The sequence below is a fragment of the Trichogramma pretiosum genome, unplaced genomic scaffold (genome assembly GCF_000599845.2).
Source record: "Trichogramma pretiosum strain Unisexual culture from Peru unplaced genomic scaffold, Tpre_2.0 scaffold3, whole genome shotgun sequence".
Taxonomy (NCBI): domain Eukaryota; kingdom Metazoa; phylum Arthropoda; class Insecta; order Hymenoptera; family Trichogrammatidae; genus Trichogramma; species Trichogramma pretiosum.
In genome coordinates, this window is record NW_019641698.1 from 4,485,307 (window position 1) to 4,773,664 (window position 288,358).

At 40.5% G+C, this 288,358-nt stretch overlaps 16 protein-coding genes across 34 annotated transcripts in view; 9 read left to right on the top strand and 7 right to left on the bottom strand.

Annotated features, from left to right (window-relative positions):
• LOC106650803 (serine/threonine-protein kinase MARK2-like) overlaps window positions 1–37,434 on the top strand; it is a 61,798-nt gene extending 24,364 nt beyond the window's left edge. For 3 of the 12 annotated variants that reach the window (XM_023462459.1, XM_023462448.1, XM_023462449.1), the window contains 14 exons: window positions 16,167–16,466; window positions 16,792–17,170; window positions 17,251–17,471; window positions 17,565–17,676; window positions 18,537–18,649; window positions 18,751–18,949; window positions 19,679–19,882; window positions 21,133–21,340; window positions 22,393–22,650; window positions 23,798–23,918; window positions 23,994–24,082; window positions 32,171–32,218; window positions 32,701–32,812; window positions 33,107–37,434. In XM_023462459.1, the coding sequence (XP_023318227.1) occupies window positions 16,167–16,466; window positions 16,792–17,170; window positions 17,251–17,471; window positions 17,565–17,676; window positions 18,537–18,649; window positions 18,751–18,949; window positions 19,679–19,882; window positions 21,133–21,340; window positions 22,393–22,650; window positions 23,798–23,918; window positions 23,994–24,082; window positions 32,171–32,218; window positions 32,701–32,812; window positions 33,107–33,319 (2,577 nt within the window). In that variant the 3' untranslated portion in view covers window positions 33,320–37,434. Of the gene's footprint in view, window positions 1–15,519; window positions 15,685–16,166; window positions 16,467–16,791; window positions 17,171–17,250; window positions 17,472–17,564; window positions 17,677–18,536; window positions 18,650–18,750; window positions 18,950–19,678; window positions 19,883–21,132; window positions 21,341–22,392; window positions 22,651–23,797; window positions 23,919–23,993; window positions 24,083–26,365; window positions 27,041–28,142; window positions 29,830–32,170; window positions 32,219–32,700; window positions 32,813–33,106 lie in introns of those variants that run through there. The other 9 variants (XM_023462458.1, XM_023462451.1, XM_023462452.1 and 6 more) reach the window with 9 other exon arrangements.
• A 425-nt stretch (window positions 37,435–37,859) lies between these two features.
• LOC106650820 (40S ribosomal protein S27-like) lies at window positions 37,860–39,474 on the bottom strand. Its single transcript, XM_014369038.2, has 2 exons — window positions 39,383–39,474; window positions 37,860–38,750 (listed from the first exon to the last, which is right to left on the bottom strand). Exon 2 carries the CDS (start codon window positions 38,747–38,749, stop codon window positions 38,492–38,494), a length of 258 nt encoding a protein of 85 aa, XP_014224524.1. The 5' UTR covers window position 38,750; window positions 39,383–39,474; the 3' UTR covers window positions 37,860–38,491.
• A 160-nt stretch (window positions 39,475–39,634) lies between these two features.
• Window positions 39,635–40,412, top strand: LOC106650894 (bis(5'-nucleosyl)-tetraphosphatase [asymmetrical]-like). The gene is made up of 2 exons (XM_014369150.2): window positions 39,635–39,957; window positions 40,039–40,412. The coding sequence occupies exons 1-2, from the start codon at window positions 39,843–39,845 to the stop codon at window positions 40,353–40,355; spliced, it is 432 nt and encodes a 143-aa protein (XP_014224636.1). The 5' UTR covers window positions 39,635–39,842; the 3' UTR covers window positions 40,356–40,412.
• Window positions 40,413–41,343: 931 nt separating this feature from the next.
• On the top strand, window positions 41,344–44,149 carry LOC106650870. Its single transcript, XM_014369108.2, has 4 exons — window positions 41,344–41,898; window positions 42,131–42,746; window positions 42,828–43,352; window positions 43,481–44,149. Exons 1-4 carry the CDS (start codon window positions 41,796–41,798, stop codon window positions 43,755–43,757), a joined length of 1,521 nt encoding a protein of 506 aa, XP_014224594.1. The 5' UTR covers window positions 41,344–41,795; the 3' UTR covers window positions 43,758–44,149.
• Window positions 44,150–50,323: 6,174 nt separating this feature from the next.
• LOC106650772 lies at window positions 50,324–51,566 on the bottom strand. The gene is made up of 5 exons (XM_014368974.2): window positions 51,261–51,566; window positions 51,139–51,176; window positions 50,903–51,057; window positions 50,704–50,821; window positions 50,324–50,629 (listed from the first exon to the last, which is right to left on the bottom strand). The coding sequence occupies exons 1-5, from the start codon at window positions 51,403–51,405 to the stop codon at window positions 50,339–50,341; spliced, it is 747 nt and encodes a 248-aa protein (XP_014224460.2). The 5' UTR covers window positions 51,406–51,566; the 3' UTR covers window positions 50,324–50,338.
• A 27,692-nt stretch (window positions 51,567–79,258) lies between these two features.
• Window positions 79,259–166,245, top strand: LOC111694391 (insulin-like growth factor-binding protein 2). Of its 2 annotated transcripts, XM_023462369.1 has the most exons (6): window positions 79,259–79,808; window positions 81,888–82,036; window positions 85,631–85,858; window positions 89,853–89,891; window positions 99,767–100,077; window positions 165,384–165,466. In XM_023462369.1, exons 1-5 carry the CDS (start codon window positions 79,663–79,665, stop codon window positions 99,829–99,831), a joined length of 627 nt encoding a protein of 208 aa, XP_023318137.1. In that variant the 5' UTR covers window positions 79,259–79,662; the 3' UTR covers window positions 99,832–100,077; window positions 165,384–165,466. The 2 variants fall into 2 exon arrangements, with proteins under 2 accessions (XP_023318137.1, XP_023318135.1); XM_023462367.1 differs by lacking the exon at window positions 99,767–100,077 and having other exon boundaries at window positions 165,384–166,245.
• Window positions 165,552–200,895, top strand: LOC106650958 (cysteine-rich motor neuron 1 protein-like). 2 transcript variants are annotated; one of them, XM_023462366.1, is made up of 7 exons: window positions 165,552–166,097; window positions 166,205–166,449; window positions 196,766–196,957; window positions 197,315–197,640; window positions 197,715–198,014; window positions 198,515–198,730; window positions 200,005–200,895. In XM_023462366.1, the coding sequence occupies exons 2-7, from the start codon at window positions 166,350–166,352 to the stop codon at window positions 200,269–200,271; spliced, it is 1,401 nt and encodes a 466-aa protein (XP_023318134.1). In that variant the 5' UTR covers window positions 165,552–166,097; window positions 166,205–166,349; the 3' UTR covers window positions 200,272–200,895. The 2 variants fall into 2 exon arrangements, with proteins under 2 accessions (XP_023318134.1, XP_023318133.1); XM_023462365.1 differs by having other exon boundaries at window positions 165,552–166,449.
• Window positions 200,896–204,117: 3,222 nt separating this feature from the next.
• On the bottom strand, window positions 204,118–213,552 carry LOC106650842 (GATA zinc finger domain-containing protein 10-like). The gene is made up of 4 exons (XM_023462407.1): window positions 211,844–213,552; window positions 210,540–210,995; window positions 206,546–207,692; window positions 204,118–205,560 (listed from the first exon to the last, which is right to left on the bottom strand). The coding sequence occupies exons 1-3, from the start codon at window positions 213,118–213,120 to the stop codon at window positions 206,843–206,845; spliced, it is 2,583 nt and encodes an 860-aa protein (XP_023318175.1). The 5' UTR covers window positions 213,121–213,552; the 3' UTR covers window positions 204,118–205,560; window positions 206,546–206,842.
• Window positions 213,553–227,992: 14,440 nt separating this feature from the next.
• LOC106650853 lies at window positions 227,993–233,114 on the bottom strand. The gene is made up of 7 exons (XM_014369084.2): window positions 232,428–233,114; window positions 231,800–232,056; window positions 230,485–230,742; window positions 230,285–230,401; window positions 230,111–230,198; window positions 229,876–230,011; window positions 227,993–229,802 (listed from the first exon to the last, which is right to left on the bottom strand). The coding sequence occupies exons 1-7, from the start codon at window positions 232,465–232,467 to the stop codon at window positions 229,592–229,594; spliced, it is 1,107 nt and encodes a 368-aa protein (XP_014224570.1). The 5' UTR covers window positions 232,468–233,114; the 3' UTR covers window positions 227,993–229,591.
• Window positions 233,115–234,046: 932 nt separating this feature from the next.
• LOC106650882 (integumentary mucin C.1-like) lies at window positions 234,047–236,107 on the top strand. Its single transcript, XM_014369132.2, has 3 exons — window positions 234,047–234,855; window positions 235,100–235,435; window positions 235,505–236,107. The coding sequence occupies exons 1-3, from the start codon at window positions 234,774–234,776 to the stop codon at window positions 235,597–235,599; spliced, it is 513 nt and encodes a 170-aa protein (XP_014224618.1). The 5' UTR covers window positions 234,047–234,773; the 3' UTR covers window positions 235,600–236,107.
• A 246-nt stretch (window positions 236,108–236,353) lies between these two features.
• Window positions 236,354–242,614, top strand: LOC106650954 (AP-1 complex subunit beta-1). 6 transcript variants are annotated; one of them, XM_014369251.2, is made up of 12 exons: window positions 236,354–236,489; window positions 237,221–237,333; window positions 237,621–237,791; window positions 239,014–239,040; window positions 239,151–239,396; window positions 239,521–239,781; window positions 239,855–240,277; window positions 240,570–241,242; window positions 241,312–241,561; window positions 241,635–241,986; window positions 242,056–242,247; window positions 242,317–242,614. In XM_014369251.2, the coding sequence occupies exons 2-12, from the start codon at window positions 237,226–237,228 to the stop codon at window positions 242,389–242,391; spliced, it is 2,778 nt and encodes a 925-aa protein (XP_014224737.1). In that variant the 5' UTR covers window positions 236,354–236,489; window positions 237,221–237,225; the 3' UTR covers window positions 242,392–242,614. The 6 variants fall into 6 exon arrangements, with proteins under 6 accessions (XP_014224737.1, XP_014224735.1, XP_023318124.1 ...); XM_014369249.2 differs by lacking the exon at window positions 236,354–236,489 and adding an exon at window positions 236,497–236,697; XM_023462356.1 differs by lacking the exon at window positions 236,354–236,489 and adding an exon at window positions 236,497–236,648.
• A 267-nt stretch (window positions 242,615–242,881) lies between these two features.
• Window positions 242,882–243,953, bottom strand: LOC106650955 (40S ribosomal protein S27-like). Its single transcript, XM_023462357.1, has 2 exons — window positions 243,810–243,953; window positions 242,882–243,177 (listed from the first exon to the last, which is right to left on the bottom strand). The coding sequence occupies exon 2, from the start codon at window positions 243,174–243,176 to the stop codon at window positions 242,919–242,921; it is 258 nt and encodes an 85-aa protein (XP_023318125.1). The 5' UTR covers window position 243,177; window positions 243,810–243,953; the 3' UTR covers window positions 242,882–242,918.
• A 689-nt stretch (window positions 243,954–244,642) lies between these two features.
• LOC111694401 (40S ribosomal protein S27-like) lies at window positions 244,643–245,652 on the bottom strand. Its single transcript, XM_023462484.1, has 2 exons — window positions 245,545–245,652; window positions 244,643–244,955 (listed from the first exon to the last, which is right to left on the bottom strand). Exon 2 carries the CDS (start codon window positions 244,952–244,954, stop codon window positions 244,697–244,699), a length of 258 nt encoding a protein of 85 aa, XP_023318252.1. The 5' UTR covers window position 244,955; window positions 245,545–245,652; the 3' UTR covers window positions 244,643–244,696.
• A 430-nt stretch (window positions 245,653–246,082) lies between these two features.
• On the top strand, window positions 246,083–246,874 carry LOC106650880 (prefoldin subunit 2). Its single transcript, XM_014369130.2, has one exon. It carries the CDS (start codon window positions 246,195–246,197, stop codon window positions 246,624–246,626), a length of 432 nt encoding a protein of 143 aa, XP_014224616.1. The 5' UTR covers window positions 246,083–246,194; the 3' UTR covers window positions 246,627–246,874.
• Window positions 246,875–247,467: 593 nt separating this feature from the next.
• Window positions 247,468–256,449, bottom strand: LOC106650960 (myotubularin-related protein 13). The gene is made up of 21 exons (XM_014369265.2): window positions 255,605–256,449; window positions 255,369–255,454; window positions 255,008–255,295; window positions 254,717–254,936; window positions 254,394–254,635; window positions 253,839–254,322; window positions 253,567–253,771; window positions 252,964–253,378; window positions 252,220–252,653; window positions 251,905–252,142; window positions 251,623–251,818; window positions 251,237–251,546; window positions 250,974–251,170; window positions 249,925–250,894; window positions 249,346–249,845; window positions 248,783–249,276; window positions 248,539–248,687; window positions 248,237–248,466; window positions 247,947–248,153; window positions 247,790–247,872; window positions 247,468–247,723 (listed from the first exon to the last, which is right to left on the bottom strand). Exons 1-21 carry the CDS (start codon window positions 255,717–255,719, stop codon window positions 247,631–247,633), a joined length of 6,156 nt encoding a protein of 2,051 aa, XP_014224751.1. The 5' UTR covers window positions 255,720–256,449; the 3' UTR covers window positions 247,468–247,630.
• Window positions 256,450–266,319: 9,870 nt separating this feature from the next.
• On the top strand, window positions 266,320–277,413 carry LOC106650773. The gene is made up of 6 exons (XM_014368975.1): window positions 266,320–266,355; window positions 268,176–268,267; window positions 270,725–271,141; window positions 273,021–273,236; window positions 277,120–277,249; window positions 277,318–277,413. Exons 1-6 carry the CDS (start codon window positions 266,344–266,346, stop codon window positions 277,411–277,413), a joined length of 963 nt encoding a protein of 320 aa, XP_014224461.1. The 5' UTR covers window positions 266,320–266,343.
• Window positions 277,414–288,358: the final 10,945 nt, after the last annotated feature.

Sequence of the window (288,358 nt, forward strand, 5' to 3'; positions counted from 1 at the left end):
CACATAGGTTAGAGATAAAATTGACATCTCGGACGTGTGATTTGTTGCGCTTTGAAAACCTGTCAAATACTCGCTCAACGAGTTTAGGCTGCAATAAATTTGAACTAACAAATTAGTACGCTCGAGAGCCGCAACGACGGAAATTCATGTATTTTGATCGCGACTGCCGAACATATTTAATCGATTCGTAACACATACGCTCAAAACAAGACGATTGAATTTTCAACGAATTTGTCCATTGTTGCGCGCGTTGACAGCTGTGTGTGCATCGTCGTTGTATATGACTTCCAATGCGTCGCGGCTCGATCATTGTTATCGGCTTTTATTCTTGAATGTAAAAATACATTTTCGTCGTACGCGAGATACTCTCGTTGAATGAGACAAAATACTTTACATATGTGATAGCTATTTATTCGAAGCTCGCACACGGCATTTTTAGAGGAAATCAATCTATTTATGAAGTACCAAGTCGCGGATACTGAGATGTTAAACGTGAAAATACGTGCTCAGTGATGCGCGCGTAGATCGTCCTTGAACTTCATCAGCTGCTTCGACAAATTTGAAGTACGGAATGAAGAAATTTTTTTTAGCTATCCTCATAAATAGCTGTATTTTTGTACGAGTTTATTTTTACTTTTTTTCTCTCAAACGGCTGCTCAATGGTAACATATTTACTTCGGAGCTTGCGGTTATTATAATCGGATAAATATGCGCGCATGCACGACATTTTCTTCTCACACGAGCGTGAAAGAGATCGAGTTGTTGCGCGCAGGCGTCGATTGTTTCGACACATTCGGGAATTGAGAAATGTTCTAACAACGATTTGTTGACACGGTTACAGTGGCTAACCATTTTTTTTGCGTAATTATTCCTCATTATAAGTTTTAATACGAATTCCGAGAAAAAGGAACGACGCTATAGTTATATAAAAAAAAAAAATCATCATTTGTTTTTTATTGTTCGGCTGGACGCGTGCACATACGGTACGATACACAATATACAATGCGGCTCCGGTAACGAGGCTATAAAAATGTATCGCCAGTAGGCACACGTTTTATATACGGACGAGTTTTTTTTGCATTCTGTACTCGTAACCAACAATGAGACACGCTTTGCGATCGATTTATAGTGTATATATTGTTGCATTGCACACGAAAATTCACGATCGGAAAAAAGCAAAACAAAAAAACAGAAGAGGAAAGAATCGAACATCTCTCGCTTTTTGTTGCATTACATCACTCTCTCTCTCTCTCTCTCTCTCTCTCCGCACGCTGCGCTCATAATTATTACGTACACAACGGACCGCGTACGTACATTGTATGAACGATAGCGCGAGGCTGATTATGCAAAAAGTGTGGCAGTATGAAAGTGTTGATTTCACTCGAGGCGTTGATTCTCGATACGCCCGGAACTAATTTAAATCGTATTACGCATCTGTGTCTCGTTCTGTATATCTCTCGCCACTCGTACCTTTATCGAGTTTTATCTGTTATTCAAAATGTGAAAGGCATAGCGTGATAAGATGCAATGATGAATTTTTCCCCGATAACGCGTAGGAGTCATAGCCAAGAGCGCGTTGTTTTGTTCGATCCATTGACGCATTTCGCCCTGCAAGATAACCCCGAAAAATTGTTGACCCATTCATCCCAAATAAAACGGGACTAAGTGGCTTTAGCAATTACACGTTATTTACCCTGCGATTCAACTTTGCCAATTACAGTGGCGTAAATTTCATCCTTCGTGACGCTGGCTAAATCAAAAGCCGCCCGAGATATGCTCGTGTATTATATCTGGAGCGCGTTCGAATCCATTCATGAAATTCCATTTCTGCGATTAGTCTCGCCGACGTGAGAGAGAGACAGAGAGAAAATAGTTATGCAGCTGCGCGCAAACGTCTTTGATTCCATTGAGGTCAAAGGTTAATTATTTAGGTTGAACATTTCAATTACCCACGTGGGTGGTGGCAGTAGCAGCAGCATAGTCGGGAGAGATAAGTTTTGACACGCGATATCTTGCCAGAATTTTGAGCTCCCGGCTCGCTCGTTTGCGTGCTGGCGCGTGCCCCGGCAGCAGTAACTCTTGGCCATGCTTAACCCACCTACGCGCGCGTCACAATACGCGTAAATTTCTATTGTGCGTGCGCGTGGGGACAAGTCCGCACGAGTGCCCGAGCTATTAGCAGCCTCGTCGCGCGACATATATTAACCTACTTTCTGCCGGAGCCAACTATCGGCTCGTATCAGCGCCCTAAGTCCGAAATTTTAATTGTAATTGATGACTGCCGGTTGATAATAATCGCGAAAGACTTTCACGATGTTTGCGAAATCCACTCGGTGGGGTGTCCAGGTTGCGAATATTACGCCTTTTGTAAATCAAAGGTATGAAGTGCTCTGTCGCTGATAATTACAAAACTAGCAGAAGATTACAGCATCTCGCTCGAGCACGTGTGTGAGGTGACACACGATAACGGCGTATCGGCTTTTTTCATTCTTCTTTTTTAGGAAAGGAATAATCCGTCGACCTATTTTTCATTTGCGTCATAGCTACGAGTAGTAGCGAACGGGAGAGAGAGAGAATTGCGAGCTTTATTATGATACGGTTTGTCATTGGAAATTTTTCAAAGCCGCAACAAATGATCGATACGTACGCACACCGGGGTACTTGAAGAAAGTTGCACGCCCACGAATATAATGATGGATCGAGCGAATGCTCCCTTCGCCAATGGGCGATTATATTGATGTAGGTTTTTAAAAAAAGAACTGGTCGTGCTTGAGAAAATGGGTCAAGTTTTTTTTTTTTATGAAACAGGAAGATTTTGCGGTGCTATTCATTTTTTTTTCATTTTTTCTTATTTCTGAGTGCCTACAGAATTTCAATTTATTAACGAGAATAAATGACTCTTTAAAAAATATCATCCTACATTGGAGGCTGAAAACGAGGTACGATTACGTGAAAAATTTTCTAGAAAATCCGGTTTTCTTTCATTAGTAGTTATATAGCGTGTAGGTCGTGTCAATGAGTGTCAAACAAATATTGTTTGATACTTTGGTCATTGAGAAAATTTCAACACGAGCCTCACGTGTGCCATTTTCTGCCATGCAGAATACATACTTGCAAAAGTGCAAAATCGTATCGTCAAATTCATGATGGAAATTTTATCGGAAGAAATAGTACATTATGAATATGTTTGACTTATGTATTTTATGTGAAACTCGCTGCGAAATAATGAGGCTATTCAAGTTCCCACACTATCGAACAAAATTTCATAGTTACGCGCCAAGTTCACGATTAGACCCTATTTTCCGATATAAGTTGCTCATAATAGGGCGTTGCGGTGTGAGTTATAAGCGCCCGAGCGCATCGAGTATACGATGATTGCAATAATGAGCAGCTTATAAAAACAACAATAGCCCGCAAAGTTTCATCGAATCATTTATATTCGCTAACGACGAGAGAAAAGCACTTGCGCCGATTAAACGTAACACAAAGTGAATTTCACCGATGAATGGGCGCATCGGTCAGCTTTAGTCGTCGTTGTTGCAGCAGCAGCAGCTCCGTGAGCGATCGGCGACGACGACGGCCGCTCATACACAACGTCCCGGGAAAAAGCTTTTCTCCTTTTTAGCGAACTTTCGTTTCGAGTAAAATGACTTGGAAGCTATAAAAGATCTTCTCTCGATGTGCATATAAGCGAGTTCCTTATAAACATACGCTCACGCGAGAGATTATTTCGCCTTTTACGGCCAGCCCCAGAGATAAGACTATTACGCTGTATGCGGACAGGCAACAGCAGCATCTGCATTGAGATTTAGCCTATACATGCACGCGTATATATTAAGCGGACTTTCTCTCGGTTTAGCTGCAGCGCCACCAGCAGCACACAGGGAAAGAAAGAAAAACGAAAGTTAGATGGCGAGTAAAGTCGATGCAATTTTTTTTTATTGTAAGAAGATTACGAGAGAGACAGAGAGAAAAAAAAACGTGCTCGCACACACACACACACACACATATAGAATCTGGAGACCCTCGCTGCTGGGTCCTCTTGTATGTGCACGTGAAAAGCCGTAAACTTTCTCAATCGAACGATATCGGCATACGCAATCCATCGCCGTGGAAGCTGAAATGACTCATTGCGGTGCACTTAATTGTGTATGTCGTATATATATTTATTGTCTAGAAGCCAAGACTTTGTTTTGTATATAGCGGTTAACGATTGCGGATATGATAATGACTCGCCTTGGAGGTTTATATTGTGCGCGACAAAAAAGTTCGTCGCAGCGAACAACGCGGATTTATCATTGGTAATATACAGCGCGCAAGTCGAGCGTGTATGGAGTGGAGAATACGCGAAGGCGCGCACGAGAGTCGATGTACCGCGACTTACAAAAATTAGAGAGAAGCTCGGCAGCGTACGCCGACTGCGAAATCGAAGACCGTTCGGTGTCGCCATCTCGACTCTTTGAACGGACTCACGTGAGGCGGCGACTTTGCAGCAGCAGCAACTGCAGCTCGGTCGTCATCGGCATCGCGCTCGACAGAGTCATTGTGGTGCAGTGTGCTGCATCTACATGCACTCTAGGCGCACACAGAGAAAGAGAAAGACAGACAGACAAGACAGACGAACTCGACGAATGAGAGATGTAGAAAATGACTCGCATTGTGAACTAGGCGTGTTGCAGAGGTGATGCGAGGTGTCGTCGCCCGCTAATGCGCCACGGTCCGCTTCGAAATAATACCGATACACGCGCTGCATGAGCGGCGCACAACAGAGCATTTTAAACGGTTGTAATGCACTCATTACGCAGTCGCGGGGCATCAATGAATTATCATCGACCATTTGCATAGCTTTTAGGCATCGTAAATTTTCGTGCAGTGACCCTCTTTATACTTAATTCACGCGTGCATGATATCTGCACGATAGCAGCGTGTAACTCTACTTTTAGCTCTTTTTACATATCGACAGATCGGTAAGCATCGAGCGGCCGAAATTCGTTTATATTTAAACTAGCGGATTTTGCGCGCGAGCTTGTAAACAGACAAAGCTCGTGACATGAATAATCCGCGGGGGAATCGCGATCGTGCGGTGTATCCAGCGTAAAGTTCGGCCCGTTTTCTCAGGGCTCGAGGAAATGAACATTTAGGCTTTCTCGGTGTATGTGTGTGTGTGTGTGTGTGCGAGCTCGCTTGAGCATGCACAGTGCAGCAAAACAGTACAAGAGCTCCGTAACGCGGGCTCGTTCTCTCGTACACAGAACCAGGCAGCGGTAGCAGACGCAAAATCGCAACCCGTTAATTTCCGGCGTGAAAGTTACATACGTACGTATGAGCGCACTATCTCGAATACACGCTTAGGATATACAACAGTAGAAAAGCTTGCCTTTTTTTTCCTTTTTTTTTTAATTACCGAACAATTGATGCACGATAAGATTTCGCCTGATAATAGTGAGCGCTCGCGCTCTATTATATTTTTAGCAAGATTTTTATTTTTGTTGCACTCGGGCGCGCGCGCGTAACAAATCATTTACGCGAGACGTGCGCGGAACAATTGTGTAGCGTGCATCGTGTAACCGTACGTCAATTCTGAATTTGTCGTCTCGCAATCTCCATTGATCGCGATTTATTATTTTTTTTTTTTTTTGCGGGTATATACTTTCGCACCGCGGCTGCTTTTTCCTCTTTTGTATTTTCAATGTATTATAATAAGAAAATCACCGCCGTCGCCTCTCACTCACTCGAGCTCTCGCGAATGCGAAGAACTGAGCGCAGGTGGCGCTGTGGGTCTTGTATTACAGTCCTCGTCTATATAGCGCGAATTTTATATATAAAAAACTTATGCGCCTGTGTAAGTGTGTATAAAGCTACATACATGTGTCGTCTATATACTCAACACACTCACGCTCGAACTCTCAGGCATTATATAGATATTGTAGTACTTGCGGGATAAGTCGGCAACATCGCCCCTGCCTTTGCGGCGCTCGCGAAGCGCGTACAGCACACAACAGCCGCGAACAGCCGCCACTGCTGCCGCCACTGCCTCACACACACGCACACATACACAAACACATTCACACGTTTATTATATGTATATACACAACACACCTATACAGGAGAGCGCAAGCAAGCAAGCGAGCCGACTCGTTCTCTCTGTCTGTGTGTTCACTATGCCATGAAATCGCCAGAGAGCGAGGATATAGTCGAACCGCGTCTGCCGTGCAGCGCGGACAGCTTCTTCGTCGTCATGCGGACATTTAACCACTAGTTTTTATCTTCTTTTACTATATTATTATTATTGTTGTTGTTTTTTTTTTCCTTTCTCGCGTCTCGCCTACTTTTTCGACTCCGATAATTTGCTCTTGACGTGCGTGCGAGCCTCTGCTCCAAAGTGTCTTGGCCTCCGCAGACTATTTGCACTTGCACCTGCTGCTGCTCGGGGCCGCTGCTCCGTATTCTGTTTCTCGATTCTTGGCTTTAAAGTACTGAAACGGTTTTACGTTCTGTGAGTTCTGCAGTCTGCAGCCGAAGAAAAGTTTTGGTGTGTAAAAGAAAGCAAAGAATTAATTTTACATCGTGCACACTCCAGGCTCGTGTCTACAGTGAGGAGGCCTCTTCGCAGTGTCTGTCAGTGTGTGCGTGCGTGCTGTTGCGTATATATGTGCGAGCACTTCGCGAATGCGTGCACATTATACATCGGTATATAGCGCATTATATAGCACTCGCCAACGCTCACGCACATCCCGTTACAATATGTGTATTCGTCGATTGTAGCGAAAAATTGCCACGTGTGCGAATTTCGTCGTTCTTTTTTGTCGTTTCGACGACGAAATACACAATATTAATACAATAAAATCGGCCGACGATAAAAAACAAACATTGTGTGCCGTGCGTAGCCGTATGAGCTGTGCGTCGTCGTCGTCGTCGCTCATTTTGACAAGCGAGGGGACTGACGATTATCGGCAGCGATCGTGTGCCTCGATTTTCCATTGTAGTGCGTCGTCGTCGTCTCGTGTCGTTGCCTCTTTTGGTTTTTCTCATCGTACTGTGCAGTGCTGTTTCAAAGAAGCTTTTCTCTCTGCTCAGTGTGCGTAAAAGTTGCAGCGAGAAAATAGTTTCAAGTGTCTTTCTCTCGTTCTGCGTACGCCATATAACCACGTACGGTGTGTGTCTGCTGCAGTGATCTCTCTCTGGTGTACTCGTCTAATAAAATATCATCATTACCCGCACAAACGGCGAATTACATACAGTTGATATATGTTTTCTGTAGCTGTGTCTCTGTGTTCGTGCCTTCGTATCCGTGTGTGTTTCTGTGCGGAACTACACAACTGATGCCTCCGCTACTACTTCCACTATATAGGCATCATCGCGCACTGCTGCTCTGAGCTCTCGAAAGAGGAAGATTATATAGGCACGTCACACGGCAACGGCAACGACGTTCTATAGAGGAGAGCAGTTAGCTAACACTCGACTCCGAGTTTGGGCTGTAGACAGCACGAATAGAGCTCCTATACACACGTATTATACATATATAAATGTGTACGTACGAGAGAGCTACGACATCCATGTATAAGTGCGAAAGATACACGTTATACTGTTGTTGAGAGATCAGCGAGAGTCTCGACTCTTGTCGTCGTGAGAAGGGGCCTATAGTTGAAAAAGAAGAGCTATGGTGATCGCCCTCCGCAAACGAGTGAGTTTTCCAATCAGCGAAAAGCAAAAAAAAAAATAAGTAGCAAAAACAGTGAGCAAACAAACAAACAAAAAATCAAGCCTAGAATCGCATGCACATGGTGTATATTATTATATAGCAGCTCATTTATAGAGCCTCACTTTCTTTTGTGATGTACTTTTGCATTATACATCGATAATATTATAATATAATAGCTCTCGTTCTCTCTCTCTCTCTCTCTCTCTCACTCACTCACTTTCTGTGGTTTTTAAAACTCGCTCATGTAATATATAATCCGACGCTTATATGTTATTATTATATATATATATATCTTTCCTTTACTCTCTCACTCTTTCTCGCTCGCAAAGCTAAATCTATATATTGCTATCTCTCTCATCCTCTATATTTTTTCGCTTTATTTTTTTTTCTTTCTTCATTTCGCTTACGTGCGTGTGTGTGTGTGTGTGTGTGTGTGCGAGCGTGTGGGTAACAGCGCGTCACATCATCGTCGTGATCATCATGATCATCATAGAATCTTTCTCTATCCCTCTCGCTCTCTTGCCTTGTGGTTGATTTTTTACTTTTGTCTCTGAATATACGTAGGTTTTAGCTGTTTTATCTATATAACAGACAGTGTACGTGTATGTGTGTTTCTTCAGCGTTAGCATACATAAAACCTCGCTGGCTATATGGCTGTGTATGTGAGTGATCGCGAGCGTGCGTGCATGACTCGTGAGTCATTCGCGCACTATATAACAAGGCAGGCAGGCAGGCAGGCAGGCAGCAGCAGATACCGAGACTGCACCGTGTGTATCGCTATGAATGTGTTACATGAGTGTGTGCGTACCAGTGCAGCACACGCACACTTGCAATATACTTGGTACATCGACGCTCAAGCTCGGCTGTGCTGCAGAGTGCAGCGCTCGGTGCAGTGCAGTGCAGCGCAGCGCAGCTCGGGCCATACGGCGGTGCGCGGCGCGGTCTGTTCGCTTCTTGCGCGCTCGCGCGAATATATATGCCGCTACGCCTCGCGAGCCAGAGCTATATACACAACCACATTATAAGAGCTGTGCTCGACGCACCAGCCACAGCGAATCTCTCTCTTTCTCTCTTTCCATCGGTATATATATATATATATGCGATACGATCTTTTCTTTCTTACTCTTTCTCAAATGCTGCGCAGCGGCGGCTGCTGCTGCTGCTGCTGCCTCGGGCTGAACTATAAGATGCACCTATATAAACGATGATCTACTAACTCTCTTTCTGTCGAAAAAGCCCCAGGAATATTTCGGTAGTTATAATAGAGCCTCTCTCTCTCTCTCTCTCTCTCTCCCTCTCACGGCACGCATAAGTATATATCCTATGCTCGCACGCGCAAGCAATATATAATATATAAGTAGAACCAGCTGAAGAAGTCGGTCAATTTCGTCTAGCACACGGTGTGCCCAAAGTCGTGTGTGTTTCTCGCGTTTATATAGGCGTGCACAAAACGCGTGTGACTCAACACGTCGGCGTGAATATCATGCAGCTTTATTATAAGTTTATATAGACAGTTAGATACACACACTCGCTCGAACTCGTGAAAACCATTTACGAATAAGACCGTAACGTCTAACGAACTATCTGGCTCTTTATTCCTCGTATTTTCTCATTTCTTTCCATTCATTGACATTATCTTGTCTTTGAGAAACGTTCGAAGATACGACCTTCCACATGCACAAATAAACACAGACACATGATAGAACTATATGCAAGTTTTTATTGATACAAATGTAGGAATATAACAATCGAGCGCGATATATCGTTTACACATTTAGTTTCAGAGTTATCTTCGCTCGTTCGCGTTAGCTCGGGCTCGTTCGTTTGGCTAAGTTCGCGCGCGTCAAGAGGGTCTATATATAGATAAATTCTCAATGTGTATAAAGCATATGGAAGTTGTGCAAAATTACGACAGCAGGAAATTGAATGTACTCTGCTATTACAAGAGAGTGTTCCACGCGGCTCGCCTCACTCGCCTGGCTATGCCGCCACTACCGCCTGACGTATTGTTTGCCCATGTATACTGCACATGTGCATCAAGGCATATAGCTCCTATATACCGTATATTTGATCCACGGCATAGCTATTTTTTTTATGAATGTCGTCGTCGTCGTCGCGGCTTGCGCTACGCTAAACGTTACCTTTATAACCGCACACAGAAAACCTGTGGCTGTTTCTCTCTGTCTTTCTCTCTCGTGTACACGAGTCTTTCTTGCGCTACCTAGATCAAGGACTCGCGAGCGACAAGCGGATAGCGGATAGGTTGACACACGAAGCTAAGAAGAAAAAAAAAGAACCACGTAATTTGATTTTCACCGGTAGTGATACATACACGGAGCTCGTCTAAACATCCATATACAACATTATATTATATTGAACTTGAAACACGCGCGTCGAAAGAAAAATAAAAGCTGCCAGAGAGCTGGTAGTCAGCGCGTCGCGTTGCTTTCTAGGCAAAAAATCGATTATCGTAATAAACGTCATGTTCGTATAATAATATGTGTAAGTTATATAGGTGATATCGGTGTGTGCGCGAGCAACAAAGTCTCTCTTACGCTTGTAGCCGAGCGCGCGCCGGCCACCGCCCAAGGTTACGCGAGGCCCTTTCGCGCTTTCTGAATATATTGAATATATAAATACGTGTATATATTTTTCGCGTTTAAAGAGTCCACTACTGCTTATAACAGTAGCTCGTGCCGCCGCACACGACTGCGAGGCGACGTCGAGGCTGACAGCGCGCGAGCGTCAAGCGTAACGAGACATTCATATATACACACACGGACGCGCACACAGATTCGCGCGAGCAATATATACTCGCGCACACGGACGAAGCGAGACACTTTATAGAGGGAGAAAGAGAGAGAGAGAGATAGGCCATTGGAAAATTTTCCTTCGAAGCGCTGCTGCTGAGAGCGGCACACTGGCTGCGAGTGCTGCATGATGCGGCGGCTCGTTCGCTCCTTGCTATAAGCTGCTCCGTTCTCGCAGCTTGGCGCGAAAGACGACGACGGAAAGAGAAAGAGAGAATGAGAGACACACAAGGTTTTTTCAAGTGTGTTATTATACGTGTGTGTATGTATAAATATGAGTGTATGTCTGAGTGTGTGCGCGAGTGCGTGTGGGTATGCACGAGACGAGAGATTCACAATCGCGCAATATATATACTCGGCCAATGGAGAGAGAAAGGCACTCCTCGCGCTCGTTCGCTTGACGACGACGACGACGATGATGATGAGCCAACGCGTGTGTGCTCGCTAGCTGCCGCTGCTCAAGCTCTTTCGTTTTTCATGTATCCAATCATGCAATGCTTCTTTTACCTCGCCATGCCATGCCACACCATGCTTATAATATTATGCCGTTGCTCTTCTCTGCCCGTGCGGTTTCGCGCGGTGTGTTGCTTTAACGCTTCTTCTGCCCGCGCACACACACCTGCCCTACGCAACTCTTGCTCCTTTTTACAAGATAACCATTCGCGTATTGATGAATGTGATGAATGTGGACGCGCGGAGAGAAGCCCACGGTAAAAATTACTATGTTCCCTGGGAAACGCGTTTCAGAGCCCGAAAAATTATTTTACTCTATAACTGAAAACGATCGTAGTATTTGACTCTGGAACATCTTTCTTTTTGCCGGTAAACGTAGTAATTTTTATTACATAAGCTTTATTTTCATTTGCACACTGCACGATTATAAATTGTATGCGCGAGAATTAATTTACGCCGGAGCTCAGAGAGGCGAATGGGTTATTACGTTCGCTCAAAAAAGCACGAGAGATAAAAGATACCAGCTCGCTCTTTGCTCTCTTTCTCACTCTTTTTCTTTTTCTCTCGGCATCGTCTTATCACCTGCATATAATAATATGTAAGCGCGCGTGTGCAATCGAAATCAACACATTCTTTTTATCTCTGCTCTCTCTCACTTTTGCATTGCTCAAAATATAATACGAAAATTCTTACGCCTATCGCATGGACGTGTACGCGACGATCATGGACGCATGTATATTCGTACAGAGACCTTCTTGGTATCTGCTTGTACGCGATACATACACTTTAAAATGTGATCGATAAGACTTTATCTGTCATTTTACGTATGAACGCAAATCTCGTCGATTCTTTTACTCGCTTTTTTTGCCTTTTTTTCTTAACGTCAGCGTCGTTGTCGTCAAAGTCGAGCTTTAATTTTTCTTTCCTCGAGTCAATACAATGAAGCGAGCTTTCAATCTACTTCTATACAAACTATTACAGTGACACAAACACACATACTTGCGCATTTGTGCACTCGAGCTTACACGTGTTCGCATCGGACAATCGCATAACAATCAATGTTTACCTTCTGGCTTACCCGCACTGCTTCCCCGTAAACAAGTGTGTGACTGTTACTTACATGTATCGAGTGCCTATCATATGTATAAGAAGCTATAATAAGTGGCGAGCTCGGGCGCGCGAGGTGCTATCGTTGCACGCGGCGCTCACCCAGCCCCGTGCGCACTACGTCTTCCGAATAATACAACACGTTACATCATCTATTTACTCGGAACTTGGCTGTTTTGCTTCGATGTCACGCATTTTTCATTGTCGGTGGTGTCTGTCTCTATTGCTCTCTCTCTCTCTTTTTCTCCTATTCATGTTGATAATACTCGCAATCGTACCACTTGGTGGCCGTCATCGTTGTTTTGAAAAATTATCACCCATTATAATAGACCCCTCGTTTATACTCGCTATAATCGTCGTCACCCATACGAGCTTTCCTCCAACAAACAAATAAACGAAATATCATGAAAAATACAAACAGTGATACATCGTGGCTTTTGCATAAGGACATAGGTGCCGATGATTGTTGGATGAATATTATTCATTATGTCGTTGCTATAAATGTGATAATGGTGATGGTGACCTGTTGCAAACATTTAGATGTACATATTACTGCTGCACACGCATTTATACTATATAACGCACCAATTCAAAAAGAAAACATTAATCGCCTTCTCTCGAGACTTGTATATCGATGCACAACACATGAGTGAGGGAGAGAAAACAATTAGTCATTACGCGTTCAAGAATTTGAACAAACAAACAAACAAAACAGCAAAAAAAGATGTGCGTTGTGTATTAATGTGACAGAATTGACGTCAAGCCACCAGCAGTAGCAGCAGAAGCAGCAGCAGCAGAAGCGACAACAACGGCCCAGCAACAATATGATGAGCGTGAACGGAAGACGAGTCGCTTCGGCGACAACGACGACCTCGCCCACGTCCAACAATCATCATGACAGGCCAGTAAATCTCAACATGGTCATCGGCGGTCATCGTCACTCGTCATCGATTAAGAAGCCACAGCAGCAGCCGACGATTAGCGAAGACACGACTCTGTCGCAGCTCGAGCAGCAGGTCAGGTCGATCGAGTCGAGCACGATGGCGGCCCAGCGTCTCAGGCAGGATCTAATCCAGAAACAGAAGCAACAGCAGGAGGACAGTACTTACTTGCGCTACAAAGAGCACGAGGATCTTATCGATAGCGTTAATCACGAGCCGGAGACGTACATCAAGTAAACATAATACCCTCCCAACGTTATTCTCCGAATGCGAGAGAAAGGGGAAAGAGAGAATCAAAGAGCCCAACGAAGATGATCGCGAGAGCCGAGTTTATTTTTTCGGGCCATGTAGAGAGTTTTATTTTTTTTTTTTTCGTTGCTTTTGTTGGCGACACGAACGAGAGAAAGTCGTGAATCTTGACCTAGGAACTTTGAAGGCGTACTTGCCCGTCTTGCGGCTATTATATATACGTGTATATACGGACGCGCGCGCACAGTCAAAGTCATATAGGCAAGAACGTGCCTAGTTATGTCATAATATAATCGACCCGAAGCCGTATACATATAATAATGACGAACTAACTTGCGCTGCGTCGACTCGTCTATATGACTTATGAAGGAAAAAAAAGGTAAAACTTCGGAATACTAAACTCATTTCGCGCATTTGCATTTCACATTTTAATAAGTTGCGAGTATCCGAAGCGAGAAAAAAAAATTTCGAACTTCCAACTTTCATTAAACGTAGGACGTACGCGCGAGCCGGGGATTGATTAATCGGTCGGCCGAGCTTTATCGATAAGGCGCGGGAGGTGGGTATAAACTCGTCGATAATTTCTGAAACGGAGCGCGTGCGGGCACTGTTACGTCAAAAAAATGTCTAATCTCGCTTCTCGCGTGGAAAGCCCCGATTTTTTTGTCTTTCGACTCGATAAAGGTGGAAAAATTTTTGCGCACGCGTATAAGATGTACGAGTAGTCCAGGTAATAAAAAGCTTATATATCGAATGGAAAATAGATAAGGTTTAATGAAACTATGCGCGCAAATGCGTATACCATATCCTTGCTTTTTTTCTCTCGCTCTCTTTCAGACCACAACCGGTAGAGAGAGAGAGCGCGAGAGAGAAGGAGCTCGTTGACCTCCCCGCGATATTGTACACTACATCTCGTTAAAAAAAAGTTCTGTAAGCGCGCAAGCACTCGGTCGCCACGATATTATATACACTAACCGATCTAAAAAAAGCTGCACTACCGCATCGCTGCTGATATTTTATACGCAGCGTCGTCGTTCTCCTTGATTGCGATTATCCTCGTTGAAATTTGGCTCTCTTTCTCCTTCCTTTGGCCGCGCGCGCTTTTACATGCATACGTGCGCGCGCGTGTGTGGTTTTGGAGAAAACGCAACGCGCGCACCGTGCAGCAAGCGTCGGACGAACAAAAAAAAAAGAATCAATGCATCGACACTTGTACCCACTCTCGCAGACCGGAAATCCGTGGCGGTGGAATCGAGCGCGGCCAGGTCGGGCGCAACTCGATCGGTCCAGCCGAGCTGCGCCAGCGCTCGGCGCATCATCATCGCTGGGGTGTCGGCGGGGCCCACCATCATCCGCAGGCGCACCACTCGATCATCGGCGGCGTGACCAATCACGCAGCGACGGGTGTCTCGTCGACGTCCTCGTCGGCGAGCTCGACGGCCTCGTCGCGGCTGACGCGCACCGCATCCGACGCGAGGAGCCGACATCATCAGGCTGCCGCAGCTCTGCTGCTCGAGCCGAGGATACCACGCGCNTTAAAAAAAAAAAAAAAAAAAGAAAAAAAAACAAAAAATAAAAATGCGTATACCTTTGCGTGTATAATATGAATTGCGTGACTTCGGGTCCTTGATATATGTACGTGTATTATGAGGCGCGTCAGCTTCTCTGCGTGTTGTCGGGCCTTTATGTTCGAGTGCCCGCAGCACGAGAGCCCCGACCAGAGAAACGAAGAAAAGCAACAAGTTATAGATTCATCCCCCGCCCTGCGTGCCAGTCGTGCTCTGCTCCCGAGCTCGCAAATCGCCCAAGAGAGCTGTGCGCTCTCCTCTGGCTATTGCTGCCTCGTGCATTTTATACACATATAATACCCCGTCCATACATACATATATTCTCCAGAGGAACAGAGACAGACAGACGTACGCTCAACTTTAGGACAGAGATTTACGGGGGTGGGGTGACGGCGCATGCGTACCTTTTAGGGTGGTTCGACGAACACCCTCGCGCGTCGTCGTCGTTTTATCGATTGGAATATATACGCAGACCCGCACACACACACTTTCGCGTATTCTTATTCAACGTACAAGAGAGAAAGCGATAGTATACACACCAACACACAAACACGAATACGAATAGGACATCTTCTCTGGCTATGGCTCGCGCGCGTCGTCGTCGTCGTCGTCGTCTGTGTGTGCGCGCTTCTTCTCTGTCTACCTGGCACAGTGCTTCTACTGCTGCTCTCTGGCTCTGGCGTTGACTCTGGCGTCAGTGTCGGATGGCGAGCGTCAGGGAACAGTCGTCGTCGTCGTCGTCGTCGCCTCCCAAGATCGACCTGGCGACGACCAGTAGCAGCACGACCAGTAGCAATACCACCACCACGACATCGTCGAGACGCTCCTCCAAGTCTTCCTCCTCCAGATCTAAGGTTTTACCTTTGCATAGAGCTGTGTTTTTTTCTTTCTTTTCTTTTTCCTTTTTTTTTTTGCAAATATCTGTATACATGGCAGATAAATTGTTCGCTCTCTATCTCTCTGCGTGCGACGTTCTATCTATCTCTCTTTCTCTTGTCCACCCGAGTAATCCGAGACAACCCCACCACCCTTGATTATATATGAGTATGTATTCGTACTGTGCATATACTCGATCGAGTTTCCTAGGACCTTTGCGATATATACGCTTACATGTTTATACAACTCGATACTTTGACGATGATTTATTAACATATCCAATTTTTCCTATGTTATAATTATATATACGCTGCCTCGTGTGTGCAGCCATAGCTTCGTATATAAACTTATCATACTCATAGATAGAAAATGAATAATCATGCGTGCAAGTACGAACGCAGCAGGAGAGCTTTGAGATCAAGGATTGCTAAATTTTGTGTTTTCTGGTTGGTGATTACAGGCGGCCGATGGCGTCAATAGCACTACTGGTGGTGGCGGAGGCGGCGGCGGCGGCGGCGGTGGCATTAGCGGAGGCACCGTCAGCGCCAGCGGCGGGGGCAGCAGTGCTCCGAGCTCGGCCAGGCTCTCGTCCAGGAGTCGGGTCAATGAGGAGCCTCACATCGGCAAGTACAAGCTGCTCAAGACTATTGGCAAAGGTAACTTCGCTAAGGTCAAACTGGCTAAGCATGTACCCACCGGCAAGGAGGTCGCCATCAAGATCATCGACAAGACTCAGCTCAATCCGGGCAGCTTACAAAAGGTAAGAAGGAGAGGCCTCCTCTCGTTAAGTGTCTTCTGTAGGTATACGTGTTTGGCATGTGCAGCAGCGCGGCAGTGGCGTGTTTTGTGGCTTATCGACGCTCTCCGCTGCTGCTGCTGCTGCTGCTGCTGCTACTGCTGCTACTGCACGCTATAGGGTGGGGGTGGATGCTGCAGTTATGCAGCTCTTGTGCTTAATGGACCGCGATAGATTCGCTATTATCTCGCGCTTGCGTCTCTCTCTCTCTTTCTCTATCTTTGGGGCGCTTTAGCACGACATTTTACCTCCTTCTAACCAATTTCTTCTTTTTTTCTCTTCGATAAAGTTGTTCCGTGAGGTGAGGATAATGAAGATGCTGGACCACCCGAACATCGTCAAGCTCTTCCAAGTTATCGAGACAGAAAAGACTCTGTACCTCGTGATGGAGTACGCCAGCGGCGGCGAGGTCTTCGATTACCTCGTGCTGCACGGCCGCATGAAGGAGAAGGAGGCGCGAGCGAAATTCCGCCAGATCGTCTCCGCGGTGCAGTACTGCCACCAGAAGAAGATCATCCATCGCGATCTCAAAGCCGAGAATCTCTTACTTGATAGCGAGATGAATATCAAGATCGCTGATTTTGGCTTCAGCAACGAGTTCACGCCGGGCAACAAGCTCGATACTTTTTGCGGTTCGCCGCCTTACGCAGCTCCCGAGCTCTTTCAAGGTACGCACGCTTCTCCATAATGACTTTTTCACGACGCATAAATTTCATTTTTAACCTATTCTTGTCTTATTATATTTCAGGTAAAAAGTACGACGGGCCAGAAGTTGATGTGTGGTCGTTAGGCGTGATACTGTACACTCTGGTCTCGGGGTCTTTACCTTTCGACGGCTCTACGCTGAGGGAGCTACGCGAAAGGGTACTCCGTGGAAAGTATCGCATACCCTTCTACATGTCGACAGACTGCGAGGCATTGCTCAAAAAATTCTTGGTGCTCAATCCAACGAAAAGAGCCTCCTTAGAGGTAAGCCTCCGAAACTCTAAACATTAATGAACCACCGCGTTTGAGACAGCCGAGCAATTTTTAACGTATGCTTTCTCTTCTTCCGCTTTGCAGAACATAATGAAAGACAAATGGATGAACACAGGTTACGAGGACGACGAATTGAAACCGTACTTAGAGCCAGAGCCAGACTACAGAGATCACAAGAGGATAGGTGAGTCTGCCAGTATGTACATAACATTTACTACTTACCCTTATTGTCTCTTAGATTAGCTATTAAGCTAGCCAAGCGCGCTGTGTCGCGCACATACACATACTGTCGTCGCTCGACTATATGGTGGTCGTCTCATGTGAGCTGATTACTCGCTCCTGCGTGTACTACTACTACTACTACTTTTGGGATACTCTAACTACTCTGCTAACGATTAAAGTTATCGTTATAAATATTACTCGTGTCAGTAACAAATGCATCATAAGCTTTGTCATTTTAATCAATGTTTCAATCATTGCTTTGAATTTGAAAAACAAACACAACAAAATTAAAGTCGCTATTTTCAAAGTGCAGAGTGTCCATAAAAGTACAAACAGTAAGCACAGTAAGACGTATACATATAATGCGAGTACCATTTTATGAAGAGATTAACGTGTGTCTCACGCTTTCTCTCAATAAAACTGATACTTGGGTCTAGGTAGATTTCGTTAATTTACCATTATATGATATAATTCATTGTACATATGTATGTTTATTTTGTTTATTAATTAACAATGTAGTCTGTAGCAGATTCTAAAATCTTACGACATGACTGAATCTCTACTGTCCTAGACTTGACCCATCCTTTCTTAGACAAACACCAATACCTATTTTTAATTTAGCTTACATAGTATCGATTATAGCATGATATTATGGTTCCATTAATTTTTGAAAATCCCTATAGATTTCTCTTACTTTTACCCTACCATTTCTCTTAGTTTTGGTAGTTGTAGTAAGGTACATTAGTGAGATTTATGGTTGTATTTTTAGTATTAAAAAAATAGTGCATTCATGATGATAGATTTGACTATGCCTACCACACCTTACTGTTACAGAAGCACTAGCGAGTATGGGCTACACACGAAGTGAAATCGAGGACTCGCTCGAACAGGCGAAATACGACGACGTCTTTGCAACGTACCTGCTGCTTGGCAGAAAAACTACAGATGTAAGCATGGCCCTTACGCATTCGCATGCCAATTTTTACTGTGAAGAAGAACTTATTAAAATTTGTAAGGATGATTCATTAACTTTTATTTTTCTCAACAGCCGGAGAGCGACGGCTCGAGGTCGGGCAGTTCACTGTCATTGCGCAACATTCCACCCCAAGTTGGATCGGGTGCGAGTGGAGGTGGCGCGGTTACGAGCGGTGCCGCTCAGAGTCCATCGCACCGAACGGTACATCGCAGCATCTCGGCGAGCAATCCGAAACCAAATAGGCGAGCTTCGTCAGGTGGTGAAACGCTTCGTAAGTCCGATAACAATTTGGCTGTCATCATTTACGTGATGACAGTATCAATAATATGATATACGATACCAAAACAAAGCCCAACTGAATCAATGATTGACGAAAAAAAATTAAACTACTGATGCTTCTAAACGTTTATACGAACGACCGCTGCTGTATTTATTATTTACATTGTACATACATTCAAATGTATGTAGAAAATAATTGAAATTTTAATCATTTTACAAGAGCAGCAAATTCTCTTAGGAGGTGAAACGTTCTCTGTACACTGCTGTTTAATGTGTGATTCAACTCATCGTTCACGAGCCTAAGCTCTCTTACGCGACATTGTACATCTTGAAAAATAAGCCTGCTCATTCTTTTAGTTAAATTATTTATTCATTCACTTTATGTTGATACAAATCTGCACCATGTAATTTCTTTTTTTTTTACCATCAAGTAGTATTAATTATGTTGATTTATTGATAATATTGTAAATAAATTAAGTTTTTCATTAATAACTAGATGGTGCTAGCATTGCAATATTTTTAAAATTTTTTTTTGAAAAGCAAAAGTTCATCAATAACTTATGCATGTAACATATGATATTTATGTTTAATTTTTTTTATCATCATTCGCTCAATTGTGGTTGTCCTCATTAAAAGTAAACAAATTTCTTGGCGAAAAAAAAGAAGAGCCAATAAAGGTAGTATTTGGTTCTACTTCGAATTTTGCTTCCCACAAATTTAGGAGGAGTTCCAAGTCCAGGTAATACTACAAACCACAATCACGCTACTGCTGTGACCGGTGGAACGGTTACTGGAAGTGGCGGTAGCAATTTCAAACGACAGAATACCGTGGATGCAGCTACGATTAAAGAAAATTCAGCTCGAGCAGCTCGTGAATCTGCTCGGCCGTCCGCGACCAAAAATAGCCCTGGACAACTTGACACTAGTGAGTTCATTTCACAAATAACCAATTTTTTTGCTCATTATTCATTCGTCGTCCTGCAGTGCGATGGTAAAATTGGATAAGATTTTTTCCGTATTTAACTGAAAATAATTTACGAGCGTTAAAAACATTTAACTATTGGGAATCATATTATAATATTTATTTGAAAGCTTCTATGATATTTGTTATGTCTATGTATATTGCATCCCTTTGGGTGGTAATCAGTCCAGTCAGTTATTTATTTTATTCATGTTAACATGTAAATTGTAATTTTTTATAAATTATATTATGCTCAAAATAGAGAGTTTGTTTTGGTCATATCTAAAAATTAAACAGGGCTGGCAGCACTTATGACAAGAAATTTTTAGTAAGTTTAATTGCTAAACTTTCTCCTACTTTTTAGAAAAATACTGTCAATGTGTATGCATGTTCTTGGAACATGCATGCATGAACTAACAATATAGAAAACTCATTTTTCTGGCTTTGCTTTTATCATTGACTATCTATCTTCAATAAACTTGCTTTAACCAATGCACTATCTATCTAAACTGAATCGAACCTTTTTCTAATTTTTCCAAATTCTGTTCGTGCTCAGCCCTGTGGTCTTTAAAGTGGTTATTACAATGTGAGTACTGACGAATGTAAAACAAAAAAAAAAACATAGCAAGTCCAAGAACTGAATATCATTGAAATGAAAAATCTTAATCTAACCAATTCATCAAACTAATGGAATGAGAGTTATCAATGTTTTATGGGATTAAGGTTGTAGAATGGTTTAGGGTGTTGGTTTCACTCATTATTTTTTTTTAAATATATCTTGCATAAAGTTCACAACTACGTGCTTATAATGTATTTATATACGTGTATGAACACATACATGTATTACATACATTGCATAAACAATTAATATAATTAATCTAATCGTTTTCAGTCTTTAAGTTCAGAGTACAGAGTTCTTTTTGTATATAAGTTTATCTTTTACAAAAAAACATTTGTGTGGTCGTTCTGTTTATTTGTCTTTCGTCCGTTTTTAATGAAATTTTTTCACCATATATATACAATGAAAAAAAAACGTAAAGCAAACCAAAATTAAAAATATTTAGCAAAGTGGTATTACGAGTAGCAGTGTTCGTACTTGTCTGGTTGTTGCCGTTTGAGAAGTAAAAAAGAGAGAGAATTAAAAGAAAAACTGTAACTTGTTTTTATTTTGCTTTGTTTTGTGTTGAAACCAAAAATCTAATGGGGCCTTGCAGTGACAATGTTCATTCTAGGCGTCGGCACGAGTCCCGGCGGCAAGGCGACTAGCCGAGTCGGCAAGAGCAACACGATGAATCAAGGAGTACCTGGAATAAGGTCGAGCATGGTACAAGCTCCGGGATCGATCGGACGACGAAGTACCATCTCTTACGAGCAAGCCAACAAATCTTCGACGTCGACCGAGCGAACGAACGACGTGCCCAGGTATTATTCGACTGTCAATTTTTTTTCTTTTTTTTTACTCCATACAACTCGTGAGCGATGAACTATAATACGCTAACTGAAGAAAAATCGATACATAAGATGCTGCGTGATATTTTTCAATTTTTAGGAAGTTAGTTTTTTGGGTATTACGGTGAAAGTTAAGAGTATTGTAAGCAATAGTAAAACCCATGTCAATCGTAATAATTTTGATTTTTTGCGGATTCACGCACATGTTTCAATTTGATAACACATTTGAGTTTAGCTGTGAGTTACAATGTTTACAAGAGCATATGCATGAATGATTTGATAATAATGCCAACACTCCTTAGCTGATTAATTCAATCTATCATACCCTCACTTACACAACACCTTCTCGAAAGATTCTTCAGACGAACAAGGGAAGACGCTACTACAAAAAGAATTGAACGAAAAAAAAACACACCTATACACAGCCAGGGTACTTGTTATCAGTTTATATCTGTGTAGCGGCCGATACTCAGCACAACAAAAGCTCGCAGTATACACCAACAGTCTTTTATACTCAAATAATAGGGTAGCAGAAAAGAAATCAATAGAATTTTACTGATACATATAAAATTATCACTTGAACTCAAGCAATGATAACATAATAGATTAATCATCACTGATAACATTATTATGCAGACCCTTATACAAATACTCGTTACAGCTAAGTCTACATAGCTTATTTTCTCATATTCAATTGTTATCGACGTAAAAAACAACCAAAAAGTACAACTAACAATTATCTTTCACTTTCTCTATTTGCTCTCATGTGCGCTCTGTTATTATTATACATATAAAAGGATGCACGAAATTATGGCGTCATCTAGATTCTAACTTTGAAAAAATTCATCACATTTCATCTCATTACTCACTCATTAACCACCCTTGCAAAAAAGGAAAAATTATTAAACGAAGAGCAAACCGCGTCGAAAATTCTGCTCCGTTAAAGGAAAAAAACACTATTATGTTGCGATTTGATAAAAAAAAATCAAGGTAAATCTGTGATGAATAATATCAAATCAAAACAGCGGGGACGTAACGCGACCTCATCAGCGTGGCCACACCAAGTCGGCAAGCATCAGTACCTCGGCTGCGTCGGGTCATCATCACAGTAGTCACCACAGTCATCATCATCATCGTAATACCACGTCCTCGACGCTAGGCGGTGGTCCCGGATCTATCGGCGCTGGTAATACGGCCACCGGCGAGCCGACTCAAATTCTGGAGCATCAGCAAACGCGCAACTCTTTACTCGTCGCTTCTAACGCTGATCCTCTCAGACAGAGGTACCACCATTACCAACCTGTCGATGATCCTTTCACATAGAAATGATTCTCAACCCCGTCCGACCTTCTGCCCCCTTTTTTCTTATTGTTTTATAGACGTTTTGGTTTAATTTTACATTTTCTGTGTTTACGTTGTTGAATATAAAATTATACTCGTCAATGTCACTTTTGCACATATTATGTTCAGAAGACCACGCCTCGCGCGACTTATTTACGATGTCCTTCGATGTTTTTTTCATCCTCTTTTTCGCTTGAAAATATCATTGTCAAGATTCGAATAACCATTACTAATAAGTAATTACTTTCTTATTCTCTCTGAGCAAATAATAAGATTCCGATTATAATTTATCGCTGAAATCGTTTAATTTTCTCCCCCTTATATTATTTCTTCGTCTGCATGCATATAACGTGCTAAAAAAATCAGAAATAAAAAAAATAAATCTACACTTCCCCTATCATCATCATCATCGTCATTCATCATAATTTACACTTGAATTTCGATACATTGCTGTTCTTCTTGTTTTTGTAGATTATTTCTCATTTTTATGTTCAGGTCCCATGCATGCTTTTATTCATACTATTTTTCTTTGCTATATAACAATTTTTTCCTTGTTTGTTGTGAAAAGATAAGAATTATTTATCCCTTTAGATTTACTCGCTGCACGAAAATTATCTTTTTGTACATGCATGTAGGTGTAGAGTTGATTTGTTAGAACATGATTCACAACATTCTTTATAGTTAATTATAGTCTGTCATTGTTAGATGTTAGATAGTTCATATTTTTATAAAAAAAAACCGAGATTTACTTATCGAGTATTTTTCATACCTCATACTTAGTGTAGTCCTTAAGTCAATCAACAACTTTGATAATTGTAAAAGTATTGATAATAAACATTACATGCTATGCAAACAAAAATTGTATAAGTACGCTCATAAAACAAGTAAATGTAACATAATTTTTAATATACAAATATTATATTGTACACATACACATAAAATGTTTTCGTTCAACACTGTTGCTAAACATAACACTATGGAATGACGATGATCGAAATAGTTCAATAAATATGCGATTGCTCTATAAAAAATTTTAGACAAATTTTCACTTAGCAATTCAAAATTTAATTATCAATTTTTCTCTTTAAGCTTGGGTGTTACTCCAAGTAATAGATTGGCCACGCCGCAGACTCAACCTTTCCCAAGGAATGTTCCCAGTCGTAGCACCTTCCACTCTGGACAAAATAGGCAACAAAGAAATCATACTCAGGTATGAACTCGGAATAATTTATCCTGTAAAAAAAGTATGTTTCTCACAATTCATTTGCATTCATTACTTTTTTAGGGTCACACACACACGCAGGACACGAATGCAATTAGCCCGCTAGCTAGGCCGTCCTTCTTTTCCAAGCTCTCATCTAGGTTTTCCAAGCGGTAAGTAGTGTTTGACTATATTAAAGAAAAAAAAACACCTACACTTGAACTCCAAATTTTCATTTTCGTTTACACGTACATCATTATTATTATCATCATTAGAGAAATTAATTACATTCGTTAATTACTTTTAGTATATGGCATGTTTTTGAACGAATAATATTTTGAGTATTGCTAAATTACTATGCCTTTTTTCGTCATTATTATATTTTTACTTTTTTTCATTATGGCAATGATAGGGAATTATAAAAAGCACCACCGTTTGAGATTTAAACAAGTATTATGTGTTTGTCTTGTAATATACCCTGTACTTTATACTACAAATATCAAAATGAACTAGAAGTAATATCAGCTCGAACAAAAAAAAGGAGGCCAAGAGAAATGTTTAGATACGTGTTAATTGTTCTATATTTATTTTCTGAACAAGGTGAAAAGTAATTTTTTTTTAAGTTTGTTTTTCTGACGCAATTTAATTACTTTAAATTTTGAAGTGGACCTCTTTTTCTCCTAACAATTTGGACGTCATTAAAATTTATCGAAAAATATTTATTGTCGATTTAAAGATTTATATTTTAAGATTTACGTAATCATCTTAAAGCTTTGGATACTTGTTTATTTTGATATCAACATCTAGTCATGTATATTACTTTTTCTTTTTTGTAGTTATATTTCTTTATCAGTGTTACATATCGTTGATATATTAACACTTTGATTATTTTAATTTTTATTTTTTTTTCATTACCTATATAAACTGCATGTTGTAAAAATTATATCGAATTTCTCTTCCTTTTTTTTTTCATTCTCTCAAGGATGCACAATGACTATGTATAAAACATATACTATTTTTTGAAAAAAAATGTATATGTACCTCAATGATACGAAAAATTTTGAATCAAAACATAAAGGCAGTTGAATTTTAATATCAACTGTAAAGTACAGATTTCTTTAAATGAACCTTGCAGAGCGACCATTCAATGAAAAGCCGTTTTAGTCAAATTCTATGAGTTTATACAATACATATACAATTCACTGTGTACGTATTTTTAGATTAAAGTTACATACATTATTAGCAGACACTTTTTATGGTTCTCTTAATTATCGTAATGGTATTCGATTACATTTTATTTATCATGAAATGCATATTATTTTTTTCTTCGTTCAATCAAATTAACTATTGATCTTATTTAATCCAAAGTTATTTGCTTGATTGTTCAGCTCAGTGTGAATATATCTTTATGTGAACATGCAATATTATTGTACAATTAAATTTTTACTATGTACAATCTAAAATTTTTTGAATACCTTTAATAATTAGAGTATTCAAATTTAATGATTTATCTGTTTATACATATGTGTACATTTAATTCAATAGAAATATTTGGTTACCAAATTAAAATACTCATTCCCTGTCAAAAAAGCACTGTTTCAATCAATGTGCCTAGTAATGGTCTCCTCGCATACTCATTGTGCATCCCTAATAAATTCGAACAACGCGAGGTATATACTTTTTTTACCAAATTTTTGTTGTTGTTGATCTTTGATCTTTGATCTTTTAACAATTCATTACCATAAAGATAAAATGTGATAAAAAAATCATTTATAATTGATGAAAATTTACGATCGACTGCGTTGGCTGATACAAGTCACTAGTTTGAAAGTAACAAAAATATATAAAAAGGCAAGTAAATGACTAAAAACTGCGTAATAACTGAAAGAACGTGAGAGGGAAAACGATGTGTTTGCGAAAAAGGAAGGATAAATAACGTCAATAGATTTTTCAAAAAGTGTGAATGCGTTGAAAAAAAGTGTTGACAGCTGCCACAGAACAACGAAATTAATAAATATAGTATGAGTAGACTTGTATGTAGGCCTTTCATGAAATGGTCACTGTGCAATAATTCATTATATCTCACCTGAAATAAAATAGTTGTATTAAAAATAACACCATCACGTTAATTTTTAAAAAGTGCAATGTTTTTGATGAGTAGTAATTAGTCTTATCATCGATGTACATAATAGTACCAAAAGAGAGATTTAGCTAATCTTGACATAGTTGTTGTTGCATCGTTGTGAGTATATATATTTCTCTTACTTCTTTCTTTCCTGATGTCACTCTGGAAATATAAAAAAGAAATTAGAATACGATCTACCATTTTCTTTCTTGTCTGCAAATAATCCAATAATTTAACTTTTCATTTCCACGAGAACGTTTTTTTTTTACCAAAAAGAAAACGTCAGGAAGCATTTTTTTCTCATGAATACTTTTCGATTATGTGTCTGCAGGACGTAAACCAAAAACATCTTCTACTCTGACTGTCAATGTCTGCCTCTCAAAGTCTCTCTCTGTTTCTCAAAATTGAAGAGATCCAGACACACAAAAAAGCCTCTGTTTCTTTAAAAAATCTTACAAAACAAAATTCACTCTACGACTGAACAACAATAAGTCGAAATTTCCCTGAGAAGAATCAGCAATCAGCATTCTGGATTCCGAAAAAATTATTGATATTACGATTAAAATAAACAAATAAAAACATTGCGTGCTGTATATCTATATTTGTGTATATAATGTGACAAAATTTTCTTGTGATGTGTGAAAAGAAAATAATTTATAAAGATTCTAATATTTCTGTTTATAATCTTCGTTATTCTGTGGTACGTATGTGGATCTGACGTAAATGATATAAAATACGAACAATTTTAATTCATGAAGTATTGCTATTATTGAGGAATTAATTACCGATGTACATAGCAGCGATGTAGAAATAATTTCTATGAAATTCCACACTTACGATAGGAATTTGTTATGTACATCAAACTAGTGTAAAATCTTCGAGCGACGATGGCTCGAGTTTTAGCGATGAAAACAATTTTTCCAATCGTAAGCATGTAAGGCATGTTGCAGCGATATAGCCACGATAAATAAAGTAACATTTTTATTTTTTTTCATGGCTAATTGTAGAAGCAGCGTCTGTCTTCTTATGTTTTTCATTTTTAACTATTTTTCAAATCAGAAAAGCACCAATACTAAGAATAATGTATTTTATATCGCTACTTGTGCCTTTTTCACCTTTCACAGCCTGATATCCATCGGCCAAACGTTTATGAAAAAAGGATTGAATTTCTTTATTTTTTCTTAGATTTTAGTCTCGTGAGTATTGTTTATGAAAACATGCTACCTTTATTGCCCATACTCTATAGTAGTTGCAAATCTTTAAAAAAAAGTGATGCAATATTAAAAATTTGTTGATTTTATTAATGTTTAAAATTAGAATAATTTGTTTAAACGTTCAACCTTTATTGCCTGGTAATTGAACAATGTAAAAAAATCAAAATTTGTTGACAATTTTTTAGTGCGCTCGAAACGAGAAGTGCGATTTTGTGCGAATAATGACGATGTGATAGGCTTTTATTATGTTTAAACGAAATTGAAAATATTTGGAGATATTATACTGTGCAAATCTTATATTGTGTATCAATATCTATGATATTTATACATAAATATATCTGTGAAAAAATTGTTGTAAATATAATCTAATACCACGACTTTTTTGCCATAAAAAATATACTAGTTCTGTAAACTTTGAGATGACGAGAATTGTTTTTTCGGTAAAGAGGGCTAATTCTACTCTGTGATCGATATCTTAAAAAAAAGTTGGAAAAAACTACTGTTGATCAGTCATATTGACAAAGGGTGGGGTAGTTATACGTTTTTTTTATACATTATTCCAAACAGTGCATTTTATCATACATTACCGTTTAATTAGAGACTTGACAAAAATAAACGTGTGTATTAACTTTTTCTCGACTCGATCAAGGTTGCAAAAACGACATAGCACGTGATATGTATCTTAGTGATGTGTCATTCGAACGACGAAGACATTTGCTATTGTGACTCATGCATGCACACAATTATTTTGAACCAGCCCAAGTTATTGATGAAAAAATAATTCTGTCTCTCTTTAGTGTATAAAAAAACGAAAATAAAACTAGCTAAGAAAGAAGCCAAAAACCAAAAATAAAAAATTACAAATGAATTCTCTTTTGTGTCGTGCATTGACAGGTTTACCAAGTAATCAACGAATCTCTAACTCGCTTGCTGTGTGGCTCTCAATAGGAAAAAAAGTAAAAAAAGTCAAAAAGTTATACGAGAAAAGACCTCATGGTGAAACAAGGACAAGCACCACTTGACTATAGACTACTAGCTCATCGGTAAAATAAAATCGCTCATAAATTCGCCCATAATTACGATACATGAGTATACACGCATAGAACAAGTGCACACTCAGCGCAAGTATACACAAGAGATGTAAAGTGTGTGCATTTGTGTATAATATATCATGCGTGCAAGCCAAATGACGGATAATGCGATTTCCTGGATTGGTCTTTTTCCCTCGCTCTCGGACTGTAGTAATACGTATAAAAAAAACATACAAACAATACAACATGTACAATGCGGAAGTTTTGAAGAATGAAACGAAATTTTGCGTTATGAGCGAAGACACATGAGAAGAGGGCAATGTCGACACCGCGTAAATTAATAGGATTTCAAGCGCTGCATTAAAGAAAAGAAAATTTCATTACTCGCTGTTCGTTGTCTGTTTTTTGTCTTGAATTTAGGATTTATTGCGCGTAACTGTGTCTGGACAAAGGTAAAAGGCGGTAATATTTGATTCATTTTAATTATTTAGCTGTATGCACACGTCAAGTGCATAAACCGAATGTGCCCGCTTTTAGTGAGTTAAATTTGATTATAATAATTTGTTCGGTGGTTTTTTAGCGTCATTATAAGTTATCGATACATTTTTATGATTTAATGCACGCTAAGTAAAATTGAAAACGAACATCAAGTTAATGAGCGCATTGCGAATAGATAGGTAGATAAAAATTATATTGTATATTTATATCAGATTAGACATAGTTCGATTTCGAGCTTACATCATATCTTGTGTTTTTTCTTCCAAACATTTATATATAATAGAATGTATGATTCAATTTTTTTCTGTTTTAACGACTCAGCAAAGTCAAAAAGTGCAAAAATATGTTGAAAATATATATTAAAAAAAAAAAACGTCAAAAGGATTTGCGCAACAGATATCTTAAACTGTATATAATTGAGTATCCTGAAAATATTTATTTGAGCAACTACATTTTATATTAATTTACATTAAGCCTGAATGGTAAGAAAATGCGCCTTAATTAGAAGAATATTAGCCTTAAATTTGCAATATAAAATGTCATGTACATCGTTTAAAAATTATCAATAATTCATCGAAGTGTTTAAATCAAGTGGTTCATTAAGTATGTAAAAAAGAACTATTTGAATATTCCTTTTATCGATAATGTTTATAAAAATTGTATATTATAATCTTTATTACAGTATACATATTGTAGACAGCTATTGCACAAATTAAATGGATGAATTTGGGATTTGTATATTGTATGAAAGCTCACGAAAAACTGTTATTCAAGCCAGAGTATGTATTTTTGTAAATATTATATACTTTATAAGATGCCTGTGTTACATCATAATAAATTTGATTAAAATAGTGTAAGCTTTGATCTTAAGTAGAAGTTAAGAGAACACTTGCTATAAAAACGTTGTTAAAATATATTATATATATATAAAACGGTCATTATGACTTTCTCTTTCAATTGTAGTCTTTTTTTAATTTTAATTATTTTACTATCGTTAAAATTAGTATTTACATACATTTGTTCGTAAAATGTATCGTGATCAATTCTGGAATGATCTTTAAAATAAAAAACTATGATGAGTGTTAAAGCGATATAAAAGTTTTCCAAAACTCAAGTCGTGTGATTTGACATTCTAATATATTTAACGCTGTGATTGAACGAGCGTTAAAAAAATGCGTAGATGAAAATATTGACGATACTATTTAATAAATACCACACATAAAATAAAAAATCGAGCATTCATTTAAATTTTATAATAATTTATATCACTTGAATGTACATATCTCTTGCGCAGCATTACAAACGTCTCTGATTCGGCAACACATAACTGGATTCAATCGATCTATGGCAATAAAAATTGAACGTTATTTCAATATTTTGTTATTTCTGAAAAGATTTTAACAAAAAAGTTTGTTATATCTTTCAAAGGTTTATAATATTTCTTAATTAATTTGCGAGACTTTTCGCAAAAGTGCGAATTCGAAGTTTCTGGTCCCTCTTATGAGATTCAAGAAGATGTTTGATAATATCATTCTTGAATTTGACTGTTTTTTTATTGGTTTGGTGAATCAAATTTTTTCGTACAGTCTGATTGATTATTCACAAAAGAAAACTGAATTATCCGAAATGGATGAAAATGAATGCTCACTTAAAGAGAAATCATTACTCATACATACTTGGTCGACTGAGTAGTAAGTTTTTTGTGGTTTAATGAAGTTTCATGGATGCGAAAAGATGAAACTAACTATGACTTGACTAATAAGCTCATGCATTTTCTGTATTTCTTATTTTTTTATCATCATCGCTTTTTGTGAACGAAAGAATAGAGTTATTCGTAAATAATTTATTTGTAGTTATAACAAGGATAAAAGTGTGATTATTGATAAGTACATATGTCCTTTTAATGAATGAAAACGTTGATATGATGTTTCTCCTTTAAAGGAACTACCTTACAGATAATACGCAGAGGTTTTAATAAATAGAGACATTCGTTTATATTAATAATAGATACTATTAAATGTAAATTACAAAAGAACCGGACAATTTAAATTGTATTGAATTCATATGATAGAACAACAGCAAAATTGTTTTCTGTGCCAAGGCTCTACATCCGTCCAAATCGGGTTTTTCAATAATATTGATTTTACAAGCGTAACAAAAGAATGCAAAGATTGATCATACAGGCAGTTATATATTTTGATGAAGTATATCAAAATATAATAATTCCTCTGAGATTAGTTAAATTAAAATTTTCTTAACGTTTATTTCAACTCAAGGCGACATTATTTCAATGTATTTATAGTAGAGCTGTAGCGGCAAACAGTTTTTCTAGAAATCGTACGTCATACAACAAAAACATAAGTTTTATTGTTTTTAAAAAACGTACGAAGCAATAATAGTGATAATTTTCATAATAATAAATATTTTGACTTTAAATGTTGCGTCTGCAATATCAAATTATTTATACTGAACCTTGCATTTATGGATATTTTTAAATTGAATTAGTTCGCAGAAAAAATTATTGCATGAGCTATTTTATTTCCATGACCTTGTGAAGATCGGGAAAAAATAATGGTATCGACCTTTATTCAATAACAAATTCGCAATTCAGTATATGAATAATTTTCGGTAGTGTCAAGCTGTAACTTACTTTCCAACGCCATATCTCAATTAATAAAAAGTTACTTACAACACAAGCTTTCACTTATTCACTTTGGGACGTTAAGAAAACAGTTTATTAAACATAAAATTTACAGTCAACGATCAGCAATTATTTTAATCCTAAAAAAGCTGCGTTCGATGTAGTGAAACGTTGACTGTTCATTTTTTACTTAATAAACTTAAGATCGTGTTGTTACCAATTTGTTATTTCATACCATTCGGCGTTGAAAATCAATGTTCACCCATACACTACTGCAATCATTCACATACTTAATTAAAAAGATTAAGAGCTAACAGAGAATTCGGTTTATTAAGAAATGAATAAATTCGTAAACCAAATACCATCTTTGGTTTTTTTGATACTTCACAAATTTAAAATGCTGGTCCTCTAAAGGTTAAAAAAATTGCTTCAAGCTTTTTTTTCATGAATGTCATTATAACGTTAGAGATTGTCAAAGTCACCAATATATTATAAATTTATTTCAACGCCATAATGTTTTTTCGATTATTTCATATTCATGCTAATTTGCTTCAGTTACTTTTCTTTTCAAAAAGTATGTACGATTAAACTTTCTTAGCTGGAAAAGTTCATGACAAAATTTTTTGAGCAAAATGAGTTTGGAATTTATGGTGGTGGTTGCGTATGAGCCAAAAGCATTCAAAAAATTATTTTTATTTTTTTCAAAATTCAATGTTTTTTGTTAGCAATATGCCTTTGTTTTGTTATTTCAGCCCCATGGACCCATCCGTATCCCCAAAGCACCCACCACAAGTAGTGAGGTACGTTTTTGCATTAGTTATGCCACGATCCATTTTTTATTTATTTTTTTATTTTTCAATCAACGAATCGATCTTTTCACTCATTCATTTCGATGTTAGACATAATCATTCTCGAATTTCAATGAACATGCTACCAAAATTTTTCATCGATCTTTTATTTTGCAGAGTAGATAATTCTATGATATACTGATTCTTTCCTCTAATTATGCACAAAATTTTTTTTTTTTTTAAGTTTTAAAGATCATAGCTTGTTTAAAAAATATATATGTCTTTTTTCTACAATTTCTTTGTAATTATAAATCGGTAAAGTTTGATTTGCATGAAAAGTAATTGATAGTTGAATTAGAATTTGTTAATAATTTATAATTAATTGATAATGAAATCGATATTATATGAGTCGAAGTGGAGATACGATCGTTAAAAGGTACATAAGATATTAAAATTGACATGAGAAACTCATTTTATTCAATTAATGATTGCAGTGCTGCGACTACTAATGACGAACAAGTTAAACCACGCAGTTTACGTTTCACGTGGAGTATGAAAACAACGAGCAGTAGAGATCCACTAGAAATTATGTCGGAGATTCGTAAGGTGAGAGATATGAAATTATTTAAAAAAATTCAAACATGATATTTATGAGGAGTCTTGTTAGCCAACGAAGAGATACTTTGACAAAAGAAACTTGGACAATGACGAAACGGACGTGTATTATATTTATAACGTCATTTAACCAATTCTATATTAAACATTGTAAAAATATGAATATAACTGTGGACTAATGAGCTTTTATCACACTTGGAGATAATAATTGAAGTATATTTTTTCAACGCCGATGATGGATAAAAAAATGTCGACACTAATTTCATAATTTTATCATTTCCAAAGGTATTGGACGCAAACGAATGTCAATACGAGCAATTGGAGCGTTTCCTGCTCTTGTGTTCGCACGGCGAGCACGACAGCCAAGTTCAGTGGGAGATCGAGGTATGCAAGCTGCCGCGCTTGTCGCTGAACGGCGTGCGCTTCAAGAGGATTTCCGGCACGTCGATCGGCTTCAAGAATATCGCCAGCAAGATAGCGAACGAGCTCAAGCTGTGACTGCCGGTTGCCGTGAGCGGCGACGATCATCGGCATCCTCGTCCTCCCGCTGGCGTTGCTCGTCTGCCGATAAGCAGTGCGGCCGCGGCGACGACTGCGGCTCCTGCCACCGGTCAAACTACTACCTCGATCCCCACGGACACAACAGCAGCAGAAGCAGAAGCAGCAACAACAACAACAACAATAACTACTACAACTACAACTACCACCACTACCTGCAGCGTCAGCGGCGACAGCAGCAGCAACGTCGTCGACGAAGACGATGCCGACAATCGTTCCGACAACAAGGACAACCATAAAAAGGCTAATACGACGACGCCAACGACGACAACGGCGACGGCGAGCGACGATAACAGCGCGAATGCCGAGAGTCAACCGACACGCGGTGTCGCTAACAATGATGAAGACGACGATCATCCATAACTAGTACTGCTACCAACGGACGACGACGAGTTCAGGCTCTACTTTTACGAGCCCTATCCGGCACCTTCCCTTTCGCTCACTACGACGTCCTCCTCCTCGTCCGCCTCATCTGACACGATAACAACCTCGTCACAAGAGATATTCGTTTGAATTTTTGAACGGAGTCGGTTTTGCAATGTAGATTGTGTTAGGGGTAAACGACGAAGCGCAAATCTTGAACTCTCGCAAGTTCTCGTTGATACTGTGGCTAAGGCTGCGATTCATAATTGTTATAACGCTGATCGCGCGCTCCATTATTATATGTACGATATATATAAGGTGCCAAAATTCCCTCGGCAGCTGGACTGAATAATTATTGACATCACTCGATGCGCGGGCGTATGATTAAGATGGAAAATAAAAATTATATATATATATTATATGAGATGTAAAATGTGTATTATAAAATGAAAAAAGAAAAAAATGCGAGAAAAGATGGTGCGGTACGCGGGTTTTTTAATGGTTGAATCATACGCGTCGAAATAACAATGTTGATCGATAGAGCAAACGGCGCGCGACTATTATGGACGCGTGAACATAAAATAATATTAAGCTGTTGCCACAGTATTATAATTACTATGAATTATTATAAACGCGAGTTTTCTCTCTTACTCATTTGAATGAGTTTTGTTGTAAAAGTGTACATTGTTTATCGAAGCTAATGAGAGATATAGTGAATGTAAAATGAATCATAGAAATGCGAGAGGAACTGAAGGCGAGGGAGAAAGAGTTGTGATAAACGTGAAAAAACTATAACCAGTGCAGAGGTGGTGATCGTATAAAGTGTCAACGGCAAAGACTATGTGAAACTAGATTGAAGACGAGACCAATGTTATCGTGTGCAAGTGCAGAGCCTTCGATTAACATAAAAAATGTCAAAGTAAAATTAAATAATGTTCAAGATTACGTTAAAAATGTATGTGATTTTCGACATTTTTTAAATTTTATTCTGGCTGCAGATTCGAATATTGTTTTTTTCGGCCGGAAGTCTACGAAAAACTGTACGGTGATTGACGATAAACTTCAAAGTAATTTTAAATATTACACACATACATATATTCACAAATATATGCATACATAAATATGTGTCGTTTGAAAAGTGTCGTCAATGTTTCTTTATTTATTGTGAATAAGGGCTAACACACAAACTTGCGAGATGCTTATGGGCAGATGATCGGTTGTCAGGAATGAAATTACGCGTCGTCAAAAGAAATATAAATATTTATAGATATATCAAGACACCAAATCATATTTTTTATTAAAAAAAGTAAAATAAATAAACGGTATTGTAATATTAAATGCCACTCGTGAGTCACCGACCGAACATTTGAGTGTCTTGTTGTTAGTTCGAAATCACTCGCGCGCCACATGTTCTCTAAGATCGTCGATCAGCCTTTTTTCGATCATTTTTACAATATGTTTTACTTTTTATATTAATATATAAACACACTAAAAATACACTCTTATAAGTAAACAAAATTGGTAAGAAAAAATGTTCGACGTTTAGTTTTAAAATACGTATGCATTAATAGTTCTCATACTAGAAAATTTAAAAGTTGATGATAATAATAATAACAATGAATGATCAGTTATGATTATTCTCGTCACATTAATATAAAAATATGATATAACTCTATGATAATTATAAAATAAATACGTGTGTGAGTAGTGCGAAATACAAAACGAATCTGATGTATAACGGACTATGATTGTATAAAAATATCGAGACAAACGATGATGGTTTTAAAATTAAAAAATCGGAGATGTAATACAATAATAAATGTAGAATGAAATGAGAAAACGTAGGTTCATGTCTCGAATGTGATTTAATAGTCGCATCGATGTAACGATTAACGTATAACTTATAAAAAAATACATGTGCGTCTGTTATGAATGTTACAAGTGGACTGTGTGCGATGTGGATAGTGAATCAGATTTAAAGTGTCAAATGATTGTTATTAAGTAGTTGAAAAAAATTAAGAGGCTAAGAGCAAGTAAAAACGCACTTATAGGAAACTAAAAAATAATTATTACGAAGAATTGCCACCAAGGTCTGCTGTTTCTACGTGAGATTTAAATAATAAATTTAGATATTATATATAAATAAACAATTGGATATACATGTAATATTGTAACTTTTATTTCATTCTGCGATAATATCGAGAAAAAGTTTTGCAAATAAACTTTTAAGATTTAAATGAAGCTGTAAAAGAAATGAACGCAGATACGAGTGTAAATAGAATATAATTTAATAAAGGTACTAGTTTAAAAATGAAATCATGTTTAATAAAAAAAATAAAAGTATGATTGTACAATGTGTACCATTTGAATAAATGTTGTAACCTTGTTTATGTCTGGGAGAATTTTATCTTGGGCTCATAATTTTCACAAAGATATCAAAGTTCTATTGCCTAACAACTGATCAATTAATCAACTTTGTTACTGTTAGAGAGACTAATTTATTCACACGCTCTGTATAAGATTGATTTTTTTTCATATTTCTTATATAAGTACATGATAATAAACTTGCTACAGATGATCAATTTCGATGAAAATTTAAATAAATGAAGCGTACAACCTTATTCACTCTTATAAGGCACAGCGCTGGGCATCGATAATCGACTGATAGAATCTAAAATATCGGATCCAGCATGCTGTGTCAAATAAGTTATCGGATTATTGATCATTTTATGATAATCTGTCATTTCTGATACATGATACAGAGTGATAATTGTATCGGAGGCACTGAAATTTCTTTTCATTGTCAATGGCTAAGACAACGTCAACATAAAATTCGTACTTGAAGCGTTACATATAAATATTATTTACATGTCTCGTGCATATGAAATCACACGCTACACATACAAGTTACATAAACCTTTTTTTGCAATCAAATGTAGTTCCGATTTAAGACTTGGACAAATTGAAACTATGTAATATAATAACATAAATCGCGATGAGACTAATTATGTCAAATACATTTTTCGAATTCCTTGTTAATAATAATAATGAATAATATATAGAAACATTGTAAAGCATCTTTGGTAGGCAATTGTAATGCGTCGGAAGCAAAAAATTAAAGAAACAATTACTAACAAATTCTGTACATCGTCTTGTAAGAGCAGAGGTGAAATTAATATTCAAGGTGTTATTACGTGCGATCTCTGTAAATTGTCACTGTTGTAGTCGATATTATTAGTGGTAAATTAATAAGACCCCAAGTAATGCGAAAAAAGTACATAAAACAAAAAGTCCCTAACCACTTTAGTAGGTAAATAATACATATATACATATTGTTATTCGAAAAAAAGTAAAACTACCATGCAAATCAGCTTTGGATGAATGTCTGGATAAATGTATAAAAGTTACAAAGTAAAATACTTATATCCAAGAAATCATCTGAATGACACTTGTTAATTTCACATGGAAATAACATAATAGGATGGCTGGGTAAAGACAATATTGAGAAAAAATCGTTATCTAGCCTCGTTCAATCAAGTGAAGTATATCGAAAAATTTATCCTTTGACATTGTTCACATTTTAAGTACAAGAAACATTTTTGAGGAGAAACTTCAATCAAAAAATCGAGAAAATTGACAAAACACTCAAACGTTCTTTTGTTTGTAGATAGGTATGCGAGTAAAAAAAAAAATTAATTAGAGCTTTGCTGAGTGTTATTTGGTGATTGGTAATATCTCTTAGCCAAAATGTAGCCGAAAAAAAATGATAATCGTTTATATATAAATGGTAACACATATTGTTTCTGAACTGCCATCTCTATACAGTCAAAGTCACCCATAATTGAAAAAATAAAAAAAAACAAAAAACTCGGCTATTATAATTAAACTAAAATATATTATTGTAATGCATGAGTTTTGTTTTGAAACGAAAAAATTTTATACAGAAACATGAGGCACAACAGGGATAAATGAAGCTAAAAAGACTTGGTGTTTAATCTAATACAAATATTGAAAAAAATAACAAATTATTTGTTATTGGTTTATTTTACCTTACCTTGTTACATTTACATTTGATTTATGCATTGATACATTAATCAACTAATTTTATGTGATTTGATTTTAAGATATCATAAAATTTTAATCTACTTGACTTATAATTGAATTTGTTATGAATTCAATTTATCTTAATTTTGTATTATTTTCATAAATACTGAACACATCAATGGAAAACATTCAATATCCCTCATCTTAGTGTTAAAATTTATTATTAACTTTGTACCAACTGGAGTACAGTGGTCCTTAAAGAATTAAGTATAGTATTTGATAGTATTCAATAGAAAATTAGAACCAAGTCATAACTGATATTTTTTATAATCTAAATTCAATATTTTACCTGGTATTTTAATAATTACAGATTAGATATTGAACAACATACCAAAATTTATTAAGAAACTAAATATCAATGCATGCTTTCATCACATAATTAAGTAAATCATTAGAACAGATCTCTATTTACTCATCACTTATACTTTCTTCAGATATTATTTGTTTATTATTAGATGGTTGTAAGCAGTAACAAACACTCCTCTCTTACTATTAGTCTGTAAAATATTTTATTTAGCCACTCAGCTTTTCAAAATTGTTTGAAAAATGTTGTAAGTAAATATGATGTCTTATGGATGGTAAAAAAACTCTCATGCATGCAAGAAAATATGTTACTGTCTTTTATTTTTTTTTTTTAAATAAAAACTAGCACTGAACTTTCCTTCTGAAAGAGCATCCCTCTGTCAGACGTGCTTTACCACCCGTTGGTGTGCACAAAATGGAATTGCAACCATCACATGGAACAGCTTTTTGCGCATGGGAAAAAAGTGTTTTGATTACAAAACAACCTGGGCATTTCACATCCATGAAATAACTGTTAGGTTTTTGTACCAATCTCTTAAGCTTGTGCTTCCTTTTTTCCTCTGCTGGTGCAGGGTGTAGATAATCTACAGCTAATGGCATTCTGAAATTGACACATTATAATTATATTAAATATTTATTATGTGTTAGCTTTAATAATAATACAATAATTTTGAATAATTGAATTAAGTTATATTTTCTTAGTATTAATTTATAAAAATTGTAAAATTAAAATTTGATTGATCAACATAATTGACAACTGTCAAGCAGCTAAGACATTTAGATAATATATTTTGATAAATAACGAAGGTCAACAATAAAATTTTATTGACATTTTAATCGATATGAAACCTGACTATATTATGCAAACTCAATTAAAGTAACTATTTAAATTATTAATTCCCTCATTATCAATTTTTAAAATGAAATTAAATGTCAAATATGCTAAGGTGCTATGCTCTCAAAAACACAGAGGCCACACATTAATAATCAATGGAAAATAAACATGAACCATATTTCTGAATAAACACTTTTCAATTGGACAACAGGACACTTTTTCAATCTAATGGTTAACCACAGCTCTTGAAAGTCTCAAGATTATTGTGGAAAATCTATATTGTGCCAATCATTAAAACGCTCCAGGTGTTTTTATAGATTTTAGCAATAATCTTTCACATAAAAGTATGTATAAATGTAAACATCAAGCATCAATTATTACATACTTGCAGCACTTACTTGTATTTATTTTGGTTTTGATATAGTTTATAATAAAAATAAGCGATGCCACGTGCTCTACTACAACCGCATTTGGTAAAAAAATGGTATTTTCATTTCAATCGGGAAGACAGAAATTTGAAAGTGACCTCAATCGGCTGTTCGTGGAACTATTCATAATCGCGAATTTCGGCATTTCATAATGTCAAATCGATAAAAGAAATTGTTGGCAAGTCATTGAATTTTTACCCAGTGTCATATGATTTTATTTAATTGTTTTAATTTTAAAGGTTTTTTAATACTTTGATTTAAATTGCTGCAACATTCAACAATAATTTGAGATGAGCAGCAGGTGGCAGCAGCTACTTGAGTCCGACAGTCAGCCGCACGTTCGAATCAGCTGTCGCCTGTCACACAGTCTGCTACTGCCTTGTAAACATCGAAGCGCATACACAACACTGAGAAATATTCGTACGCAGTCATGTCTCGACCATTCCGTTCCTGTGGTTTCATCATTTTCCGACGAGTTTTGCCAAATGTCGAGTACCTGTTGATGCAGGCGTCGTACGGCCAACACAACTGGACACCGCCAAAAGGTAGCACTCGCGGTTTCTTTCACTCAAAATACGAAAAGAAAAAAATTTACAATATCTCGATGCGTATGCTTATATAAAAAGGTTTTGTCGATCCTGGAGAAAATGACATGCAAACTGCTTATCGCGAGACTCAGGAGGAAGCCGGCTTCTCGAGAGAAGATTTGAAGGTTTACGAGGACTGTAAACTGGAACTAAAGTACGAAGTCGGAGGCAAGATGAAAACCGTGATTTATTGGCTGGCCGAGCTGCTCGACAAATCCAAAGATGTGCAAATGTCAAGGGAGCATCAGGATTACAAGTGGCTTCGATTGGCGGAGGCCTGCGAGTTATCCGGCTACAAGGACATGCAAGCCGCGCTGAAAAGCTGCGACGATTACATATCGAAAAGTGTACTCTAGCTTTCTTACAAATTTTAGGACTGTTGACTCCCAGTATTCAAGTACAAACCTTTAATAAATAAGCGTATAGAAAAATTCTGAAAAATATAATTCTACTTCATTGTTTTTAGTTCCCAAAGTATCGTTATTTGAAATATTGAATCGAATTTATTCAGCAGAATCGATAACAACGATTTCTAACTATTCTCTTTTATCGTACACTGACATAGCTGTGCTCTACATCGCTCGCCAATTCAATTTTCGAAACGAGAAATGACTTTAGAAATGTCAAGTACATTTGACACCGACGCGTACACCGAGAGATTTCGTATCAAATCGACATAAAAGACATCAACCAATTTAATTGAATCAAAATAAAATTGAGTGTTCATAATACTTCGGCTATTAGGCTGATCTTGCGACGGCTGCTTGTACCGCTTATTACACACAAAAGCATCTGCTTGTGATCTGGGTTTTTTCATCTCATCACGACATACTGACGCATCGCCGTTACATTACGGCCAAAGCCAAATGTCTAACACGTGCTGCTGAGCCTCGTTCGCGCAAACGATGATGGCGATGATGTTTTCCGCGCGAGCACGCGATAGGCGCTGTAATATACGTGTACGCAAATGGTATGTACGGTCTTACTGAAGAGAAAAAGACACTCGACTCTTGAATGAAGCGAAAACAGAATGCATGCGTACACAAGATTTTCAGCTTCCGAGCGTGAGAGGCGCGCGATTAGAGTCTCATTCTCAAGCTTGTGTGTTTGTCTCGCTCGCTCTCTATCTTTTCTTACATATATTTATAATTGAACGAGAGATAAGGGGCTTGACCCTCGAGCTACATTTCGCGTGACCCCGCGAAGACTCGAGGCAGCGGTGGCGGCGGCGGCCGCAGCATCAGCAGCCGTACGAGAGACAGAGCGAGAGAGAGAGAGAGAGAGAGATTACATACGAATATATATAGGCGCACACATGTGATCGTTTACTACATGGGTCTCGTCCGAAGAAAAGAAGTCGAATCTCGAGTGCGACATCGGCGTCGGTCCCGCGCGTAGTCTTTTTTGTAACAACATCTCGCGCGTGTCTCTGTGCGTGTGGGTGTGTGCGGCCTACCACTGTGCCTGCTGCAGCGAAAACTCGGCGAGGAAAATCGCGGCGTAGGAGTTGGCGAACTTGAGAACACGAGCGCGAGATAATAGGGGTGTATAGGCATACTGCTATACCGCAGCAGCGTCGAGAGGCGCGAGAGATAGCGCGCGACGACGACCCGAGACGCCCGATCCTTTTCTCTTTTGCTCGTTTTCTCCCACGCAGAGACGCATACACACATATACATAACGCTAATACGTACGTAGCGCGTCGCATATATCTACGTACGTGTGCTGCGCATAGACATCAATTGTACTGACACACATTTACGCCGTGGAGATAATCGAGCTGGTGTATATAGATCATGAGACGCTGGGATTTAACGGCGTCGCCGCCGTCGTCGTCGATCGTCGTCGCTTTACTCATCGCGCTGCATCTCTTTTGCAGCTGCAATGTCGCCAACTGCGGTAAGTCTTTAATGTTTTCGTTTCGTATTTTTTTTATTCTTCGTTTGTCTCCGTCGTTTATACTCGAACTAAACGAAAGACACCGTACATGCTCTCGGGCTTAGCGATACGATTGCGAATCGGATTTTTTTATCAAAAGTTTTTCAAAGATATCTGTAAGCAAATTTCGGCGTATGTGAAATGTATCGTGAGCAGGCATCGTTACAATGCGTACCGATTTTGTCATTCACAGCCGAGACAAGTCAGAGCCCGGCTAGCAGTGGCAACGAGACGACAGCGACGTCGGCCGCGGCCCAAATGGCCCTGGGCGAGAAGCAGCTCGGCGACCAGATACGCTCGATCCTCAAGCACTACCAGCAGGCGGACCCTGTGGGGCTGCCGGGCGCCCCCATACCCGATCCCATGCCCGTGCCCAACATGCGCCACTCGTTCTCCATGTTCACCATGAATCTCAACACCATCAAGGTCTACGGCCTGAGCAAGTTCCGCATCGAGCAGATCAGGTCGGAACTGGCCAAGATGCAGGTCTCGGTGGCCCTCGACATACAGACGCTCGACATCAAGGGCCTGTACACGCTGTCCTCGTGGATCTCCTCGTCGGCCGGCGACTTCATCGTCAAGTTGAAGGGCGTCAACGTCAAGGGCCTGGCCAGGCTCGAGGTCGGCAACGACGGCAAACTCCATGCCCAGGACATCGACATGGATCTGACCTTCGACAACATCGACATGGACTTCCAGAACCTCGGCTTCTTCGCCTCGGTCTTCCAGGGTCTCATCAATTCCGTCGGCTCGTTCATATTCGACAGTATCAAGCCCTACATCCTCAAGGAGGTCAATACCAATGTCAGGTGCGCAATCGACCCAAGCTCAAATCGCATCGCAATCGAGCGTTAGATCTTTAATATTATTTGGCCTATCTGCTGTTACAGGGGTGAGGTGAACAAGCACATATCGCAGCTGCCCAACTACTTCCCGAACTCGATCTCTCCGTTCGACATGGCGGTGGCCGAGGCCCGCAAGCAGGTCTCGGAGATGGGCTACGACCCGTTCAAGGTCAAGGACTACAGCCAGAGCATGGGCATGTTCACGATGACGTCGTCGCACACCTGGCTCACGGGCCTGGCGAGCTTCTATCGCATGGGCAACATCACCCTCAGCATGGAGAACGGCACGGTGTACGCCGTGATGGACGTCGGCACCCAGGAGATCGAGGGCCGCACCCACTGGGAGGTCAGTCTGATCGGCGGGGTGGTGTCGCGCGCCGGCACCGTCAGCTTCACCATCGAGTACTTCCGGGTGCAGCTGAATCTCAGCCAGCCGCTGGACACGCGCCAGCGCGCCACCCTCGAGGAGCTCGACTTCGAGCTGGGCAACATACAGGCGAGGATCCACGGCGCCGGGACACTGGATTATCTCGTCGAGGCCGGCGTCAATATTCTGCCCAACCTGCTCAGGTAAGCTGCAGCCGGCTGCGCTGGAGTTTTGCTACGCCCCGCAGAGCTGCGGATATTAAATATTTTCTCTCGCGATTCCTTCTCCCGACAAACTGCATTAAAAAACGCACACGCAAATCACGTCACAGGAACCAGATAATGGATGCCCTCGAGGGACCGATTCGACGTCGCATCCAGGACGAGCTGGATAAAGTCGACGTGGAAAAATTGATCGACGACCGCATACCGGAAATAGCCGAGCACGCCCGTCTCTTCCAAGGCATGTCGGCCAAAGACCAAGAGGAAGCTTTGGAAGCCGAGGAGGCGGAGGCGGCTGCTGCAGCGGCGGCAGCGAGCAATAGTCAATCCGACATCGACAATCAGGAGCCTTTCTCTGAGAGCGAGGAGGAACGCGGTGAATCTTAAATTCGTTCGTTCGTATATATACGTGATCGGAAGAGCACATTTCTTCATTTACTTTCTTGTTCGATGTTTTTTCGCATTGTTTTTTGTCGTCGTATTTTTTTTTTGTGTACGTCATTGTAAAACGAACTGTGCGGCTCTTGTATTCGATTAGCGAGTCGGATGCACACGTTTGCAAATTTTCTTTCGTTTTTTACGATTTGCGATGACATCTGCTTTTAGCATTATATTCTTTGTGCGGCCAACGCGACGTTTTTTCCTCGGCTATTTTTGTACATTTATTTAAAAAAGAAAAATGATTTGAAAAAACGTTCACGTTTGTGTAGCGACGTTTACATCTCTCTGTATCAATTTATAAATAAAAACTAAAATTGCAATATTTTGTTGAAAAAGTTTACGTTTGGTTTGCGTTACATAAACAATCTCGTAATACAGCGTTATATCGTTAATTTTTTAATAATTTGTAATGTCATTCAATTCATATGGAGCGTAGAGAGCAAATCAGCGCGTTCAACGTAAACGGAGAAAAAAGCGCATTTCACACTTTTCTTTATCCGTTAATGCAGCGGAATATCGTATCGCGTCACCTGTATTCTCGTTACAGCACGTATACAGACGCGCACAAAGGCCAAAAAAAGGGTTGATAGCCCGCGCACCAGCCACTATTGTGCACGTTAGTCTGGGTGCATATGCAGGCACAGTAGCTCAAGAGACACCATATTTTATGTAGAGACACAGTGTCCATGCGGAATAGCTCTGGATACCTGCCAGATACCCTTAGTTCTGATGTTCGTGCACTCGAGAGAAAGAGAGAAAAAGAAAATTGTCGATACCTGTGTAGGTGATATGTGTTATTATTATCATGATTATTATTATTACTATCTAGTGCATATGTCACGAGCATATTTTTCATCTAGTTTCAAAAAAAATATTTTTGATTCTTTTCGTCCTCTTTCCTTCTAAATCATCGCTCGCTCGAGCACGGGATATAAAAATTCATACGTTCGCATTCGTATGTGCATTGTGCGCCCGCGTATACGCGTCAGTGGATGTACTATTTAAAACTCGTTTGATTTCTCAAACAAATCATGACCTGCCCCGCGCGTTACGTACGCGCTTTATGTAGCCGAGTTACCTAGATATACGCGAAGCACGAACTATAATAGCCTCTGTCTATGGCGCATATACTGTACGCTACGTATATAATATAACTGACATTGTCCAGTATATGTGTATATTCATGTACGCGGAATGCCGACCGTAAATGAATTCGAAAGTTAATGGATTGAAAAAAAAAGTTGGTTGCAGCATCATATGGTACGCGCGTGGGTGGCTGTATGGAAACCATTTAGTTGTTGTGCTTTTCTCGTATCGCGTAAAATTCATAAAACCTCTCGCTCGCCTGCACACATATACACTATGTATACGATGCAGCTATATGTAGGCAGTAGGACGCAACACACTACCCACGTACCCAGTACCGTACGTAACTTTTGTTTTGTTTGCCAGTTCGGCTTTATTATGTGCGCGCGGGCGTATATATAATGCACACGTATACGCGTTTATGCACTCGAAAAAGGGTAAGCAAATTACGCGGCCGGGGGTGGAAAGGAGGCTGTCGATTCATCGCTCGCTGAGAGCAAAAGTTTCACGAGATTCCAACTGCATCGTGTGTGCGTATGGATAGTGATCGAAGCGACGCATCAGTTGATTTACATCGATTCATTTGTACGTTCCATCATACTCATCTCCCCTGTCTTGTTTAGAAACTTCGAGCTGAAATTCTCGTTTGTTTTTTTTCTCTTTTTTTAATTTATATAAATCGAGGAATCCTCGGCAATATGCTGAATTTCAATTGGAGCGAGCTGCTGTTTGAAATGCTATTTACTACAATGATACGAGATATTCCATTGTTCAGACCGTGACAGGAGTAATACGATGCAATAATATTATTCTATCTAAATGATGCATGTACATCGTACAATGTAACATAAAGTTGGCCGTATTGAATGTTGAAAAATATTTTATTAAAGTTTTTTTGGTGGCTTTTATTTATTAAATTTTTCAAAATAAAGGGGCAAACAAAGTAGTATCAAATTGAATAATATTTTGATTTTTGAAAATACATTTCAATTTGTATGAGTGATGGACACAAATTATAAACTATTCATTTCGTTTAACCCAATTAATAGGAGCTCTAACGAACTAAATACAACAATGTTAATTGGCATAATTGCGGCTTCGAAATGGGCTATTTTTCATCTCATAATTATTGCGCAACGCATTATCATTGTTTCAAATTCCAACGTTATCGATTCGAATCGCTAAAAGTAAGTCAATTATATCTATAACATATTAAATGAGAATTTCATTAATTATTTTAAAAATTTCATTTCTTTTGGAATAAAATTAAAAGCACACACGAAGCAGAGAGCTTCTCAGAGCTTTTTGAAGGCAGCTTAACGTGCTATCGAATTACCATTTTTGCCTTTCATACTTTCTCAAGAATATCTATACAATTTTCGCATTAAACATGGAAAATTTAAATGCATATCCACGTGGTTCTCTCTCTTCTCGTCAGCGAACATCCATCTTAACTTTTTACGTGTTGAAACATATAATCGAGTTTAAAATTTCCATTAAACATTGTCTTCTGAGAGATGATCAGTATTCAAAGCTGAAATAAGTTTACTATTTTTTACCTCCGGACTTTTGTGTGCATGATAAAATAAAATTCATAAGAGACCAGATACAATTATTCATCAAAGAGCAGCATCAGCTATATCATCAACATTCATGAAACTCTTGTGCGTATTTTTTATCCCCAAAAAGAAATCCCACGTTACATCCGTACGTTTTTCTAATTCTCTCTATATCTAGCTCGAGGGGAATGCGTGTGCTACATTTTAACCCTTATAAATACGCGCCGGAGGCTTATTCGTGCAAACCCCCCGGTATTAAGTTCGCGTTCAAGTCATCGCGTCTGATACGCACAAAGTGGATTACGCATAATCAGCCTTGTGCGACTCGGTTGCAACGTGAATAAGTATTACATAGTATTCCACGCGCGCTCGCATAGCTTAACGAATTTTCTCACGCGAATCACGCTTCGCTTTTCTTTTTTAGTTTTACGTTACACTTTTCGAATTTTCAACTGCGGCCCGTGACATATATTATCAAGCTCGCAACGTTTGCTGCAAGACTCGAGGCCGGGCATTTAACGTTCGAGCGTTTCGATAGTCACCCGGCGAGCTCTGGAGTAAAGCTTCTATGCACTTTGGACTTCCGGCTCTTGCTCTGTTCGTGTCCCTTTAGGGAAATGCCGGATGATCCTCTCCGATGGCTGTGTACAAAATTTACACTGGACTGGGGCACAGATTTTGACTTCTCGATCAAGTACGTGCGCTCTTACGAGAGTCAAATGTCGCAATTTTCCTCTCTCTTTTTTCCACTTTTATGTGAAAGTGGGATGTTTTTTTCTAAATGACTAAAAAAATACGATTGCTAATTCTTTGAACTCACGACTTTGACTTTCCATTCGAGTCGACATCGGTCGGTGTGGATGTGTCTGATCGCACGTTGATATTGTCTACTTGAACCACATATTTGGTTCGACTAAAAAGCACAGTAAAATAATCAAAACAAGGCATTTAAATTCAAATAAATTTTGACGAATATTATAGCAGCAAGCTATCCTTCGCATTTACTCGGAGTTTGAAAATTATAAGATCGCAGCTACGAAGTACATGTATAAACGTACCTCAGTCGCAATAACCATGTACTAAACGATTTGCTACATAAACTTCTTATCACGAGAACCTCTACTTCCTTACGTTATACTAGCTGCTGCTGCGCACCTTGACGGCGGCAAAACTCGACTGCCGCTGCTGCCGCTCGGTGCTTATCCGTTATGAGTCTCTTAAAGCTGGCGAAATTGCCACTAGGTCGCTTGTCCGACCGCAATGTTCGAGACCCGGGCTATCTTCTTCTCCCACAACAGCGCGGCGCAGATTGAAAGATAACGTACGATAACGAGGGAGAAAGAGAGTGAGGCGTCGGGAGGACGAACAATCACGACGGGGGCGTGCGGCAAGTTAAGTATTTTTTATACACCATCGCGGTTGCGCTTCTTTTTTTGCTGATTCTTGTAACCGATCGTGTCGATAAATTTTTTTCCCCGTAATTAAAATTTAATGCTTTGATTTTGCTGAATAAAGAACGAGAGACGTGAATTTTCTTTATGGAAGTGTAGGTTCGGATTTTTAATGACGTTGGTTTGATTATATGTATGTTGACCGTGGCGATCGACTTCGTTAATTTTGCACGTGCTGGCGATTTGATCGCAAAAGTTACACGATTTTCTCATCGATCGATTTTCCATCTAATGAATTGACCAACGGCTTGTGGCTGAGATAAAATAATTTCATACGTAATTCGGCACGCAGAGAAAGAGTTTTTAACATTAGCGGGTTGCTAGAAGAATTAAAATGTAAAAAATCTGCGATATTAAAACATTAAGACTTGCAATCTTAAATCTCTTATCCATTAATGAATAGTGGTATTCATGAAGTCTAACACATTTGAAATCTCCAGACTGACGAGGAGGGCGAAGCGTCGAAAAATGAAGTTTCAGCCGGCTTTTTGCTGCAGTATACACACAGACGCGCGAGGGGTTTTTTCTCTCTCTCACTCTCGGCCGCGTATAGATCGAGCGCCTTGCATAGTGCGATAAATAATGTATGCAAGCGCGATGCGCGACGTCGTCGTCGTCTAGCTTCTGCGAGTCTAAGCACCCACAGAACTTGGACGTTTTGTGCGCAGTTTGCGAGAATAAAATATACGAAGAAAAGAGAGACACGACGAGAAAAGAGAGAGAGAGAGAGAGAGAGAGAGGAGATAAAAAAAAACTAAAAAGACGAAATTATTAAACCGAGCAGCAGTGGCTGGCACGGCGCTCGGTGGACCCGCGGAATATAAGTGAGGAAGAGAGATGTATGAATAAGTATATACGGGAGCTACGTGCGGCCGTTGTATACAGCGAGGCTGAGAGCGAGATAATGGATTTTTTGAAGTAGAGAGAGACCGAAGCATGGGCAAATATTTTTATTATTCATTGGCATTAAAAGGGAACGAGGATGGGTCGCGCGCAACGATAAACGCGATATATACTCCGGAACGATGTAAAATTAAATGTTGAAACACACTTTTAATTTTTTTCCTCGGTTCGAGCTCTATAACCGATGTTGGGATAGGTGTATGTACACACATGGCGCTCTTTGTGCGCCCCCGCGTTACACGGTCAAAGAGTCGACTTTTTCGAAACGAAGTAAAAATCAAGCTCGTGCGCGCGTGGGGCGATCAATTAAAAGCGAGTTGCGTAGTTTTTCTACTTTTTGAGAGAAAAAAGAACTACGCGTTTTAAAAAACAGCAAAAGTTTCAAAGTATCCGAAGCCACACTGCACACACGCACACATACACGCTATACTCATCCACGACTTTGTGCGGCTAAAAGCGCTAGCAGTATCGTATATAGCAGCGAGTCTCGACTCTCTCCAGTTTTTACTCGACGTGATATACGACGCGCGACTAGCGGCCCTTTAAACTCGAAACACGTATCGCGTATAGCCATAGCGCGCGCACACCTCACTGTGTACCAGTTAGCTGTGTATATAGGTACGTGGAGGTATACGCCATTCCGCGATCTTGGTACGCTCGGCGCCTGCTTTTTTTTTTTTACTCACGTCTTCTTTTCTGGCCGAGCAAAAGCGTAAATTTCGCTATACACGTTAAAAATGTTAGATATATGTATAAATATTTAAGCGTCCGCCCGCAAGCGCGCGCGGGCCGAAACTCAAATTTATTATGGCGCATTGTTATTAGAAGAAAAACGAGACTATTAGCGTCTGCAGGTCCAGCAACAGCGGCAGCAGTAGCATGAGCAGCAGCTAAATTCGAAGCTTTCGCTGCTGTAAAGCCAAGAATTTATGTCCGAAGAGATGATTCTTCGAAATGTGCAGAATACGGGAAAAAAATTCAAAAGCAAATGTAATAGAGGAGGGGAGGAGGAGGAGGGAGCATCCACCGAACGATTCCGCGCGCTTTTCGACGCGACAGATGTATGGAATATTTTGTTTTCGAAAAAAAATATATCTGTGTGTAGGGATGGAAAAATTTGAATTTATAGAGGGATTCGTGACAAAGCCACGTACGTTTGTATCTTTTGAAATATTTTGATTTACATCGTCTAATTCAAATCGAGATGTATGAAATGACGCTTTTTTTACCGCTGAAAAGCATCAATCGATCACTATATCAAAGCCAGCTTTGCAATAACACGCACCGCGAAAAATATCAGAGACGCAAATTTGTGTATGCAGCTGCAGGGGGAATAATATGTATCTTCAAAAGACTCTCGATTCGCAGCTTTTTGATTTTTCAAATCAAAGCTTTTTTTATTGAAAATATTTTCTGTACACAAACGTAATGACTAAAAAGAAAAATTTGCCTCTCTCTCTCTCTCTCTCTCTCTCTCTCTCTCTCTCTTGATTACGTAAAAGTCATGGATCAATGCCAGCGTCGATCTCTAATTTTTCTTCAGAGATTGGCAGAGATAGTCGCCGTATTCCTTGTACTTGCGAGTGAGTGCCTCATTGATCAAGGCCGGCGTTCGTTTGAAAACCGGCTCGTCGATTCCGGCGAACGTCGCCAGGACGGTGCCACCGATCTTCACGTTCGATACTCTGATTGGATCGAAGGTGAAGCTGATGTCGCACTCGTTCTTGGTAATTCTCGCGGTTGACTCGACCATTACGCTCATCTTCCTCACGTCGATGTAGGCTGTGTTCACGCTCGTCGGTACTCCCAAGACTTTGAACTGTTAATAAGAACCGCATGAATTTTTTCGTCGATGTACGAACTTTCACTTTTCCACGAACGAGTTGTGCTTACCTTAGCCAATCCAAATTTGATTCTGATATTGGGGAGAACTACTGGATACCTGACCGTGATTGAATCAGCCCCGAATCGGGCGCTCGAGGGACCAGATCTGCGCATATGTCTTACGTCGCTGTAAATAGTAAAAAGTTGTTGAATGAAAAGTCTGTATTTTTCGCCTGTAATTTCGATGCCAAAATAATCATCAACTCACGAGGCAACGACTTTGTGCATATTAATGTACAAAGTACTGTCGAAAATGTACGGCATGCGCATCTCGTATTCTCCAGGAAACTTGAGGTTGCCATCATTCGCCATCAAGTCGACCTGGTGTTTTATGTAAGCGTCGACCGCAGCATCATTTTTCAGCTTTTGGGAAACACATTTCAAAAGTTAAAATTACCGACTTGACGCCTCGAACTTTAAACTACTAGAATCGCGAAATCTTACCTCGACCCGTTGCTTCAACTCATCCAGAACACCATCGTCTGAATTAAAAGGAAGAAAAAAAATTCCCATCACTTCGAAGTTTCATCTTTACCATAATTTCTCGTTTAAGCTCGTATACTTACAGTTTCCGGAAACAGCTTGAGCACTCGCGACCAACGCCGCAACGCAGATTAATTTAATAACACTGAACATTTTTGGTTGTATAAAATTTTTTTTTCGGTTTACAGAGAACAAGTGAATGACTAGATTGCTACTTTCCAACTGCATAGTACATTGACACTTGTCGCTTACTTATACGCATCGTACGCAAAGTTTATAATTGTTTGCTTATCGACCCCGCGCCACAAGTTTAATGGACTAGAAGAGCCACGTTTGTTGAAAGAAATAATTTGATGATTGTTCAGTGCATGAGCGGTGAGCGTATAAATAAATCGTTATGAAGTCGTAATCTTGAAGATATTATAACGTCAAGATTGTGTAGTTGTAATTGATGATTAATGATGGAATTGAAAGCTCGGTGGCTTGTTTCAATAACTAATAAATGAATCCTCGTGCGAGCAATTTTTAGGTGCCTCGTTTGTTTTTCGTTGTAATTGTCGGAAATTTCTGTCGAATCATAATTAACATAAACAGTAATGCACAATGACTGGGCTAATTGCCCTTCGGAAAATAAAAACATATTGACGCACCCGTAATAATTATCAATCGGCACGGGCGATAAACAACCGGAAAAGCAAACAAATTTATCAAATTTCTGTAGCGCGTTCGGTGCAGCTTTTGAAATTTGAAAGATAAAAACAAAAAAAATCATGAATTCACGTGCGCGAGAGCGGAGAGATAGAGGAGAGAGAGAAAGAGAGAGAGAGAGAGAGAGAGAAGAGTGGGCGTATAATCCAATTAAACAATAACTCGGTCATTTTGCGCGCGATGATAATTCGAGTTTGAGTGGTAAAACTAACTATATTTATATCCTGGAAATGTATAGGATATTTCGCTCGACTAAAAATACGAGACCTCGCGCAGAGCACAGTATAAGGATAGTTTATACGGCAGTGCAAACAGAGAAAAAGTCGAAGCGTTTAATGCGATATACGCAATTAAAGCCAGAGGAAAATTACAAGTGCGTCACGAATTTTCTCCGTATATACACGCCGACGTGGTAAATTATTTATTCATGGAAAAACGAACGCTCGAGCCTTGCAGCTGCTTCAGTCTCCCCGCGCGTGGAGCTTAATTCAAAATTCTATAATCGTTGCTGATTTCACGCGTTGTTTGTGTAGCTGCATTTTGTAGTATTATTAGTTTTTTCATTTCTAGTTTTTTTCTTTTGACAACTGTTGCAATACGAGACCACGCGACAAACAAATGTCAACATAAGCTACAAGAGAAGGTGCGTCAAAAGACGATTAAAAACACTTGCCGCGCGATTACGTAAACCGTCGAAATTTGATGTATGATCGAATTCAATATTTACATGATTCAATATTGCATTGAACTTGCAATAATGGCAAATTTTCAATGTTGACCAAATATTATGCTCTCAAAAATTGAGCCAAAAGAGAAGAGTAATCATCTTGAAATTTACCAAACAAAAGTCTACGATAATTTAAGGTTGATTCCGCTGTCAGGTGTTGTTTGCGAGATCAAACACTGTTTATTAGTGGCATGCGAATTCTGTCAACAAATTCTGCTTATTCACTTCCGTTCGAAGTACGCGACTACAAAAATAACGACCTGCTTAAAAAAAATACCCGTAAAATTTATATTCAATATTATACAACGATCGAGTGTTTTGTTTCCTCGACGCAATCGCAAGGAAGATTAGAAAGTGCTCGAAGGACGATGTACAAAGATAGGACAGCGGGATATCTGAAAACTATCCCGTGGCTAGGGGCTAGAATAATATTGTCCCAATGAAATTTCGCGGGCCAAGACATTGGTTTTATTAGCCCCGGGCCATTTCGATTCCGAGATTTTTCTTTCCCCCTTGTCCGCGAAATAACAATCTCGCTCGTGAATGTTTGTGAAAATTGATCGAAGCCAAGAAGAGATATCTATATACTTTCATGCACGATGTAAAAGAAAAAAAAAGCTGAAAAATGATAAGGCAGTGTATATGTAGTTAAGAGGGTAAAATTATTAAATCAGGAAGAAGGCGTCGCGTGACACTCGACGTCTTGAAAGATATTTGATGCGGTAGTCGCGCGCGCGCGGGGGTGCATTTGAATTTTTATCGAAATTAAAGTCATTCTGGCAGATTTCCAGGCCAGGCGCGGGTGCGGGTGCGGGCAGGCAGGCGAGAGGTCGTGCGCCGGGGAAAAAGGAAAAGTGGTACGTACGCTTTTACAGCATACATAGGTATATAATGTATAATATACGCGTGCGGCAAGAGACGCGAGGCTTTGTAGAGGTGATGCTATATATATATACCACGCAGCTACTACTGCACACGGTATAAATCGCTCTTTTTTTTTCTTCTTGCAGCTCTCGCGAATTCTAACTCGATGCAGTAGGTAGTGCAAAGACCCATGCACCGACGACGAGCGCAATGAATCTTTCATCATTTCTGATGTTTTCTGCCGATGAATAATCTTGACTGTTCAGGCTCTGCCATACTCTTATTTTCAGCTGCAGCTCACGCGCGACTTAAATTTGAATATCTTCCTTCTTTCTTTTCGCACTACATAGCACCGCCATGAGGCGTGAGATCTCGTGTGAGCAAAAAAAAAAAAATTATTCCTCGATTGTATTGTCGCGCGCTCGTCGTCGGCGTGTTCTCGGCCACGCTTCTCGCGCGCGCAGCTCGACTCTCGGCGTATGCCTCACACACGCGTCGAGGAACCCGAACAGCTCGTATGTATACGCGTATACGCGATTTATAACTCGGGGCGCTCGAGCTCTCGGATGCATTCCCCCAAGAGTACGATTCCGTTACTGCACACGCGTCAGCTCGTGTGTGCCCGAAGTAGTATGTAGTCTCTCTTCTCGCGTGTCGTACTACTGCTGCACGCTATACTACTCGTCTTTTGGATTCGCTTGGGATATGCGAGCCAGCCGCCCGGTGTGTTTCTGCTTTCGTATACTATATGTATGTCCTGTTGTGTGTATGTGTGTGTGAGCTATACACGCTGCGCCAACCCGGCATGTACACATCACTGATATATCCCTACGTGACTGTTTTTACTGAAAGACTGGATATTATAAATTAGTTCTATTATCTCTCATGTATACGCGTGTGAAGGACTCGTGCTGCGCGGTAAATAATCGGACCTGGCGAGTTTTGCTATTAATTATCCCGTGAATTGTACCGAATTAAAGGGGAATTTTTCTTTGAGGGTTTACTCTTTTCATGAAATAAATGATGATAAAAGTGACATGATTTTCCCAGAAAAATAAATAACCAATAAAATAAATATTTGATTGACGTTCATTCAAATTCTTATTGACAAAAACTGTACAGGTTGGAATACAATTGTGAATGAAAATTCATTATATCCTGTACAAATCTATGAAAATTAAAATTGTCACTCAACGCTATTTTACAAGCCACCTTGTTATGGGTTGTTTGCACGAATTAAATTTTTTAATAGCCATGAAAAATTAATTTGCGTGCACAAAAAAACCAAGACAAAAGTATCATAGAGAGCAGGAAGGTGAGGAGAAGAAAGAAAACATTTCAAATTGAGTTCAGGAAACTGGTCGCGCGCTTGACCTTTTTCACCTTTTATTTCTGCTTATTTACATTTTTAGACTTGTATAGTACGCTTACTTCTCTCTCTCTCTCTCTCCCCGCACGTCACTTAACAACTTATTTTTTATTTCTTCCGCGTACTTGACGTTTAATGCTGGATCCTTTGTTGGAAGCGCACGAAGTTATTAACTTAGTTTAATAATTTTAATGAGACTTTTGAAAGCTAGCCCGAGCATCCGTCGTAGTAAAGAACATTCCGCAGTTAATCGAATGTTCAATTAGTGCATTGCTTTAAAGGAATTCCAGATCAAATGAAGCTTATGTAGTAGCCTTATAACAACGTATAAAGTTGCATTTACAGCGCACGGCATGGGCTGCACAAGTTAGTCGAGAGACGAAAGCTATTCATTGTTTGAGACGCGTGCACTGACACAGTAGTGGCGAATTTTCCCCTCTGGTCACGCTTTTCTCTACAAGTTCGACCTAGGAATAAATGACGTGGACGAATTTTGAGATTATTCGAAAGATCTAAACGGTTGTGTACTCGAAGTTTTCAATGGCACAGTTATTGGAAACGTAAGGCCATTGTCGAGATTCTTTATGAAATTCACAGGACTCCATTCGCCGACATGAACATTTCCATGTTCATTCATACGTAAAATATCAATACCAAGAAAAAGTAAGAATAAAGACATAATGCTCGTGCAAGCTACAAAACCTCATAGAGGATAAAAAATTGAACAAGCCTTTTAAAGTCGCACGAGGACACGCGCAGAAAGTTGAACAAATAAAAGCCCTCACATATAATAGTGTATATGAGCAATTCTACGAGTTATCGGCAAAATGAAATCGAGATTGAAATATTTCTCTCGTTGATATAGTCTCGAAATTGACTGATAGTTATACCGCCACTCACATAATTAGCCTTTGCGATTTTTCTATGCTCGTCGCTAACCTGATATTTTTGGTCTCCATATTTATTTATGGTATTAATAATTATTTTTAATGCATGCACCAGAGCGACAATTTAAGTTGAAAAATGATACGCCGGTGCATAGGAAACGAAGTTCAGAAATAATCCTCGATTTAAGAACTTTAGTAGAAGAATTTTTTGATGCCAGAATGATAAGAAATTGGTAAAAGGTAAAAAATGAATGATAAGTGTAACAACAAGTTTCACAATGATTATTAAACAAACCAATTAAAACGACGATTTTTTTAGTAATAAATTTATTTGATAAAGATGAAAAGTCATGTTAAATTTTATAAAAATTGAAAATACTCTGAAATTCTTTTAGAAAATTAGAAAATATTATTGTCGAAAGTTTTAAAACATTATGATACTTATTTATGTTTCAATTTCTTGTGTTCGAAGATCTCAGGAAAATCGTATTATATGGAAAATTTACTACAATCTTGTAATGTAATTATATTTGCGCTTTTGACGTAACTTTGCGTACTCCACTATAAAAATTGCAACGATCATGTACCGTATTTATGTGAATTTTGAGGGAAACTTTTTGTCCAAATGATTTATGACAAATATCACATTCGAAGGGTTTGCTCCGATTATGTACTGTATTGATGTGAAGTTTAAGATTACCTTTGAGGTCAAATAATTTGTGACAAATCTCACACTCGAAGGGTTTGCTACGATCATGTACTGCATTTATGTGATTTTGGAGATGAACGTTTTGTCCTAATGATTTATGACAAATCTCACACTCGAAAGATTTGCAACAATCGTGTACTGCATTCACGTGACATTTGAGATTACTCTTGTATACAAATGATTTGTGACAAACCTCACACTCGAAGTTTTTGCGACGATCATGTACTGCATTTATGTGTTTCTTGAGGTTACTTTTGTATGAAAATAACTTGTGATAAGTATTACATTCGAAGGGTTTGCTCCGAATATGTATTGCATTGGTGTGAGATTTCAGATGACCTTTTTGGTTAAATGATTTGCAACCAATGTCACACTTAAAGGGTTTGCTGTGATCATGTACCGTTTTCAAATGAATCGTAAGGTTAATTTTGCAGGAAAATAATTCATCACAAATTTGACATTCATAGGGTCTAATATTTTTACCTATCGCATTGATATACTTTTTTAGGCTCTTTTCTTCTGAATATGTTTGCTGAAACATTTTTAACTCATACAAGGATTTTTTTTTAACATTTTTTCCAGGACTTTTATACTTTTCATCTCTAGCAAGTTTCAAACCGGAGTTCATATTAAATTGACAATTATTAACGTAGTTACATCCTTTTCTGATCAAAATTTGCTTCCTCATAGAGGAAGCTTTGTGACGGACCGATTTTCGACTTTCATAACTAATAATCGTAGAGTACTTTTACATATATATTCTTAAACTAGATCGAATTGCTGACACATGTCTGTATGTGTGTGTGTGTGTGTGTGTGTGTGTGTGTGTGTGTGTGTGTGTGTGTGTGTGCGTGTGTTGGGATGTGCGCAGTGATATCTCGATGACGGTAGTTCGTATCGTTACTGTAGATGTCTCATTTTATTCGTTTTGATGTAAGGAAGAAGCCAAAACATCATTTTTAGTTCTGCGTTAAGTATTTAAAAAGTTATGAGGGATTTTCGAGTAAAAAAATTTTTTTTTCGTGTTTTTTTTTTTAGTTTTGTCATATTTGTTCTAAAACAAACTGGTTTTTTTGAATAAAAGTAATACTTTTTTTAAGAAAGATCTTTTAACCTTTGATTTAAGATAAAAAGTGTGAAGATTCACCGTAAGTTTAAAAAGTTACGTTTTGAAAATGAAATTTGGTTTTTATGATTTTTTCTTTTTTCTTAGTTTTGAGTTGTTTCGTGTTCAAAATTTATGATGTGTCAAAACATTGTTTATGGATGGATTAGGGATGAAGCCAGAAAATTTGATTTAGCGATAAACGAACAAAAAAAACTTTTTTTTTTTGATTTTAAAACTTTTTTTTTTTCGATTTTAAAAAATTTTTTTTTCGGGAAAATTTTTTTTTTCTTTTTTTTTCGTATCGTTTGGTTGAGAAATAATTTATGATTGAGACTGTTTTGTGAACAAATTAGAAAAGATGATATTAATATTTCCAAATTATTTTTTTTTTTAGGGAACTACCTTAATTGTTATGTCATCGTGAAAAAAATCGATAAAAATTATATAACAAAGAATAGAAGATGTTGGCAATTGATTACACAAACAGAAATAATTTATGATTGAAACTGTTTTGAGAACAAATTAGAAAAGATGATTTTAATACTTCCAAATTATTTTCAAGTTAAAAAAAAGTATGAGGAAGCTACTTGCCAATACATTGGCAGCGGTTTTTTAGACTTTTGATTAGTTTTGCATATGCTAGTCGATGGATTAATCGGTTTAAGAACCACATTTTTCACTCAAAATCGATGGATATATTTTCACTTGTTTCAACGGTCAGATTTTCGTTCTCTACTTTTACAACTGTTTGATTATTTTTATACTCGGAGTTGCAAAGAGTTGTCAATGGAGATGTCAGTTCAGGTTTAACATCTTTACACTTAAAATCTATGATTAAATTTTTTTCTAACCTCTCTTGTAGTACCATAGTGTCATTCGCATGTTTTGCCTAAAATAAAAATTGTGGGCTAGTTTCTTATAGTCTAGATTAAAATAACATAAATCACAACTGAACTCACCCATAATTCATTAAAGAGTAATGTTTCAAAGTTTTTGGTTTTGCTACAGTCCACCAAATCGAAAAAGTAGTCTTCATTAGCATTTGTAAAAGTACCACTTTGTTCTTTTTTCACACTAGAAAAGGAATAATCGAGTTTAATAAGTGATCGCTAAAAAAATTATTACGGCAGTAATAAGAGACAAAAAAATTATACTTAGCTACGTTATTGTTGTTATCCATTATGTCCTAGATTAAAAGTATTCGCTGAATTTTCATGATATGCACTAAGAAAAAATTTGAGGTTAATTGTCTCAAGTCGCCGAATATAATTTGTAAACACTTGCTCGATACATTAGTTTTATACGAGCACACATCAATTGTGTAAGTGAGTATAGTATATTTTGTAACAAGTGCGCGAAGCAGTTGACTCGTCCAGGAGTTGTTTTCACCCGAGCGTAGCGAGGGTGCAAAGACTCCTGGCAACTTCCTCGCGGACTAGCTGCAAACGATATTTTTTAACTCTGCTTGTGAGAAACTAGGGTTTTCTGACGCTTTAAGGTTAGAAAACCCGTGTTTCGCGCACGCAGTGTTAAAAAAACTTTCCCCCTCTACCGTCAGCCACGTCCATAGTGTAAATACCTACGTGCGTCGCTGTGTTCTCTATATTCTGTGAGTTGATTTAAGATACTACTTTATTCTCATTTTACGCTTTGAGCCGAAGAAATGAGCAATTCTCCAAATCATGTTATTTGAGGGGTCCGAAAAGCTTGGAATTTTTTTATCGATACTGAACTGGTGGTGTGAAAAGTGCTTCTTGGGGCATCAAAAACAAGATAAGAATCGCGAACAAGGGTTTCATTTTAATTTTATTTTTCATTCATTAATTTTATAATTTTTTGTGATCATTTTTGGCAAAATTGTTGTATTTTCATAAATGTTGTAATACGCATTACAATTATTTCCTAGGTCAGTTCAAGAAAGTATTGATTATAGTCCTAGAATAAGTTTATGAATTCGAATGTTATAGTGAGGACGAGGTAGCGTGTATGCCGCTTTGGAGTAAAAGTACAAAAAAATCACGATTTTCAAAGGCAAGCTCACATATTAACAATTTCTATGTTATAGGTGCTGTTATATTTCAACTTTAAATGATACCCGATAACTTCACTCATAGGAGATGCAAACCGGTAAATGCTCAAAAGTACTATTTCCTATCCATTTTGCCGAAAAGCACATTTTTCTACCTTAAAATCCGATTAGGAAGAATACCTATAAAAAACTTTTGTTCGTGATTCTTTTATTGTTATTTTACATAAATTAAATATTTTTCGTAGCACCATGCGTGCGTAGAACTAAAAAATTTTCCAGTTTTTTTATCTTAATACGGTAGTTTTTTTGTAGAATCGCTCATATACCCGAGAATAAGAGAAGCCCGAGCTGAAACGAAAGTTGTGTAGGTCACAGGAGAGAGAGAGAGAGAAAAGCTTCGAAAAAGAAAGTCTCGAAGAATACCTTTTATACACAAAGTCTTATTTTCATCAATAATGTTCATTTGCGTAAATTATAATGTACGCATGCACGGGCGCGAGTGTCAAGAAAAAACTTTTTACTCTATTTACTCACTACTCTTATTTTTATTTTTTCACCTTTAATCAGCGTGGTATATTCACAGCTCTGTTTTTTCTCCTTTTATTTGGTAGACGATGGGAACGAAAAAACTCATGTAATAAAAATTAAAATGTGCTCTGGCAAGAATAATGATGATGAATATAAGTGTGTCATCCTTCGCTCGTGAAGAATAACGTTCAAATCATAACAATTATTCTATTCCTTACTGTGCATTTTTTTTAAATAGTCTTTTATAAATAAATCTAACTTTGATGAATATTATGAAAAAAAATAATTATCATTATCATTATGTAGACTTTACAATCATTGACTAGCATAGTAAGCTCAATAAATAAATAAATAAATAAAAATAAAAGTACTTGATTACATAGGTATAGCCTCAGCACTGCAGCTTCGAATACATTGGATTGGCGCAAAATAACATAACTTTTCGCTCACGTGCATTCACGCAAAGAAGAAGAAAAAGAAGAAGAAATAGTCCATCTTAAGCTCGCACCCAAGCTTCAAAGCAAGTTGTACGTTTCGCGTACGCGCAAGCAAGTTCCAATTGGATTCGATGGAACACGCGAAAATTTCCAATCGACTTGGAGCGAAATATCGACACGCGGGCTCGTGAGGAGAAGAAGAAAAAAAACCCTGTCGCGCGTGAGCTAGCTGCAACAATCGGCAGCTGTGTGGCGCGGTGGCGACGGTGCGTCGAGTGTGTTCCATGCATTATGGTCGCGGGGTTAAAAAGGCAGCGTGAGGTGCTCGCTGCACTACAGCAGCGGTGTCAGCAGTTCTCTCTTTCTCTCTCTACAGCCGCAACCTCGACCCAATTAGACTTTTCCCCTCGTGTGCAGGGCGGAAGCTTGGCTACTCTCGTGTAAACTCGCACAAGCATATGCACCTATACACATACGTTCGTTCGTCCTCCTTTTTTTTCACTCAAGCACGCGATATGATCTATACGCGAGGGGGCTGAAGAAAAAAAAAGAAAGAAATGAGGTTTTTCCCGTACACAAAGAGCACAGGGCAGAATAAAAATCAGGCTCTCGACGCGTGGGTACGCGCAAATACAGTCTTGTTTTCTGCAGCTTACGAATCAATTCGGCAATTTATTAACGGAGAAACAATTGCGAACGTTTAAAATGAGGAAAATCTAACTCGCGCGAGTGTAAAAGCAGCTTACGCGGCCGTGGCAAGAGGGTTTTAAACGGGAGAAAAGCTCATTATATTACATTTGCATAAAGTTCTTTAGACACAAAACAATTCCTGCTTACGCATTGCATATATAAACTGCATATAAATGCTTAATACGAATGCTTAAACGTTCAAGAATCTCACTTTTATGAAAATTGCTGTACGCGTGCTTGGCTTCTGAGCTTGCTTACAGCTTATATAGTTAACATTCAACACAAGCAAATTAATCATTACGTGAATACATTTTTCTTCGTTCGATAATCGAGATAACCTCGTGCTTCCGGCGAGTGATAATTGATTCGCGCTTCGAATAGACGGCATTTTTTTCCAATCTCGCTCTCGAACCGTCACGAGTTTTTTTTGTCGCGTATCGCGCGCGGATATTTCCTCGAGCTCGTCGAGATATGTCAATTATTTCGCAATCATTGGGAAAATGCGTGCGGTGCGTATCAGCTCTGCACGCTCCCATAGCTTCACAGACTCGAAAGAGAAATTATGAGGACTGATGTAAAAAAATTGACAAAAGTTTCATTGGGAATTGCGTGGGACGCGTACTTATTTTTTTTTATTCATTCTGTGCTTGCTTCGTCATACGTGTTTCAAAATATATCGTGGTACAGTACCAACCCCTCTCGTTCGATTTTCCCTCTTCTTTTAATAATTTTATTTTTAGTTTTCGTTTTTTTTTTCATTTCGATTGGGTTTTTTTATCATTCCACGCGTACGCGATATGTATCGATGAAGCTACTTTTTTCATCGGTATCGTGTTTGCAGAATATTTTTCGTATAGTTCATTGATATATTGGGTGTAGGTACGCACCCGATAGTAGCATGAACTTTGTGATATACGCACCTTTTTATCCGTAGGTATGTATCCGTGCGTAAATACGTTTCATGAGTGATTCGTTCCATGATAGCAAGAATAAAGTGTAAATTTCGATATTACAGTGGAAGAACAATTTTATTCAATACACGACAAGCTAGTACTTGAAAAAAAAGAAAATATCAAATGAAACCAATCTAAAATTACATACTTTTGACAACGCGTTACACAACCTAAAATCATGCGCAATGAAGCATTTTGAACTTTGATTGATTACTCATAATAGCTTGTTGCGAATTTCCCTACGTAAAACGTAGTAACTCGGTGAAATAATCGAAAGTTTTGAATTTGAAATCGTTCAGTCGCTGCATAATCCCTTCGCGAAATTCGGGTGCTACGAGAATAAACGACTTGAATTTTCTCTCACGTATCAGCCTCGTGCGCTCACACACCCGCGCGTGTCTAAATATTCATATGTAAACCAATATTCATGAACAACGGGCTTACGCGCGCGAGCTAGAGTTTTTCCCGCTTCGAGCCCGAGTTTTACCCTCACACACAAGCACACACACACACACACACACATGCAGCTAGCTATCTATCTCGCGTCCACGGCGCATCGGTCATTCTGCGCATAGCGGAACGTAGTAATGTTTAGCACAGTGCAATAGCTGATATAACGCGGAGAAAAAAAAAGAATTGGATGTGCGCGCGCGGCTGCAACTGCGCGTTATACACGCAGACGGAATATGAATTATTTTTAGCCTGCACGCGAATTCGGAGCGGTGCGGTATTTATACGTGCGCGGATTCGTGTGTGGAAACATAACGGCAGGCTCGTGTGATCGAGTGTGCGTGCACCTGTCGAGCCATTCGCGGAATATTAAGATGGTAGTATTTTCAATCGGTCCAGTCTTGCGTGGATGCGTGTCTTTGATTTCCGATTGTTTTACAATTGGAAATTCAAAATTACAGTGAATCGTTCGAATACGTGTTATATGGAAATTTCGAGTCTCGAGTCATCGCATAAAAATCATATTTTATTGAACAAATGGCGATTTCAATAATGCGCGAATGAAACAAAATGAAATGTATGAGAGCGCAAAACAAGTTTTCAATGTAAGCGCGCGGTTTCGTTCCTAGCCCATTTTAATGGAAAAATTTTTGTAGTATTCACACGAGTGGGCTTTCGAGCTGTAATAGATCAAGATGGATGCAAGATATTTTTGTAACGCTCGCTGACGTTATCTATCTCGACGTACCGACCGAATGTAAAGTAACCACTTTTCCATCTGCGAATGTCAAAAATAGTTTAATCGTCTTTTCTTTTACTGATCAATGATACAGTTAGAGTTTTTTTATTGATCGCAGATGGGATCAATCTTTTTATGCACTCGAAAGCGCGTATGAATCATGAAAAAAATCTATCTACTCTAGAGTATCAAATTTTTTAATTTGAAAATTTTTGCACGAAAGCTTCGCTTAATTTTTTATTTTAATTATAAATGGCACATTTATGGTTTCGTGTGCATTAACTCTTCAAGTTTACTTTTCTTAGGTCTATTTTAACTGCATTATTACTTTTTCTTTATACGAATTTTTCCTACATTTTTATCAAAGCCAACGTCAAGAAAGACGAGCACGCTGCAGAAGCATACCATTTGCACGTCACGCAATGGAATTTACTTTTGATCTTGCTCTGAGATTTTGGAACTATTTGAAATGCTAATAAGAGAGTGCAAGAAAATTTGTCAGCTGAACTTGACGTTACTTCTGCTTCTTCTTTTTTTTTAATGTTGCATAATTATTGTAGAGATGTATCATAAAAGTTTCGTACGGAAATATTATAAAGCGAAGAAGAGTGGTGCTGGTTCAATTTAATATCATTTAAGTTGCGAAGATAAAGTCAATGCAAATACCTCAAACAGTGGCTGATAAAAATATTTGAAAACTAGGACTTTGCGAAAGAAAATCACGATTAATACTATAAAGACAAACGGCGCAGATGAAAATGTTAAAGTTGCCCGACTCTTCGTATAATGAACAAACACGCGCCGGCATTTACACATAAACAATGAAAAAAAGTCCCTGTCTCGCGGCAAAAAAAGTTTATGCCTCTCATTTCCCCCGCCAAGTGTTATATGGCTCCCACGAGCGAAGTAACAAAACACACACAGTGGCTGGGGTGGTTGTTCGCCGAGGAGAGAAATAGAGAGAGAGTGAAAAAAGACCAACGCGACTATGAGCTGCGATTAACTTTGCTTAATTACTCAAATCGGGCGTGCTTCACACTACCCTTGATACCCGGGCGAGCAATTTATTATGCGTATAGATATTCATGTCACGCGTATAGTCAGTTGAATAATTTTTTACTACCTTTTTAATGTCATACGATACAAGTTGAAATGTCTTGGACAGGCCGCGTATTAATTGCTCGAGCTCCAGGTACCTGTGTTTGTACACACTAAACTCCACAACTCTCTCTCTTTCTCTCTCTCTCTCTCTCTCTCTCTCTCTGATAGCAATTTTAAAAACGCGTGAATAAATACGAGAATATAAAAAGCTCATTAGTTTCGCCATGAACGCGTGATTATAAGTTGAATATAAAAAATTTAATTTTGCATCTTTGGCGCTGCGCAAATAGGTACTGCACGTCAAACAGCATGCAATATATGTGACTTGAGCAATTGGGTCGAGATCTGCTGACAAATTGAGCTCTCTAGTTATATAGTTCACTCATAGTCCGTCTCTCTCGTTCTCTCTCTTCTAGTTCTAGTCTTTGAGTTTAACCCTAGGCAAAGCCTAGGGTATTTTTCTTTTATTGTATAAGTAAAAAAAGTGGCTCGTTCGTGTACGTACAAGCCCAACAAGCAGCGACAACAAACTACATAACTGACAGCATTATATATAACTAGGGGGTCTCCGCCATTTTGGCTGGCTTTATGTTGGGTATTGAACTATACTTTTATGATTTTCTCGGAATTTCGCAATAAATGGTTGTTAATTTTTAAAATTGTTTATAAAAAACGTTTATCCAACTAAATTTTACATAGTAAGATATGTATAATTTATTATAAACGATAAGTAAATAAAACCCGATTCGTTAAATAAATATACTATATTTGATATAGTGGCAACGTTGTACAAATATGCTGAGCGGTAATTATATAATATCGCTTTACTATATTAGATTTTTTGTAATGAAATGTTTCCCGGTTTTCGACAAAAAAACCATAAAAACCGTCGATTTTTATAGAAATGTTTTACTATGCAGTCGAGAGATAAATTTGGACGAGCTGTATATCATAATAATATAATACTCGTGGATTTGCGCATGTCTTACTGCTTCAAATTAATATATTCATATAAATCGATTCTCGGCAAACTCCTACTTGGGTGTACTCGGGCTATTTGGGTCACTTATCTAAGTAATCCAAGTAAACAATAATATCCAAAATAATTTCTTTAAATTGTTTTATTAGAAGCATCAATATCATGAATTTTAACATATTGCGTCAAAAGTGCATAAAAATGCATACAATTGCATTCCGATTTCTACCAAAAACTATACAGCACATTTTAAACCCTATAAGAATGCACCCTGAAAATTTTATGTGAATGAAAAAAACGACCTTTAAGGTATACTGGTAACAACAAAACATTTGAAGTTGTGCAGAGGAGACTTACGCTTCGCTCAGCGGAATAATAATTTCATTTATGCAAGAATGAGTCGAAAGACTAATAATTTGTGATGTGGTGCAACTCCTTCGTTGGATTTATTTCACGATACATGCAACACTTTTTTCAAATTTTTCGGCCGTGTTGTTAACTTTACAGAATAAATTTTATTATACATTCTATAGTTTTAAATTAAACGCTTATGTTTCCACTAGCCGTATATAATTAGTTGTTTATCAATCTGGTTTCTGGCTGGGTGTAAGGCAAATTGTACTTTTTACTTTGTACTTGTGAACTTATATACTTTCTTATTTATAGAAATTGCTGACTTATAATTCTGCAACTCGATTGACTCTCTTGTAGAAATTGTATTTGAGAGCACCGACGCCACCTAGCGTCAGAAGCGTCAAAAATATGAGCAGTTTTGCTGCCTCTTTGGTAACGCCAAGTAAAAATAAATTCTTACATCTATATACAGTATTGATATATCATCAACTGCAATCACTCGCGTATACGTGCCAGATAAATTTTTTTAATTTTTAATCGCACAAATTTCAAATTCACAATCTAACCAATTAACTTTCAAATGAAAACCGTCTTGAAATCAAAGATTAAGAACGAGTCAATGTAATTAATCTTTGGCTTTGCTACAACTTTTTTCGCTGCATTTGGTCATTGTACGGTAACTTTTCATTTGGCAGCATCTGCACGTATCTCTCTATACAATACAGCTGCATAAATGTCTCAATCAACTCGGTGGATTGCGAGCAGCATCGTGCACTTCAGCAGCAGGGCAAGAAGGAGCAGCAACAGCAGCAGCAGTAGCAGTGGTAGTAATGTTTTTGCCAGGAGCTTATTTGTGTTTTTTGAAAAAGAATATACGTGCTTAGAAAGTGACATTAACGACGCCTCGCTCGTTAAACCAAATGAATATAAGTGACTACTTCTTCTTCGTCATCGTCTTCTGCTGCGCGATTTCAGGTCGACAAAACAAAACGGTGAAATAATTACGTTTTTCGAGGATGCTTTAACGCTGCTCACGCGACAGATATTTTTAGCCTTTTCTTTTTTTGACAAATTCTTTTTCATCTCTGTTTCAATAATGCCCGTAGAGAGAATATCTAAATAGCTAGCGACTGGCGCTCTTTCCAATAATCATCTCCACTATAGATCCCTTCGTTCTATAAATTGCGAACTATTTTTACTAGGCCAAGCTCACTCCTTATGCCCGTTATTTTTGCTAATGATAGGATCGATTGGAGAATCATTTTATATTCTGCTCTACACTCTTGTGATGATAATTATTGGCCATCCTCTGCACGTGAACGTTTGTGCGTTGGTACGTGTATGCGTGTGTGCAAACACCAAATGAACTATTTGATTCTGATCGAATTTTCTACAATGAGCCATCATATGTATGAGCCACAGTTTAGCGAAAAACTAAACTCGTTCGAGTGCAATATTGATGCGTGTAATGGGCGTGCATGGCAAATGTGCATATTAGATTCTTCAATGTACCACAGCTCGTTTGACTTTATATGAAATAATTTTAATTTGGCAAAGGAAAGAATTAGGTATCGATAGCATTGAAACGACTCTGCTTTACTCGAGCGAACATAGTTATTGAAAGCGAACGAATTAATTCCCTATCATTATAATATCGATTATAAAACACGTCGAGAAAGAGAGAGGGAAAAAAGGAGACTCGTCATTGTTGGAAAATTCATTAAACCTTTTATAACTTCGTCTATTACTACTCGACTCGTTTTTTTCTGATTGACGCTTTTTTTTGCTCTTAGCGCAGCGCGACAAAGCGAACGGGTTCGAGCGGTGGCAATCCGAGATACACGTCAATCGATACACAATCGTGGAAGCGCGAAAAAGCGCTTAAAAAATACCTCTCCTTGTATATAGCATGGAGAGAGAGAGAGAGAGAGAGAGAGAGAGAGAGAGAGAGAGAGAGTATTCGTTTGATCTGGGGCTCGAAGTTAACGGCCTCGGCGCCTATCGTTATTTCAATCGGTGCATCTTTGAATCTACTCGATAATGTTTGCCTCCATTCTCTCGCTAACTCTTCTCGTGCGTTATATACGAGAGTTAAATGTCGTCGTAGTTTCACGAGCGCACGTGCTCTATTCCGTGTCTATGTACGAGCAAATGGACGCGAGCTAGCGTCATCTCTCGATGCTCCGCGTGGCTGCAGCGCAAAATGGAGCTCATTTCATTCATCATTATGAGGGTGTGTGTGTGTGTGTGCAGGCACCCGCGGCCGCGTCTACGTGACGTTTATTTGTACACAACGTTGCGTACGCCAGAAGTCGGGCTATGTGCAACTCGTACTAGCTGCGTATACGTATGCGCCCGAAGCTCGAAGTATTACACGCGTTTAAGTGCGAGTAGTGCAAGTGATGCTTGCAAAGCCAAGTAATTTGCTTATGAGGCGCGCGCGCGCACACACACGCGTTTATAGCCAACAGGAGCTAGCGGCCTGCTGCAGGCGAGAGTGCAGTAAGCAGCAGAGAGCACCCAGCCACGCAAACAGTATATTAAGCTTTTAATTACACCTTAACGGCTAGACGTTAACTTTCATTGCTGCACACCCGAACGCCCTGTATAGTATGTATGTGCCAGTGCGCGTATGAATGTGGAATTTACGCACGAGAGTCGAGTGGGGCAGCGAGGCGAGCCAAGTAATACGAAAAATACGTGTTACCGCGAGGCCGATGCTACTTTGCGCGCAACTAATTGATTTCCAAAATTTTGATTGGAATTTTACGACGAATTGTAGAGAGGCTCGGGCGTGTGCTGCAATTTTTGAATTTCATTGCACGACTTCGTCATATCTGATTTTTCATTTGACCCCGCTTCTTTATACACGTATGTGCAGGCGCGAGAAAACATTTTTTTCCTGAAGCTCCATAAATGGGTGCAATTTGTAGTAACGCAATTTGGTTAGAGTGAAAACGTCGAATAATAGTCGTGAAATAGCACGAAAGTTTCTCGTCGTTTTGTTGGCATTCTAAAACAGTCTCTCTCTCTCTCTCTTTCTCTTACCGACAGCTCATAATATTCATCGTTATATGAGTTATTCCATTTAATGGCTTGGATTCTCGTTTGCTCGTCGTTTCCACGACTGCAGTTTTGTCTCTCTCTCTAGCTCACTACTGGCTTTTCAACAGTCTCCTTTCTCCTGGGGACATCCTCCTTGTCGTCGTCGTCGTCGTCGTCGTCAGCACAACACGAACTACACGAAATGATGAACTTGTTTGTTGCACGGCTCGAAAACCCTACGCGCGTATATTTATAGCGTATAGCCGTTTATTCAGCTGCTACGGATAATTTGTCACGTTAAACAAGATGAAGACTCAGCTGACTTTGCTATTGCGACGGCACAACGACGACGACGACGCAACTCGATTCAAGCACGTTGTATATTTTATAAATAAAACCAGCAATCGCAGCAGTTATACTCGCAGGTCGTGATTTGCACTATCCTCCGGCATTGTTACCGAACAAACGTTGGAGACTGATTTTTGCGCAACGAATTAAGGGATAGTTTGCTAATTTATTTAGTTACGCGGATACATTTTTAATTTACATCTTGTTCGTGTGACCCGGAAAAGGTTTTTTTCGGAAATGTTTGTCGATCGATCAAACGGAGACAGGACTCGAGAAAATTAGCATAAATTACAATACGTAAATACGAAGGATATGTTCGTTTCTCAACCAGGCATTGCAAGCGGCCTATGCATCCTGTCGAGTGGTATTGGTCAACCGTCCAACTCAATATGTCCCCAGAAATAATTCAATTCCAGCCGAAAGTTTTATCATGAGTTCATACATATAAACTCCAATAAAAAAGTGTAGCCAACTCTTGATTAAAAAGGATATGGTTAATAGAAAACATTTATAAATGGATTCGCGTGCGATTTTAACCTGGAATAAAAAAAATATTACGAGCACAAAAAAGGCCAGCGATGTAGTAGCTAGCTTGAAAACGTTAAGTGCAGCACATATAAATGGTAAACCTGTTTATCCTAAAGCGCTTGATTGTTAATTTTATGATGTCAATGCCTTCGTGAAACGCGACAAATGCACGTAAATAATTCGTCCACACTTCAGGGTTTTACATATCGCGAGCCCGATGAAGCTTTCAGTATCGTATATTATTCGGGTAGTTTTTTATAAATACATTTTCGCGAAATATCGCGTTCAATTCGAGATGAATTGCTCACATATATATATTATATATATTCTTACACACATGTATAGGGGATCGCTCGTTAATATCATATAACACCGATGAAAACGCTTCATAGTCCTCTAGAAACTGCACAAGAATGTCGATGGGGGATGATTTTATTTGTCTAACCCTCGATTTAATTGAAAATCCAATAGGCCGTCATTGGCCGTGTTTGGCAGTTCGGTCGATTTCGCGCGCGGCCGCCTACACATATTGAGCGCTCGCACAAACACACGAGCTCGCTCGCACGCATTGCACTCTGAAACTCTCTCTCTCTCACTCTCTCTCGCCTCTGCTATTGCAGTGTATATACAGTTTGTTTAATCGGTAATTCGCAGCTGCTGTTCTCTCCTAAGGCTCTTCATAGCCCCCCTCTGCCACCGCTGTTGCTACTGCGCGCATCACACTATAGACTATTGAGCTCGAAATTTAAGCCCTGCACTATGCTTGATGCATCGTTTATTTAGGAGTGATGTATAATAAATAAATAAAGAAAAAATCCCGTAACGATGCTGGCTCAAAATCGCGAGAATTATTATACTCGTGTATAATACAATGAACAGAAATAAACAATGAATTTTGAATCTTCGAATAATTTAAAATTTGGCAGGCTTTTCATTCGTTAAAATTTAGAAGAAAATCCCATGCGATTATTTAATTTACGATATGTGCAGCGAGGCATCACAATTCTGATCCTACATCGTGAGGGTTTTATAAGATCGAGTAAACAAGCTTTTCATTAGTTTTCATTTCAATTATGACGTCTGCTGCTGCTGCAGCACAAGTGCGTTATACACTACTGGTGAATGCTCAGCCAGACGAAACTTGAAAAAAAAGGACGAAGAAAAAAAACAGCTGAACAAATTGCGAGGTACGACTCTTATTTTACGCTCTCCTTGATAGAGCGAAATAAAGGTAGTAATTAAAATAGATGTGATTTTATCGCTTGCGCACGTAGAGATGAGGAGAGAAGAGAGCGCAGAATTGGCAGAGCGAAGGGACTAGAGCGAGAGAGAGAGAGAGAGAGAGAGAGAGAGAGAGAGGAGGAGAGCAAAAAAAAAGACAAAACGCATGCTTAATACTGCAGCGAAAAACTTCGTAAATGCCACTTAACGATGCAGAAACTGCACACGAATATGCCGCATGAGATGCGTGAACGCGGATGGCTGTGTGCGCGTCGACAACGACATTTGCAAAGCCAAACATTTTGCTATTACATATGCATTCGTTTTCCAGCTTTAGACAATGGGTGCATTGTGTACACTTATATAGGCGGACGAGCAGTTCTCGTATTAGATTACTTTGTTGTTTTTTTGTCTCGGCAAAGCTCGAGTCCACGAAATTGTTTGCGATCGTGTACGCGCGTATGGGTGTGTGCTCGGCGGTAATATTCCAAAATGCTTGGATTTGACCAAAGCGAGGCGAGAGAGCTAGTAGAACGAGTAAAAGTATGGTCAGACGCCGCGCAATTAAATGGGACGACAACTTCGAAATTGACTCGCGTATTAGCTCTCTGATATTGCTTCATTCGCGTATACATGAAAAGCCATTTATATTTCTCAATTTTAAGCTAATTTGAATCCGAATTTATGGATATATTTGAAATAATTTCACAGGATAATAGCAGAAAAAACAGTATAGACAAGTGCACTGCTAGTACAGAATGCAAAGAGTCATGTAAGATTTCAACTAAAGGCCAATTGTCTTGTAAAAATTTAAATATCTTTGCCGAATTTCGTATACAAACTCTTTATTTCATAATCGAAATCATCGTCAAATTGGTTCGAGTGAACGAGCGCGTTACAGTAGATGCAGAGCTTGCTGTATAAATTTGCCGCTAAAGTGAGGCAGCCGAGCTTTAAAACATCGTCACCAAGGCCTAGGCTTTATATTGCACACACATGTCGCACAGTACGTATATAGTGCGCAGCAGACAAAACGCACCTTTGAATTGCTACACGCAGCGAGCGCGCGAGGCTTTCGCAGTAAGTACACACACACATCGTATGCATACACGCTCGAATGGTTATCGATTAACCTGCGAAATCAAGCCGCTCGGTACACACGGAGAGAAAAGGAGAGCGAGAGCTACACACACGTGAGGGAAGTACTATACATTCGAGCGAATCTCAATTTCTTTCTCCCAGCTATCTCGTACTCGTTATCTCATTCACACTTGGCAGAAAAACGAAATCGACCTGCCTCTTTTACGGATGGAGAAATAGAGTCAACACGATGGTACGTAAGTTAGCTCGTACAAATGCGTACGATTTTCACAATAACCTATCACCTCGAGAGGATATAATTCGAAAAGTTCGATGTTTCTACTACTTGCTGCTCCCCGAGGAGGAGTAGTTGTTGAACAAACGGCGCGGCTTGGCGCGAGTCTGCGACAAACGTAAAAAGTATCAAGTTAATAAGATTCATATAATGAAACGTCCTTCGCGCGAGACAAGTATGTAATACTTACATATTATATATATGGGTACGATGCACTCGGTTGAGCACGCAGCCCAGTCGAGCGTATAATTATCCTCTTTTAACTTTCGGGCTGCAGTCGATGCTGCTACACGCAGTCTCTGTATTATGTACGTATATAGTAGAGTAAAAGATAACTTTGACTTACTGCCATTACGCACTCCGTTTACCTGCAATCCTTTTCCGAGCGACACGAGCGCACGCGACGAGAAACTAGTCAGGCGCAGCAGGTTGACGTTGTTGCCATTGCTGCGCACTCGGCTACATCCGACGACGATATATACATTCGGCACGTAATGTACTTACTTACTTATTCATTAGACGCGCGTTGCGAACAAATACCCTCGACGTTTTGACGTTTGCGCCCCGTGTAAGTTGGCTAAAATATTTTTATTCAGCGCACTGGCAAGGAGCGAAGATGCTTTCGACAAACGAGATAACGCACAAACTTAGCGGCTTGTATATATTTTCTCATTTTGTGTATATGGAAAAGCGATAGGGTAGAGGTGGGGCTTAAAAGAGAAAAAAAAAAGGAGAAGCGAGAATTCAGCAGCACCCGTGTGTGTATAACTTTAAGGCATTGAAGATGAAACCGCACGAGTGTCTGCGCGCGAGCACTCGACTGCATCGCGAAACAGTAAATGTACAAGTGTCCCGACGTTTAAAACGAAAATAAAAAAGAGAGAAAAGTCGACTCGCAATTTCTGCCGTAGTAGCGCGTCGGCGGAATCGATATACAAGCGTGTCGCAGAGGAAGAGAAACGAGAGTAGAGAGAGAGGGGAAGCTTGAAGCGATTATGTATATAGATAAGGCAGGTAGAGAAGTCACGTAGTCAGCAAGATGGCACAAAATAGAAGACATAGTGAGAGAGAGAGAGAGGCGCAACGTCGCTCAGCAAAGTGACTCGCTGCGGACGAGTAAAGGGCCTAGCCACGGTGTATCGGATCGTTAACAAGCTCGCTCGCTAGCGCTATATTGCCGCCGTTGCTGCTTCGCCGTCGTACGTATACCGACTGACTGGCTGGAAAGCGCAGCTAAGGACCAGCGCGCGCGAGCGAGCCTGCGACTGAGATAAGCCTTACCTATTCTCCGCTGGCTGCTCTTTAACTATATATACACGTCCTTCAGACAAAGCGATGTCTCTTCCCTCGCGTCGCATCGTCCTCCTCCCAACCGTTCTTTCCTCTTGCAAACTGCGCGACTATGCGCCGGTTTGTACAACACATACATACGTACGAAAATATACGTATTTGTGTGAGTGAGTATGCGTAGAGAAATGCTGCGTCTGTGCTCAGAGAGAAAGAGAGAGAGAGAACTGGAGTATATCAGATGTGCACTTTCATCTGAGGCTCTCCTCGGAATTTTCCTTCTACGTCGGATGCCGTGTTTGCGTAAATGCAGAATGCAATATTCAAGTGTGTGTGTGAGCCAAGGGGCTTGCACCGTTGAGGAGACTCCCTGTAAATGTTCCTAAACGTACGCGCTAAATTGTGCGCGCTAGCGCAATGTCCAACGTATATCGTTGCGCAAGCACGCGAGTCCGCGAGCTTTTGCTGTCATCCGCACACACTCAGTTATACGCGTAATGAGCTTTTGACAGGACCCATCGTCACGAGAATCGATACAAGCGACAATTGCATTCATCGCGCTTTCAGACGTGCTCATAGGCTGATGCTGCTCGTTATAAATGATACATCCCTGGAGGGGCCTCGAGAGACTTCGACTCCCAAGAATGTGTTAAGTCGAACGTATTTAATGTAAATCCTCTGCGGGTGCAGAGCTTCTGCGCGCGCGAGAGCACAAGAATTATATCTCGCAATAAACGGCAGAGAAGAAGGAAAAAATAAATAAATAAACCCAAGAATGTACACATTTAGATTTGAAAAGTTGTGAGAGCTTGTTGAAAAACTTGCTGCGCGCGCGCGCTGGTAAAAACTTTTCCGACTGTTGATGTTACTTTTTTTCTGTTTTTTTTTCTCTTCTTTTTTTTTTCACCCAAACCAGAGAGTTGTTTGCGGCGAGCTCTTGAACGTTTGACGGGGGGTCTGTACGTATACATACAAGATAGGCATGTACACACAGAGTCGCGGCTGACTTTTTCCCCGAGCCCCAAGTTGTGTTTACATCTCCGCAAAAATTTTTGAAATAAATTTCTATAGATGTTGCACGCGAGAGCCGAGAAGAAAAAACAACATTCGGGCATATCTACACGTTCGCACGCAGACATCACGAAGGCATAAATAACGGAGTCTCACCAAAGTACAGTCGCACGTATATGGCACATACATAGCATATTGAGTCGATCGGCCGCCGAAATGGCTGCGATGCATGAAATATAAATCAGTAATGATGGATAAAATCATAAAAGCCACCTGACGCGCGAGCTCCTATTACTTTGTCCTGCGCCATGTGCCACATATATAGAGAGAAGACAAGCATACGAGTGCACGCCTATGTATATTATGTAAATATACGCGAGATGCAGCAGCAGCGGCAGCTGAGGCGGCCTCTATATGTGCAGCTGCAGCCACGTTCGGGGAGATGCACTTCTAGAACTCTCTACGCGGAAACTTGGTGTATTACCGAGGCGTCGTTTGAAAAATGCGACGCGACTTATACGGATGATTCGAAATCGATTACATCCGTGGGTAATACGGCCGCGGGCGCGTGTTATACGAGGTAATTTCATCGCTGCGGATAAAACATATCCATCAAAATATCGAGCTCGTGGAAAAATAGTCGGAGCTCTGAATTTTTCGGCAAAAAAAAACAAGAAAAGAGAGAAAAGAAAAAGAAAATTGATGACAATATCATTAAGCGCGTGACATCGTAGGACAGACAATCGGAGGTGGTCTCGCTAATGGGATTGCGCAATCAATGCTCACTCTCTCTCCGACGGAGCTGTAATTATGATTGATTTTCAATCTGGTATTAAAATGATCATTCATCGCAGGAAATGCTTTGATACATACAGCATACGTACACACACGCACATACGTACGTAGCTGGCGAGATAGGACATATAATATACGCTGGAAACAAGTCACACATGCCGGGCAATACATACCCGAACGTTCGCACGAGCTGTATAGTTGTTGGTAGAGTGGCGGTCCTGTGGAGTTTCGCGCGGAGCTGCGTGGGAATTAGAATTGACGAATCGAGGTGTATATCGAGGCTTGCAGCAGCGGCAGCAGCATCATGTGCAAATGCAAGTGAGAGAGAGAGAGAGAGGCTCGATGATAGATTGCAGCGCGCGCGTTTACGAGTCAAATAAATTTCAAAGGGATGAAGAGGGAAAATAGCAGCAGTAGTAGCAGCAGGAGGCCGAAGCAGCGGCAACCTGTACGCAGTCAGAGTGTGGGTGGGTATGTATGCGCGAGTATGACAATGAAATTTGAACTGCCAGCTGAGCAAATAACAAAGCGATTGTACGAGCTCGAGCTCTGAGAAACGAACGCGAGCGAGCGAGAGAGAGAGAGAGGGATAGAGAGGACGAGGCTGTGCGCTGCAGGAAAGGTCAATGCGGCAGATACATTTGCAGTATATGTGTGCAGCCAAGCTCCAGCCTCTATCTCTATCTCTATCTCTCTCTCTCGCTCTGCCTGCTGCAGCACACGCTTGAGATCATTTCATTACTGGCCTGGAGAGTACGTGCTAATATCTCAACTTCTATATACCGCGTGCCCCCTCCCGTATGGGTATTAACCTACTGCTGCTGCTGCTGCTGCTATGGCCTGCCGCTGCCGCTATCTGCGCGCTTGTAGCTATCAAATGAAATTTCACGCTTCATGTGTGTGTGTGTGTGTCTGTGTATGCACGTGAACCGGTGAACGTACATATATATGTACGTTAACGTATACAGTGTGTAAATTACGTCAAGCTCAAGTGCTGCTATGCCTCGCTGAGGGAAAGAGAAATACACAAGACGTCTTGCACTTAGAGCTTTACGCGCGCGCCCAGACATCCTTTCTCGTACACAACGCGGAACGAATCATAGGGAATTTCACAGAATCAAGCGTAACGTATGTACTAAATGCGATTCTTGGCGAACGAGTTAACGGGAGTTCATTCAATGATACGCGGGAAAAATGCTAATTAAATATTGGGTAATTCAGAATTTCTAAATAAATAATAAATTTCCCGCGGAACAGCTATAAGCATATTTATATTTATAGAGCGCAGCGGCAGCAGCACAACTCGTTCTCTCGACTCTGTTTTGAACATTTTCTCTCTATTACAACTGGGGCGTCGAGCGAGTAATATACAAGAGCAAATATCGAATATTTATCCCGTACGGCGCGAGTTGCTCGCACTTATTATATAAATGCGATATATATCCACCCAACGTTTCTATCAAGGTTGATGTATAAAGCTTATACACGAGCGAATTGTGCACTGCTGCCGCATCACGAATTTGAAAAGGCAAAAAATACTCGGCACCAGTATCATATAAATAGGGTTTCGAATCAAAAGCAAACATGCCGTGCGCATCACGTCCGGTATCAATATTACACAAACACATACACACACATGCAAAGTGCATACACACGTAGACACTTGAACGCAAAAGCAAAGCAAAGATATACATACACACACGCACGAATGCACGCAAAGGTACATAACAAACACCAAAGTATAAGGTACACATACACACACTGGCACACATTGGCCATATACTATACATCGCCAGAGAAGGGACGCAAAGGGAAAAAGCTGCGCGAGATAATCGTTTTAGAAATACCCGCATGCTGCCGATCGAGCAACAGTATAGTGGCGGGCCGGTGCGCGGCTCATACGCTGACGCCCGGCTCTATAAAGCTCACCTACACAGGTAGGTATACATAATGTTTATAAACATACCCTGGCATATATGCTGCTGCTGCGGAGCGACACGTCGAGCGGGGGCTCTTCTCTCGCACACACATAGACATGCTGCTGTATGTAGCTGTCTCAGTTGTATCGACGAGATGCCGTTATATTGCCTCGCTTGTTACGCGCTCGCGCGTACTACGCCACACGCATACACTGCAGCACATACCTACATAGGTATAGACTTCGCCGAGGTAATTGAGTTTGGTCTTGGAGCGCAGACAGGCTGGCAGGCAGGCGGCATCACCGACACCAGTGATAAGTATACAAGTGCCATCGTATCTAATGTATTGGTGACATCGCGTGTGCAGATACGACTGGAGCACTAATACAAATATGCATATTATACGTAGGCAAGTGCAAAGAGATAGTCCTGGACTGCGGTATCGAGAGTGAAAACTTATTTTGATGCATCGATGGTTCGGTAATAAAGGGCAGAGAATCTAAGCTTCCAAAGTTCAGCAGCACAATCCATTTTCCAAATTAGCCTCATTTATAACTTTTCGAAAAATATATTTGTCAGTAAAAAAAAGATAAATCAAAAAATACGTTGATACACATTTTTCCTCGCAATCGATCCATCCACACATGTAGCGTGTATTAAATGTAAAAGGTATTTTTGAAAAAATTTTTTTTTAAATAATTTTTTTTTGAAAAAAAATTTTTTTTTTTTCTTTTTTTATACTTTGCCGGCTAGGTGCTACCGCACCTCTTGATACACACATTAACGTGTGCTCGCGTAATCCTACAGCGCACGGCATTATAAATACCCTTATTTTTATCGAAAATCAGAGCTGGCTCATCTCCAAAAGTTTAACTTATACCTTTCAAATATTTTATACATACAGTGTCCGCTTGTATTTACGTATATGTATACGTACTATTCATTTTTTTTACTCTGTATATTTGTATTTGTATTCCGTGCATATATTCATGAATAAAGTAGTTCGGAGTCGAAATGCCGCGAGAGAAGCTTTTGCATACGCGCGAGAGCTGTATTATACATCTTTGGCATGCACTGCACCAACAGCTGTCGACTAATCTATTACTTTTGCGCGCCGTATGAAACTCTTAACTTGCCCTTGCCGATGTTTCGATTATGTATTTTCGAGGAATACAATAGGTACATACACGTAACGCGCCTAAGCCTAAATCCGTTCGTTCGATTTTACAAACTTTGCGAATGTACTCACATTTACCTGCAGCTGTATAACGATAGAACGTTCAATCGGCCCAAGTTGAAGATTCGAACGTTTACACGTTTAACGGCCCGTTGGATAGTTCATGCGATTCGAAGCGTTGCCTTGTATAATAGAAAATGATCTCTCGCGATGAACAAAACAGAACGCTGTAGCGCCAGTATTAAAGGTGCATTGTGTGCGCAGTGTAACATATACTACATTGTGCATCGAACGCACCAGCAGCGGTTGCGCGCAAATGTGGAACGAGCGACTCCTCTTACGGTCGCGCGATACAGGTATTTTGTACACACTGACATTGCACTACTCTGGTTCTACGTATACGCGCAGGCAGGTATATATAACAGTGACACAGACACACACAGACGCGAACTTCATATGGGCTGTATACACGCACACATCAAAAGGGGGTGGTAAAAGGTTGCACATATATATATAAACTAGCCACCACTGCTGCCGCTGCTGCTGCTGCTGCTAACGCGCTGTAGACCGATAGAAGAGAGAGAGAGAGAGAGAGAGAGGTAGAGGTAGGTAGAGGGTGGCGCCACTGGCGCGCGCTTCCGTCGAGTTCGAAACTAAGCCAGAGAGTCGAGACTGTGCGCCCGCATCGTACGTTGGGGTGTTCGGGCCGCTTCTTCAGTCGACGTCAGCCGGCGTGAAGGCTCGCTCGTTCGCGTTTTCCCGCCTTTCACTCTCGCCACTCGCTGCTCACTCACTGTGCGTAACGCCGTCGTCTTTATTTCCCTCCCCGAGCTCTCTTTTATTTATTTTCGGTCCATCCCGCACGCAGCAGAGTAGTAGTCGTCGTTTCATCAGCGATACGTAACGTACGAAACGCGCGAGTCGGACGGTTAATTTCGTTTTCTTTTTCGCGCGCGCGCGCGCTCGCGAGTGCGTCTCTCTCTCTCTCTCTCTCTCTCTTCGTTTGGTGGTGCATGTGCTGCGATGTTGTAATATGTGTGACACAGCTGAGCCCGCGACGACGGGAGCGACTCGAGCTCGCGGCCGGCCCTTTTACGCATAAGTAAGGCCACACGAGAGCGAGAGCAGCTATCCACAATCGGCAATTATTATGCGAGTTTCGCTGCTACTGCTCGGGGGCATCGTCGTGCTCTCGGTCACGGTCGCCCGAGCTCTGTCCTGCGTCTGCTCGCCCCTCGAGTGCGATCCCATCACGCTCGCCGACTGTCCCGACGGTCTCACCTGGGACCCTTGCAAGTAAGTCACGCAGTCTAATGATATACCTGCATTACATACACTGCAAACCAGTGTAGTGCAGTGACGCGATGCAATATAAGCGAGTATACACGCGTATTATCGCGAGTCAATAAAATCGGGTTTATTAGGATCGCGATTATCCTACTTTCGGGGCCTGCGTGTAATGTCAATGACTCGAGCCGGAGTTTTTTACTTGACCTCGAACGAGAGAACGCTTCGCAGCAGTTTGGAATTTTCCAGCTCGAATACTATCATCCTTCGAGTATCTCATCTGTGATCTAGCTTCGTGCTCCCGACTCTACTGCTACTGCCATTGCTACCTCCTCCTCTAGCTCTCTATGTATAGCGCCGAGATATACCTGTTTTTTCCTCGTGCACTTGAAAACTTTATACATTATTTAGACGTATGACATTAGCTCGATCGTGGCCCCGAATCGCTCGCATATAGCCACGTTTAAATTCAACTCGTTCGCTCTCTATCTGTCTATCCATCTCTGCAATTTCCTCTCTCACTCCGCATCGCTCGACTGTATTTTTAGAATAAATGTAAAATTTGATGAAAAGCGCAAAATATCCTCGGGTGTGCGACATTCGATGAAAAAGTAATTGGTTTTCGTTACATGTTTTCTCGCATTGTCAGTCGCGGCCACAAATAACACCTTCGATGCCGCAGCTGCTGCTGCTGCACGGTATCGACAGCGAGAAAGTGTTTGCGGCCACACGTTTATGACTTATTTTTATTTTTTTTGTTTTATATAAAAAAAGTATTACACCGCGATTAGCGCCAAGCGGATTAACGTCTGTCGAAGCAACGAAGCGTGTATTTACAATTGGCTTCGGAATCGCACACGCCGAGCACGCAGCATGAATGGAATATAAAGACCAGTGCACCAGTAGGTAGCAGCGCTGCTGCCGTAGTGTTGCTGCAGTATAGTAATGCAGTCAATGTGCACACTGCAAATTGAGGTTATACACAGACGATCGAAACGACGAGTGCTAACGCGGGAGGTAGGGGACACGACGAACTGCAGGAGGATATTTATCGGGAAAATGTTTTTCTACCCTCTCTCCGTCTGTGTCTGCCGCTGCGCGGCGGAAGCGGTTAACGCATACCTACCTGTGCATTTACCTGCCAGATGGATAAATAATAACCTGCGATTGAACTGCTTTATTCCTTTTCTTCGCTCACTCGGCTCTCTCTCTCTCTCTCTCTCTCTCTCTCTCTCTCTCTCTCTGTATAAATAAATGAATTGCGCGCTATTTTCTCCTTCTTTCTTGTTTTGAGCAAAAACTGCCGACTTCGGAGTTTTTCCTTTCTCTTTCTTTCTTTCCTTCTTTCATTCTTTCTCCGAGCTCTAAGTGGTTTGTTTTTATACCCGTGAAAAGCTCTTTTTTACAACTTGCGCGACTTTGGACCCCCCTCGTTTTCTTAGATCTTACACCTTATGCGCTCTTCCATCATATATAACTACCCTGTTGGCATTGAAAAGGGAACGAATAGTTTCTTGAGCTCGTGCTGTTTTTTTCCCTAGCTGTGCTCGGCGCTCGTGTAATGGAAAAGCAAAAAATCACCGCTAATTAAATGAGCTTGATTATAGCTGCAGGGGGGCCGAGTCTCTTTCTCCCTCTCACTTTTTTTCTTCTATATTTATGTGTTTACGTGCGCGTGTGTCCAGCTCGACTTTGTTCGGTCACGCAGACTCATAATGCATATAGTTTGCAAAACATTATTTTCTCTTTCTTTCTCTCGAGCTGGAGCTCTCATAAATACTCGCTTTCGAGATCGCGTATAATTGACGCTCGTGAAAATTGTATTATCGCCCGGATCATGAGTGACAGTCGTCGGTGTCTTAGAAAATTAAATCTCATTCAGCTTGCGAGCGATATCAGAGCCGTGTATAATAAACTTTCGTTTCGACGATAAACAACGAATGCACACGAATACGTATGCTTCGAGCGATGCGCAAAAATTAAAGTGTACACACGAGTTTACATACTCGAGTGCACATTTACTCTCCTATATATTATACACATGATATTAAAGTATGAATCAAATGGACATTTCCACTGCTGTTACAGATGTTGCAAAGTATGCGCCCGAGTGGAAGGTGAGCCGTGCGGCGGCCTCTTCGGCTTCTCCGGCAAATGTGCCGCAGGTTTACAATGCCTCATTAAGAACTTGGTGCCTCATCCACGCGAGTCGACCGTCGACGAGGGTGTCTGCACAAGTGAGTAATTATAACTTTTTACAGCCGCGACAGGCACTGCTGGGTACGCGGCACGGCAAGGCACAGCACCCCCTGCGCACAAATACTGCACAAAGACTCACGAACACACGAAGCTACGCAGTTGTATACATGTGCGGGCGACACGCAGTAAACGCGCTCTGTTTATCCATATAGCAGCAGCAGCAGCAGCAGCATTTGTATATCTGCACGCGGAGCCGCACGAGCAACTTTGCCTTGTAAATTACATCGCTCGCGCGCGCGGACTTGTGTATACGCGAATGAACTCTTCGTCTGGCGCGCTCAGCAGTATATATGTACCTACATATTGCGATGAAAACGTTGATTTTATTGCATCGCTGAAATGTATAGAGAAATTCAGACTCGTCGGCTTCGTGCTCTCGGGGTCGGGGGTGAGGCTGTTAAACATGAAGGCGCGCACATGTGTGCGCAAACAGACGAGAACGCGCTGTACACAGAATTATCAATTTTTAAACTTATATATAATACGATGCATACGAACGTACGCAAAAAGTGAGGAGGAAAAAAGTGTGTTTACACGCTTGGATAAATCAAAGCTCAGGGAACGTGGATAGTGCATAATATACTTATACACGCGTGTGCCGAGTACTATAGGCGAAAGAGAGGGAGAGAAAGCGAGAAGGACGGAGGTAGAGCATACGTAGAGATGAAAATGCATTTTACGTTTTTCAGTATACAAGAATACGCGGGGAATTCTTTCTCTCGTCGTTGCCGTCACCGCCGCCGCCATGAAAGAGAAAGAGAGAAAGGATAGTGTAGCGAGCAACTTGTAGAGCAGCTATATACATGGTGCTCGCTAGCTCATGCCAGCAAGTGCATAGTAAGGGAAGCGGAGGGGTGGGAGGAAAAAAAATAGTTATAAATCTTTGTTTATGATGTCGAGCTCGCCGCGTGCGCGACAACGAGAAAAGAAACTTAGCCTCGCAACTAGCTTGCGGAGCTACTACCATCTACAACTACTACTCGTTCTCGTTTTTATATTGGCTTACGGAAGCGACTACGACGCTCTAAAGTATTTTCGTTAAGGAGCCCTCGGTGTCGGGTCGTTATAGCCCGCCGCGCGTGTCTGTGCGCGCTCTGCAGACGTCGTATAGGAAAAATTGCACTCGCACACACGAATGAAGGGTATAGCGAGGGTGCGAGATTGCGGCCACGTGATTCTGATTATTTCATCATCTTTGTATCTGCGAAAGCACCGGTTACGCTGGCGCGTCACCGTACATAGCAAAAGAAATCCGCAAAACTGTTATGAGATAATAAGACGCGCGGCTTGGCTATACTAGTTTTTATTTTATATACGGTATATATCTGCCATGCTCGCGGCATTTCGCCATTATACTTCGAGCCGAGAAAAAAAGGACGGAGGATCGTGGACCGCCTAAACGTGTACTGTATAAGATTGGTTTCATTTACCTCGGGCGGCTCTCTTTTAGCTCGATGTCGCGCGCAATGATGAAACGTAAAAGTGCTCGTAAAGAGCTATATGCAGCGAGGATGGATAAAATTGTTCGGTGTATTTCCTTCCCTTTCAAACCGTTTATTAAAAAGGACATTTTTTCTCCGTAAGACTGCGCGCAAAGCAAAGCAAAGCTGTTTGGGTACAAAATGTCAAAACTGTTTGTTGGCTTTTGTAGAGGTCGGTTTAAAAAGAAAACGATCGCCGCTCGAAGCGAATTACTTTTGCGATTACCTTGTAACCTTTTACCGAGCCTAATGAAAACCATCAAATTATTAACCGTCAAAAGCACTCCAGCTAAATTCTTCTTAAATTACAAAATAATTAAAAATTCTTTTACTTTCTTCATCCTCTTAAAATGTGAAAATGAAAAAGGAACGGAAAATACTTGAAAGAAAACGTGCAAGAAAGCCTCTTTGCCAGTTCTCTGATCTCCCTCTCTCTTTCTCTCCTCTCACTTTTTTTTTTGTACACTACTGTACATTTGACTCGTCGGAGGAGCCCGAGTGGGTCGAGTCGGCGTCAAATAAAGAAGAGCAAGAAAAAATTATGACTCCGCGCGTTGGGGCTCTGATTCGATTGTCGATACAAGCCAAGCATCACAAAAGCGTTGCATCGATCGTATCTTTTCCAGGCATTTCTCAGTTTGATTTTCGCGTAAACTCGTAGAACATTACTGAGATATTTTCAATATTAAGCGCATCTAAAAACAAAGTTATCGTTTTTATCCCTTCTCTCCTTTATTTGTTCGCAAGAACAGCTTCGAAACTGTGCATGCCTCAAAGGCTATATACATGTTTTTTTTCTTTTTTTTTTCATCATATTGTTGCAAGATCTGAATTACTGGAGCGCGTGTAATGTCACTCTCTTACGTGCTCCATACGCGAAAAGCCGTGGAGAAAAGAAGGAGATTAAATTTGCGTTCACGAGTATTGCGCCCTTTTCTACGTCACTTTCTGGGGTACTATATAGCTCGCTCCTCTTTGTATACATACGCGCGCGGGGTTTAGCTGATTCTGCAGCAAGAATTCGTATAGGTATGCGCGAGCGCAAACTCGTAAATGTGTGCGTGTGTATGTGGGTATACTTTAAGGGCGCGCACATAAGTCTCTCTCTCTCTCTCCGTCTGAGGCGACGACGACGACGTCGGCGGCTTCTTGAGCGTGAAGAAAATTCGAAAATCCAAATGCAGATGTATATCGAGCGGGGAAATCTAAATATGTGAACGACGCTTTTCCTATCTTTATACCTATCGCTTATTTTTTCCTGATATCGCGCGGCAGAATGCATTATCGGGTAATGCGCCTTTGCGTGCATGAGTTTTGGGCAATAATTTCGCTTGCGCGTAGAAAGCTTTTTTCTGATTTTAAAAGGCGAAAAAAGCCAGCATTTTTCACATCGGCGATTTACTTACTTCAATGTACCGTGGCTGCTGCGTAGCGTAGGTACAAAGAGACTTTTTTATGATAATTCGAAAGCTCGTTACGCAGTAATGGGGCGCTGGAAAGAATTAAACGGAAGCTGAGGTGATGCGCTAATTTAAATGCGAAAACTATTGATACTCGTGCGTATCGTCTCGTTTACATGCATAAGTGAACAAAATGTATATTAGTGAAACAAAATAATACTGAAACGAACGAAAAGTATGGTGGATGAACCTTTCAAGGTATATTTCAAAGAACTGCTTTATAGAAAAGCGATGCAGCAAATTTCGTTGAATGTGCCTCTCGCACACGCGATCTTTATGAGAAATCGTATTGCACCATTCACCTGGCAAATACGTGAGAGAGATATATACTCTTACAATATTTTCAGCAGCAACCTCTTCTAATAATACAAAAAATTTTCATTTTTGAAATGCGTGTTTTCCTTTTTTATTTCCTTTACTCTGCGTCCTCTGGAAAAGAAAATTCATGTTACGAGCGAACTCTCTCGTTCGTGCGAGAGAACCTGGAAAACCGACAGTTTACATAAAACTCACACGACGCAAGACTTATTTTGATAAAGAACAAAAGAGCACGGCGAATGCGCGCCAAGTCAACCAACACGCTGGACATACCGAAAGTTGCTAAACTATTTCCCCCTTCTCGGTTTTGCAGAAATACCAGGCAGAATGAGGCGGCACTGCGCCGGCGGACCGATACTGTCGGAGGCCGGCTGCAACTTGGTCGGCGAGGGCTCCTCGACGTCCGAGCTGGACGGTTCGCAGGACGCCGGCAAATGCGTCTGCGGACATCCAGTCCTGTGGTGTCCCGAGGACCCGCAGCCCTACATGTTCAAAACCAAGCACGAGTGCGAGCTCAACTTGGCTGCCAAGATGGCCTATGGTACGTACAGACATGCATGCAATTACTCTCGCGGAGCACTTTCATGCACGAAAACGTGTCGTACATGTAAAAGTCGGCATTTTGAATCGAACTTAAGATACGCCGCAAAGATGTTGTTTGTGTTTCCCTTTCGCGCGCGTGCGACATGGGACGTCTAATCCGAACTATTGGTACTCTCGTGACCCACATGAAGATGAAAGAATGCGGCGTCGTCGTCTCGAGCGGCAACGCGACAAAGCTCATCTGTAAACATTATCCTGATGCAAAATCAAAGTTGTGACAAAGTACAAAAGCGGTTTTGCACGCGCGCGCGAAAGTAGGACAAAAAATGCGGCTCTCTCTCGCGCGCACCCCAATACAGACGTGTATGACTTGCACACACGCGCATGTGTGTACACAAAAGATCAAAGAAAAGAATCCTTCAACATTGCTCAGGGAGATATGAGAATGAAAAGAAGAGTTGAAGAGAGACTGGATTGTAGTTGGAACAAAGCTCGGTGTAAGCTTTATACTACTTTGGAAAAAAAGTTGGTGAGGAATAAGTTCTCCATCAATGCTTTTGGACCGCACGCGCGCGCGCGGGCACTTTTTTACACAAGTGTACACTTTGTCATTGTCCTGTAAATTGGGACTTTTTTTTGTGTGTGCTTCCCGGTGCGCGCGCTGCGTGCGCACACACATTAGTTTCTTTTAAGACGAAAGCCATATAAACGTACGATACATATATATATGTACGCCCGAGCGGGCGGGCATCAAACGAAGAATCTCGCGAAACAATGAGAGCCCGAGCGTTAACAATGTTGCCAGGAGCGCCCAGCCGCGCGCAGTTTGGCGTTAATGAAAAGAAAATACCGATATACAGCGCTCGACATGAACCAACAAAAAAAGTACATCTTTATCTTTGACGTCAAAGTGCAGAGCCAAGTTTTTTTAGCCCTCGTTTATATCGTGTAAAGTCAAATAGAACTCCTTTCATTCTTTTTGCCTGCGCTCGCTGCCCTCCTTTAGACCGCGCGTATAAATATATTTGAATTAATGGAATCAAGTCGATCGAGAGTTACAGTCTTTGGTTACCAGCGCATTGCTAACTGCTTTTAATTTTCCCTCGAGAGCGTCGGTGACAACCAGCCGCGTTATTATCGAGTGAAATCCGAGTCCTCGGCTCATTGCTCGGAGCTGCTGTACGTGGAGCATTATCTTACTGCCGACAGAGATACACGCACTAATAGTACGTATATAAACGCGAGCGTCATAGCCTCGAGTCGGAAGAGTTTGTATGCCCCGAGTCCTTGAAATGAAAAAAAATACGTATCTCTATCGACTTACACGAGAGAGGGAGGAAGAGAGAAAGCGAATTAGCCGAATTCGTAACTTCATCATTGCATCGGTTACTTTCGTCCATTGGCATCGGAATGCCTATATATACACACACAAAACGGCACAGAATGAGCGAGAAAGAGAGACTACTGAATGGGGAGCATTGTCGAAAATTCTAGCTTCATCGAACAAGTTGAGTAAAATGGATTATTCAGCGGATCTCCGCCTGGAACTTGTTAACACCCTTCCTCCCTCCCTCTCTCCGGCTCTCCCCGTTGCGAGCGTAATACTATAGAACGAAAGAGAAAGAGAGTCAGGTTCGGGTCATCGTTGCAACTAAAGTACAGAGAAGACTTGATTAAAACTCTAGCACCTGGCCAATATACGTGGACATTTTCCTTGTCCACTACCACGGCAACGCGACCGGGCAGCAGCAGCAGCCCCACTGCGAGGAGCAGTGCGAGCGAACAGAAGAGCTCTAGCCCCGAGACAGAGAGAGCGAGTAAGGGAAGAAAGCACTTCTTGGACGAAGAAGTAATGCACTGTACAAAACTCAGTTATATACTTTCTTACCGATGAAAAGTTTCCCATTCAATTCGCCCGATGATAAAGTTTAATTGCACGGATGGAGCTGTTCACGCGCAACAATACAGCGAGTAGTAGTACGCGCCGCGCGAAAGCTACATAGCGATCATCGAGATTATTGTTATTATTATAAGCGCCCGTGTAAAGGAACGCTGCGCACAAATTTTTACCCTACGATTTCCAAAATCTAATAACTCGACCTCCAGCATCCATAGTGTAGCGTGGTAAGGTGAATAATTAACGGATCGTATATTAGATTCCCGAGCTCGAGAAAATTTTATGACAAATTCAATTTCCGCACAACGCATTGACAATTTTCCCAAATTAGTTTGCGCAAATAGCGAAATTCTGCAAGAGCTAGTGTAATTCCATTTGTGCAACGAGAAATCATATTTAATAGTTTATAAACTTGGATTTTATCAATTAATTATTTCGCTAAAACTTTCTTAATCCCATCAGATTTTAAAGTCTCTTTATAGTAACTAAATAAGGTGTTGATTATCTCATTCAGGAACAATTTGTAAGCACCATTCCTGAAGTTGAGATCATTTCAAAGGCGAAGTCATCGTGTGTTTCCAATTCCTTTAATTAGAGTCTTTTTTTTAACAAACTTCGTTGATTACACAAATCAGTGGAGCATGAGAGAGAAAAAAAAATTAATGAGCATTATGATTGCATATTAACCGGGTAAAAAATATCGGAGTTTGTTTATTCGTTCGGAAGCTCCGATGAGAAAAAAAAACAACTAAAATAGTCTCACCTATACGCATGAAAGGCAAACAGATAACGAGTCTTATAAGTTATAACTAACTCACTTATTCGATTCGTAATGCCCTTTTGCTCTCTGTAATCTCTTAACGGGAATGAGAAAGTTTTAATTTAATTGGAAATATTTTAATATTCATCAAAACAGATTATCTACAAATTTTCTTTTCAAGAAAATTTCGCAATACGTTTTTTTGAGAGCGAGCGATGATAACTCGGGGGAAGAGATTTTTCGTTGAAATATACATGTTAAACGAAAATTGGTCAGTATAACTGGAACTTGGTGTGCATGCGCGCGTGTAGTAGCCGAGCTTTCAACATCCCTCCGGTGTATGTAAGCTAACTGGAAGAACAGCGAGCAGCTCGCGATTGAACTACCCATAACATTTGTAACGTTTGCAGAGCGCCGAGCACCGTACAAGCAGCTCACAATCGACATCCCATCGCTCGCTCTCTCTCTCTCTCTTTTTGCTCATCCTGTTCGAATAATATCCCCTTTCGACGTGCGTGCTGCGCCTCGTGCGCAAAGGATCCTCGATCCTCGTATATTTTTGCCTGTAATTCATCGCGTAACTTTTTTTTCGCAACATTTTTTGCAAACCCGAATCCTGTGCTGCAGGCCGAACACCGGTGAAATATTCAAAGTTTTTTCTCGGTCGCTCGGCGCAGCGCATAACAAAAAGAGAGAAAAGCACGTATATTTACTCCGGGCCGGGCCAGAGGGTGTATATAGCGCGTATAATTCAGCGAGTTGAAAGTAAATTAAGCCATCGATGCGGAGTGCTCCAGTTACAGCTCTCGTGCATGAGCGAGGTAGTAGGTAGCTGCATTCAATTGGCTACTAAAGCCATTATGAATCAGTCGAGTGGCTGCCTTTTCTGTACGTGTGTATCGGCACAATATTAGGCAAAGGCACAACGAGGCATTCGCGAGTTCGATTATAAGGAGAGAGAAATGAGAAATCTGGAGACCCCTTTGAAGCTCGCTTAGAGGGAGAAAGATCTAAGGCGTAGTACACTTCTACTGCTGCAGCTCCTACTGCTGCCGAGCGTTTGACGTTCGATGATCTTTGAAAGCAAGAGCCGGAGACTGCCTTTAAGTCAGTATATATAATGATATACATCTATTCTCCGCGAGAGACGAGTGTCGAATCCTCCCGAAGATTATACATAAGCGCCTCTTGAAGCAACGATTAAACATTCTATCGCGTCATTTTGCGAAAGCAAAAATACAATTCTGCGTTATTTTCTTTTGCGCTTATGTGAACGCGCGTCCGCCGCCGTATGCTTGGAAGATAACACGTTAATTTACTTTGTTTGTATTTCAGATGGACTGTACGAGACCGCAGAAACTTCGGCAGATAACGGTAAGCTGGCTCATTTAATTAGAAAACTTGTTGAAGTCCGCCGCGAATCTTAATTAGCATTGTTTAGTGCTTATAGCCAATAAAGTCAAACAGATTGTGCGCGCTGCTAATTTTCTGCCGAGATAACTTTGCCAAACGAATTTAATGAGCAGACGTATAACGCGCGGAACGGCGCCCCCGCGCGCGTGCAATTTCGGAATAAAATACAACTCTCCGGGTATTTTCTTTTATAACTCCTGAGTGATATTAAAAACGGTTTTGCGTACGCCTTGTGAAAGATGCCGTTCTTTGATGCTTAAAGTATAAAGGCTCGTTGTCTTTTTTCCTTCCTCCTGCTCCTCATCATCATCATCTTTTTCTTCTTCTTCGAGAAACTCTTAACTCGAGGCTAATGATGCCGTTGCATCGATCGCGAAAAGTCCAATATTTCACCCTCTGCTTTGCAACTATGAGCGAAATTTGCGCCGATCAAGGACACTTATCGCTCGGTGATATATTCGGGCACACGTGTGTCCTCGAGCAATCGTGGCTTTTTAGGCGACGTACAATCGATACTTCTCTTTCCTCTTATACTTTGCGTGGCGCGCGCACGCGACGCGATCGCAGAGTCAAAGAGGGCAAAAAAGAATCCGAGCACTTTTCTCCGTAAACGCGTATATATTCGGAAGGATCCTGATAGATTCAAAAGAAAAGTTCGACTATCCTGCACACACACATACAAATAGAATTGATGATAAAAGACGTAGTAAGAGATGGGTGGCGCTAGCTGGGGTGCGGACAATCGTGTCGAATAAACTTGTAGTATGGGGTATTCGTACATAAGTATGCAAAAAGAATTCTTTCTATCAGTCTGATAGATCTCTTCTTCTCTTTTTCTTTCTCGATTTCCTTCCTCTATGGTTCTCCTACCTCTCTCTCTCTCTCTCTCTCTCTCTCTCTCTCTCTGTCTCACTATCTCTCTCTTTAGTTCACTCGCACATATCACTTTTCTTTCAACAAATTTAAGCGGACCTTTGAAGTTTTCTCGCTATCGAAAGCATTCGCTCGTACGTTGAATTACCACAAATACTCACACGCGAGTAAAGGAGAGAGAGGTTGAATTTCTCAAATTCCAAATGTCGGAACTGTGGAGCTTACTCTCTCCCTCTCTCTCTCTCTCCCTTCCTTTTCCACGTATATACGCGTATAACGCGTCCAGCGATTTTTTCGCTCGACCGACCGACTTACCTTCTCCAGCTCGTACAATATTCAGCAATGGCGAAAACGAATGGCTCAGGGTATACGAACAGACGAATATGAATTACTTTTCTCGTTTGAAATGCAGCATTTCTTGCCATAACGCAAGCAGGGCGAGTAGTATTATAAAGCTAGAAACTAGTTACGTTTACTTTTCCGGATACGCATCGTTCGACAAGAAAAATTACATCAAACTGTTTTCCTTTGCGAATGATCAATCGATATAGTCCGTTTGTCGAGGTTTTTTTACCCCGACTTATTTATGAAAAAATATTGAGAATGCTCCAATATAAAATAGTTGAATGGTAAATCAAACTAGTTATTTATGTAGGTACACGTGTGGACTTGTTGATCGTTTAATTTCAAAGCTAAGTTATGCAATGATATAACATGTTGACTTGTTGACATTGAATTTCAAACTCGCGCTCTAAATCGAATGAATATTTTTCCTAATTTATAAATCTGTTTGAAGAAATGCTTGGTCCACTGTGAGATTGTATTTTTTTTTTGTAACTCGCTCTTTCTTTCTTGATTTTGAAAACAACGTCCTAATTATTTAAACTTACAAAAATGTTCTATTTGATCTGATGTTACGAAAATAGTAAAATGATTGAAAACACATGTGAGGTATTTGTTGAAAGTTCGCTCTAATTTTATAAAGTTGTTGGCATTGCAATGAGATAAAGTCAATATCAAATTTAGTCGACTCAATTAAAGTCCCGAAAACTAAAATTCCGTCCTGTAATTCATGCAACAACTGACTTTTCTTTCGGGTTTCAGCTATTCTTTAGATTATACTCCGAGTAAATTTTGTCTATTCCAACACGCGTCCCGTATAAAATTATATTGTATCAATGTACCCCCTTTTATATAATATATAATACATACAACCAGAGTTGTGCGCTTCGCTACGTGCCGCGCAGGACACACACGCGCGACTGGTTTCGACTGTGGCAAAATTATGAACAACTATGGTATATATCGTATGCCGCAAGATACACGCCGGATACGTGACTGTGAGACCAAGTGCGCTCTTTCTTTTTCCTTTCTTAACCCTGCGCGCAAATTCAAATGATAGTTTACGCCTGCTCTCTCCAGTTTGTTTACGTGTCTTCTGAAATTGGTGTTAGGGCCGTATTTCTTCACCCCAAAATTACCTCGAGCTCTTTCGCTCTGGCGTAAATTTTTTCACGAATCAGCCATTGTTTCTTCGTTAAGAGAATCCAATAAACTCGCTCAAATTTCGATGCCACGCGCAGAGAACTAGTATAAAATCGCGTAGCTTCCCTCCTACCTCTGTAATAGAGCGAATATAAAAGAGAGAGAGAGAGAGAGGCCGAAAAGGTAGATGCAGTTATTCGTGCGATAAAGTTCTACATAAAAAAAACAAACTCGTTAGAGCTAGCCAACGACTAGTAAAGCCCAACGGCAATCGGTGTTTGGCTTGTTTTTTTCATCTTCTTCCATACCATTCGCTCTCTTACAAGCGCCGGCCTCCTGCGCTGCTGCCGTACGCTGAATTTAGCGCCGGACTGTTTTATGTATGCATAGATGCGGCCATGCGTGCATTGATTGGGACGTTACGATTCTCTTTATCAGCTATTCACAGAGCCGAGAGTAGCATCCGACGCGGGGGTAGTAAATATTGCGCCCCGAAGGTCTGCGCGCTTCGACAAATGCGTATTGCTGTGTTACTAATCCGGGCGCTCGACATTAATAGTTTTCTGCGACGCCTATCTGTACGTGGACGTGGTAGTCGAGTCAAAAACTGCCGCTACATGCGTTCCCGATGCATATTCAGCTTTTAAATAATTTAATAGTACCAACGTACGATATTAAATACAACGTATTTTTTCGGCCAATAAATGTGATTAATGTGCCGTATAGATTGAATGAATAACGTATTTTTTTTCCTACTTCGAGCATCGACTTGAAAGAAAGATTTATATTCGCACTGGCCCGTGGTGTACGCTCGATACGTGTCCCCGATATATGTACGTACGTATTTGCTCGGACTCGTACATAGTTGACATGAATTTAGAGCTTTTGAAGTGTGTACTTTTTAGCTTGCGCACCACGTCCATCGACGAGTATCTATTGCCTATCAACAATATGTTTCTGTTTCCAAAAAATTCATTTTCCCCGCGCTGCTGCCATTGCGTCGTCGTTCTTCATCAGAGGTTATCTATCATCAGGAGAAAAAAAATTATGACCGACTGCGCGCCGGGTATCTGTAGTTATCGTGTCGTTGTTAAATTTATGCCTTACTGCACTTTTATTATAATATTGCGTGCAATATTCTTGTCGAAGAAGGGGAAAAACCGAACAGGGTCATTAGTCGATATACAACGTCAAGAATGAGATGCGAAGCGAACGTCGTGTATTATATTACACTTTTGAAATGTCAATTCTGAGGCAATATCGTGGAAGTAAAGCACTGCTGTTTACGAGCTCGTAAAAGTCCTAGACGATACATTGTAGGTTGTTCCAAGGGTCGAGGTAAGCAGTGCGCGCGCGCGCTTTATGTATATACACGAAATTGCCCTTTAGCAGATTTGCCTCGTTTATAATTCAATCTTCTTGACAACGTGCTGCACTGCTAAATTATATACCGATGAATAAATAAGCTCGTCAAGATTTTTTTTCGATAAATTTTATGGTAAATTATGTAATTTTTAAATTTCAAGTTTTCTTTTTTGATTGATTTCCAAATGTACGATAATGAGAACGAATATTTTAGTCATTGATACTATTGTCTCACTTTGACCGGCTCAGCAAAGTTTTATATAGGTCGATACTTGCTGAAAGCCCTTTTGCATTTGTAGTAGCGTCGTGGAGTTGCTAAAAAAATTATTTATTTAATTAACACGTTTATTCTTGCTCGCTTGATTTAATTCTAAAAATATTCTTTGATTCAACACGAGGGTCGAGGTACGATGACTGATGTTACGATTATTTTACTACTTGAAAGTTATTGAACTAAATTTTGCTATTTATAAGAACGCCAAAATATCATCTAAATTTAACTCGTTAGAATCGTTTAAATCTAATTAATATTTTATTACGGCAGTAGCGCTCGGTATCATCGAGTTTAGTCATTTTTTTAACGATTCTCCTTGCAACCAATCAGTGAAATTAGCTAAAGTAAGTTTTTAACAGATAAAACTGCGGTTAAACAGTCGTTGAGCTGCTCGCTCGTTCCGACTCTCTTTCTCTTCTTCAAGTTAGTGAAGTCTGCAGAGAGAAAACGAGCTTGCTCTCTCACACGCGCGCGCGTGAGCGGTCGGAGCCTAGGCGAAACTTCGCGATAGGCAAAAGTCAAAACTCCAACGATCAAGAAATTAATAAGAAACTATACACGTCAGCGAGGACGCGCCAACATGTTTTAATATCTCCAAGTGTATATCAGAGTTATCGCGCGTTTTGTTCTTAACTTCTGTAATTTGCCTTCGCGTCGTAACTCATGTAATCCATCTAAGATTTTATCTGCGTGCGGACCTTGTAATTGCGAAATTTTTAATGAGAAACGTACACGAAATGCTTGCCTGCGCAGGCTCATGTTCGAGCGTTAACAGCGTTAGGTATGAATCATTATTTGAAATTTCTCTCCGTCATGGGTCGGAAATCCTGTGAAATTAACTGTTGAACTGTGTAAGAATTTTAATATTACTAACTCAATATCCTGATGATTATTCGAGTGTGAATCCAGTAAAAAAAGTTGAATTAAAGAAAATTGAACCTTATGTTCCACGAATGAGTTTTAATTCTGATTCACTAAACTTCGAATTATTTGGCATTTTCGGCACGAATTGTAAACATCCCCCTGTTTTTAAAGTAAACTCACGATTACGCGATTGGCCGAACCCGATTTGATCCATAGGCTGAGATATAATGCATTAGTTTATGCATGAATTCAAGGGAATCGAAAATAGTTTTGCCTTACGTTAGGGAGGCTGAGCTGACCTCATATCATATACGTTGGGATCTGCAGTCCTGCCTCCGCTACAGAATTGCTGCTTCAGCACGCAGATGTATGGAAATTTTGCCTTTCAACTTACCTTTAAAGGCATGTACGTGTTTACCAAGTATTTGCATCCTGCACAAGTTTGCATACATTGAGTCAAAGGCACAAGGTACAAGTTATTAATGCGTGGACAAAAGCTTCGCCATTGTGCGGCGGTTTCAAACTATGCTACGCGAGGTATTTTGAAAGCGGAGAAAAAAGAAATATCGATAAAAGTATTAAGGATAAGCTTTGTTTTCCCCGAATAATTTTATAGAATATTATTTCTTCCATTTTTAAATGCGCTCTCCTCTTGAATTAATTTTTAACTAAAACAAACTTTTTCTCCCGGGCATTTATTGGATATATTCGGAAAAATTGCGAAGAGAACAAGATTAACAAAGGTTGAGGGCACCGTATCCACTCGTTGCAACTTATCGAAATACCAAAATTATTTTTCTCTCATTTTTTAAATAAAATAAAAATTAATTATTCTCAAAAATTTTTGAAATGTAAAGAAAATTCGGCTAAAAATGCTTGTCATATATTTTTTTTATGAATTTCTGAAGTAAATCTGATGATGAATTTTTTATCTTGAAAAAAAAAAGAAGTAAGAACGAATACTACGAAGTTTTGCGATACGCGTGTATTTTCGGATCTAAATTGAAGGATGAAAAAAGTTTGTCATTGTTTCAAAGGGCATGATGGAATGGCTTGTCTATTATATTTCAAGCGATAATCGTAACAATAACGCGAATGAAATTCAAGTTCAATACAAAAACGCTCGAGTTCAAGTAACTAATCATAATTTGAGCTGTATCAACAATTTTTCAATTGATCAACTGTCAAAATTAAAATAGGTTGCTTATTTGAAAAAGGAATATTAATTTAAAAAAAATGAAAAGTAATCGAGAAAGATATTGAATTTTTTTACTCTGTAACAATAACGATATCAACTAAACGTCCCACGTGCCATGTGTGACGTCGGGACTGTTTATTAAATAATACCCGCGCACTTATCTTACTCAAACTGTACCAAAATCTGAGATACACGTTTAAGGTTTGAATTTTTGAATCCCGTATTACAGTGGGGCGATATTGGAAGAATACCCGAATTTGCGTAAGCTATCCCGTGACTGGCGCGTGGTATGATAACCCGTAAATTACAACATTCTTTTTATCACCCCTTTTTTCGCACGTTCATTGTTATTTTACTATGTCTACAGAAACGTTACATCGAAAAACTCGTGGTCGAGAAACAGCGTGACGAGACTCGATTTTTCGGATATGACACATGCATTATGATTTTGTTCCAACTTAGACGAATAACTAATTAAATTAGAATTAATATCTGTGGTGGAAAGGACTAACGAGATAACTCCATTTTTTTCGAAATCGAGTTTATGACATGAATTACCTATATGTTATGTCTACTTTAAGGTACAAGTGTCACAAAAGCTGAAAAGAGCACCTATCGTTCAATATAACACCGTGCCTAACGAGATAAGTCCATTTCGCTGCAAACGATTCCCGGTCAAACGAGATAACTTCACCTTGGCGAGCTCCAAAATGCGATTAAGAGTCTAGATTGATTTGAAAATGAAACACTGAGAAAAAAATTTCATTGATTCAATGAAACGTTTTATTAAAGACATTCTATAAAATAATTTCATTGATGTAATCTTTGTTTATTTCATCCAACAAAATATTTAATTGTTTTCACGAAGCGTTGGTAAAAACAATTAAATATTTTGTTGGATGAAATAAACAAAGATTACATCAATGAAATTATTTTATAGAATGTCTTTAATAAAACGTTTCATTGAATCAATGAAATTTTTTTCTCAGTGAAGAAAATGATATTCCAACATAAAAATGGCTCTCACACTCTTCGAATGTTGTGAATTTCACTATACAGTTGGTACATTTGATACAAGAGGGGCCATTTTCGCGATTTTCAGTGTGGCCTTTTTTCGTTGCAAGATCTGAGATCTGACACCAGTATAATGTTAAATGAGCTATTTTATCAATGTAAAATCATTAAATGAGTTTTTGATCACAAACTAAGCAAAATTATCGACATTGAAAAAAGTGTGACCGCTAAAAGTGGACTTATCTGCTAAGCGGGGAAATGGCTAACGAGATAAGTCCATAGTTTTTGCTCCGTATCATCACTATGATGCGCCTTTCAATTTCATAAGTACATAGTTCAAAAGATACCTCATAATAGGTAAAAATATCGTAGGTACAGATATTTAGTCGTCCGCGTCTAGCTAGGCCTTCGTGCGCAACTTCAAACGCGTTTTTCTCGAAAACACGAAAAATGGAGTTATCTCGTTAGCCCTTTCCACCACAGATATAAAAATTAATATAAAAAACTTCTTTCAAAACCGAATTTAGCTTATCGATTTTTTTATATTTAAGCTCTTGTTGAAACTCAAGTCTTGGCACATTTTTTGTTAGTCTAATTTCCGGAAAAATGTTTTCAAACGATATAAAATAGATATGAATTAAATCTGATTTAATATCAATTTAATTTGCCAAATGATAACCTTTTTCGTTTTTGTTTTGTAAAATCTATCTAAATTATTCTAGTTTGGTCGAACGATTTTTCAAAATTTCATTAAAATCTATTATTCAATTGTAATATTCATTATTAAAGATTGAAATATTCATGAGTGATGGTAAAAGAGAGACCGTGGGCAGTGATTTAACATCGAGAAAGAAAAATCATTTCGTTGCTCCTTTGCACACGTTAATCTCAGCGATTTAATCGTTCGATATTGAAGTCCTGTTCGAGATGGAATACGTAGTGGCAGTCGTTGAAGCACAAAAAAGCTTTTAATTTCTGCTAAGGACACATCAGTAATGCGCATAGTAAGGATGGCGTATATTCAGTCGTACTTACTCTCTCAATATATACATGTATAAAAGTCGAGAGTCAAGACCTCGAGAGTTTCTGTATTTTCTTCTCACACTTTTTGTATGAGTGTAAGAAAGTCGATAAAACAGGGCGCAGTGGAGTAAAAGTGAGAAATATATATAAGTGAGAAAGCAAAATATATATTTTTGCTTCTCGTAAATGATTGATACCAATGCCTGGGAGTGGTACCTCAGAAAAGTTGACACGGTAACTACGGTGACGAATGCGTCTATTGCATTGAGGTATTTCTCTTTTTCCTTTTTCTATTGAAAAATGGAGGCTTCATTCCATGAACTATGAAATCTTTTTTATTTTCTGATTTTGGCATCATATACTTACTTTTATACCGATTGCTTATTGACTTTTCAAGACGGTGTTTGATTTTTTTTTTTTTTTTGAAACAGAATATTATTATCCATTTGTTTACAATAGTAGTATTTTATAATATCATGAAATACGATTCAAATTTCTTGAGGAAAATATAGTACGGGCATTTTCATTTATCATGTATTACAATGTACATTGAAATCCAAAAAAGTGATACCGGAAATAACCGCAAACGTCATTTCTGGTATTTTTGGTTATTTTATTCTGTGAGTAGTCAATAAAATATAATTTTATCAGTGTTGCAGTATGATTCTCGGCAATTTCGCAAATAAAGGGTATTTTACTAATAGAATATTTACGAAACAGCCCTTGGAAATGATATAAATAAGAATAGAAAATGTAAAGGCTAAGTTTTGATGAAAAGATTTTGATATTAAAAAATCTGAACGATACTAATTACTGTTACATTAAAAATTCATTCAAGCTAGTATGAATATTAATTTACATTCAAAAAGCAGTCATCTATGTCAAAGTTTTTTTATCGTTAAAACTCTTTACTTCGCAATCTTCTTTGAATGTACACGATAACTTTCAAAAAATCTCTCACTTCGTACTTCCAAGCATCTTGTGTTATTCTCATAAAGTTTCCATTGTACTAATGTGAGTGCATAAAGATGAAATTGTTTTAAAAAACCATGTAATAAACAACTTCACTGGGAAACTCATAAATAAACTCTCATAAAGCTTTTGTATAATAATCTTGACAAAGCTTTTTGGAAAATTCGTATGCGAGATTTTACAATAAGCTTTTACGTTCAGTTATTGTGCGCCGTTGCGCTTCTCGAAAATACCCCACTTTAATGCAACTGTCACAGCAGTTACAACGGCGAGGAGAAATTCCTAGCAAATGTTTTTCTCATCGAAACAACATCGCCAGTCGGCCGAGATATTTTCTCCTCCGTTGAAATTCGGAGCCAACTCGTACTTCTCTAATATGTATATATCACTCGACTAAGCTCGACACTGCCCACGCGTGAGCTCCAGAAACGCTATAACTCTTGAAGTATAATTTCATGCGAAGGCACACATATGAGCCCGTTGCGGCCGGCTCTACGGAGTAGGTACTTTGCCATCTTCCCCTCTTCCCCATTCCACCTAAAGAGTTAACGAAGCTCACAGCATTAATTTGAAGCATAGCCGACTGTAAAATATGAACGACGTCGTTAATCAAAATTAAGTTTCATCTCTTGGCTCTTACGTATAGTGGTCGGCGCCATTTGAATCGATATACCTAATAAATTAACATAATAATCATATGCCGAATGGCTCCGATCAATATATCGAAGTCCACTCGAAACTAAAATTATGAACTTTGCTCTTTTGTAGGTGAAAGCGATAAGATTCATCGAGCGGCGGAGTCAGTTTGGCGGGACGTACGATCGGTGCATTAAGAAGTGATGAAAATTAGGGACTTAAACAAAAAGTGGACGTTTGACTAAAACGACTGTGTACAACTCGAAATTTTAGTTTAAACTTTTCAATAGGTGGTTTAAAAATTTTGCTTTTTTCGATGATTTGTGAGGATAGTTTTTCTAAATGTGCTGTTAGTATTCACATTGATCAATTCAGTTTTAAGTATTTTTTATTTCTTTATCGACCCGATTCATCGTCAAGCACGGACAAGCGAAAATTTAATGGTAAGTCAACAAAATCTAACCTTTAAAATACCTTAATTATCTCGAAAAGACTATTAGAACGAAAAAGAATTCGATCAGATTTGCTGGCTTCCCGTTGAAACTCTTGAAAAAAAGACGGAAGTCCTATCAATTAACAACGAAATAGTGCTACAGTACATGCAGTTGCTTTCTTTCTGCCGCAATTCGACCTCTTAATTCGAATAATAGCTGACCCATTTTTCACCGACAACATTACAAACGGAAAAATCTATCTTGATTCGTCGTGGTCATTTAATGTATGCCCAAAGTTTCTGCGAGCCCACATGTAGGGTGCGTAATTAACTTATGTTTTCTCTCATTAATTTGTTAGTTATTTATTGTTTCTATGTCTACAATATAGTATTTTATTTATTTTCTAACGAACAAATTGAATTAAATTTGCGATTTTTCTTGCTTGATATAACTTCAATAATTTGATTTTTTAAATACTTAAATATTGAAAAAATATAGCAAAAAATTCAATACAATATAATAAAATTGAAATAACTTTAGAAAAAAAAACCTACAAAAAATTAAAAAGAAAATCACAAACATTGGGGATGTAAAAAAGATTCTAGTTTTGAACAATAGTAATAGCATCGACGATGTTACTTTTGATTTATGAGTATATGAATTTGTTATAAAATCATTTCTTCGTGTCTTTTTCATGACAGTACATACAAGTATTAGGTTTAAAAATTATTAACGAAGCACGAAAAATAAAGCTTTGATATTTTACTTTTGATTTATAATTCTTTTATTTTTTTGTTCGAATTTTATATAATTTGTGCATTTGATTTTTGGGAACATTTTGAAGAAGTTTTGCTTAAAATTTAATGAATATAGAAAACTTACAATCTCATGTAGCACAAAATTCAAAAATTTTACTGGCTTAATAGCAGCAAAAAGTGAACATCGCTTGGTTGTGATGAAAAAAATTTCTCGATTGCGAATAGTACATTGAATTACCTTGAGGGGTTAACTTTCTCAAGAGGAAGAAGGGCGCGCCCCCGCCCTTATGAAAATTTGATAGAAGCTGCACCTTATAGCGCGTTCCCAGTGAAATATATTCAACATTCACAAGATACGTGCGTCTGGGTGAGGTGTGTGTGCGGCGTGCGCAGAAGTCCTCGTGACAAGCAGGTCATTCTTCCTTTTTTCTTTGTATGCGAGTTTGCGGGTAATGGGCTTCAAAATCAGCTACTAGCGAAAGGGAGAAAGTTTCTTGACGTTGCTGGATTCGTCTCGCGCGTCAAATAACTGCATCTACTTTTTTTTACAATTAAATGACCCTTGGACACGTTTAGTTAACCCAAACTAGTTTCAATAACTCTAAGTTTATTCATTAATCATTTTGTTTCGCACTGCACAATATTATCCTTTATTAAATTAATTCAACTTTCAATTTATTTTATAATGATATCTGTATAACATCGCTTGCTTTTAACCTTTCATTAATTATGTATATATCTCGCTACATTTATTTGACCCATACATTTTATTTAATCTATTCATGCAAATTTTCAATTAATCGTACTCAGATTTCACAAATTGAAATTTTTCGTTGCTAATAATTATTTTTGAAAAGCAGACCCACGCGAAAAGCTTTAATTTGATACATTTTGATTACCTTTTCAAAGTAGGGACGTCAATGATTGAATTTTAAAAGATGAAGTCTCGTTGAATGATAAAGCACGTTCCAAAACAAAGATGATCATGCTTCAGACCAATCTATTTACCAAACAAAGCTTTAAAAGTACTTTTTCATCTTAAACGATATATCAAACCGAGCATTTGTCATTTTCTCTCTCAGATTTACATACTTAAGATTCAAAGGGTTAAATTAACGTTACAAAAGAAAAAATGTGCTTAAAAGAACCTGAAGTATAATTTGCTTTTTCGTTTGTAAAGTATCCTTTTTTTCTGTCCCTCGTAAAAGAAAAAGCAGAGAATACCGTGCGTCTACGCGGCGAGACGTAAATTTCGATACAAAAGTAAGACAGAAATTATCCAGATATAATTCTAACTTTGAAAATGTTCTGCGGTAGCCAAGTTTAACAATAAATTGTGTTAAAGTCTCGCGCATTTTCTCGACGCGCACTTTGCCGCGTACGTATAGATACGCTATGTACGCGCGGCCACATACACACAAGCATCAGCCGTTGCTATCATAACTTTTGCTTAACTGGACTTAGATCGTGCGAGTAACTGCACGTATACTTGGATGTATCTGTGCCAGGATATATACAAGAATATGTAAGTAAACATTTCAATTAATAAAAGCAAAAACTAAAATAAGAATAGGTACAAAAGTAAAGGAGGTTGGTAAATTTTCTTATGAAATAAATGATTCATTTTACTTGAGATATAAAAAAAGTAAATGTAATTCAAGCTGGTCATTAAACTTTGAATTTTTTCATTTATTACAATTAGTATCAAATGTATAATTGACTTTACTATAAGACCTGAATTATTGGTAAAACTATGAATTATTAAACTTACATCTCCTGCAAAGTTTTGCTAAGTCGTTTACGTCGTTCGAGACTTTGAGATATAAGTGGCATTAATTTGATGGACACAAGATATACTCTATTATATTATTTTAATACAATATATTCGCTAAAAAAGTTCGAATTATCGCTTGCAAATAAACTGCAAATATCCATCACTATTTGTACCGAACTACAATACAACTCTTCGTCGGATTAGCTGAAAATGAAGTGCCCCGTGTATACACGCTTTCAACATCGCATGTATACGCGATACAATATAATGTACTCGAAATGAAATTTAATCTATTATAATCCAGAGGGTACACGGAGCTCGCGCGTGCGTAGGATTTGTCACGCGTTACGCGGAAAGCCTTTAGTTAATTTTCATCTTTGGCAATCTGGTTTCGCAATTATAAACGCACCTGTGTGTATGCGTGTGTCACGTCTGTGTAGGTATATTTACATGCGTGTTTGCTCGCACAACTAGACGCATGCTAGACAGTTTCGTTTTCCGTCGAAATGTTCCTGCATGCTCTGTACGAGAGCTCGTAAATCTGATGTCCTTTTTTTTTTGAACGCAACGTACAACGAATGACGATCTTGGATCTCTCTCGCTGTCTTTCTCTTTCTCTCTTTCTGTCTCTGACGTAATTCTCGTGGGAGCATTTGAATAACGCAGGCGCGTAATGAGGTTCGTTTTATTTTCTTAATTATCTGCACTGTTTCTCTCTTTCTCGATTTTACTGCGCCAGCTCGACGGTTGACTTGGCGCACGGACAAACTATATCTCTAGTACTTAATGATTAAAGCTGCACTCGACTTTTGTATGTGTGCGTTATACGCTGAAGTTCGCTGCAATTGTGAGGCACGTCGCGTGTATATTTCCAAATTCTAACTAAATTAATCAAAATAAATGATATTAAACGATTTTAAAGTAAATTGAAACATTAACAGTAGGACTTTCCATTTTACTTGATACGTGGCATGCATGGTTTGAAGTAGTTTGTCCAGATGACGAGCGTAGAAGTTAACAATTGAAAATAGCCTGATTGATATCTACACTCATATTCTTCTATTTTGTTAGTTTTTTTTCCAAATTGATGCCCCGAATGAATTTCGGCGAATTAGAATTTTCGGAACTCCATTTTATTATTTAATTTTATTTTCATATGAAATGTTTGAATCTCTCATTCATCGGTATACTGGTAATTTAATCATTTGTATTTCCATTATTTTTCATCTTTGCGTTAATAGATAAGAACGATTTAAAATACGAGTTTAAACAGCCGCCTGAGCGCAAGCAGACTCCATTATTACATGGAATCACGAGGCTCCTCCCGCTGATCATTCGGAACTTCTTAATCTGCGAATTATCTTTTTTTAGCGAGGTGGCAAACTTTTCTGTCGTATCAGCTACTGTACTGGATTACAGCGTAATCCCTTCTACGGCTCTTGCTCTCTTTTCGCGCGCTCCGTACAGCCACTGAATCGCGTCGAATATGATCATCGATCGCCTATATGCCCACTGTGCTTTTGGCCTCGCATTAGGTCATTATTATATCATGTCTCCGGAATAAGAACGCGAGGTGAGTGCGTGAATCGGGCATATCGTCATTAATGGCAATTGTTGATGCCGACCAGCCGCAGAGCTCCAAGTGAGTTTGGCTTTTTACACCAGTTGCCTACGAGATATAATAATGCATAATGCATTGTATCGAATGCTAATGAGGGAAAGTACAATATATAGTGGCTTACCGCAATTGGTCAGTGTGTCGCGGGCACGCGCGCGACTGCACATGATATTTGTCGTAATTCCTTCCGTGCCTATACATTGAATTATCAATGCTGCCGCACGAGAATCGCGCGCACTACTCGCGAAATGTTATAATTTTCTAAATCGACGCCGCTGCTAATTTATTAGTGCTTATTGCGTTTGAGTTTGTCGTTTTGCGAATTAACGCATATAATGTGATAACGATCAAATCCGGAGATACGGTGATTGTTGGATTTTGCCATATCGATCCACAATCGACTGGATTGTATTTCTAACTATTACACTATGAATTACTTATTGCGCGGATTCATGTTTATAGAGTGATTCTCAAACGGTCGCGCTTATGCGAATAATTGCGAATTCGGTCACACATTCCAAATTAATGTCAAGTAGTTTAAAATGGTACGAAAAAATAACGTCATTCTTCGCACGAAATTTTTCACGTTCATCTCGACACATTTATTTATGCGAAGGTAAATTTTTTTTTTTAAAAGCGTTTCACTCGTATTTTCAAAAAGTCAAGTTTTCTTGTATTCCGGCACGTATTTGATGCAAATTTATTCGTTGCACGAAGCTCCTAATTTCACACCAATGGCATGCGTAGATGCGAAATAAATGCATGAAGTCGGCGCGCGAAAAAAAGTTGAGTAGAAATAGTTGGTAGTCGACAGAATGTACTACAATTTTCAGTGGCAGCATCTTCATGTACTCGTGTTTGAGGTGAAATAACGTAACAAGGAAATGTCTCGTCATTCCGCTCAAAAAAAACATAACAGAGAATATTTATGAAACATCGATTGTGCATTTCGTTGCAATAATGGCTCCCGTTCTAATAGAGAACTTTTGTTGCAGTCGGTCAGAAGTAAAATATTAGATCTAACAAGCTGCCGACTTACTCATTCTCTCTCCCTTCAACCTATACATACAAAAATCTACAGTCGCTTCCAAAAACAGCGCAAAGTTAAAATCACACCAGAGTCGTATTTAAGCCAGAGACGGATGAATGATTAACTGGACTGGTGGAAAACAAAGCATGACTGCACCTTATAAAATAATGGCCTCTTTCTCTCTCTCTCTCGCAATTCTCTGATTTTACCGTACCGGTAATACGCCCCACAGTTTTGCGAGTGCCGCACACTATATACATATTTCTAGTTTTGCCAGGCTCGGTGGCCTTTCTATGATATATATGTAAGCTTGCTCAAAAACTGAGGTAATTAAAATGGATGCAATTAGTGTGCCTAGGTGTGTGTGCACGTGTGCTTGTATGTGTGTGGCTGTGTCGGTGCAGAGTGTACTGTAGCAGTGGCAGGCGGCGCATAAGGCAAGCTACTCGTAAGACCAGGAGAAATAAAGGGAGAAAAAGCTCTCGCCGTTGCTTCTCGACCAAAAAGCGTGAAACATTAAATATCACGAGTGTGTGTATTTGTGCTTGAAGGGAAAGAGGCGCGGAGAGAAGGGGAAAAAGTAGAAAAAAAATCATAAACTCACCTTCTCACAGACAGGTTAATTACAAGCGTGCGCATTTATTTATATGAAACTTATATATCGCAAGCCAAAGAGACCCTACGTCTATCTAGCCCGAGACTTTTCATGAATAGCCGCTTTATTTTCGCACGCACATACGCCTCCCTCTTTCCTTCCTTCTCGCGCAGCTCTCGCCTGTATACTACCCTTGAGCTTGATTTACAACGTTGCCATTTTAATGGCTTATCATGTTGCTAATCTTGACGTGCGTACATTACACTTTTTATTTCGCTCTCTTTCTCTCGCTCGCGCGCTATTTTACTGCCATGTCACTGAATTTCAAGCTTCAAGAGGAAAATTTTATAAGCGGCCTGAGGGCTCAACTCGTAATGAAAGAAGTTGTTAAAGTTTTAATTATTGAAGAATGTTTATTTTTGCCTGGTTTTGCTTGCGAGATAAACGACGAATTAATAAATGTTCAAAAGTAAGGTTATTTTAAAAATCAGAGTATATAAATTAAAACTCATATGTATATAATTGATGATTAATGAGGCTGAAGCTTCGGATGCTGAAAAATATTCAATATACATTTATCTCTTTCGATTTTCCCAAATTTTTTCGTAAATCGTTTATTTTTCGTAAACATATTTTGTTTACGTAACAAGTTTTTGCTTGTGTAAAAAGGTATTTTTTCTTATATTTTCATTATTTTTATTATTTTTAAATCTTACGCGCATGTTAGATTCCAATTTTAGAGACGTTTCTTAAATATACTTCGCAGTGCTTTACAAATACGGCTGAACCCTGGCAAGTAACGCACTGTGAAATTCACTGCCTTTTAAAACCATTATGCCGGTATGACAATGCGCTCTCGATGCACCGCTTTATATGTGTGCTCCCACGTCTCGTGCATCGTACACGCATATAAAGGGACACTCGCGATGGAGGTTTATATATCCCATTCTTTCCGTCTGCTCTTCTGTATCATTGTGTTCTAGTCGATTCTTTATTTTCAGATAAACGCACCTGTGTGTGCTGCATGCGTGTGCGCGCGCGCGTCCGTGCCGAGGTAAAATCTGTAGGTTTTTTTCATTGTTTCCTTTTTGTGCAACGAAAAGAGTTGTAAAAAGGGATCCGTATATTCCTATGGTAAAAGAACATCGGCATTTGACGTTATTTGAATGATCTTTGCTCATATCGTAGTAGGGAATATTTTCAATGTAAAAAGAGGCTTTAGTGCTTGTTCAGGCTATGTGGTTTAATATTAATTGAAATGGTGTGCTGAAAAAAATTGAATTTATTGGCTTCTTCTCGCTGTTATTTGATATCATTCACCGTGTACGTTTTTTTCGTCTAAATTTTCGATTGAATCCCTATTTTTCGAGGTAGTACATTCTCTGCTTGGTTGGTATTCTCCAATACGCTTAAAATTACGCTTCGTTCGATTTCTGTGTATAAATTTACTTCGCACATGTTCCGATGAATACCGTAAATTGGCAGAGTGCTTTTTTTGCGCGAAATATAAGTTTCTTTTTGCATTTATTGCTACGAAATTCCGAGAAACTTGCGATCGATAATACCCAATGATTTTTTTTTTCAAACATGCCGAATATCGAATCACAAACTAATCTTTGCAAGTGCGGCGTACGGCGATTCATCGTGGCACACAAAGCGACGGCAAGACTCATAGTTATCACCTGGAAGACTTTTCATACAATTTCATCACATCTGAAGGAAATCTAAAGTGCCGCGCATTATATACGCACATCGAATTCGCATGCAAATCATTAAACTTTTCCAACATGAATATTTTAATTAAAAAATTATAAAAACTTTACTACTACATGCGCCCTCGTCGAAAATGCAATAAAAAGTTTTCAGGCACTAGAATTACATTTTTGATCCGATTTATAGGCCCTCACGCTACTTCAGTCCATTTTGCGTAAAAATACATATTTCTAACGTCCGGCCTGAACGAGACGTAATGAGAGCAATTCGGCCGAGTCGAGCATGCTTAAAATTGTCATAAAAAAGGAGACAGAGGGGGGGGGGGGGAGGGNGGGGGGGGGGGGGGGAAGGGAGAAAAAAAATAATAAACGCGACGCATTCTGCACTCCAACACATGATAATATTTTTTATTACTCTCGGCCGACCTATGTTGTCGGGCGAGCTATTGAATCGTCCCGCGCGCGCATCTCGTTGGTTAAATTTACGAGTCTACTGCCATGCATGATGTCCGTCCTATAATCGCGAGCGAAAAACAAGAGCCGTACACACGCTACACATACAGCTGCTCGTCGTTAAGTTCACTTTTACGCGCGGGTCATAAAGTAGCGCTCGCTGGCGCATACACGCCTGTTTTAATGTCGCACGAATTATGCTCGAGCTGCACCGTTGCTTCATTGCTCGCTGCCACACACACACACACACACACACACACACACGCATTCTCACAGCACTCACGCCAATATGTGGGTCGCGATAAAGGCGCATTCGCGCACGCTTGTGTCTCGTATATTACATAGCAGGTAAAAAAAAAGCAGCGTTTAGGTGACGCGCACGTACACACACACATGACTTCACGTGATGGCTAAAAACATCCTTAAAACTCCTTTTTGGAAAAAGCGCAAAACTATAAATTTTTACCGAGGCATTCGATAAACTGACTTTGGCATTAAACATGTAGGTCGTTGGTAGATGTAAGAACTTCTTGACTTTGTGCGTGAGCACACACACACTGTATACCTTTGCAATATAACGAGATCTGTCTGTGAATTACGAGCTCGATGTCACTCCGTGAAAACGGGAAATTTCAAGCTGTCTGATCAAGTCGAAGACACCCGAAGTTCGAATCGATTTCTATGGGCTTGATGTTACCCGGCACTCAACGAGAAAAATTTCATTATTCTAGATGAACGTATATAATAAGCGTTGTAGCAGTGAAAAATTCCTCGCTCATTTTACAGCATACGACGTCGACGTCGGTTACCCAAGTAATTCCTACGAAGGCTCTGGTATAGAACCTTACACGTTCCTTGGAAATTCAGCGGAGAGAGAAAAGAAGATGACACAAAGCTCTACCACATAAACGACATATAGGACTAAGATTGCTGACTAGGCAGGAAAAAGGAAACGAAACTCGGTTGGCCGCACTACTGCACGGGACCTCCGGTCCGAAGAAATTGACCGCTCAGGCGCGGTATTAATGTATGCAAATGAGCGGATGATGCTGCCGCTGCAGCAGCAGCTTTGCTTACTCGGCGGACTAGAGCTGGCCTCTGCAAGCCAACCTTGTGGTCAACCAGATTTTCAAGTTCTAGCTCTCCCTCTCTCTTTCGCTCTGAGCTTCTCTCTTGTCTTTGACGCGTCCGCTGTGCACCCCGTGGGGACTTTTGCGGTCATTTAAGATACTTGAACTATTCCTGTCTCATGCGTATTACTGCAATTACAGCGCTTTGCATCGTTTTTACTTGGCATCCCAAAAGTGTCTCCAAGTCCGAGCTGTGCTTTCAAGTGAAACGTCGGACAAGCTGGGAATTGCCCAAACGATTGAGTTCACTTGCAAATATATAATCCTACACAAGCGTAACGCGCACAATTGCGAATGAAGACCTGTACAATTTTGATCTCGTTAAAGCTAGACCCAAACAAATTAACATATGAGCCGGGGCAAGTTTGGAGCGACGGGTTTGAACTTTCTTCTCTCTCTGTCTTCGTCTCTCTGAGCGTTTGAGTTCTCTCAACAGAAAACTTGAGCGTTGGCGTGATTAAACGCAATTTAAAAGACATTTTGGACTCTCAAAGATGCGAGAAGACGCCGAGAGCCTTTCAATGTGGTTCTTAACGAGTTTGACAAAATTCCCTCTGCCACCTTTTTTCTATACATATACTCTGAGTTACGTTGAGTTTTCTTTTTCTCTTTAGACCAGCGCGCGTAAAAAATCCACTCAATACCACTTGTGCTCGATGACCGATACATTAACGAATGCGTATTACACATCGAATCGAAAGCTCTCGGTGACGATCGCTGTGGGTATATAAACGCGCGCAAAAGAGTAAGATACTGCGAAGGAGACTTGGGGACTCTGGGGAAGGACAAGGCAGCGCCGCTTACCTATACCTATATACGTATAAAGCGCCATACACGGCTCACGCGCGGGAAGTGCAACAGTACCACATGACCCATAAAATAGGCAGTTTCCCGCTTGTGTGTGTGGGTCTCTCTCTCTACATGGACGCGTACCAACTGCTGCGGCGAGCTTGCATGGCTCGCTGTATATAGCAGTATAAGTATCGATTTGCGCTTGAAATTGCCCGTGCGCAAAGTTACATAAATCTTGAACGTATAGTACGCGCGCGTCTCTCCATGTATATGTGTGGGAGTACTGGGTGCGTGTGTAATATGATAGCACCGAGTGACGCAATAAATCCGTGGAATATCCGATGTTTCAGTCAAAGTCTGTTGGCTGCTCGTTTTATTCTGATTTCAACGGAATCTACGCGACGAAATTCCAAGCCTATATGAGCAGTTCTTTAAATAAAACGCATTTTTTGAGGTAGAATCGCGGCAAATTTTTTTTTCAACCTACGCGGATACGGACCCCCGGGAAATGTTTTTGGGGGTCCTAGGAACATGTAACCACGTAGGAACCATTGAAATTTCAATAGTGCTTATTTTCAGAGCTACTTTTGTGATTTAGGGCCGAAAAATCATGTTTTCTCGTAAATACGGCTAAATACTCAATTTCTAAGTCGCTGAAAAAGTATCAAAACTCATCTAAAAAAAATAACTGGCTACTGTGTTCGATAGGAAATTTTCTCAGCTTTCCAATGGTGGTGTCAGATTTGCCGATAAGTCGCACATTCACCGAGAAAATCGCCATCAAACATGCCAAGCTAAATATCTCGAAAAACTCGGTACGGAAAAAGTGATCTTTGAGGTTTAATTTCGATTTTTCCTCGTGAAAATGAAATTTATCGAAAAATCTGAATACGCTATGAGAAAGCTGAGGAAATTTCCAATCGAAAACATATCTTGATTTATTTTTTCAGTGGAATTACGAGCTAGTTTTGATTGTAGCGAGCCGAAAACCTCGCAACCGCGCTGAATCAGCTCGGAAACAGAAAACAGCGAACAAAGTAAAAGAAATTCCCATGTATAACATTGTAATTCAACTCAAAAAATAAATGAAGATATTCTTTCGATAGAAAATTTCCTCAGCTTTCTCATGGTGCAGTCAGATTTTCCGAAAAATCTCATTTCCAACAGAAAAAATCAAAAATAGGCATCAAAGATCACTTTTTCCGTACCGAGTTTTTCGAGATATTTAGCTTGGCATGTTTGATGGCGATTTTCTCGGTGAATGTGCGACTTATCGGCAAATCTGACACCACCATTGGAAAGCTGAGAAAATTTCCTATCGAACACAGTAGCCAGTTATTTTTTTTAGATGAGTTTTGATACTTTTTCAGCGACTTGGAAATTGAGTAATTAGTCGTATTTACGAGAAAACATGATTTTTCGTCCTCTAAATCACAAAAGTAGCTATAAAAGTAAGCACTATTGAAATTTCAATGGTTCCTACGTGGTTACATGTTCCTAGGACCCCCAAAAACATTTCCCGGGGGTCCGTATCCGCGTAGGTTGAAAAAAAAATTTGCCGCGATTCTACCTCAAAAAATGCGTTTTATTTAAAGAATTGCTCATATAGGTACGTAGCAGCACATTCACTAAGCTCTCTTGGCCATTATTTCACCGATGCCTTGACAGAGTACGTATGTGCGCGCGCGGGCCTGTACGTATGTGCGTCATATACATTTACATCTAAAAAACACAAAAGATTTACTTTTATGAATTTATATCGATTTTCAATTTGAACGTAACAATGACGCTGCTGCTGCTTCACTCTGGCGATGGTTTAGTCTCCGCGAAATTGACTATTTCAAAAGCCATTCGGGGGACACAGCACTACTACGAACGAACAAATGAACGAACGAACTCGCTCCGGAACTTGTTATTTTCCTCCCATATTCGTATACATGCTCATAGTTTTTTTTTTTTTTTTTAATGTCAAAATATTCTCTGTGGCCACTTTGGCTTCAGATATATATAGATGTAAAAAAAGTAGACGTGAATGCGTGTACAGGTAATACGCGCCCGACACATGTGTAACCAACTGGTCGTAGTACATGTGTATATAGAGTTGTGCTACACGGGAGCATTTCCAATTTCGTTGTTGACGCCCGTATATACACGAATGTTCCCTTTTCTCTCTCCCTCACTCCTCTCCATCTCTGTAGCTATATTTTTCCCATTTTCATTGGTTACTTTAGCCTCGAGCACTAATATTCCGTATAGATGCGCGTTATCTCTCGCCTCTGTTGTTATTGTCGCGTTTCTATCTTCTTTTTTTCGTCCCTGTAAAAAAACACCTATTTTTATCTGCATTTTATATTTATTAATATTTATGAATCAAGTTTGTGTAAATTAAATTTAAGGAATAGTAGCGCACGAAAGTCAATAACCAAATGAAAATACACACAGAGCGCACAGAAAGTTATAGCGCCGAGCGCTGAAAGTTAAAAGTCCTTATGTATATACGTATACACGGCTCGTGAACGTGATGGTTACTTGATTTCCCTCGAGTATGACTTGCTTCTTTAAGTGCTTCAGCTACTTAATCGTCCGGATGATCTCTCAGTCTCGGTGCGTTGATTACGACGTTGCTCCTCGCTCGCTCACGCGCCTCGCCTCGCCTTAGCAAGGGAAGGAGAAAGAGGAAGCAGGGGGCACTAGACACGGCTCTTTGGAAAGCGTTATTATTCTACGGCGTTGCGCGCGCTCTTTTCAGCTCCTTTATATGAAATCTCGAGCGGGCGCTTTGACGAAGGAACACTGCGGGACGGCGACGCGCCGGGCCTCGTGGCGGTGGCGCACGGCCTCCGCGCGATATTACAATATTGGATAATCGCAGCTAGCTATAGGTAATACCAGCGACTTTGACTTTGAAAATTGTTATCGAGTTTTCGCATTAAAGAGGCTTTGGGAAAAGCCAAACGATCGAACTATCGATTATTCCCGAGCGTATGCTACAGCGCAGTATGTTGATCAAAACGCGAACAGCTCGACGAGCATCATCCTTATATTTCCAATCGTAGAGAATCGTGTGTGCGCGCCTTTGAAAGTTGTTTGCATTTTCCATTGTACTCGTATTATGGCTATATACTGCATTCGATCTGCCATAGCGTACATGACACGTTTACGCAGCTCGCAAGAACATGTACGCGACGCGCAGGAAATAGAAAAATCTTCTTAGACGCAGCCCCGCTCCCTCTCGTCCTGGAAGTTTCTCGATGTCGCGAGCAAGCTCAAGCGCTTATCCACGTCAAAGGAAGTTAACCTCTTAAGCTACGGATACGTCTACCTGCAACAGGAAATTCACTTCGCAGACGTTCACCCGATGTTCTGTGTATAATATGCCTCGTCGAGTCTTCATTGTCGTCACGCAGAGAGCTGCTGTTCTTATTCGAGATATTATTTTTTTTGGGGATAATTATACATCTTATAATACGAGAACGTGCAAAACCATTTTATCATCTCGTTGAGTAGACGGCTGCTGGACGTCTCGCCATTACCGCGTTTCATTTTTCATCGTCGTAGAAAAAACCCGCGAATCGCTCGAATGAATAAATCCTCCGCGCATCGCCGTATACCGAGAGAGCTTGCGAGCTTTTTCAAACCTGCCTCATTTCAATTATCTCTCTCTCTCTCTCCCAAATCCCACTCGTTGAAATATGGTAGATTATGGCGGACGGCATCATCCTCTCGCAAAAGTCAAAGTTTATTTATCCATTGCACCGAAGAAAAATAACAATTAGCGCGCTCGCTTCGCGGTAATTAAACGATTATGTATAATTTTCGCGCGATTATTCGTATATCGCGAGAGTTAAAATTACCGCACGTAGCGGCGGCGGCGGTAGCAGCAGCGGTGCCCACGTTAACGCAATTTTGCACTCGTCTACTATTTCCAGGAGACTTGGCGCGGTATTTCGCATGGAAAATTTTATGCTGAAAATCGTGAGCGAATTTCTGCTGATACACGCGGACGCGGCAGCGAGAGTACCATATCGAATGTGTTCAATGTGGCATAACTTCACATCCGCCGCCACCCAGTATGTGCACGTATGTAAGTGCACGTGTGTGCGTTAATGGAGCAGCAGCATGTAGCAGCCTGGTAACTTTGTAATGAAGTAACACGCGTATGTGCGCGGCATCGATTCGAATTTCAATCTTACGACTGAATCACTCCGGTGGTAATATTCCCGGGCGCGCGCGAGCGTGGCAAATTATCGCTCGCAGTTTATAAATCGATGAATTGAATTATTTCTGCAGTCTCTGCTGCTGTGCCGTTGTATCGCTGATAATTATTATACAGTCTCTGCCAGGCAAGATTCGGCACTTTTTAACGAGCGATACCCTCGTAATTTATCGATCTTTTTATGGGCCATTGATTGTTCCCGCGAGCGAAGGGTATATATTGATATAACGACGTTGTACACGGGTCAGTTAGTATCGCGAGCTCTTATCTACGCGCGCGACGACGCTATATTCCGTTTATTGTGCAGCTCGATATCTTTTCTCGGAGTTAAAATTACTGGAACTATTCGAACAAAGAGCAAAAAAAGAGAGCTTGAAGGAAAAAACGACGGAGAATCGCTGCGAAGCAAAAAGTGCAGCAGCGGCAGCGCAGTGTCGAGAATCAGTTTACGAAACGAAACTTAAGACATCGCATGAAAATGAAGTTGCCGCGCATATAAATGTGCTCTCGCGCGCGCGCGAGAAAGTTTGAAAATTAATTTTTCCTCCTTTTTTTCTCACTGGCAGTTGGCCGCGCGCTACAGTAAAAAAAGCGCGCGCGAGAATGGAGAAATCGGAGAAAAGTTACGTATGACAAATGAAAAGCGTATGAAATATTAAACATCCGAAGTTTTTTATCCCCGTAAGTACGCTATACAGCTACAGCGAAAGATAAAGTAATCGCAATATCGTCACTCTCGCGGGGAGTCGTTCATAACCCACTGACTCTCTTTTCACGAAGACGATCGGTTAATAGTCAAAATGTTTATCTCCACCGAACATTGGCGTCCGCGTAGTGTACAGGGGCGGGAAGCATTATGATCGCTATTATCATTCGGGCATCGTTTATCTCGTTTGCGCGCGTTGTGTTGTGTTGTGCGCCGCGTCTATTGAGAGACGTCATTCATTCGGCATCCGGTGACAAACGCGACTACTATAGGGGTACGCCAGCAGCTAGCTAGAGCCTGACTCGCTCTACGAAGCTAGCTGCGCGTCGAGCTGCACACACACGCACACAGTGGAGGAGGTCAGCATTCGGTCAGGCATGTGCGGCACGGGAGATTTCATTGTGCTGCTCCGCTCGCGCGTGTATCAAGTCGCATCTCAAGCCAAGCACGTGTTAATCTCAAGCGTCGCGCTGAATACCAAATGAGGGGCCGTCGTAATTCTATACACGCGGCCGCGCGTCTCTCTGCCCCGCAATCACAAACACGTGCCTCGTCTTTCATGCGGATCTCTCGTCATGTACCTACGTCTGCGTTTGTGCAGCAGTGTACCTATGTTGTAGCGTATAGCTTTTTTTTCGGCGCTCGAGCTCATCACTATGCTTTTGAAACGTGAAACATAGTCAGCAACTCTTTGCGAACGAGAAAAAAAAAAGAAAAAGAGATCCTCGCAGCTGATAGGGCTTCAGCGTGTAAACCGTATACATGCGCGGATTCGGATCTTTGCCTCTCCTTGAAAGATTATATCTAACGTTTATTTTGGATGAGATAGCTGGGAGAGCTTGCGACGAAGAAGAGAAAAAACAGCCTTTTTTGCGAAGATAATCTACAGCCTCGAGGTGCTTGCAACACACCACCGCGCCGCCGTGTCTTACATTAATCGTCGGCCTGAACAATAGGCTTAATTAGATTAAAATAGATAAATAATGGTAAACAAAAGAGCTGCGGCGCTCCCAGCACTGCGGGCACTGAAACTTTCGAACGTGTTACGGTGTACAGGTTCTTTTTGTTGCATACGGCGTTTATAGATAAGAGGCCTCGGCACGCTCGACGACATTATTATTATTATGCATCGAGCGGTATACACACCGAACGAGCTTATGTAGCTATCCGCGTGCTTTCTCTCTCTCTCTATTGCGACGAACAATGCGTGGGGGCCGAGATGTATAAACTGTTTGTCCATCCTCCGCCACTTTATTGATATTACTCGAGGGATAATTTAGGTCCAGCCTGATGTATACAGAGCCCATCGATAGTATCTGCTCTATCGGAGCTGTTCATATTTCATTTTCATCCTAGAATAAATCACTCGCGCGCTCGTTGTTGAACTTTCATTCGGATGGCTGGGCTCGGGTAAATAGGAAATTTAAATATAATGATAGCACTTATCGATGATTCAAATAATTATCCAATTTTGTCATCTGCAATCGCTTTTATTACGCGTATAGCTTCGAATATCTGCAACTCCAATGGTGTACGTATAGCAGTGGCAGTATTAGTGTAATAGAGCTGGCTATTCCACGACGAGCGTCGAGCCGTGCGATGAGTCATTCGAGTAAGTGCACTTGCTCGCATGAATGCGAGGGTATTGATCTCGACTTTGTTTGTAAACGAGTAACTGAAGAAAAAAAACGTTTAATGTATATCGCTTATGATTTAAGTTCACACGAGATCGTGCGCGATAAATATTTAGTTTTTTTATTCGCGTTGGAAGATAATATTTCAAAAATTAAAACTTATTATTTAATTAGGTTTATATATACAACCTTACTTTTTTTGAAACTTACTTTTTTTGAAAAGGTAACATTGCTCGCCTCAAGAGAGTTCATTTTTTTGCGACTTTAATAATTTTAATTCGTTTTTTTTTTGCATAAATGAATAAACAGCTCTTACCGTTTAAAGATTTCGCGAATCACGTACAAAATTTCGTTTTGTAGTACTTACTTCATGATCGAGCTTAATTAAATAAATAAACGAACTTTTAGAAATAAGAACTTAATAAAAATGATCGAAAAATTGAAATTTTAGTCACTGATCGAGTGCAAAAAGTCGATTCTAAAGTTACATTCGGAAAAAAAATCTCGAAAAAGATTGATCACGAGCTTCGCTCGCGTGAAATAACGTATGGACCCATCGCTGGTATTCGGCCTGCATAGCGCATAATTCATTTATGCACACAACGCACATACGACGGCGAGTCGATTTTCCGCCCGCGAGAAGTACACTCTCGAGCGCATACAACTTTTGCTCCAAATAAATAAACAGCTCTACGTTCACGTATATGTCTATGGATGTGTATATGCTATCACGATAATCTAATCCACTTATCAGTATCAGACACATGCACTGATACTGCTTCTTGGCTCTCCTCGCCGATGCCGTATACGTATATATAATACACGTAAGATTCCGATATGTATAATGTCTGCCCTCGTGCGCACAACCACACAACACACACACATACACACTAGAGCGCCTGTATAGCTATAGGCTACGAGTGAGAAATAGCGTATCTAACGTGATGTGAATACGAAGTAAAGCCGAATGTATGTACGAAAGAGCTCCGACGGTATATAGCTGCTGTATCGTTTTCTCTCTCGCTCTTGGTGCTCAGCTCCGTGACCGAGGAAAAGCCCCCGATATTTCGACTCTCTTTGCTCTCTCGGTTTGCTATTATAATGTGTATATACCCTCTCTCTCCCTCTGCCTCTCAGCCGAACACAAATGCGCACCATGCACAGTCGATCGTGTGGAGCGAAGAAAGAAAAGTAGCAACCGCCGGGGATGCAGCAGCAGCAGCCGATTCTTGCTTTTTTGCTATTTGTATAAGGTATCGAGTATTCTTACGGCATTTACGACATTATTTTCCCCAGTCTAGGGGTTATATAGCTCTCGCGCCTGGTTTTCTCTCTCTCTCTCTCTCGGGTTACTCGCAGCTTACAGCAGCACACTCTGCGTTATATACTCGTGTATAGCTAGCTATATAGCATTGGTATCCAAAAGCGTATCACGTAACACGAAAATCAATGAAGCCGAGAAACAAGATTTAAAGGAGCGAATACGGCTTGCATGAAAGATCTCAAAGTCGTACGTATTAAAATCTCCCGCGGCGGAGATGCATATTTTTCTTTCGTTCTGTTAGTTTCCCCTTTCCTTTTTCTACGCGCGCGACATCGAGAGCTTTGAGGAACAATAGTTTTGTTTTAATACAAAATTGTTTTCCACATTTTCTTGCGGGAGAAGAAAGAGAAAGAGAGAGAGCGCGCGAAAGCTATAAAGGAATTACTCGAGCTTGCGATCGTATTCCATACAGCGATATTCTTATAAAAATTTTTTTATTACATTCAAGAGCAGGTAAAGAGCTCTGTGCTATGCGAGCCTGCGCAGTTCGTTATATATGAAAAAAAAGGAAGAGAAAAAAAGGCGGCACGCAATTTTTCCTCTCTCTCTCTCTCTCTCTCTCTCTCTCTCTTGCAATTGCTCGCGCTTTGTTAGTTCACTTGCGCTGCACTATATACAGTGTACGCGTGCGTGTCTATATAGCCTTGCGTCTATAACACAGGCGCAGGAACAGATCGTGCCTTCAGACAGAGAAATATAGAGACAGAGAGATCGGGTTGTCGTCGCGCGCAGTCGTCGTGGGTAATATCGAAGCAATCTTGTCTCATTAAACAGAGATTTTCATTGTGTTCTCGCATTTTTTGCAAAAATAAGAAGAGTGAAATATTTTTTCGATAAAATGTATACTTATTCCTGGGCTATTATACAGACGACGCGCTTGTATACGCCAAATGAAAAAGCATTCGCGAGTCATGCATTTCGTTTAATATCGACGAGAAAGTAATATAGATCTGCTATGTATAGTATACATACATATATATATATATATATCTGCTATGTATAGTATAGTATACATTGTATACTTATTATTACATTTCATAATGTGATTTGCAACAATAATAACTGGGATATTTTTTTCATCTCTCTTTTTCCTCCTTCCTCCGTACCAATTAGAAGCAGGGTATAGTTTCGCCGTCTCTTGCGAAATTTTTTAATTAAATTCCTTCAACACGCCAAGCTAGTAGCGGCGAGTCCAACTTGAAGAAAAGGTACTGGACTGGAGTTGTTTAGATCCTTCGAAGTATCGTCGAAAGAAAAAAGTCCACCGAGGGTTTAGCACGTAAGACTGAGATACAAGCCAGGGCTCAGTTCATCTGACTGGCCAGTGTCCATATCGGAGAAGATCTTGTCCGCTCCTACTTCTTTTTTTTCATTTCTTACATTTCTTATTTTCCCTTACATTCTAAGATAGTTTTCTCACCTCATCGGGTGTTCGCACTCGCTTATGTATGTGAGAGGCTTTACTATAGGATGGAACCTTTTCAACCCCTCGGTTCTTGGATTCAGCTGAAACTTTGATTCTCTCCTCTCGAGTATCAAAAAATGTGAAAAACGCCTTACTGACTTTTGTCGAGATATAGTGACAATCTCTGTCGAGAGAGTAAAATGAGGAGAGAAAAAAGTTTTGACCTAATAACTCGAATCCATAAAGGATTTAATAATTTTTTTAAATTTCTGCTCTTATCGGAGAAAAACTTCTAAATCGAACGTACGTTACTTTATATCCGGACTTTGAAGCCGAAGTAATTTTCGGTCTAACGAAACATTTTCAATTCAAGCAGGACGCCGGCGTTAGTCCATCCGACTGGTTACAGCTCTGTATCGGTGAGATCTACTTGCTCGTTTTTTCTTTACTTTTCTTATCCTCTTACATTCTTGGATAGTTTTCTCACTCTATCCTTCGTAAGAGCTTCGAGGCTTAGTCTTTTATACAAGAAAAAAAGGGGGGGGGGGGGGGAAAANGGGGGGGGGGGGGGAAACTTTTACCAGATGTATAAGCAACAGCGGCAGCAGCAGCAGCAGCAGCAGCAGCTGACTTTGAGAGGATTTTATCCGCTGGATTTTTTTAGTTAAATCTTTGTTTCTATTTTAAGAAAAAAACTCCCATTAGAAAATGCTGCTTTGATACAAAAATACGTTGATTTATGGAAAAACTGATACGGACTCGAGTAATTACAAGAAAAGAGCATAATGAAAATTCTTGATAATATATAGCTGCACGAACAGCTCGTCGACCGCGAGCTAAGCGTGCGGTGGCGGCGGCGACGTGCGCGCGACGTTCATAAAAGAAACACATTCAATCGAGTCAAGTTTGCAAGCTAAGCACTTCTCGATAAGAAATAACGACTTGCGGGAAGAATTATTATAGCAATAATAATCTATACGGATGAAATATAAAATATATGGCGACTGCTCGTGACGTTCTCTAATATTAATTTTTCAGTAGTCACGAAGCGATTTAATATTTTTTTCCCCCGCATGGCACGACGTTCAATTGAATCGTTTTCGAAAAGTCCGTCATTTTCTCCGAATGTATACCACGTGGGCACATAATAGCGCAAACTTCTATATACGTAGCTCGATGCAATAATTCTATCTTTCATATTACGACGTCCTTTTTGCCGATGCCCGCTCGAATGTCATCGAGTCCCCACCTTTTTTCGCACTCCACACACTCCTCCTTCATTTCGATCGTCGCTCGGACACATGTGCATACGCGTATATATATTTTATGCTCGATCCTCTACTCGCGCCCATCAGTTGGCGTTTTCAGTCTGTCCGAACAATTTCAACAAGTGCAGTGCCGTAAACCAACGCTCACACGAGAGTCGTCGAAATATTTTTTCACCGAGTTCCATATTAATTGTCGCGAGCGTGCACGTGTGTGTATGTCAAAAAAGCTGAGTTTTGGAGAATTATACGCTGGATCATCGTACAATTGAATTTTCATTAGTCTTAAACGGCGGTTAACACAACGTGAGTATTCAAACATTGATGTGCATTTTTTTGTTTTAAAAATCATCATAAAGTTAAAAATTTGACATTTTTTTTCCTCTCTCTCTTTAGAAGACACCTTCTTCTTAGAAGGGCCTGCAGGGGGCTTGGAGCCCGTGCGCAGGAAGAGTTTTAACTACCCCCCTCCCTACTGTCTCGCATTTGCTCAGGCCCTAAGACCTGTGGGACAGGGGAAACCTGGGGGTATATTCGAGAATTTCTGAACCTAGAGCTTTTATAATCGTTTGTTTAAACTTGGTATTAAAAGCTCGAAAAATCACAACCTTATTACAGATGGTAGGTTAAATAAATGCCGCGCGCTTTAAAAGCGAGAGAAAGGGAGCTCGAGCTCGAGCACTCGAGCCTTTCATCTTGGAACATCTTCTCGGGTAATTAATCATTTTCCGCATTGATGAACGTCATTTACTCATTATGTAAACTCTATTGTTGCAATTAAACTCGAGTAAGAGACTCGGAGAAGCTGCAGCTCTTTTCTCTCTCTCTCTCTCTCTCTCGCTCTCCTGTACGAATCTTTATTTTATGCACATTGCATTCTACCGTCGTATAACGATGTTAATAGTAACAGTTAGATAGGTAGGTCACACACATACAGACAGCATCCTTAATTAACCAATCGCACGCGTCGAGTCATTAGCTAGCAAAAGTTTACGACACACCGGCGGTACGGTGTCATTTTAGCGTTCAATTACAATAGTCTAAATGATTATGCGTGCACTCATTGCTCTAGATGTAAGTAAGTGTTAACCATCGATTAGAAACTGTCAGACGTACGGCAAACTTTTCCTTTTTTTCACGTGATCGAGCATTGTACGTTCAGTAAAGAAATGAGCCAAGCTATGCATTTTTTTGGCGACTAATTAATCGTCAGTATTTTTGTTTGGTTATTATTTTTTCTTCCATTTGCAACTTCGGCACGCATCGAGCTTATTTTGCGAACGCAGTTTGAAACATGGCGAAATTGTTCAGGAATAACGCAGAGCGCGTACGACACGCTAAGTATATACAGAAAATTTCGTGCTCGCCGGCGTGTCAAACTTTTCAATACACCACTTGGAGTTTCATGAAACGAAAATTTCTTTTATACGTGGACAGGCAGGTGACGGGGGTTGAAGGTAGGGAAAAAATCACGATTATTATTATTTTTCAAATCCGGTGAGTGAAAACGATTTTTTTGGCTCTCTTGGAAAATTCATTAATTAACATTAAAAAAAGAGATTCTCGCGCAGCAGGAACGTTAGGTTGATTCGCCTCGCGCACGCATAATTCTAATACTTTTTTTTAGCTGAAAGTTCCACTCCCTCTTGCTTGACGCGCTTTCGAGATCGCGTATATAGCAGCTGCAGTTGGAAGCGCAGAGTGTGGCTTTTCCTCGGTGCACGTATATATACATCTGTTTAATATTCATGAGATCACCGGCCTTTAAGCTTAATTATTGCTTTAGCGCAAAAGTAAGAGTGAGGGAGAAAAAGAGAGACAGAAAGATGTAGAGAGGAAGGTAAGGAGAGCACAGAGGCCGAGCTTTAGGCTATGTGCGAGAGCTTGCGCGCTGCCACTTCGTTTCTTTTGATCTCTCTCTCTCTCTCTCTCTCTCTCTCTCTCTCTCGGTACGGCAGCATATGGTTGTAGGCAAGCAAAAGTCTGCTGCTGTTGCTATTGCAGCTAGCTATATAGATAGCCATGTACACGTCAGTTTTACGTGTACACATACACTTAGGAGCAGTGTAGTCTCATCCGAATATCCATTTAGTCATGTCTTTGGTGCTATCAACATATGCATTCCCTGGGTGAAGAATTCAATTAAGCCTCCCAGTCCTTCCTCTCTCTCTCTCTCTCTCTCACTCAGTGTATGTATGCGACAGGCTGTTGCGCACCGGCGTAATCTTGAGCCAGTTTAAGGATAAATATATTCGTCGCTTGCGCAGCATGTGTGTACGAGTGTGTTTGATATTTATATGCTGGTGCAGGCTTGTGTACGCGCACCTTGTCGGAAACACTTTGTGGATAGTGCACAAAGGGCGAATCTCCCTCTCTCTCTTTCTCCCTCTTTCCCTTTCTCTCTTGACGGCAAAATGCAACCTAGCTTGGAGCGCAAAAAATTCAATGAAAAAAAAAAAGAAACTCTCAGGATTAAGTACGCGGAAAACTAATGAAAAAAGTGAAGCATTTACCGGGTGTTCGAGCTTTTTTTTGCAATTCCCCTGTCGTCGTCCTCTCTCGCGCAAAAGCGCACCCGTTGTTATTCGCCGATATAATTGAATTGTAATTTATTTTCAAAGCTTCTCGCGTGCACTCGTCCGTTTTGACCATAATACCTGAGAATTGGATTAATTTTTTTTTTCGGTCTCCGTGACATGCATCAAACAAAATGCATTCATCCGCATCGAGCTTCGTAAAATTGCGTAATTAGCCTCGCGAGTTCGTTAAAAAAGAAGAAAAAAGAAATGAAGAAAATTGACTTAACTTATAAAAATCATTCAATTAGTTTGTACGTTCAACTGTGCGCCGTTGCCACCCGCACCAACAAGATGGGCTTTTTTATTTTTCACTTATTTCTTTTTGCTCTCTTACAACGATCTTTGCTATTTAGCAATTGCCGCACGCGGCACTGAGATAAAAAAAAAGGATCGAGCTATTTTTCTCCCGCCGTCTCTTGGTGCGCGGCGCGTACGGAAAAACGAGGTACAGAGAGAATGAAAACAAGGTTTGCAAAAGCGGTATTTTCTGCTGCTACCGTCGCCGCCGCGTCGCCTAGCTCTCAACGCTAATGGCGAATTTATCGCGTGCAACGCGACAAGCATAATCAGCTGCCAAGAAAAATTTTCTCTCCTCAAATTTTTTCTCTCTCTGCCTTTTCGCTCAAGTTAACCTACTTTCCCGGGCGTTACATACACGCGCACACAGAGAGATGGAGAGGCTCGAGCTCGTATGAGCGAGTTAGTGTACGTACGTGTATTAACCACGGATGAGCTGTTCAAGTTAAGAGTTGACACAAGTAGTTGAAAGAACGCAAAGATAAAATGAAACTATGCTTGCAGGCGCGCGAGAGAGAGAGAGAAAGAGAGAGAGAGAGAGAGAGAGAGAGAGAGCTGAACGAACGCATTGATGAGACTTGATGGACTCGACGTTGCGGAGTTGCTACGAGCAGCCGACAATCATTAAGCAAATCTGCTTCATTGAGAATGAAAGTATAGTAAAGTACGATATTGCGCACCGACAAACACTGGCGGAAAAAATAATGGCTACGCGCGCAGTCGCTTGATTCTACATTTCACGCGAGCACTTGAAATCAATCATCCGATCGCGCTTTAACTCGCGGAATAATTTTATAGCGTGTATCGTATACGGTACAAGAATTATTATCGACTCGTCCGAATGATGTGCGAGTGTGTGAGTTATTTTGCTCGCGCGAAAATCCCTGGTGTCATCAAAATTTTATGAGTGTGCTGCTTCGTCGTCGTCTGACACAAAGCTCGCGGCAAAACGAAAATATACAAGGTCGCGCGCTCGACTCGTATACCTGCAGTGCTACGATCATCTTCGCCGCATTGTCGAGGCTGAAATTTCGATAAAAGGAGAAAGAGAGCGAGAGAAAGAGAGAGAGAGAGAGAGAGAGAAATGCGCTGCGCTCGTGTGCGAGTGCACCTATATCTACTCGGTGTACCAGCGAATTATACGTCGAACGCGGATGGCCGCGCGACTATATAGCCGTTGTTATTGAGCTCTCCCGCGCACGTTCATATAATACTGTTATAACCTTTTTCGATGCTCTCTCGCGGGCTCGTTGCGGTACGCTATATACACATATATGTATCTTTCTTTTTCGCGCGCGAACACGTTATTGAATTTTTATAATAGTCTACTTTTTAATGGTCTTTTGGCGCGCTCATACAGACACTCACACACACATACACATGTACCAAGAGAGACCGGGGAAAAAATAGCCTTTATATTGGATGCAGAACGGAGCAGTCAACGAGCAATTTCGCCGGGATATATAACTCGAGCGAGCGACTCGCGGCTTTCAATTTTTTAAACGAAAAACGCCGCTCTGCCTAAGCGAGAGAACCCAGAAAGAGAAAGAGAGAGAGAAAGAGAGGGAGGGTAGTTGGAAAACATTTTTTTGCATCCGATGTTGTTTTCGAACTTGGCGAACTTGGCAATCTTAGGCGAGTATCAATGAAAAATTCGTCGATGCTATTCAATAATAAAGCAAGCTGCTTATGCCAAAAATATCAAACAAACAAAAGAAATGGGAACGATTTTAACGACAAAAGAAAGACTGCGTTAATGAAAATTTAAAAGTCGTTGTACAAAAATAAGCCAGATAATGCCTCGTTACGTGTAATGAAAAAAAAGTCGGGCGGGCCGATATTCTGTTTTTCTCAAGCTCGTCGTAATTAACCGATTTTATAATTGAAGCAGCGGTGTACGCTGCGCCGAGAGACCGCAACAAGCCAGTGAGCTACATCGTGCAACGGCGCGTCTACTACATTGATTTATCGAGATTATGTATACGCATGCAACGGCAGAAAGACATCTCGTAAACGATAGCATCGTTCAGCGCAATGAGTTATGGAGACACTTGTATCGCCAGTTGGTCAATTTGTCATTGTGGATTTGGTCATATAATGCATCGAGCTAATTTTTTCGCTATAGTATCACGATGTATTAGAGTCAATTATTTTAAATGAACGTGGATCAATTCGAGTTCCTGCGAGTTATAACCAATGGATTTTAAAAGGAAAATTGTCACTTCTCGGAGCAAACAGGAAAGAAGGATCAGTCGCGCAGGAAAACGCGTATTATACATATTCTATATGAAACACGACTGCATAATCAATGCAGCATGGGCAACGGTAGCTTATCGAGCCATGTAATTTTTCCGCTTCTCTCTCTATTTCTTTCTGTCTGCTTTAAAAATACGTCGTGCGGCTTTACGATGGTCTGCATCCTGGCTAACGCGACTCACATGCACACACGAATACACACCTGGAAACGAATCGTAAGCTCACTCGCACGTATATTATACACATATGCGCGCGTTTTACATATGCCGCACTATAAATCTCCATCATATGTACGCACAATCTGTCGGAAAGGTGTACGCGCGTGACGACCAATGCGCGCTATCGTACAAATTGGCATGATTGTAGAGGACTAATATAGACGCCCGCGTACTGCTGCTGCTGCTGCGCTGATAACATCGTCGGCTCGCGTGCCTTCGCGTATGATAGTGGGTAGTGTGTATACGCGTGTGTCTATACGCGTGTGCAAGTGCAGTACTGTACGTATACGCGAGAGACTCCCGTGTATATAAATAGGCTGTATCTGTCGACTGGGATCATATCATGGAATCCGACGCGTTACTCATCTCCTGCGCTGCAGCACTGGCGGCACTGTATATGCTATACGTGTCACACGATGATGCCCGCGCGTTTACTTGCCCCGTGCATATACGTATATATATATATATCCACTATACGAATACATTATACAGTATACATTATTTAGTCGGTGGCTGTTGCTATTTATTCCGTCATTAATATTCAATGGCGCATCGGCTGGAACGATGCTTGTTGGCTCGTCGGCTCCCGCGGCCGATTATATTTTTTATCGCTTTTTTTTTTATATATAATATCCGTATACCCGACAAACGCGCGCGACCGCGTCGCGTTATAATACGCGCGTTATAATGCACTCTACAAAGTTTCCCGTCGATAAATCAGGCCATGGGTCTTTTATTTCGTTAATCAATTAGCAAACGTTATAACGTCGCCGCAGTCGACACCCGATCGCCATTGCGATGATTATTAAGTATTATATGCAATATATAATACAATGATCTCGACGGAACACGGCACGCGAAAAAGTTCATCGCTCTGGGCGAACATGCCTTATGTACATCGGTTTTCGTCGAGGTCCCGGAAAGTAAGAAAATGTGTAAAAGACAAACATTTTTATAGATATTTGGTCTACTGTTAACTTTGTGTTTCACAAGACAAAAATCGCATTTTTCCGTCTGTGTAACTAACTTATTCCGTGTTCGACCATGCCGAAAATATACAAAACTTCCTCTGACTCATTTTTTTGCTTTGAACATCAATTACCATAAATAAAATCCTCTAGGGTTCAAAGAAATGGCATTCTAGTGATTAATTATTCTTGACAGCGCCAATTCAATTATTTATCGTATGTGTGTGTCACTTTGTTCTCTGTACGTACACTGGTGGTCGATTGATTCGGATCGCGTATGTAAACAAGTTTTTAGTGATGTCGAATGATGCGCGACTTTTGATGAGCAATGTCAAAAATGCGTGTATATACAAATATTTATTTCGTATTTAACACTACCAAAAACATTCGAAACCTTCCTTTTGACTTTGAGACCCTTAAAGAAAAATGCAATAAGATTAAACTAAAATTAAGCTTTTCAGTTTTTCGCTTTCGAGCTACGTATTATCTATTATTTTCCGAGATCCCCAAAACAGAGATGACAAAAGACAAAATTTTCAATCGCGATTTTAGCCTCGAATCATAAAATATTTTATAGAATTGCTCGTATTCAGAAGAATACGATCAACTTTTAGCAGAAATTAATAAAACTCTTTTTTCTTAGGTCGAGAAAAAAAATTATTCAGTTGTATTCGTGCATGTACTGGCGTATACGGCTAAATTCGCGCGTTATAAAGCGCGCGGAAGAGAGGTAAAGGCAAAAACACAAAATGAGTGTTTGAACGGGGTTGAATTTGCATAGCCTCGAGCACTTGTAACGCATCCGCTCAAAGCAAATAGCCGGACTCGCTATTATTACCGCTTAGAAAGTAAGAGAGCCCGGGTCCTATACATATATTTACACACTACACGAGTGTATATAATAGAAATGCCAAGCTGTATGTACGTATATGTGTACGAGTCTGTGTGTGCATGTGTATAATACGTCACGGTCTGTGGCTGCAGCAGTAACACAGCCCAACATCCACGGAACTGTTCTCTGCCGCGCGCGCGTGTAGTACGTCGAATCCTCTCGCAATAAACGTCAGTCAAGCTGCTTAGGCTACAAGAGGAGAGGAGAGGAAAAAGGAGAAGAAGAGTGACATACACTTGCACTTGAAGGAACTCTTTCTTTATTTCCCTATACCTTGCGTGTGCAGGTAAGGAGCCTTCTTTTCGAGCCAATATAAGCTCGAGTCGCTGAAAAAAAAGTCTCACCTCGTTCGTCTTTTTAGCTCTTCTTCTTCTTCTTCTCCTCCTCCTCCCCCTTTTGGCCTCTTTTCCACCCCACGTTTTGATAGTACTTTTCCTTCGATACTCTCTTTCTCATTTCTCCCTCTCTCTTTTTCTCTCTTTTTTTTTAGCAAGCAGCAGAAGTAGCAGCAGCTTACGAACGTCGATTTTGGCGTTTTCAATCTCTGTCTATTTTACCCCGTCGCGCAGCTCCGACGCTTCGCCGTATATAACTCGGAAATTGCGCTATTCAATTACTCCAATACGCTGATCTCGTTTATATATACCTGCTTGCAGGCGTGTATACGTATACAGGCTGCAGCGAGAAACACACACACACACACACACACGCACGTATGTATACACACAAACACAAACCGTGAGCGAACATCGAACTCTTAACAGAATATCTCAATTAGCCGTAGCCGCGTGTCTCTGTTATATACTGCATCAATGTGCAAGCGCACACACCTACGTTATATATACCTATATACACAGTCCTCCTGCACGACGACGGTGGTAGCAGCAGCAGCAGAACGCGCGACAAAATAATTTTCGTCGCTCCTCTCGAGCGTCTTCGTTGTCGAGCAATACGTGCTTGGAAAGTTGTAGCGACACTCGGTGAAAATTTCGTCGAGTCTTTGGCCCCCTGTGCACCGCCGCAATCCTTCAACTCGAGCAGTGCAGAAGCAGCTGGAGCATTTCTCTCACGCACACACACACAGACACACGCACACGCTCACTCATATATCTTACGGTTGAAGAAAAATTGATAAATTCTTCAATTATTATAGCTGTGCGCGTATATATATCAGGCGTGGATGTTTAGCCGCTGCAGGCGACGGAGGAGGATGCGCACGGGTGCTTCTTCTTTTTTTGTGCTTTCTTCGTCGGCAGTTTACCCCGAGCAAATATTTGCCATAACGCATACTGCACAAAGGAGCGACGTGCATATACATACATACGTGTATATATAAGTAATACGTATTGTCGTCGCACACACGCAGCGCACAAGGGTTCGCAGGATAAATTCATCCATGTGTAGTTCTTCGTAAACATGCGAAGACACACGCGCACACGTAGAGCCAGGTATACACGTTTCTTTTTTACCTAACGGAGGCGATTGCTTATGTTTGTCACGTTTCGTCAAAAGCTCTGCTCATGCTATACTGCTGCTGCTGCTGCTGCTGCTGCTGCTACTACTACTGGTTGTCTTGTGCGCGTGGCGATTCTCCTGCAGCTATATACATTCGTATCTAGACATAAAAGCACACCCACACGTAAAATACAGGCAGTAGATTTTCTCCAAGATGTATCGATAGTTTTCGAGAGTAAGCTAACCTTTTGTCGGTTCTTCTCGGATTATATCGATAAAATATATAATCGAATATCATCGACTGCTCAACTTGTACAAAAAAGCTCGATTGATTTTCCATTTAGGTTGAGAGAGAAAAACAACATTTATATGTACACGGGCAAAAGAGTGAAAAATAAATCAATAAAAATATGTACAAAGACAGCCGTGAGATGTGAATTTTTTTATGATTTTTTCGCAGATAAAACGAAAATAAAATAAAAACACCAAAAAACCTTTTTAACTAATGAACTCAATTTTTTTTTAAATGTATTTATTTTAATGGTGTGGAAAGTCTGCAAAATTTAATGAACTCATATCTGAGGTATACTGCAAATATGCTTATCTCGAGCTTCTGCCTGCAATATGCCAAGCAAATATTACATTAATCTTTGTTCATTAATGATTCATCGTTGATCGTTCCACAGATCTTAATCGGCAGCCGGTAGCGCGTCAGCTCCAAGAAAGAATCCAATATTTAGATCCGGAAAAATCCTCTTGATATTATCTCACATAATTACACGATTTGAATTCAATTGTGTATTTAAATTGATTTATAACCAAGGTGGGCGCAACGTTTTTAAAACAACCTCTACCCTGTTCAGAGTATCGTCTCGAGGCGAATAAAAATGCTTCACTTCAAAAACGATTCGATTTTTATACGTCAACGCTTGGGAACACTATTTACGTGCATGTGCTTTTGTTGAAATTGACGATAAAAAACATTCATTCGATACACGTGCAGGGACAAGCCAACCACGCGGGAAAGCTGCATCAGCACGATCGGTGTCTGCAAAACCCAAGCATATACACGCATAATTATACAAGTTCTATACGTTCGGCTTTATGTATAGTGTGTAAGTGCACGCGCGCTCACATTCATTATGTATACGCGCTCGTGTGTATGAGTATAAGTATAAAAATAATAAAATATATAACCATGAATTATTTCGGATAATGCTCTGCTGAAGTTTGCATTTTAAAATTGAATAATTGCCCTGATAATACACGTCCTGCCCAGCAGCAGCAGCAGCCGCAGCAGTCGCCTCTGCGTGTACGCTCACTTTTGACTCTCGTTATGGATAAGCAGCAGCAACACCGCCATCGAGACCCATACAATAACGACGTGCATTATTATACGGCAGTCAAGCGGCAGCAACACAGCAGCCTGTATATGAATATTTTTGCGATAATTCCACGCTGTAACGCTGCTACTGACCATATACGTACATGAACATCGTCTTCTTGTCAGTGCAACTGCTGCTGCTGTTGCTGCTGCCGCCGCTGCTCTGTGTCTTGTAGATTATGCAAATACGCGGGCAAGGGCCACTCGCGCGCGAGCGACGATTATACAACCTGTTTTTGCGCCTTGACTCGCTCTTGTGCGCACGTACGGCCTACACGAGATTTAATGTGTACGTAGGTTAACAGTGGATAAAATAAAAATAAGCAGAAATTGAAAAAAAAAGCAACGTTCGATTTCAAGGGTAACAGATTGATTAACGGCGAGAGGATTTATTTTCGCTCACGTGCTCTCGAGGTTTTACCTGCTTTATAAATAGCAATAATGCCCGATGTTTATTAGCGAAATTGACCTCGTTACTTGCGCTGCATACGTGCACAGTATCGTACGAAAATTGTGCAGTCTAGAAAACTCCGAAGTGCAGGATATGGACAGCCACTCCGAGGCCCTGGCGCGCTACCGAAAATATATATCTAGGTACACGCTCGGCTGCTTCTTTTTTTTTCCAATATCAGCGATGCTCTTTCTTTTTCATATCTCGTCCGTCTTAGAAAAAAGTATTGCGCATAGCGGCAGAAGCAGCAACAGCAGCAGCAGCGCGCAGTCTGCAAATTTAAACTTGTAAAGTTCATAACTTCGTGTACCTGCCTCTGCCTCTGTCGTGCGCCCTGCGTCAAAGTTTATCCATCCGACACAATAAGGCGAATTACAAAGTTGCAGCAAGCACAACTTATCGGCGCGGGGGAGGGATAAAATGCTTATAGACAGTGATAAATTGGTCGTCGTTCACGCGTAGATAGGCACGAGGATGCCGGCAGCTGTTAATAAATCGATTTGAATGTTTTGCAAATTTTACGTCTCTTTTTAGTACAACTTTTTTGTACTCGAAATAACAGAACCGAATGCATTTTTTTAAAAATACAAACAGCTTGTTAAATAGAAACAAATACATGTTGTTTTTGAGTTAAAAATGTTGAATTATTGATTAGCAGTAATTGCTTTTTTTTAAATAGATTTTGTTTGTGATATGGTTGGGTTATAAAATTTCAGAAAAAGGTCAATTAATAAGATTTTAAATTATGATTTTTTGTGGATATTTTAATAGCCAAGTATCTTTACAATTATTCATGAATGTTTTATCATCGAGTTTGCAAATTTCATCCTATTAAAGACAACATTACTGTAACATGCGAAATAGCAGTACGTAAGATCTACAAAATCATTAAATTTAAAGTTAAATCTGGTTCATAAAAATTATTTTTAAACTTACTGTGCTGAAATTCATGTAATTTAATTTTAATATTTTAAACGGTCCAGCAGATAATTCACAAGGATTTTGTACCGCCAACATTATAAACAGTAATGTTTTTCTATTTTTATGTGACAAGTACTCCCATCCACAGTTGTAGCTAAAAAAGGTTGATATTATGACATAAAAAACTTTTCAGACCCCTTTTAACATATTTCCTATTATGGAGCTTCGAGCACAGTAATAGTATATCACAATATGTAAAAGATATTGAAGATACGTAAGATATTAATTATTCTTTTGAGCTTGAATTGTTGAATTTAGAGACTTATTTATATAATTATCATGAGAAATTTGCAAGAATAATATTATAATTATATGTGTGTATAAATCGGCATCCTTTTTTAGATTATTACCTGGAGCTGAAAACTATGGAGCTGCTGTTTACTAATATTTGTCCAACGTGATTTAAAAAAAAAGACAGTAACAATGCACAAATCCATGAAATAAGCATTTCCATAAAAAGAAACATATCTTTTTTCCACAATATAATCATCTGTCAGTAAAGAGCAAACACTTGATAGACTTGTATATTATTTTGCTGTAAAAAGATGGTTAATTCCTTACCATGGATCCAGTAAAAACCAAAGTGACTAGAGTAAGCACTGTGATGATCATCAAAATATCTCTTCCTAAGTATTCAACGATTTTGAACAATCTAAAAAATATTTATTACTCTATATTTTTACATTTGAGTTTTAATTTTGTAAAAACCATAACTTTATGGACGTCTTATGTTCCCGATGAATTCTCAAAAGTTCCTTCTTGCATTTCAAAGATATTGAGCCTATTGATTTACATTCATAGTTTTGATATTTATATAAGTTGTTAAATTGAAAACTAAATCATACAACAATTTGAATTATTATTTTTCTTTTTATAAAGCATTTAAATGCGCAAAATTGTCAACCAATACTCACTTAATACGTGAAAAATTAGCACAAATATAAGAAATTATATTCATGTAACAAGAAGAGGCTGCGACAACAACGCTAGCCCGCTTTATCATACCTACGAGAGTGTAAATGAAAAGGTAGTAAAAATTTCCTTCAAACTCCAAAAATGTTGGAAACATTTCCGTAGTACATAATTTTTTCGTAAAATTAAATCGTTTTGAAAATATAAATGAAACAATGCTTGGAAATACGACAGGCAGTACTGCCCACGTAATAAAAGAAGTAAAAATCACAACTGAAAGAATAACAATGCTCAGGTTTGAAATCTTCATGATTTAATAACATAAATAATTTAACAAACTTATAAAAATATGGTTTATCCTGTTCTGTTGTTTAAATTCATTGTCAATAATTTTTAAGTCGTCTATAGTTCCACTATTATAGCGTAATGAGTTCACTTCCATGACAATTAGCTCCAAGCATTCTTTTCCCTATATTGTTTGTGATAAAATAATATCTATACTTTTAAAATGTAAAAATTTTTTAAATACCTCTTTCTCGATTTTCACGAAGACAGCATACGTTAAGATAACTGTCGTTACTGTTGCCAATTCGAATACGTTTATTATTGCAAATTCATAATTAAAAGGCTTCCCTAACGTTTTGTAGATAAAAGCTTTTGTCTATAATGTAGAAATATTTTCTTTAGTTCATATTGTTATAATTCAAGCACATAATTTTTTTGGCATTACTAAATTGAAAAATTCAAATGTAAAATGTGAGATGAATATGCATCTTCCAGCAATTTTTACAGTTTTATTTTCATAAGGCCACAAGAAAGAAATCCGCATAAATATAAAAGTCCAGTATGCATGTTTCATCATAAACTTCTTGACTATATCTGCTTGGGTTTCCGTCATTGTTGACAAAAATTGTCAACAGCTACTTTTAACAAAATAAAGACTTTAGTTTCGAAATGTTAAAATTCAACTATAGTTCAATTTCGATCCAGACTATGTAAAACAATGCCTTTTTTATTTTTAGGCTTACCATAACAGATGTTTATTCATGAAATTCATATGATCTCTATATTAATAGTTTAAGTGAAGTATACATGAATTTCCGATGAATTCAATGTGGAACGCATACGAAATTTACATAAAATTGTCCAAGTTGTTTGTAAATGTGTCCAATTTTCAAACTAAATTACGAAATAAATTCATATTTTTAAAGATTTATTTGTAATAGAATAAAATGACATATTTTAATGAAACTTTTTATACATACTTCATTGACCTCATACTATATAAAAAAAATGTTCTATAATTTGTTGCCACCCAGTGTTGTCTGCTAAAATTACTTTAAAAGAATACGAAAAAAAACTACGACGGGAACGAATAAGAAAAACAATGTAAACAATTTTCGATAAAAAAAGTTCGATTTTCGAAAAAATGCCGCCATTTCTTTATTTTTCAACCAATGATTTTCATTCTAGTTCATTCTGAGCAGTAACATGGAAAGATTATTGTGTTAAAATTTCAAGGTGATAAAATTAATGGTTTTTTCTTAATCGTCCCCTCCGAGGTTTTTTCGTGTTTTTTTGAAATAATTTTAGCAGATGACTCTCGGTGGCAAAAAATCATAACAAAATTTTTCTACATAGTGTAAGGTCAATGAAGTATGTATAAACAGTTTGATTAGGATACGTCGTTTTATCATATTAAAAAAAAATCTTTGAAAAAACATTCTTTTTTCAATTTGAAGAAGGGAGGTCCCCTTAATGGTTTAATTTGAAAAATATTTTCCGATGAAATTCGTAAGTAGTTTTTATAATTTTCAATATATTTTCAGATAATATTCAAATATTTTTAACATAAAACTCACTTAAACTTTGTAGAAAATTCTCTTACAACTTGTAATAAACAAATGAACAGATTCCAGAGGATTGTGTAGACAATAACTTTTATTATTGGCTTTTTTGATAGGATAATCGCCTTACGTGTAAGTAAATATGTCGTGTGCTTATAATAGCGCCTGGAAACGGACTGGCAGTTGAATTAGGTAATCGCACTTTTTATTCGGTTACACTGAAACATGGGTGTGCGCGCGACGCGCTTATATACTTTATGTACTAGAGGTTTTATTCGGTAAGAAGCAGAAACCGTAAATATAGCGAAGTAAGGGCGATATCTATATCTAACTATGCACCATTACTAGTAGCGACGTTCGTTGCAAATACTGAACGAATAGTTCGATGATGTGATCTCTTTTTTAAATGCAGACAAATTTATGTAGCGATTTACGTATTAAAATTATTCTTCCGGCATTTTTTTAGCGATTGTGAGTGAGTCGAAGAGAAAAAGACACGGCGCCGGGCGTGTGTCGCTGCTGGCACATGCTAAAGAGGTTCGCGCGCACTGACCTTTAATTCGACTGAAAAAATAAATCAATATATGATTTCCATAGAAAATTTCCTCAGCTTTCTCATGGTGCAGTCAGATTTTCCGAAAAATCTCATTTTCAACAGAAAAAATCAAAAATAAACCTCAAAGATCACTGTTTCCGTACCGAGTTTTTCGAGATATTTAGCTTGGCACGTTTGATGGCGATTTTCTTGGTGAATGTGCGACGTATCGGAAAATCTGATACCACCATTGGAAAGCTGAGAAAATTTCCGATTAAACACAATAGCCAGTTATTATTTTTAAATGAGTTTTCATACTTTTTCAGTGACTTAGAAATTGAGTAACTAGCCGCATTTACGAGGAAACATGATTTTTTGTCCTCTAAATCACAAAAGTAGCTATAAAAACAAGCACTATTGAAATTTCAATGGTTCCTACGTTGTTAAATGTTCCTAGGACCCCCAAAAATATTTCCCGGGGGTCCGTATCCGCGAAGGTTGAAAAAAAAATTTGCAATCTGCGATTCTACCTTCAAAAATGCGTTTTATTTAAAGAATTGCTTATGTCATTAATACATTTTATCATTTCTCCATCTTAGAAAACACATTGTTTTGATAGATTTTTGCCTGCTCTTTCGATTGGTGCAGTTTATTTTGAAATCGGAGAACATGTATTTGATATAAATCGACTTAAACATTCAAGTCCAGTTTTAACCTCAAAATCAGTTTTTAAGAATTTTTGAAGTTACACCACTAGAAAGAGGAGGAAAAAATCGATCGATTTATGTGTTTGGATTTTTTTCTGCTTCTTGGTAAGAGTTTGTAAGCGAGCTGAAGACACGACACTTTCGGCCCAAAATGCCGTAATCGCGCAGGTAGGGTGGCCAGCTTATGCTGGACGCGCTCATATAATGTGAATTTCGGGATTTTTATTAAAAAAAATTGATTTCTCTAAAATATAAAAGATAAATTTACACTTTCTTACAGATAAAATTTAAAGCTACTATGTACAATCAGTACCTCAAAAATAAGTTAAACAACGTTAATGTTTGTACCACAGTGTTTCTTTCCTTATATAATTCCTTTTTAATCACTTTCTTATAACTAACGTAAAAAATATATTTAGATTATATTTTCCCACTTTACATTTCCATCCACTATTATTAAGCACAATATACGAATATATGAGTGTAGAGTTTATTTTATATAGAGAGAGAAAGAGAGAATTCAGACAAGCAGCTGCAGTCAATGCAATTATTCTCTACCCAAGTCATTTTAGAATATATAGAAAGAGAGGGAGTAAGAGGTCGTAGCGAAAGAGAAAGAGAAGACTTGCACTTGACTATGCGCGCAGGAACACTCGCGTCATTTCCTTGATTTCGAGACTCATCCTCGCAGTAAACTTTGCTCCTGTCGCTCTCTACTCTGCATGAAGGAGCGACATGCGCACTCCATGCATACATGTATAGATATATACCTAGACGTACCAAGTATACTCACGAGGCGAGGAAAGAGATGAACGACGAAAGAGCGAGAGGAAGAGAGAGAGAGAAAGATGAGAGCAAACACTCGACTGCACAGAATTTCACGTTCAACAATCACCTGCAGCGTGCGTTTGTATACTCGTACCTGTAAACGCAGCAGCGGAATTCGACCCCCTCCCGCTCCAGTGTCGCATCTTACCTGTATTTATAGTGTTATTGTGCTATTGTTTAAACGTCATATCTGCTCAGAGGTACCGATCGTCTGCGCTGAGAGAAAAAATGAAGTTTGAGTAAAAATGAAATTATGTTATACAGATAAGATCGTCTCAAGCTTCGGTACTTGAATTATTTTATGGACGAGTTCGAGCATTATCTAATAGAATAATTTTCTTTGATCTTGTACCCAACGTAGCAAGTGGAGTGGCTCATTGTCAAATAAAATATTTGCATTTGTTTAGCTGTGTACGCAAAGACGTAACGCAATTATGCGTGAGCAAGTAAATTCACTTTTTGCGCGAAATGCAAAGAGACCCTCTGACATCGTCTTCCGTGTACGCGCGAATGCACAAATTGCATTTAATTTATATTATATTACATGCGCAATAAACACGTTTACTTTTAATGGAAGAAAAAATGTTGTGTACATATGCGGGTACTAAATCAACACAGTAAGACACAAATTTACACGAGAAAATAACTTCGAAGATGGCATCTGACAAAAAATGTTTTAAACTTTAAAAAACTTACACATGCGTTTTGATTTTAGAATTGAATTTCTGCATCGAATTTGCAAAAAAGGTTGAAAGCGAGTCGAAGTTGTTACATTATAGTATTCAATCGGGCGTATGTGTGTATGGAACTGCTACATTGCATGTGCAGCTCCGAGACAGTTTGCTTAAGCGTCAACGGGAGAAACGCTGTGTATGTGTGCATATGCGTACGCGTACTCGAAGCGATTACTCAGCGTATCAACGTCGCTCAAGAGTTTGTTGGATTCGAGCCGATAGCGAATACGTTCGCGCGCGCGCACATACACAGACACATACTTTGCATGTCAATATTGCGAGCTGGCACTTACATGTAGCGACTGATTTAATCTTTGCTCGATACATATAATAAGCGAGTGAAGATAGTCGCACGAAATGCATCGATCATCTTGGCTATAATATAAGCAAAATTGATCAACGAATAAACTGCAGAAGAACAAATGGATCGAGCCTAGCTTATATGTATGGTAGCTGCTGGTGGCTATATAAGAAAGCCGCGCGCGACTCTCGAGAGACTTGACATTCTAGAGCACGTGCGTGAGCGTGCGGTATTATTCGGTCTTCCGGGGTAGAGGCGCGCCGCACCACACCACCGCCGTCGCTGACGCTGCTGACGTAGGTTCGAAAGAAACAGGCAGATAGAGAGTCAGAGTCGACCCAGTGCAATCGACGAGCGATTATATACCGATCAATAGGCGACGCTCCTCTTTCCGCATTACGACGCGGCCGGCGTGTGCACGAAGCTCCAATCTGAAATTCGATCGATGACTGAATGCTAATACTCGACGCACAGAGTTGTCCGCTTCTCTCTGAACGAGCGTATATAGATACGCGTCCAAGCATTGCTCTCGGTACCACGGCGTGTACATACGTTTCATGAAAATGACGACTCTCTTTTTTTTTGCGCATTCTTCGTATTGTGTTGGGTTATATCGACCGTACCTTTTAACACGGCTACGATGACACGACGTATATCGAAAAATCATAACGATGTTATAGCTCGGTCCTTTTGTTGTTGGACGAGATACGAACCGAACTGCCTCGCATCATCTAAAATAAACCATACGCTCTGGGTATATACAGAGCAGACAGGAATGGAAAAAAAACGCTTTATTGTGCCGAGCTGTCGTTTTGAATTATGTTCTAACGCCGAGAGAGAAGCCTTGACATTTTCGCTGTGCACGCTGCGCTGTTCTCTCTTTCTCTCTCTCTCTGCGCGCGCGGGCGCGGTGTACATAAAACGCGCTAAAATAGACTGTACGCGATTGCGAATGGCTTTGTGGCGCGGGAGCGCGAAAGGGAGCTTTTTTTAGAGCACGAAAAATTATTTATGTATCGCGTCGCGTGGCGCTGGAAGGCACTTGGTAATTTTCTCGTGTATGTGTGATGTATATGGATGGTAAACCATGATCGATTACCAGTGGCACGAATTAGCTCGACATTTACATCGAACGCTCGTATCATACGAGTGTGACGCAAAATTCGCTATTCAATTTTTGTACGATCGAAACGAAGAAAAAAATAATAGAAATAATCGAGTTGGAGCGTGCAAGTGGAGTATTCACATTCGATTAAACGACTACTGCTTGTTGGAATGGACTTGATCAACGAGAGAGAGAGAGAGAAAGAGAGACAACGAGCGAGAGAGGGAAAAAAAGCAAAGACATCGGCCACTTTGGAGCAAGAAGCCACTCCTTTTAACGATCGCATCTAGCCACCCAGACTTGCATTACTTCTTTCAAGGCTGCACCAGATGAGATAAAGACTTTACGTATCCTCCTCAACTGTATGTATAGCTGCCAACTTTGTTCGTATGTGTGCGTGTGAGTGTGTGCGTGCACGCTAAAAGACCACCGTAAGATATATCGCGCAAGGTAGCCATTATTATTTTCGATTGACTGGGCGTAATTAGCGATCGCGTGCGTATCGTCATTTTCCCTTGCAGCCTTCATTATTGATGAACACGTGAATATTTCATTCGACGCGAGCAACAGCTTTTTTCTTTTATTTAAAAAAACGGGAAAAAGTAATAACGATTCGTCGATTGTATATAAAAAAGTTGGACGCTTGCAGCAGTCCATTTGCACAGCACGAGCTCGAGCAGAGCAGAGAGAAACAAGTTGAGAGACTATAACGACATTCTGGCCTAGATACCGCAAACGAGGAAGAAGCAAACGCGCAACGTCAAAAGCTCGCAAGGCATTCAAAGGTCGTCTTCGGGGTCTTTTTTCTTTTACTTTTCTCCTCCCACTTGCTCGATATATTCGCAAGTAACTCGGTTCAATTTAACTTGCCTGGCGCAATGCCCGTATAATTAAAAGGTACAACAAAAAATTACAATTTTTTTAACGCATACGCAATTGTTGTGCTGACGGAATGAATTTTATTTTAATTTTTTTTTATAAAATAAATAAAGCAGGTGGCTTTTTTTTGATGAATAGTTCGTACAAATTAAAAACAAAAATCAACTAGAGCCTAGTAGAGATTCAATTTTCAAATTGTTAATAAAACATTAAGATCGATCATTACGGCGAATCAGCCAATAAATGGTAAAAAAAAGTTTCATTGATAAAAAAATATTACTTCGAAAATTAATGTAAATTTTTATTAAGATAGTATATTACTGCCCTAGGCCGCGAAAAACAGAAAAGTCCCAGAGCACGTGTAATTAGTGGCCGAGGCGAAGCCGAGGTCGATTAGCACGTGCACTGAGGCTTTCTTTTTTCCCGGTATATGCCAGTATACTATTTTTCATACACAGTGGCCCGAAAATCGCACTTCCCGCTTTGCGCAAGTCATTCGATTACTGACAAAATCACATCGAAACAGTGCATTATCGTAACAAACTTTTTGAATGTGACATTTGTCACAAATCATTTGGACGAAAAAGTATTCTCAATACTAACATAAAGATGGTACATAATCGGAGCAAACCTTTCGAGTGTGATATGTGTCACAAATCATTTGGCCAGAAAAGTAGTCTCAAACGTCACGTGAATACAGTGCACGATTGTTGCAAATCATTTGAATGTGATGTTTGTCAGAAATTATTTGGACAAAAAAGTACTCTCAATACTCACATAAGATTTGCACATGATCAGAGCAAACCCTTTGAATGTGAGACTTATCACAAATCATTTTCATCCAAAGGTAACCTCAAGAAACACAAAAATGCACTACATGATCGTAGCAGACCCTTCGAGTGTGAGATTTGTCACAAATTATTTGGCCTCAAAGGTAATCTTAAAGTTCACATCAATACAGTACATAATCGGAGCAAACGCTTCGAATGTGAGATTTGTTACAAATCGTTTGGACTTAAATATCACCTTAAATATCACATAAACGCAGTACATAATCGGAGCAAACCTTTCGAGTGTGAGATTTGTTACAAAGCATTTGGAAACAAAGGTAACTTTAACAGACACATGAATTGTACATGCTCGCAGCAAACCTTTTCAATGTGATATTTGTCGCAGTTCATTTGGACGAAGAATTAGCCTCAAATTTCACATGAATGCAGTTCATGATCACAAGAAAAGAGAAGCGTGAGATTTGTTCCGAAACTTTTAAACTCGACGAAGATTTCTATGCTTACATAAGCACATAATGTAATTTTAGAAAATTTTTCTCACGAATATCTTTCATTTATGAAGAACAATAAAATATTTAAACTGCTACTAATTTATTTAATTTGTTTTTTAAGTATTGTTGTCGAACCAATCTTTTAACATTCCAATTATTAGTTAAACTTTTCCCCAAATACCCGTCCCTTATTAATTTTAAATATTTAATAGAATCAGTAATCGATAAAAAAGCTCGAATACTTTTGACGATTCAGTCCACTCTATGCAAAATGTATCGTTTATAGAATGTACAAATATTATTTCTCAATCATCTTTCGACTAAATTCATAATTCTCTCGCGAAATTAAAATAATTATTTTTCAGGTGGCTTTAAAAGTTCAAAAGTTCATAAACTCATCAATCTTATTTTATTAATTTTTATTTACTTATAACCGAATACTTGTTATTTTCGCCAATGGAAAGCATACAAACATTTTTCTAAAATTTCTTATTTGAATATGATTTATTTCCCTGACAATTAAAAATATTTTTTCCAAACATATTAAAAGATAATTTTTCTTCATTTCCAGGTAAGTCACCCAGCACTAAAATCGCTGTATCGACGCTCAGAAGTTCACGTAAGTTCCAATTTTCACGATATCGCCTACACAGAGCGCGCGCCCGACCACGCGTGACACTTACACGTTTTGAAGCTCGCAATATGTCGATCGCTTATGCGTGCGCAGCGCACCTGCCAATTAAAGGGCTATACGCGAATCAAATTCGCGCATTCAGCTCGTTCCCGGAAATCGAGCTTACAAGAGCACGAGGCGCGTACCCGCGACGTTTGCGGGATACGCAATTTGTCAACTGTAGATACGACTTGGAGAGTTCATTAGGTTTATTCGCTCGCGAAACTACTGCTGCTACTACTACTACTACTACTACTACTACTTTAGGAACCCTTAAAGCAGCTGACGTTCCCAGACGTCAAACATCAAATTTCATCAAGTTTGATTGTCGTACGATCCTTAATGAATATCAGTTTAATATGATCTTCTCGTCTTGCTGCATTTCTCCTTGGGCGATATTGCGCATAGCCTAAGAATATATTACATATATATGTGCCCAAAACACACACACACACACAGGTACTGCGTGCGTGTCGCTGCGTATATAATATGCTTTTATGTAGAGGCGAGTGTTGCACTCGCATTATATATACTATGTATATATATAACAAGCGGGGTAACTCACACCACGAAAACTCGGCTACCGCCACTGTGTACAGCTCCACCGCGTGCGCACCATCTCTTGGATTAATTAAAAGCAAAGGACTCGCATGTCGATTCTACACATGAATTGCTGCTCTGTCGCTGCTGCTGTTGCCGCCGTGCTCTGCTCCGCTCCGCGCGCTATAGCCTTTATCGTTGTCTCCGCGTGTACTGCAGTAGTTGTGTACACGCGACGGGTAGGTGCCTGCCTGCATATAGTCGTACGGCAGCAGCAGTAGGTATATATACTAAGCTGTGGCTCATTCATTTATTAATTAAGTCGGCACATATAGCAATGCGAATGCTCGCGCGCGCGCCCGTACCTATAGACAGACCGACCCCGCCGAAACGAGGAGACATGTACATATTTGCTAGACCAGACAAGCGAAATTGCAATATTTCGACCGATGCTCGTCGAAATAGCATCGCCGCGAGTTGTGTATTAATGGCCAATACGTATAATGATGATAATAATAATAATTATCATGATCATAATCATAATAATTGTCGTCCTCGTAAGAGGCGAAGCGTAAAATATCATACTGCACGAGCGCTAGCGTGGTATACCGTACGTATACGGGCCGATAACGAAATATAAGTCGCGTTTTCATCCGAAAATTTATACCGTCTCATTATTCATCTTAACTGCCTACCACACTGGTCTCGCGCGTTATATATATAATATACATTATATACACTGTTTCACGCTCGTGTACTGACCCTCGCGCTTTCTCTCCCTCTCTCTCTCTCTCTCTCTCTCTCTCTACACCGTGAGAGATGTGGCTTGGAAAGCCTCGAGCTTCGCGAGCACACGTATACATATATCGTCGTCGTCGTCGTCGTCGAGCAAGCAAAAGCCCAAAGAGTATAGTATCCCCTTAATACGGTCCACTCGCGTGTACTGCACGATCCGCAAAAGGCATAAAAATTCCTAGTCTCTTTTAGCGCGCGCGCGAGCCACCAAGAGCTTCCATAATTTTTTTTATTATACCTCCTTTTTCTCGCGGCGGATCTGGAGCTATAGTTCGGGGCTCTATATCTTCTTTTTATTTCGCTCGCTGTGTGTATACTTTTTTCTTTTAAGAGCCTTGTATTTAACGAGCAAATGTGAACTCGACGAGGCATATGCATCGCGATAAATACTCGATCGATGACTAATCGCGAAACGAGCCTTTGAAGCGACCATCAATGGATCGAGGCGGCCAGATAACTCTTTTGAAAAGATCGCGTAAATACCTATATAGCTGCGCGTATTGGATATTCGCGCGTACCCTCGATATGCGCGTATTTCGCATGTTTTGGTGCGATCTCTGTAACCCATTTATTTTTGAACGCTCCGCTTGTTGTGCGCGTATAGAAACGGCATCGCACGCAGTCTGTGTTTGAAATTTCGCACAACTATCGTCGACAAACGTAGGCCTTATTCCAAGCCTGGCCCGCAATGTCTCGGTGAAAATGAAAAAAAAAAGGTACGAGAAGATATGACGCGAAAATACGCGGTGTCAAACACACCTGACGAGTATGCATTGACGAGCTTTTCCATCTTCGATACACATATCGATCGTACGTATACATGCACACAGCATCTCTGCGCCAACACATACATAACGTAAAACATTGCTGCATTGACAGCATAGTTGGGGAAGATAAATCGGCTATATGTATGTATATGCACTCGGAAAAGAGAAAAAGCGAAAAAATGAATGTGGAAAAGAGAGGAGGAGGAGGAGGAGGAGGAGGAGAAAAAAAGGAACAAAAGCAAAAAACTGATTGGCCAAAATAGCGCCGAACGTTCCTGCGCATACATCGCATTCGTACATGCTACGCTGCTGTTGCTGCTGTGATCGAACACATATCTCTTCTCCAGCAGCGAGCGAACATACTCGATTTTTCCAATCCGAAGCTATCTATAATCCTCGAAACAATCCGCGAAATTGACTCGTCACTCTTTTCCCGCGCCTCTACACCTTTGACGACGACGACGACGACGGCTACGACTGCCTATACTGTACGACGATGCACACATTCCATTTCTGCGCGTGCATATACACGATATCACGCACTCGCGCGCGCGGGGCAATATTTCACGCGTCGTCAGCGACGATATAGCCCTCTGCGCCGGCCTCGAACCGTATAAGCTTACACACGTTCGCGATGTACAACGTTCGTATATATATTTATTTACTCGCGCGTGAGGAAGAGAGAGAGCAAGAGAGTACGCATATATAGAGTAAGTTGGCCGTAAAAGCGGACTTTTATCTATGAAAGTGGCTGCTGCTGCCGGTCGCGGGCCCAGCGGGCAAAACTTATTGCGTGCACGGGCGCGCGCGTACCTATGCCTTATATACCTATCGTACCTAGCGAGCTGCTCAGGGATACAAAAAATAAAGAGAGTGCATATACTTCCGCGTAGAAGTTTATTTTCTTTGAATATATATATTCGACCTTTTATTACAAAACTAAACTTTGCGCCACACGCACGTTCGCGCGTTTACGTATTAGAGACTCTCCTGCGGACTCCATCTCTCTCTCTCTCTCTCGTGCCTTTTTATCTGATTATTCGCGTTATAGTGTATATAGTAGTGGCCATGGTGCGCGCGGCATGTAGCAGGAAGTTCAGTCGCGCGGCGCTATAATCGAAAAACCGGTATACATTCGGAATGCATATAAAGCCGATAATGCGCTCGGCCAATGTTATTTTTGCTTAACAACAAACGGCAAAGCGTATACAAGAGAGAGAGAGAGAGAGAGACTTTTCTCGGACACGTAATCCTATTTTACATTATGATATTTTAACTGTAAATGCGCGCGCCTGATTTAATGTTATACGCGTGATACTTTTTGAAATGTCGAAGAATCGACGCTACTTTTTGCCCTCTCTCTCTCTCCCACTTTGCTTTTCTCACAAAATGCCAAGTATACGAAATCGAATGTCTCGGAGTAAATAAAGGTAAATGTTGCACGAGCGGGGACACGCACTACTATACACACGTTGGCACACTCGGGGGGCAAAAAGTCTTACTGCGCTATGTGTGCACAAGGATGTAGCCGAGAAAACATGATGCCTGCGAGAACGTGTGTATCGTATATATTTGCACGCGTGCGCGGCGTCGAGTACAGCGCAGAACATCTATATAGCACCGGAATATAACCTTCGAGAAAGGCGCACGAGAGAGAGAGAGAGAGAGAGAGAGAGAGAGAGGACGTATAAGAAATATTTCCCCGGTGGTCCGTAAACTCCCTCGAGGCCCTCTTTTCTTAATCGGATGTTTTCACTTCCTACCTTGATTGAGCGCGCGCAGCTTCATAATTCTCTTGATTCACGCTTTCGACCCGTGCGCGCGTGACGACGATCCTCGTCTTCTGTGTGTGTGTATAGTATTATGCGTCTCGGTCTATGTAATGTGTGTGCGAACACGATTTTTTATCTTTCATTTCTTATTTCTCCCTTGTGGCGCGATCATCCGACAGGGATAAAATACCCACTCAGAGAGTCCGGGATTAGTCACTTCGTTCCTTTCCGCGATGCGCGCGAATGCAATAATATATCATAAAATAAATTTGTCGATGCTCATGCGTATTCTTTATCGAATCAATGGGGTTCGTGGTTTTTTCTCTCTCGCTTATAACTGTAAATAATTAATTGGAAAAAGCATCGCTCGCTCTTATCACCGCGGATTCGATTAGCACCTGCAGGCCAATCGATGCCCGAGAGAATTAAAATAACGATTTTATGTAAAGCACATCCGATCGTTTTTATGTATTCCGACTCGCGCATGACGATTTAATTAAAAATCCAAAGCTGCATCATAATCCTGAACGAGAATATCTCGATTATTTCGTCGCTGAAGAGGTCGGGTAAGTATATATAAAGAGCTGGATCCACGCGGTGCTGCTGCTCAAAGCTCGTTGGCAATCTGAATTCCTCCGTGCTGCCGCGAGCGCGCGTTAAAAGAAAAATGCGCCACGGTCGCCTCTAACGATGGTCTTGAAAAAAGTTTTTAAGCGTTATTTGCGTTTCCGCAGCCCATGCATCTGTCGTTCGCAACCGTTTAGGATATAGTGACTCGCTGCGGTATCTTTGAGAGTGTGCATCGGTGTTACTACTTTATAAATGGGTGTCTGCGAATAAAGTCACGAAATCGCAACGCGCGAGCGAGCTTTCGTTCGGAGGGCCGTAATCCATAATGTAATATCGTCGATTTGAAAAAGAGAGCTTCGCAGGAGCTTCTGAAACAACACTCCAGTTTTCCGCATAAAACAAATATTGCGCGCGCGAGGATATATATTTTCTTGGATATCGATCAATTTATCGTAAAAAGAAACTCAATAAGCCGAGTGCGAGGCATGTATAAAATACCAAAGAATATATTGCAGAAAAACTCGTGCCACGCGAGCGTCTAGATATACCTTTCGCAAAAGCCATCGCAGCTGCTGACAATATACTCTCTTTTTTCTCTCTCTCTCGCTCTCTTAGAGTCCTTCTGCAGTCTTTGGAGTAATTGGCCGAAATTGGATTCAATCGACAGTGAGAAAAAGAGAAAGCCTTAAAGTAAGGAAAATCTGCCTTGATTCCTCGGAGCAGGAAATACCTTCCTTTCACTTCGACGCCCGTTTCATGGCGTGCACCCCTTCTTTATCTCATCTCCTGCGTAGTCCTATATATAAGTCTCTAGCAAGAGAGAGAGAGAGAGAGAGAGACTAACTTCGGTGCACGCCGATGCTCCGCGCGCACACTTTAACTTACCTGCGACTTTTTTTCCGCCGGCACAATCTCGTTATATCTTAACTGACACGAAAATTTAAAAGAAAAAAGAAAATGGCGCAGACACAAATTTGATGTTCCACAGTGATAATCCAGTAATAATTATTGCCTCTGTCTCGACAAAACGAGAGAAATAATTCAGGACAATATCTGCTCTGCACATTAGCGCTGGTTTATACAATAATCGTTTATAAAACCTGAACATCGGGTGTATATATATATCAATGGAAATTGAAAGAGCCCAGAGAAAAAGAGATGTGCTGCCTGTACTCGCGCTAATCCTTCTTAGCACGCGATTTTTTTTATTTTTATTCTATCCATCTCTCGACTGGCGTAGATCCATTTTGCCTGCACAACGCGGAGAGTGGCGCGCGGCAGTGAAAACAGAGACTCTCAGGCAGCTCCACACCTACATCTTCTATACACGTAACTTTTTTATACATGTATATCCAATCTCTCTCTCACTCGCGATACAGGGACTATTGGTTTTTTTCCAGCTGGCTGAAATTTTTAAGCCCCCATTCCTCGACGTATATATATCGACGTATTATCTCGTCGCCGCCACCGACGCTGCACTGGCACTGCACGGTACGCGCGCGCGCGCTTACTTTTTGCGGATGGTCCCTGCGCAAAAATTTTTCCTCTGATATAAGGAATTTTTCACTATACTATCTATATGTAACTCAGTGTATATACATATATTTCATAATGTAGAATGCACACACGCGTACATTTATATACCCGGCTTGCTTGAGTTCGTATCGAGAAATCGAATATCGATTTTATCTTCTGTGTCATAGCGTCTCTGGGAATCACGATAAGGTCCCATGCCACCTCGCGATGATAATCGGCAAAGATGAAACTGCAAATTTAAAAAACGAGCGACGTTTTGATATCGTTCCTCTTTTTCTTTTTGCCTTATAACTTATTGTGGAATTAGAAATTTTTGCGTCGATTAAACCCTCATGAAACCGCATAGAAAAAAAATAGAAAGCTGCATGCGTAGAGACAGAGAGTAAGAGAAATAGTATATAAAATGCGAGAGGAAAACTGCACTATGGAAAATATCTGGCGGCACAAAGCGAAACGTTATTCGATGCATTTATTCGCAAAGTTTTGCCGGCCGCGTAAAAAAGTGTCATTTTTGCAAAATAACTTCATTCGGATGGCGAAGTCGGGCAGAGATCCCTGCAACGAGGTAAGAGAGAGATAGAGAGCCTATATCAGATTCGCACTTTATATATATGTATCTGCAGCCGCGTAACTATGCTAGAAGGTTTCTAGAACCATGCCATTTTACTCGTTATTGAAATGCAGATAAGGAGAAGTTTCTGTTTCTCCGGAGATGAATCCAATATGAAACCAAGAGAAGTATTATATAACTTGGAGCGCTCGCGCGTCGTGCACACTGCGGCGCGTACTTATATATGCATGGATCCTCCTTTCTCCCTTACAGCTCCCTCACGCTCATACATGTTAATTAGCATTTATAGGGAAAGTTTATTGACGAAAGAAAAAAATATAAAGCGCGCGCAAGAAGTAGAAGAAAATTGTAATTTCGTTCGGCCATGGCTTGTGCCGCTGCTTTTTATATTCAAGCTCACGCGCGCTGCCGAAAGCACATATACACGTACGTATAATGGCAATTAAACGTGCCCTGGCTGTGCTGCCGCTGCTTCTGCTGTTGCTGCTGCTGTGCGCAACCGGCCAGAGCCCCTCTTTAATATTTCGCCCAACTATGTATGTAAATAGTTGCACGCGCGCGCGCGTACGCAAGCAAAAGGAATATACCTTATATGTATACGGTGCAACGAGTCCGACGGCGCGCAACTCACTAATATTCTCGTATAAATGAAACTTTCCGCTCGTTGCCGACGCCACCGCCGCCGCCGCCACCGTTCTCCCTCGTGAAAAAAAGGTAGAGAGAGAAAATATCAAAAGGTTTTTCGTTTCGAGCGCACGCACGCCCCGGTAAAATAGAAAATACACATAGAGCGCGACCACAAAAGAAAAGGGAGAAAATGAATGCAAGCGTGTATACGTGTGTACGTGTGTTTGTGTTGTGACTGCACACCGAGTTGGTGCGAAGCAAATGAGATAAAAGAACACATGCCATGAATGCATAACAAATGATAAGTATGAATTTGAGGATATACGCAGACGGAAGGGTGCACTATATTTCCTGTACGTTTTCCATTGTGCCAATTATTATTTAGTCGATGTATAAGTTTACTCGTGCGCTGAAAAATCTCAAAATAGTCCAATCGATAGTCTCGATACATAATATCTTTACACCGCACAGGTTACAGTTGAATATTGTATCGGAGATCGATTTCACAACTCTAGACTGATTCGTTTACGCTGATATTCTTGTAAATCAAACTCTTTGCTTATTACATACAATTATCGACAAAGTATAGGTAGGTATAGGTATATACCTACCTGTTTTAAAGTTCCATTAAATTACAATCAATGACCGGAAATATAACAAATAAATCGAATTATAACAATGATTACTGCCCTATATACGACACGAGTGTTATTTTTCTTTCTTCCTCCCGTACTCGCTCGCTTTCGAAGTTTGCTGCTTGCGCTGAATCACAGCTTGATTTTAGGCTATCGTGCGTATTTCTTCCGACTCTTATACGTCGGTTTCGCGCAGGGGCCGCCGGACTAGAGCGTACTGCGCTAGCTCATTTTACTTGCAAATGTAATCACCAAAGAGTGGAACGGAACCATTGACCGTGATAGCTCCACGTTTATGAATACTTTTACGCTTTCTCACCTTATTTTTTAACCCTTCCGCGCCCTCTGCTCTCTCTCTCTCTCTACCTCTTCCAACGCTCGGAAGTGAGAGAAATAAATAATGTTACCCTACGTACACGCCTCTTGATTTTTCACGTTGCCTCTCCCTCTTTTACTTTCAACTTTTGCTATTTACATGAATCGCGTGTACGCACACTCGGCCCACCCAATCGTAATGTAACTGCAAACAGAATAAAATTTGCAATGAGCGAAATATAAATTGTAAGTGGAACGACGAAACTTTATTACAACCAATCGATGCTCGCGCGAATTTTGCTGTATGTACACGTTCGTGTACACGTGTATGTATGTGTGTGCTTGCTTCGGCGACAGCGACGACGACGACAACGATGACGACTGCGACGCGACCATTGCACAACTCAGTAAACAAGCCACTCGCGATACGCTGCAAAAGTCCGCATGCAGGTGAAAATTGAATAAAGCGCTCGGCTGCAAAAAAAACAACGCTCGCTCGCGCACGTTACACCAACAGAAATTAATTTTCTTCTCGTAAAGTAGCGATTTGTGAATTTACCTCGCTGCTGTTGCTCTCTCTCTCTCTCTCTCTTTCCCGCGATAGAATACAGCACACGCACAGTATGGCCAAAGAGAAATGTAAATTGCCATTTGTAAGCTAGCAGCTCATTTATATTTATATATTGTTTTTGTGGCAAAGCGATGCAGCGTGCGTTTCGACAATCGCTCAAAAACTCTGAATATTGTATGGATACATGATCGGCCATCCGCGAATGACTAATAATTCATCTGTTTGTAAAACACGCCATTTGACACACATATTTGATGTACATTCCCACGTGAAAAAAAAATCATACATATCTTTTTTACGCACAACTGAACATATTGAATTTGGAAGCTTTTTTGTGTTTTAGGATATAATCTTGCATCTATTCGACATTTGGACTTGTTTATTTACAAAATTATCTAAATTAATAAATTAAAAATGATTATATTCCAAGACAAAATTAAACAACAGTATTCACGTTTTATATAGACAATTTTTCCTATTTTTGGTAGTTTTTTAACATTTTTTTATACTTAAACGAGGCGCCTCATTCATGCGCTTCAACGATATGCTTCACAATTTTTATTAGAATTATTGCATTTCATTTCACAGCTAAATTTTCAATTACTCACTTTAACAAATCATTGAAAATAATAGCAAATAATTCAATTATCCCTCCATAAACATTATAACTTTTACATGATAAATTTTAAATTTCGTCTTTTACTATATTCAACAAATTCATAAATTTTTCATCTTGAAATAATCTGGGAAGAAAAAAATTTTACGCTTATCAATTATGGTTAAATAAGTATTAATCGACGAGAAAAATGTCCAAAAATTAAACTATAGAGGTATCCTATTATAGAATTTAGTATTTTTACTATAGTTAATCTTGTAATAGAGTTTTTGTAGATTATTTTTTTCAACGAACATGCCCTGGTAGAAATACTCAATATGAATAATTGCCATATAGTAAAAAGTAACAATTAGAAATGATTTAAAATACGTAATCATCAATTACCTTGTTTTTGACAATTTTTAATAATCTAAAAATTACAGTTTAATCATTTCTAAATATTTAAACCAATTTTCAACCACTGTAACTATGATAATACTACTTTGAGCCTGTAGATGGCGAGTACCTTTATTTAGTTAAATCTGTTAGTGGCAAAAATAAAACAATTGCATATAAGTCAAAGCACAGTTTTGATCTGCTAAATGTTGTATCTTTTTGTAGATAAATAGTAAAAAAACCATGCAGAAATATATAATTATAAAATTTAAAAAAAATGCTGCAGCAAAAACTTGCTTTATAAAGTATAAGACATTTCTACCAGGATAGAAATTTTTAATGTATGTTTTCTCTCCACCTATGAAAATTGTATCTTCCTGAGTTTATATTTAATATTTGCTATGTGTATAATTTTTGGGTTGACGTAATATTTCGAATGCATAAAAAGAGCATCATTCTTGTCGCGCAATTATAATGTGTAATAACGTAATGCACGTGTGTGTTATGCTGCACTTGCTCTGCGAATTTCGTATGAATCACTCAACAGATATAACATGTAAAATAAAAATATTTTGACTCGGTCGCACATTTGTTTGACGCTTGTATGTATTATGTATAAAAAGCAATAGCGTGCAAAGCCAAGCCAACGGCTCCGATATCGCTTTCTCTCTCTTTCTCTTTCTTTCACTCTGTATATCGTGCAGGCGTATATTTTTAAAGTATATTACTACTAATTCTAAATTTGCTCGCTTGGAAAAATATTACGCTGGAGAGTACAAGGATGACGATGATGAATCGATTGTTTATTATAGAGATATTTAAGAAAAAATAAAAGAAGTAATGGTGTAATTCGCGTTTCCGGAGCAGCGCGTGTGTTTTGATTACCAAAATACCTATCGGCTGAATCATAGCTTCGCATTTGGTGCATCCATTAGACCGAGGCTCTGCTGCATAACCGACACATAGCCGGAAGAGAATATGAAAAGAAAAAAAGGACCGAGCTGCTCCGGAGGAAATATTCACAAAAATTCGATAAAAATTCCTCGCTCATAGGTGCGTCGGGAAAATCAAAACGGCCTCGACGATATAGCCGACGGATAAAAAAAATCCGATTCGAGAATTATTGGCATTGTATCCTATTGCGCATATGAAGCGAGAATATATAAATATATATAATACGCGCGTGCAGAGGTGTAGCTATATATATGGGTAAGGCTCAGAATTTTTTAAATAAACCTGCGCTCGTATGTCACCGATCTTGACGCGCTTTTGGTATGTTATAGTACATGGTAAAAAAGACCCAAAACCAAAATTTTAGACCCCCTCCCCCCTCCTACCCCCCACTTCCGGTATAAACGTCCATTTTCTATCTATATTTTTTCTGAAGGCCTGAAGCAATTAAAAAATCTGAAAAAATTCACAAAAATACTTTTCAACAATCCAAACAACCTTGAATTTTTTCAGATTTTTTGAGTGCTTCAGGCCTTCAGAAAAAATTATTGAAAATTTTGAAAATTCATATACGGCGCTACGATGCAATACAAAGCCCGATCTTTTTTTCCACTTATTTTTGACATCAAAATACATAACCTCAAATTTTTTCAGATTTTTTCATACAGAGCGCTGGCGGTTTTGAGCCGAAAAACGCCCTTTTTTTACGAAAATAATTTTTTTAGGGCGATATGAAGCTTTAAAAAATCTGGAAAAATTTTTTTCTTGTTTTTCAGGTCAAAATACATAACCTTGAATTTTTTCAAATTTTTTAATTGAAGGCGATAGCATCTATGGCTAAAAAACGCTATTTTTATGAAAAACGGTTCCTGGAACCCAGAGGTTCCGGTAAAAAAATTTGAAAAAATTTTTTTCGAATTCCTTGTCAAATTTTAATAAATTTTGACCGTCGCAAAATTTCGATTGGAGCTTCCTAGCTCATTCTAGAGCATAACAAAGATTCGAGCGAAATTCTGAAGACGTTCATCACAATTACATTATTTTTCAAATTTCTTCAGAATTTCGCTCGAATCTTTGTTATGCTCTAGAATGAGCTAGGAAGCTCCAATCGAAGTTTTGCGACGGTCAAAATTTATTAAAATTTGACAAGGAATTCGAAAAAAAATTTTTCAAATTTTTTAACCGGAACCTCTGGGTTCCAGGAACCGTTTTTCATAAAAATAGCGTTTTTTAGCCATAGATGCTATCGCCTTCAATTAAAAAATTTGAAAAAATTCAAGGTTATGTATTTTGACCTGAAAAACAAGAAAAAAATTTTTCCAGATTTTTTAAAGCTTCATATCGCCCTAAAAAAATTATTTTCGTAAAAAAAGGGCGTTTTTCGGCTAAAAACCGACAGCGTTCTGTCTGAAAAAATCTGAAAAAATTTGAGGTTATGTATTTTGATGTCAAAAATAAGTGGAAAAAAAGATCGGGCTTTGTATTGCATCGTAGCGCCGTGTATGAATTTTCAAAATTTTCAATGATTTTTTCTGAAGGCCTGAAGCACTCAAAAAATCTGAAAAAATTCAAGGTTGTTTGGATTGTTGAAAAGTATTTTTATGAATTTTTTCAGATTTTTTAATTACTTGATGTCCTCAGAAAAAATAGAGATCGAAAATGGACGTTTATACCGGAAGTGGGGGGTAGGAGGGGGGAGGGGGTCTAAAATTTTGGTTTTGGGTCTTTTTTACCATGTACTATAACATACCAAAAGCGCGTCAAGATCGGTGACATACGAGCGCAGGTTTATTTAAAAAATTCTGAGCCTTACCCATATATTTTGCTATACGTGCATCAATTCGTGCGGGCGCGCTGAACAAGTCCAAGTCATTCAGTCCCCACCTCTCTTCGCAAGACTTCTCTTTCTCTCTCTCTCTTTCGTTCTCTCTTTCATATATGTGCAACAGCAGCAACAGCAGATATATACATATATATAAGTGCCGCGCGCGATGTATATATGTATATATAAAACTCGTCGGACTCGCGTGCTTCGGGCCAGTCTGGCTCGTTCGCGCCTACCGTCTGCACATAATATATATCTCGCGCGCGGCGTATAAAAACATATACTCTGGCGAATCGTGTATCGAGCCTCTCTTTCTCTCTCTTGCTCTGCCTTTGGAGTAGTGTGTGCTGTTGCAGCAGGTGCAGTGTTGCAATAGCCATTGTCGTACGCACACGCGCGCGCGCGACAATCGATTAATAAATACATAAATTATTGTACGTTCGAAAAATTCAAAGCGGCCCCAGCGCATCGCGTATATAAGGACTCGCGCGTTCGAGAAAGAAATTGCTCGACGCTGCAGAAAATAAAATAAAAAATCAAGTAAAAAGTGAAAAGAGAAAAAGAAATATATATTCCCGAGGTGTCAAAAAGGAGAGAGAGCAAAAAAAAAATTATCGCGCGAGTGTCGCTAAATTTCAGTTGGAAAGTGAGTGTGTTGTAGGTGTTTATGTGCATGTGTGTTCAGTGCGTATGTGCTTTGTGCGAGAGCCGTCGTCGACTCTTGCCTCGTACGTTATAAGTGTCTTTGTGTCTCGGGTATATATTGCACGTATATAGCGCGCGCAAACGCACACACGCACATTATTATTATACACGGATCGCAGCCGAAGTAACAGCAGCAGCAGCAGCAGCAGCAGCAGAGGCGAAAAGAGTTTCGTGCATGTACGTACCAACGCACACATACATAGGTGAATTTAATACGCGAATGTGTGCACGCGAGTTTGTGTTTGTGCAAGAATGAAAAAAAAAGAAAACCAAAGCGGTTTTTACTCAGCTTACACAGCAGCCGGCGCACACGTGACCGTATAATACATACGTACATATAAGCTGCAAGAGAGCTGTGGGGCTCTCCTCGCCAGGCCGACTTGTTATAAACGTTTTGCAAAGAGAGAATCCGCGAGGCGAAGTTGCTGCCGCTGCTCACGCTACCGCTACGGCTGTTGCAGCCGTTGTTGTTGTTGTTGTTGTTGTTGTTGTTTGAGCTGTGTTGTCGTCGTTGCACTTTGGATTATATAAACTACTGTGCGACGAGCGAAAAATTCGGAGCTGATTTCGCCGCCAACCGACGAGTATCTTCTGCTGCTACTGCCGTTGATGCTCGCAGCTCTTTATTTTATTTTTGTCAACGAGGCATTAATTAATTCTCAGCTAATTTTCCGGAGGTACGTATACGAAGCCGTTGACTTTTTCGTGCGGCTTTTCATTTACCCGACGCGCAGCTATGTTAAACCGTACATTATTATTTGTTTCTCAAAAGAGAGAGAGAAAAAAAAGATTACTGAAAAACGTTGTTATATGTGCTGTGCCTCGACGCGTCGACTTGATAATCAAATTGTTCCGTATACACGGCCTATGTTTGTCCAACGCGCGTCAAGGCAAAATTTCGTTTTCAAATCCTTGGCGTAGATGTGCAAACACACAAACTAACGTACATATAATTCATCCGATTCTCGCGCGATGACATACCTATATACAACTTCAGGCCTTGAATTACCGATGCAACAAAAAAAACTCGTTAAACTGCGCTCTGCGCTGGTTGCTTTTTTATTTTCGTCAAATGTGCAGCCATCGATAGTGCATTTGTAACGCTCGGCTCGCAATCGACGATCACGAAACAACGTCGCATCGGAAGATTTTCTGAAAAAGTCCTCGGTGCAATTTAATTCGTCCGCAGTGCGTGCAATTGTTTTATCGATATACACACGCACTTTATTGAAAGGTTGCACGCATGTTTACATTGTCGAGGAGGGTTACATTGCCTCGACACGCAGGGCTTGAATTTTCGACCCAACAAAAATCCAATAAAAAACACACTCGGCATTTGATCGACTCATCTTTATCCAAATATACGCGTGGAAGCGATTTTAAAACGTTTTGTTTACGAAAATACAGAGCACGGCTCTCAGAGAAGTCAGGTATCGGCATCTATATAAATAAAGCCGTCTCCGAATGGCTCTCTCTCTCTCGCCTGCTAGAATACGATTTAAATGTCCGTTTCGTTGGCAGAGCGCATACATATGGGGGGCTTTGAAAAAACGAGCATACATATATCGAATGAGAGAGCAGAGAAGAGAGAGAGAGACGTCTTGCTATGCGCCGCTTTATAACGACTAAATAACCCATGCGTCGTGACCCAATAAATGTCGAATGCCACACCGGTGCAGTGCTCGCGTATATAACTCATCAATTTCTGCATGTACACACACTCACGCATACGATTGGCTGGCCGCAATAACTCCTCGTGCGCATACACAAACGCTTATGTGTAGTAGTAGTAGTAGTAGTATGGTATATCCCAGCGGGTGCAGCTACGGCAGCTGCTAATTTTTCCGTCTCTTTTTGTTCATCGCGTGGCGCCTTTCATACGCTTCAACGCTTACCTTTATACACACACACATACGCACTCTGCAAAGGTCTAACGCACTCACCGAGGCTGATCGTGTATATTATACGTTCGAGCTCACACGCTCCGAGCAGAGAGCTATAGCTCACAGCGGCAACGGAGCCAGGCAGACACGTACGTTTCACCGCGCCCCGACGCGGTTCTGGCCATTTACTTTCGAGCTCGGAGCTCTTTTGTGTGTGCCCCGTGTGCCCGATGTAGGTGTATGTATAGAAAAACGTCTCGGGCGAAACATTTGAAATGCAAATGTTCACGAAACTCGCGTTGCCACCGTCCCCGCCGCCGCTGACAGTACAGCAGCAGCACCACCACCACCATCACCGCTACCGACGCGACTGAAGATTAACGGAAAAAGTGTATAATACATAAACTTGTTGCGAGGATAACTCTGGGATGGTGAAATTCTCGCCCTCGCGCGCGCCCGCTCAACAAAGTTATGACAGCTTCTAAAACGTTATTACGTGAGTGCGTGCGTGAGTGCTACTATTGCTGGTTCAAGGATGTTGAAAAGTCCATCGACGAGCACGTAAGCCTGGAGAATTTTCACGAAATCTCCAAGCCCGCGTAGTGCTCGTATTGCGTACGTAAATAAAATAAAATAAACAGGCGAGACGCGGAGAAAGAGATCAGCTATATACGTGCGTGTGAAATCGTGCGAAGCGGATCGCGCTGCAGCGTGCAGTCTCGCGACCGGCCGAGACATTATTTGAAACTACTTAACGCTCTCTTAAACTATACGTCTCGCCCGAAGCAAGACACACCGTCGTGGCGGCGAATATCGCGCGTAAGAAGGAATAAATTAACATCCCGTCTCTCGGATGGCAGTAGGCAGTGTGTGGCAGATTTCTTGCACTCGCGCATATGTGCCTCATGCACATTTTATCGATGATAATTCATCGCGATAAGAGCCTTATCTTTGTCGCCTTGACGCTCGACGCATACCTCGCTGTCTGTATACACTCTGCTCTTTTTCGTTTCGTTTCGTTTGGTCGTTGTAAGTATCGACTTTTATTTCTTTTTTTCTTCTTATTTTCGCCAAGACGTTTAAATGCTTTAATTGACTCGGCGCTCGTTGCGGTTTATTTACGACGTGCGGCGTTTCGGAGTCGTAAAAACTCGGTACGGCTCTCCGACTGCGTGTGCAGCAAGTATATGTAAGGAAAAAAAATTCAATGGTTTCACTTATGCGTGCATGTTGTATCGGAGAGACATCTAACGCGCGCACGAGCTGGTGCAGCTCGATCCCTTTTTTCTTTTTTTCACTTTCTTCGTCTCTCTCACACTCGCTCTTTCGCTGTTCTTCTCGATATATCTCGGGAAAATGTATAAAGTGTGTAAATTCACGGTTTGACATGTTCGCGAATCATAAAACCACCAATTATAAATGTACACGCGCTGAAAAAACACGTTGTAAAAAAAATTATACACGCCATTTTCCGTGACTTTGTCCCTGAGCTTTTTCTTTCTTCATCTCGCCGGCGTTTTAACGAGATAACAAAGATGAGGCGCCTTTTTTTTTTAGCTTTTAACAAAATTTATATATCTCGTCGGGTCCGCGCGCGTGCGTTACACGCTGACGCGCGCGAAATAACAGCTGAAACTGATTTTAACAAACAGGCCAAAGTAATTATACGTATTATACACACATACACACAAACAGACACACACACACAGACAAAAGCGCACAGAGGGAGAAAGAGAGAGAGAGAGACTATGGCTGGCTGCGCTCGCGGAGGATGGGAACTTTTAAAAGCGAAGCGCGCGCGAGGTAATAAAATAAACGTCACTCTCCATTACGCTTTCTCGCGTGTTTTAATTCGCTCATGTCGTACACGCGCGTGTCGCTCTGCTGTCTCTCTCTCTTTCTCTCTCTTTATTCAGAGACTGCTTGCCAGTGCAGCAGCAGCAGCAGCAGCCGCAGCGTCAGCAACAGTGCAGCCTGCTCGGTGATCAGAAGTTGTTGAAATTTCGTTTTATGGGCCCGCGGCTGTCGACGACGGCAACGTGACGGCAACGACGCGGCGAGACGCCAAAGACCCGCGAGCGAACGAAAATAAAAACATTTTTATTCCATTACAGGATGCCGTGCAGCTGCTGTCGTGGTTGCTGCTGCAGTGCAGCCGTCCAGTCAAGTCGGGCCGATCGATTAATTTTTTTCAAGCCAATGTGTATACACGGTGTGTTTGTTTGCGTTAATTGATTCAATGCTTTTACGTATTTATTTCTTCGTGTCAGGCTACGCCAGAGGGTTTTGAGAAAAAATTCCAAACGTAATCATCAAATTCGGACGTCCTTAATCACTGCAGATCCATTTGGACGCGGTATATGTCGCTGTCAGTCTTAATCGGAGACAATTAAACCAGACGCATTTATACATCTACGGACGCGCGCGCACACACACACACACACACACACACACGCACTGTATGTCATACAGCCATGGCAGTATATTATCGAGAAAATTAACCTTGTTTGACCTAGCCACGGAGACTCGAGGCATTAACTATTTAGCCGCCGCCAAAGTGCTTAATTATTCCAGCATGTAAGTGCAACATACATACTCGGCTGTGCTGGCGCGCTGCACACACGCCGAAACCTTCGAGTTAACGTCACCGTGACTGCACAGAGCAGAGAGTAGAGCAGAGCAGAGAAAAAAAATAATAATAAAACCGCACCGATATATTTGTACAGACATTTTACGATTCATACATGTGCGGACGTGTTGAAGTGTCTCGGCGCGTGTAAAGCTCGTAACATGGTACACGTATATAATATTCTTGGACGCGAAGCAGCTTCTGCACGCGTCAGAGTCAGTTTCAGCAAAAGTAACAAAGAGAGGGAGAAGAGAGCGAGAGACCAATGACGCAACCTATCGCGTATGCGTGGGTGTGCAGCATGTGCTGCTTCTCTTTTGGGTGAAAAATACACGTGAATGCAGTGCAGACGAGGGCTTTGTTTGCACTGGCTAGCGAGTAGCAGCAGCAGCAGCACAACGTGCATGCGAAAACGCGACGCGAGCTCGTATATAAGTACGTCTCGGATGTAGCAACCGAAAATATATACATGTTGACCTGTTGACAAGTGTCTCCGCGCAGCTCTTTTGTATTATACACATATACGAAAGTTAAAATAACTGTATAAATGCATAAACGTGTCGCGAAAAATTGCGCCGCACTTGTGTATACATCGACCGAACGAGCGCGTCTACTCGCGGCTATATTATATGTGCAATATTTATTGTTTAAATATATGCCGCACATAGTATGTTGTTAAGCGCGCGGCCGACCGAGCGATCGATACATATCGTCGCGCTCCGTAGTAATTATTCAGCTTCGCGGTATAAATTAATGCGCGAGGTGTGCGGCGCGCGATATCCATTTTTAGATTCCACGCGCAGAGGTGCAGTAGCGGTACGGTTACTTTGTCGAGTCTCGTTATACTGCGGCTGCTGCGTGGCTCTTTTATTATGCACTGATTGACTAATTAACAGATTGATAAGCTTATATGTATACCATAATTAAAACTGGTCTGCGATGCGCGCGGGAAAAACCTTGGCCATCTCAGCCGCCGATACAAGGATGATAACATTTCCGATCGATTATATGTATATGTTATTTTCTTCTCGAAAAAGTTCGCGCTTGCGATTGTAAAACGTTGAATTATATTTTTATTGGCGTAAAATGTATATGAAAAAAAGGCGAATTATGTGTATAAACGAGAATCAATTTTAATGTGCCGCTCTTCTGTACATCGTGTATGCCATAATAGCCAAGTGTTTTGCTGCTGCTTCTTCTTCGTCTTCTTTCGTCTGATGCTTCTCTTCCTTCTTTTCTTCGACTAAACGTCTGATTCATATGCATGAGATCTTTACTACTCCTCGTCTTAATTATTGTGCGGATGAACAAATGTACGATACATAAAAGAACTTTTTGATCTCCCGCCATCGTTATGAAGTCTTTTGCCGTAGCGAAATATATCTAATGGCTGCTATGAAAATTACTGTAATGGCGATGATGCCTTTGCTCAAGTTAAATTAGATTTCGATATTTCGTTTCATTTCCGCTTTTAATTTTACGATATATAACCTGGCATGGCCTCTGGAAGGCGCTAACGTGGCTTTTTGTGTTCGCAACTACGGCACGTTGACCAAAAAATGTATTTCCTTTGACAATTATTTTAGTTCTTTCTTTTCTCCCTTGTTATTAATTGCATAAAGCTATGTAGACAATCAATTCTTTATAGAGCGTAGAATTACAAAAAAATATAACAAAAACGGTTAATTCGCATGACAGCTTCACTCAAAAGCTGGTGTTGGAGTGAAGGCTAAACCGGAAATGTTTTTAATCCGAAGCTTTTAAAGTATAAACCCCCTTTGTCCGAGATTAAGTACGAGAAAATAACGAGGATTTTCTCTCTCTTATCTTCAGCTTTTGGTGTGATATAATTAATTTATCTTTCTTCTTTTCGATGTTTTGTTTGTCTGGCTAAATGAAACTCACCAAATAGACTGCCTAAAACCAATACGTATCAGTTCCGATACTCCAAAGAATTCACGAAAATTGTTGCTTCGATTCTCATGGTCTGCGCGCGTGCGCTTATACAAATGCTGCACGCACCCGGGCCTACGCGTATAGGAACAATTTATCCGAGGCAAACAACGTATAAGTACACATTACGCGCGTTCGGTTCGTACCCAGCGATTTGGCAACGTCTGTAAGTGAGAGAAGAGGAGGAAGAGAGAGAGAGCAAGAGATTGGCGGCCCATCTATCATGACTCAACTGGCCAAGCCAATAAAACGACGCTCCAATTCATTAGTATTCTGCGCTCTAACGCTCGTGTGTATGCGCTGCTTCACTATAGTCTCTTTCTCCGAGCTCTTCGAAGGCATGCGTGCATTTAGTTGTTTCAGCCGCGTTGAATTTAGAACCGTGCACAGACGGACAGACACACATACACACAGCCGCGCGGCGGCCTACTGACGCTGCCGATGCTGCTGCAAACAAACGAAAATTTAAACGCTCGAAAGACCTGCGGTTGCCGCATACTGCCTCTCGCAGCGTAGCTAGCTAATATATGAAGATAAGTCACAAATCATAATATTTACGAGTTGCTCGGACGGCCGAGAGGCATTTATCACGCCGCTCGCGATCGAACGAATTTATTCCGACCGAGGCGCACTGTATTATACCAGAGGCGTATTATATCTACGAGCGCGACAAGTCGAGAAATTAGGAAAGATAACGAGCTACGATATTTCGTTCAATTAAGACGAGACAGAGAGAGAGAGAGAGAGAGAGAGAGAGAGAGCGAGAGCGAATCTTCGCAAAGAAAATCGACTCAAGCTCTCGAGTTGCGCCTCGGAGAAATTTTCGGGAAGTTTGCCAAAACGAGAGGGAGTGAGAGAAAGTGTCACGCGCGCGCGTGTAAATATAATTGTTATAGTGTTCCGCAACAAGCTCCGATGCGCGCTCCCCACGCCGACGCCGACGACGACGACGACGACGACGACGCTCGTGCGAGCGAGCGAGCTATAATACGAGCCCGCGCGCGCTGACAAATAGCAAATTTACTTATGCATATGAGCAATCCATTATACATGCAGTAACGAAGCTATGCACTTTCCAATTGAGAACAATCACGATTAATTATATGCGGCTGCAAATGTGTTGTCGTGCGCCGCTCGGCCCAAGCTAGCTCTCTGGCTATACACACATGAACGTATTGGCAATTATATAACGAGGGCAAAGTCATTTTTTCTCTCGAGCTTTTTTTTCTCATTCCTCGTGTATATACTTTGTACGTAAACGTCGCGCGGTGCATGCAAAATTTTGCCTGGCCTGTGCTGCTACTATATACCAGTTTATACCAGCAGTACTCATGGGCTCTTTACACGATCGGAGCTGTCCACGCGCAGCAGCAGCTGGCGTATATAATACCGTACACGTTTCTCTGGTCACGAGGAGAGAAATAAATAGCTCGTCGAATCGAATATCTCGACGCTAATTAAAATACCTCCGAACGCCGCGTACAATGGCTCTTTCTCTCTCTCCGTCTCTCTTTTACATAAAGGTCCACCCACTAAGAGGGCACATACACACACACACACACTCATATATAGCTCGCTCCGCGTGCACTGCACTGCAGCTCGCGCAGAACACAGCATGATTTATCGAGGTATAATGTTTTGTTTAGTCGGCGCGCGGGCTGTTCTCCGCGCGCGCACGATGATATCTGCCCGCGCAACTACTCGCGGCTTCGAGATCGAGATATATTACGTGCACTCCACAGATGTCTGTGCATGTGTTAGTGTGCGAGTGTATCTTCGCGTAAAGGGCCTCACCACACAAACGCACACACACACGTACCATACGTACTTGCGCGCGCAGTAGTTATTTATACACGTGCCTATGTAAAATTGTATCGTGCTACAATGTGCAACGCGAGGGAGTTTATTATTATTGGTCGTTTATGGTTAGTATATTGCGTGCGTGCGTGCGGGCATGCGCCTGCGCTCAATGGAGCGGAAAGGGATTTTTTTTATTCAACATTCGATCTGCGCGCATACCTAAGATAAGGACTCGCTGCTGCTGCCGCTGGATAACGAGAGATATGGTTACTTTAAGCTTTCTTTTTCTTCCTCTCTTGTTCGCTCTCTCTCTCTCTCTCGCTTATCGTTCCGAGCTTTGAAAAATTCTGCCTTTGCGAGCTCCGGGGAGCGACGACCATGATGATCTCTTCCCGGTGGTGGAAGGAAAGAAGAAGGAGGAGGAGTAGTAGATGGAGAGACGTTTTGTCTCGTAGGCACTTTTTCAAGATGAAACCAAGGCGATTTCGGCGAAACGACCCAAGCAATTCTTTTTATATGTCCGTGCAGCTTGATAACACGTATCGCCGACTGATTAATCTATTTTTGTCTCTCGTTTTGATTTTGTTGATTTAATTTTGTACCCACGCCTCGGTGCTCTTTGTTTTGCTTCTTTCTTTAAATGTCTCAAGAAACGATATGCTAGCGTCGCCGGGGCGCATCATCGATCGACCTCTTTTGCTACTTTTAACTTGAACACCTGCCACGATGGCCCGTGTGTTAGCTGGTAGCGCTCGCCATTTTATCGAAAAAGAAACTACACGCATCGTCGAATTTTATCGAAAGAGAACACTTAACTTTCTTTTACTTTTCCTCGGCGAACAACGGATAACTCGCTTTATTTTTGCACATCGACCATTCGCACCTTAACTTTTCCTTTACTCGAACCCCGAACATCGACTGCGCTCCTCGCCTCGTGGCTTCTCATCGGACTCTTCTTCTTTTCTATTACATCTATATACGCTTACGTATATAAACCTTTCGTTTTTCGAGCTTCTACATCGTTTCACAATGAAATACTCTCTATCCTTTACGATCACATTTTTCCAAGCATTTCCACCCATTAAATTCATCCCAACTAACGCTACTAACTTTGCTCATTATCGAATTTCAAGGGATGCGAGGATGGAAGTAACATATGGACGCCTTAATTTCATTTTGAAAATTTGTATTTTAACATTTTCATGAAAACTTTCATAATTAGCGACGATAAGAAATTATGCCATTGTGATAAATCAATAAAAGCTCTTTCAGTAATGCCTCTGAAACTCGCGTAATTAAACGTGTTTGAATCATATCCGTCTCATTCTCTCTTTCCAATAAACTGCGAACCATTCCCCCGCGGATATTTCCATTCATGCTGTCATTTTACGCGAATATGACCTTTCAGCGCTATTGATATAAAGCTCGATTGAAAACTACGACGCGCTGATGAAGGTTTTAATATATAAAAAAATACGACGTAATTGCAATAAAAAATGTCGTGCATTCGACGAGTACGCCATGAGTTTCAAAGTCACCTTGCAACAGCACTCGACACATCTGTAATTGTATATTTTACGGACTTTAAAGTCAATGAATTTTGAATAAATGGGCTTCTATCTAGAGGAGAAGCTTGCGATGCTTTTAGAGGCTAAAAAAGCAAAAGAAAACTTTATCGTGCGTAAACACTCGCGCGTTTTCCCATACCCTTCGGCTCGTGTACTTCGCTGCGCTTGGCTGAGTAAATCTTGGAATTATTTTACGTGGCGCAGCAGCAGTGTTGAGCAAAATCATCGAGCGTTATGAAAATTAGTGTACATGGCGAAAATATTGTTTTATATTTTGCATGCGCTGAAAACACGTAACAACAACAGCACCGCAAACACGAAGACGTTTAAGGAACAAATGAACAATATCGTTAACAAACTCATCTGCATACATTGTCTGCTGCTGAGTGTGCACTGCTGTGTGCGTCGGCAATCGCGTGTATTCGCGGCTAACACGTGCTCCGCGCGTATAATATATACACACACACGCAATGAATATTAAAGCAATGTTTACGCTCGCGAGCCGTGCAGCAGTCGTTGAACGTTTGACACGTCTCTAATGTATAAAAATTAAAAAAGAACAATGGGAAAATTTACGATTACTTATACTCATACTTTTGTTGTGTCTGTTTGCAGATCGAAAATCAGCGAGGAGGAGCAGTGGCGACGAGCGTCGTCGAACGAAACGATCAATAAAAACACTCGGCACTATATATCACGCAGCCTGGAAGGCGCAGCAGCAGCGCGGCAGCAAGTGTCGAAAAAGCAATAGCTGCTCGTAAAGCACACGCGCGAGCGCTCGCGAATCCTCGCGCCAAAGTGTCACGTGCAGCAGCAGTAGCAGCTTCTTCGCGGCTCTCTATCGTATTTCTTCCTCGATTTCTCCTATCTCTCTCTCTCTCTCTCTCGCTAATACGCATAGGCCATCTTGCGCGCGTCATCTCTCGATGTTTGTACATATTGTATGCCAGTCGATGGATCACGGGTACATCTGAGTGTGTCTGTGTCTTCGATTCCCCCATGTATACAAGCTCTAACGCGCTGACCATGTATACGTGTAAATGTGTATTATACTAAATGTATTAAGTGCTCCGGTCTATTATACGTGTGTATTTATCTTCGATATACATCGCATTGGGTGTATACGGCTACGGCGACGACGACGAGGCGAAGGAATATCATATATTTATACGACAGTGCGAAATTATGTGAGTGTGTGTGACTACGAAGACGACGACGACGACGACGACGGGGAATAATACACATCATCGTCTCAGTCGCAGTCATCGCGCGCGTCGACGAAGCTTCGGTAGTCAAGACGGCAGAGAACTCGACGCATTAAGAACTTACGTAATCCATTCATTCCCTTACTCGTTTGTTATTACTTACACGCTCGTTTAATATAAATCAGAAATACGCGACCGATTGCGTGCATAAAGACCGTTGTTGCTTTGTAGTGCTTCTTGTGGTGCTCCTGTGCTCATATGCGTTTGAAGTTCAACGTACACGAAAAATATCTCGGAGCGGGCTTGTGCGCGTAATCTGCAAGTACGCAGCGCTGAACAAGGAGAAAGAAGAGAGAAACAAAAGTTAGGGGAAAAAATGAAAATCAGCGTTTCGACGATGCTGGACTGCAAACGATCGAATTGCGGTCGTCGTATGCCGCTGCTGGTGCCGCTGCTGCTTTTGCTCTGCGTTATCGGTAAGTGTCGATGTTGTCATTTTTAAAAATACTTCTACGTTTAAACTCGCAGTCTGTGATCCCATTAATGAAAATCAGCGAGGCTACATTATTATTGTGCTGCATCGATTATTCCGCCCATTGTTGGAATTGCTCGAGAATCGGGTGTACACACATCGTCATCGCGTAAATAAAGTACGGTGAGGATAAAGACCTCTCGAGTAGCTGCTTGTGCTCCGTGATGTTAAACTGGTGCGTAAGAGCGTGCGTGCACGCAAATTAGTGCGTGCCATGGTAGTAGTTGGGCATTCTCTCGATTCTTGCGATACATAAAATTCGCGCTAAAACTTATCGGCCATATCCAGTTGCGATAATTTCCCCTCATAAGACGAGCTCTTTTTTGCGGCTACACGCACGATGGTATTTTTTTCAACTGCATCGCGCGTAAACAGATACAACGTGGTGGCCCCCTTTCTCACTTGATGCACGGGATGCAGTAATTGTTGTGGTTTTGCTTGTCGCGCTTTTGCGTTACGTATACGTGTTCACGATGTGTACGCGTTGGTACGCGCGCTCGTCTAGTGTAGGTATATACGTTCATGGCACCTGCATACAAAGGTGAATAGCCCAGTTTGTCGTCTGTCCCTCTTTCTCTCTCTCTCTCTTCCTGACGCATGTATATACATTTTGCGAGCGTGTGAGGCCGAGTATAATGTGCCTAATGGCCACACGCGCTGTAAAACTCGCTCGCAAACTTCCGCTCGCCGCAACAGCCGAAGTGAGCTGCTCCATGCATCTGTGCTGTAGTATGTGTTATTACGCACGCGCTCATGAAAAAAAAACCTGAAACAATTATACGAGAGCTAATATTACTTTTGAGCGTGAACCATTATCGAAGCGCCCATTACTTTTAAAAGTGCCCGACTAATAAATATGATTATTTCGAATTTACCGTTCACGACGACGAGTACGTTGCATAATAGGCGTGGTTCAGAAGCTGTAACGTACTTGTTATCGTGTACGCTGCGCCGAATGACATTTTTCAATTACGATACCGGGAATCCACTTCGCGTACCGTACGCGCTCGAGGGTCAAGACTGATTAATTATTACCGCGTTATACGTTTTTCAAAGCCCGAAAGTCATGCTTCGGAATCAAACGAGCGAAGGAAAAAAAACACTGATGCAGAAACATAAAGTCAGCAATCGTGCAACTTACGATACATTCGTATAACGCACACATATATTTTTCAGCTTGGACTCTTTGATTATTATTTCACATGATTTTTCTTTCATTTTATTATTAATTACATGCAAATATACGCTGTAATAGGCCACACCGAAGCTCATAACATGTTTATATCTCGCGACGATTTTCGGTGAAAAAGTATACATCAAAAAAACCCGCGTATAGTGATGTTACATGTGCAATATAAAGTTAAAATTAAATGTACAATTTTTTTAATGTAAACATAATACTTCGGGGAATAAGTTCAAATTTATCGTGACATTTCCATTTCGTTTACTATAATTTTGCGTAATTTATTGTGGTATTTATCAATGAAAGTAAGTTTTGTATTGCAAGTGCGCTTTTAGATGTTTTATAACCAGCTCGCTAGTCATTGTCTTGTGACTTTATGCCTGTCCATTAATCCAGTCGGCTCGAAACATATATCAAGGATAATTTTGGGATTAAATAAGTCACATACTAGATTTTGTACCTACAGCTTGTGCACACGAGATTGCGATATATACGTTCACGCGCGCGTACATTAAACATCGGACTATAGATTGTGCATGTGCAAGTGTGCATTAGTCTGCGGAATACATAACAATTGACCGAGACGATCGCGCGTCGATACACATAATGCAACACAATACATCAATGCCCTCCCAATGAGCCAGCGTGTGGCTGCATGCGTTATTATTTTGCTTTTCTATACGCGGATACATGCGGCTACGTGCGAGCGAGCAAACGTGTGAGTGTTTACGTGAGTGCTCTGTCCATGTGTGTGCGTCGCAGGTGTGTCACACGACGTGTGTGCTGCAATCGCAATGCATATGACGAAAATCAACGCTCGAGCGCAATTACATCCTACACTCTAATGTCTGCGTGTGCTAGAACGAGATTTTTCATTATGCAGATTGGATCAATCAAATGTTGTTAGAGGCTCAAGTTCTCTTAAGACGAACTCTACAAACTTTGCGAATAAAAAATAGTTGGAAAAATAATTAATTACAATAGAAAATTGTTAAGATACTCCGTCAGACATTGTTTGCTATACGCGAATTAGTTATTGTTGCTGGAACTTAATGAAACGATCAAACGCGACTAAACTATCGATCGATTCCGTACATAACTTGCATAGGTCCGAAAGCTCACGTCGATGTAAATCAAACTCGGCCGAACCAAAAGTTTCTTTCTCCGTTTTCTCTCTCTCACCGTTACAGCAGCAGCAGCAGCTACAATACTGGACAACGTACTAGCACTCGAAATTACACGCATACCTTGATGCCTCGGCAAAGCCGAGCTTAACCCACATTGCAACTCAAGATCTCCTATAGAGTGTGCAGCGCGTAAGAGCGGATCGTGGTACAATACATACATAATATAATGCCGTTGTTATACTTCGGAAAGAGAATCGAATCAGCAGCAGCAGCAGCTACCGCCTGCATAGAGCTGCTAGTTAAATCTATTTGGAAGTTGCTGCTGTGCGTGTAGACGCGAGTGTTTACCGATGTAATATCTTGTCTAAGTTGATTGGTTATATATACCGCTGTTGCTGCTGCTGGCTCTGTGTTGCAGCGATAGCCATTGGCACATATCATAGATCGAATCGATTTATCTTTCCAATACAGGCCGGGGCGCGCGTGAAGGCGCGCATCAAGCAATGCTCCATATAGTTGTCGGGTGGGTAATAGCGGGTAACCGAAGAGATTACGACGCATCGACTTTGAATAAGGAATGCCTCGGCTCTTTCGGTCCCGGGCTGTGTGTGCTACGGCCCCCCGCCGCCTACTTCGCCGCCACCACCACCCCCCAGCTCTTTCTCCACCTTATATAGCATGGCAAATAGTTTGCCATATATGTGCTGCTGCGCTCGCCAGCTATATAACGTAAAAGCTGCCTTCGGTATACATATATATTCCCTGGGCGCAAACTTCGTCTTTGCACTTTGTGACCACGAACCGCACACGCTGGTAGGTACTGCTGCTGTGTGCAGTGACGACCGCCGCTCCGAACCCCTCGGCAGCTTCCCTCCTCCCCCACCGCACCTCCTCCTTCTACCTACCGTAACGTATTCTATATATATAAACATACACCGTCGTTGCCGTCACTTCATCTTTATCGGCTCTGTACGGACGGAACAAGTTTGCCTCGAGCAACTGGTTGCAGGGCTCGCACAAGCTACTCATTCGCTCTCAGCCTCTCTCTCTTTCTCTCTCGCTCTCGCCGTCCTTCGCATTAATTGCAATACGTTTCCGCGTGTACCTAAATATACCTGCGCGCTTATCATTACCAAACGACTTTGGCCAACTATACTTACATGTATGATCGAGTTCGAACTGGTGCTGAGCGCGATTACGCGTACGCGTAAAGTATGTTTCGTGACTCCCATATACGTGTATGTGCGCGACGATGAAAACTCAACTACCGATTCGAGAGCTGTGTAGTGCGCGTATGCGTGTGCGAACAGCGAGCAGCAGTGAGTCATGCGGAATTTCTAAGCGATGATTCAATTTGGCATCGATGTATACGCATTGTTTCGTCGTGTAAAAAAATTGTACCATCGCGCCGTGGAGTGTCGAGAGCTTTCGAGAGCACTCAAAATCAATCAAAGAAGTGCAAATTGACGTCGATTGTATTTGGAAACTTGACGTTTCATTGCGATGTTTACAGAAATGAATCATTGTAGTGGAAAAAAATGCTTTAAAATCAACCATTTTTACATAACTCTGATACGTACTTTTGTATTTATACTTTTTCACGCACGAAATCTAGACGATTTTTGTGGAAATTTCTATGCACTGTCAAGTTGTCATGTTTGAACAAAAACTAGGACATGCTGAATGACTTGTGTTCAGTAGAGTTGTAATTAATGCACGTAATATGCATCACACAGATAATATTTTTCATCCGACTATTTTTGTTTTTATGAAAAAAAAATTAATTTTAATTCAAAAACAGAAGCAGCGTTGTTGAAATTCATCAATGCATAATGCATATAGGAACCCTTATAGAAAATAATGTGTTATTCATACACGCATAATAATGAATTTTGCAATAACAAGAGTATTATTCGCGACTATTTTTCTCTCGGATCATTACATTAACCCAGCGCCACTTTGGAATTACACTACTTCGTAAGCCACTTCTAGGATTTTCCCTCCATTTACGCGACAAGAGAACTAGATGCAAGAGAAACGGCAACATCAGCGTAATCGAAATCTCATTATATTCGTCGCGTCCACCTTTTCGAGCATTAAGAGTGCGGGAATTCGATAAAGGACAAGAAAAGTTCACCGATCGATCCGCTAATTTATAATCTCATCAATGACGGTAGAGAGCCGCACGTTCTGCAGAGCTGTGGAATCTTATTTATCCTGCGTCAGCTAATCTTGCGGCATCGTCACGCAGCCGAGTTTCAACGTCGAATTAAGCCTGTCCTTTTTTTCTCATTCAAAGATATTTCGAGGGCAGTTTAATTTTTCCTTTATATACGTGCAAGTAGTCGACATCAATTTTTACGTCGTTTTTTAAATGCATACCTTGCGAAATTCTTACATCGAGGAACATCTCATTTTCAAATCTACAATGTATATATTCGCTAAAAAAGCTTGACTCGACGTTATTCCTTCGCCTATAGCTCTTTCCGCACTGTTTTAAAAAGTATCTCATTGTATTATTTCATTGGCTCATCTGTACGATATGTCTTGGGTAACGATGCACGCCCAATCTATGCAAATTCAGACGCGGTCGCGAAGACAGAAGCTATCGAAGCGTTGCGAGCACCAGCTGTATATTCTCCGCGTGCAGCAGCTTCTCGAATGTATAAGCGTGATTTTTCTCTTGCACTTTTTTCTCCGAGTGCAGCACGCGGCGCGGCGGTCTCCACCCGAGAGCGCGCGTACCAGTACTGCAAACTCCGCGACTATTAAAGACCTCCCGTAGCGAAAGAGAAAAGATCTATCTAAAGGAATTTTTCTTGCGTCTTCTAGAAATAGCGCGGCTACAGAAGGAAGCAAGAGGAAGGCGAGAGGAGGGTGGAGGAGGAGGAGGAGGCAGAGAAGGAGGGTAAAAAAACAGAAGCGTAGGCAAAAATAAGGAGCGCGCGCGCGAGCGAGCGTAGAAACCTTTAAAGAAAAGGCTGATGGTGTCGAGGAGAATGAAAGACTATAATAACAAAAGGGGAAAACTCGCGCGCGCCGCGCCGCACAGTGCCCCGGTGGTCTGAATATATATGAAAGGAACCAACTACTACTCTCGCACGTACACACATATATATACGCGTACATTCGAGGAAACGTGCGCATAATGCCTCGCTGCTATACTACTTCTGCTGCAAAGCTAAATTAGCTCGGCTTGCAGGAAAAAGGCAGCAGCCGGAGAGAGGAGAGAAAAAGAGAGAATGAGAGAGAGAGAGAGAGAGAGGAGAAAGAGAGAGCTGAGGAGTTTTAAGGAAATGACTATGTTGACCGAACCTCTTACAGCCATTCTTACCTCGGCTAATAGATATATCCTCTTTTGAGATAAAATATATTATAGAGGGAAATGGTAATAAATTGGAGTACATTAGAAGATTGTTCGTTAATTTTGCGCGAGTAATGTGTAGACTAGGCGACCTATAACCCGGAACTGCGTATTATTACGTCGCCTTCCAATTGCCAGGCAAACTTCTCGAATAATCCTTCGCTCGATCGTCGCTCGCTTTTAATGGCCTCGCGCGAGCGCTTGGAATATACGTATAGGCACACTATATATGTAGAGAGAGAGAGAGAGAGAGAGAGAGAGAGAGAAAGCGAACGCAGCGCGGTAGAATAGGAAAATTTATCTCGAACAATGCGCCGCACGCCTTTTTCGCCCTAGAGGGAGAGACAAATCATTCGGCGAATCCTCGAGAGAATACAAGTGCCATCGAGATCATCGCGTCGTTGGCAGGCCTCGACGTCGTGCAGAGCGTATGCGCGCGCTCGCGACCCAAGTGCATACACCTGAAATATTTAAGGAAGAGAAGAAAAGTCAGAATATAATACGATAAAACTCGGGCGCTAGCTGCTTATGCTGCACTGTTCGACGATTTATATAATGATCCAATGAAGCGCGCGATAATGAACGGTATTTGCATTGCTCATTCAAAGGGCTGCTCTCTACTGGCGCGGAGTACAGAATTTCTCTCTTGTGCCTATATACGTACACGCATCCCTTCGAGTATGTGTGCGAGGAGAACTGAGGAGGAGCGCTCGCACACGAGGAGCCGAACCGTATCGTATTTTCCATCCAATTTTGAGGCTCTCTTGTATACTTTACACCGAGCCCAAAGTCGATATTACCGGCTTACGCTTGGTGGAACGTGCCTGGCAGTGTGCGCAGTTTTGTATTTAACGCGTCTCCGTTACACATTATATTATGTTTTTGCATATACACGTGCGGTCTATCTAAAATAACAGCAAAGTAGATATCATCTTTGATAATTCCTCGAAGATAACGGCGCACATATAGCCTCTGTAATTCAGGTGTTTATATCGTCTGTGCATTTAAACACAGCACACACACACGTACACATAAACACACAAATACGTTATCGGTAAGAAACGAGACATTTTCACCACGACTATGCACGCCGCATCTACACACGGCTGGCAAGAGTCAAGCTGCTCGCGAGGATTGCATACGATGCAGCAGAGACACATTCGTAAATACACATAAATTGCGATTCGTATTATGTGCTTACGTAAAAGTAATAAGACATCGGATTTTATTGGTTTGAGCGTTCGAGCCACTGCTGCATGTGCACCGTGACATTTTCCGTTCTGGAATTCGCAGTACGTGACATATTTTTGCTGCACGCAACAACAGCCAACGACAACAGCAACAACAACAACAACTCATCGGTAAATAATTTCTAGTGTACACTCGCGCGAGAAAATATCATGCGGTTGATCCACATTGTAGGAGAAAAAAATTTGACAGCCCCGGAGTATGTGCAGCTGCATTCGCACGTATTTATATGTATGTATACTTGTGCGCACCCGCACAGATCACCGTGTGCACACGCACACGTCGCAGGCAGTTAGCGCGATATTATTTCGAGCTTACGCGCGCGATAAAATTGCGCGGCGCATTTATTTAGCTCCTAAAAATGCGTATATATTATATTTATAAGCACGGACACACACGAGTACTGCATACGTGTATACGAACGCGCAACATTACGTGTGTGCATTTATTCGTTTGATCGCGTGCATTTTCCATGTGCTGCGCCGAGAGCCGTCGCCGTGCGTCGCCGTGTCGATGCTTCGCGCGTGTGTAGGTATTATAGAGCTGACGCGCGCAACAAAAACAGCGCGTATATGATGCATTTTATACACTCGCACGCGTATAATGCACATGTGCACGATCTCTGCTATAAATAAGCCGCGCTACGAGCTATATATTTGTACGATATATCTATATATCGCACGCGCGCGCCTGGACTATGTGGATTAATCATTGAGAGCGCGCGGGTGTGTGCACGCGGACGCAGATATTTTAGAGATTCTATGCATCGACGTGCGAGCGAGCGAGTGCCCGTTGCATATATATGTACGCTGCACAAATGCCAGACGAACATTTATTGGATTTCGAGCTTAAAAATAAACGTCGACTTACGTACTGAACTATATAGAGATCGCGCCCGTGTATATAGATATATATATCTCGCGCATCGCGCGATCCGCGATGAGAAATTTCTTGCATTACATGTCGAATTCGCTCTCTCTCACTCGATTTAAAGCTGGAAAATCTCTGCTCTGCATCATTGTTAGTTGCTGATGCCGGGCGGAGCACGTATATACATATATATACACCTGTAGGCTATATGCGATTCCCGGTGACACGAAAAGTTCATTGCGAATATAACGATTGTGCAGCGCGCTCCTTTCTATGTACGGACTTATGCGAATATGCACTCATATATATAATAGCGTGGCGTGGCGAAAATTTCACTAGAAAGAATTGTAAAGATGCTGCAATAGGGCGATTTACTCTGGATGTTTCCTTCCTTTTTTCTTTCGTTTTTTTTTGTTTTCAAGTGAAACTTCTTTAGGTTCGTTGAGTATGCGAGTACTTAACGCATGAAAACGGAGCGAGCAACTACCTGCGAATTTAAAGTATTACGTCAAGTGTATTTTCATAGTACTCAATACCAAATGAAATTCCAAAAATTATATGAGGTGTTTTTGTGGAATTTTGTTGAAATTTTTTTTCCAATCATTGTTCTTACATAGTTGCTTGTTCATTCCAAAACTGAGTTATATTTTTGTAGGAAAAGATTAATATTTCAAAATTCGTATCAAAAGTGTCACATTTAATTACTAGCTATTTGATTCCATCGATAGATGGAGTATCGTGAACTCGCAAGTGATAAAACAATTTTTGTAAGGCATAAATAGACGATTCGACTTGAGTCATTCAGCATGCATATGTTTGTGTGCGGAATTAAAAATGCAGTGTAAGAAGTTTAATTTGTAATTTTTTTTTATTAAAAAAAAAAAGAACATACGATTTACAGTACTACATTGAACTCAAGCTCTGCCTGTCTTTCTCTCTTTTTCGCGCGCTCTTTGGCATATTTTTTGCTTTATTATTATCATTATTATTTTGATCATTGTGGACGCAAGAAGAGACGAATTCTGTAAGAGAGATAATGTTTATATGTTTCTCGCTATCCGTTCGCACTAATTTTAATTACAACACGCCGCCTGTAAAGAGCACATCCATACACACCCTAGACCCTTTGTTGTTTAGCCCAAAAATATTCGAACTCACTTCTCATTATGAATTATTACTATTATTTTGAAGTGAAGATGAAAAAAAAATCATGCCCCAAATCGTCGACACGAAAATTTTTTTCTCGCCCAGACAACCTCGAAAAGTAATGAAAAAAATTCTCGAATACGCAATCCCGTATATACATCAAATCTTAATTAAATCGTTCAGGTAAACGAGAGCTTAGGTATAGTAGCAGTCGTGGCAGTAGAGACTAGGACTTGGGCCGACGTATAGCATAGGGAAAGCCGTGGCACCGATTCTTAATACGCATTTAATGATGAAAAGTTCAACAGCGCAGCATCCAACTGTGTGTACACGAATGAGAAGAGAGAGATAGAGAGAGAGAGAGCAGCCGCTCCAGGCTCTGGGCAAACTTTGTTCCAGAGAGAGAGAGAGAGAGATTGTGCTGTATATATATGTATGCATGCTTATGTACGTGTGTGCAAGAGTATAAGGAGGAAGCCCATTTTCAAATCGGATGAGAGATTATAATACCCTAACTGCGAAAAGTTTCCCAGCTCTCTCGTGGACAGAGTAGCGAAGGTATATATAGGGAGGAAAAGGAAGTTCTACATTGAGAAAGTTGCTATCGCACTTTTTGGCCTATGCGCGCGCTCGCGTCTTATACGCTCGCCTTTTAGCCGCTGGCTTGATTCTCGCGCTCGGCCGCTTGTAATAAATACACACATCAAATGCAACTGACGGACTTTAATAAAATCATGATTAACGAGCGCGACCTGAAAGGAATCACGAGTGGGCTTCGGCAATGGCCTGCAGTGTGCACACACACTGCGTGAAGCTGCCTCGTGCCCATGTAGCTCTCTGATGAATGATGACGTTACGCCTGTATACGTATGTTGCATGTGTATTGCATACGCGAGAGATTATACCGGGCGCGCGCGTGCATGACTCTTGATGCATATACGCATTTTATCATTTTATCAGTGCAAGAGAGAAGAGAGAGAGATGGGTAATGAGTAGAGTAATGACTCGTCGCTTGTGCCACTCTCCCACACACGCGGAACCAAGTTTACAACGGCTACGTCCAATATTATATCGTATATAGGTTGTCATTGATCATTACGGACTGCGTGTACGCGTTTGTTTCCGATTCGGTAATAAATCGCCCAGCCGTTTATCTCTGCACGCGCGTATGTATATATTTTTGCCCTGGATAAATTAATTTCCATCGCGCGCTTTTATCCACCCGTATCGAGCGCGTTTATTCCGCATTGATACATTTTAAAACCGCTGCCAAAAAATTTACACTTTTAATTTTTAAGTTTCATACCGAGCAGCATGTACTGTATGAGGCTCTCTTTGCGACTGCGAGCAGAGTGTGCGTACGTTACACATTGAAATGTGTCAGGCTGGACCTGCATGTTTGATTAGTCGCAGAGGAAATTGAACCGAAAGCGGGTAAACACGAGAACCCGGACTCGTGTGCTGCTGATTCGATTGATCTTTCCCGGCGAGTTAATTCTATTATCTAATTATATGCCCGGCCATATCTTTGTAACTCCGAGGCATCAACTTCCGCCTGCGTATAATTTACGTGTGAATTTTCGGACTTGCAGTACTCAGCGATGTATAATATATTACGAGACAAAAATTAATCTCCACTCATCGGCTATTTTGCACGCGTATAATTGGCATATATAATTTTTGTACCCGTCCGGCATATTATATACTGTATATGAGTACCGAGCGATCTCCGGGAGGCTGAATTTCAATCATGTAAACGCGGTTGCCAGACCCAACAAATATGTGTATTCATGGCTTCGAGGGCTTTTCCAAACTAATCATCATATTATATGAATTATCTGCCTACACCTACGCAGGCAGAGCTGCACGCGGCGCACGCACACGATTACGATACATACGCACACACGGTCTATTTGACCTAGATGTTTCAGAACTTGCGCTATACATAAATAAATACTGTATATACCTTCTCTATCTCTCTCTCTCTCTCTCGGCGTCTATGTAACGCTAAAAGCACTGCCACATAGACTTTCAAAGGTCGTCGCCGTCTTTCACTCGGGCGCCCGCAAGGCGCGATATATAGCATCAACGCACAGGCACATCTTGGCGCTCTGCCACCGTCGGATTTTCCCATCCGCATGCTCGCGTGCACACCGTATCGTACGTACACTGCCGCGCACGCAGCAACTCATCGTGCCATACACCGTGAAAAGCTGCGCCGCGACGACTCCTCTACGAGAAATATACATTATAAACGACAAATATCTAACGCAAAAACCTTAATGCTATTATAACGCAATTAACGGGAGTGTCTCGCTTTGCGCGCGCCGTCTCATTTGTAAATCATTTAGACCCGTTTTACTTTGCGTTTTGTTTTTGCGAGTCGTGCGTTTGATTGCGAGCGCGCTAGGGGCTTTTGAAAATTAGTACTTGTCGCTTTTAGCGTGCGCGAGCGAGAAGAGATTTTACGCGATATACCTTGTGTATTCGCGACTTTGCGCGCGCTTTGAACGCGACCCAAGAACTCGCGTTACGAGCAAATTGCACGCACGAGCTTTGTTTATATGTGTACTTGTCGGGCTCCAGCTGTCAGCTGATTTTCCGTCTAGATTATATTCGCTTTGTGATCAGCAGCGATCACGGGCATTGAATTTGTTGTTTTTTTTTGTCGTGAAATGGACGCTGAAATAAAACTGCCTGCAGACGGTCGATTATAAATATTAAAAGATCTATGAGTTCTATGAGTTGATTTAAGAAAAGTCTCATAAATTTTTTCTCGACCCCTTCGTGCACGTCTGAAATAATAACTATATTGTGCGACGTTCGTGCCTTTTCGAATATAGTCTATAAGTACGGATGAATATTTAAACGCATCGCTCACGAGATTAGCTGCGGAGATGTTATATATGAATAGAAGTGAGAAAGAGAGACGAAATGAAAAAGAAAGAAAAAGAAACGGAGTGAGAGCTGGAGAGAGAAAAAAAGCGATGACCTTTTCTTTTAGCTTTTAAAGCTTCTGCACGCTAGACCTTTATTTTTCATTTGCTACTCGTAAAGGGGGGATATAACCTTTACCCCGTTGCCCTCTCTCTCTTTCGCGAGGAGCTCACATGCATATACGCGCGCGTTCGGCGCAGTTTTATTCAAGTACGATGAGAGCTATACGGAACGACGCAACTTCTTCTTCTTTTTTTCCTCTCTCTCTCGCTCGCTTCGTGGTGTTCTCACACTATATACTGGTGCATACATACTGACTCTGCTGCTACTGCTTTACGCCCACACGTTTGCGCCTCGCTTCCATATATACGTGGATGTGTATGCACACACGCACACTCTTTTAACATGCAGCCGCACGATGCACGCTGTGCTTTCGATTTTTGCCACATATATACTCTCTCGCGCACCGGGATGATCTTTTAAAAAAGACCAGCAGCAGCAGCAGCTCTTCTTTCTGCTCTACACCCGAGCCGCGTGTGCCCTATAGCGCGCGCATGCGAGTTTTGCTTGCAGCTTTCTTATTTGTTTTCGTATCATCGTATACATGCGAGAGCGAGAGAGAGCGTGTATATCTATGTACTCGGGGCGTCGTTTCAGCGACTATATATACTGCGCGAACCCGGCTATGCAGTGTGTGCTCGTTTTTTTTCCTCCTTTTTTTATCTTCATTTTTGAAAAGACCAAGTGGAGAAACGGAGGCTGTTACATACGGTACTGATAGTTGAAAATTTTAACGAGTCGCGCGAAAAATTTTTAATGATCCTGGCTCAGAGAAAGAGAGAGAGAGAGCAGCAGCAGCAGCAGTGTGTCGTGCGCACGGACACGCATCTTTAGACATGTCGACTGCATGTGGGGGCAGTAAGTTTGCATAGAAAAAAAATCCTCTATATACGAGCGAGCTTTTTTTTTATATCTTTGATACAATAACTCCCGCTCGAGAGAACGTGAAATTGTCATCGTAAAAACGAATCGCGAGTTCGAATCTACAAATCCCTCCAATTATTATCAAAGTGGCACGCGCATAAATCAATGCGAAAAGGGTGCACGAATCATATATACAGTATAAACGAACGACGCGTCAAGCATCACATGAATTATCAACAGCTTCGGCCGTACGTCATTCGTCGGGAAACAATCGCGCGCGGCGTTCGAATACGCAGAGGTACGTCATAAAGTTGATTTGCTATCGCTTATATTATGCGTGCGTTTGTAGGTAGGTATGTGTATGTGTGTGTGTCAAGCGATCCTCTTCAAAGATCTTCGTTTGTTATACTACTACAGATGTAATAACCTCGTCGTGTGTGCTACCATATACCCGTTTCCGTATATAAAGGCAGCTGGCGTGCAGTAAAGGCAAGCTCGACAGGAGGTTATATAGTTAGAGGGAAAGGGAGAGCATTTTATGTCTACTAGACTCGTAAAATTCGAACGAGTGAATATTTGACTTCGTTAGGTCGAAAGAGAGAGAGAGAGAGAGCCTGCGAGAGGAAAGCTGTAACTGCAGAGGGAAAATGCTAACTCTATTTGCCTTCGAATAATTGAAAGTAACCTCATACATATTTGCCAGCCCAGGAGTTCTCTTTCTCTCTATCTCTCTCTCTCGTAATGTGTGTATAAGTCAACTCCCGGTGCTGCAGCAGAGAGAGCTATCCACAGCGGGGTTAGAAATTTCTGACCCTTTTTACGCGATTTCCGACGTGTGCGACTGCGGCGCGCTGTAATTAATCAGTCTCGCGAATCAAGGTACGTACGTCCTTGTGTCGGTGGCGGAAAAGAGGCAATTTTTTAACTTATCACGAGCGCGATGCCAGCCCCATTAAGGGTTAATTATTATCGCAACCATCCAATTATTATTTCGCGCGAGAACTTTTCGATAAATTAATGAAGCCTTCAAGGAGGATTCATTACGTCTATCGTGCCTTCGTATCGGGTGTTACAAATTGTCGGATGGTCGATCAAACAATCGCTCTTGTAAATAATAATATTCCTCGGCTCTCTCTCGCTGAACGCGCGCAAACTTTTACCTTTTCCCCTCTATCTCTTGTTAACGTCAAGTTAATAAACTATATATACGTGCGCGCACGCCAGCTGCTAATGTAAAATGAACTCTGCCGAGCTCAAAAGTTGGGCGAAACTCTCGCTGAAGGATCGTTTTAAAAGCAGAAATTGTTGCTCGACGCGCGCCTGCGCCGCTGCTGCTGTCTTCTCTCTTGCGCCCTGCACCCCAAACGAAACAAGCAAGTTGTAAATATTCTACCGTCTCTTCGATGTAATAACGAGTTTGCGCCCTCTTAGCTCTGCGTGCGTGGCCCCTTCGCGTCGTTTGGTCGTTAGCTGCGAAGAAATTGATGCTACATTTTTTGCTAAAGAAATTGCCGCATTAGCTTGACCCGAATAACTGTCTGAAATAACACGAGCGGACATTCGTATATCGTTGAGCCAATTGGAACGGCTAGTTATTATTATCGCGCGCGCCCTACCCTTCGCCGGATCAATCGATTATCACGACGCACACACGCGAGAGCTGAGCTGCATAAATGGTCTCTCGGCTCACACGCGATTCATATATTACAATAACACAATTAATGAAAAGGCATAAAAACTGCGCGGCCGCGTATATATATATTTGCCGCAGCGGTTGATGCTATGTTACACAAGTACCGCGCCATGCACAATATAATGTATATGAACTGCAGGCGGCGCACGAGAGCGATGATTGATTACGACGAAACTCGCCACGGACTCTCGCGCCGCATATAATACGCTGGTGTATAAGTGAGTTATTATGCGCTATGATGCGGTACTTTTACGCGCGCCCGGCAAAAATTAATCGAATAATTAAGCGCGCGATAACTAAATCGCGCGTGCGGCGCATTGTTGCGATGTTTCGTATCGAATTACTCCCGCGGTGCGTGACTGGGCGATTTTCTTTTGAGATCTATATAACTGCACGCGTGTATGCGCGGACGCTATACTATGCGATATAAAGTGTACCGCATACACTCCGTGGCTCGCTTTTTATCGGTCATTAACATCGGAGCAAACTTTCAGGTGACTCTCGCAAATGCCTACTGCATTTATGTGTGCATGATAAGAGAAGAGAGAAAGCTAGAGCAGATTTACACAAACACACAAACGTAATTCGATCGTAGATTAGCCGCACATTAAATCGAATCGCTTACAAAGATAAACATTGGCTATTGCACGTTATTACTGTGACGTCCAACACTCCAGGGATAATGAATATTAGAGTTTAATATTGGACTGGGTTAATTCCACTTCTCCTTTCAAAAGCGATAAAGATGTGACTTGGGCTGTACTATCGCATACATACAGAGCACGAAACGATATCCAGCTTGTATCATGCGATTATACACGGGCATGACGTATACAATTCATTTGTTGTGATTTCTAATTTTCACGATATTATTTTGCTCCGTCTCGAAATTGGTCAAACTCGATAAAACATTGACGGCTGCTTTTCCTTCTCGATCGACCATTAAACGTCGCGGCGAAAATTTATTGCAAAAAGCTCTCCCTACATGCATAAAGGCTACGCGGCAGCTCGATAGAATAAATTATAACTTTTAATTAGAATTCATTAAAGACACTTACGGCGGCCGACTCTTTTAGCGGTGCTATATAGGCAACGCGGTAGCGCGGCGGCAGCAGCAGCAGCTATCGAGAAAGATGTCCTTAGGTAAATCACTCGGTAGACATACGTTCCCGCGCGTATAGAAAGAGCCGAGGCATAAATGAATTTTTTAACAAACTGCTTGCGCGCGCGCGCGCGGCGCGAGCGTTTATTTGCAAAGCAATCGCTGGAATTTCGACTTATCGTTCGTTTCGCTTAACTAATGGAATATTCAGATAGGCGAAACGAGCTCGACATACTTACTGCGAGGAGCATGTATCGGAGAGATTATTATTTTATGAATATACTTTTGACTCGATTACCGCTTCTTCCTGCAAAGAAGGAAAAATTAAAAATAATTTCATTACATCTTCGTGGCAACGGCTTGCGCGAGCTCTTTCTGTTTCTCTCTTCAATTAAGCATGACATCGGTGGACTAGGTTGATGGGTAACGAATTTAAGATTGTTTATTTCAAAGTTTTTTCATACAGCCCTACGATGCGTACACGTTGGTTATTTAAATAACTTTTCTCAATTTGCCATTCTGAAGTTCATCGAACGAGGCAATGCGAGACAATCAATCATAATTAAAATTTGAAATCCTGGAAACGGCGGTACACTCGTGAAATGTATATAAGACTCTAAATTAATTGGAAGCTGTTGTGACAGGTGGGACAGAATTACTAGAAACGATAATAAAAATGAAATACAAAAAACGAAGGATTCAATAGTATATTACGCGCCTAGGGAGCAAAAAACTGGAACTCTATTTACGTGCTCAGACTTATAAAATTATTGTTACTCTACCACTTGCAGATTTCCAGATAAAGGTACTTGCCATCTAGTGGTGAAGGTTTGAAGTGGTTGGAAACTTAATTTAAAATTGTTGAAACAATTACATTTTTATTTTTAGGTCATTTAAAATGCACTTTATAATTGTGACTTGGTTGTAATAGGAAATTCGCCAAAAACAAATTAATGAACGGTTATAAATTTTAAAATATTTCAAATAGAAATGTTTTTGTCATTATCAGTGTTGAACAGTTGAATCCGGTCGAGTATCGGACTAGCGCAGGTAGCGCCCTTACTTAACTGTACTTCCATTTTAAGCTGTTGCAGAAGTAAACACTAATAGTGCCGACGCTTATTAATTTTTTTCATACCGATTTTGAATCACGTGTCTTTTATACACAAGATTATGTATTAACTGTACACATTCTCGATAATTTATGTGCCAACGTGTATGTGTTAAGAATTTTTTTATAATATACAGAATTTTTCGCATTTTTTTGAATCAGCGCTGTAATAAAGAATTTGAGTTACAAAATATTTTCTGTTTAATATCATCTATATATTATCTTATCGTACCGATCGCAAAGGTCTTTCTGCAAGAGGAATATTGAATGAGCTATTGATGAATTATGTATGAACAAATTTCAAAAGCTTTAAATTTTCATCGGTATTCTCGCATTGAATTTACGTGTATAATTCGAATCTGTATACGAGTCTTATCAACGCGATACTCGGTCTTGTTTTCATTAAAATTTTAAAATAAAAATAAATCGATTTTGCGCGTCAAAGGCGAGTTAATCCGCAATATTTTGCACTCGCGAGCAGTAACAAAAAAAAGAAAAAAAAAGAAAATGCGACGAGTTGTTACCGTGCGCGCTTGAGCCGAAAAGACGCTTGCCACACGGCACAGCATGATATAATGCGCTTCAGTTCACTCATTTTCAATGCAATTAACGAATCTGTTGAATCAAACATCATCACCCACATTAATGACACACTGTGCGCATACGTATACAGACGAAACAGTACACTTGCGCTCGTACACATGCACACTCACACACGCGGCAAACGCATGCCCGCTGTTGTGTTATACGGCAGAAGAGAACGAGAAGCAATCTCTATTCGCATGTTACAGGCACTTTGCTCAAAAGCAAGATCGACGAGCTGTGTGCGCAGACAGGCGTTAATATAGACGCATGGATGGTTAAATGGGTGAGTGAGTGAAAGAGAGGCTGAAAACAATGCGGCGCACAGTACGTAAGCGCGCGTCTGTGTGATGCATTTATTTATTACGTGCGTATATGAAGGTGGTGCGCTTGTGCCTCTATGCGTGTGTCTGTGCCTGTGAGCGCAGCCCAAACATTTTCAGACCCTTTTTTTTACTGGCACTGCATCCCGCGTAGAAAATACAACTTTTCCACGCGCAGCTGAGTTATATTCTCGCGTTGTCGAGAGTGCGTATAATTAAAAATAATGTTTCAAGAGCAACGGTGGTGTGTGCAAAGGACCGAGAGATAGGAGAGAAAGGGAGAGAAAAAACATGAAAGTTTGAATGTCTTGCTGGCGGGAAAATATAATAATCATAAATTCAGTTACACATGCCATGCATGCCCGACTGTGTGTGCGCGCGTGTGTTCATGTGCGGCACACAACGCTTAAAAAATTATTTTCTCTCTTCATTATGTTTTTGTGAATTGTCGCTTTATTTTCCCCTCTCTTTTTCCGCCTTTAATACAAGCAGTTTTTGCACTAATCTCGCTGCACGAAAAGCTGCATTTAAGAATGCGCGCTAAAAAAAAAGGTAAAAGACGGAAAAAAGCTCCTCGCATTGTAAAAGCCGGAATATTAGCAGATTTATTGCGAGCAAGTGCATAGATGAAATACTCGGTATTTTATCGAGCATAGCCCGAGCAGCGAGAGTCATATAATATTTTTCTACTTTTCTGCCGTGTGCGCTGAGCTTTTGAGAGATTTCTTCTTTTTTTCACCCATGAAATAAGGGATCTGTATGCGCGCGTTTCATTGTTTTGTCAAAGATTATATGTATGCGGTATTTGTGCCTGCAAAAATTATTGTACTATCGATTCTTGTCGTCGTTAACGTTTGCCTTTAAAATATTTATCCACTATTTTTCATCCTTTTTGCTTACCAATACAAAACCTATTCGGCTATTTGTGAATTTTTATGATTATTATCATTATTATTATTATTTCCAACGAGGAGAGATGAAGTCGCTGTATCTGATAGATACTCTGTGCGCATCAAAAAGTGCAGTGAGCAAGAATCTTAATAACAAAAAGTAAATACGCAAATACGAAGAGAGAGAGAGAGAGAGAGAGAGCGAGCCGAGCAAAGAAAATACCAACAACAACGTTTCCTCTTCATACTGTCGAGTTTTCTTGACATGCATTCCATTTTATCTCATGTTCTGCAGTTTTAGAGACATCAGCTCGCGTCCAATACTATACAATTTTTCCCACAAATGCACAAAGAAAGACGTTGTTGTGCACAAACCAACAGTGGCGCTACGATGAAAGCTCATCTTTATCATGTTGCCCACCTTCGTATATATTACACGCGTGCGCGGATACGTCGACGACATTGAACTTGAAAGAAGAGAAAAAAAACAGAATCACTCCACATAATGGGAGCGATCAAACATTTACCGACTCTCTCGTGCGGTATATCGCTCGGCAATTATATAAGTGATACTTTTGTGAGCGGCAATCCCACACACACTCACATTATATACGTTTGTGGCACTCATAAATAAACCAATTTGAATTTTTTATTCCGCACTCGAGAGCAGCAGCGATCGAGCCGAATAAGCGAGCAAATACACTCGACGATGACGATGATGATCGGCTGTGTCCCGCTTGTTATATCGTATATGTATGCACTTTTTCAAGTGCACACATAATACGTATGTATATGCTACGGCGCGCCACTCAGCGGGCAAACTGCAGCCGCAGCACTGCTAGTCATGTATGTGTAGGTATGTGTGCGCTTATGTGCATGTGCACTTGCACGACGACACTCGTATACCATGTACGGGCGCTTACACGAGAGAGTGCCTCGATTGCTAAGAAAATCAACGACAACGCCACGGCACTTATTCCATCGATTATAAACGTTCGCGCTTGATCGACGTTGAATTTACCGTTGGCTCGTTATGCATGTCACTACTATAAACGTACTACACTCTGCAGTTGCTGCTGCTGCTGCTACTGCTGCTCCTATGACTTTTCTGTTCTCGCGAGTCAATTTGGCGCTGCGTCGTATGTATAAAGTCATAAAATAACCGCACCCTTTTCTAATTATTGATTCAATGGACTCTCCGCGCGAGCAAATATGATGACCGAGTTACCGACATAGAGCACATCGCGCATCGGCGGCGCCCTCGAATGACATCGTTAAATTAGCGTGGGCGGTCTACGTACATAATAGGCACTTGTTCAACATCGTATATTTGCCTGTGTCCCCCGGCGCTGCAAGGTCAAATCAGTGCGCCTATAATGTGAACGCGCGCACACGCGTTATTTTGATCGATCTATTATTGATACGCTGGCTCGCTGCGCCGCATGCACGCGCATTATAAGCCGCGCACATATATACCGGCCTTTAATAGATCGAATCTTTATGATAGCATCGCGACGCTTGATTTTACCAGTATCGCGTGAATTACCAAAGATCATTCGTAATATCATTGAGAGTGCGATTTTTTTGTCGTAAACAAACGCGTGTGCCTCGATTACACGGTTAATTGGAATGTTTAGCCAATTGGAATCGGATGTATAGGGAGTACTGATAAAAAAAACGTCGATAAAAATGACGAACGCCGCTCGCAGCTCTCGAGCATCTGTGATTTGAGCAAACCTTTCGGAAGATATCGCGTATAAAATGCTCAGACTCTCTCTCTCTATGCGAAAATTGTGCAATTACGATCGAAGCTCGTTGATCGCGCGATCCGAGCGCACCAGTGAAAATATTTACCTCCGAGGTTATATTGGTGCCACGACGACGACGACGCGAGAGGTATTTTATACATACCGTCCAGTATAATTCACTAAGTTGTAGACATTATTTACGCGAGTATTAAAATTTCTCGTGCGGTTTTGTGTATGTGTATATATGTGTGCGCTGTACGATGAGTAAAGTAAACTCATGTGTGGGTATATAATACGGGCACGCGCGAGCGCGCGCATACTTATCTATGTATATCATTTTGAGAGGACAATTTATCAGTGATTAGAATCTCAAGATCGTATTATAGCTCTCAACCGGCTCTCTTACATGTATTTCGCACACACGAGCGCAAACGAGCGTTGAGTTATTGTTTGCATACATTTACTCGCGCTCGACTCTACATCCAACTTATGCCGTATAATACAACGTATGTGTGTGTGTACACCGTATATAATATGTTATTTATATGTAAGTGTAACGTCGGAGCGCCACCAACAACGAGGCAATCTTTCTCGTGCATCATAATGATAATTTCTCGTCGCCGCCGCGTTGGGCTTATGCAATACGCGCGCGGCAAACGCAACATATGCTGCTGCCGCCGGACTGCCTTTCAAAGAAACGACTGCATTACCAGGCGCGCGATTTATCTTTCGCGAATTCCAAGTTTTAATACGTTCAATAATTCATACGCGTCATATGCGTGTATGCCTCTCCCAACGTGATTATTATTTATTTACGGCTATCCGAGTCGTATCCATCTTGAAATTTGTCCCGCACGCTGTCGCCTGTGACTACAGTGTAGCGTTTGCTCTACTTATAATGCACATGTGATATATTATATTGTATGAATTTTTTGCGCTTTCCGTGGCGAAGAAAATGTATGTAGCACGCGTGCGGATGGCCCCCCACGCGTTATACGCGACTAAATTGCTGACTGTTCAACAGCCGCAGCATCAGCAGCAGCAGCAGCAGCAGCAGCAGCAAGGGAGATTTGGCCAACCGCCAATTTCCGACTCCCTCCCCGGCCCCGAGCTCGTGCCATACGGAAATAAAGGAGAGGACAGCAGTTGTCCAGTACTTTCTGCAATTGTATGACTATATTGCTGCTCTTGTGTGTCTGTGTACGCCGCACGGTACCGCTTGAGATCTCTGTATGTGCGCTATGAACTTTTTTTGCATTCACCAGTTACGTGGCACGCTGCTGCACTACCTGCGCCAGCCATTGTTATGCAAAAGTCACTTTATCCTTTAAGGATTTGAGCTCGCGCTCACACACGCAGCTGGGCCGGCATATCGAGGCCATTTTTCACAATTTTTTGTTGGAAATCCGCGGAATGCCTCGGCTGTCTTTGTTCCCCTTTATGCCTATTTATAAGTTTAGTTCAATAACTTTAGCAACTCTCTCTCTCTCTCTCTCTCTCTCTCTCTCTGATCTCGAGTCTATATTCACGAACGCATGTGCGAGTATTATCTCGTTTAAATAAGTTTCGCGTGTGAGTGCGTGGGTGGGTGTGTCATGCGTACACACGAGAATCGATCGGAAACTTGCGAAGCTCGTAGCAACAACACTCACGATCTCATTAGCCTCGAAGGAGACGTTGGCAAATGTTGGCTGTATAACTCTGTGTGCACCACTGCAGCAGCCCCATTCCATAAACGTCGAGCTGCAGCGCAGCGGCAGCAACAGTGAATCCGTGCATGTGCACACGTGTGCGTTGGGGCTGCTACACACATACGTAGACCCACGGGTAGAGGCGAATCTTTTGGGAATTCGACGATTCGCCGCAGGTAATTCCGTCGGATCGAGTTCGATCGGTGGCTGTGCGCTGCGGTGACGAAAGCAAGAGGAAACGCTTCTAATAGTTATCGGCTTAATATCCGATCTATAGCTTCTCTCTCTCACTCACTCCCGTCTATGTATATAGCAACGAGCTTGAAACCTCTTTCGCTTGCTTATCGCAAGCATCGTCTCTTGCTCGCTCGACCCGGCACGGCCCTTGGCGCGCTTGATATCTCCTCGCTTTACTCTTGAACGCGTTTCGTGCCTTGATTGTCCTTTAAGGGCCAATGTTGCAGCCTATATACTCGCGCATATAGTGTGCTACGTGTTGACTCTCATTACCCTCGAGCTCTTGACGCGAGATCCGACGCTCTCCGATCCTCTTCCTTCTATCTATTTGTTTCTTTTTCCATAGCCTCTTCGATGTCACATTATATGCCTCTCGAGTGGAAATTTAATTAAAATTCTAATGCCATATTGCTGCGCGCAGCGCTCTCACTGCAATATCGATTAAATCTGTGTAAAATGGCGCGAGACGAAAATTCACGAAAAACGTAATTACATGGGGTTTTCGAAATGAACGGATTTTAAACATGAGTAATTGGCAATCTCCTCGTGTAAAACTCGCAATTTCGCGTCCTCGTTGTAGCGGCGGCGGCGGCAGCAGCAGTAGCAGGTGTGGGGCAAAAAATCGCGCATGTGGTCGCAGGCCAACGAATTTCCCAAACGTAATAATGCAGAAAACCCGAAATGCTCCGAGGCATGCATAGATTTCACGATTTATGACGTTGCTTCTAAAAACTAAACTATGCTCGACAGTGGCTCAAGTTGGATAGAACAAATAGTTATAGGGTATAGAGGTTTCCTCTGCGGTTTCTCTTTGCTGTAGAGCAGCTATAATTTCACTGGATGCATGTCGCAGATCGATACCCGAAATCCACGAAAGAGACAATACACGTGCTTGCACTCTTTGTCCTGGAAGTTCAGTCGATATTGTTCGACGGTGTTACCTTGCACTTTCTTCAATTTTTTACACCTGCAATTATCGGAACGGACGAAGAGAAAAGTAACCAACGATCGCCTCTGCAAGACTTGAGGACGTTGCAGAAAATTGCAAGCTTTCTGTGTCGACATCAATGCTCTAGAGGGTCCACAAAATTATTTAAAAATTGAATGAAAATCCCAGCGAAGGAAAGCCAAGTTCAATGAGAAAATTAACTCGATTGATTAAAGCAACAGTTTTTCTCGTATTTATATCCAGACCATATCACTTACCAAATGAACTTACGCCGAGTCCAATCGAAAGCTCGCATATGGCACACTCGGTCGCGTCGGTATACACAGGCCATGTTTCCTCCATTCGGCTTGTACACAGCCGCGCGCGTGTGTGTGCGAGAGGGACACGGAGCGGCGGCGCTGAGCTTTTGGAAAGCTGCCAGACGCGCGTTATGTTTTCGAGATTGACCGAATGCACCATTGCCCTCGCTCGTACACCCGAAACACATACACATTCATATACACACATACCCGTGCATGTGTGCGCGCGGATGCATGTGGAGCAGTGGAGCACGTGCGATCGGTGTGGAGCCCCAACCATACTACAGCAGTTCATGCCACCTGCTCGCAAGCACGAGTACATTTCAATGCGTAGCGGGTTCTCTCTCTCTCTCTCTCTCTCGCGCGCGCGCACGCGACACAATTATTGTAATACATTTTCGCATGTATAATATATATCTGTGCTCTATATATGTGAATGCAACGGGAAGCAAATTAGCGGTTGCGACCACTGTAGAGAGAACTTCGATATAGATTTCGTTGCTGCATAGTTATGCAAGCTTGCCTTGGCCCTAGGACTCGGTGGCGCCCGGCGTACGCTGCTAGAGAACTGTAACTTGGTAAATTAATCGATCCGAGAAATTTCGACGTTGTATATTTATGCGGTCCACGGAGTCGTGTTCTTATGCACACCGCGCGCATTTACATCGTAATCCAACGAGTAGAGACTAGAGCCGGGCTGTATGCTGTGAATGCACACACACACAGAGTGCAGCGCGCTGTTCGCTGACTTGAAATAATTATTCGCAAGCAACGCGCACATAACTCTCGATTGAATCAATTGAGGTTTGTTAATACCTCTGTTTTGAAGCCGTGCGCTAAAAGGAATATAAAGTTATTATATTCGCTGCGCGCACGTATGAGCTTGAGAAATAGTGTCTATTATTCGGAAAGGCGTATAGGCATGGTAAATTAATATTGATGGAATTCGACTCTTTCTTCTTCTGATCTCTAATCTTCGAATTTTCAAGTAGACGCAACATCGGCTGAATTCGTATACATCTATGTCAATCCAGCATTTCAAGTGTGTTGCCATATTCATGCGCACTTCAGCTGCACTATACGCTACATTCTGAATCTTAAACCCAACACGAACAAAAGTGAAATTTAAAAAAATACAGAAAATTTAATGCGGATTTCTTTATTCATAACTAACTGCAGAATAATCGAATTGATCGCGAAAACGCGTCGTTGATACTATGCTGTTCCCGGCAATATTTTCAAGATTTTTAATTTTCCACAACACTTAATCTTCGACTTTTTACCCGAGATAGCGCGTGGAAAAGGGTCGTGTTTCATGGCAAACGGGGTCTTTTAAAATTATTATGCTCGTTCGTACCCTTTTCTTGAGTACGTATATAACAAGTTCAGAGACTCCATCGCACTTCTTCTCTGACTCCTTTCCTCTCTCTGCATTTTATATTTTCTTGTTTTTACGTTTGCCTCTCGCGAACTACATATTTCACTGCGTACACAACTCGCAGTAGCGGAATGCTACCTACGCGCTTCGCACTACGACTCTCTCTCTCTCTCTCTCACTCTCTCGACTCTTTCTCATGATAAAGGAAAACTCGTATTTATATCCCCGAGACTTGTGTCGCGAACGTTCATACGCACTCGAGTGATTCATTTTCATTTCTACCGCGTCATTGCATTTAGTCAATTAAATGGGCGAAGTCGGATGCAAGTCAAATACATTGGTAAAGCTTTGACTTTCGTACGAGTGTTTATATTATATATATAAGAGCTGCTTTTACGGATACGCGCACGCAGTAGTAACGTAGTTTCGCGTCGTGTAAGATGATTTCCCTGGTGGTGTCTTGATGAAAGATCCCCGAGGTTGTTGCCACACTCTGCGCGAACTGCTGCTGCTGCTACTTCTTAATCGTCAGTGTGATTCAACTGCTTGCACACAGTTTGAGTTTGCAATTCTTGTTTATATAATATACGCGCACTTTGCTACTACTACTACTCGCTGCGTACGAGATTATACGAATTTTTCACCACCCCAGCTAACTCGTTCAATTTTTCGTACCGTTGCGTTTCGCAGCTTCCGCGACCCCGATTATATACCTGGCGGAACGAGAATAATATAAAGAGCAAAGTGCTACACGTGTGTCTGCAGGATTTCAAATTTCTTTGAGTGGAAATAAGCGAGCGATGTGGTCTTTTTTCGGCAGTATCGGTTCGATGTACCAAAAAAAAATCGTTTTCCAATGAAGTCGCTGCTGCTGTCGAGCCATTTCGCTGCGAAGAATAAAAAGGAGATATCCTCGTTAAATCGCGCGCCCCGTGCAAAATGGCAAAAAGGGCATTGTTCGTGTCGCGCGCGCGCGCAATCATAACTCGAGAATAATTTCCGCTCGACGAATCTCTCACTATGCGTTGAAAGTTCCTCGCTCTACGGCTCTCTCTCGGATCGTTTGGCAGTATAGCGTACTAGCGGCGTGAAAAAAATCCTTCAATTAATTTCTTCGCTGCTCGCGCGCGCGTTACATTATGCACAGACATCGAGCAGCAGCGAGCGAAATCGTAAAACATGAAATCTCGATAAGAATTGAATAAAATAAAATAAGCATTAGCTATAGAGCAGCTAGAGCGCGAGGCGTTAGCTCCGAAATCCGATTAAATTGGTCGTACGAACGCGTACCCCGAGAGCTAGGCGCGCAGTGCTGCATGCAGGCCGAGCTTTCGCACTCTACCTCACCCCCATGCATGTACAATTCGAGTGTGCAGTAGACGCATATATAACACACGCACACACGTGTGCATTATACACATACGTATACGCATATATATAGGGGATCAAGAGAATCGAATTCGTTCCATCGCGTGCGTGTATATAGGTGCGAAAGTTTTTTCTCACTCGTTTGCCTCGCATGAAATTCACTCGCTGATGTGTTCGGGGAAAAGAATCACGCCCCGGCATTTCCAAAGACCATTATACAATTACAACGCGCCGACGCGAAGTTACGAGCTACTCTGGGGTGAACAAAAACACAACAAAATAAAAAACTTTTATACGTTTGCAAATGCGGATGTCGATGCTTATAATCGAGGCCAATATACAGCTCGATAAAATCATCGCTTCTGTACGCGCCTTCGCTCGTGTGTATGTGTTGTGCTGCACACAATCGACTTCGGAGAATTAATTGTTGCATTTCATGTTTCGCCATCGCGAAGTCATGTGCGCGCCACATCTCGTTCTCGTGTCTTTTATTTATTTATTTTGTTTGTAACGTATAAACTACTCTGTTATTATTGATGCCTGGGATCGATCGGGTCATGCTCGTTGACGATTGCGTAAAGTACGTGTGTGCTGCATAATCATAATATATAAATTGTTACAACTGTCAACGTTTATTTGTCCGAGCGAATCGAGAATTTGAGCGCTATACTCTTTGCGTTGTGCGCATCGAACGTTGAATTTTATTTTAAAAATAAGCGCCGTGACGATATCTATAAAAAGAAATGGAAATGCGCGTATATATACGATAATAACCTGAAATTTATGAATTCAATCCTTTTATATGTGTTGCATTTTATTATTATATCAGGAGATTACCCGATAGCTTTTCACAACGCATTTGATGTATAAGTTGAGGCCAACGTAGAGGTTGAAAGATTGGCATTTGAAAGACGTCAAGTTTTAGCGCCGACACGACAAAGCTTTAGTTGTCGAAAATCTCGATTATATATTACTCGGTACTAGGAAAATTAAGCCCCTTACGCTCGAGTGAGCGTATTGAAAATTGACTCTTCGCGTAGCTTAGTGCTGGCGTAGGAAGCAGCAACAGCAACAGAAGCTCGAGCGCGAAAGTGGAGAACAACTGCACAATAAGGCTATGATCTGCTGCTCGAAAGTTTGGTGTAATTAAAGCTAATGGCGGGACAGTTTGTGCATTATCAAGACGAAATTCGAAAATCCACGCTCTCGTGTGCTAAGAGCTTCTGAACGCGCTCAATGCGTAAATGTAGATGGAGAGAGAAATAGAAGAGGAGAGAGAGAGACAGAGAGTAAGTGAAGTTGGCAAGAGGGAACACTGATAACATTTGGATGGAACTCCACTCTTACGCTCCCCGTCGAGGCGAAACGATGCTTGTGCCAGCAGCAGCAGCAGCGCAGTAGCACCTCGGATTAACTCGAAACGTAGGTGTAATTATCTTGGCGGTGCTCTCTCTGTCTCTACGAGCATGAAGCATATAGGACACAGAAGCAGAAGCTGCCGCCGCTCCAGTGTCCACGCGCGTCTTAATTACATATTCCAAACCGACCAAAATCCCATTTACAAAGTCTTGACGGCCGGGAATGCTTATATCATCCAGGTAGATAGTGCAGCTAACCGAGGCGCGTATATGGACAATGGCATCACAGCAGCTGTTGTTGTCTCTCGTTCGACGACGCGATGCTTCTGCTGCTTCTCTACGTATGCATGCACACTCTTGAATCAAAGAGCCAAATCCCGAGGATATAGTCGCCTTCGAGCTGGTCATTGAAATATCGCCAAACTCGAGTGGCTACGATATAATTCGTCTTGTAGTATACGTATGGCTCGGTTGAATTAAATTTAATCAACGAAATGTCAAATCGACGCGTTTACACAAAGTCAAGCAATAATATATTAACACAACTTTGTATAACTATTTGAGCTAGCGGCAAAAGAAGCTATTATCGCAAGGATGCTTAAATCGACCGATGCTGCTGCTGGTTGTGCACATTCAGATATATAAACTCGCGCGCATTTTACTTCGAGTGCCGAGCGCTTACAAAAACGAAGCCAAGCGAGCGAGAGCAAAGTCGTAAAAAACTTTTTTTCCACTTTAATTGTTAACGTTCACGCGCTTGAGCAGCAGCAGCAGCAGCAGCAACGGCGGCGGCTAGCCTGCAGTTCGCTCCTCGGCGGTTTCCGCGATTAAGTGAAGCACGGCCCGGCACGCCGCGAACCCTATAACCGCACTATATAAGTTTACTCGGCTCTCGTTCGATTCGTTGCCCCGAGAGCAAAGTTTTCCCACGACTTACTCTTTTTTCATCGCGGACTTTCGGATATTTCGGAGCGCGCGCCAAATTCGGAAAAGCGGAGAAAAAGGCAAAAGAATTGGAACAAAAGGACAAAAATCTCGTAAATGTAACTAGTTGCATTGAACATTTTAGATAGAGATCTGTATCTAGGTCGAGCTATAGTTCTGGCTAAGCCCGACACTGATATCGAGCTTTTAGTTTGAAAGGTTGCCTCTAGTTAAGGCAACCTGACGCCGAATCGAGAACTGCGTGTAAAACATTTTGATTACGTACGCATAGATGCGCGTCCCTAACTTGTGTGTGCAGTATACGCCAGCTGCGCCGCTACTGCCTACCTTTTTACGGATGCAAAAGCCGCACGATCGTGTGTATGAAATAGTATAGATAACGTATGGTGACGTCATTAAATTTGCTATAAAAATAAATACAAATTTAAATCTTTTACGAAATTGATCAATCAAGCTTATAAATTTTTACTAATTTCGGCGAATGAATTCTTCTTTGAAATCAAATTGAGTTACGAATTTTCTAAAGCTATTGGTTTACTCAAATTAATTGTCCTTCTCCCAAATTAATTTCCAATAATTAACGTCTTTAACTAATTATAGACAGCATTTTTCTGCTGAGGTTTAATTATTGTATTTCTATTTTCCTTTAGCCAAATCGTCGAATGGATTGAATTTTACGTTTGTTTATCTTTTTTTTTCGTTTTTTTGCCTGTCAACAATTTGTGATTGACAGACAGATGAGACGGTTGAGCGGTAAAAGTTCCCGATATGCCAGGAGCCTAGCTCCAACCGCAGGTATTTGCGAATAAATCCTCGCAAGGTATATAAATATGTGCCTTTTTGTGCATTTTTCCATTATTGTGGTTTCGAAATGTGGCGTAAACGATAACATTCGATATATTTTGGTTTTGTCTCTGCTTTGACAAACGTAATTTGAAATAAAGCAGATATATTCCATCATTGCGAAGAAATAAACGATATGAATGACCTGCATAGCTCAAATAATCGAATAAATGATCAACTATGAAAAAAAGAAATTCATTTGAAAGAGTAATCCGATTGGATTTGTGCGTTTTCGTTCTCTCGTAGATAAGAATCCTTTGTTCTTTTCCTATCCCCAGTTTCATTTCACGTTTAATAACGATGCACTCTGAAAACCAACTGTAATAGTTTCTTTTGCTCTTTTTATCTATTTTGTCTTTCACACGAAGTTGAATAAATTATACGAAGTAAAACTTTATTCTCCGTTTCTATTCCGTCCATTACGTGCAAATTTCATAAATTTATAACTTATAGCTGAAACTGAATTGTCTAAACGACGGAGTGAAAATGAGATTACATATGAACAAAACTGTAATTGATTTTTCTATTAAATTCCTCAGTATCACGCCCAACTTGTGCTCTTGCTGTTTGAAGAATGAAACAAAAAATTAAGAAGAATGTTATGAATGACTTTTATTTATTTTTATTGTAATGCATAAAGAATATTTGCATAAAAAAATGTCACGTGGAACTTTGTTTTAATTAATATTCACAATAGCATATGAATTAATTTCACGAATGATAATTTGCGAGGAAATATTATTTTTTAAAAGAACGGCGCGGAAAGATGAATTTCCTACATTTTCAAGTAGTGTATGTCAACGTCCAGCCAGCCGCCGCCTTTTACGAACGCTTGCGTTCTTTTTCGCTAACGTTTTTCGTATACGACCCGAGTACTGAATGCTTAATTCCTTAAAATAGAAAAAAAACGTATTAAAATGTTTTTTTTTCTCCTCTCGTTACAGAGAGCGGCAGATGTTTCCACCAGGACAGCTGCCCCGACGACAGTACGACGGACAGTACAGGCCAATGCGTATGCATCCCGGACTGCCCGAAGGCCCAGCCATGCGAGGACGGACAACATTCGCTAATGGTGAAATCGGGTGATTCCAGCCAACCCGGCAAGTGCTGCCCTCTTTACGAGTGTCGAGCTCAAGGTAATAACTCTTTTAAAAGTGTGTGTGCTTGTGCATCGCGGGGACATTAAAATGTCCCATCTAGCTCGCTACAGCAGTCCTCACACGAAACACTGTGAACACGCGTGCATATATAATATATATATATATGGGCAGAAGCAGAGTGCGAAAATTAAATGCCATTCTGACCCAGTTACGGTGGCATGAAATCGAGCGTGACGCGTGCGAGGAAGCTGCAATACTCGCGCGAGCGAGATGGGGCGGAAAAATTGAATAATCGAAAACGGCACAAATTCGTAATTGCGTTGATATATATTTAGCAGTCGCAGCTCGTTAATATTATCAATGTAACCCGACACATTTCTGTCAATTGTCCAGAGCTCGTGAGGTACGAATTCGGACCTACGACGGGCAAGTTGCTCGATAACTGCGTGGACCGATCGGGCAACCATCATAATTTCAACGACGAATGGATCGACTCGATGGACCCGTGCATGCAGTGCCGATGCCTCGATGGCAAGGAGAGCTGCGTGATACCACATTGCAAGCCCTGCAATCGCCGTCTACCACCCAGGAAGGACCAGTGCTGCGGGGACTGCGTAGACAGGCCAATCGATTGCCAGGTGGCGCCGCCCTTGGATTGCAACCTCCGTTGCGAGACTTTCGATGTGAACGAGCAAGGCTGTCAGATCTGCAAGTGTTTCGTAAGTTGCTCTTTCTTCTATTTCATTTCTCCAAGAACGAGTTGAATTACATTTTTTTACTCATTCGTGGAAAGGACAACGGTGAAGTTTCGCACAATAATAGCAGCAACAAAGAGCAGCAACAGACGACCAACACAATAGATGCCGCCTCTGCCGGACCAACAGTTCTCGACGCGGAGACACCGGCAAAAAGCTCAGTAGTGGCGAATTGCACCAAGCCCAACTGCCTACAGGCCAAGACGGTTTGCCCGTACGGCAATTTGCTGGATTCAAATGGCTGTCCGACTTGCTCGTGCCGACTGGAGTGCCCGAGGCTCGAGTCCTGCCCAAAGAAGTGCCCGCAAGGCTACAGACGCGACGACAAGGGCTGCCAGGTGAGTCTGCTGCGAGCACTCCTGGTTTTGCTTCATTTGATTCTCTCCGGATAATTCAGACAGCCGTGCGCGGGTGCGCATAGCTCTTTGTGCTCTACTCATTATTTTTATTACATCTAACGAGCTGTTATTGTTATTATGAAGCTTCGGCAGAATCACGACGCTTGTAAGACCTGCATAAAACATTATAAGCAGCGCTCAATTTTCCATTTTAATACCTTTGCGTAATTACATGCGTAAAGTGAGCGCGACAAAACGAACATACAACAATGCCAACCAACTTGACCTAATTTCTCGTAATTGAATATGATTGTGAACTTTGAGCGCGAATCCGACGCGCCACACCGCATAAAAGTTACTCCTATTATGTACATGCTCACTGTATGGATACAAGCTTAAAGACCCGCATAGTGCCTTTGATAATTACACTCGCTCGGCTTGTTTTTCTTTTTTTTTTCTCTTTTTCTTTTCACCATGCTCATGATACTCGTATTTCACAGATTTGCAAATGTCGCTCGAACTGTCAGGATCCAGACAGTAGGCAGATCTACAAACCGGACGAAACTTGGAGCCCTGATCCTTGTCGCAAGTGTGTGTGCAGGCAGAACGGCCACATTAGTTGCTCAGGCACCACGGAGTGCATCAACTACTGTGAAAATCCAATGCCACCGTCTAACGGCTCCTGCTGTCCTATTTGTCCTCCTAAAACAACCATGGTAAGGCTCTTATTTTGTATAATTCTTTATCGACTTTATGTACTCGGTGTTTGTTCGAGTTGAAAATTATGATGCATTGCATTTTTTTCCTTTGCCATACGAATTTTCGGACTTGAACATTTTTTCTCTCATACAATTTTGAGAAGAATATATAAAACCATACATTATAAATATTTTTTGTATTCAATTTTGAAATTTTTTTTCAAATATGCGCATTTTCTGAATAAATCGAAGGATTGACGCGCATCTGCTTCTATACTTATGGTCGATTCTATGAAAAATTGAATAGCTAAAATATTTATTTCCCGATTGCATGAAAAACTTTTTTTGACCTACATGTACTTCTCCCCGTATTTTATCAGAATTTTGGGGAACATCCATTTTATCTTTCTTCCTAGGCTCGAATTTGGCGTTGTTCCTTAATTCATGCTAATATTATAAACATTTCTAGTTCAGTCCTTAATGTTTTTTAAAATGATTACTGAAGAACTTTTTTATTGGAAATGATAAAAATTGTATAAATTAAAAAATAATAATTTTACAGAGATCGGCCATATATCTAAATTTAATACTCAAGGGTAACGCCATGGACAAAGTTCTTCGGGCGTAACGTTCATATAAGAGCTTCAATGCAGTTGACAAACTTTTCCCTACAGATATAGCCTATATACGCCTGTTCGCAAACAATATATGTCGTTAAAAAAAAAAGAAAAAAGACAGAAAAAATATTCTTAAAAATTCTCATCTCTCGATCGAATGAATAATTGAACAGATGGAAAAAGTTTTTTTCTGCCTAAGCTGTTTGCTCTCGCTGCGCTGTAATCTTTTTTTGGCTTATCACTTGGCGGATTAGCTAATACTTTCACGGCCGTCAGCTGAACGAAAAAAAGCCTCGTGTACATCCCCATGAATTTCCATTCGAAATCCTATTCGCACGTACACTACAGATTTAAATGCTTTCCGAGTTTTCTCTCACTCTCTCTCCCGTATACGCATGCGTCGGAGGTGGTTGAAACGATGGATTTTTCATATTTTACATGAATTATATTCATGTTTTTTCATAGATACAGAGAGAAAAATATTCAAAAAGTAAACGCGAAGAAATACGAAATAAAACGTATTAATGTCGTATTTGCATTGAGCTCAATTTTACATGCATGAATTTTAATGAGAAGAAAATATTTCTGCAGTCACTATTAGTTTTGCTTTACACAGCCAACTCAATAACGTTAAAATCACAACTTTCAAACGCTAATTTGCTTTTCTTAATGCAGGAGGGAGAAGCGAGCGGCAATTCCACCAGCACTTCATCGTCGGCCTCGTCGTCGCGAGGCTGGGGCGTCGTGCCGATCACTCTCATCTGCGTATTGGGTCTTTTATGCTGCATGCTAATGGCTCATCTCGTGCGAAATCGCTTTCGAGCACGGCTGCCGACATCCGAGAACGAATTCACCAACGCTTATCCACAGCAGTACTACAAATGCATACCCGTTTACGAGAGCCATCTGTCGCGGAATGCCGAAAAGCTTGCGCCACTCTGATGATGAGCTGTTTGTTTATTTATTCCTTTCTTTCATTTTTATATGATGAATTGAAGGAAATATGAAGGAAGAAAAAGAACGATCGAAAGAATACGTAAGCCGAGCTACGACGCCAACGCCGTATATTCGAGCGCCTACGTCTCTTTTTTTCCTTCCTTGTGTACATATATATATGTATAAAGTGTATTTGCGTTTCGTTAGTCGTAGACACAGTATTATTTGCCAAATAACGAAGAGCCTGCGGGAATGAGAAAAAAAAGAAAGAATACGAAAAATCGTCGTTATACGTACCTTTTGAATGTGCTTGTGTATAAGTGTGCGGATGTGTGTATTCGTATGTTTGCATTTGAACGTAGTCGCAACGTGAGCGAGATTTTGTTACTCCTTTGGTACTGTTCGTCTAATGTATATTTGTCGCTCTGCCGTAGTTTCAATACGTTCCCATGACAATTATTCTTCGTTTGCTTCGCAAATAATATAACTAACTAATATTACCGAACGAAATCAAAACAGACCATCGTAACTGATTCGTTCCCAAACGTGGCGACACGTTATTTCTTTTTATCATCAATAGAAACAAATAAATTTGAAATTACGGAAATGTCTGTTTTTTTTGCGCACTAATTGTTATGATACTAAAAATAATGAAGTTGATTATTAAAATGTTATTGTTATTATTATTTTTATACATTGTATCATTATGTAATTCGTATTGAAATAATACTTAACATATGTGGGTAACTTGGTCGAATTTTCATATTATATATCTGTAAAGTATTGAAAATGTTGTAAGGTATTTTAATTATAAAAAAATACGATCCGTATTGTTGTTTGACGCGTATGAGTGAAGCATTTGTGTGATTATTTCCATTGTGCACTTTTGTTTTGAATAAACAAATAGAGCGATTGTTTTTATAAATACGTTTAAAAAACGTTCATAAAATTAAGCTTTGTAATATTTGGAAAGTAAAGCACATAAACATGTATTAATTATAATTTGTACTAATTAAACTAGTATGTTTTCGAAAATATTAGTATGTGAGAATTTTTTTCTAGTCGAAAACATAACATAATCTAACGTTTTTGTTTCTGTAAAATCATACTATTATATGTAAATATACGTATAAGTTGAGTAAATGCTATAAAATAACTACAAATCGAGACTGTTTAATTATTCATGTTTCAATTTTCATTACCTTATAACTAAATAATACCAACAATTGAGCTGAAATATATCAAATTACACGTTTTTTTCAAAAAAAACTTGTATGGATGATTCTCAAATGATTATGAATTATTGTTTTGAATTAAAAAAATTAAATATTCAAAATCTAGTGAATGAAAAAAGTACTGGATGAAAGTCAGTACAAATGAATTTCATCGAAAAAAATTAGATTGTACCAAATGTAAATCAACAGCCCTCTTCATAAATTCGATCTTCTCTTAAATTTTAATATAAGTCATCATTCTGTGGTGTAAAGTGCATTGCGATACGTAGCAAAAAATGTAAGCATATGTTCTAGTTGATGTGAATTAGCTTGTATTCTTTTCCATTTACATGGAGTTGTTCATAATCTCATCATTTACTACGGTCGTTCATATAACATATCATTCATACCTTAAAAAATGCATTAGCACATTAGCAAATTTATTGCTTATGTTAAATAGCATCCAATAAATAACTCGTTGGCACAAAACCATTGCCGACCAGAGCCAATTATTTAAAGCGTCATTTGAATTACTCAAACCTGAAATGGTGGGGGGACATTTTTTATAAAATTTTTTTTATAATTCTTTTTTTTATAAATTCAAATTTTTATAATCCATTTTTTATAATATCTATTTTTATAATAATATTTATTTATAATAAATTATAAATTTATAAATATAAATTTACACGTATGTATACACCGAGCTCATCGACTTATTTGTCAACATATGTATATATACAGCAGAGCTGATCTGATCAGATTTGTGAACAGAATTTAATAACTATACATCATAGCTTCTTCGACTGGCAACAAAGTAACGGTTTTAATAAATAACATGGCCGAGTTGGTAAAATCCCGAGGTTCCAGTTATCATCTATCCTTAGAAGGTTTTCTGTATTATAAAAACGGCGGAACTATAGGAAAACGAGCGTACTGGCTTTGTAAAAAGACCTCTCAGTGTTGTGCCCGAGCTGTGACCACATATGTATTCCTGATGTTGACGCAGTTGAAGCAATCAAGGTTGTGTCCAGCAAGGTTGTGTCCGGTTTGAGAAAACTTATGTGAGTGGGTCAATATCTCGAGGCAAAACGAAACGACGCATACTCGCACGTTATGAGCCAGCTTTGTGCAGCAAAAAGCGCGGACAAACAACGTCAGTGAAGGGTTGCATGACCGACTGAGAGTTGTAATGGGGCGTTGAAAATGACGATGTTATGTCATACTTGAAATATATTAGTACCATTATAAGATTATAAAATTTGGGTTTATAAAAAATGGATTATAAAAAAAAAGATTATAAAAAACGTACATTATAAAAAATGTCATTATAAAAAGAAAATTTATAAAAAAAATTTTATGAAAAATGTACCCCAACCCCTGAAATCTATATAATATATTTTTTCAATGTGAAAAGATAATTGTGAGTCTAATAATTACTAAAAATACATATAAATATTATACAGCTAAAAAATAAGATTCGTTGCATATTACATAGTTACAATACAGTATATCATTATGTATCATACATTAAGTCATGTACTAAAAAAAATTTATGAAACTCGTGCAACCGCATTTAGCGATATATTTGAAAAGTTTTACCATAGAAAGTTTTAGCTGGAAAAGATTGTTAAAATTAAAAGAGGGTATTTATAGATTCGAAAAGGCAATGGTGTATGTATACATACAAAAAGGACAATATATAAAAAAAAGTTGAGATTGTGTTTTTAAATGGGAACTCGATAGTTTGATAATCATAGTAGAGTGATAACATTGATCGTTTGGTTTTTCTTTAAGTTTATGTGACTGATAAGCTAGCTGCCTAAAAATGTTTAGCCGTAGACTTTTCGTTTATCAGTTTATACATATCATGAACGCGAACCAGGAGATTACCACATTGTACATGCTTATATTATATTCGATTGAATAAAGCTAAGTTTAAAAACTGGACTGGAAGCATTTTACCATTCATCTTTTTCGAACAAAGTGGCATCGATGAGGCGTTATTATTTTAATTTAAGTATCTTTTTTAATTGTTCCCTTTTGCTGAATAATTATCAGAGTCAAGAAGACATACCGCGGTAAGAGCTACCGTTAGTGAGTTTATGTTTAATGCACAAGTTTCTTTTCTTATACACTATAGAAATATTGCGAAAAGCTCAAACGATGATGATGACATTTTAAAAACGAAAAGCCCTAAAGGCAAAAAAGCGCAGTACAGGTACATCGCTTTTCCCTTGTTCTCTTGAGAATAAAGAATCCAGGGTAATTTTTTGTTCTTTAAAGATTAAAAAGAGAAAGTTTTGCTGCTTCATTAAATTATTGTAAGATGTCCCGCTTTCTTCTTTGGTAAAGCTTAATTTACTTGCTCATTTAAATTTTTGAAAATGAGGTTTATTAGTTTAGATGATAATTTATAAGTAAATAAATAAAAAGACAAGATATATTTTCTATACATTCGTAAATAATGATAGAGATTATTTATTTTATTTTTTTTATTTATAACGCATCATTTAATCTTGTACGCTTTCATGGATGCCTAATTTTTCTATTACACTTTGACAGTCGAGGACTTAAAAATTTAACCTTACAGTAATTCATTAGTGAAAAGGATACAAAGTGATCCATGCTTGACTTGGCATGTAAAAGCTATGGTAATACCTTGGGCTAAAACTACGGCTAATAAAATGCAGCACTGTTTTACCGACCTGCCACAGGGCAGGGTACAATCATATCGTTCCACGATTTCATGCCGAGCGATGTGATTCATACCTCGCTAGTCGCAATTTTGAAAATCATATAACATTTACCGTCGAGTATTTGTTTGTGAATTACCAAGTTCTCGCCGAAACCACTCTAGCGCGTCTCGGTATTTTTTATGGTAAAACAAAATTAATGGTTACAAGTGAGCATTTAAGACGACTGCGTTAAATTTACATAACATCAAGGTAACATAGCTTGTTATAAAATCGACTAAACACTATCTCAACACATAATGTTTCGTTTTAGCGTCTCGAAAAGAACTTAATCAAGGCAAGCAATGACTTTACCATTGTTACTCTCAAAATTAAATTCTTAAGGAGCTTTTACCTGAAAACCACTGGAATGTTCAATGTATATTATTTGCACTTAATAATATTCCTTATCTGTAATTATTTACACTTCACCATTTACATTAACACCTAAGAGTCTGTCACATTTCTTGATTCACATTAATATTTTAGAGACCGTCACATTTCATCTACATCTGCAGCTTACATCACTTCATCATTTAACTTTACAACGTATAATACACTTTTTTATTCTCAATCTTTTTTTACTAAATCTAGGTTTTATTTTAGAAGTAGCCGATGCAGAATATCGCTTATTTACAGAAAAAAACCTAATTTCTACTCCGAAGACTTTGAGATTAGCTAAAAGTTATATCGTTTGATTTCATACCGGAGTCACATTATATGTGTCATTAATTCTGGTAGATGACAGAATTAATTATTACACTCCGGAAAATTTAATTTTGCTCGTTATATTGACTATATACATTCTGCCAATTTATTACCCCACCTCCATTTATTACAGTTTTGCTTATGTAAAAGCAATATATCTTGATAAGATATCAATCATCATTGATTTGTCTAAAATTTTCTTATGCAACGATGCATAAACATTTTAAATATCTTTTCTGTTCATCTTCAACAACCAATCTTAATTTTCTTTTTTTTAAAAAAGAAAAAAAGATTAGAAAATGAAAAAATCTCGCACCGCATGACTGAATTAAATGCAGTCGTATCGGCCTAGTGGCGCGCGGCGCACTAGGGATGATGCTGATAATTCAGTCAGAGCGAGGGCGGCTGCTGCTGGTGCGCCAAGCCGTCGTCGTAGTTTCCTGTACCCATGTGTCCCAAGTGAGCATGCTGCTGAGACTGATGGTGATTGGCGGAATTGCTGACGTGCTGACTCTGCAGCATGACCGTAGCATGATGCTGGTGGTGGTGATAAGGATGGGCAGCAACCGCTGCCGCGTTGTAATACTGATGGCCCACGTTGGCGTGAGGCGTGTAGTAGATGTGGCTCAGGTCCTTTTCTGTAGACGAAAAAAAAAACAAGGGTTTTAGTATGTTTGAATTCGTGAAGATACAATAAAGAGGCTAATTTAAATGCAAGAGCTACTTTGTAGTACAAATATCGCGCGCAGTCCTTTGGTGCTGTCTACGCGTAATATACATAATCAGGGACACGCGTCGGCTAACGAGCGGCCCGATACGTAGAATATTATACCCCACGTGGGGGGCGCCACGCACGACTATAATCTTGGAGTCATAATAGCACTTGGACTCTGTAATAGAGGGCCCCAAAAATTGCACATTGGTCGCGTGCGACTGCTTAGTTTATTATATATTATTAGTATAGAATCCGCTCAATTGTAACTCTTTATTGTATCATCCATTTAATGTAAACAAAGCACACTGTCGCGATTTCTTCCTATGCTTTTACATGTTAAAACAAATCCGATTGTTAGAATCAAACGTTATTGGAATATCACCGTAGCGAGCTCGAGTATAAAATTTAAATTTTTTAATGCCGCGAAACAAGTTTATTAAAAATAAAAAACCATTAAAACAGTTTGATTTACTTGAAAAGTTCACTCAACATAACGCAGAAGTGACTTATTTCACGAGAAAAGGACAAAGAAATGTATCCTACATTCGGACACTGTACTCTAAAAATTATTAAGAATACAAAAAACAAACAAAAATTGCTTTATTTAAAAAAATCAACCGGCTATTTGAACCGAAACGTTCGGTCCAAGAGATCACATCAAGCGAATTCGACTGTGTATTACATGTGTAATAGACATTATCAAAGGGCTGCGCGGTCGTTCATGATTGATGAATGTACAATGGAGTTCGCTCAATGCAATCAAAACAGGACTAAAAGGCAGTTTGATTACAAAAACTAGATAATTCAAATAAGCACAACTTATTCAGGTAAAACCGTGATTGTGTGTTTTGATTACATTAAGCGACCGATCATGATGAGCGAGCTTATATCAAGCGGATTCTACTCACGTTCTTAGTAATAAATGTACACCGTCCGTACGTCCGTCTAGTTATTATTAGCAGTCAAATTGGCATCATTTGTCCGATTAGTACTTGAATTGTTATTGTTAGTGTTAGTCGTAATCCGGGTACTGTCCTTTGGACTTGAACTTGAATTACTCGAAAGGCTAGAGTCAGTACCATAAGTAACAACTGCGAAAATCAGTGCGTCGAAATTACTCATAAAGTCACTAGTAGCAGTTGAGTTTTTTGTATCAGTAGCAGTCGAGTAGGTCTTATCCATACTAAAAGGAGCTCTAAAGGGCTCTAATCAAGTTCCGTTTTGAGAGAGCCCAATGATTTACTGTTAAGATCATAATAGTCAGTACCCGAAGGCGGCCAATAAGGAGACTGTCTGTTAGCTAAGAAATCTGTCACGTGAGTAATAATTTCGGGATCCTTACTCCAGTTAGGATTCAAGTGTTGATAGCAATCACCTAAAGGGCTATCAATAACATACAGGTAGTCATCGCTATGGTGCGTCATGAAACTATTGCTACCAAAAAGCGAGAACTCATTGTCGGCGCATGTACCATCGGACTTATCGCTAGCGCTTGCATCGTACTCACTTTCATAGGTCGGGACGGTCGCCCCGCGCGATGCCAATGCGACGGTATCCTCCTCCTCGGCCGAGGAGAAGGGCTTGACGTCCAGCGGCTCGTTCGGGCTGATGCTGCCGCCGATTTCGGCCGGCGACTGTTGCTCCGGCATCATCGGGCTCGCCGAGTACGGCATGTGGTACGTCGGCGAGTGGTTATGCTGCAGCAACGCCATCGGACTGCTCGTAGGCACGGCCGGCCCCGACTGCAAGTTCATCGGCGTTAAGGTCACCGACGAGTAGCTCGAGTCCAATGTGCCGATGTGCCGCTGTAACACGTGACTAGGGATTTCTGGTATCTGTTGCTGTTGTTGCAGCTGTTGCTGCTGCTGATGCTGCTGTAGCTGCTGCTGTTGCTGCTGCTGCTGCTGCTGCTGATGCTGCAAGAGTAGCGCGTGCTGCTGTTGATCGTGCTGATGTCGGTGCAATTGATTCTGCTCGTTGGTTAACTGATGATGTAGCTGTTGGAGCTGCAGCGCTGCTGACGGCGGCGAGGTTCGCTGATGTGGGCTGCCATTGCTGGAAAAAGTCATTCGTATATTATTAATCGCTTCAACTAATTCAGAACAGTGGATTGTGACAGTATTTACTTGGGGTTTAAAGTCGCCCATATAACTGTCTATTATGTAATAAATAGAATCTACTATGTAGCATATAATATATGGTCTACTATACATATAAGAATTAGATATGATTGTTTCATTGTTCTCGCAACAAAAATAACACTCCAATATGTAACTCGTGGGGTTATTAGTGGTCAAAATCTTTTGGCACCTGCTTCATCAATCAAACACACGCTGACCTCATGTTTATGGTATTTAAAGACGATTAAATTTTAATTAATCACTTTTTGAAGTGCATGACCATTATTGAGAGTTGAGAGACTACTGAACTAAGAACAAAGAGTGGGGGTTTTCACAGCTCGAAGCTGGTCCACGCTCGGACACTAAGGCAATAGTATGAAGTCATTTTCTAGGAAGACGAAAATGTATCTGATTGACGTTTTTTAATGCGAGATTTGATTCTATCGACACAAGTGCATTACACATGTTGGATCGAAATTTAAAATAATAAAACAATTTTAAGAATGCACGAGCTCGAATGACCTATTGTAAATATTAATTTCTTTACTTTTTACATTAACCCCTTCATTTAAAGATTTATTTATCACAAGAAATAGAATAAACACAATTTAAAAAATATATATTGTTATATATTATTGCATTTATAATTTAAATTTCACTCATGTCTCTAATGTCGCAAGCATAACACAAGTCTCAAGAAGAATGGGTATCGCTCGTTCCCCAACAAATATCATTTATAACGAGCACGCGGGCGCAGAAGGACAAAATTTTGCGTCAAACTCGATTCTCCGCTGCTTGGAGTTGCGCGCCAAGAACCGCCTCCTATATCGCGTTGTGTATATAAAAATGTGCTCGTGGTGTGTACGGAAGGAACTCGACAACACAAAGACCGACTCTAGGCAAGCCTCGCGCTTTTTTCTCCTTTTGCACGTTCGTCATCTATATATACCTATATATACGAGTGCCGTGCGCAAGCATCGATGTGTATTATACCTTCTTTTATTTTTTCCTTTCACTCTCTTTTTCTCTTACTTGCTCACACTCCGCGCATTACTCTCTCTCTCTCTCTCTCTCTTTTCATTTGCACGGGGGCGTATAAATGTGCGTTCCTTTCTTTCTTTCTTATTTTGCTCTTACATCGTGCAGAGACGTTTGTACGAGGACACAGCTTTTAACGATTGTTACATATATGATTCGATTCGTATAAGTGTGGGCTGTATGGAGTTCGCAAAGATGCTTCTCATAAATGAAATATAAACTTTATGTAAATTATTGTATAAGAAGATCCACAAAAATTTTCGAAAATTTAAAATTCTTAGATCACATACTCTAAAGTTAATAGATTATTTTTATTTTATTTAAAAAATAAATTCGCCATACATTTTAGTAAAACTTATTAATCGCACTACTAATGTGCTTCAAGTGATTGCTAATAGCCTTAATAATCGATAGCACTCCATAGTAATCTCGAGTGATTTACACTCCAAATGAAAATACTCATGTAATAAGGATAGTAGAAAATAGTAGACATTGCAAGCGGTCGCGTGCGAACAAGGGGCGTGTACTTTTTTTTGGCTCAGATCTGGTCTTATTCAATCTCTTATAATACGCAGACGTTGTGTACATGTAATAATGATGTTTCGAAAAATATGTACATGTGTGTGTGTGTGTGTGCGCATTTTACATCCCCTCTCGTTTTATACGTACACGAAGGTTTTGCGCGTGCAGCAAAAACTAGAAAGAGAGAGAGAGAGAGAGAGGATAAATAGGATTTGGTCCGTTTATGTTTGCGCAATTGTCGAGGACTAATCCCTTTCGAGGATTACGCTAGGCTTTTCAACTACTCGATTTTCTGCCTAAACACATTCTGAATGTGTATAAACCGAAGCGAGAAAGAGCAAAAGAGAGAGAGAGAGAGAGAGAAGTGTGACTCGGCGCAGCTCAGCTTCGTCTCAGGGAGACTTGTGTGAGCTATTCAGAATTTTGCTGCTGCTTCACGCTATGTTGTATGCAGTGCTCGATTGTGCTTTTTCTGCTTTCGTATATTTCGTATTATGTATTCTTAATCCAAGTCGAGTGTGCGTATTTTTAATGCGTAAAATTCAACCATTACATCTCAATTAAGCGAGGACACAGTCCGAAGCAAGCTAGCAAGTATAGGAAAGCAAAAAGAAAACGATAAAGTCGAAAAAAAAGAGCGAAACAGTTCGTCTAGATTTACTCGAATATAAATGCAAGATAGCATAGGTCTTATTCATCGATGAACCTATGCGTTTTTGAAATGCGTTAATCGGTAAATTTTTTCGCGACTAGCTTGGATATATCTGCCAGCTTGTCGGCCTGTGCGTAACTCCCTCTCGGCTGACCATCGACTTTCGTGCCAGACTAACTCGTAGCCATAACAACTTTGGGTCTCGCGCCATTTAACGTGTACGTCTCGCGCATATCGAAAGACTGAAATGAAAAAAAAACAGAAAACTTGCGAGAACGAGAGGTGAAAGAGAGAGAGAGGGAGAGAGAGAGAGGAACGGTAAGCACAAAGCAACACGCAAGGGACAATATATAACAGCAGCAGCACGACACATAACAAAAAAAAAACAAAAAAGAAAACAAAAACTAAAAACACCATCTACTTTTTTACCTTTAAATAATCAGAAGGACCTAAATTCTATACCCGTCAACCTATATATAGTTCCAATGATATAATTATGAAACGAACGTTGAAATCAAGTGAAATATAATTATTATTTATTGGATAAGGGATTAAGATAAGTTCACTTACTTTCTCTGCTGAGGCGTGCGATCGCGCTGTCTCCGGTTTTTGAACCAATTGGAGACCTGCGTGAGGGTCAAGCCCGTCTTCTTGGCCAGCATCTTCTTCTCGGCGGGATTCGGATACTTGTTCTTGATATACATGTCGCGTAGCGCGTTGCGCGCCCTCTCCTTGAAGCAGTACACCACCTCCTCGCCGTCCCAGATGGTCTTTGGCAGGGGATACTTTTTGCGCAGCCTGTACTTGTCGACGGCCCCCAGGCTCCTGTCGCGGGCCTTGGCCTGCTCTTGGTAGTGCGACTTGAACCACAACGTCTGCAATCGGGGATGATGATGCATCGAGAAGTTGCGCGACTCTAGAATGCGATAGACCTCGCGCCAGTCGTGTCGATGGTAGGCGACCGTCGCTTCGGCGACCAGTCGCCACTCGCTCGGTGACCTGGTCTCCACCAACCCGGCCATAAATCTGTAGGAAAGCAAAAAATAACAATAAAATAAGTTGGTACTGCCGTGACTCGTTCCATCGGCTCGAGTTTTGTTCGGCCCTTTTTCCTCGAGATGGCTCGGGTCGTTGATTTTTCTTTCGCGTAATTAAATTTTAGCCAACTCGAAAAGGAGCGATAACGAAAAATTTTACAATCTGCCCTAATAAAGCTTCTCGTGGTCAATTCCACAAAGAGTCACAAAGAGTCTCGGTCAATTCTTTTTCGTACACATTAATTTCGTCGCGTGCTTTACGAGGGCCTCAAGTAAAAATAAAAAAAATATAAAGTAAATATCTATACGCGCTCGTGCACCGTGAATGAGTCACACATCGAAAGGCGATATTTAGCATTAATACGGGTGATTGTGCGTATGTATAACGGGTGCGAGATCGTTCCGAGAAATTATTTTTTATCTAAAAGAACATCAAAAAAAAAGTCTACGTCGAGCATATTTATATAGCCGAGCGCTAGCGGTGTAGCGGCGGAGGGATCTGCATCGCGCGATTTAACGTAAGGCGTGCGCGGCCATGGCTCCTGCAGCACGCGCTCGTGTTTAGCACGTTGGGCGCGCGCTCCGAAGCGTATTATACGAGGCGATTTAACGATTTCTACGAAATTTTTCATTCTTGCTCGCTATTTTTTCTTTCTTTCTTTTTTTGACGCAGCTCTTTCCCTTTTTCGTTTTGTCAACGCGCCGGAGTTTCGATGCTATATATATGCAACAACCGTCAAGATCTGTTACGTAGTTGTACTGTTATGCAGTTGTAATATATAATATAAAAATACTATATAAAGAATTGAATGGTGAATAATGAGATAATATACGTACTTGCTAAGCTTTTCGTAATTCTTATTGACTATGAGCGCCTCGCAGATGCAGTCCACCTGGTCCAAGGTGAACTGATTCATATTATGCATCGTCGGCGACATGGTCTGCAGGAGATGCGTACCCGCGATGGCGGTGTCGGACAACTGTTCGGCGGATTCCGAGTGACGGATGTGCGCAGGCCCATCCTCGATGTTGTTGTTGTTGTTGTTGTTTCTTCTGATATTGTTGTTGTTGGTTCTGTGATTGTTATTGTTGTTGATGTGGTTCAAGGGACAAGCTCGACCGTTGTTAATGTTGTTGTTGTTGTTGATTGTGTTATTGTTATTGTGGTTGAAATTGCCATTATTGTTGCTATTGTCGTTGCTACTGTTGTTATTGATGTTGGCCGCGAAGTCGGTCGAGTCCGGACTGTTCTGTTCGCTCGGCGCCGGCGGGGGTTGCTGCTGTTGTTGTTGTTGTTGTTGTTGTTGTTGTTGTTGTATTTGTTGTTGCTGCTGCTGGGCTAAAAGCAGAAGCTGTTGCTGCTGCTGCTGCTCCGGCCGAAACAACGGAAGCTGCTGGTTGCGACGGTTCAATTTGGGCACTAAGACTTCCTCGGGAATGATACTTGGCGGCAATTGCTGCTGTGTTGTGTGCTGTTGCTGTGCTTGCGGTGGCTGAATTTTCGGCAGCAGCTGCGGCTGCTGCTGCTGCGGCTGCTGCTGCTGCTGCTGCTGCTGCTGCTGGCTTTGGAAGTCCTGAATGTTGCGTCGCACCGACAGGGTGGCGGTTGTGAAGGAGGGGGACGTCGAATTCACCGGGCTAGTCGTTATCGCGGGTGGCGAGGACGACGACGGCGACGACGACAACAGGGGCAAGACCGTCGGGAAGTGCTGCTGTTGCTGTTGCTGTTGCTGTTGCAGCTGCTGCTGTTGGTGCTGCTGCTGCAGCTGCTGCAAGGATTGAAGCGGCGGAGAGAGCGACGGGTAGATGACGCCGCCGCCGCTGCTGGTGCTATGATGATGGTGTGTATGGGCATGGGGATGGGGATGGGGATGAGAATGATGATAGACTGGGAGATGAGGACTGGTGGAGAAGAAGTGCGGATTGACGACGGTATGCGACGACTGCATCGAAGCTTGCAGCACGGCACTGTAAGGGTCGGCCGACATGCCTACCGCCGCAGCGGCGGCTGCTTGCGCCGCTTGCGTCGCTTGTATCGCCGCGTACTCGTGCACGAGTTCGTAGGGATGGTGGTGAGGCTTTGCCTGTCTGTGGTGATTGTTCGTTTCCTTCATGATGGAGCCGCGTGGAACGTCCCTGTGCAAGGACGAGGACGATTACAGCAACGACGACGACGACGTTTAGCTCTCGAGCTGCGTCGGACCTCTCAGCATCACTCGCATACACACACACACGATCAGCACTCGACGCGTACTAAATGTACGCTGCGCGTTGAGCGCGACACAAGTAAACTTCGCACGATATACACACACGCGGGTCGTCGCGCGTCGATTATTTACAAAATTTGTCGATCACACAAGAGCGCCGATACACCGCTGGCACATTATTTAATAAACACGGCAGTGCCCGTACACCTGATTATTTATTATGAAATCGGAACTGGGCCAGTGCCCAAGCCGGTACTCGATCTACAGGCTATCGTTACAAATCTTAATTCGAGAGACACAAAATACGTCGGTCTTTCCAGATCGGATGAAACTACTCAACTGAAACCGAGGACTACTTGCAGGAGTCAAGTATCGTAGATGCAGAGCTTGGCAAGCGGCGGGGCTCCAGAACGCGAGGAGTGGGACGGGAATAAGAGACGTGGAGTGGGAGAGTAACGCACACAAACGCAGCATTTCTATTGGGTTAGTCTTTACAATGATGTATGTATGTGTACTGGGATCCATCCCGAACTCCGAACTCGCTATGCTTTACATGTGGTCATGATCATTATGAGCTCTTCTCTGTGTGCAAGAGATCCAATGCGGCATATGCCCAGCTTTTAATGTTTAATATCATCGTATATGTATGCATTTTGATGTACGTCGGTGTGCAAATTTTTATGCACGCGAGGCCCGGATTGCTACCCGCGATATCAAGCGAGCGATGCGCAGATAGTGCACGGAAATCTTTAAACACCCCTCGGCGCTCGTGACGCAGGCGCCTCCCCTTTTGTCATTGGTCACGAGGCGGTGCCTCTTCATCCACCTCGGCGCATACCGAATGCACGCGTGCACGGGGAACCCTCTCCTTCTACGCCCCGCCACCACCGCCTACTCCCCCCCGAGCGAATATTTTTCGGCGCCCTATCTAGCTATCTTCGCGATGTAGCAAGCCCAAAGTGCAAAAAAGATTGATAGTGTTTACGAAACTGACGATTCACTTGTCGATTTTCGACCCCGTCTTGGCGCAGCTTATTGTATCTCATAACAACCGGAATTTTAAATTTTCGAGACACCCGAAACAACATTGCACTTGTTGCAGCGTATCAATTTTTCTTTTGTCGCATGAAATTACATCTAGTTTTCACACTAGACTATCCGGGTTCATGTATCCGGATAAAATTCAGAGTCGCGTACCCTCGGGGAAATATGATATAGATTGGCCAGAGACTATTTAAAGTCTGGGTCGCGATAAGCACAGGGCCAGTCGATTTTGTCATCTCGTTCGAGCATGACCTATTGATACGGAGATGCACGCACAGGTAAATAAAAAATACATATTAGCAATCGATATGTGCCGGGCGACCAGGCCGAGATAGAAGGAAGGAAAAAGTAATTATTATTGTTGCCTGCCGCGATCGTCCGCGAGTCGTGTCGCGCAGCTTACATTATCGATGCGTAGAATTTCCGGTGTTTGTATTCGCGCCTTCTCTCTATCTCGCTCACTCCTTTCTACGCGATGCATACACGAAAAGCTCGCGCGATATGATTGCCAAGCTCGAGAGCGGGATTGAAAACAATCGTCGCGTATATATGAGTCGTTTTTATTGGCCGTCGAGAGTTTAACGAACGAAGAGCTACGTCCGAAAAGAAAGATAATTTTATATACCGTAAACGCATATACGAGTTATTAAATATTTACAACAATACGAATTAGGTGTGAATTGCGAGATAAGATTTTTAAAAGACCAACGGCAGCTAGGCGATGTTTCGATAGTTATACATACACGCGAGTCCTGAGTTACGTAACGTATCGGAAGGCGAGGATCAATAATAAGCGACAGGTGTACAACAGCGCTGCGCTCTTCGAAAGATTATTTCAGCAGGAGATTCAAAGCTAGCTACTGTGAATTGGCGAGGGGCGCTCGTCCGTGTAAAAGCCTCAATTATCGTTCAGATAGATATCGAAGCATAATCCAGAAAAGTATTTCCTCAAAAATAAAAAAATAAAATCGAAACTCCGAGCGTCGTTCCATAGTGATATTTATAAATATTTTTGATCTCCTGGGAGATTAGTGGGCTACAACTAGTTGATTTGACCCGAATTTTTTATCGCGATTGGAGCTTCCGATGTTTACGTCTCGATGTTTCCTCCGTGAGATTATGTATATGAGGGTACGACTGAATTTTTTATAATCTTGAATTGTCAAAAGTAAGATGTCAGCAGCAGTTCAAATTTGAAGAGATTTTTTAAACTATAAAAGTAGCAGGAAAGAAACAAAGGATAAACGAAACCTGTTTTTGGCTATAGATATATCTTTCTCGAGTAGGTATTTTAAATAAAATTTTTCAATAAATAAGCGCTCCAAATAATAGAGTATAATACTAGTGGCAACGTTGTTACACATGTGCTAAGTGGTTAAATAGAGAATGATTGAAGATCTATGTATTATTTAAAATAGCATTTATTTAATCATCATTAATATTTTAATATATCTATTTATTTTTCATATAAATTATTTGACCATAACGGAAATAACAAAAAAAGCCAACTTGAACAATATTACTTTAAAAAGCGCTGGTTAATAGTATTTACATGAATTTTATCTAACAAAACCTAACATAAATATTAATGCAAAATTTAATGAACAATAAATAAAAATGTAAGATTCATTTTACAAATTTTAATCATAGCTGGATTAATTATATAATAATAAATCCATTTAATATATAACAATTAATCGAATTGACATATAACACTGACAAATATCAAAGAGACTAGAAAATTATTTATGATTAACAAATTAAACTAATAAACTAAAAAATTATCAATGTTTCGGCCCTTGCATCAAGGTTAATTTAAAAACTAAGTTTACTAAAATCATGAACCAGTCTACGAGCCTATTACAATAAACTTTCAAAATAAAAACAATCCCTAAAACACTCCAAACACTCGTGATAAGATTCTTACCCGGCCGTTATTTCAATTAATTCAGGTGAGCTCCCGTGAATATCGTAAACGGCGTTGAGACGAGCTGCGTGGGATGCCGCTGAAGAGAGAGAGAGAGATAAAGATAGAAAGAGATAGAAAGAGAGAGTCACAGAGTTTCTATTAAAATGCCTGGACCAATCCAGGCGTTCCTCTCGCCGCTGAGCTTGGTGGGGGCACTATCTCGCTTAGCCACGCCCATCCATTTTAGTGAACGCGCCGTAGCCATGCTAGCGTTTGAGTGTGTTGTACTGTACTGCTATACCCATACAAATGCATCGAAGGAAAAAAGGATGATAGCTGCGTGGCACCTTTTGGTATTCTGATTTATGCCTGTAAAGCGGAACTCTAATTTCAATCAAATTGAACATTGTCCGGTTAATTTTTTCCATATATGATCCGGGGTCATCGCGTGAGAATTATATTGAACGTCAATGTGGGGGTGTAGAGTTACCCTGTTCGAGTAACCAGAGGTGGAAAAAAACTTACACTCTTCGTCAAGATGCCGTCTGTATGATTGAACTGATAGTGCACTTCGTTCACTGCATCCATAGAAGATGTGAAAAAAATTATACAATTTTGGAGATGAATGAACGGTTTCCGAGAATTGAGTACCGAACAACAATCTTAAACTTGTTAAGAATGCCTAAAGGTATATCGAGAGTGAGTCTCATTTGCATCTTACAAAATTAGAACAATCAAAAGATTCGGAAGTTGGTAAAACCCAAGTTACCATCCGCATTGTCTTTGGGCCGCGGGGTTTTTCCCAAACGATTTCTACTTCCGAGTTCCGAGTGCTGCACACCCAGTCTCCAGTCTCCTACTCCTCTCTACTTGAAATCTTCGACTGTAACTGTATCATGGCTCGGGTGAACCAAAAATTTTTAAGAATTTACATTTATCACTGGAATCCAAAGGCTAATGCTTTGCATACGCGGTCCAAATACATTCCTGACCATTGGCTAGCACTGTTTTAACATGAACCCCTGTGTAAAGGTCTAATTTCTGGCCTTCTCGCAGACAATGTATATGATATTTGAAGCACAAAAAGCAGATGATGTTGATTTGTCACAATTAAATTATCCGATTACACGAAAATCAATAGCCATTAAATATATATAGTGTCATAAGACCTATGCGCATAACTTTTAAGTTAACATTATCGAGGAAATGTCCGTCGAAGCAGCGAAGTTCCACATGTACACAGTAATTTCCAATGAGACGTCCAAAATTCATGGCAGTTATTCGATACGCTATCCGTAGACAGCTTGGCGCCTAGCTGTGTCATGTACTGGACTATTTTTTCAGAAGCCCAAAGGACAAACGGTGCCGATTTATACTCGTTTCGTAAGCCAATGCTATATAAGGCTTTGGAAAAATAAATTTTTCTTTTCAATTTTATCCCAAAAAATAAAAGGGCGATTGCTTTGAAACTTAGTCACAATAATGTTTATCGTTCGAAGAAGCTGCAAACAAAATTTCAGCTCAAAATATTAAAAATTGACGATTTTACAGCTGCTTTTACGGACAATCTTTTTTTTTTGTAGACATGATATTTCGACTCGGAATCATCTGAAATCTAAAAGTCGAAATTTTTCTTAAAATATATGTACACGGCTCATGATTGAACAAATGAATTTTCAATCAATTGACTCCTTATTGTTTCATACAAATAAAAAAAGAGAGACAAATTATCAAAAACCTTCGAATGCTCAAAAAAATGGGTCGAGAATTTATTTAAATTCGTGTAAAATTTTTAAATTAAAAATTTTTTAAATTTCTTCTTATAATGCTATACAACCCTCTAGGTATTGAAAAAAAAAAGCATTAATCCCTAAGCATCGAAAGGGTAGTCATGTCTCGAAAATCGTCGAGAACGAATGCAAAAGGGAGGGCACGTTATAACGAACGATTCGATCGAGCAATAATGCTTCATATATTATCATCGTATCATCGTTTAGTTGCATTTATAATTGATTGCGTGGATGGATCGCCACTCGTTGTATAGTGCACTTGTACGCTGGCACACACCTCGGATTCGCACATATGTATAATATGGGCACAGACGCAACACAGAGCTCAAAAAGCAGTGTTGTGCAGCGTCGAGGCGGCGCGCTGGAACGAGCGTATGCTAGCAAAAGATATATATATGTACGCGACTTGTCATCCGAGCCTATCGCGAAAAGTAAAACGATATCATTGATCCAATCGTGGCAATGGTGTGTGGTGCTGCGCTTCGTGCCGTTTTAATCGACATTGCTATTATTGTTATTTTTGTTGTTGTTGTTGTTGTTTTTATTAGTCATGTTTTCATTGGGGATTGTTATGCTACGCGAGGAAGCCGGCCCCGCAGCACATCAGACGCAGCGTGAACTCGCAACTCGCACTTTTTTTTTCTTCTTTATTTTATTATTTATCAATTGAATTTTTAGAGCATTCGTGATATATTTTTTAACTTTTAGTCGGAACAAATGATTATCACAATCGTTTTACAAATGATACAAAATTATTTGAACTTAATAAAATAAATAACCATATAAACTTAATAAATGAACCGCTAGATGTTAAGATTTATAATAAAATTGTTTATATATCTTGATGTAGGGCTAAAAATATAAGAAAAAGAGAATAGCTTTATGAAATGTTGAAGCAAGGTATAAGGTAGTTTCGATTCGGCGTCGCCTTACTCTCACAACTAAAGCTATTACGCAGACTTGAGCTGAAGTTTATTCTTCGTTACAATTCCTTGCAGAATGTCTACGTGTATATAGATAGATAGAGCGAACGCGTCGAGGGCAATGCGAGCAAAAGAGGGACAAATGTTATAGCGAGCGCAGGAGGGTAGCAGCAACTATACAGCTATATAGCTCGATGAGCGCCATTTTGCTTTCTCTCTCGCTTTCACCTTCGCGGGAGGCAGAGAATCATGGAACACACCTACAACATACAAACTTGGAAAGCTACGGCAGCAGCGGCAGCCGCCACCTCCACCGCCGCGATGTTAAATTAGGACCTTTGCGCGCCCCGTGTAATAACGACTATACTACTACTGCTATATCTGCCGAGGGCCGAAGGGCTCGACGCACAAGTACACGTACACACAGGACGCGCTCTATGTATCTCTTGTTTCATGCGATTTAATTGCATTCCAGTTATGTAGCGGCACTTGTGCTACGTACGTCTGTGTGCGCGGAGCATTCCCATGGAAACTATTCGCGCTGCCAAGTCCGACTCGACGCTGCAAAAGTCCGTGTGCCAGGCTTTATGGCTTTGCCAGCACCGGGACGAAGACTGCTGCGCGCGCCCGTACATATATAACACACGTACGGCGAACAATTATTATGATGATACGGCTTATAACAAAGTGTCACAGGATACTCTCTTGCCCTCTCTCTCTTTCTCTCTTTCGGACTGCCAAGACGCCTTTATATAAAACAATTCGTTTCGCGAACGATAAAATCCTTATCTTGTCGCGTTTGGAATTACAACGCGCTCTACGATACACAGGCACATATACTTATAAATAAAAGAAGTCCTGCGAAATCAAGCGTACGATTGTACGAGCTCTCTTTATCGCATTCTCGATACGAATATATATAATACGCGAATACCCGAGAATCGGATAGGGAAAAAAATAAGGCGGCAATTATCAAATCAGTCTGTTGAGAGAAAACGCACATCCCGCTAAAAATCAGTTACGAAGTCGAGGGCACATTATATGTAAACACAGGGCTAGAGCGCGGGACTTTTTCCCGCCTCCGAAACTCGTAAATTTTTGAGAAGATCCAATCTTGTATATTATGTAATAATAATCATGTCCCGTTTAAATGTCGATTATCTTATGCAACGGCTGAACCGGAGGACAGCTGACGAGTGCATATATGCGGACATCCATGAATCCATAAATCACTTGCGTACATCGCGCGCAACTTGTCGATGTGGCGTGCGACTTTTTTCTCCAATTTCGAGTGGAATTCGAGTGTCGCACGTGCACAAGTTGATCGGTTGGGACTGATCCTGCAGCGATACACTGCTCGGTGGACTATCCGCATATGCCTATGTACTTGAGACTCCGAATGGCAGGTACAAAATAAAAACACAACATTTTGTTCTATTTATAAAGCGACGTTGCGGCATTAAAATACTCCGACGCGCGTGGTCTATTTATATCCATTCGAACAAGTTGGGATCAATTTCGTCCATATCCTATTTAAAAAATAAACAAAGTCTGCGCTGCGAGTCAAGTAGAGTTCACTCGAGTTTATTGAATTTATGCGGGCGAATTTTACGGTCGTTGATTTTACTTTATATATTTCAACGGCATTGATTATCTCTCGAAAAGTAAAAGGATGGACTCTACACAATGGAAAATTGTTTGTCTATATACAAGCTTGCCCCGGCAAACTATCCGCTATAATTCGACATCGTGCATATTATATATACGCGCGTCTCTTCATTAAACGACATCAGAGATTTGCGAAGGGTGCGACGTAGCAGCAGTAGCAGCGGCAGACGCACATAAACACACGCACACAATGACTATCATAGGCCTCGACGCGTGTAATAAGGGCAAATCACCGATTACACGGTTAGTTTGATGCGCGTTTCTGGCGTTGGGTGGGCTGATTTGAGGGTACGCGTTCTCTCTCGATGAAGCGCTGCCTAGAGCTACACCACTGTTGTTGCTGCTGCTGCTGTCAACGCTATTCGCATGCTGCAGCGATCGTGCCCTGTGCGACAACATCGTCATCGACGCGCTTTTGAATATATCTGTATATGTAACGCATAAATACATGTACGCGCTGTACACTTTGTGCCCTGTGTACCAGCCATATAATCTTTCCAGATGTTCTCTCTCTTTATACAGAAACGCATATAAACGTACGGCTCTCGATATTTCGTTATGCGCGACGATCGAAATTGACCCTTTGCTCGCTCACTTCGTACACGTAACGAGGAGAGCTATATGTACTATGTGTAACACGCAAGTACAGGCTAAGAGCCATTACGCGACGTAACTCGGTTTTTCGCGAGATATTACTGCCCGTGGCCTGCCACGCATGTACGCTGTACTATACACGGTACCTAGAGAGCGAGGCAGCTCGTTAAATTTCGCAGCGCTGCTGCGCCCTGATTTATGACGCGAAAGGACTAATTATTTCTAGCCAGCGTGGCCCTGCGCGCCCGCCTATACGTATATCTGTATATCCGTCTCTTATGGTATACGTCGTCGTTTCGCTCCTCCCCCCTCGGGGGAAAACGACGACGGCGACCGCGACGAGCGCCTAAAGTGATAAACTTGAAAGATAGATCCTGCCTGATAAATCGTTGCGGGATAGTGAGATGAGAAAAAAAAGGGAAGCGAGAGCCCTAGCGTATGAATTTATTGAAAATTATTAGCGGCGAAACCGCTAGAGACCAAAAAGTCGTCGATATAATTTTCATCTTTTTATTTTCCACGCCCCCCGCGTTACGCGTGCGGCTAACGAAGACATCAGACCGACGAATAAAAAGGCATTGATTATAATAAGGTAGAGGAGGGAGTTGGCTCGATTGTGTATAAAGTAACAGCATTGGAGCCTTTTATCTCAGCGCTCGAACTGGTTGATCTATGCTCGTGATTTGCTCATCCGAAACAGAAAATTAAATCAAGATCAATTTATATTCCTACTACACCTGTGACTCTACGTAACGACTTCATCATGACTATTATCATAATTCGCTTATCTTAATCCCATAAGAAAATTCACAGTTATTCATGCATGCTGTTATGCAGGTGTGAAAATCATGACTATTATAAATCACTTATCTTAATCCCATAAAGAAATTATCAGGTATTGATGCATGCTGCATTGTGAGAGTGTGAAAACTTATCAATCTCTGCCTTTCATCGCGCTCATTGTCGTGGTTCATTAGTGGTTGACCCGAACAATTGGTCGGCTTAAATTTGAACAGGTAGAAGATAATGATGAATCGTTGTTTTTACAAAGGTTAATTACACGGATTAGAAAACGCGTAGCATCGGGCACCCCATTCCTATAGAGTACATAGACGCGATTACAAAATGTGAAAGAACATCGAAACTCGATACGTCACGCGTCCAAGTATTATGACACAATCTCAGCCGCAAACACGCATAATATACAATATATATAATATATACATTACACTTCATCTCATCACACCTCCGTTGATTGTAAACATATACTCGGACGCTTGAAGAATCGTATTCTTCATACGGATCATAGACCACAACACTGGCGTCTCGCAGCGTAGTTATGACATTCGTGGCGCCAGTTCGCACACTCTTATTTAAGCGATACGCGCGTGGGTGCCCGCATGTATACATTACGTATGATTTAAATGTAAATACAGCTCAGCATTCGCTGAAAAATTCGCACACACAGTACAAAAAGACCTTATGTGTTCTTTCTTTTCATTCGTATCAATCGCTGGCGAATGTTATGTACCGCGTTCATCTCTGCCTCGGAGTTATCATCGGTGCGGCTCTGCGCATGGTGCTGGCCGACGGCGCCTGATTTAATTCGCGCGCGACGACAGAGACGAAAAACGAAAATCTTTGTATCTCAAGTGTGTGCGGTCGATCGTTCGCGAAGCCGCGTGCGAAATTTGTTTTTCTGCGCACTTTCCCGCGCGCTAACTGCGCAATATACGAACGCGACGTAAATAATTGGCAGCTTTTCTGCGAGTGCAGTGCTTGCGCGAAGTCGCGCCAGCCGCGATGAATTTTGCGTACGCCGGTGTTTTTTTTTTCACTCGCTTTTTTCATTTCGTTTTATTTTCTCACCTTTTTCTGTCAAGCACACTTATTGCACCGGCCTGTGTGGGAAAAAGTTGTGCGCAGGTTCCTACGATCGAATTTCTGCAGACCTCAGCGTTTCAGCGATTAATCTTTTCTTTTACCCGCGAGGCGAGCTTTCGTTTAGTTGTACGCGCTATGATATATATTTTTATTCTGTTTAAACGTGTGCAGTAAGCGCCGTCGCGAATTTCGCGTGTGTGCGACCGACAGTCCGACTTATATACGATAACAAAATAGTCCGATTTGTGGAATGTTTTCTGTCTTTCCGCGAAAGCTTCATTCGACTTTTTTTGCGCTCGCGAATGCGCGCGGCTAATGATGCAGCCAGAAAGAGATAGAAACAGTGTGAACGATGACGCTTTTTTATTTCTAACTAAGTAAGCGTTTGTAAGTATATTATGAGCTGCAGGTGAAGGGAACAACACAACACGTGCTTCAGCCGTGTGCCAATTGCATGTAGCCGTAATTGCAGTGTAGCATACTTTCTGCGACTAATTGTTATATAATACACATTGGCCATCTTGAGATATTTATAATTTAATGTTAATTTTATTCAAAGCCTACAACTCGTCCAATGAAAAAATCCAGATGCAACGTACTTTTCGTCAATTGATTTTTGATCAGCTTAAATAAAAGATTAATAATTTAATTAATCAAAAAATTATTTAAAAATAATGATTAATAACGAATTCGTTTTCTATGTTTAAAAATTCAGGTTACAAATGTTGTTTTATTTTCGAGTAAGGACTAATAAGTTTCTAACATCATTAATATATAAAAATAAAAATTAGCATATTTCTAGGAGGAAGCTCTTTGCCCTGTGGCAGATTATTTTTCTAATTGATAAACGGTTATTTTCTTGTTTTATAACAGGATTTGTATACAAACACTTTGATTTCTCATACTCGTTATAATTGAAAATGAATTTGAAAAAAAAAATCGAGCCAGCCAGATAATTCCAAGTACTGCACTTGGCAGAAGAGTATATCGACTGCGTGTGAATATCCTGTAGAGTTGACACAAACAGCTGGTGAGTCCAAGGTGCTGTGGACATCACCAGGCGACATCCGACGTTTTTCAAAATATGTATTCAAAATAATCAAAAAATTCAGAATTTATCACCGTACGATTACGTACGCAATAAAAAATAACGTTTCTTAAGTTGGCTGCGAGAACGAACAGTTTCCGTGCGCACAATATGATTAGCATGTATAATTTTCTATTTCGTCGGTAATTTATTCAATTGTACATTTTGAACTGTAAAATAAAAGCGCAGCTTAATTATCCGAACGATCCATATCAGATCGAACCATCTTTCAAGTACACATCTCGGTGCACGAAGACTTATGTGAGAAAAGAGCAAATGAAAAAAGCTCGATTGTTGGTAGACGTGTACTTACTGAACGTCATCGCGCACGATCTTTGGCATTGGATCACACACATACTAATGCGTACGTTCCCTTATTACTAGGTATTTTAACATTCTATGTATAGGACGAGCGCATTCGGAAATTCGCTGAAAAGTTCACTCCCACGACTGCGTACATATATATGTACGGATCGCGATGAGCTGAGATTTTGCATCTACAATGCGTCGCGTCCATGCAGACAGGGGCAACAGCGTCGTCGTATAGGTCATGTGCTCCTGGTGCTCGTATTAAAGAGTCCGACTGACAATGGGGCTCGAGCGAATGTAATGGGTGCAGCAAACGTATGTATACACATGTACACGGTACGCGTGTCCCGATGCTCTTTTCAAATCGTCATTTCTCTGTCGCTCTGTGACGCGTTACGCGTCCTGCGGATTTATAATGTACTCGACTGCTGTCCAAACGAAATAAAAGATTATAAAGCCCGTGTACTTACTCGCTACTGTGTATTAGGAAAAAAAGAAGAGCGAGACAGAGAGACATGGCTTTTGTTGCGGAAGAACTTCTCACACACGGGCTCTCTGCTGTATAATATGCCATACAGCGAGTGTCTTGTCATTGTTCGCGTATGTGGCGTACTGCACGAGGAGATGGCATATCGAGGAGCGATTTCGATCCTGCACAGATAAAGGTCTCCTCTTTCGTAGCCTGCGGATTAACAGCTCGTTGAGTAACTAATCGAGCCGAAAAATTACCCTAACAGGTAATTGCCCTGCTCGTGTGCGCCCAAGTACACAACGTGCACAGCTTATTTCGACTGCGGAGAGAGTCTAGCACGAGAGTCTGTTCGTAAATGGTTATCAATGCGATTGTTTTCGATATTTCTGCCAGAAGTAACAACGTGCCGGGTGAGCGACTTGGTGCTCCAAATCATTTCTCACCGACGCGCTCGTTTTTTTTCTCCTTTTCATCATTGCCAGAAAAAATACACTATTATAACTGCAAGAAGCCAGTAATACAAGAAAATTGTGTGAAACATCTTTTTAAAGCGAGAAGTGTCGAATGAATTCGAATGCAATTCGATACGGCTCGCGCTAATGTCCCTCTCGTATTCGGCTCACTTTTTCTCGCTGCGCGAGCGGCTGCTTTATCTTGTCGTTTCTTGCTTGCGTACGTAGTCTCGGAGGAGCTACATGTGTACGTGGCTGCTGTGCCCGTTCATTTATATTGTCGTAGGCCGACCAATGTCTCTGGAACCAGACCTTTTGGACTTTTAACTGCTTAAGAGAGAGGCCGACGCCTGAAACAATTTTTTCAATTTTTTGGGCTCACAAGGCGCGAGTTGGATAAATATTTGGAATTCGATGCGTAGGCGGACGTATCGAGTGGACGCGCATTGATCATTATAAAACATTTTGACCAATGCTATCAAATATCAATGTCTGCAACACATTGAATTTTTAATGCCACCCGTACGGTTGCGCTAAGCAAGTCATTATTTACTTATATTTCATGTTAATGGAATAAACAGATGAATTTTCACGTATAAAAAAAATAATGATAATAATATGAATTTAGACAGCCAATCTATTTTACTCAGAAAGTACAAATGCACGCGAAAGGCTTTGTCGCGGTGCCCGTGTGCGCACGAATGCCTGACACACACACCCTTTCGCTCGTTTTAGCCGACATCACAAGGATATTCGGCATTTCCGATCGCCTAATCTCGATCGTCCATCCATGTATCTTATGTACAAAATACATCTATCGCGTTCACTCGGCGCTGTGCAAAACGTTAAAGCGTGAAATTGTGCAGAAGCCAAAGAGACACTTCACGGGTAGGTAGGTAGCTCGTCGCAGTTCTATAGTAGCAGCGGCAGTAGCAGCACACGAGGGTGTGTCGTGTGTCCTGCTTCGCACCTGTGTATAAAAGCTTATGCCATATATAGCACGGCCGAGTCTCTCGATGCGTGTATTTGCGCGAGAGATAATCTCAAAGCTTCGCGTCGAGGACCTTTAATCCCTTCCTACACGGCGCACCGAAGTGAAGCTGCTACTATATGTATTATAATATAGCCTTGTCGATGAGCGCATCTCGACATTTTCAATCGGTAGAATTGGCAAATTAAAATCCGAAAATGAGATTTTCTCTCTCTTTCGCTCTCGGGCACGTCGCATGTATAATTTATAGAGTCGAGGGTTCCGTCGACAATTGTGGCCTGGCTCGTACGAGCTATTGCAGATGTATCCCTTCTATACTCGCAGTTTGCTTTTATATAAGCCGCGAAACCGGCTTCTCTAGTGACGAAAATACCCCCCGGCCATCCATACTCGTTTTATAATTATAATTGTTTTGCTGCTTTTTTGAAATCAAATTAAAATTAGAACTAAAATTTAATTGCACGTATCACTTTCATCAAACTTTCGATGAAAAAAAAAAATTTTTTTTAAAACTCTTTTGAATGCGCGCCCGTATCTGCTGTCGATCTGGTAAAGCATTTCGCGGTATGGCTTATATTGGAAGAAATCTGTGAAACTTATCGATCGTCGTATAATCGAGCCTGATGGCAAGAGTTCTGGCATGTAATCGTTAACACGATCTTTGAAAGATCATAAGCTCACGATTAGCCGTACTACAAGCTCTTTTTTCTCTGTCTTTCTTCTTCTTCTTCTTCTTCGGCTCTCGTCCGTATACTCTCGAGAGCGCATCGTTTCGGCCGGCTCCCTCTCCTTTCTCGCACTTTTTTTTTGGCACTACAAACGAGCGAGCGAGAGAATGAAGTGACAAAAAGCATACACCCAGACATATGTATACGTAACAAACGAATGAGTCCTAAAAATTTCGAGTACGTAGGTACATACACTGCCAGGCAACAATGGGAGCACGTCAACAATCGGGCACGACCCCTCTGCAAGCTATTTTATACAACTCGTCTCTCGTCTCTCTCTCTTTCTAGTTGTGTGTGTGTCGCGCGCGCCCAGTCTCTGCAGCAGCTAGCTCGACGTTTTTACTAAAGACTGCATTTACGTCGTGTATACCTATATACGTTGCGCAAAACTATTACCCATATATGACTGACGTGTATATATATGTACCTAAGTACATTTGTACGATTGTACATTTCACGCCCTCCCCGTGCGGTCTTTGGCGCCTGCACACATAGCACACATCTGTATAGGCAAGTTTGCCTGCCTGTCCGTGCAGTCCGGATGCAGCGGTGCCCCAGCAGTATCCAACTGTGCCGAAAAGACCGAGATCTCGTCTATACAGACTCACACATTCGTACATACACACACAAACATTTTACATCTTCTCGTCGTCGTAATCATCGCCACAGTCCTCTTTCTTTATATTACAGCACCGTATAATATACCTATATGCCGATTGTAATGCGGTTTTATCGCTGCTATTTTTGTGCTGCCACGCGGTGAGTCTCGCGCGCAACAACGATGACGACGATGTCCCGTGGTGCAAAAGCGATCATCGCACGCCACTGTGCGTATCATAAGCTTGAATCGAGCTGATTCGATGTGTGCTGCTGCGTACATTTAATTGTCATAACACCTATAATCGTGTATGCGAAGTAAAACAGCCAATTAGTTTTGCATAATCATTATTATTTTATTAATATTATTTTTTTTATACATATTCATTTTTGTACGTAGGCTATTGATATAAGATCGATAAATGCGATTATTTACGAATCGACAAAACTTCGAAAAAATTTATACATCATTGATTATTTAATGAAAGTTCACATTTCATATTTTTGTTGCGATCCTTATTACATCGTAATCTGTCTTGTTTTATCATACACATTTATATAATTTTTTTCATTTCCGACGTTTGTATAATAATAGTTCAAACAATCATCGGATAACCGCGTAATATATATTTATTTACACAATTAAACAATTTTTTAGTCATTTTTTTTCTTCTTATGATTCCCTTTTTTAAAAGCTATACGCGCTGCAATTATAATATATAATATGTATACATATTTTGTAACCATCCTTATACGTATAAATCAATTTTTAATGTATATCTTTATAATATCATATCAAGTTAATATATGCTTTGGAAGACAGAGTTTTTTTCTCTTGCAAGAGAATACAACGCGGGAACACATTGGATCCACGTTCATGAATTATATATCTTAATTTTTTTTGTCAGTACAATCACGTTTGATTTTTATCGAAATCATTCATCCGGCTCTTGTTTTCGGTCGTCCTTTGGTCTTTTGGAATCACATCTTTATTGATTTTTCACTAAAATAATAATATCGTCTTGTTAAATTTTCGCAAATATTTCTATACGGATATGTTTGTACATGATCATTATCGATCGGATTTCTCAGACGTTTGTTTATTCCTTAACCAAAGATTCGCTGATCAAGCCAATCCGAAAACATCATATAAATTCTATTCTTTTGTGCAACGAATGTCTGTAATGTTGATCAACTGTATGAATAAAATTTGTAGTAATTCAATCAACTGCTGTAAATACTATATGAATTTAACAACGAGGAAAAATACACCAATAGTTTCGTATCACTTCAACAAAAATATCGTCTTACTTTGAATTAATGCATGTAACATGTTTTTTTCTCTTAAAAATACCGTAGTTATATTTTTTTAATAATCAATGCTTCGAGTTCATCGTTTTATGAATAGTGGTGCAGAATCGAATAAGATCAAAATAGTCGATATGGGTGCACACACACATACGTATTAATTATATTTATGAAGAAGATATTAGGAGCAAAACATTGAAGGACATATCGTGGAAAATTGCCTGCAATTTCATGCGCCGTTTTAGCTATACGTACAACCTTTTTTTAGAGTTTAGCGATTTTTAATTCCGTTTCTCCGAACGTTTTATTTTTAAAAATATATTTTATATAATGTAATGACAATTAAAAATTGAAATATGTGTTCTTTTTTTGTTATCGTAGTGCATATCGCGCTGTATATCAACCGAAAACGGAAGTAGTGTTACTCATACCTTGTCGTTATAATTTTATTATCGTGTATGCTTTTCATTCCATTCTTTTTTTCATGCAACGAAAAAATTAAAAAAAGTATGTATAAAGTAACGCAGAAATAAGCGAATATCGAAATGCTCCATCGGATTTGTTCTGCGGTTGTCGTGTATATATGCTCCAAGAGATCTGTCAATCGGTATTTCTCTTGGCTTTACTCCATATTGTCGTAGTTGACTTTTTTGACTTTGAAATGCCTCCAGCCGGCATAGCCCGTGATGGTGAGCAGAACGACGGCGGCGAGGGTCGAGCCCACCGCCACTGGTGCCGTCTCGTCGCGATTCGCCCGGGCGCTCAGCGATGTGCACGAGAACTCGGCCGCGAAGTCGTTGCTCTTGAACTTGAACGGCTGTAGCTTCAGTTCTCTGCAGATCAGAGGGTGAAAAATGTATACGTGCAGTTCGATCGAGAAAAGCAAGTGAAAAACTCGATACGTACCTCAGCAGGACGCTGGCGTGATTTTTGTTATCGGTCATGGAGACTTCCTGCTCTTCGTTGCACGAGTAGGACTTACCGACCGGAGTGGGGAACAGCATGCTGTGCTTCTGCGAGGTGCTCAATCTCACTGTTTTGTCTGAAAAAGGCAATCATAAGAAATAGAATATCAGCAGGTTGTCGTTTTATATGTATAAGGTGTCAATTAAAAAACATAGTCTCGGTTGCGTGGGCTCACTTGGTTGTTGAGGATGCTCAAAGTGACGATCGCTCGAATTGTAGGTCAGCTCTATTTTGTCGACGTACCATCTCTCGCCGCCAGGTGTCTTTGACAAAATTAAAAAATGAATATTAATGAACAGTTTTACGATATGCGAGTCAATTTGAAACCTAATCATAAAAATGTTCATACCTTCGAGAAGTACCAAGACAGAACGTAGGCGTCCCACTTGATGGACATGTAAATGGAATTTTCACCGTCGCAATTGCCAGTGACAACGGCGTTGTCCGGCACGTACACGTCGGCTTCCTGTATTCATGCGATCATCCAAATGTCAATCATTTATTGGATATGCGATATGTAATGTAATCTGAAAATTGATATGGACGCACCTGTTCCTCGCCGAGCTTGTCCTTGTACTTGATGGTGATGAGCGCGTCGACCTGCAGCAGGACGCAGGCCTGACCATTGGGACTGTTGAGCCGATAGAGAGGCACCTCGGACGAGCTTCGCTGCGGTTTCGGCGTCGTGGCGATCACCTGCTGCTGCTGCTGCTGTTTGGTCCCGGCCGCAGCCGCGGCGGCGCCGGCCCTCTGTTTCGGGGCTATGGTGGCCGAGGCCACCGTCTCCTTCTCGGCATTTAACACCAACTGCAGACAAGACACGCGGAATATATAGTAATCGTCGATGTAAATGTACAGAGCACGTCCTCGAGATTTATTCAGCGTATCGTTCGGGTCAAAAGTTCAAGAATAAATTCGCAGCGATGTTTATACAGCACACGCGATACGTCGTCGCTCCGTACAATGTACGCGCGCGTGCGAGCATTAAAGCTCGTTAATGAGGATTTTATTTTACAACGGGGCGACATCGCGAACGAGTCGTATCTTTTCATTTACAACGTGGAAACTGAACCGTTGTGGGCAAAGCTTTTTCTTTTCCCCCTCGCGACAACGACGCATCCTATTTTAATTTTCTACCCGACGACGCGCGTTAACTCAGCTGGCACTTTCGGATTTTAAATTCCTTGGGTAAATTTCTTCGCGGCCTCTGATCCTTTCGGCAAACTCCATTTCTCAGCTCGTTCCTTACATATATTCTCCGCCTGTCGGCGCATTATTCGCCTACGTAAATATACTTATATACGCGCGTGCTATACCGCACTTATTTTACTACTTTGTTGCTCTAGCCGTGACGTCGTTGCTATCGTGCGCACAATACAAATATATAGATATGATTTCAAGCTGTACCCCATCGCGAAGCGAAAATAAAAATAGAAAATCAAATTACACGAGATTCGCGAATGAAACGACTGGGAATCGATGCAATGCGAACGCGAAGAATTGATGCTAAAATAATAACATAGCCTCCCCCCGTAGCAGCGCGCGTGGGTGCGTGTTATTACGGAATAGATATACATGTATATCGAATGAAGAGACAAACTCGTATAAATGGGGGTAATTCATTCGCGAGATATGATTGCCAATGTAGTTCGGAATCGTGCGTTTGATTCCAAAGGATTTAATGCGATTGAACGTAAATGAGCTTTCGCATAGACAATAATACGTATGAGTATATGAAAAGCTCGAGCTTTTAGTGCGTGGGACGCCGTCCGCGTACGACGAAAAACTAGTCGCAAATTTCAAAACGATTATCAGATTAGTAATCGCAAAAGTTGGTTGCATCGATAATAAGCTAGATATATACCAATGGCGATTGAGTGCTCGGAAATTCGACGTAGACGTTGGCATTGCGTTTGGTCGTGTAGAAAGGCTCGGAGTCGTTGCTCTCGCTATTGGCGTTGCCGTTGCTCTTGGTCGCAGCCGGTGGCTGCTGACCCTGCTGCTGCTGTGTCGCAGGCGCTGCAGCGGCGGCCACCTTCTTTAGTTCCGGAGTCTTGGCGGTGGTGGTCGTCTGGGCCGGCAGCGACAGCGACGAGACTCGGAGAACCAGCAGCACGCACACTGCGAACCATGACGCACAACAATTTTAATCGTTTATCGTTTATCGATAAATTTTAAATGGGCTTTTCATTGCATTAATCGTGCTTGAGCTAATAAACCGACAACGCTGGAGGATGAGTAAAAAGGATCGATAAGCCAGGCTAGTTTAGTACAACTGCGAGCGAAAGAGAGGGAGAGATGTGTGTGTGTGTGTGTGAGGAAAAAAAAGTGCTGAGTCTCTGGGTGCACTCACGCAATGTTCATCACGCGACAACGAATAATTAAATTATCACTCGGTTATATGCTGACAGTCATTGCGTCATGGTGAATGGGCGACGGAGAAAGGGAGGGTTGTTTATGATCCGCGAAAATGCGAGCAAAAGAGGACTTACCTAGCGGAATGCAAAGCTTGAGGGACATCGTGTGTATCATCGTGGCTAGAGAGCAGCGCGCGGCTACTGCTAACTCAGAGGCAGATGAGGGGTAAGCAGCTGAGACAGAAGACCGAGACCGTGAAGAAAAATGCCAACAGCTACTGTACTGTATCACTAGTAATTAGCAAAACAGCGCTCCAATTGTCTCGTCTCTCTCTCTCGTCGTCTTGGGCAGAGGAGAAGACACGAGGCACAGTTTTCTGCCACTCAGCTTCGAGGAGGAAGCTCGAGTTTTCTTTTATCGTTACAGCGATCCATGCCAATGGAGCAGCAGCAGCAGCAGTAGCATCGAGGAAATTCGCGTTTCTGTCGGCGCGCGCGCACAATGCCACACACACTTGCAGCTGCACACTTGTCACACTCGGCAGTAGTCACGATTTCCCTTGCACGCGACTCCTCTCACTCGCTTCTATTATAATATCGGCGCGTGTTCCTTTATAGAAGACCCTCTCCTCCTTCTCGCGCGTTTACAGCGAGAGATGGAGAAAGAAATTAAATAAAAAAAGGGTCGTGTCTTGTACGTGTGCTTCGGAGCCGAGCGAGCTTTTACAAGCTCGTTCAAGGAATATACACGCGTGCACTATCGAGATAATATTGTCGCGTACTCCACACCGAGAGTAAAAGAGAGGGAGAGAGAGACGAGGAATTGTTAACGGCGATCGCGCGAGGATCAATAACGACGCGCGCAGCCACCCCCACGGCCGCGTCCTGCGCTTTCGGCTGCTGCTGCCTGTGCAAGCTTCGCGGCTGTGCTTGCGCGCACGTATCCATATGCTATCGGAGCGCGAGGCAAAAGTGTGTCATCGACGCGATGTGTGTGTGCAGAGCGCGATACCTGCGCTACGCTCGCGGTATTTACCCTCCGAGCAAACGCATGGCTAAATTTACCTCTCGAGCTTGCGACGCGGCAATCCCATCGTTTCGATGACGAAAAGTTATTGTCAAACGCCGCCGGTACAATTTTACGTGCGGCGTAATGGTGCACCCGTGAGAATTGCGAGACAGGGTGAACGTCGATTCATTCAAACGTTAGCGCTCCGAAAAATGCGAGAAATTAACACCGCGACGCCCTCTAGCCGAGAGTCGATGTAACATATTCTAAATTTCTAAGCAACTCCTTTCCCTTATGTAGGTAAGGTGCGAGACTACTACGCGTCGCTCTCGCTTTGTATGTTGTATACACCTTCGAGTGCTCTTTTTTGCTTACTACGCATTCCGCGAACTAAGAGAAAATTGCCATGAGTCGAATATTTGTTTTTTCCTCCTAAAAGCAGTCCACGTAGCTAGCTATGCGATATATACTGTGATTTCGGAGCAATGTACAAACACGACGGTTCGATGTTGTAACAGGTGCTTCGCGGCAAGCGAGCTCTCACTGGAAGACAAGTGGATCTTACAAGCGCTACTCTCCTGCGCGGCGTCATGCATGCTGCAACGCAGGACGCAATAATGTAATACAGAGAGCGCGATCTTGGCCTAACCCAGCCCGCATTGTAGTACTGCTGACTGCTGCACCCCGCGCTCGAACCGCATAATTGCACAAATGCACATTATATATAGCTGGCGTCGCGAATATAGTTTTCTGCAGCTGCAGGCTGTGAACAAGCGTGCCGTATCAGTCGGCCAGAGCGAGTGATTCAAGCTCGAGGACCGCTACAGCCCGCGCACAGAGATAACGTCGTAGTACGACGATATATATTTATACACATATTACTCCCAGCCAGAGTATAAACGAGTGAAAAATACCGTCCGCGTTATTATATTTAGCAGCATAATTTCCATGATAACGGAGCAGCGAGAGCGCGAGTGAAAGAGAGAAAGAGTGAATCCCCGAATATAGAGTATACTCGTTGCAGAGGTGGGGGATTTTTGCGCGATAAACAAAACGCCAGCACACGCGGTAATTCTATCCCATCCCGTCGTCGTCGTCCGCGTAAAAACCAGACGTGGTTTTTCGCTACTGCTGCTGCCGTGCTAAGTGTGCGCTGAGCTCTGCCTACTCAGTGTAGTGTTTGACCGAGAGCTATTTATCGTTCGATAAACATAGAGCCGACGAGGCATATGAGACACTGTCCTATAGATTTTCGTATATAGCCATAAATACAGCACGCATAACTTGCAAATACGCATTACGCACACGCGACGTGTAAAAGTTCTATCTATACATATATTATTATAATACGTGTTGAATACGCAATTTCGTGAGAGGAGCATCATCCTCGTACGTAGCGTGTTATATACGGTACGAGAGAAGCAGCAGACATTCGCGTCGTGTGATATTATCGTCATTTTTGTTTCCTCGCGATGAAGAACTTTTTTGTTGTCCTGTCGTTGCTCGCGGTGACGGCCACCGCGTTCGTTGCCCAGGCGAAACCAGCCGAACCAGGTGAGTTCTACAGCTTTATTACTGCAAACAAAATCCATTATTTTCCATGGCTCGTTGCACGATCGTAAAATTTCCATTGATCGTTCGTCGTGAAATGACTCATTGACAAGAAAGTACATTGTTGTATATTCTCTTTTATTTCCGAAATGATGCACTTTTAAGGATTATTCTTGAATCAACCAATTCGAAGTTGAAGCTCCTTATGGATGAATTATTTTATTGTGCAACTTTTTCTCATTTGCAGGATACATTCCCCCTCAGCCATCTTCTTCAAACACTACTACAGCAGTTCCACCAACTCCACCAACTACCAAGGCAACTACGACACCACCTGAGCCTACAACTTTAGCACCAAATACAACAACGTCTGCACCAATTACAACTTCTTCTACTACTACAACTACAACTACAACTACTACAACTACTACAACTCCTAAACCTCCACCCACAACTACACCTATACCAACATCAACATCACCATCTCCTGACCCAACAAAAGCTCCAGATGGACCAACAACTACATCTGTGCCACCGACGCCATCGCATGGAGGACGTCAGTTTGATGGATTGAGTTTTATGGGTATGATAATATCTTGAGACTGTTAAAAATGCAATAATAGATACATTTTCATCATCGCTCCTTTTTTAGGTGGCATAATCTTGACAGCTTGCATCGTTGGACTGAGCGTTGGAGGATACAAATTTTACAAAATCAAAACTGAACGAAGTTATCGTACACTTTGAGAGTACATGCTGATTCAAACTATTTAAAATGTGTTTACATAAAACAATAGTTTATAATATCAGTGCTTAAAGCTCTCATATAATTTTAGATGAATAATAGCAACATTGTATTTTTTATATTGTTGGAAAAAATAGAATTTTTCAAAATGTTAAAGTGCTCTTAGAATAATATCGTGAAATGAGAATTTCAATGTTAATCTGCGTGTTTTTCATTTTTGTTTTAAGCAATTACTACTAATTATAAAATGATATATATGTAAAAATTTACTTTTAATTTTGAATGTCTTTCCATTTTGTTTGAGCATATTATGTGTTTTTTTCTGAGTTATATTTAATGTTTAACATTGTGATCTAAATGTTCAATCTCTTTCAATGAACTAAGTGGCTTAAAAGTGAAATTTTCAACTCTGTGTCTGTTACAATGGACAAGCCTAACAAGATAAAAAATAATTATAATTTGTATATGAATGTATAAACTTGTAAGTTACTTTTTTAATGAAATAAAACTTACATCATAATAGTGTTTTCTTAATTTTTCATACATTTTGTTTTAAATCCTTTGAAAAAGTAATAATTTTATTTATGTTGAAACTTGGAGAATATCATAATAATGACGATTCATTTGAGGATCACATCGGATACCAACAATCGGCAAATCATGTTAGCCCACTATTAATATACACTATTGTACTATATACATACATACATTGTCTATGTTGTGCGTTGGTTTCGCGCAATCGGCTGCCAGGCGACCACAGTTTTTGCAGTCAGTGTTTGCCATATTACACGCAGGCGCGCTAGTCGGCAGGGTGTACCCAAATCGACGCTTCTCGCGGGGGCGTGTTCGAGAGCTGTTGTAAAGTCTACCGCGCATATACACACATTAAAAGGTTTGCAATTGTATATTATAACTGTGAGGATCTGTCATTTTCTGGTGTGTGTGTACAGAATTTCTGCACGTCTGCGATTCCGCTGCGCGGACACGTATAGAGAACGTTTATCGAATATTCCCAACACACCTGCGAGGAGGCTTTATTAGCTCGCGTAAGGTGGGATTATAATAATCATCCAAAGTGTTTCAGTATTACTTGCAGACGCGTATGTTATCATCTTTTTTTTTCTGTGTTGTGTGCGTTAAAAAGCTTTCCTATCGGACTCATTAACAGCTTTTATCTCTGTGTCTCGCTCCGTCTTTCTACTTTCTCCTTGCGCATCTCTCTCATACATGTACATACAGTTACTATACACACGCATACCTTGCAATTGTGGTTCAATTGTATATACAGATATACTGCAGAAAGTAGAATCATATTGATCGTTTTGTTGCCTTCACGTCAGCTCTCAAGAATAAGCAAGGGCCGAGAGTTCGGATGCAATTTTCGAATACGTCTCTACGTCTTGTCGAGTTAGAAAATATTGTAAGAGTGAATGTGTGTATGAGTCATATTGTGATCGTTCGAGATCTTAATATTTGTAATCAGACTCTGTGTCAATTAAGTGTTGACGTTGACATAACCACTTATTAATTTCTCTGTAGCTCGTATAATAATGATATATTGTGCTTTGAGTTATTAATTAAGCAGCATTGATTTTACAAGTTTGTGTGATTTTTAATTTGCAGCCAAAATGACTGACTCCAAATACTTCACAACCACCAAAAAGGGTGAGATATTCGAATTGAAGTCGGAGCTCAACAATGACAAGAAAGAAAAAAAGAAAGAGGCTGTAAAGAAGGTAATGATTATTTTATTCTCGAGCTAAAACATCTCTCTTTGCATTCTTTTGTTTCATTAATAAGATATCTCAATTAATTCATTTCATTAAAAATCAACCATTTCTTTGATTAAATCAATATAATTTTGATCAATTCATTTGTATACCCTGATTGTTAGAAAGTTTATTAATATTTGTTCTGTGCACAGATGAAGGATAAAAAAGAGATTGAAGAGTAACATAACATAAGCTAGTTAAGATCCATTTTCTTTTAAGATTAATTTTAAATTGCACTTCATTTATTATAGGTGATTGCTTCTATGACAGTGGGCAAAGATGTGTCAGCTCTGTTTCCCGATGTCGTCAATTGTATGCAAACTGACAATTTGGAGCTTAAGAAATTGGTTTATCTTTATCTCATGAACTATGCAAAGAGCCAACCAGATATGGCCATTATGGCTGTCAACACTTTTGTTAAGGTAATGTTTCTTTCATTTTCACCTTTGTTTGTGTGTCGCTCATCTTCATCCTCTTCTTAATACTTCTTTCATACTATTGTATATTGCTTCATTGTTTTTGCATAAAACAGCATTAATTATGCATATTTTGAGTTTAATTTATTGTTTATCATTATACTAAACACCTTTACTATAAGAACTCACCATGAATTTTATGATAATTAAATCTTTGTATTTAATATATACATAATATTGTCATAAAATTAATGATGCATTAAGGCAAAATCTTGACCATTAATTTATAATTTTATAGATATTTCAAATCATATACGTTTTAAACTTTCATAAAAAAATATCTTATTAGAGCAAGATTTTGTTTTATTACCATGCCTGTCATCTAACATCATATAAAATAAGATATTCATCTTACAGTAAGTAGATTAGTTGCTCTGACAGTATCAAATTGAATTGTTTATTTTTCAAAGGGCACGAAAACTGAAAATTTATAAATACTTAATTAGTTAAATGTTCAATAGTGTTAACAACGTAATGAAAAATAATTATTGATTGACTAAAATGTTCGTATAGTGCACTCCAAATCAAATTTAAGCTCAGAGCAATGCAATTTTTTGATCAAATTATCTTTACAATGAAGTACTTACAAAAAATTGTAAGCTGACCAAAAGTAATCCAATGTGTGTAATTTTATAGTTTTGTTGCAAGCTTGTTTTTAGCTGTAAATTTTATTAGCACATATTTGTTTTCTATTTTATAACACTTGCAAAGCATTGTGTTTGATTTGGTCGAGTGCATTTTATTTGCTATTTTGATATAAATATTGTATAAAAGAATTCTTATTTATGAATAGTTAGTTAGATTTATCAAAAATAGTCAAGTTCTTTGAATGTCCATTGATTATATATTGTTAAACTGTTGAGTATTATTTGAAAATAGAGTAAAGTATTTTCAATTTGCTGAATGTTTATGATTTTAATATTTTGCTGTACGTCTGATATTATTAAATGTTTTTATCAACATTTTTTCAAGATCCAAGCCTGTTATGCTATTTAAAAAATCGTGCTCTTTAAAAAATGACTGGTTCAATGCAAACACATATGATTTTTTTGTGATTAATGCACAAAAAAAACATTCATTAACCCAAATTAATTAAAAATGAAAACAAAATAAAAATGGTGACGGTGACCAATTTGACATTTTTCGTTCTGACACACGCAAAATAAAGGAGCTTGCAACATCTCCGATGACTAAGGTATAATAATTTATTTTCTCTTCATTGAATTAATCTAACTTTGAGTTGACTTGTTTAAATTCTGACTTGTGACTTGACTTGAATCCCTGGCGTTACTATATTTTGTGCAGGACTGTGAGGATCCAAATCCATTGATAAGAGCACTAGCTGTCCGAACAATGGGTTGCATTAGGGTGGATAAAATAACTGAATATTTATGTGAACCCTTACGTAAATGTTTGAAAGATGAGGACCCTTATGTTAGAAAAACTGCTGCAGTGTGTGTAGCAAAGCTTTACGACATCAACGCCAGTATGGTAGAAGATCAAGGATTCCTAGATCAATTGAAAGATTTGCTCTCTGACAGTAATCCCATGGTACGATATGTTATTCACTGTTTTATATTTTTGCTAAGCAACCTTTATTATGTCATAGCCTCATCAGGTCAAATAAAACTTATAAAATCATGCATATAATAAATTATTTTACATTTTTGAAAAGGTGGTAGCTAATGCTGTGGCAGCTCTATCTGAAATTAACGAATCAAGTCCAAATGGTCAACCTTTGGTAGAAATGAATGCACAAACTATTAACAAGCTACTCACAGCTCTGAATGAGTGTACAGAGTGGGGTCAAGTATTTATTCTAGATTCACTTGCAAATTACTCACCTCGAGATGATAGAGAAGCTCAAAGCATCTGTGAAAGAATCACACCTCGTTTAGCTCATGCCAATGCAGCTGTAGTTTTATCTGCAGTTAAGGTAAACTAAAATTCAGTATCTTTAGAAATTGAAATATTTTGCAGAAACTTCTAAATATTTTTCTCCGTAATAGGTATTGATGAAATTAATGGAAATGTTACAATCAGAATCTGATTTTGTTGGAACTTTGACGAAAAAATTGGCACCCCCCTTGGTCACCCTGTTAAGTTCTGAGCCAGAAGTACAGTATGTTGCATTGAGAAACATAAACCTTATTGTTCAAAAGAGGCCAGATATCTTAAAACATGAAATGAAAGTCTTTTTTGTTAAGTATAACGATCCAATCTATGTGAAACTCGAGAAATTGGATATTATGATTAGATTAGCATCTCAGGCTAATATTGCACAGGTTTTGTCTGAGCTCAAAGAGTATGCAACTGAAGTTGATGTTGACTTTGTGAGAAAAGCTGTCAGAGCCATCGGAAGATGCGCAATCAAAGTTGAACCATCTGCAGAACGTTGCGTTTCAACATTGTTAGATCTTATTCAAACTAAGGTATGTATTCGAATTAAAGAATGATATTTTTCATAATAGCGGCCCGAAAGTGCCTACTTCCCTGTCGCTGCGCAAAGCGGGAAGAGGGATTTTTGGGCCACTGTGTATGAAAAGTAGTATACAGGTCTATGCTGCGAAAAAAGAAAGCCCCAGAGCACGTGTTAATCGGCCTCGGTTTCGCCTCGGCCACTAATTACACGTACTCTGGAACTTTACTGTTTTTCGCGGCTTAGGGCAGTAATATACTATTTTTATTGCTACTGGAGTTGATTCTAATGATTAATTTTTTCAGGTAAACTACGTTGTACAAGAGGCAATTGTTGTTATCAAAGATATCTTCCGAAAATACCCTAATAAATACGAGAGCATAATTTCAACTCTATGCGAAAATCTCGATACTCTTGATGAGCCAGAGGCCCGAGCTTCCATGATTTGGATTATTGGAGAATATGCGGAGCGTATCGACAATGCAGACGAATTGCTAGAGAGCTTCCTCGAAGGATTCCACGACGAGAATACTCAAGTTCAATTGCAATTACTCACAGCCATTGTAAAATTATTCTTGAAACGACCAACCGATACTCAAGAACTTGTTCAACAAGTCCTTAGTTTAGCTACGCAAGACTCCGACAATCCTGATCTTCGAGACCGTGGATTCATTTATTGGCGTTTATTGAGTACCGATCCTGCCGCTGCCAAAGAGGTGGTGCTCGCAGAAAAACCATTGATTTCCGAAGAAACAGATTTGCTGGAGCCTACCCTATTGGATGAATTGATTTGTCACATATCAAGTTTGGCTTCCGTTTATCATAAACCACCAACTGCATTTGTAGAAGGCAGATCAGCTGGCTTGAGGAAATCTCTACCCGCTAGAACGAGCTCCGGTGAAGAAAGTAGACAACCCCAAGCTCAAGTTATACCCGCACAAGACTCGCTTATTGGCGATCTTCTCAGTATGGATATTGGTAAGTATCATAATTCAGCTCTTAAAGTATAACCGCAGAACGCATTTAACAGCTTACTGTTTATAATAGGTGGTCCAACTTTGGTAACACCAGCACCTGCCGCATCGGCAGGTCTGGATCTTTTGAGCAGTGGATTGGACAGTATTCTAGGAGGAGACTTGACCACTTCTCAACCAGCAGTATCACAAACTACTACTGGTTTATTAGGCGATATATTTGGTTTTACCGCTGGCACAACATCTTATGTCGCACCAAAAACCAATTGGCTTCCTGCTGAAAAAGGAAAGGGTTTCGATGTTTGGGGCACTTTTTCCCGGAAGTAAGTTTCATACCGTACTTTTTCAAAAGTTGATAATAACTATATGGACGATTCTAATAATTATAAACTTTAGAAATGGTCAAATAAATATGGACTTGACATTTACCAACAAAGCCATGCAGCCTATGGGTGGTTTTGCTATCCAGTTAAATAAAAATAGTTTCGGCCTTGCTCCTGCAGCTCCGTTGCAAGTACCAGCACCGCTTAATCCAGGTCAAAGTATAGAAGTTAGCATTGTTTTATCAACTATTGGAGCAGTACAGCGAATGGAGCCTCTCAATAATCTTCAAGTTGCGATAAAAAATAATATAGATGTATTCTACTTTGCTTGTTTGGTACCAATGAACGTTTACTTTTCTGAAGATGGTCAACTTGATAAACGAGTCTTCTTATCAACATGGAAAGATATACCTGCTCAAAATGAAGTAAGTTACTTATTACATAAAGTACATGCACCTTACTTAAAATATTATAAAATCATTTTCATCATCTAGGTTCAATACACTTTGACTGGTATCATGTTAACTACTGATCAAGTTGTAACTAAGATGCAACAAAATAATGTCTTTACTATAGCCAAGAGAAATGTAGAGGGACAAGATATGTTGTACCAATCGTTGAAGCTAGTAAACAATGTTTGGGTGCTTATAGAATTGAAAATCCAACCAGGAAACCCAGATATTTTGGTATGTTATAATTTTTTTTACGATTTTTAATACCTCAAAATCTTAATTAAATATTTTTCTTTATTACAGTTATCATTAAAGTCAAGATCTGTTGAAGTTGCTAGTGGAATATTCCAAGCTTATAATTCTATTTTGTATTCTTAAATTGATCATCATTCCATTGATATTTAAAGTTTTTTGTGTACATTTGTTGATTATAACATTATCTAGCGTTGGTGCCTCTAAGCAAATTACATTTTTAAAGCACTTATGCAAAGTATTGTGTATGAGTCTAATTTTAATGATTTTAAGACAAAGATGTATTAATATCATGTGCCCAAGTGGAGATTATATGTAAAATAAAATAAGTCCTGTTTATTTATTAAAAGCTGGTTCTCTTCTATTTTATTCCAATGTCTCATTATACTATAGTTGAACAAAAATGAATTTATGTAAAAAAAAATTAAAAATATAATTGCAAATGAATGAATTATTTATAGAAAGACTTTTTATTCTAAAAATATCTAATGAGTTACATGACTTATAATTTTAGATGTTAATAATTATAAATAAGCTCAGTGATTAATGTAATTCATGGGTTTTGAGTAAAAACATTGGCTAGTGGATAGTAAAAATCATATAAAAACAGGAGATATTGTGTTAAAAATTTGTGTTTATTCTAAAAAAATAACTTAACATTGGATTTTTCTTCTGAAGGAGCATCCTTCAGTCAAACGTGCTTTTCCACCAGTGGGTGTGCACAAAATAGTGCGGCATCCGTCGCACTCTACGGGCCTTTGAGCGTGACTGAAGATCGTCTTGATCGCATAGCAACCGGGACACTTCACATCCATGAAGTAACTGTTTGGTTTTTGCACCAAACGTTTAAGCTTGTGCTTCCTCTTCTCCTCAGCTGGAGCGGGGTGTAGGTAATCGACGGCCAATGGCATTCTGAAATAAATACAATTGCACAAAATTAGATATTTTATATAATAATCTCATCAACATCATAATTCAATTGTGTTCTTGATAATCTATCAATTCTCTGTCAAAATAAAGAATTTGACATTTGATTATTTCTAATAAGAATATGTAAATTAAGAGTATACTGGTAAATACTATTATTGTAATTTTGTTTTGTTTACACTTTAATGGTAATATATTATCTAGTTGGGATATCAATAAAAGATTGAATAATTTATTCAAAGCTATAATCTTAGAATGGCCAATTAATCTACATGCATATAACATTTAAAAAATGCCAAGATTGATATGCTTCCAGAAAAACTGAGGTTATACAAAATGTCTCAATGAAAGATAAAAGTAAACTAAATTTTTGAATAAAAACTAAGATATCCGTGAAATTGATGTAATGAACTAGAGCGGCACATTCACAAGTGATTCATTAATTCATGTACTTTAAACACTTGAAATTATTGCGAAAAATGCATATTGCGGCATCAATGGTTATGTTGGTGATGTTTTATAAAACTTTTTAGCATAGATTGTAATAATTAACTGTTATCAAATTTTGTATACTTGTGAGCATTAAGTGTTACACATTATATATTCATAGAACTTACTTTAATTTTTTTGTTTTAATGTCTTTTATTATCAAAAGGTAGTGAAGCCACGTGCGATACGAAGATCTACACTTGAAAGGAAGACATAGCAGAATGCAATGTTGATTACCTGGGGCGCACAGCGCCGAGTGGCGGAGATCGGAATTTTGAAAAGCCCCCAAGCGGTCATTTGGAGAATAATTTCCATCTGCGTTATTCGATCATTACGAATTCACTAATATTTCGTGAATATAGAAACCCTTATTTTCTAAAGTAAATTTTTTGTAAGATTTCTAAGAGTACAGAGAAAACTTGTTATCTCGTTCCAATATATGCTTAGAATTGTATAACTCAATGAATGGTTTTTATATATTAAAAACTACTAGATATGAAATATTAAAACTTGAATGTAGTTTTTTGAATTATTCATCTTAAGTAAATTAACATTTTTCAATTAATCTAATATTTGTGGGATGTTTTAATTTGTATTTATTCTCATACACATACAAAAAGGTTTTTATGAGTTCACGATTGTTCATCCATTTTTATTTATTTTTTCTTTAGTTTCATTATCTCATTAATAGCTGCTTGATGTAGATAGTTTCATCAAAAAAGTAAATTGTGTTCATCTAGTATGTAATTAAAAATTCTGACAATAAAAAATTTACAAAACCCAAAAACTGTTCATTACATACAAAGCTGTATATTATTGGCAACAGCTTTATTGGCATTATCAAATTCCATTCCTTATAAAATCTGAAAAAGCATGTTGCATGGATAAAATCAAGTTAGTAATAAAAGTAATTGAATAATTTATTCAAGAATGGGGTATATAAATAATAAAAAAGTAGAGATTTGAGTTTAATTAATTTTTTATTTTCCTAAAATAATAAAAAATTAATTTAAAATTAGCACTGGATTTTCCTTCTGAAGGAGCATCCTTCAGTTAAACGTGCTTTTCCACCAGTGGGTGTGCACAAAATAGTGCGGCATCCGTCGCACTCAACGGGTCTTTGAGCATGGCTGAAGATGGTTTTTATTGCGTAGCAACCGGGACACTTCACATCCATGAAGTAACTGTTTGGTTTTTGCACCAAACGTTTAAGCTTGTGCTTCCTCTTCTCCTCAGCTGGAGCAGGGTGTAGGTAATCGACGGCCAATGGCATTCTGAAATAATAAAGAGGCATATTAATATAAATTACTATTAAATCATCAACTTGTCTAAGCTGCCTTCAAGTTTTGATCAATTTTTATCAACATATAAGTTAATTAGTTAATTGAAATAATTATGAGAATATATTAGAACTTTTTTGACAGCTATGTCTAATGATAAAACTTCATGTTATTGTTTTGAATATTATTGTTTGACTCTAAACACATTATATTGTTGTTAAAGAATTATTATCAATAAGTAAAACTCATATCTATAAAAGCAGTACAATTGACAGATTCTATATCATTTTAGGTTATATATATATAATAAATTTTGTAATCAATATCAGGCATAAATAGAATGTGAAGCCCCGAAATGATGATTATTTATTAATAATTGAGTGAATTAATTAGAACGAAACTTTTGAAAATTAAATTATCATACCAGCACTGAAAAATGTGAGAAATATCTTACACTATGGTTAGAAACACCCGGTCGAGATTTTGCAGACGCAATTTACAATTGATAAAAACATGAATTGGTAATGCATTTATATAAACTTAAACGTTAGCACTTATAGGTGATAATTTTGATAATACTTACTTGTTATTTTTAGTTTAAAAGCTTTTTTTTAAACAAAAAGTACGACTTCCACGTGCTATGTGCAACATAAATCGTAAGAGAAAAGAAAGAAGCGCTTTCGTCGCGGCAACTCAGTAAGTTTCTCTCAAAAACAGCGGGGCGCAGATGTAGTTTGAAATATTTTGAATGAGTCAATGAAGAGTGAATACTTTTTAATTTTAATTATTTTTTTACTGAACTATAAGACCAAAAATATTAAATCTATAGAAAAAATTATTTATTTTTCCAATAGAAAAAAATTATTTAAAGATTTAAATGAATTATATATTTTTTTAAATTAGGTGTGGGTCGATGATTCTTATACGTCAAGAATATTATAATTTATTGTAATTAGTAAAAATTGAAATGTAATTGGCAAAGAAAATTACTTTAAATTGCTCATTTTATCACGATTTAAAAATGAGATCAGATTCCCCATTATGATTCATAAGGTGATGTTTTATTTTTGGAATTTTTAGTTTGTTGGCAGTGCGATAGAGGCCACTACTAGGTTCTTCTATGGGGTTATGTTTGTGTATCATATTCATGCTCATATTAGGATAAGATCGTTCATCGCTGATCTGTGATTTCGCGAGTTTCAGTTAAAGTATTTTCATTTATTTTCAATAAAAATGGCAGCAACCAAAGTCAAAAATGACAAGCCGTCGAACGAAGAAATTTACGCCATATTTCAGACTTTGAGGAACGAGCAGCGCGTATTAGCTGGTAAATTATCAGAAATGGAATCTGAACTCAATGAGCACAAAGTCGTGATAGACACTTTGAACAAAGTTGATGGAGACAGAAGATGTTACAGAATGGTCGGAGGTGTTTTATGTGAACGCACTGTCAAAGAAGTTTTGCCCAGTTTGGCAAATAACAAGGAGCAGTTGACAAAACTCATTGAAACTTTGAACAAACAGCTATCTGACAAAGGAACAGAAATTAATGAATTTAAAAAGAAGCACTCCATTCGTGTACATGGTAACGAGGATGTGAAATCAAATCAACAGAGCGATGAACCAGAATCTACAAAGAAAAGTGCACTCAGCACAATTTCATAAAACAGTGCTTTGATTTAAAGTCAAGAAAAGTTATAGTTTTGGCTGTTAAGTTATCAAAATGAAGTACTTTGTGTCCTAATTTGTGTTTGTGTTCAACGATATCATTTGCAAAATGAAATTTTGTACTATTTCATGTATAAATAGGATTTGCACAAATATTAATGCAAGTTAATATCTTCATTTTTTTACGAATTGTTATATTTCTGTAAAAAAGTGGAAAAATTAAATTACAGATAATTCACTGAAAATTTTGTTATTAAATTTTTGTCACAATTATCATTACATATTATTCAAAACATATTCATTTTTTGGCTAGTGTATGTAACATAAGAACATATATAATTCATAATCTCCATCACTCCCTGTATACTTCAACAATTGTACAAAGATAATCATAGCTTATTTTTTAGCAAATCAATTATACAAATTATTCTATTATAACAATTATATATACCTATATCAATGAATTACACAGAGCTTTATATTTGTCCATTAACTAAATTTGCATGACGATAAATTAAATCTAGCAGAGTTGTATTATATTTGATAGTACACATTTACATAATATATAATTAAAGAGAAAAACGATGTAACACTTCCATAAATTATGTAATCAATTGTCAAAGTTTCAAACAATTTTTATCATAAAAATTTAATTAAGTGTGCCTTGAATCACTTAATTCCACATTGACAATAATATAAATTATTTCATGCATTATACATCAACTTTCACATAGTATAAAGCAGTTATATTATTTTCTTTGCATAATAATTATAACTTTCATGTTATAAATTATTTTTTCGTAGTAAACTTCATAAAATAAATAAAAAAAACCATTACTAATTAAAAACTACTTTTACTGATCTTTTTTCACATTTATGATAATTTATAGTATATATATGTGCGCTATACAAAAGTATTTCACAAAAGTGGGACCGTTAATCCTATCAGTCAGTTGGCGAATTTTCTCAATAGCATAAAAAGTCAGATCAAAATTGAGGCACTACTGCAAGCACGCCTGAATTTTCTCGATCCACTCTTGAGCTGATGCAGCGTCACCAGCACAAAAGTTGTAAGTTCGACGATTTGTGCGTAGCTGTAAAATAATCATTATATTTTCAGTATTGATTTCGGATGTTATAATAAATTTTATTATACTCACGTCGAAAAATGATTTGTCATCAGTCCTTTTTCCCGGAGCTTGTACAGGCGCTGCGGGAGTCACTGATTGAACTTCAGCAAGATCTATAAATAGATAATAATATATCCACATTTGGCTCATGATACATTATCAACTCTGCATGAATTATAATAATTACCTATATATCCTTTGCAATTTGAATCTTCAACAGCATCGTAATATCTCAATTGATGTTTGATTGAATCAAGAACAAACCATCTCTGCTTCCAACCCTTGAGTAAAGCTCCGCGTTTATACAAAAAGCCTTCGTGAGTACGATTTTCAGCTACATTACTAGAAAATTGTTCGTAGTATTGTTGTGACGATGTCTGTAGTGTTGTTACACCTACAATACAAATATAATAATTGAAATAGCATCAAGTATTATTAAAAATTGAACATTTCAAATAATAGATTGAGAATACTTACTTGAATTAACGCTACCAGTATCACCGCCACTACGCGTCAAAGTGTGATTTTGTAAATTTTCTGAACCAACAGCCTTATATTTTGTGCAATTTTTTGATACGGAATCGGCGCATTTTTCATGGCACACATGACCACAGTCAACACATCTTAAACCGGCTTTCACTGGTCCCCATAAAATTCCGGAACATGCGTCGCAATGTTGAGGTGTTGCTGTATCAAGCTTTTCAAACCTACGATAAAAACAAAACAATAAAAAAATGATGCAATAAAAATTTAAATAAAGCAAATAATTATAATTATACCTGTGGGGATGAACGTAAGTAGAAGAACTCTCGGGCCCTGTAGCAGAACCGCCGGCAAGTTTACCTCGCAAAAGCAGTTCTAAAGTTGAACGTTTATGAATTAATCGTCCATGATGTCTGACAAGAGCTGTACTGAAGGAAGCGTGTCTCTGCAAAGGTAATTTATTAAAATACTATTAATGATTATATTTAATTTAAATGATTTTTTTGCAACAAAAAACGTATATTGTAAAAATTAACCAACCGTTAATGAATCTGTATTGGGCAGTTCTAGTTTATCCCACAAAACTTTCCATTTTTGAGGTAAATGACCAAGCTCAGTTTCTAGTTTGTGAATTTCTTCCAGTAGATGAGTGAACTGATCGGGTACCATATTGTTAACTCCGTTGTAGCCCATAGTGACAGCTTTGCGATTACTTTTAACGATACCATCGGCTGCTTCAGCCTCTTCTTCTTGTTGTGAATCTTGTTGAAGTATTTCTAGATCGTATGCAGGACCATGAGCAAGCTCTTCTTCCAAATAATAATTCCATATATCAAGGCTCGGCAGATGCGAGACCGGTCGAAGTATAGGATTTTCACCATTAGGCGAGTACAAAAAGTTGAAAAATAAGGGCGAACGAGCGTGTTGTTTCTCAATATAATCAAATATGCTTTGTCCAAGATTGGAACCTTGGGATGCTCCAGCCATTCTACCGCCCGGGTAAACTGTCTCGTCATCACTACCAGTATCTACGCCTTCATGATACACAAATAATGTTTATAATTTGTTTTAGGAAAGCAAAAAAAGTTTTCAATAGTTCTTACCTTTGTGGTGACTAGTAAGTGAACCTCTTTTATCTTCGACTGCAGTGATTCCGCACTCGACTCTATCAAATTCACAATCCAACAAGAACGTTCTGAATCTACACGATACTGAATGATAAGCTAAAAATTTCAAGTAATAATCATTGAATTCAAAAGCCAAAGGAAACTGTCGCTGTATTTGATGTATGATATCGAGGAATTGTAGAAAAGTCGGTGTGAAATTGGTCGTTTGCGAGTTGGCCGCCAAATTGCTACGATGTCCGAAACGATGGCCAAATCCCAGCCATTCCTTTTCAATGAGTGTTCGAAAACCTTCGATTGTACGATAATGCGGATCCAAGCAGACTTGAGCTATTGAACAAACAGTGGCTGTTGTATCCCAACCGTCTTCCAAACATACTGCTACTGATGATCCTTGTAAATCCATCAAGTCAATGACAGCTCCTGATAATTGCATAAGACTTTGCAATTGTTGCAACCATTCTGAGCTTTCAATCAATCTGAAAATAATTTTAATACATTATGATGTTTAAAAATATTGTTTTATCTTTAAGATGAAAATCGAATGTAATTTCTTACTTATAAAAACTAGTGTCTGGTTCAATGTTAGGCGAGCTCGGGACACAAGCTCTCACCAACTTTTTAAACGCAGCTTTCGTATGTCGAACGTCGTAAAATTCAACTGGTATAAAATCAGTCTTGGGAGCAGATTCTGCTTTAATAACACCTTTCATGTGTGCTTTCTCGCCAAGTATATACAGAGCGGCTCGTTGAAAAGTGTGAACGCACTCAGTGCCACTATCCGAGTCAGCAGAGTGTCTCACAGTCCCTCGTTGATGATTGACTGTCGTTAGCGAAGCTTGTGAGCTCTGTCGCTTATCTTTCAGAGAGCCCCAGCGACCAAAACTTTTTGGTCCCTTGCCACCGGATGAAGTGAGAGTATTCATGGCTTTGTTGAATGGATTGCGCCGCGACTGCTCCGGTGTGGCATTTCGATCTTCGGCTGCTAACAACAATGAATCTATGCTCAAGGAGCTATCTGACATTCCCCAGGCCGAACCTTGCCTGAGTACCGATACCGGAGTGGAGGCCACGAATGCTCCTAAATATTTTTCTAGCTCCAATGACGAGGTTGTTTCCGAAGAGTTAGCTTTTAGGTTGCTAGCTCCACTCGGATGTGTTTTTAGCATACCCATCACACCCTTGCCATGGTATCCTGCACCGCGAATCAACAAAGCCTTGGTTCGCGGATGCCTCCAGGTTACAATCGGAATACGATTGTGCCGGTATAGCCGGCTAAACCTGCGTATGCTTTCATCGGTTACGGCATTAGGAACTATGAATAGAGCTGGATAGCTTCGGCACATCATATAGGCACAATTGACTGATGACAATCTAAATGGTTCATTGCGACGATTGTTGTGTGGACTACTCGGACATAAACCTAATCTGTACCAATCTCGCACGTAGGAGCGCTCGGAAAGACGTTCCAAGGTTTTGGCATCAGTTACAGGAGACACAACGATCCCTGGCACTTCAAATTCATCAACTGCAATTTGAAAAAAATATTAAAAGAATGGTAAAACGCTTGAGGTGAAACAATAGGAGGTAATTTATTTTTATCTTACTGCTTAGATCATCGTCATGACTAAGATCGTTGCTGTTTTCTGTAATTGGTAAACTCATGCGACCAGGTGACGTCATGTATTTGTTATTTGTGGTGAGATTCATGTTCGGCAGTACATACTTCTGTCGTTTCGAAGATTGTTTCGGTTTGAAACCAGCTTTTCGAGCTGTTTTCAATAGTGTTTTTTTAGCAAAACCCCTGAAGAAGAAAAAAAATGAGCAATTTAACGATGACAATCTCTCAAGTAAAATAAAATGGACTTACTTTAACGTTGCGTGTTTTTCTTTTCCCTTATTATGATTTGTAGGTGCAACCAGAACTTGTCCACTGAAAGCAAAATGATGGAATATATGTGGTGGATTGCGAGCTTTGTGAACGAGCTTGCGTAGAGTTTCGATGTTCTCCGGCGTGACTTCTTCGTCAAAAGCTAGTTTTATCAATTGAAAGGTGCAGGAGCGTAACTGAAGTCCCTCGTGATGGCACTGATCGATGTGAGCTAGATGTTGCACGGGTACCTTTTTCTCTTTTGTCAGAGAGGTCACCGGAAACGCTCGAACAACCATTTGCTCGCAAGCTATTAATACATGCGTTCATATCATAAATCAGAAAAAATCTAAAAATTCAAATTCTGATAAAGTATTTTAATTTACCAAAAGGATCGCAAGGTATGCCCTTGAAGACGATACGATAATTAGTAAGGAATATTGCACCCTCTGCAGGTAGGAATGGTGGTGTTTTGAGCACGCCAGATGAACTGTCTTCACGACCGTCGGGTAAAAGATAAACTCTCAAACCCTCCATTATGACTTCTTCCCCAGGTAGCATATTTGGAGTCAATATTTTCGGCTGATTAAAAGAAAAATATTTTTCAGTTACTTTTGTCATAAAAATTTGTCATAAAAATGTTTATAAAAATATAAGATCTGCCTTACTTTTTGTATTGGTGGCAAGCGTTTGCTCTCCCGATGGACCGCTTCAAGGGTTTCGATGTGCATATGTACGAGGCCAGGAACCATTTGGTGCAGGCACCTGACGTGTTCAGCACTTACGCCACCTTCGGTACAAACCCGGTCGACGAAACGTGACACTCGCCGTATAACTGCGCTACCCAATTCTCCGGGGTCAGTTTCTTCGAAGCCGGATTCTGCATCTCCGCTATCGCTTGCAACGCTTTACCAAAATAATTTAGTTTTCAAAAGCTCGTGTAGTAAGGGAACAGCGTAAATGATTAAGACGAGGAAAATTACCTATTAGTGATGCTATTGCTGGCACGCTCATCTTCGTTCACAATGTGGTCTTGCCGATGCGTCTTGGCTCCAATGTCCAGAGGTACAAGCAGATTGACCATCCTATTGGCGTAGTGAATTGCTTGACTGTACAGAGTGCTTTCTTCGCTTGATATCAGTTCTTTCTGTTTTTCGGCATTTATACCAGACGCTATTCGCATTTGTTCGGCGGCTATTTCCAAGGCAGATGCTTCTTGGCCACGATAAAACGAGGCACGATCGCGCATGAAAAGATCGCGAGTGTCGCGTGGACTCGTTGGTGATAATAAGCTATTGCTACTGCCGTCGTTGTAGCGATGGTTTTCGCCAGGGAGATAAAGACGTTTTATGTCTTTCTGCACGTCTTGATAGAATGCGTCTTCCCAAAAAAGTTGATTTTGCCACACGGCGTGTTCCTGCACAAATATACATAGAAAAAGTGAGACAACGTTTCAACTCAAGATAAATAATCGCTTTACAATAGAATAAAATTATCTCGATAAATTAATGATTAATTTGAATTATTCATCATGTATGATGAATACCCATTTGAATGAAAATGTTACGCTATTGTTTTATTATATTATTATAATAAAACAACACAATATAGATAAGCGAATGACCGATCTGAATTATATGACTAACAGTGATGACTAAAAAATATAGGCAACCACGTCTGGATTTCAAAGTTGAATAATAAAACTATTAGTAACTGATTGAACTGACCTGGATGCAGGTATAAGCGAACTGGATGACGCCAGTGCACAATTTTCGACAGAATGCAGCAGCCAATGGCAGCAGGGCGGCGGCCACACCGTGTTCGTCCATGGACGAGTCTCCTTGCAAGGCACAATTCATCAATCTGACGACTAGATCGAACTGCTGATGTTCTAGCATTGCCTTGTTTCCAACGACGTGCTGCGAAAGCTCCATGCACAGAGCGAGTCGCGCGGCTTTGCTCTTAAGAGCTCGCAAAACAGCTGGAAATGTTTTGCGAGCGTCTGCGATTTTGTTCTCGAATATGCAGTTAATGCAGCTGCGAAGAACTTCGAGCCTGCGGGCTGAATTACTGACCAGATGTCGGGTATCGTGTACCAGAGATATGTGTGGTCCTGTCGGTACGATGCGAGGTTGAATTGGCCTAAGCGACGACAGTCTATTGATGAGTTTTGTAGCCAATTTTTATGATGATGGTGATGGTGGTGGTGATGATGATGATGATGATGGTGAGGATCGTGATAATAATTATATGAAAATAACAATTTTCAAATGCATATAATGGACTAAAAATGATCGTGATATAAAAGGAGAAACGTGTCAATGGTTTACCTGACTTTAAGATTACTTTTAGCCAAGCCTTCGTCAATGATGGCTTGTACCGTTTCTGTATTGATTTGAGGAAATAAAGGTTGATGAATCCGTGCAAAAGCTCCTTCTGGGGGCTTCAATATTTTTTGTACATAAGGTTGAGGATTCGGATATTCATTTGTATATAATTGTTGTGCCAGTTCTTGGATATGCGTTAAAATTAATCCTGTAAAAAAAAATCAATGCATGAGATACTAGCACCGTTTAATTCTACTGTTTGCAGCTATACATACTTGAATCCTGAGATTCTTGTTTCAATTGATCACTCAAATTACTGTACAATTCGTCCCATACGTCGCAAGGCCGCCACGGGGGTCCACGTTCAGCAATAAATGACGTATAAAACATGCAGTCTAAGACACGAGTCGTGAAATCACATTTTGTTAAATTGCGCTCGCCCAGGAAAGCTGCTTTGTGAAAAGTTATGACTGGTTTTGGATGAATCCGTATGAGAGTGAGACAACTACGATATCCCTGAAGTAATTGAGCGAATGTCCTCATGAAAACTGCGCGCAATTCCTTGTCAAGCATTGGTGGATGCGGTGCTCTCGTAGCTAGAGGCGGAAAGGCATAGTCAGCGCATGCTAGCTCGGGTTGAAGCACTAAGGACAGTGCATCTTGAGTTTGAGATAGCAATGGTTCTGGAAGAAGGGACAGCGACACACCATCTGGCACAATTATTGAACCACCATCTAGATCAGCTACGATTACGTCCATCTATAAATATTAATGAATTAGTTGATTTTGTTTAGTTCAATATTTTTACTCCAGATATCCAGAAATCTTACCAGTTCTGCTACTTCAGATTTTAGAGAGCTATGAACTCCCATAATGAAAGGAGTCGGTGTGCTTAAAATTTCTACTAGTGCAGCTGGCAATAGTGGAATGTACACATGAGTATATCGAAATGGGTACATAAGTGCTGTGAGCGCTCTGCAACCTTCTGTTAATCTCGAGTAACTTGCTGAATGAAAAAGAAGTTTGTGCTCTGTCATGACAGCGCAAAATAATACTAACACATTTCTTATACCTACAAGAAAGCACAAAAAATTAGTTAATGCATAATTTTAAATTGTTTACAGAATCAATATTTAACAAAATTCTTTATTACCCAATTGTTGGAATAACAAATTAACACTAGTATGCGTTATGGGAAGAGAAGGACTAATTGGTGGCTGCAGAGCTTGACGATCACCTGCACCAATACTGAAGCGTACTTGAGGTCCACCAGCAGGTGGAACTTGTATACATCCCAAAATATTACCTACTAAAGTTTCTAAAGGAATTCCTAGATTCTCTACATAAACTGTATAAATGATACCTAGACAATTCTAAAATATGAAACAAACAATTAATATTTTGAGTACACAATAATTGTAAATATAATTAACTGTTAACTTACACGAAAAGTTTCAATGTAGTCAAGTCTGGATACTAAAACCAAACATTTTGGCGCATACATAATGCTATGATGAGCTATGGCTGGCAAAGCTTTGACCAAAGTCTGACTATCTCCATCGACAGGATCTTCTTCATCGTCTACTGGCTTGCTAGGTGTTATGGATACGGTTTCATTGAAACACATGCAAGCACAATAATGACGATTTGCATCTATGTCTGTTAATATGGACACAAAGAACCTTGGCTCTTGCCTTTCGGTGGACAGAGCCCATCCTTGTGGTTGACAAAACTGAACAAAAATATTAAAATGTAATAATCGTAATCAAAACAAATCAGAATTTATTGTTCACAATCAAACGTACCCATTCTATCCCTTCGATAAAAGGAGTGTCAGGCCAATCTTTTTCAGGAAATCTTTGCAGAATCAATCCACTGCTGGTACCACTCCCTGCAAAATTCAGTAATCAGATGCATTGAAAAATAAATTCGAGCGCAGCAGGCAACAACAAAAATAGAAGTTACAAAAAAAAGTAAAGTAAACAAACAAAGGCAAATGTCAAAGCAGACATAGGGGTGTTGGATGAATAAAAATACTGACTTTCTTTCTCATGATGATAACCCACGATGACGAAGTAATCTGCCAGGCGAGACATCTCCGTGTACTCGGTGTTGTTGTGATGGGTCTGAGAGGCAGCTGTGCCCGCGCTCAACATCCCACATAGGGCTCTCACCCCTGGGTATCATGGACTGCCGCACTGGTGTACACAGAGTTTCTCATATACATAGATATGGACGTCTCGCGGCCTATGTGTAATAATTGGATGTACGTACGATAAGTACTATACATTTGCTACAAACAAGCGTATATCGCGAATGCGTGTATATGTGCCGTATATATTAAAATTGTTGTAATACTCTCGGCACGGGCACAGGCACAGGCCAGGCAGGTAGGCAGGCAGGCAGGCACAGAGGGGAGGAGAGAAGAGCAGTTTACAAATTCATGGCACTTGCTGTAATGTAAGGAACGTCAAAAACGTCTTCTGCCAAGCGCACAGCGCGTTTTTCTCCGCATTTACACGGAGCTGCGCGAGCTCGAAATCACAGATTGATGTGTACAACAAAGCATTCGACTGGCGAGAGTCGAACGATTAATCACGCAGCACTGATAAAAAAAAAAACACACCGTGCCAAAGTCAGACCGTGCATGTATCCGCGATGAAGAGAGAGAGAGAGATAGGAGGGAGGAGGAAGAGAGAGATCGAGAGAGCGAGAGAGAGAGAGAGAGAAAGAAAAAACGGAGAGATCATAGAGTGAATTATATAGTCAGTCTTCTCGGTAATGAGCTTGAATTCCGCAAGTTGAATTTTATTTACAAGTGTTTGTATGCGCTTTTATAGCCACACCCCGAATACAAAGCACTCAGTAGCAGCAGCAGCAGCAGCAGCAGCAGCAGCAGCAGCAGCAGCAGCAGCAGTATCAACTAGCAGCAGGCGCAAGCGAGCAGCTTCCATAACCTTATCTCTCGTCATCTTTATTTTCTACGCGAATGAGAGAGAGAGAGAGAGAGAGAGAGGCAGAAGCGCGAATATTTGCATGACGCTAGGGACGATACATTATAGACGATCGACTTATAAAATGTGTTCGAATCATGTACGTCTGCAAAAATGTGTATAACGTATCGACATATATGGCATGAATACGTATAATCTAGGAGGAAACCGCAGTGTCAGTCATGTGTGCTGCGAAGTTGCGAGTAGCCGCGGCTGCGGCGATTGTCGTCGCCCCGTCGTCGCGCGAATCGCAATCATCGTCGTCGTCGTCGCGCACATATGCCGCCGCGTAATACATATTATCGTCATTGCTCGGCAGTCGGTGTATATGTATGTATAAAACGCGTATATATGTGCAGCGCGGCCGGACTCGATCGGGGAGAGCAAGTTTCTCTCTTTCTTCCTCTCGAAAGGCCAGCAGCAAAAAAAAAGAAGAAGACTACTACTCGCTTCGCGCTTATATACACTTGCACACGCACGATGTCGAGAGCATCGACGGGCAGAGCAAGTCGTATAATATGCGTGTACGTCGGGCGGTTCTTACATACACATATGCGCGTGCCGATGTTGCGGTCTTCGGCCAGGAGCAGTTAGTACTTGTATGCAAGTACGGAGGCAAGCGAGCTGCCAATGGCATAATGCGTGTCTCGGAGCCGCACGCAAGTGCAGGCGGTAGCAGCAGTTGCAGTTCACGCGCGAGTAGTCGAAAAAAGGCCATCAGCAACATGAGCGACGAGAAAGGTTGCGGACGCTACGCACGTATATAATGCTCGAGATCGGTGACTTGTCGGGGCGCCGATTCACGACTTTCATATTATTGTAATACACGTCGTTGAGCGCAAGCCTGGGCTTTTTGCATCAAATACATGCATGTTATTAGTCGAATGAGAGCCGTAATCAGAGCTCCTATTTTTCCGTGGCCCACAGCATTGCGATACCACTTATGGCCTATTATTATGAATATAATATGTAGTAGTAGAGTGAATGTGCTCGGCCTATCGGGCCGCGACGACGACGATGAGTCAATGCGCGTAATGATATAAAGAATTGCGAGATAAGCGCGGCGACGCTCGCCAGCTATATACTATACTAGCTGCCTATACGAAATGTAATATTTATAAGTTTGCGCGCGTTATTACATCCATTTATATCGTCGTCGCTCATCGAAAATCAAGCAGCTCCCGTAGAGCCGATTATAATACGTGCGAAGCGACGATCATCGCTCGGTGTGTATATGGGGCTACAGTTGGCCGCGCCATATAGAGTCGACTGCAGGCGGCATAATACGCGCGAGTACGCGAGAGAGCTTGACCTCGCAAATATTTGCGCGAATCGGAGTGAGAGCGAGAGTGAAACGACGAGAGCAGCGAGAGAGTACTTATAAATATACGCACTTATTCGTAAATGCCAGCCGGCTATCGACTCTCTCGGCTCCCAACTCCGCAGTATAGTAGACGCGAAAATATCACGCGGCCGGCCACATCAACTACTGGACTCTATATATAAAATCGGCGCTGAATCTCGTGCCTCTGCGAGACATATGTGTGCTATCATCGACGTTACACACGTTTCTATCGAGGCATAAATGCGCCCAAACTATTTTCGGTCGTACCCGATATACACCGAGGTTTTTTTTTTCACGCGGCTCTTTATCGCTTGACCTGCTTGGCTTTTGAAAGCGATCGATTCGCGAAGCGTCTACGCGATACCGATATTTTGGAGACAGAGTCTGTGCACACGTGTGTCGCGTATAGCATCGTCCCGAATCTGCATAATCGATGAGCGCGCGATTCACGCGCAGTTATTAACGACGTTTGCCCGTTCTCGTGCGCATTATCATGACTCGACGCGCGGCCGGTGTGAGTAATGCCGTGCGGCGCGCCATGAATTATCGATTGGAAAACGAGAAAATCAACGAGGCGATTACTTTTTCATTTATAGTGTGTCAGTGTCGCGCGCGGAGAGAATTAGTTACATCTTGCTTGCTGCGGTCGATGGAAAGCCAATACGTGTATCGATGCACATGTAACTCGATCTGTTGGAAGATGAGAAAAACTATACGAGTGGCAACGACGTGTTGTATACTGCTATACGCGAGAAAAATTAATTTCCATTTATGCTCGCATTGACTACCGTGCGCGTGAGATAGAACGATAGTTTTTGAATAAACGCGATTTCATTAACTTGTGTATCTACGGTTACCTGAATGCCGCAATATGTTTAGCAGGTAAAAAGCTAACTCATGCGATATAACTTATACTGTTCCGAGCTATGGTCGGTATTGTAGATACTTTTGCAACTGTATAGCTCATATGGTATTATTTTAATATTGATATTTTTATTATTAAATTTTGCTCATTATCGTACAATGTGATTCAAATTTTTAGCTTTTGAAAATCCTTATTTTCAATAGTATTCAAAGATTGCAAGAAGAAACGTATTTCTTTGCAAGCGATACTGTACTTCAGTTAATACTTTGTAAAAAAGATGGCGTTTAAATTGAATGGCAATTTGTGACAAATTCTACTCCATATGTTCAATTTCTTCCATTGTTTTATTTTTTATTGAAATTAATCTATGGTATTCATAGCTACGATATACAGTTCAACTCTCGAAATCAAAGCGCATTGAAATTAAATTTTGCTAATCGAAAAATGATTTGAATAATGAAATATTCATGTACTAATTGACCACAATACAAAAGAGAAAGAGTGAGATAGTAATAGAGAGAGAAAGGCAATTAATCAATTTCGTAATTTTATTTTTCTTTGAAGCAATATGCGCCTAATGACATTTCATGCCGCAGTAATGTACAATTATATTTCCTTTCTTTTTCATAATTATTTAAAATAATTGTAGCAACCAGTCCAGTAAAGCACAACCGTACCCAATAGGCTTGCGGGTATATATCGAGTCGCGTCCTATTTAGGCTAATTTGATTCGTGTGTCGTGGCTCGCGAAATATTCGGCCACGATCCTCGGTAATTGGTTACACGCTAATAATACGTACATATTTTACAATCGAGAGAAAAAGCTACAACGAGGGGAGGGACTTTTCTACTTATGATCTATACACAGCTGGCTTACAATGGAATGGCAATGACGGGGCACTGCATCTTGGGTCGCGATGGCGTGCCGAGTGCGGCTTTCTGGGCAGCCCTTGGGTCGTCGTCGCTGCAGATGAGGTCGAGGTCGTGGTCGTTGACGGCCACCATTCCTTTGCCCAAAAACGTATCGACGGTCTGTTGGGGAGGAACATCGCCGGCTTTGACGCTGCTGACGAACTGCTTGTACTGGGCATTGACGCACTCCTTGACGCCCTTGACAATGTGGCTTGTGGATGTGCTCAGGGACCCTAAATTCATCATGTTGACGCAGTGGGTCAGCGACTGGGGCAGCGTGTACAGCATGTCGGCCGTGGCGGTAGCCTTGGACACCATGTCGAACGAGTGCTGCACGAGTTCCTGGACTTTTTGCACGTCCTGCAAAACAAAAAATGATCCACGTAATTAAATTTCGCACGCATACGCGTACGCATCGATCACGATGAGATGATTTTCTGCTTTTCTGGCTTTTGTTTTGTTATTCGTATACAGCAACTTACACCACTGCTCAAGGAGGCCAAGTCTTCGGCGATCTCTCTGACGTTGTCCGTAATGTGGCAGAACAGCAAGGATCCCTCGGAGAGTTTCTGATTGAAGCAGCCCGTGGACGAGCCAAGGATCTCCTTTAAGACGAGCTGCAGCTGGTAGCCCACGCTTCTCTGGCAGCTTTTGACATCGATGCCGGTGCCCTCGACCGCCTTGATGATTTGCTCGATCTCGTCATCGGCCTGATAAAGCACGAATGGTGGAAGGTGTAAGATAATGATTCAAAATATATCCGATGCGACGGTACGTGCGTGAAAAGTAATTATATACGAAATGAATTCTACTCACTTTCTTGACCACAGCTTGCAAGGTGTTGTTTAATTGATGCTTCATGTTCATGGCTCCCACCTTCAGAACCTGGACGGCCTCAAAGGCCTTCTCGGGAATGGTGCCCACCTGCTCCTTCAGGGTCTTGATGAGGGTGTCCTGCATCTCAAGGAATTTGCCCTCGGCGGCGTTCTTCACGTCCTGGTACATGCTCATGATTTTGTCCTTGTTGAGGGCGTCGCGGGCCTGCTTATAGGTGCCCTCGATGTCGCTGGCCATCGACTCGAAGTTCTTGGTCAGGCTCTTGCCGAGATCGGTCAGGTCCTTGGGATTGATGCTCGATTGCAGAGCCTCGAACTGCTGCTGGCTGAAAGCCTCGATCTTCTTGCCCTCCGCCTCGATGCGCTTGGCCAGATTGTCGAGGTTCGCTTGGCTGACGAGGTTGTCTACCTCCTTGGCGGCGTTGGCGAACGTATCGCGGGCATTCTGACCGAACTGATTGACCGAGTTCTCGACCAGTTTGGCTGCGTCTTTCACAGCGTCGGCTTGGGATACCACCCAGTTGGCTGAATCGCTGTAAGTGTCCTGAGCCTGTTTATTGATGGAATTGAAGGAGTCCTGAGCCTGTTTGTTGATGGAATTGAAGGATTCCTCTGCCTGTTTACCGATGGAATTGATGGATTCTTCGGCTTTTTTGGCTTCATTTTTGGCGTAGTCAGCTGCGTCCTGAGCTTGTTTACCGACGAGATTCACCGTTTCCTCGGCTTTTTTCACTGTTTCTTGTACACCTGCTTGGACCACGTGCACTTGCTTGTTGAACCAGCTGGTGGCGTCGCCCCATAAGCCTGCGTTAGCGACCTGAACAGAGTAAGGATCGTTAGAATCGTTTGGTAAACTTTGAAAATTACGATTAGGAAAAATGATGAAAAATTAATCTACTAACGAGAGCCGTCGAAACGACTAAGAATAACACACTGTAAACCCTCATGATTTTCGCGACGTTATTGTTCGGGTCGATTTACACGGTTACTCGACGATCGATCGACTGATGCCTATCTTCCGTCAAACCTTTGCTTTTTATACTCTTTTTTTTTAATACTCTTATTTGGATTTGATATAAACATAATTAATTAAATGTATTAAGATTAATTGGCGCATTATCGATCGATTTAGCACGGTCGCTTGAATTCGGGCGTTGACAATGGCATAATAGAAGCGTACCCCCGTGAAAAAGTAAACAACGTCATTGATAGCCATTCAAGCTGGAGCCAATTAATTTTCGATCGGCTCATACTATATGATTTTGTGTGTACTACTCAAGCCAAAAATATATGGGTGAACGCGCGCATCAGTGTGTCACCGACTGTTTCGCGCCTAATATTCGTGAAAAAAACTCAACACACGCGTGGTCCGAAATTTTTCGTCACGTGCTCGTGCGAATTAGAGAACTCTGCGTGATATATAAAGCGGGTCATAAGCGCGCGTTCGCATATATGGTAAGCAAAACACCTGTGCGTTGCCCAAATAAGCTGAGCGCGAATATATTATAAGTTAAACTTTTTCAGCTCGCGATAATCCGCCACCGCCGCCGTCGCGCATCCATCATATTTCACGGGCCAACGCCTCGCGATTCCATGCGCCAATTGTCGCGCATTATAACATTAGCGCGTTCGAGCAACGCATTACGTTATACGTGTACGAATCAATCGCGGGCATTGGCGAATCGTGCGATCTCTTGCACTAGTATAGCGCAGCACACGGGGCGAGAAAGTCGTATGTGTATATACGCGCAGCTGCCGTCATACAGTGCTGCTATATATCTATATACGTGTTATGCATTTTCTCGTGTGCTCGCCGCTGAGCACTCGATGATAAACCTTTCATGTATCGGAGCATTATGCACTACTATATAGGCGGCGGTTCGGTTGGCGTGCATTACACACACACACACACATATATATCGTAGGTATATTATACACACACTCGCGCATTGTTGCGTAAAATAATAACAGGTTCAAACGCATACATACACAAACAGACAGCGGAGCAGTGCGTGGTAGTGGTATTATGTCCGTGTCTATGTGAAAAGCGTGTAAAAAAGCAATTTTCCAAAGAAGCCGAGTTATATTATCAAGAGTACATCTCTCTCGAACATACATATACGTTTGGTAAAAGTTGCGCACTCCAACGGTGCACTGCAGTGGGCTCTGCTGCGATGAGGAGTACATGCAATTCGTTATTCGGAATCTAGATTATTCTTTTTTAACTTTTGCCTCGGTGGAAGCTTCGCTATAGTACGGTCGCGGTCGCTCGTTGTACTCTTCGATCTTTCTTTGCATCTCGACTATGAGCACTCGAGAAGAATCTCAATGATTTTCCTGAATTTATCGATAGAACGTCGAATACGCGTCGTTTCTCATGATATCTTACAGTCTGCAGAAATCGCAACGACGAGAAGAAAAAATTCAAGCTCGGCGTAATCCATATCGCGAAGGAAATTTCTTAAGCTCGCTGTTGCTTTATACATGTAGCTCGTACACATCGTAGCGTGAAAAATTTCGATGATCTCATTATAATGAAATGGTTGTAAAAGGATTGCGCTGATGCAGAGATCAACCGACTAATCTGACGTATTATTTATGCATTATACCGACGCGTCACTCGAGTACTCTGCATGTCTTGTAATATGACACAGTGCATCGCAGGATAACATTTTAAAATCTAGGCGTCGACTCCACGCGGGGTACTCTACTGTATACTGTACGCGCGAATTACGAAATCAATTTGACAATTTTGCTCGAGCTCGAGCCGAGGTGGTGCGTGTCATAAGCCGTTTTAATTAAAATCTTATGGGCTTATAAAGTGCGCCATCACATACACAGCAAGCGCGCGCGGGATCTCTGTCCTTTCTAAAACTTAACGCTCGCTTATTATGCTTAGTAACTCATTTTATGTAGATCGCGTTACACTGTCTCGATGCGTGTATCGCATCGAGATCGTGACGCGTGTGCGTGTGTGTGTCTGTATATAATAGTGAAACGCCGTCGCGTCCGAGACAGGCAGAGAGAACGCCCAATGAAATTTTTCCTTTGTGTATAAGTAATGAAATGCAAGCAAACCGTTTGTAATAATAATAGCTTGTTATTGGCTTCGGATAAGTATCTCGATAAAATGTCGAGAGTTAAAATATATAATCGGTTAAAAAATAATAACTATGCATATTTTTCACCTTGCGAGTATAAGCTGTCCCGTAAAAATAAAATTAATGTCACATGTATATTGCAGTTTTATATTATATTATACGGCACATTTTTGGTCTGGCATCGCTCGTACACACACAAAAACCTTCGAGCCTATGTAATGCGCGCGTAAGGTAATTTCTCGCGTATAAACATAGCAGGGAGAGAGTATTTTAATCCTGTTGCGTGGACTCCGAGTCCTTGAGAGAAAAATCGCAAGTTGGTTTAACTCGGGGGGATAGGCAGTGCTGCTGCTGTTGCTGGCCTTGCTCGAGATCTTTTATCGAGAAATGCTCGTACACAACGCGTGTTTATTGATACAATATCATTCATTTTCGTGTAATTATAATGAATACAATAAAATTCATTGCGAGAATTGTCCGTTATTGCTCGCGATAAATCAAATATTTGAAAAAAATAACATTTTTCACGCGGCAATTATCGAACGCACCCTCCGCCTCTATGTATTACCGAAAACTCCTTTACATAACGTCGCGAACAGCGAAAATGATTTGAATAAACTGCCTCGATCCTGCCCAGCGATTACGCGTGTGTTTCTTTTATGTAAGGTTCGTTAATGCGTTCCCGATCGACTTTTTGTTCCGCGAATTCGGTTTTAGTATTGTGTAAAAAAAAGAAAAGAAAAAGAAAAGCACACTCGTGCGTGTAAAAATCGGTAAAGCGCGCGCGATTGCGCGCACGCGACCCGCGCACAGACCGGAATTTAATATAATGTCTATTAATTGACGCCATATCGGAAAAATGACTCGCGCGGCGAGCATGCAAAATATGTAGGTACTGCGTGCAGTCCGAGCCTGGGAATTATACACCGCGCGCGTGTCTCTATTTTTCCATAATGCATTATCCATTCTGCTCGAGTCCATAAAATTAAAATAAAGTTCGGAAAATTTATACAGCGAACACGGCGCGGTACAGTTCACGCGAGAACGCGAAAAGGTAATTTTTGGAATGCAGCCTTGCTAATAGAGGCTAAATTCTTGGGCCGCGTATATGGCCTTTTTCATTATGTGGAATTTGGTCGAGTTATTTTTTAATGCACTCGTTTTACAAAGAGACCAGTGACTAATTTAGCGCAGCCAGTGCATTTCGCGTCCAAATTTAATTTTTCATATCCTTTCCTGGGGTTCGCGGAGTGGCGTACGGCATGCGCGTACCATTGCGCAGCCTCGTAATATATCCAATACGCGTGTAAGCATTCTTATCGCGAAAACTAGTTTTTGCATGATTAACAGCGGGGGAAACGATCATTTGTATATACAGCTGCGCTCGCGAGCTCTGATATATAGTTTATATATAATAGAGAACGTAAAAGGTCAAAAACCGACCTCGACTCTCAAGAAAACTAGTCTTATTACGTACGCTACGGCATATAATCCAGCTGCGTGCGTACAATATATATATCTATACGCGCGTGTCTGCGCGATAGTCCACACGACGAAAGTTTGCGTCATACTCTCTCGCCTAGTCTCTCTGCCTTGTGCTGCAGCCCGCGCGAGATAAATGCATAACGATCTCGACGTAGTACGCGCGTGTGGGTCTCGCCCACTCGCGCTGCGGAAAATTCAAATCTTTCGGTCGTTTCACGAGGCCATGAGTAATAATAATAAAAGGACACAAAAAAAAGTCAAACGCGGAAAATCGGCTTCTTATGTATTGATATATATATATAGAGATCGGCAGTAGGCATTGCATTCCATACGGATCAGGAAATAGCCCCGCAGAACTATACGCGCGCGCAACGAATAACGACAATTAACGCTCGGAGCGCCGAAAGGCAAAGTTTTCCTTTTTTTTTCTTCCTATGCTCTCCATCTCTTTCTGCAGCAGCAGCAGCAGCAGCCACTAAACAGAGATAGCGATCTGCGCCGCTCGAGTATAGGTGCACCTATATCCAATTTGCAGATCGTAAAAATCTATTTTCTACACCTGCGCCTTGTAATCGAGGCGTGTGCGCGGCAGCGTCTGCAGCGCGCGGAGAGCTATGTTACACATGAAATAATGGCCTGCTGTACACGCATGTGTACACGTCTTACGCCGCTACACGATACATACATATATGTAGCTCGCTACGAGCTCGTGTCTTGCACCCATCATAGCACTCGCGAGCTCAGAGCTCCTTAGCACATGTAATTTCCAGGTAGCGATCGGTGCGCAGCACTCGGCAACTGCACAATAGAAGTACCTGCTACACACAAATATTCCGCGAGCCAGGCTAGAGCACAGCTCGGCAGAAATCGGCGCCAGAGCCGCGCCGAGGGAGGAGAACGGCTGCGGCGGCTGGCGCGTGGCCTCTATAGCAGCAGCAGCAGCAACATGGGCCGGCGGCGCAAGCAAGGCCCAATGGGTGGGCCCCGTTTTCCTCGCTCGGCGCGCTATATAGCAACCGCGCCGCTCCCGATGGGGACCTATATAAGTCGTACTGCGAGCGGCGCGAGGCGATCTTTATATAGTCGGAGTGTGCACAATCGCCACCGGCTCTACTGCTACTCCAAGTGTACTACACCATAAGAATCCAGCGATTCCATAGCATTTATACATTGTTATATACAGGAGTGTATTATTATCATAAACAAGAGAAACCTTCGACGCGGACGACCAGCAGGCGGGAAAATGCGTTTATTAGTGAGTTCACGCTTTTACCCATTAAATTTTGGCGATCGAGGTACGCGATCGGCAACGTCGTGCGCGCGTTTATGACTGAGGGTGTTGTTGTTGTTGTTTGGTTGTTTTTGTTGTTCCGGGCACCGCATAAACGTACATTACAATAATCGCGCGATACCATCCGAAGAAAAGAAACATAAACCCGTGCACATAGATGCAGCGCATAATGCAACCCAAGCGGTGAAATCGTTTTTCGTGAGATGCGCCTTTGTTTCGCGCGGTGAACCTTTTAACGGAGCACATACACACATATTGTATATAGACTGTGTGTACACGATACCACTGCCTTATTAGACAAGAGCAGCTGCAGAGAATATATATAAAGTTTCTTGGAACGAAAGTTCGAATCGTCTGCATTATTACACAAAAGGATTCGTCGCAGTCATACTTGCAGCAGTAACAGTAGCAGATCTAGCAGCAGAGGCAGATCGGTAACAGGGACAACGGTCACAAGGCATCGACGCAGCGGTGCAGCTGCTTCACCGACAGAATTTTTCATCCTTGTGATCTATCGTCGTTGATTGTACTCTCTTGGCCGCGCGAGTGTGAAAGTGTCGCGGATCAATCGTGTAAACCGCTGTTTTTTTTTCTGTCTCTCCGCGAAGTGCGCGTCCATCGAACCATCGAGATGTCTCCTCCTCCGATTCGCACCCGCTCAAAAACGACAGCGTCTCGGGAAATCGGCAGCACTTCCGTTGCGATGATAATGGTCCGATCTTGGCTTGTGGCGCATGCAATATATTTAATAATTGACGCGATCGTGACTGTAATTTGTCTCCCACCCAACCAGCACCTGTTATATTGGATATATAATGCGTCGAGAATGATCATATTTTTTTCTTGTAGTTTCGTCATTATAATTCGCCGCGCAGCTTTCTTTTCGCGCGAAATAATATAATGAACGCCTGCCGATCTCTACCGCGAGTGTCACCGAATTGTTGAATCGATCGCGCGCGCACCACCACCAACATAACCATAACGAGTGTTATACGCTTAAAAAAGTACAGGGAAAAATTTTGTAAACACCGATCCGCCAAGACTAGTTGCTAGTCTAGAAAAATCTAATTGAAATACCAGCTTATTCGTTTCGCGCAGTCGTACAAAAAATTTACGTCTCAAGTGCACGCACACGCCCGGCAAAGAAAACGAAAGAAAAACAAGAGTCAACGAAAGCCACCACGCCTTAGTTATTTTTCCTTTTCGTCCGAGTTATGCGGTCGAAATGTCGAATAATTTTTACGAATACCTTTTAAGGCCGCGCGCGCGGCAACAGTACGTGTTACCAGGTGGAAATACCTACGCGCGACCGAGCGCCCCGGTATATTATATCTTAGCCCACGATCGCGCACAGTGGCTGGTGTGTCTCCATCGAGTATTATAAATGCCGATATATACAAATACACTTGCATATGTAAAGATACTGGACTCTGCACGCGTGCCTAGCTACCTATACGCGCGCAATCCACAAGCCGCAAATCGCGCAATACATATAGATAGTCGTCGCACACGATTGAATGAATGTAACACAGCTCACGCACGCAGCTATTAGGGATTCTTGTAATAGCTCTTGTTTCGCTCGATCGACTTTCAGCGATCGAAAAAATCGGGCAGCCATAAGTCCTTCGCGGTCTCGACTCTCGGGGGGCGACGACGATGATACACGTCGATTACGAAATCGCGTAGTCACACCGGCGCGCAGTAGTATCGTAATATTATGTATATACAACAACGATGGTTCATTTCTTGGTCATGCATTCATTATTTTTTGTCATCGATTGCAGGCGATAACGACGTGCCTCTGCTTCGGAGCGGCTCTCGGCCAGTTCCATCATCCTTCGACGACTCCCGTGCCCATTCTCAAGCAGATAAATAGGTAAGCATATACATTTGGTGCGCTATAATATACACCTCGATTCGGCTCAATTATAAGCGGCCCGAGTCCCATTGTGCTCGTTGCGCATAACGCTTATAATGCATCTGCACACGTATAGCAGCAGCGGTATATACGCCTCCTCAGCTTTCGGGGATATATTATATGCATAATGGCGATTACGTGAGTGAGTGCGGTCAGAATGTTTAACTCTCTAATGCTCGCTCGTCGATATATGTATATAAATATACAGCTCTTCTCGTTTGCTCTTATTTTGTTTTTGTTTTGCCGGCCGATCGTAAAAAATGTTCGCCAATGCGTATAATTGCTTTCACGCTCGGTACAAGCTGATAAATGGATCTATAATACCTTTTGTTCGTTCTTGCTTGCTTGCCTTGTTGTTTCTCCTATTATGCATCGTGCCGCGCGGTTCGTGGGCGCGCGCGAGCATTACACGGGAAAACCAAGTGATAACGATTATACAAAGCTTTTTTTCTCTCTCTTTTTTTTTCGTTACCCGATCAGCAGCCCCCTCGAGGCTCGCGCTCAGCAGCCGTGGTACGTCGTTTTTTTTTTCGTTCATTTCTTCATCGTTTCATCGATTACGCGGTCGCGCCATTAAGCTACCTCCTTCTTCCCTTTTTTTTTTATCGATTTTTTTTGCTGTCGTGTTTTACCTTTAGCGACAAATTATCGTTGCGCACGCCGCACTGCAGTAGCTTGGCCCGTGTGTGCGATCGCGAGGTTAAATTCGTTATCGAGCCTTTCATCTTTTTTCCTATATGCATAAACGTACTATATATCGTATAAAGTTGTGGCTGCGGAACATGCCATCGCTCTAGGACACAATTTCAAGTACCTACCTGTACGTAGATGTATTTACACATAGCGAGTAAGGTTGCGCACGCCGCGGCAGGCGTTACATCAGGACCGCCCGGGCTATATGTAATTGTGATTTACAGCGTCCAAATTCCGGCTTATTTAAGCAACGGACTGTGCTCCGTAGCGCAAGTAGCTTTTCGGTCCGTACACACACAAGTACGCACGCATGCTGCACGTCGCGTAAGGGGATAGAGTAATAATAACAGAGCTCGGGCGCGAGATCGGCGAATAATCGTTTGAGCTATCTCTCTATATAAACCTCTTGCGCACACGCCTTACAGTAGTAGTAGATATAGTTAAACAGGCAAATGACAAAGATTTTTTTTCCCCTGTCTCTGACCGAAACAAGCTAGATACCACTGCAGCAGCATGCGTATAAGCTGCGTACACACATATACTTCCGCTATATTATAACAGCTATATTCCACGCATGTTTATATACGTACGCACGTAATAGCTGCCACTATACATGTATGCGGGCCGCGCGAGAATGAGAACGGTATATAATGCAATTTTCGCGAAACGATATATATCTTTTCTAGCCTGGAACACAGACTATAGTACACCGAAGTAGCACCCGAGTGACAAAAGTCGCGGCAGCTACGATATCTCTCTGCAGCTCTATAAATGCGCTGTTATATATACTCGAGCAATATTTACGGACTATTGAATTCTCTCGCGTGGCGATCCGAGCCTCTGCAGAGAGAGAGAGAGAGAGAGAGACGCATTGAAAGTCAATGCTGCTGTTGATCAACTGCTCCCATGGAGCTCTGATACATTACATGCGTGCGGATAATCGAGGCTGCAATTCTTATCGTTAAAAATGTCTTTCGATCGTTGGTTCTCTCGTTGCTTTTACTACTTATAAGCCTGCCTGCATTATTATATATATATATAAACTTCTCGGAACAATCGTCTTTTCCAAGTGTGACCGGTTACAGAGACAGACGTGGCACGGCGAATCACACGAACTCGAAAGTTCTCTGCCGCTCCAACAACAACGTTAAATCGTGATATTGGCCTTTTTGTACTTATGCACTCTTATCCGCAGATGTCAATATTTATTTTCAACTCTAGTTGTTTCCCCTTTTTATTTCAACTTCGACCAAGCGACTCGCGATCCAGTCGAGGTTAAGCCGCGGCTATAAAGAATGTCTACTATATGTGTGTGCGCTGGACGAGATATTACCGTATCCGATCGCAGCAGAGACACACATAGTTTTCGGGCAACGATCAAAGTTTCCCCCTGTGTGTCGGTTTTTTCTTTTTTCTCGTTCTCTCGTGCCGTATAACGTGTTGCACAACTATCATGCGCGCAGCTCGAGCGACGATGTATATCTCAAGTTTCACGTCCTGCATATAAGTTTGATCGCGGTGCTGCACATATTATACCGCGGGCAAAGATCACGACGAAAGACTTTGCGGTATTGTAGAAGTAACGCAAACGTATAACGATAGGTTCGTTATCCGTCGCACGCGAGCCGCATTAATTATAATTTTCGTAAACGAGCGATACGGTTGACGCAGTCATTATTTCTAATTATTACATACATTAAATGCGATCGTCATAACTTATAGGCACAACGAGGACGGCAGCTACAGCTACGGCTTCGAGGCGGCCGACGGCAGCTACAAGATCGAGTCCAAGTACCCGAGCGGCGAGGTCTACGGCAAGTACGGTTTCATCGACGACACGGGCAGTCTGCGCGAGATCGAGTACGGCGCGACCAAGCAGGGCTTCCAGCCGCAGGGCACGGGCATCAACGTGCCGCCACCGCCCGTGGTGGCGGACAACCACCTCGACAAGGACGATCCCGAGGACGACGGCCAGTACCGAGAGGACCCCAACGTCTATCACACCGATCCGCGCTACACCAACGGCGAGCGTTACGACCCCGTGCCCAATCACAAGTACCCGACCATACAGAATCACCAGCTGCACAGACACCAGCCCGGCCCGTCCCCGGCTCCTCACGTCTACAGCCCGATTCCAAGGTATACCGTCGTACGAGATTGACATTGTTGAGGTCGCGTAGCTTCGTGGCGCTGCTGCAGCCGCCCCCCTTACGTAGTCTACGAGATATCCTTGCGCTGCTGCATCGGTGGCGGCGGAGCTTCTTCTTCGACTTCTAACGCCGTATAGACGTGACATAATGCCGAAGTTACGTTGTCGAGTCGTACATTTCTATTCAGGACCGAGAATGACGAAATAGTTTCGCGAGCAGAGTCTAACTGTGCGAGTTGAAAAAATAAAAATAAATCAATAGCTGCTAATTTGCCCGTAGTATTTTTAAAATAATTTCAAATGAGTCATTTAATTTCATTCATAATTTGACTGTGTTTCCAAATAGCAACGGGTTACAGACCGTTTCAAGCGTTATTATATGGCGCACGAGCCAAAAGTGCGAAAAGTTTTTCAATGATTTTCGTGTCGAGTCTAACACCAGACTGTCGGTAAACTATAAAAGTTAATTTGAATGATTAGAAAATACGAGCTGCCTTCGCTTCTCTTTACGTCTAACATGGGAATGTACATACATTTCGTTTTGGACAGTGTAAATTACTTGAAAAAAAAAAAGAAAAAACAAAGTTAATCAGCGTATAATATACACACACAGCACACACATATCTGGGAAGTTCGATTGAAAAAATGTAGCGCGCTAAATGGAAATTTAACCGTACTTTCGCGGGCCGGCCCGGGATTACATGACGTTAATGATTAGACATAAAAGGCTTCGGAACTTCCTGTTGTAAGTTGCGTTTCCAATATATACTAGCGAGCCGCAGTTGATAAAAATACAAAACGTATAATGTACACACATGCGCTGCACACAGCAAAGCTGTAATCTGTAACAACGTTGTCTGTTGCCGGTGTATATAAGCTGCTAGTGGAAAATCGAGTGATATCTAATAGCATTACGATATAGATTCATTACGTAATAAAGAGGCAAATTATGTCGATTAAAAATGTACTGGATTGAGGCAAAAGTTGCGTAATATAATTAAGCTCTCTTCATTGTTTCGCGTGGCGCCATATAACCTGTCTCTCTCGCTTCTCTCTGGTCCTGCGGAGAGAAAATATCGATGAAATAAAAAACGTATATATATCGCACGTACAAGGAGGGATCTTATCCCCCGTTCGCGCCTGCATTTAACGTGCGAACGTCTATAATACCGAGGCACCGCGCACTCTCGATTCTCGCTTTTCCTCGCACGGAATACACACACACAGTCACTTATAAATACGACTCAGTACAGTCAAAGGCGAAAATAAATCATAAATAATGCAAAGCCAGGCCATTACTCTCTTTCTTGCGCGCGTATAAGTGTGCAGTCGATGGTGGTGGTGGTGCGCGCACATAGTAGTGAAATCTGCCGCGAACTTTGGCAAGCGTATGCAGTATTTATGCCATATACAAACGAGAGAGGTAGCTATATGTATACGAGCGAGTACGTGTTATATGCACAAATGTCAAATGCGACGGCGGCGCTTACACCTCCGCATCTCGCGCGAGTGCGCGGGAATTCACGATTGAGCGCGAGAAATCGTATTTATATACAGGTACTTCAGACTTGACGACTACCATACGACGGGGTTCACGTGTGTCGTGCCCCGCGCGCAACTATACGACTATTCGCATCGTATATTATACGAGACAGAGGTGAATTTGTATTTCGTTAAAGACGTTCCCTTTAGCCTCGCGCTTTGCTTATACCTATAGCAGCACCATATATTCATGCAGCAGCGCACGTTTCAACATGATATAAGTAGCAGCAGATGCTGAAACGTCTGCAATAGTATACACGTCATTATCGATGACGAGAAAATATTCAATAACATGAACATTTTTATTTATGCTCTCGTTTTCCGCAGCAAAATCGCCCACGCTTACCGCCAGCCGATTCCAGTAGCACCGGTTCCAGCCCCGGCGCCGGCGCCCCATCACTACTCGCAGCCCGAGTACCAGCCCCAGTACAAGACTCACTATCAGCATCAGTATCCGTCGCCAGCGACCTACTATCAGCCTCAGTATGCTCCGGTACCCCACAGCTACAATCATCATCCGTCCAGTCTCGGCTCTTACAGACAGTACAAACGATAAGCTTTGAGTGATCGCGACGACGCCGATTCATTATTTTTTTACTTTTTTATTATTATTATTGCTGTCTTTTTTCTTGTTATAAGTTTTTGCATTCAACCGATGCGAAGTATCCATTACTCGTTGTAAATAGACCTCTTATTTTTCTTCTCACTTATTTAAACGATCGCACATAAGTCATTTATATACAAGCGTTTTAGTTCCCTAGTGCGTTTAGTAATCAAATAAACTGTAACGAGATCGTGTGTGACGAGCGATGAATTTTGCTCGCGACTCTGTCATTCGTTTGTAATACGATCGTGTATTTATCGCAAAAAAATTCGATAAACTGTATTCTTCAATATATGCCCAATATATTGTCACGGAAAAAAAATGTAAAGGTATAATGGAAATTATAATTTTTACATAAAGTCTTTTAACATAGTAATTTGAAAATTTGACGTATTCATTGTGGTTTTGATAAGCTTATACATTTATCATAACTCGTTTTACTTCCTTGTCTCGAAATACCTGTTAACTTTTAGATGTTATATTTTATACTTTTTTTCCGCCAAGTCGTCAATTATTGTGTAGATTCGCAAAGCGAAGGAAAGCTGCGTAAAACTGGATTATGGCAGTACAGATCGGTGGCAATCGTCATCGAGATAACTCGCGTTGTAAAGCTCCTAAATACGACACTCGTCGTAGTTCACAGGCGCATATTATACGGTACAGAGAAGTGTGCTGGGAGGTGCACCGTTGCAGCAGGGAGCGCATCTTCTAATCGCTCTGAACGATTCACCTCTATAAGCCGTTCGGTATATATGTACACACGTACCTATATAGCGCAGCAAGTCGTTAGGGACGAGAAACTACTTTTCAGCTCGGAGCTCTCCGCAATACGTGCAAAGTTCACCTGTGGCTTAATACAGTGAGAAATCTTTCTTTTCGAGGCAAACACACGATGCCACTGCTGCTGCTGCACTTCTTAAGCTATATACGTTTACGTGCAAATGTTATAAGTTTGTTTGCTGGTCCATAAGTCAGAATGTCTCGAGAGAAGGAGAGAGAGAGAGAGAGAGAGAGAGACGATCACGAAATGAGATCCCAATAAGAGTGAACTCTTGACTGCACACTTGCAGCGCTGCGCTGCACTGCACTGCTGCTGCTCTTTTTTTCCACATCTATTATGTAGTAATGGAAAGCTCTTTATACCTACATAGCAAATGTAACCCGCATGGAAAACGTGCCAGCTCCAAAGACGACCGTGATGATTACGTACACTTTACATGTTTATAAACGAGGCGAGGAAAATTCAGAAGATGAGCGCGAATTCTGCACACAACTCGTGGTCTATCGCGATGCATAAGCGATACATTCATTCGTCTGGAACGTTGAGCATTCGTCAAACTCGAGCTGGAAATTTTCACTTGAACAATCGATATATTATTTATACAATTGTATAAGCGGGTGTAAAATACATAGCCGCGGGTGTTCGTTAATTCTCAAAAAGCAGTGCAAACGATTGCAAATGGAAATTATTTTCTAAATCGCCGAGTGGCATATTTTCACACATTCCCAAGCTGTTACAGTTTAATGCGCAGACAAAAGTGCAGCACGAGAAAATGCGGCTTATATCGACTGTCGACACACATCTCGAGCTGCGATCGGATAAACGCGTACCTGCCTACGTATGTATACGGTGCCTTTTGGGTAAGAAACAAACGAATCGCAGCAGCAGCGCCTATGTATATAGCGCGGAGAGAAAACGACCTTGCCGAGAACGCGGGGCTGCACTTTATGTTGTACATAGCAGCAGCAGCAGCAGCAGCTTTGGAGCTGCCTTCGCGAAAGACATCCTGCTTCTTTGCACTTACACACGTTATAAATATATTATATTATATTATAAGCTCGCAACAAAGAGGTTCGCTGTATACGAGCTAATGTATGCGAATACCAACACTGAATAATAATCGCACCAAGCGAGTGTGCATTTCTGTCTGTCTGTCTCTCTTGCTGCGCGCTTGACCGCTCCCTGGAATTTGAGTTTTGCACCCGTTGCCCACGTGAAAAGCCACGTGGAAAGTTGAGCATTTTAATGCTTGACGTACACCTATAAGACACGCGTATATTCCCGGCTTGCGAAGAAAGAGTTGCGCACTTGCGACTTTTTTTTCGTATTTCAAGCGCGCACTATATGATCGATAGGTTGAGCAACTTGAGGATTATGCATGCCCGTGCGCGCGTGGCGCGGCGTAATGTCTCGCGGCCGCGGCGATATCGATGTGTACCTCATACGAATGGTAGTACGTATACGGCGCGCGGCGCTTTGGATGAAAAAATTACAGGTTGACGTAGGTATATGGATGAAAATATAGCGTACGTCCAGGAAGTATGACACATCGATGGAATCGTACCCGTGCACGAAATATGGGGAGTTATTTCGCTCGTGGCTCTGTTTTCTTTTCTTTCTTTCTTTTTTTTTTTTTAATACGGCAACAATGATCCTATATTCTTTTGTTTTCTCACGATGATGAAACGATTAAACGATTTTATTCTTTGCGTATGTAAACACACATTAGGCGTATTCAATAACAATATGAATAAAGAGCCGAGACTAGACTACTCCGTACGAAATGAAAAAAAAACCAGGTAGAAAAAAAACTTGCGAAATAGATCAAGTGTATTACGACATCGGCGCGCCGAATGAAATCACCGAATATCGAAGGCAAAAGTTCCTCCCATACATAAACTCATACTTTCCTTGGCTGTAACACTGCGGCGCGCATGAAACTCGAATAAGAGCGCGTATTAATGCAAAAATAATGTCTGCATAATGCACACGTGTGTAATGAGTATTACCGAGTATCGAGCCGCGAGCCTTCGATATTATTAAGTGTGTGCGCGCACGAGAGAAATTTGAAAAGGAGCCGCCGCCACGGCACGCCACCGATTGACGATTTTTCACCGATGCTAGAGGCGCGTATACACTTTCGCACGAATCCTCCAGATCGCTCGTTTTAATCAGCCTTCATACGTGTAATAAAGCGATTTACATCTAATTGCTAATGAATACGAGCTTAAATGAACTAATGTTGCTTTATCGGCCTAACTGATTTTCATGAAAGTCGCGCAACCCGAATTATATCTCCGTATGCGCACGCAGTATTGCTCCTACCCGCACTGTGCCTATGAGAAATTATAAGAGTGTGTATGCTTAAATTGAACATTAGTCTAATAAATATCAGTTGTGTGGTGTACGGCCTGCTGAAACAGCTGATTTTAAGCACAGATTATAATGATTTATTTGAGTGAATATTAAACGTAGAAAGTGGAAAAAGCTCTTCCTAAAATAGAAAAATTTGTGTTAAAGTGATCGTTTGATTTTTTTTGCGAACGCGGGGTAATTCATCTACTTCGAGTACTTTTTGCATAATATAGTAATGTTTCATCTTATTTCAAGCGTAGTGTTGTTAACACAATAAGGGAATAATCTAATACTGCTATTCTAATGCTGCAGATGGTTCTGAAAGCAATAAGAATGAAAATCACAAATTATGTTACCACCGAATAGGCACACCAATCATTGACGATGTGACAGTTGTAAAATTTCTTGATCGACTTCTATAGAGAGTGTAAGCAGTCTATATAAAAAGTTTTGGTAAAAATCAATGTCACAGTATATAATAATTTTTTTATTTTCAGAGGAGAAGTTACAGACTGCGGGAAGTGGTTAATAGTAACTATTCAGAAAAAATGTCGAGAAAATCGGGTATTTTTTACCTAAATTAAGGGAAAAGAAATAAATGAGAAATTACCCTTAATTGAAGTAGTGGGGAAATGGGGTTCTGATTACGAGTACATAGCTAATTCGGGTTCTAAAACTGTATTCAGAACTAAAAATTTCAAAGATAACCAATCGAAATGGAAAGCTTTGTTACCGAAACATGCTCATAATGTCTTGGATTGGGCAACTGTTGTCGATGGCAACAAACTTTTCACATGTCACATTGAGGACGTCAAGGTCAGTTACTTATTAAATTTTTATATTTGAATCATTGAATAATTCTCATAATAATAATTTTATTACAGAATGTATTAAGTATTCATAGCTTAGAAAATGGAACGTTACTTAAAAAGTTACTTTTAGGTGTAAGAACAATATCTGTGTTTTCCGAGTGTAAATGAGGAAACTTGGAAAAAAAATTAATGGAGCTACGAAAGGCAATAAAGAGATTGAATTTTTCAACAGTTTATTTATTACGTCCGATTTGTCAGCGACGCATTGCACAGCAATTGTTTTTTGAAGCAGCGTCCAGCCAGCCTATGCGCTAGCCTTTACAATTACAATCCTTTAAAATTTAGGTTTACATCATTTTTGAAACATCGTTTCACGCTCAGCGCCTAATAAATTTAGTAAAACTTATGCTATTTTAATTAATTTTTAACAATACCGTACGCCGAAGCTGTTCCAACTTCCACTACTCGAATTTCACCGTCTTTTCCGAACAACACGCGATTTATAACTCCTTTTTTACAAAAATTTCTCGCGATATTCTCGTCCACTAAGAGCACGACATCGTTTACTTTTAGTTTGGGAGTTTTCGTTTGCGAGTTTGCAACTATGGTAAGTATTCGTACAACCATTGTGACCAGAATTCATCGGCATAAGCTACGCAAGCTTCCATTGCTCTCTAACATTAATCGCGCTTTCTTTATATCTTGGCAATGCCAATTGTCCGGAAGATGAACCGAACATAAAATGATTCGGCGTGAGACATTCACGATCACATGAATTCGACGACAAATGAGTAAGCGGGCGAGAGTTGACGGCATGCTCTACTTCACTTAACAGAGTCGACAATACCCTATCCGATGTAGAGGGACCCTTTAACACGATTGTCAGAGACACCTAAACGGACCGGATTAATCTGGATGGTGGATTAAACATCCAATCTATTCTATCAGTGATCGCATAATCGTGAATCTTTTTTCCGTTAAAAACTTCTACGTCTTTTGCAAGTTTTTTCCTCATCGATTTAAAATTCTTGCCATTATCTGAGTACACAATTATGGGTTTACCTCGTTTACTATAAAACCTTCGGAACGCCATGATCGCGGAATCTGCTGATAAACTCGACACTAATTCCAAATGAATCGCTCTTATCGATAAACACGTGTAAAGCGCCACCCATCTTTTTACTGTGCCACGACCAAAAACTACATGAACCGGGCAAAAATAATCCAGAACGCAATGTGAGAACAGCCGACATTTGAAAGCTAAACGAGCTTTGGGCAACGCAGCCAACACGCGGAGGAGACGAGTTTGCTCTGTGAGCCCGACAAATTATGCAATTAAACATGAGCTTTCTTAAAAATCTGCGCAGTCCGATTATCCAATATCGCGGTCGCAGTTCGTTCATCACCGTCTCGTGACTGCCGTGATAAAATTTTTCATGGTAAGAGAGAATGAACAACTGAGTGAATCTTTCATTTGCATCTAAAATTATCGGCATTCTAGCTCGTGATTCTCGCTTATATGAACGCACTTAATTTCTAATTTTCGCATTTTATGTGACACTTCTTTGTGGTGGAGGATGCTGGGCTAACTTGGACTTGGCTCGAGGACTGGCAGATCGGCTGAGCTTCCTGTCAGAGTTGATGAGCTGAATCAGCACTTCGTTGAAGCTTTTCAGTCGAGAGCTGTGGATCCCGAGACGCCTGTCAGAAGTGTACACCCGGACGAGCGATTTTACTTCCTCCATGTACAGCTCTCTAAAGTAGTTGAAGATTTTGCATGGTCTCGAACTGAAGCCCGGGGCACCGATGACATGCCTGTGAGTGTCTCTGTGTTACGCTGCCGGTGAATATTTTTGACTGTTCTCTGCAGACGGGCGTGTTTCCCTCTACACTGAAAAAAAGTTCGAGCTGCTACCACTCGACGCCGCAGCGCAGAGCCTCGATACGTGGAAACGCTACTGCTCTCGGCCATCGAGGGAAATTCCCTCGATGTTCGAGCAGCAGCGCGTCGATGTAGAGTAGTAGCGTCCTCATAGAAACAAAGGACGCTACACGTGAGAAGTTTCGAGCATCATTTCATCTCGCCGTAACCAGTAGTCACTCGTTGTTTGACGTTGAATCTTGTATATTGTATCGTATACATTGTATCGTAGGCAGCATTTGTTCAGTGTTGAATAATATATAGGCAATATTAATATTATTTATATTAATATAACTCTTTTATATTCATATTACTCGCGTAAAAGTGCCGTGAATGTTAACGAGTCAAGTTTATGTATTGAGAGTTCTATTGTGAGCCATTTATAAGTAACATAGAGATGGACGATTTCTTCACCACCTATTCGGATATCAAGCAATACGTGGCGAAGAAATTGTCGCGACGAGATGCCGGTGACTATAAACCTGCTGTGTGCTATGTCTAAGATCCTGGACAGACTTGCATAATGGACGATGTGAGGGAGGCTGTTGAGTACCAAGAGGTCACCTTCATGGCTACGGTTGACACACACAGCTAGTGATTGAACCTCGTGGCGAGAGATCGGCGACCCTGCCAAGGATGGCACGTGTCCCGCAAGGCAGCGTTTTGGGGCCGCTACTGTATGCGCTGTTTGCCAACGACGCCCCTCGTGTCCTGAAAAATTGCAGGCATCGCATATACGCGGATGACACCACCATCTACGTCCATGGACCATTTGCGGATGTACGAAGGCTGATGGTTCTGCTGTCGGAGGACTTGGATCGGCTTGCGGCGTGGGCGGCGGACTCGGACCTGGTGATCAATCCGGACAAGACCAAGGCTATATGGCTAGGAACTCGTCGATACATGTCTCAGCTCCGAGCTGGCGATGTACCTCCACCTGTCATCGAAGGAAGCCCTGCCTTGGCGGTCGACAGGCTGAAGCTGCTTGGAGTCACCTTGGATAGCGAGCTCACTTGGAGAAGCCATGTCTCTGTGATCACTGCCTGGGTCTTTGCAACTTTGTCGGGCTTACGAAGGTGTGGCGACTTTCTTGTGGCGGAAGTTCGAGCTATGTTGGTCTCAACGCTGGTATTCCCGCACGTAGATTACTGCGCGGCGCTGTTCCTGAGCATCTCGGCGAAGCAGGCCCTCAGGATCAAGCGGTGCATGAATGCTGTCGTGCGCTTCATTACTGGACTCCACAATATGTAAAGTTCAACATCATTGCTGTATGAGAAGAGGGTACAGTGTGCTTGTCTTGGCCTGCTTGCGTCTGTGCTGCTCAATAGTAGGCCCGACTAAAATTTATCTATCACACTTTCAAAAACATCACCACGATATAAGCAGCCTCCACTATTGGGCAGCTTAGCGAGGGAAGACACAGCATTATTAAGTTCCGTCGCGAATTTGCCAATTTTGGAAAATGCTACATTTAATTCGGGTTAACATCGAATTTGTTGAATTAACTGATGAACGAATAGTTTTGAGTCCCCGAAACGCAAATCAAGTACTTTCATAATTTCCTGTCATTTTATTTTTCAGCGCTTGCAACGGAAACAATAGGTGGATCTATTTTAAGCGGTCGACTAACCGAGGTTGTAACCTAATGTACCTAATGTATTGAGTATTAAAGAAACATCCATTATTCCATCCAAACGTTATGTTGAAGCCTCGGACTCGTTACAGCGAAGTGTGGAAGAAAGCTGTAAAGGAGCTGAAAAATCTTTCAGATCGTGCTTTATCTATAATAGATAGCATTTATTTCCACGTTCGAGGAGATATTCGTCGTATTAAGTCAAAACTTTTGCGGCATTTGAAAATTGAAGATCGACAAGTCGAAAGAATAAATGAATCTGAAAATTCAGATTTGAGTGATTTTTCTGACAATCAAGAATTATTGTCCAATTTTAATGATTACGATAGGCAAGATGCACCATACGAAGACGAAACGGACATTCGTAATCCTCACAACTTTGAAAAAAAGATTTTTCCTATATATTTAAATGCGGATCTATGGCACCTGATCAAACCGCAATCAAAAGAGACAAGACTCAAACCCTATGTATGGACACCAACCAATTTTCGAGGGATGTGTAAAGAGTGCGGCACACACATCTATGGATTGTGTCCCAAACAACCTGAAAACGACAATGAAGTAGAAATAAACATTCACACCTACGACATATCGTTAATCAAACACGATAAGAACGGCACGTTATAAACCTACAGCGTAAAAAAGTAAAACAAAAACTTTTATATACGTCAGCCTCGCGTCACAGAAATGAAATGGCAGATGAAATGATAAATTTTTCTCAGTGCGAACCACTGGATTTATCTAATAGTGATGTACTACGAAAAATTCAAGAAGCTTTGAATGAATATTCAAGTTTTAACTTGTCAATTAAAGATCCAGTAAAAGCTTTGTTCGCTTTAGCGAAGCTCCGTCCTTTTATTAAAAGAGTTTGTGCCTTCAGAGGAATTTATTGGTTCGATGAGCAAATTAGATTGTGGCACCAATTAGCCAAATTTAATCCTGTCATTTCTATAGATGCCACTGGTAGCGTAGTAAAATCAGTTATCACCGAAGGGTTAAAAAATAGTCATGTCATGGTCTAGCAGATAATTTCGGAATTTGATAATGTACATATTAGGGTGGTTCGCTTTTGCAAAAATGTTCAAAATCGCATATACGTCATGGCGATTCCGAAAGTTCAAGTCTTTACGAAAAGAAAGCCGGGTTCAGAACCTAAAAAAAGTGTCGGGAACCGGTGTCGATCGATTTTTGAAGTTTAAAAACGTGGTCCAAAATAGGAGCAAAATCGGTCAACCATTCAATTTATTTCAAACTGTGTTTCGAGAGTAAAAATAATATCGACAATACATTTTCTTACGTATTTTTGTCTGTAGAATCGAATGCCGTAGTCAGTTTTGCTCTACGACTTCGTTTTCATCGATAAAAATGTACTTTTTTGATTTTTTTTTCGCTTAAAAATCCAAAAATCGACTTTGCAACGTTTAAAAATGAACAGAAAAAATCTTCGAAAATTTTTGACACTACCAAAATTTAGGATTTTTTGTGACGAATCCAACCGTATAAATTAGTATATGCTTTAAAATTATTTTCATTCATAAAAATGCAAATTTTCGATTTTTTTTGGCTGAATTTGACGAAAAATCTCGAAAACGCGCCCTTTTTGAGAGAAAGTGCTCTTAAAAAATCCCGCTGCAACATTTTTTTTGTATTTTTTGCTGTAAAATTGAATGACGTTGTGATTTTGGTCCTAAAACATCGTTTTAGAAAAAAACGATTTTTTTTCGAAAACATCTCGTTTTCGGGATTTTTCGTCAAATTCAGCCAAAAAAAATCGAAAATTTGCATTTTTATGAATGAAAATAATTTTAAAGCATGTACTAATTTATACGGTTAGATTCGTCACAAAAAATCCTAAATTTTGGTAGTGTCAAAAATTTTCGAAGATTTTTTCTGTTCATTTTTAAACGTTGCAAAGTCGATTTTTTGATTTTTAAGCGAAAAAAAAATCTAAAAAGTACATTTTTATCGATGAAAACGAAGTCGTAGAGCAAAACTGACTACGGCATTCACGTAAGAAAATGTATTGTCGATATTATTTTTACTCTCGAAGCACAGTTTGAAATAAATTGAATGGTTGACCGATTTTGCTCCTATTTTGGACCACGTTTTTAAACTTCAAAAATCGATCGACACCGGTTCCCGACACTTTTTTTAGGTTCTGAACCCGGCTTTCTTTTCGTAAAGACTTGAACTTTCAGAATCGCCATGACGTATACGCGATTTTGAACATTTTTGCAAAAGCGAACCACCCTAGTACATATGCACCAATTTTTCAAATGGCAAGTGCTCGACAAGATATAAATGTAATCCGCTCATTTGTTAAAAATCGGAAAAAATTGATTGAAGTTCCTCCGAAGGAAATCACAACAGATATGTCATTAGCTCTGTTAAATGGTATTTATTTATCTTTTAATGAATGCACGTACAAAATTTACTTGACTATATGTCTTTAATATTTACAAAATTATGGCCAAGGTAAATTACCTTTCCAATGTTACTTAAGATTAGATAGGGTGCATCTTATAAATGCTGTAACAAGATGGAAAATTCTCATAGATTGGAAAGACGATGCAGTAAGAGATTTTTATAAAAAAGTATTTGGGTATGCCATACAAATAAAAGACTTCGTAGAGTTTGAAACTGTCATTTTTTCCACATTCGTCATTTGCCTCGGTAAATTTTTTAATGATGGTTCTGCGAGTGACATTCTTTACAAAAATCTCCTTGCAAATTTGCGTCATTATTTTACAATAAATGAAAATGAATCAGATAAGCGCAATGCAGGAATAGGAAATACAAATTCAACTAAACGAGACAATGAAGAAATGGTAAATGAAAATTGCTATCCTGAAGATATTGACTGAGAATCCATGGTAAGTTCTTTAAAAAAATTATGGAAAGATGCCAAAAAATTTGTTGATGTTCCCAATTTTACTAGTCGAAAAAACACTTTATTTCTACCTAATCTACCTAAAATTGAAAAACACCTAATATCAACATTTGCCCACTTTTCGACATTCTCCAACGCCATGCAAAGAGCTTTCCACAGCAAGAGAGATATAGCAAGCTCAGCACTTTCAGAGGCCTATAACAAGGATATTAAAGTCAATTTAGAACTGCGTCACCCACTGAGTGCCCACAAATTCATTCTGTTTCGTGGTAAAATAATTTCAGGACAAATAAAAGTAGCAAATGGTAAAATAAAAAATTATCAAAAATTATCTGTAGAAAATTTGAATCTACTAAATGCCACGGTACAATACCACGGGTAATGGGCGAAAAAAACGAGCATCTTTTTTACTCAAGATCATAAGGCAAAAGAATTTAATGAAAATTTTCTCGAAGAACAAGAAGTCTGCGTGAGAAAATCTATTGCTAATGGTTTAAGATTAAATAAACCAATAGTAATCAATGGTCAACGCTTAAAGTATAAAAACACTTGTCCCTTTGATAGCCTGTTTGAAGTTTATGTTTTTTTAAATACGACAAACATGGATTTCAAAATTTATTGGCAGCTATTACACTTGATGAAGGTAATAGTTTTTTAAATCTGGTGAAAAAGTATTCTTTAGAAAAATTATCAGAATTAGATGTATGTACTGAGAGAGCTCATATTTTAGACCCACACATTAATCAGGATAATCGTTACCCTGACTCTGACGACTGTACAACAAGCGTCTCATTTATATTAGAAAAGATGATGATCAACGATTTTTTTGACAAAAACGAGTTATGTGTAAAAACGGGCAGTCATACACGATTTAAAATTTTCATTATATAACAATTTTTGAAAATAAAAAAATAAATCCACGAAATTTACTGAGCTCTGCAGTTAAACAAGGAATATATGCGTTTTTTAGATCAGAAAATTTGATTAAATATTGAGGTTTCAAAAATAAGGCGCAAGCGGAACTGATTACAATCAACGGTGTATCAATCGTTGATATAGAAAATATTTATAGAACCATGAAAAAGGACATTAAATCGTTAAAACCCAGTATTATTTTTCAAGAAAATGAATTTGTGCTAAGAGGACTCATTTAGTACAATTCTTCGATGCGTCACTTGTACCATTCAATGTGTTATAGATATTCAAGTAAAAATACACATTCAAGAAAAAGTGGAAAGTGAGAGAGAGTTTATCCTTATCACTCTGACACTGACCGATGTTGAAAAGAATTATTTTACTTATCTCCTATTTATTTCTAAAATGTTTCTTTTCCTCTTGTGATTTCCTAAATTTCGGGCACTTTCGAATTATGTGGCTTTTTTTAACACCTTTATGCAATAATTCGAATTATGTGATTTCCACTGAATATCTATTTTCAAGTCACTTGGTAAAATGGTGAGTTCATTTTGTAACGAAAACTTCATTTAGTGTGAAGCAATTTATATTTTTTTATTCGAAGATCAACAAGGAGCTTGGGTTACTTTCACGTCAAGAGCACAACGCACGTTGGAATTTAATAAACATGTCACTTGAATACGTTGTGGCACGTAATCTAGGAAACTAAAATTTTCCGAGCGAAATAAAATTTTATAAGTCAGTTCCATAAAATTCCTCCCATACATTACAATGTCGCGAAAAGCAAGGAAAAAAAATAAGGCTAAGCGATAATGGCGTTAAATAAAAGAGTCCGATAAAAATGTAAATAATGCTCGTCGAGGCACCGTACCGATTTAAAACCAGAAGTACACGAGACCATTAGAATCTGCACGAAAATTAGCCGGGAGAATATTAAATAGAATTTCCGGATATTATATCGAAGGAAACTAGTTTTTAGGGACTGCGCGCAGAGAGAAGCCGCGCGCGCGTGAACCTGAATACATAAATGCGCTCGAGCGGGGAAAGGAACCGCACACTCCACACATACACACACACGGCGTCGCGCTCGCCATTATAATCGAACGAAAATGTTTTCGCACATTTCACTTTCTCGCCAAGTGTTATTTTAAACGCGTCGATTAGCTAATGTTGTAAAAATGGAAAATTCGGAATTACACAAACATGCGTGCGCGTAGTCGGATATATTATTATTTAACTGACTCCCATATTATATGTGTGTGTGTGTGTGTGTGTGTGTGTGTGTGTGTGTACGGGGTGCGCGATATTTATTTGCGTAAACAGATTCATTTAAATCGCACGTGCTGCATTAAACGAGATAAATGATCGATCGAGGTTCGAACACCTTGGGTCCGAGTACATAAGCTAACGTATCGAGAAAATTGCCCGATAAAAAATGAATCGCGTTCGATACGAGTGTGTACACATACGCGTACACGTATGTATCTCGTACGATTTATATTAAACAGATGTTTTTACGAAATTATCGAACGAAAATCGCGTTCGTAACCTTAATCTCAACAAGAAAAAGCGTCTCGAAGGTGATCTTATTAAAGCGGTTTATAATATCTCGACCATAATAAGCCAGGTCGAATATAATTACACCTGTGTCGATCGATTCGATGATAATTGAGATCGCGAATTAAGTACACACAAACTATACTTTCATAAGTAACTACAACAAATAAAAAAAGTAAGACTTGCGCCGACTTAAGTAAACGATTTTGAATAGCCGGCAACGATCGTGTCATATGTATAATAATGTGGGCCACCCACGCCTGTCGCTACCGTGATTCACTTTTAACGAGCTATTCATTTGACAATGCGTATGCTGGGCGCAGGACGTGCCACGGTTATATCCACGCGTAGCGGCCGCCTCTAGATGGAATTATAATATAATAATAGCCTGTATCATAACTGTCTCATGAATATTACATATCTTCGACACGTTTGTATTACTCATAGCTGGATCGACAACGCGCCGCAGCTAGCCCCCCGCGCGATGACTGATTTTTCGATTTCTCGCGTGTCTGTAACAGCGGCAGCGGCGCGTTGCGTTTTATGAAATAACGAAACGGACCATACACATGCGCGCGCCCACCTACTCTTTCTCTCTCTCGTGGTTTCATCATTTTTCGCGGCTGAATGAAAAAGAAGCAGCGAGAGAAAAAAAGCTCGCAGCAAAGCGGATATGCACAATAGCCGGGGCTATAATACGCTACGGAACATGTATTCATAGTTGATACATACATACGTTATTCGAAGTGAACAATATTACGCGAGATAAATCGACGGATTCGGTGCTGCTCCGATCTTGATGTCTATATGGCTCGAAGCTAGGGGGGAAATAAAATAGCTCGACTGGCTAATAGATTTTCATTTATCATTTTGCAGCCACACACATAAGTACGCATTAAGAGTACACGCATTACACATATTGTAGGTCAGCTGTTATCGGCCGCGTTGGTGCATATCGTGGCAAGAGAATAGGATATACGTATACATGCGTGCGTATTTATACAACGGTTTTCTACTTTGGATTGACGATTATATGGAGCAACAATAATGCGTTACAATACGCGTGTGTAGCTGCTGCTGCCGCCTTTTTTTTGTCTTATTGCGCTCCACGCATAATAGATACGTATCTTCCTCGATTTAATCCGCGTGCGAGCCAGAACGAAACTCTATATAATGGGCCATATTATATGTGCTACGTACACGCCGTGGTGTTGGCGGGCGTGAAAATCGTTGCGAGATATTTATTATTAGCGGGGCGTAATTCGGCGATATATATACTAATGCCTCGCGAGCCGCGAAGGTGAAATTATTATAAGGATGACGCAAATACATAATACGCGGTGAAAATTGCGCGCGCTTCGTATATGAGAAATATTGCGTTTACGCAGACGTACTTTATTAACTTTTTAATAGTGCGCACGCGGGCGTGCATTGTCAAGTCGTCGTCGTCATCGTCGTCGCGTGTGTACTTATACGTATTTATGTGCGCTCGATTGCCAAAGCCCTTAATTTCCAACTAATAGTTCGATCGCTGGAATTTGAGAATGGGAAAAAGATAGAGACAGTAAGAGAGAAAAACACTCTATCGTTTAGTTTTTTGCTTTCGCATGCGTGCGCGTATATCTCTATTATTTCGCTGACAGCCGACATAAAGCATAGCACAAACACCGCGAGCGGCGGCGGTAAACATATTACACACACATACACATTACACACTCGGTATAGTGCTGAAAAAAGTGGTATAATCCATTTGATTACATAGGAAGTTGGATATTATTATAGTAGTATGGGTACAAGTTTTCAAAAGAAATTCGCGCGTACACCTATACGTTACATTGCTCATATGGAAAAGTCGAGCCGATATTTATGCGCTTATACACTTGACGTGCAGGGGGGCAGATAGCGCACATTTATATAGCACTCGACACGCGACTTCTGGAATACGTTTAAAATTAATAATAATCGCGCGCGTGCGTCACATTTACGAGAACGGAAATTATCGGTATAATACATACACTCGAGTCGAACGCGTAAGGAAAAAAAAGCGAATGTCATGGTTTTCGCATGATTATAGATCGGATTCTATTTACCTTGTATCGAGTTGCAATAATACATTTATGGCCCGAGAAAGTAACGAGTTCGTTGATGCAAGATCGCTCGAGAACAAGTCGTGCGTTTGTGTTTACCACGTTTCTGT

Excerpts from the sequence above, each read along its gene's own strand:
- LOC106650960 (XM_014369265.2), bottom strand. The coding sequence starts at position 255,719 with ATGTTGAGCGCGGGCACAGCTGCCTCTCAGACCCATCACAACAACACC. Across the intron at positions 254,937-255,007 it reads ACTACATTGAAACTTTTCGT|AATTGTCTAGGTATCATTTA; the intron begins GTAAGTTAACAG and ends TTCATATTTTAG. Across the intron at positions 254,323-254,393 it reads AATCTGAAGTAGCAGAACTG|ATGGACGTAATCGTAGCTGA; the intron begins GTAAGATTTCTG and ends TAATATTTATAG.
- LOC106650880 (XM_014369130.2), top strand. The coding sequence starts at position 246,195 with ATGGCAGCAACCAAAGTCAAAAATGACAAGCCGTCGAACGAAGAAATT.
- LOC106650870 (XM_014369108.2), top strand. The coding sequence starts at position 41,796 with ATGAGACGCTGGGATTTAACGGCGTCGCCGCCGTCGTCGTCGATCGTC. Across the intron at positions 41,899-42,130 it reads CTGCAATGTCGCCAACTGCG|CCGAGACAAGTCAGAGCCCG; the intron begins GTAAGTCTTTAA and ends TGTCATTCACAG. Across the intron at positions 43,353-43,480 it reads ATTCTGCCCAACCTGCTCAG|GAACCAGATAATGGATGCCC; the intron begins GTAAGCTGCAGC and ends ATCACGTCACAG.
- LOC106650853 (XM_014369084.2), bottom strand. The coding sequence starts at position 232,467 with ATGATACACACGATGTCCCTCAAGCTTTGCATTCCGCTAG. Across the intron at positions 232,057-232,427 it reads CAAGCTTTGCATTCCGCTAG|TGTGCGTGCTGCTGGTTCTC; the intron begins GTAAGTCCTCTT and ends CATGGTTCGCAG. Across the intron at positions 230,743-231,799 it reads CGAGCACTCAATCGCCATTG|TTGGTGTTAAATGCCGAGAA; the intron begins GTATATATCTAG and ends TCTTGTCTGCAG.
- LOC106650958 (XM_023462365.1), top strand. The coding sequence starts at position 166,350 with ATGAAAATCAGCGTTTCGACGATGCTGGACTGCAAACGATCGAATTGC. Across the intron at positions 198,015-198,514 it reads GCGACGACAAGGGCTGCCAG|ATTTGCAAATGTCGCTCGAA; the intron begins GTGAGTCTGCTG and ends CGTATTTCACAG. Across the intron at positions 198,731-200,004 it reads GTCCTCCTAAAACAACCATG|GAGGGAGAAGCGAGCGGCAA; the intron begins GTAAGGCTCTTA and ends TTCTTAATGCAG.
- LOC106650820 (XM_014369038.2), bottom strand. The coding sequence starts at position 38,749 with ATGCCATTAGCTGTAGATTATCTACACCCTGCACCAGCAGAGGAAAAA.
- LOC111694391 (XM_023462367.1), top strand. The coding sequence starts at position 79,663 with ATGCGAGTTTCGCTGCTACTGCTCGGGGGCATCGTCGTGCTCTCGGTC. Across the intron at positions 79,809-81,887 it reads CTCACCTGGGACCCTTGCAA|ATGTTGCAAAGTATGCGCCC; the intron begins GTAAGTCACGCA and ends CTGCTGTTACAG. Across the intron at positions 82,037-85,630 it reads CGACGAGGGTGTCTGCACAA|AAATACCAGGCAGAATGAGG; the intron begins GTGAGTAATTAT and ends TCGGTTTTGCAG.
- LOC106650955 (XM_023462357.1), bottom strand. The coding sequence starts at position 243,176 with ATGCCATTGGCCGTCGATTACCTACACCCCGCTCCAGCTGAGGAGAAG.
- LOC106650882 (XM_014369132.2), top strand. The coding sequence starts at position 234,774 with ATGAAGAACTTTTTTGTTGTCCTGTCGTTGCTCGCGGTGACGGCCACC. Across the intron at positions 234,856-235,099 it reads GGCGAAACCAGCCGAACCAG|GATACATTCCCCCTCAGCCA; the intron begins GTGAGTTCTACA and ends TCTCATTTGCAG. Across the intron at positions 235,436-235,504 it reads TGATGGATTGAGTTTTATGG|GTGGCATAATCTTGACAGCT; the intron begins GTATGATAATAT and ends CTCCTTTTTTAG.
- LOC106650772 (XM_014368974.2), bottom strand. The coding sequence starts at position 51,405 with ATGCAGTTGGAAAGTAGCAATCTAGTCATTCACTTGTTCTCTGTAAAC. Across the intron at positions 51,177-51,260 it reads TCAAGCTGTTTCCGGAAACT|ACGATGGTGTTCTGGATGAG; the intron begins GTAAGTATACGA and ends CTTTTAATTCAG. Across the intron at positions 51,058-51,138 it reads AGTTGAAGCAACGGGTCGAG|CTGAAAAATGATGCTGCGGT; the intron begins GTAAGATTTCGC and ends GTTTCCCAAAAG.
- LOC111694401 (XM_023462484.1), bottom strand. The coding sequence starts at position 244,954 with ATGCCATTGGCCGTCGATTACCTACACCCTGCTCCAGCTGAGGAGAAG.
- LOC106650842 (XM_023462407.1), bottom strand. The coding sequence starts at position 213,120 with ATGAAGGAAACGAACAATCACCACAGACAGGCAAAGCCTCACCACCAT. Across the intron at positions 210,996-211,843 it reads AATTACGAAAAGCTTAGCAA|ATTTATGGCCGGGTTGGTGG; the intron begins GTACGTATATTA and ends GCTTTCCTACAG. Across the intron at positions 207,693-210,539 it reads CGCACGCCTCAGCAGAGAAA|CAATGGCAGCCCACATCAGC; the intron begins GTAAGTGAACTT and ends GACTTTTTCCAG.
- LOC106650894 (XM_014369150.2), top strand. The coding sequence starts at position 39,843 with ATGTCTCGACCATTCCGTTCCTGTGGTTTCATCATTTTCCGACGAGTT. Across the intron at positions 39,958-40,038 it reads CAACTGGACACCGCCAAAAG|GTTTTGTCGATCCTGGAGAA; the intron begins GTAGCACTCGCG and ends TTATATAAAAAG.
- LOC106650954 (XM_014369251.2), top strand. The coding sequence starts at position 237,226 with ATGACTGACTCCAAATACTTCACAACCACCAAAAAGGGTGAGATATTC. Across the intron at positions 239,397-239,520 it reads TCTCTGACAGTAATCCCATG|GTGGTAGCTAATGCTGTGGC; the intron begins GTACGATATGTT and ends ATTTTTGAAAAG. Across the intron at positions 241,987-242,055 it reads ATATACCTGCTCAAAATGAA|GTTCAATACACTTTGACTGG; the intron begins GTAAGTTACTTA and ends TTCATCATCTAG.
- LOC106650773 (XM_014368975.1), top strand. Across the intron at positions 268,268-270,724 it reads ATTCTCAAGCAGATAAATAG|GCACAACGAGGACGGCAGCT; the intron begins GTAAGCATATAC and ends CATAACTTATAG. Across the intron at positions 277,250-277,317 it reads GTCACATTGAGGACGTCAAG|AATGTATTAAGTATTCATAG; the intron begins GTCAGTTACTTA and ends ATTTTATTACAG.